Below are 288,358 nucleotides of genomic sequence, written 5' to 3'. Positions count from 1 at the left end.
AAGAAAACCTTCTAGTTATACTATTAGACCAAACTCTAAATTTTAGGCCCCTTTGGAATTTTTCACTCTTGCTTTTACCCCACTGAGGTGGAGCACCAAAGAATGCAGTCAGGGACCCACACTGTTAAGTGAGTTCCTCTCAGCCTGGCCATTCTGGGTGTGACCTTTCACTAGGTCCCTGGCATAAGGCAGCATGTCGTCTCTTGGAGCAAAGCCAGAATGTAAGATGAAAAGCCACATGCGGAGGATGACGCAAGGGAAATAATCATGACTTTCATACTGAGAGCCAGAAAGAAACTTGAGGTCTTAGGCACACTGGTACCTAAGCCTGGGGGTTTTACTCAGCATAAAACTCCTTTAACATTTTATTTTGTAGGGCTTCCAGCCACAGAACAGTAAGTATACTGGCAGTGGAACTTTGGGTGTGCCACTCTGCACTACCCAGAGGGGGTCCAGATGGCGCTGTCCTGGGTTTCCATAATAACTTAAAGGGAAACACTCACAATGTCCAGAGCCCTTGATGTCCTACAGATGAAGTGGAAGGATGTCCTCAAATTCCAAGCAGCAGGAACCCACTTAGGTGGCACCAACCAAGACTTCCAAATGGAACAGTGCATCTACTAAAGGAAAAGGGATGACGTCTACATTCTAGATCTGAAGGGGGCCTGGGAGAGGCTTCTGCAAATGGCTTGTGCTATTGTTACCATTAAAAAACCAAGTGATCAGTGTCACATCCTTCAGGAACACAGGCCAGAGGGCTGTGCTGAAGTCTGCTGTGACCACTGCAACCACTCCTCCTGCTGCCCACTTCACTCCCAGAACCTTCACTAATCAGACCCTGGCAGCTTCCAGGGGCTGCTTCTTCTGGTGGTCACTGATCCCAGGGCTGACAACCAGCCTCTCATGGAGGTGTTGTGTGTTAACCCACCGACCACTGTGCCCTGTACACAGACTCTCGTCTGTGGCCTGTGGACACTGACCTTCTTGCAGCAAGAAGGAAGCTCACTCAGTGGGTCTGAGGAGATGGATGTTGCCCAGTAAGTTCTGCAAGCATGTGGTACCATCCTGGGTACACACCTGTTGAAGGTCATGCCTCACCTCTGCTTCTACAGAGGGGCTGGAGAGATGGAAAAGAATGAGCAGGATGTGCTGAGAAGGCCACAAGGAGGAATGTGAGGGTGAATGGAACACTCAAGCGCCCAAGTTCACGGCAACTTCACCTGAGGTTGCAGACGGGTCTGAAAGTGCATGCACCGCTACGCCTGCCTAGCGGGTCCTGCAGAAGACGGGAGAACTCAGCCACCACCGTGGACTGGTCTGCAGCTCCCACTGCTCAGGTGACTGAACGGGTAGGAACAACCATTGAGTGGTCCTAAGCTGCCCTTCTCCAGGCTCTTACACAGAAAAGAAATAAGGTGGATAGAAAATAAACATTAGTTTCTTTCAAAACAAGACAAAACAATTTTGGTTGTAATGTGTTTGTATTAGGCAACTAACAGGCCCATTCAGTCCAGCAAACATTGTTTTAGTTCCTACTATGCGAAGGTAATGCTAAATGCTAAGAGCACAAATACAAATACAGTGACACATATCATCAGCTTTGGGACATTCTGTAGCAATGTCTTACGGAGAACAAATATTTTGAAAATCACTGCCATGCCTTACATATACTACTTCAGGTAAGTCTCAAAAGCCTCTATAAGATTTATATGATTACTCCTGTTTTTTCAAGTGAAGAGGTTGAAGTTCAAAGTGATTAAACAATCTGCTTGTTTGCACAACTGGTAATTACCACACCCCAGATCCATATCCAGGCCTACCCAAATCCAAAATGTATGTCCTTCTCACCAGGCTTCTTGCTTCCCCCGTCCCTTCCAAACACAACATCAAGACAGTATACTCAAGGATTAGCCCCCCAAATAATATCAGATATCTTCAGGGCCTGTAACAGCATGGCCTTTCACAGGCTGGAGTAACTACTACAAACAATACCAATCACGGATCATATTTGATCTCCAGCGTCACAATTATCCTATAAGACAAGTTAATATTATCATGCCCATTTGAAAAATAAAGAAACTAAGTCTCAGGGAAATTAATTGAGTTGGTCAAAACCATACAGCTACTAAAGGAAAGAATCAGCGTCAGAACCCAACAGGGACTTTACCATCTAAGTCAATACTCTTTCAACTAACCACTCTGCCTTGAAAAACAAAGATTCTGAAATCAGAGTAAACTTTGGATTTAATATTAGACCCAATCCTCTTTGGGGAGGGTGGGAGGACTTTCTTATTTGATTACCTAGCAGAAGGCAATGGGCATGCCTAAGAAATAATGAACCAACCAGATTCCAAGATAAAAGGAAAGCTCCACAAGTATCGGAAGAGCACCAAAGGCCCCCTGTAAATCAGATATGACTAACACTGCTGAGAGTAGGGAGAAGCGCAGAAAATTGGAGCTGAAAAAAAAATCTGATCCTAACTTTGTTGCTTACTATTTATGTAATTTTAAGCAAGTTATTCCAACTTCTTTGGACTTCATTACTGTTTTTGCATCTGCCAAAGTAGATTATTGAATTTGCAAATGTAAAGTGCTTTGCAAAAAGAATCTCCAGTTTTAAGAAGCTACAAGTGCCAGAACCTGAACTAGAGCTGGAAGTTGTGGGGAGATTGGGAAAAGATTACATGCAAAACCCCCTTAACACTAACAAGAACCATGAGATCATTTTTAATAGTATCCCTTTTTACAGAGAAGGAAACTGAGGTCTGGAAAAGTGAAGTACTTTGGCCAAGGTCACACAGCCAGTAAGTGTTGGAGCTATAACTTGAAACCAGGAGCCTGACTCTAGAGACCACACTTTTGCTCTCTGCACTGGAGTGCTCTGTGAAGCCAGGGAATAGCAGCAGGAGCAGGACAGGAACTCTTATGGAAGCTGGTACTCAAATTAAAGCTAAGAAGCCTGGAGAAAAATGACTAGCCTGGAGCAATGAGGGTCAAAGAAAGCACTGGGCCACAAACAAACAAAGAGGCAACAACTTGAGGTTACAAATACCACTGAATAAAAAACAAGTGGTCAGAGGACTCAGTTGATAAGAAACAGAAGAAGCCAAGGGAAAAACAGAAAAGACAGGAAAAGAAAAATACTAATAGACAAAAATGGAGATCTCATTACCCAGTTGTTAATAGGAAAGGAATTATAATTGGGAACAGGGATGTGCTACATGAAAGAGAACTTCTTCTTTTATTACCAAGGAGCAATGCTGATTCTGCAGCTTTAAAACTAATAAAACTAAAAGCACAAACACATACGACAAAACAAAAAAAAGTCAACAGATCTAGATGGAAGAACAGAGGTCAAAAACCAAACAATCAGCTTGGCACAGTAGAGAATCCAAATAAAGTGCACCTACGGGATCAGAATCCAGGGAGACGCAGACTAGAATTGCAGAGCTGGAAGGGAGGGGCCTGAGACTACAGCTAGCTTCCACCCCTGCTTCATTTTTTAAGTGCGGGAAACTGAGGCCCAGAGTGGGAAGTGTAATGAGTCCAGGGTCACATCATTCATTGCAACACAGCACAGACACAAACTTGGCCCCCAGGTTATAGGCGTTCAGATTCTACAGATTAATACAAAAGACAGGCTGAGATGGAGGAACAGGTGCCAAAGAGAACACATTTCCTGACTACAGTCACTAAAAAAACAAGTCTAGATATAGGGCAAACAATCATATGCCTTTGTGGGTGTGCAGAATCCTTGTGGTCTTCTTTGTAGAACAAGGGAATCTTTGGGGGAAAGTGGAAGGATGCCTGAGCAGAGAAATCAAGATTTTGTGAACAAGCAATCGGAGCTGATGATACAAAGTGACTACCTTTTCTGTAATAAACATCCATGAGACCTCAGGTGAGTCATTTAATCTCCCTCAACCTCAGTTTCTCCATCATTTGGATTATCTCGCCAAATAAGTTTGTTGTTACAGAATCAGGATTTCTCAATGTATTTGGCAAAATTCTCGAGGACGGGGTTTGGGGAGTTACATTAATACCTGTGTTTTGGAAATACTGCATTCTCTGCCTGCCACCTTGGAGACTCAAGGCGCACATGAAATGAGCATTTCCTCCCTGGTAGAGTAAAAAGATAATAGTGTTTTTCTAGAATAGCTGAAAGCATTGAGATAATGCATGTTAGGCATCTAGTTCCATATCCGCGAGCATGCCTGCTCAGTCGCTTCAGTCATGTCTGACTCTTTGCAACCCTGTGGACTGTAGCCTGCCACGCTCCTCTCTCTGTCTATGGGGTTCTCCAGGCAAGAATACTGGAGTGGGTTGCCATGCCCTCACCCAGGGAATTTTCCCAACCGAGGGATCGAATCCGCATCTCTTATGTCTTCTGCATTGGCAGGAGGAATCTTTGCCACTAGCGCCCCTGGGAAGCCCTTCCATACCTGACACATCACCAGCGCTCTATAAAAAAGAATTATTAATATAACTTAAATTTTTTTTACTATATTAAGGCTAGGAAAAACAGGTATAAACATCCAATAGGACTCTTTATGCTGTCAGCAACCAAAAACTCAACTCAAACCAAATTGAGCAAAAAGTAAAATTAGCTCACATAACTGAAGACTTTTCTGGGTTTCATCTAAACTTGACCCAGAGGCACCCATCATTTGCCTCCCACTGTCGGCCTTACTCTCCTCCATATTATGTGCCACAAGGAGGCAATGTGCCATTCAGCAATATCATGCCTACAATTCTCCCAGGTTTTGGTCCAGAGGGAAAAAGTCAGATCTTCCTGGTGACTCCCAACTGAGTTTGGGACTTTGGAACAGCTTAGGTCATAGGCACATCCCATATAAGATGTAAAAGCATCTTAGAAGTAATGAGTAAGTGAAATATATCATATTGTACATATTGTATATACTGGAAAAACAATGTTATTAGGAATGGCAACTATGTGAGGTGATGAATGTGTTGTTTAACTTGATTGTAGGAAGAATTTCGGAATGTATATGTATATCAAATCCTTTTATGTTGTACAGTTTAAGTATATACAATTTCTCATAAAACTAGGGGAAAATAAAAGCACTAAAATAAAAAATGTTATCAGAAGGATTTAATATTCTGGCCAGGACTGAGTCACAAGAACTATTCCAGGTAAAGACCTACCAACTATATTAGAAAGAGATAGTTCTCTAAAGGACATTTGGGTTGAGCTCAGAAAAAGGAAGAGCAGAAAAAACAAATATCTATTAGACGATAAAATCTTTGTAACAAACTGATAGCAAAACAGCAAATAAGAAAGCAGACATTTTCATATATTATTGAGAGGGCAATTTGGCAAATGCACATTCTTTTTGCCCACCTCCATTCCTAGAAGTTTATCCTGTACATAAATCACATCAGTGTGCAAGGATTTAATTTAGAGGGTGATCATTGAAGCAACAATCCTAACACAGCAAAACACTGTCCATTAATATGAAAGTTGTTAGATTATTACATTCATAGGGAAATATTGCAGTTATGTTTTAATAAGGTAGATATATATGTTCTGATATGGAAGTAAGTCTATGATATGCTGTAAAGGGAACAAATTGCAAGAAAATAGATAAATTTGGTCCTGCTTATGTAGATACATGGGGCTTCCCAGGTGGCTCAGTGGTGAAGAATCTGCCTGTCAAGCAGAAGGTGCAGGTTCGCTCCTTGTTTGGAACGATCTCCTGGAGAAGGAGATGGCAACCCACTCCAATATTCTTGCCTGGAGAACCCCATGGACAGAAGAGCCTGAAAGGCTGCAATCCATGGGGTCACAAAGAGAGTCGGTAAACAACACACGTAGATATGTAAAAAATATATGGAAGAATATCCAAAAAATTAGTAATACTATTTATTGCTGGGGAAGAAGTACTAGGAAGTTAGGAGTGGCAGGAAGAAGACATTTACTTTTCATTTTGTATCCTGTGGGATTTTAATTTGTTTACCTAAATACACATGATTTTTATTGCTTTAAAAAGTTTAAAAAACACCTGTTCATTTGACTGTTAGCATGACTCGTAGTTTGCACCACTGACTCTACAGGAACAAAAATGTTTGCTTTATATGTGCTGAAGAGATTTATTAAATTACTAAAAAGATTTGTAAATGGAATTTCACCATGAGACTCTACATACTTCCAAAAAATTTACAAGTCTTCTCGTTAAGACGCAGTATAATATTGTCATGCTGACCTAGCAAATTATCTGGGCTACTGAATCAACTTGGTTCGTTTATTTACTTTGTTTATCGGTCAGACCAGCCCATTACAGGATTTTGCCACTATAAATTGGCCCCTGGACTGACTCGTTCAGGCAGGAAGAAACTCCATCAAACCCAATAATTAATCGGGCAGACCTCCTCCATATGTCGTGATGACTATTCATTAAAGCAATGCATATGGCTCTTACCTACATGTGCTAGCTTTTTGCTTTTATTCATGGTTCAACAAATTTATGAACCTTAGATCCAATGGAACAAAGTAAAATTAGTACAGAAAATATTACAATTAGGTTGACAGTTTAAAATTAGAAAAGAAAAACTGAAACTGAGAAGAGATGTTACCATTAAAAGTAGAACTCACGATACAGGAAACATCTTTTGACGGCCTTCCATGTGCAAGGCACAAGGCTAAACTCTAGAAACACAGAGATATATGTGACATTGTGCATGCCCACAGTCTTCCTTTTTGTTTGAAGAGATAGCACATGTATTGCAAGAAAAATAAGTAACTATATAAGGTTATCACTGGCCAATGACTATATTTCTATTCATCAAGATTCCCATTTAAGATGCATAAAGCATCTTAGAAGTAATGAGTAAGTGAAATGTATCATACTGTATTTATTATATATACTGTAAGAACTATCATTAAATCTACAGTGTTGTTATGGACTAAATGTTTGTGTTCCCCCAAAATTTGTATGTTCAAATCCTAACACCTAGTGTAACGGTGTTGGTAGACGAGGACTTTGGGAGGTAACAGGTCTTGAGGGTGGAGCACTCATGAATAGGCCTATTGCCCTTATAAGAAAAAAAATGAGAGTTTATTCCTGCTCTCTGCTCTTCCCTCCATGTGAGGATACAGTGAAAGCACCAGTCTGAAACCCAGAAGAGGGCCCTTACCAGATTCTAACCATGTTGGCATCCTGACCTCAGACTTCCAGCCTCCAGAACTGAGAAATTTCTGTTTCTTATAAGCCACTCAATCTATATACCATATAGATTCCACTCCAAACTTATGTAAGTGTATAGCAGTTAACCATATCATTTTATAGAATAAGAAATGAATATTACCAAATTGAATTGACAATGCTTTGGTAACTTAAGTATTAATAATATAATTTCCATATGATTATTTAAAATATACACCAGAAGTACAACCAAAATAATGATTTTGAATTGTCATTGTAAGTGACATAAGATATGACAATAATCATAATTACAATCATAGCTAACACTTGCCTGGTATTTATTATGTGCATATAGATATATATTTCATCCTCACAACAAGTCTATGATGCAAGTAATTTCTTATCCCTATTTTATAGATGGGCTTTGTATACTTTACACCTGGGCTTTCCAGGTGGCTCAATGATGAAGAATCCACCTGCCAATGCAGGAGATGCAGGAGATGTGGGTTCAATCCCTGGGTCTGAAAGATCCCCTGGAGAAGGAAATGGCAACCTACTCCAGTACTCTTGCCTGCAAATTCCCATGGACAGAGGAGCCTGGTGGGCTATAGTCCATAGGGTTGCAAAGAGTTGGACATGACAGCACATGTGCACACACACACACATACACACACTCACACACTTTACAGATGAAAAACTGAGGCGCTGAGAAATTAAATAATTTGCTCAAGGTAAGCATCAGGGCCAGACTTCAAAACTAGGCAGGCTGACTCCAGAGTCCATACCCAAAAACACTATAATGAATGAACAATAGGCATTCTCTGAATAATCATTTTGTTCATATTTTTAAGAAGAAAATAGAAGGTGAAGAATAGTAAAGATATGATTTCTTTACTCTGGAATTCTGCACTTCCTTTGCAGCCTCAAGCCATGCCTTGCACATAACAGACAATTGATAAATACCTGTCTTATGAATGGTTGAGCTCTTGGGATCCATATTCCCACCCACCTTCAAAAGCCCTGACCATGTGACTTTTCCCTAGTAGTCTAGTAGAGAGGGTGGCTCTCTTCCCAGGGTTCCACACAAGAAGCAGAAAGAGTGTCCAAGAGAAAGTGTGTAACAGAGCAGAACACAGTCTGAGAACCAGCCCTGACCCCTTTTACTTATATAACCTTGGATAAGTCAGTCCACTCCTCTTGGAAATGAATGTTCACATTTTTCAAATGAGAGTTGGGTCAGATGATTTTCAAACTGTGCTTAGAAGGAAGAAAGAAGGGGAAGTACGTGAATAGGTGCGACCTCTTTGGCTTCAAGGAGAGTAGCTCCCCTTAAACCTGTTTTACATATTAAGTATATGAGATTTTGTTGGAATAAAGGAACTTGAGGCTTTACAAAGTTTGAAGACCACTGGATTTGATCAAATTCTTAAGTACTGTCTCATTTCAGCTATTCTGTCCCTCTTGACTGCACAGGCACGCTCCAATATGTCAGACTATTTGTTCTGACCTGTTCAAAAGACATTTTAACTGAATCTTAGAATTCTTTCCATCATTACAATTCTGGCTCTATTCTTTCAAAAGAGAAATTGATTTTTTCCCTCCACCCACATTTATCAGTCCATTTTGGGGAGCTCTTCTTGCCACATCTTAAATAAGTAAATAGGATAACTGTGGTAATTGCCTGACCTGCAAAAAGTATAGAACTTCAAGGTTAATGTTCTTGGCACAAGATTTTCGCTACAAACAGCAGAATTCCTCTAACCCTTTGCTGAGGCATCGGTTCAATAATAAGAGAAAATCATGCTATGTACTGAATTACTCAAAAGAGAATTATCAGATAGTTGATGGTCTAACCATGGCTAAACTATACTCCAAAAAGAACTAGTCTTAAAGAATTTCAGGAAAGACCTTCACTAGAGACATAGCAGAAGATACAGATATTTAACAACAATAACAATAACTATAAAACAAACTATATATCCAAGAATTGGTACAATCCTACCCTAAATGTTGTGCTAATTGCTTACATTTAATTTTATAATTTAGCACTTCCTTCCACATGAATGAAAATAATTGTTACCATTAAGCCTATTCATTCTCTGAAATTCCTTTAGTCAGTTTTCATTAAGGACTGTCAAACACATACATCATTTAGGGACTTTTAAATCTAAATTTTATTGAAGATACATTACATATGGTTTAATATTTCAGTTCAGCGATGGCCATCAGCAATAAGCATTACTCCAAGAGTGGGATTAATTAAATATTCTAGCAAACACAGTGATCCAAATAGCAAAGAAAAATTCTGGGCACTGAGCCCAGATTCCCCACCCTCTCTTATGGTGTGTCTCATGTCTCCCTCAGATAAACAAGACAACCAACAAATCTTTCATCATTATTATTGAATTTGTAGATGTGCAATAAATGATCAAATTCCTCTTCCAGGTTGCCTACGAACTGCTCTATAAAAAGGTATTTTCAAAACTGAGGAGAAATATAGTTGTCAGAAATAAAATATAACTTTCCATGATAACCGGCAGTTTTCTTCTAACCTGAGTTTACCACTCCTCCAATGACTGGTGGGAAATGCTGCTATTCTATAATTATGAATCTGTCTTTGTTATGCTATGAAGTTTTAAAATATTTCAACTTTGTATATTATAGAGAATATGAATCACAGCTCCACAGAAACCAAGAGATTCAGAGCAAACTCATGTTCTGGTCCCTCAGAGATTACTTGTTTTGTATTCATCACTTGAGGCTGATAATAGTCTAATTTTGAATCTTAACTTTACATCTGAACTACTTGGTGTTCCTTATGTTCATCTATTTTAACACTGAGGTGGTGGGAGGAGCTTCAGGAAGAATATTCATAAAGGGGCTTATTCATCAAACTTTCCTGGTTCCTCTTCTTCATTTCCTCTCAGTTCCCAGCAGCAGCTACTTACTAACAAAATAGGAGCATCTAGCCCAATCAAACATGACCTAGCAACAACATTTCCTGTCATCATCAAATCTGCAGTTTGGGAGTGCAAGGTACCTTAGGTCTTCTATCAAAGCACTCTCTTGGTTCAATGAGGAAGCTGTTAAGAAGGCAAAATCTTTGAAGCTAGAGCAGCTAATGAAACAAAAATATCTTTCCAATAAATTTGTCAGGTGGTTATGGTCTTAAGTAAGTCACTTCTGTGGACTTCAGAATCTTCACCTTTAAAATGAGGATAATATTTCCCCGGGTTGTGAAGCTAGAACAATAACATGTAAAGAACTTTGTACAGAGTACGCCATAAACGGTAGCTGGTTTTATCATTATTATTATCATTATTAGAAATATAATAGAGGAAACAATCACTTAGAGAAAGGAATCAGCCCAAGAACATTCAGTGAATAGACTTCATTGAGTACCTGAACAGAGTTGTGAATATAAAAATGTGTAAGACCCCCATCTCTGCCTTCTATCTAGGAACTCACACTCAGTAAGAAAGCAAACAAATTCTATTACCAAATGCTCTCTTCACTCCATTTGGATGCAAATCTAGAAAGGAAGAGGTAAACTGAGACCCACATCAACTATTTCTTAGGTGAAAAACCTCCCTATGTGGTCAGTGGCTAAAGATACCCTAACTCAGTGCGGCATCTCCAACCTGCCTCCCCTCCATAATCAAGAAATCCTTATTTACACACTACTATATACGAAATTGATAACTACTCTACTCAGTACACTGTAATGACCTTCTTGGGAAAAGAATTAAAAAAAAAGTGGATAAATGTATTTATATCAAATGCACAACTGATTCACTTTGCTATCCACCTGAATCTAGTACAACATTGTAAATCAACTATATTCCAATTAAAAAAAAACACAAACAAAAAAAGAAAGAAAACAATTTCAACTCCCCTCATTTTAGAGGTAAGAAAGAAGAAAAAGTTCCTTTTCTCTAATCTTTTCCCAAGGACTCTTTAACAGACTATTAGCACAGTCTTTTAATACAGCACAATGGTATCTTGTTTTAAAGCAATTCTTTAAAGATATTCTTAATGTTTTATATAGCTGTATTTTTGCTCATTAAATGTAGAAAACTTAAAAACTACTGATAAGCCATAAAGTTAACATATTTTAGATGTATCTTTAAAGAGATAAATGATCACTCCTTTTTAAAGTATCAAAAAGGAGATAGAAAAACTCAGAAGAAATTACAATGTATCTTAATTGCTACATTTTATTTCTGATTTCACATCTATTATTAAATATGTAACAGGACAAAATAAAGTCACAAAACAAAGAAGAGACTATTAAGAAATCCTTAACAGTGGGATTTCCCTCCTTTGAATGGAGAATTCACACTATTGCTTTGGTATATTGCTGTACAGTTAACTAAAAACACTTTAACCTACGCTAACAAAACTAATCTAACTAGCTAACTTAATCTTCCCCAAATCCTGTGAGGTATGAATTGCTAAAATCATTTTAGAGAGGAGGAAATTGAGACACAGCTGTCATAATCTAGATTAAAACAAGATCAAAAACCCTCATCCTAGTTTAATTACTCTTGTAAATCTTGACCACTAAGCTACACTGAACATATATTAAAATGTTTTTCCACCCTCACCTAGATTGCCCTCTATTTTCTCTGAGTCTGTGACACTTCAATTCTCCTAGGGGTCTAATACTGAACCTTTTATTTGAAAGATGCCCTCGGGCAATATGTTTATTCAATAATCCATGCAACGTAATATAATATCACTTTTTCAAGTATGGCTATGACTTTTACATAGACTAGATCCATAAAGAGAGATGGAGAATGATACTTTGCATTTGTTTAGCAGTCTTTCAAAGTGCTTTCATATATATTATTCAGAGAGGGAGAATGGAATTTAAGAGAAGAAAGGATGTTAGAGATTCTCAAATTCAGTGTTTCCTCACCTTCTTTAGGTCACTTGCCCATTTGAGAATCCGATAAAAGCTACAGACCTCATACCTAGGAAGATATACACACAAATTTGCATAGTTTCAAGAGGATTCTTGGAACACCCCCAGGTTAAGAACTGTCTAATTTGCAACTCACATTTTACCAACACAGAAGCTACTATTTATCATGAAAGCATCCGCAGCAGGAGGTAAAGTAAGGATTATTATCCACATTTTCCAGATCTGGAAATGAAGGTCAAGAGAAGTTGCAAGACTTGCCCGTAGTCTTAAAGCTAGTTAATAACAATAGCAGAACCCAGGACTCTGGGCTAGTCTAGTTTTGTTTTAACTGACGTATATTTAACATACAATATTATATCAGTTCCATATGCATCAGTCATTCTTCTAGATCACACTGACTATGTACTGTATTATCATAAAATTCCTTCACCATAAGAAAGCCTTTTACAGTCAACTGTTTATTTTACTTTCCATATCACACACAAATCTTAATCTCCAGTGAAAAAGATCCAAATACAAAATTTGTTCTATGCACAATAGTAACTAATTACTTACAGATCTCCAAAAGGTTTTAGTTATCACTAACACATTAAATGTTTAAATCTGGAAATTAGAATTGTAAACAACTCTGTAACTTCTGCATTGGTCAACTAAATACCAATCTAGTCAACTTCCCCTTTTAGCAGCAAATGAACATAGTGGAATCCAAGCAAAGAAGGCAAAATGTTAGCACTTGTCTTGAAAGAGTATGAGAAAATACTATTAGTAAATTAGAATTGTTGATAAGTTCATTATAAACTATTAATAAGTATTTACTGAATGAATAAATGAATTACTAATAAATATTACAGAGTTTTTCAAGTATTTTTGCTTTCACTTTCAAAAATTATATTTAAACTAAGAGTACATTCAATTACAGTACTTATCACTTAAGATCTAAGTTAAATCAGCAACAGCATATTCAATACTAAACTATACATAAAAACATATATTTTTAAAATGTTTATTCAGATTTTATCAAAACAGCCTATGTTGTTAAGACAGTGTTCTGATGAATTTTATTATAATTTATATATTCTCCCATAGCAATAAATATACATAAAATATTTATTGAGAAGAAAATATCTTAGATATGCCAAGGATACCATAGCATTTATGATGAATGCTAAATTTTTGAAAATGGTTTTTTATTAACATTTAATTTAACATCACTTAGGAGCATGCTGTCTTGCACACTCAAGATATCTATTCCTGAGGAGCCGTCTTTGTTTATAAGCCAAAAGCCTCCATAATACAGGCTGGGGAGCTGAGCATTCTGGTTTTTAGGAAGAATTCAAGATGTTATGTTTTAATTTTGCTTATTTATGTGGCTTTCATATACTTCAAGTCTGAATTTTAATGTTTCATTATCACAGTTCTATCATAACTAGATAGAATAAGAATTTTCTACAAAACAAATGCTTAATACAGCAATAAACCTGTTGAAGGAATAAATTAGCAGGCAAGTTATGCTTTTAGGATATCACACCACAGAAAATGTATTGTAGCCACTCTACCTAGTGATTAGGTTTATATTGCAATGTGACTCATAAGACTCACTGTGCTGAATAAAAATTTAAGCAATTAGTAATTTTATTTCTTAGGAAGAACTGCCTGCTATCGTATATCAACACAGATCTTGCTCAATTAAAATTGCTCACAGTCAGCAAAAATAATTTCTGCACTGTAATGAAATAATGAAATAATTATATGCAAGGGAGGACTTGTGATCTTTTTAATTATTCTATTCTTCATTTTTAAAAGGGCTATTTGAAAACGTACTCATAATTGATTGCTATAAATCAGTCAAATGCATTCTAAGGATCATAAATATTCTAACTTTTAAAAGACAAAGAAATGCTAAATGTTCAATGGAATACTTCAATATTCAGAAAATTTAATCTGGGGGGAAAGGATAGACTGCTCTTTGGAAAATAAAAAAGTAAATTTGTTGTCCCGTGAAAAATGAAATATCTTGAATGTCAGTAACAGAAATGGAATTAACAAGAGATCTTTTTATTGTTTTTTAAGGTCATTAGGCTGTGAATTCTATAATTATGGAAATTGTCAGTCCAGTTCTGTAAGAATGTTTGCTCCCATCCATAAGGTAGTGGAATGTTCAATCAGTCTCTCTCGTGGGAAAGTTAGGTCATAACTGTAAGTGTACCAGCAAAATTGAATTAAGCAAAGAGATTTCATTAGTATTTATAGCCAGAAGGCATCTGTAAAAGTACAGGGCAAAGAAGTTATGTGGAAGTCAAAGGAGAGAAAAAAAATGGGTTTCTAGTGACAAAGGCGAATCTGAAAGAGATATAAGTGTATAATGAATAAGAGCTATTGAACGCTGCTGCAAAGAGGGAGTTGCAAAGATGTCAAATATTGATTTTCTTGTGTATGCCTTTGGACTACATATGTAATTGTTTGGATTTGCTGTCTTCATAGTACAACAATATTTGTTGTTGAAGGTTAAAAAGCATGATGTGAAATAAATTAAAAACAAGAAACATGTTGGAGAATTGTAATAATCCTCTACTCAGTATCTCATTAAGATATTTCTATAATTTCTTACAAAAGAACACTTTTCGTGAACAAAAATGTTCTATATTTCTGTATTTTTCAAACAGAACACACAATCCTTACTATTAATTATGTTATTAAAAATTATTTGACTTGCAATATCACTTTAAATTAGACTAGGTTTTCTACTTCTTTATTTTATTGAATGGATATTCTTAAACCATATCTCTAATTCCAAAAGTACAGTTAAACCATACTTTATTTTTCAGTATGATTTCAATTAATCCAATTAAAGCTAAAGTGACAATAAAAATCTAATGTTACCCCCTTAAAAAGAAATACTTCCTATAGCATTTTCCTTTTCACTGCTAAAACTTTAGAAAGAAAACTTTCATTTTTAAGTCTATGTAAGCATATAAATTTAATAACAAATTGCAATCTCAAGTAATCAAATTAACAACCAAGCTAGTATGGTCCTTAGATAAACAAAATATTTTTGCTTTCAGAGGTTACTTGCCCTTTGAATATTCAAGTCTTAACAAAGAATATTAACTATCCTAATGCTCTTTGTACATAACAGACTTGTTTCTTTTATCTGATTTGATTATTTATTAGGCTCTTGAATCATATTTATTAACATTACCTTGTTCTCCTTTCTAATTCAGGTTGTTTAGAAACAATAGCAAAACTCTCCAGGTGGATTTTATTGCACTTAAAACCACAATGACCACAAACTGAAAAAAGGAAGAAAGAAAAAAAAGTATGAGATGTTTTGAGCATTAGAGGTGGACAGGTGTACAAATAAAGACCAGTATAACACTTGGCAGAAGTCTATCACTTTACCCGTGCAGAAAATACTAGCTAGGAAAACTGCAGAGAAAACAGTTTCTGCAGCACAAGTTTCTGATTTTGTTTTCAATGTCTCACTTTTAACATTAGTAAATATTTAATAGCAAAGTAAAACAGAGTGACAACGTTGAGTCTATGTGAAATCCAAGGCACTCTTTTTCCAGTGTTTTGGAAGCATGTAGGACACCAGGAAGATAATTCAGCAGCAACGGCAGCCCCTCACGGAGGTAAATACTTGTTAGGAACAAAACATAGTTCAATTCTACTCTTCTTTTCAAAAAGGTTGCTTGTGGAATATCCATCATAAAGTCATTTCTGTTTCTTAAGAGCTATTAGTGCCTGGCCCCTTGGCTTCATTAAGACACTCTTTTTCAATACATTCTTTTATTTTAGACTTCATCCCACTTCTCAGTGACACAGTCCACACTGCAATTTCTCAGCTCCCGAGGGAGATGTTAGCCACGCCCCCCAATGACTGGCATGCAAGGACAAGGTAGCAATGGAGAGCAAGGCGGATTTGTTGGCATGAAGTCAAAAGCATTTCTTAAACCCCAGAGGTTAAAAGGGAGTTTGGCCAAGCCTCTAAGACAGAGTGCTATATCATTCAGCTGACACTAACATTACCAAGCTTCCCATTAAGAGGGCATGGGTCTCCCACCCGTCAATCTCACCCAGTGTTTGGAGGGAACTAAAGAAGCCAGAAGTTTTGAGAGTCCCTGCCACCAGATTCCAGTGTTGCCCAAGCAAGCATTAAGAGATTATAGTAATAATAAGTATGCTTACACCAAATAAAAGGTTTCATTAATCAAACCATATCGAGATAAACCTGTCACTGGACAGAGGAGACCAGAAATCAAATGCTGTGAAAGTTCTGACAGATTGTTAAATAGAAACCCTTTAAATAGAATTTAATTTACTGTGATATTATAGATATTTATGCATCAATAGGCAAGTGCAGATTGAGTTCAGAGGTCGGCTCTGGTATTTGAAAAATAAAAGCACAGGATGAAACAAAAGGGGACAGTTACCTTTGTCTGAAATTAGGGTTCATTAGACTAAATGGGAAGGTTCCAACTGATTCATGTAAGGAACTGAAGCACAGCATGTGATGTGGTGGGCAATATTGGATAACAGGCAAATCCAATTAAGGGATCTTCATTCTGTTAAAGACTTGTCTACAAACTTAAAAAAAAAAAGAAAACCCAAGGGCCAGCCAGAGAACAGCCCAGGTGCTAGCTAGTCTTTAGTGGTCCTCTTTTACACTGCAGTAGATGAATATATTTCCTCCATGGCCTCATGGTTAGAAATGCTGGATTTGGGAGTCAGACAGAACTGAATTCAAATCACAGCTCTGCTACTTACTAACTACGTGACTTTTGGCAAATGACCTCACTTGAGGCTCAGTATCCTAGTCAGTAAAACAGAGGTAATACCAGTACTAACTTCATGGGGCTGCTGTAAGGATTGGAAATGCATTTATTTAGCACGGTGGCTAGCAGTGCTCAGCAAACCATAGTTATTAATTCTTCCTTTCCCTCTCTTTTGTTTATCTCCTTCTTCACTTCTTCCAGCCCAGGTCTTTATGTCTTTTGCCTCCTCTTTCTTTTGCCTTCTCTCTCCCTCTGCCCTCCCCCATCAGGTTCCACGGCACCCACCACCAGCACCTCCAGGCACTATGCAGCCCCTGGGATCGAAGGGCCTGCTGACCTCTGGTTTGCAGGCAGAGTTCAAAATGAAGTTATAAAAGGTCTTTTCATTCTTACTGCCTCATTCATGAAAGACTGTTGGAAGTTCCCTTGGATTTAGAATGTCTGAAACTTGCTTGTTCAAACTGACAGAATTAAGTTCCAGATCCTACCAAATTGATCCACAGGTGCAATCTTTCCTTCCAGGGCAATCAGCACTTTGCCATAAATTTCTTTCGGACCAGTAGCTAAAATAATCGTGACAGATCACTAAGATTTATTTAATGAATTGTTTTAGAATCCCACATCCTAAATATTTTATTATTACAGCTTGACATCATGTGGTTCAGTCTTCTAATTCATGCTAATTCATGTTTTCAATACTTGCATACTTCCTGGGTTTTGTTTTTGTACTTCAAGGTTTCTTTTTCTTAGCGTCTCTGTTTCATTCCATTTATCCCGTTTGAAAGAAAAAGGAAGTCTCTTTTTTTTTAAGTTCTTTTGAAAAAGAGGTTTGAATAATATCTCAGTGAAAACCAGTTGTAGAACTCACTCAAAAAATGGGCAGAAGACCTAAAGAAACATGTCCCCAAAGAAGACATACAGATGGCTGATAGGCACATGGAAAGATGTTCAACATCATTAATTATTAGAGAAATGCAAATCAAAACTACAGTGAGATATCATCTTATATCAGCAGAATGGCTATCATCAAAAAATCTACAAACAACAAATGCTGGAGAGGGTGTGGAAAGAAGAGGGTGTGGAAATATTCCCACACTGTTGATGGGAATGTAAATAGGTATAGCCACTATGGTGAACAGTATGGAGGTTCCTTAAAAAACGAAAAATAGAGCTACTATATAACCCTGCATTCCCACTGCTGGGCATATATCCAGAGAAAAATATGATCTGAAGGATACATACATCCCAAAGTTCACAGCAGCACTGTTTACAATAGCCAAAACATGGAAGCAACTTAAGCACCCATCGACAGAGGAATGGATAAAGAAGATGTGGTACATACATAAAATGGAATATTATTCAGTCATTAAAAAATGAAAATGCCATTTGCGGCAACATGGATGGACCTACAGAGTGTCATAATGAGTGAAGTAAGTCAGACAGAGAAGGGGAAGTACCATATCACATCCCATATATGTGGAATCTGAAAAGAAATGATACAACTGAACTTACTTACAAAACAGAAACAGACTCACAGACTTAGAGAATGACCTTATGGTTGCCAGGGGGAAGGATGGGGGAAGGGATAGTTAGGGCATTTGGGATTGACGTGTACACACTGCTATATTTAAAATGGATAACCAACAAGGACCTACTGTATAGTACAGGGAACTCTGCTCAGTGTTAAGTGGCAGCCGGGATGGGAGGGGAGTGTGGGGAGAATGGATACATGTATATGAATGGCCGAGTCCCTTCACTGCTCACCAGAAACTATCACAACATTGTTTGTTAACTGGCTATACAATAATAAAAATTAAAAGTTTAAAAAAAATAAAGGTTGAAGAAAGGGTCTCTGTAAAAAAAACAGAGACCTCGCCAATGTATGAAAATTAATAAGCAGGCAGCATATAATCTTATTACCCCTTCCAAGTGTCAAGAAAACTGCCAAAATGGATTCCGAGTGCTACATAGTAGCTATACAACTTTGAGGAAGTCATTTGTCCTCACACACTGAGTTAGGTGCTCCTCCTCCATACTCTGCATATTTCCTGTGAATACCTGTAGCAGAACTCTTCCCTCACTACTTAAAATCACCTGCCCCATCACTAACCTATAAACCATTCATGGGCAGAGATGTCTTGTTTATTTTTGTATTCCCGGCCAGCACTGGTGATCTTGATAAACTTTTGCTGAATTGATCAAAAATATTCATATCTAGGCCTAAGTTAAAGGATCCATTGAAACCCTCTCCAAGTTGATTAACGGAAGGAAGTACTAATGACCTGTGTGTAAAAATAAAATGACTCAGACTCCTTGAGATGATTTCATATTAAAACAAGAGCATTCCAACCTAAATGCCCATTGACAGATGAATGGATAAAGAAGATGTGGAATATACATACATACACACACACAATGGAATATTACTCAGCCATAAAAAGAATATAATAATGCCATTTGCAACAACATGGATGAACCTAGAGATTATCATACTAAGTGAAGTAAGTCAGACAAAAACAAATATATTACATATAGATCAAATCTTAAAAATGATACAAATGAACTTATTTGCAAAACAGAAATAGACTCAGACATAAAAAACACACCTACAGTTACCAGAGGGGAAGGTAGGGAGGAATAATTTAGGAATTTGGGGTTGACAGATACACACTATTATAAATAAAATTAAAAAAAGGACCCACTGTATAGCACAAGGAACTATATTTACTATCTTGTAATAACCTATAATGGAAAAGAATCTGAAGAATATATACTAATACACACTTATGTATGTATGTATAACTGAATCACTTTCCTATACACTTGAAACATTGTAAATCACCTATACTTCAAGTAAAAATAAACAAAAATAAGAAAACATAATAGCGCTCAGTAAACTTCTCCTTAAATAAAACTTTCCTCAAACATATCTCTCTCTTTTAAATTTGTTGGTGTCATTTTGAGTTTAGTCTTTACTTGTATTTTGATAGAGCTGTATTTTAAAGAAAAGTGGAAAGAGAAAAAGAGTGTGTTCCAATCCTTAGCTACCAACACTCCCTCCGATTACTAAATCATTTAATTTTTCCATTCTTCAGTTACCTATTTAATAAAATAAAATTGCTAAATATAGGTCAAGTATTGATTTCCTTTAGCTCCTAAGTGTCAAATAAAAACATAATAAAAGCATCTTATAATAAAAATATCTACATCTATTGCTATTATAATTGACTTTAAACTGAAAATGTTCAAATTTTGTTCTGTAAATTATATTAGCTACTTATTGCTGTGTAACAAATATTCCCCCAAATTTAGCAGCTTAAAACAAGCATATATTTTTCCACATGGTTTCTGGGATCAGAAATCAGTGTGGTTCAGGTGGGTGGTTCTGGCTCAGGGTCTCTCGTGAGGTTGCAGTCAAGCAGTCAGCTAGTGCTAGTCACCTGAACGGTTGACCAGACCTGGAGCATCCTTCTAAGATGGTTCACTCACATGGGGATTGGCAGAAGACCTCAACCAGTTCCTCCCTGGTTGTTGGTAGAAAGCCTCAGTTCCTTGCCACATGGAACTATTAATATTTCAGGACTGTGCTAACATCCTCATAACCTAGCAGCTGGCTTCCTCAGAGTGAGGGATACAAAGAGTACAAGGCAGAAGCCACAATGTCTGAGACGGCCTCAGAAGTGACATAACATTATGTCTGCCATATTCTAATGGTCACACAGACAAAAGCTAATGCAGCGTGGGAGGGCATACACAAAAGTCATGACTGCCAGGAGTTAAGGGACCACTGGGGACCATCTTGGATCCTGGCTAAAACAGCAATAAAAATGAATATTGAGGACTTCTCAGGTGGGCAAGTGGTTATAAATCTGCCTGCCAATGCAGGGGACATGGATTTAATCTCTGGTATGGGAAGATTCCACATGCCACCGGGCAAGTAAGCCCATGTGCCACAGCTACTGAGCCCAAGTGCCCTAGAGCCTGTGCTCTGCAAAAAGAGAAGCCATCGCGATGAGAATCCTGCAGGTTCTCTAGTTATAGAACTAGAGAAAGCCCGCGAGCAGCAACAAAGACCCAGTGCAGCCAGAAATAAATAAATAGTTTTAAAAATTAGTATTCACATTAATGGAGGAGGGAAGAAATGATTCTTGGTTGTTTTGTTGTTGTTGTTAAGTCGCTCAGTCTGTCCGACTCTGCGACCCCACGGACTGCAGTATACTAGGCTTTCCGGTCCTTCACCAACTCCTGGAGTTTGCTCAAACTCATGTCCATTGAGTCAGTGATGCCATCCAACCATCTTGTCCTCTGTAGTCCCCTTCTCCTCCCGCCTTCTATCTCTCCCAGGCTCGGGGTCTCTTCCAATGAGTCAGGTCTCCTCATCAGAAGGCCAAAGTATTGGAGCTTCAGCTTCAGCCTTAGTCCTTCCAAAGGATAGTCAGGTCTGATTTCCTTTAGGATGGACTGGTTTGATCTCCTTGCAATCCAAGGGACTCTCTTACAGTCCAAGAGTCTTCTCCAACACCACAGTTCAAAAGCATCAAAGATTTGATGCTCAGCCTTCTTCATGGTCCACCTCTCACATCCATATATGACTACTGGAAAAACCATAGCTTTCACTATATGGACCTTTGTTGGCTAAGTAATGTCTCTGCTTTTTAATATGCTGTCTAGGTTGGTCACAGCTTTTCTTCCAAGGAGCAAGCATCTTTCAATTTCATGGCTGCAGTCACTATATGCAGTGATTTTGGAGCCCCCAATATAAAGTCTGTCACTGTTTCCATTGTTTACCCATCTATTTGCCATGAAGTGATGAGACCAGATGCCATGATCTTAGTTTTTTGAACTTTTTGTTTTAAGCCAGCTTTTTCTCTCCTCTTTCACTTCCATCAAGAGGCTCTTTAGTTCCCCTTTGCTTTCTGCCATAAGGATGGTGCCATATGCATATCTGAGGTTATTGATATTTCTCCCAGCAATCTTGATTCCAGCTTGTGCTTCATCCAGCCCAGCGTTTCTCATGATGTACTCTGCATGTAAGTTAAATAAGCAGGGTGACAATATACAGCCTTGACGTACTCCTTTTCCTACTTGGAACCAGTCCATTGTTCTATGTCTGGTTCTAACTGCTGCTTCTTCACCTGCGTACAGGTTTCTCAGGAGGCAGGCAAGGTGGTCTGGCATTCCCATCTCCTGAAGAATTTTCCACAGCTTAGTGTGATCCACACAGTCAAAGGCTTTAGTGCTGTCAATGAAGCAGATGCTTTTTCTGGAACTCTCTTGCTTTTTCTATGATCCAATGGATGTTGGCAATTTGATCTCTGGTTCTTCTGCCTTTTCTAAAACCAGCTTGAACAGCTGGAAGCTCACGGTTCACATACTGTTGAAGCCTGGCTTGAAGAAGTTTGAGCATTTCTTTGCTAGTGTGTGAGATGAGTGCAATTGCATGGCAGTTTGAACATTCTTTGCATTGCCTTTCTTTGGGATTGGAATGAAAACCGACCTTTTCCAGTCCTGTGGCCACCGCTGAGTTTTCCACATTTGCTGGCCTATTGAGTACAGCACTTTCACAGCATCATCTTTTAGGATTTGAAATAGCTCAACTGGAATTCCATCACCTCCACTAGCTTTGTTCATAATGATGCTTCCTAAGGCCCACTTGACTTCACATTCCAGGATGTCTGGCTCGAGGTAAGTGATCACACCATCGTGGTTATCTGGGTCATGAACATCTTTTATGTATAGTTCTTCTGTGTATTCTTGCCACCTGTTATTAATATCTTCTGCTTCTGTTAGGTCCATACCATTTCTGTCCTTTATTGTGCCCATCTTTGCATGAAAAGTTCTCTTGGTATCTTTAACTTTCTTGAAGAGATCTCCAGTCTTTCTCCTGTTGTTTTCCTCTATTTCTTTGCATTGTTCACTTGGGAAGTCTTTCTTATCCCTCCATGCTATTTTTTGGAACTCTGCATTCAGATAAGTATATCTTTCCTTTTCTCCTTTACCTTTCACTTTTCTTCTTTTCTCAACTATTTGTAAGGCCTCCTCAGACAACCATTTTGCCTTTTTTCATTTCTTTTTTGGGGGGATTTTTTTTATCACGGCCTCCTGTACAATGGTACGAATCTCCATCCATAGTTCTTCAGGTACTCTATCAGATCTAATTCCTTGAATCTATTTGTCGCTTCCACTGTATAATCATAAGGGATTTGATTTAGGTAATACTGAATGGCCTAGTGGTTTTCCCTACTTTCTTCAATTTAAGTCTGAATTTTGCAATAAGGAGTTCACGATCTGAGCAACAGTCAGCTCTCAGTCTTGTTTTTGCTGACTGTATAGCGCTTCTCCATCTTTGGCTGCAAAGAATATAATCAATCTGATTTCTGTGTTGGCCATCTAGTGATGTCCATGTGTAGAGTCATCTTTTTATTGTTGGAAGAAGGTTGTTTGCTATGTCCAGTGCAATCTCTTGGCAAAAGAGAAGGGAAGAAATGATTCCTAGTTGTTTAGAGGGTGAAGAGCCAGAGTTCAAATGACTTCCTCAGAACTGAGATTAAACTCTACTAAACCACTGGAAATAATGAATAAAGTAAGTGGATGAACTTGGGGTTCTGACTCCTTATTCAAGTTTTAATTCCTCTATCAGAACAACTCACCAAAAGTAAATTCACTTTGCCAACTTCACCTATAACTGCAGCTCTCGAGGTTGAGCGAAAATCATATTTCTCATACACAATAACCAACATCAAGAACCAAGACAAAAATGAGCCCCTTTAGATATAGGAGCTAACAGACATGGACTAGATATTCTGTGGGAAGCACTTAATTTTTATGCCAATTCTCTTCAACACCTTAGCTGGTTACAAAGATGATATGAAACTAGAAACTTTGTCAGCTGAAGAGTACAAAAGTCTGAAACCTGTGGATTTTACAAATCCTTCTCCAAACAAACAAGAATTCTCCCCGTCCCTCAAAAGATAATTTTCCCTAGATCCTATTTCTATATCCTTTCGGGTAAAAAGAAAACTGGAAATTGAGACCTGGGTTCCAGGTACAGCTCTGCTATTAACTTGCTGTGTGATCTCTAATAAGTCACTTGACATCTCTGCTCCTCAATTTTAAAGAGCCAGAAATGGATTTTTTTTTTTTTTAAAAAAAGTCTTACAGAGCTAAAATAAATCCTATAGTTCCGATTCATTTGTGCTTTCAGATGACCAGGTTGCTTATCCTTATCTACTGTCAATAATGACTCTAACTGCATTGATTTCCTACTACACTGTGTCAGAAAGCAATAGGAAAATGGCTGCATCAGAATTCATATTAGGTCTTTATCCATCCCTCCCCCTCCACAAAAATACTGCTGGAAAATGCTCTGCGATATTCACTGTGGGAAACTCAGCAGAAATGAAAATACTCAGCCAGTAAGGTAGAACTATTCTGTGACCAGTGGAACCAAACTGGAGCTAAATTTAGGTGCATGGGTATAAAAACCAATTTTTAAAAAATGCTTTTAACCAAAAAATGATGGCTTGTAGAAAGACAGGAAGATGTCTTTCCCCAACGGATTCACTCTTCACGGAGTTTGGCAGCTTGATGAAAAGCAAAAGAGTATGATTCCAAGGCAGGAGAGGAAATGATCTGCTCATCAGCTGGTAACCAATTCTCCTCTGAGGAGCTACAGACACAGCTAAGTCAGGCCAGAAGTTACAAATGTTCCTGGATTCCCACAAGAAAGAGTGTAGAGAAAGAAAGAACTCTCACGTATTCATCTAGACAAATCTGAAGTTGAAAGGGAAGCCCTTTAATAATTTCCAAAGAAAGAATGGAAGAGAAGTAAGAAAATGAGGGAAAGAATAAAAGTAGAAAATGTAAGGGTAGAGAAAGAGAGAGACAGAAAAACGCAAGGATGAAAGAGAAGAGAGCAAAAAAAAGAAAAATTGTCCAGGACTAGACACTCATCAAGGGAGCCCTGATGGTCTTGTTCAATAAAGACCGTCTACCACCTAGCCCAGGGCCTGGTACAGAGCAGGTGCTCTGTAGATGCTGAATGAGTGAAACGAAGATAAAGCAACAAAGAACAGTTTGGGGAAAGGTAGGATATTCATTGGCTTTGAACTGTGTGCTTACTCCATCCAAAAATCTCACAATTGAACAAATAGATATGAGCAAGAGAGAGAAGGTAAACAGATTAGTACAAACCTATTTCCCCTCTGGAGAAAAAAGAAAAAGAATGAACGCACATGTTCTACTGCTACATACTTTGTCACTGTTTCCAATTTTCTTCCATATTTTAATAATCTGTATCAGTTAAGTACCTCCTAAGTATTTTAGGATCTTGTGTTTAAAAAAAAGAAAAAAGAATAACATTTTTATTCATATATCAGTTCAAAAAAGCCTAATGGTTCTTAAAAAAAAAAAGTGCTTTACTTGAACATAGATACCATACCATCTTTTTTAGAGCTCTACCAATATTTCAGCATTAAAATAAATAAAATTATCAAGAAAAAGCAACTGAGTAAAATAAAGAGCATTTAAATGTTTTATAGGATTTTTATCCTTCTGCAGAGTAAGTTGTTTACAAATGTGGTTCTTTTGTTTAAATGCAGACACAAGATCAAACTACACTGCAGTCTGAATCCTCAGTTCATTCCCTTCCACAGATTATTTTAGATCTTGATCTAACACAACTATCCCTTCAGGACCAGTTGGATGGTCATAGTAATTGCTCAGTGACCACAGTTGTTGCAACTTTGACACAGGAGTGACCATGGTTCTAGGTCAGCTTTCATTTCACTGAGAAATGAAGACACGTTAACAGAAGTGAGACTACACACATACAGAATGACAAACACAGTATCTGTTACAGAGAGGAAACGGAAAGAATAGTATCTATTTAAGATCTCATGAAGACTCAGATTAAAAATATTATTATCTTTTTCTTCCATCATTCCTCTTTTAGGAACATGAAAAAGGTCACTTCCACACAGCATTTAATCAGATATGCCTTTCTTTTCAAAGAATTATATTCCTAAGTGGAAATAATCAAACCAAAGAGCCTATTAATAACCCACGCAATGTTCCTCAAAAGTGTACATTTTTATGGGAAATAAATATTTTAGAACAAGACTGAGAGATTAATTTTTCTGAATAAAATGAATTTCAAATTATCTAATTTTATGTCAGCTTAATGTAAGCATTTTTAATACGGAAACTCTAAACATGTTTATAATATAAGCCACCTTCTGAGGAAATGAAATGCAACTGTAAAATGAAAAAATATATATATGTCGATTGAATCAGGCATCAAATATCTATAAATACTGTTCCATGACCACCAACATGCTGAGTAAGATAAATATGAGGTGAGACACTCAAAGGATATATAATACAAAATAACATATATTTAAGCAATAAGTTTTGTACATTCCTTTTTTATCAAAAAAAGAACTTAAATGATCCATAACATTCTAAGAGGGGGCCAAAATATTAATTTTTAAATTCATTTTATTAATTTTTCTTATGCAGATTTGCATTCTTACCTAGAATTTCTCAGCCAGTATTGGTGTTGCTATAGAGTTGTACAGTCATGTCTGACTCTTTGCTACCCCATGGAATGCAGCACACCAGGCCTCTCTGGCCTCACCATCTCCCAGAGTTTGCATCCATGATACCCTCCAGTCATCTCTTCCTCTGATGCCCTCTTCTCCTCCTGCCCTCAATCTTTCCCAGCATCAAGGACTTTTCCAATGAGCCTTCTGTTCACATCAGATGACCAAAATAGGTCAGCATTGTTAGTAATTATAGTAACTAACATTTATTGAGCACTTACATATCAGACACTAAGCTAAGTGCTTTATATACTTTATCTCATTTAATTCTAAAAACACTATTAAGTAAATAACTTTCCCCACATTAATGGTAAGGAAACTGAGACTTCTGATAATACAATGATCTAAGATAGCCAAAAGTAACTGCCCAATACAAAGACACAAAAATGCTAAAAGAAATAATATAAACATTATTTTTAAAGCATGGCTGAGAAGGAGGGAAGGAAGGAAGGGAAAAATCCCATCTATCCTAGGTGCCCAAAATGAAGAGGTTGATGAATCATACAGTACAGTGAAGTTTTAATTGCCTTGGATGAGAATTAGTCTCAGTAACCTAAAAGCTTAGGTTTTAATATTCATGCAGGAAAAAAGAAATGAGAATGTGGGTGTGCATTAGGAATTGAGAATCTTTAGATAAAGCGAAGACCACCAAATGGCTGCTTTGTCTGGGAAGAGATGAACTATTAATAGAAAAGAAATATTAGTCAGGACAAGGTAAGAAAGACACTTGTCCATCTCTTTTGAGCGTTAAGTTTGAGGAAAATCCCTTCCCTTAAATTCAAAATTTCTGGTTTGTGCCTCTTATAAATTTGGGGATAAAATGAATATAATATGCATGATTTAGGAAGATTCAAACTGAGACATTAACACAATGACTGATGAGCCAGCCAATTTGGAAAACTCAGCAGTGGACACGGGACTGGAAAAGGTCAGTTTTCATTCCAATCCCAAAGAAAGGCAATCCCAAAGAATCCTCAAAACCTCACAATTGCACTCATCTCACATGCTAGTAAAGTAATGTTTAAAATTCTACAAGCCAGGCTTCGACAGTACATGAACTGTGAATTTCCAGATGTTCAAGCTGGTGTTAGAAAAGGCAGAGGAACAAGAGATTAAACTGCCAACATCCACTGGATCATTGAAAAAGCAAGAGAGTTCCAGAAAATCATCTATTTCTGTTTTATTGACTATGCCAAAGCCTTTGACTGTGTGGATCACAACAAACTGTGCAAAATTCTTCAACAGATGGGAATACCAGACCACCTGACCTGCCACTTGAGAAATCTGTATGCAGGTCAGGAAGCAACAGTTAGAATTGGACATGGAACAACAGACTGGTTCCAAATAGGGAAAGGAGTATATCAAAGCTGTATATTGTCACCCTGCTTATTTAACTTATATGCAGAGTACATCATGAGAAACGCTGGACTGGATGAAGCACAAACTGGAATCAAGATTGCCAGGAGAAATATCAATAACCTCAGATACACAGATGACACCACCCTTATGGCAGAAAACAAAGAAGAACTGAAGAGGCTCTTGATGAAAGTGAAAGAGGAGAGTGAAAAAGTGGGCTTAAAACTCAACATTCAGAAAACTATGATCATGGCCTCAGGTTCCATCACTTCACGGCAAATAGATGGGAAAACAGTGGAAACAGTGGCTGACTTTATTTTTTGGGCTCCAAAATCACTGCAGATGGTGACTGCAGCCATGAAATCAAAACACGCTTGCTCCTTGGAAGGAAAGTTATGACCAACCTAAATAGCATATTAAAAAGCAGAGATATTACTTTTCTGACAGAAGTCCATCTAGTCAAAGCTATGGTTTTTCCAGTAGTCATGTATGGATGTGAGAGTTGGACTATAAAAAAAGCTGAGCACCGAAGAATTGATGCTTTTGAACTGTGGTGTTGGGGAAGATTCATCAGAGTCCCTTGGACTGCAAGGAGATCGTAGTAGTCTATCCTAAAGGAAATCAGTCCCGAATATTTATTGGAAGGACTGATGCTGAATCTGAAACTCCAATATTTTGGTCACCTGATGCGAAGAACTGACTCTTTTGAAAAGATCCTAATGCTGGGAAAGTTTGAAGGCAGGAGGAGAAGAGGACGACAGAGGATGAGATGGTTGGATGGCATCACCGACTCAATGGACATGAGTTTGAGTAAAGTCTGGGAGATGGTGATGGACAGGGAGGCCTGGCATGCTGCAGTCCATGGGGTCGCAAAGAGTCCGACACAACTGGGCAACTGAACGGAACTGAACTGAGATAAGATTGGTGATCTCTCTGAAGCAACTGGTGGAAGCAAAAGCAAAAAGGCCTCAATAAAGATAATCTCACAACAAAACACATGAGGAAACAATCCACAGTGATCAAGAGTCCACATTTAAGAACTCAAAATAAAACAACATTCTGAAAGAGAATATGGAGAAAGAAATAAAGCCATAAAAAGGAGGTACTATGAAAAATAATACATTGATTATGGAGGAAAATAAAACTATATTTTTTAAAAATGGTAACACTTTTAGAAATGAAAAATTAAACTCTTTAAAGTTAAAACTCAAGGCATGAGTTGAATGAAAGATTAAGCTAGTTGAATAAAAGAATTAATGAACTGGAAGATAGATCTGAGGAATAAAGCACAACAGCTAAAAACTGGGAAAATGTAAAAAGAACTAAAGAGACATGCAGGATAAAATAAAAAGCTCCAACATATCTCTGATAAGAGTTCCACAAGAAGGGACAGAGTAGAATAGGAGAAAGGCAATATTCAAAAGATTATGGCTACTGAAATAGTGCAGCCACTTTGGAAAATAGTTTAGCAGTTTTGCAAAATGTTAAGAATAGTTACCATATGTCCACACAAAAACTTGTACATGAATATCCATAGCAGTTTTATTCATTATAGCTAAAGAGTAGAAACAACCCAAATGCCTTCAGCTGATGAGTGAAGAAAATGTATTATATTCATAGATGGGAATATTATTTGTCCACAAAAAGGAATGACATTCTGATACATGTTACAACATGAATGAAGCTTTAAAACATTATGCAACATGAAATAAGTCAACCCAAAATGCCACATACTATATGACTCCAATTATAAGGAATATCTAGAATAGGCACGTAGGTAAATCCACAGAGACAGAAAGTAAACTCATGGATGCCAAGGGCTGGGGAGAGAAAGCAATGGAAAGTGTTTGCTAATGGATATGGGGTTTCATTTCCAGGCAATAAAAATGTTCTGAGCTTTGAAAGTGTTGATGATTGCACAACTTTGTGGACATACTACAAATCAACGAATTATGTGTACACTTTAAATGGGTGAATTTTTTGGTAGGTGAATTATATCTTAATTTTTTAATAACTTAAAAAATATAGTAACCAAGGGGCTTCCCTGGCAATCCAATGGTTAATCCTGCTTCCTCTGCAGTGAACCCTGCAGAGGGCATGGGTTTGATCCTTGGCAGGGGAACCAAGATCCAACATGCCATGAGGCATGGTCAAAAAAATAGAAGAAAAAACACAGTAGCCAAGAATTTTCAGAATTGATGCACTCAAGACACAATGAATCTCAAAAAGGATAAATGACATTAAAGACATAATTACCAGAGTATAAGAAACCACAGAACACTGAAAATAAACAGAAATATCTTCAGAATAGCCAAAAAGAAACATTAATTATTCATTGAGGAACAATAATTAAGCTGAAAACAGACTTCTCAACAGCATAAACAGAAGTGAGAAGAAATTGAATAATATATTCAAAACATCAAGGAAAAATACCTATGAATCATAATTCTATCAATATAATCAATTAAATTATTATATTTAAATGAGAACATAGTAGAGATATTATCATTAGACAGAGACTTTGTCAAAAAATTTTAAATAAATCCTCATTTAATACATATTACTAAAAATCAAATCCAAAACTTTAAGAGAAATTTAAAGAAATGGTGAAAGACAAAGAAGTTGGTAAATGTATGGATAACAGTAAAGAAGAACTGATGATATGAAACAAAAATAATATTTTTAATTTACAATCAAAGTGGAACAAAAATATATGACAATATCATGTGTCATGCAAGAGAATGACTAAAGTTAAATTGTTCTATGGTCCCTTCATTATTTGAAAGAGAGTTAAGGGTATTGACAAATATTGACATTATTAAGTCAAATATGCATGTTTAAATTTTACATGTGTGCCAGAATGAGAAAAAAAATCAGCCAATCAAAATCAACTCAGAACTAACACATATGTTAGAATTACTAGATAAGAACATTAAAAGAGTTACTATAACTACATTTCATATATTCAAAAGGTTAGAGAAAATGTTTAACATGTTAAGTAGAGACATTAAATGTACTAATAAAAAAACAAATGAAACTACTGGAGATTAAAAAACTGTATAATATTTGAAATGAAAAATGTTTTAGATGAGAATAACATCAGATTTGGCATTGTTGAAGAAAACGCCAGTAAACTGGAAGACATAGCAATAGAAATTATCCAAAAAATAAACATAGAAAAAACATTTGAAAGACAGAGGGTGAGAGAGAGGGAAGAAAGGAAGGAAGGAAAGAAGGAAGGGAATAATATCAATAAGTTGCGCAATAACCTCAAGGGATCTAGTATATTTGTACCTGGAATTCCAAAAAAAATAGATAGAAAAAATATTTGAAGAAATAATGGCTAAAAATTTTCAAATTTGATGAAAACCATAAGCCCACAGATCCAAGAACTTCAGCAAACCCTAAGCACATAAAAATGAACTATGCCAAGGCACGTTATAATAAATTACTCAAAATCAGTGATAAAGAGAAAAATATTAAAAGCAGCTAGAGAAAGTCACCTTACTTAGAGGATGAAGATAAAAACAACTGCAGATTTCTCTTCACAACAAATGTAATCAAGAAGCCGTCAAAATAACATCTATAAAGTATTGAAATAAAAAACTATCAAACTACTATTCTATGAAGAGGGAAAATATCTTTCAGAAATGAAGGTGAATAGTCACAATAGCCAAAAGGTGGAAACAATCTAAATGGCCACCAATGGATGAATGAATAAACAAAATATACTATATCCATACAGTGGAATACTATTCTACCATAAAAAGAAATAATAAACTGATACATGCTGGAATATAGATGAAACTTGAAAACATTACGCTAAGTGAAAAAGGCCAGTAACAAAAGACTACCTGTTACAGGATCTCAGTCATATTAAAGTCTAGAATAGGGAAACATATAGAGACAGAAAGCAGTGTAGGGTTTACTTAGGACTTGGGGAGCAGGGAGACAAAGGGCTGAGAAGTGATAGCTAAAGAATATCAGGTTTCAGGTATTCTCTGGTGGCCTAATGGTTAGGATTCCGAGCTCTCACTCCCAAGGTGTTGGTTCAATACCTGGTCAGGAAAGTGTTGAACTGACCATGCTGCTTGGCATGGCCAAAAAAGAATACCAGGTTTCTCTTCAGGTGATGAAAATATTCTTCAATTGACTATGGTAATAGTTGCACATAATTGTGAAGATACTAAAAACTGTTGAATTGTACACTTCAAATGAGTGAATCATATGTGAATTAGTCCTCGAAAAAGCTGTTTTGGGGGATTTTCCTATTGGTCCAGTGGCTTAGACTCAGCATTCCCAATTCAAGGGGGTCTGGTTTCAGTCCGTGGTCAGGGAACTACATCCCACATGCTGCAACTAAGAGTTCTCACCCTGCAACTAAAAAGATCCTGCATGCTGCAACAAAGATTGAAGATCTCATATACTGCAATTAAGACCTGGCACAGACAAATGATTTTTTTTTTAAGTTGTTTTCTTAAAAAAATACTTCAAAAATAGAAAATCTGAATGTATTCATCATCAGCAGAGCTGCACCACTAGAAATGTTAAAGAAATGCCCTTCATAGAAAAAGAAAATGATTCCAGATAGAAATATGCACCTACACAAAAAAAAAAAAAGAAGAGCACCAGAAATGATAACTATGTGAGAAAATATGTTTTTTCTTATTTCAATCTCATTAAAATATAAATAAAAGTAATAACAATAGAGTAGGAGGGTATATAGCATGTAAAATACATGACATCAGCACAAAGGCTGGGAAGGGGACAATGGAAATATATTAGGATATTAATATAAGGTAGTTATATTAATATGAATATAACTTGAATGTAAACTGTTGTAAATTAAAGATGAACACTATGCATTCTAAATCAAACACTAACATAACAAAGAAAATTAGAACTAATAAAGCAATAAAGAAGATAAAATAAGGTCATAAGAAAACACCAATTCAATAAAAAGCAGCAAAGGAGGAAAAGAAGAAGAAAGGAAGAACAAACAAATAATAAGATGGCAGATTTAAACCTAATCATTACAAATAATCACATTAAATGTAAATGGTATAACAACTCCCAATTAAAAGGCATGGGTTACCAAATTGGGTAAAAAAAACAAACCCAACTATATGCTGCCTATAAAAAAAACCCACTTTGAATATAAAGATACAAATATGTTAAAAGTATAAGAATGGGAAAGGAATACTGTTTTAAATAAATGAGATCCGTACCATTAAAAAAAAAAAAGAATGGGAAAGGTTATTCTATGCTAATATTAATGAAAAGCTGGAAGTGTTATCAAAGTAAATTTCAGAACAAATACTATCACCAGGAATATAAAAAGTTATTTCATAAAGATAAAAGGGTCAACTCATTAAGAGGGTAAAAATCTTAAGTTTATAAACTTAATAATTAAGCATCAAAATATATGAAGAAAAACCTGATTGAACTGTAAGAAGTAAATAAGTCTACAATCTTTATCAGAGATTTCAATTTCCTTCTACCCAAACTGATCAAATAACTAGAAAGAAAATTAGCAAATATATAGAAGACTTGAAAAACTGTCAACCAACCTAATGTAATTAATATTTATATTAATAAAACACTCCACCCAACAACAGCAGAATACACACTGTTTTCAAGTGTACCATAGAACATTTACTATGATAGAGACCATATTCTGAGCAATAAAATAAGTTTTCTTATGTTTAAAAATATTCAAGTCATACAGAGTGAGCACAATGGAATTAAACTAGCAATCAATAACAAGGACATGCAGAAAATCTCCAACTGTTGGGGAACTAAACTTCTATTAATAAATAACCCATGGGTCAAAGAAGATATCAAAAAAAAAAAAATACAAACTGTTTTCAACTATATAAAACTGAAAATACAGCATATCAAAATTTGTGGGATGTAGATAAAGCCATACTCAAAGGAAAGTTTACAGCACTAAAACATCTATATTAGGAAAAAAAAGAAAGATTTCAAACCAATGACTTCAGCCAAAAAAAAAAAAAAAAAAAAAATTAAACTGAAAATAAGAAAAAAAAAAAAGAAGTAATAAAGATCTAAACAAAAACCAATACAAAAAATCAATGAAATCAAATGACGAGAAAAATCAGTAAAACTGATATATTGCTAGCCAGATTGATCAGGAAAATTTAAGAGTATAAAATGAATTGATTAGAAGGGTGCATATCAACTCAGGGGCTTCCCTGGTGGCTCAGTAGTAAAGAATCTGCATGCCAATGAACGAGATGAGGGTTCAGTCCCTGGGCCAGGAAGATCCCCTGGAGAAGGAAGTGGCAACCCACTCCAGTATTCTTTTCTGGGAAATCCCAGAGAAGCCTGGCAGACCACAGTCCATGGGGTCACAAAAGTCGGACACTACTTAGCAACTAAACCAACCATATCAACCCAGATAAACCTCACAAATGTAAAGCATAATGTAGAGGGGAAAAAGTAAGTTGCAAGAGAATATATACAGTATGACTCTGCTTAAGTTCACAAACATGTAAAATGTGTATATGTATGTGTGATATACATAAAGTATTTTTAAAAGAGAAAATTAAATATGGTTTTAAAAATTCAGGATTGTAATTATCTCCGGCAAAGATGGTAGGAAATGGTTTACTGAAGGCTTCAATTGAGTTGTTGACAGTCTTTTTTTTAATCTGTGTGATGGTTATATGGGTGTTCATTTCATTATTTTTTATAACTTATATGTACATTATATATTTTTTTTTTGTATGTCTAAAATATTTCACAATAAAAATTTCAATAAAATATATAGATACCCAGTAAAGGAGAACTGAATGTATAACTTTCAAAACAACAGAAAGGAAAGAAAAAGAATACAAAAAACGTAAGCAAAGTAATAGAGTGCAGAAAAAGAGTAAGGCAGGGAGAAGGAACAAGGAAAAGCTAAGATAACTATAAAACATGAGAGGAGATGATAACAATAAATATACAAAATTGCAATTGATATAAGTCAACTAAATTTGCCAGTAAAAAACTAAAATTCATATTGAGTTAATAAAATAAAAAACTTTGCATGTGTACTTATAAAAGAATCACCTAAATCATAAAACAATATAATATCATAAAAAGGTTGAAAGTAAAGGAGTGGGAAAGTTATTCCCATTCAAATTCTTACCAAAGGAAAGTTGATGTAGACAATTAATATTAGTTGAGATAAACTTTAAAGCAAATATGCATAGGTACAAAAGAGAACCACTACATAATGAAAAGATAAATTCACCAAGAAGCTCCAACAGTTCTGAATTTAGAAACATCTAAAATCACGGCCTGCCACTACAATATTGTAAAGTAATTAGCCTCCAACTAATAAAAATAAATGAAAAAAAAAAAAAAATAAAGGGACTCTCAAGAGTCTTCACCAGCAAAAAAAAAAAAAAATTAAATTAAATTAAAAAATCACAGCCTTAAAATACAGAAAGCAAACATGCAGAGAAGTACTTCCAACTCTACTGTTATGTTATTAAATTCTAACTTACTTCTCCCAGCAATGATACAGATATGTGTAGATACAGATGTTCTGAACAACACAATTTATATACTTGGGTTAATGATAGAACTCTGAATACTCTTTCTTTTCAAGTACATATGGAATATTTACTACAAATATTAATACATACATACATAACAGGCACTAAAAAAGCAAATTCTAATACTGAAGAATCTGATGCTACTGAGATGAAGAAACTGAAATTTCACTGAGTTTATAATTAATATCCCCCAGAACATACACTTAGGTAGTACATGGTTGACTTCATGGTCTCTAACAATAACCATTACATTATACCATTTCTAGTCAATGTTTAATTAAAGATTAAAAAATTGTATGCCCCATAAGATAGTACATTTATTCCTTCTACATTATCAATTACACATTTGTCTCTGAGTAGGTATTCCTAACAATAGAAACATTCTATTTTACTAGAAAGCCATAATTTGAAATATGGGTAATATTAATGGATTGTATAAGCATGTTAGAAAAAAATACACACCAACAAATAAGTCAGAGAAATAAAATTATGGGAAGGTAGATTAGGGTCACATCAAAGATAGTTTATTCATTAGACAAAGGTAGAGTATAAAAGATTATTAGGGAAGTGTCATGTTTTAGAAAAAGTACATGATTTATATAAGAAAGAGGGATCCTTTCAAAATATTGCTTGTAAACTACATCACAAAGTATCCAAATTGACTCGCACTTGTTTTTGAGATGTCTATCTCAAGAACCAGCATGGCAGTGTAGAGATATGTATGTTTGCTACTCCCTATTCCTGTGTTATGACATTGATTGAAGTATTTCTTTTTGTAGGATCTTGGATTTGGTCTCAGAATCTTTCTGAACACAATTCTACCAAATGTTGAACCTAGTACTGTAACAGAGAACAAGATTAGGAATTAATGTCTAATACCAGCTCTATCACCTACTTAGCTGTGATCATATACAAGGTACTTTGCACCCCTAAGCCTTGATTATAAAATGAGACTGATGATATTTGCCTTACAGGATTATATAAAATAATGCAATCAGTACATAGCCCAAATAGCCATTTAATAAATGTTATTCTTTATTTTTTCCATATTGCTATTGAAACTAGTACATACTATGGGCCTGGCATTTTCATATTGTCTTCAACAACCATAAACATATCCCAATTTAAAGAACTCATGGCATGCAGATATCTTGTGTGTGTGTGTGTGTGTGTGTGTGTGTGTGTGTGCGCGCACGCGCCTAGTCATTCAGTTCTGTCTGACTCTTTGCAACCCCATGGACTGTAGCCTGCCAGGCTCCTCTGTCCATGGAATTTTCCTGGCAAGAATACTGGAGAGGGTTGCCATTTCCTACTCCAAGGGCTCTTCCAGACCCAAGCATCGAACCCATGTCTCTTGCATCTCCTGCATTGGCAAGCGGATTCTTTACCACTGGGCCACAGGATAGTATACCAAGTATACATCTCCTTCAGGTGTCCATGCAAATGCTCCTTTAAGGCCAACCCAGACAACCCTGTTTAAAGTTACGCCTATGCCCCACCCCTAGCACTCCTAATTATTTCACCCTTTTCTCTTCTCTTTAACACTTATTTCTTACTAAGGTAATGTACCAACAGTGATATCTTTTATTGTCTTGATAGAAAGTAAGCACCACTAGAATTGTTGTTCAGTCACTATGTTGTGTCTGATTGTTTGTGACCCCATGGACTGTAGCCCACCAGGCTCCTCTGTCCATGGTATTTTCCAGGCAAGAATACTAGAGTGGGTTGCTAGTTCCTCTTCCAGGGGATCTTTCCAACCCAGGGATCAAACCAGTGTCTCTTGTGTTTCCTGCATTGGCAGGCTGATTTTTTTTTACCACTGAACCACCTACGAAGACCACCTGCCCTATAACAAGTACTTTTTAAAGATTTTTTGAATTATTACTCTCAAAGCATAATACACATTTAAGATGAAGTTTATCATTAACAATAGTGAAAATAAATCCATATTTCAAAAACTCTTTCTTGATAAAAAGTTCTTTGGCTAATTTCTTTGGCCAATATCTTGTCAGCTCTAATTAGATTATCAATGCATTGCTTTTATTTTGCAATGTGCTGAAAAAGAGCTCTAACTAGATCATTATTTTTACCTTGTAATATGGCTAAGAAAGACCTCTATTAGGAGGAGGGAAAGTTAGTACTATCATTTTATCATAATAATATCTTCCAAGTTTCTTTGCAGGAATCTTTTCATGCTTAAATTATATGTACAATTTGTCAGGTGATTTAAAATAATTTAACTATGTAATATAATCTATAAATTTCACTTAACCCAACAAATGCCAGCTGCAATCACCTCACAGTAAACTGGAAGCAAACAAAAAACCAAAATCCCTGGAAACCCTCTGTATCGTACAATTCCAACTCTCACCTCTCAGAATCCTTCATCTCCCTGGGTTACACTTTCCTCCACTTAGGAGACTACTATTCTAAATCACCAAAGCAAAAGAAACAATAAATTATATATTGTTGTCCTCAATGTTGGCAAAAACAGCAAATCTGGGTACCTTCCCCATTCTACAACACAGACTACTATTTGATTTTTAATGTCAGAGTAAAGGTTAATTGCATGACTATCTTGTTTAGTCCCGGTAGCCCTGGTGGCTTGAATTCCTGAGAGAGGTGTCTATATGTAGTTGTTTTAGCATAGCCCCTATGGAGATGCTTTTTAAGTCGGCAATTGTTCTCTTCAAACTCGCTGAAGTCACTTTACCCTTTAGGTAACAGGTGTCTTCTACAGCTATCAATCCTGCAAGACTTCAATGATTTTATAATGCTCTTGACAACTTCCAGTGATATCTCAGTTGGTAAAGAATTCACCTGCAAAGCAGGAGACCCCAGTGCAATTACTGGGTCAGGAAGAAGGGCTAGGCTACCCACTCCAGTATTCTTGGACTTTCCTTGTGGCTCAGCTGGTAAAGAATGCACCTGCAATGAGGGAGACCTCAGTTGGATAAACCCCTGGAGAAGGGAAAGACTAGCCAGTCCAGTATTCTGGCCTGGAGAATTCCATGGACTGTATAGTCCATGGGTTCCCAAAGAGTTGGACACGACTGAGTGACGTTCACTTTCACTTCCTGACAATCTCATGAGGCTCCGCCAATCCTTAAAAACCCCTGGCTATTCCTTACTCTCTTACAGTCACCCTTCACTTGAAGACAACCTCAGTTTAGTTCAGTTCAGTTGCTCAGTTGTTTCTGACTATTTGCGACCCCACGAACTGCAGCACGCCAGGCCTCCCTGTCCATCGCCAACTCCCGGACTTTACTCAGACTCATGTCCATTGAGTCCATGATGCCATCCAACCATCTCATCCTCTGTCGTGCCCTTCTCCTCCTGCCCCCAATCCCTCCCAGCATCAGGGTCTTTTCCAATGAGTCAGCTCTTTGCATCAGGTGGCCAAGTATTGGAGTTTCAGCTTCAACATCAGTCTTTCCAATGAACACCCAGGACTGAGCTCCTTTAGGATGGACTGGTTGGATCTCCTCACAGTTCAAGGGACTCTCAAGAGTCTTCTCCAAACCACAGTTCAAAAGCATCAATTCTTCGGTGCTCAGCTTTCTTTATAGTCCAATTCTCACATCCATACATGACCACTGGAAAAACCATAGCTTTGACTAGACAGACCCTTGTTGTCAAAGTAATGTCTCTGTTTTTCAACATGCTGTCTAGATTGGTCAAAACTTTCCTTCCAAGGAGCAAGTGTCTTTTAATTTCATGGCTGCAGTCACCATCTGCAATGATTTTGGAGTCCAAAAAATAAAGTCAGCCACTGTTTCCACTGTTTTCCCATCTATTTGCCATGAAGTGATGGAACCTGAGGCCATGATCATAGTTTTCTGAATGTTGAGTTTTAAGCCAACTTTTTCACTCTCCTCTTTCACTTTCATCAAGAGCCTCTTCAGTTCTTCTTTGTTTTCTGCCATAAGGGTGGTGTCATCTGTGTATCTGAGGTTATTGATATTTCTCCTGGTAATCTTGATTCCAGCTTGTGCTTCATCCAGCCCAGCGTTTCTCATGATGTACTCTGCATATAAGTTAAATAAGCAGGGTGACAATACACAGCCTTGACGTACTCCTTTTCCTATTTGGAACCAGTCTGTTGTTCCATGTCCAGTTCTAACTGTTGCTTCCTGACCTGCATTCTCTTTCAGAATTTTCCACAGTTTATTGTGATCCACACAGTCAAAGGCTTTGGCATAGTCAATAAAGCAGAAATAGATGTTTTTATGGAACTCTCTTGCTTTTTTGATGATCCAGCGGATGTTGGCAATTTGATCTCTGGTTCCTCTGCCTTTTCTAAAGCCATCTTGAAGAGCTGGAAGTTCACAGTTCACGTATTGCTGAAGCCAAGCTTGAAAAATTTTGAGCATTACTTTACTAGCATTGATATGAGTGCAATTGCGTGGTAGTTTAAGCATTCTTTGGCATTGCCTTTCTTTCGGATTGGAATGAAAACTGATCTTTTCCAATCCTGTGGCCACTGCTGAGTTTTCCACATTTGCTGGCATATTGAGTGCAGCAGTTTCACAGCATCATCTTTTAGGATTTGAAATAGCTCAACTGGAATTCCATCGCCTCCAATAGCTTTGTTCATAGTGATGCTTTCCAAGGACACTTGACTTCACATTCCAGGATGTCTGGCTCTAGGTGAGTGATTACACCATTGTGATTATCTGGGTTGTAAAGATCTTTTTTGTACAGTTTTTCTGTGTATTCTTGCCACCTCTTCTCAATATCTTCTGCTTCTGTCAGGTCCAGACCATTTCTGTCCTTTATTGTGCCCATCTTTGCTTGAAATGTTCCCTTGGTATCTCTGATTTTCTTGAAGAGATCTCTAGTCTTTCCCATTCTATTCTTTTCCTCTATTTCTTTGCATTGATTGCTGAGGAAGGCTTTCTTATCTCTCCTTGCTATTCTTTGGAACTCTGCATTCAAATGGCCATATCTTTCCTTTCCTCCTTTGCTTTTGGCTTCTCTTCTTTTCACAGCTATTTGTAAGGCCTCCTCAGACAGCCATTTTGCTTTTTTGCATTTCTTTTTCTTGGGGATGGTCTTGATCCCTGTCTCCTGTACAATGTCACGAACCTCCATCCATAGTTCATCAGGCACTCTATCAGATCTAGTCCCTTAAATCTATTTTTCACTTCCACTGTACAATCATAAGGGATTTTATTTAGGTCATACCTGAATGGTTTAGTGGCTTTCCCCACTTTCTTCAATTTAAGTCTGAATTTGGCAATAAGGAGTTCATGATCTGAGCCACAGTCATCTCCCAGTCTTGTTTTTGCTGACTCTATAGAGCTTCTCCATCTTTAGCTGCAAAGAATATAATCAATCTGATTTCTGGGTTGGCCATCTGGTAATGTCCATGTGGAGAGTCTTCTCTTGTGTTGTTGGAAGACGGTGTTTGCTATGACCAGTGCATGAGATACCCCGCATCCAAGACGGCAGACGTTGAGAGGGCACAGCTGCTGAGCAGCAAGTGGCCACTGCAGCACAGGAGCAACAGTTGGCAGAACAGAGATACCCCACATCCAAGGTTAGGAGAGGCGGCCATGAGGAGAGACCCCATGTCCAAGGTAAAAGAAACCCAAGTAAGACTGTAGGTGCTGAGAGAGGACATCATAGGGCAGACAGATTGAAACCACATTCACAGAAAACTAGCCAATCTGATCACATGGACCACAGCCTTGTCTAACTCGATGAAACTAGGCCATGCCATGTGGGGCCACCCAAGACGGACAGGTCATGGTGGAGAGGTCTGACAGAATATGGTCCACTGGAGAAGGGAATGGCAAACCACTTCAGTATTCTTGCCTTGAGAACCCCACAAACAGCATGAAAAGGCAAAAAGATAGGACACTGAAAGATGAACTCTCAGGTCGGTAGGTGCCCAATATGCTACTGGAGATCAGTGGAGAAATAACTCCAGAAAGAAGGAAGGGATGGAGCCAAAGCAAAAAACAACACCCAGTTGTGGATGTGATTGGTGATAGAAGCAAGGTCTGATGCTGTAAAGAGCAATATTGCATAGGAACCTGGAATGTTAGGTCCATGAATCAAGGCAAATTGAAAGTGGTCAAACAGGAGATGGCAAGAGTGAACGTCAACATTACAGGAATCAGCAAACTAAAATGGACTGGAATGGGTGAATTTAACTCAGATGACCATTATATCTACTACCATGAGCAGGAATCCCTTAGAAGAAATGGAGTAGCCATCATAGTCAACACAAGAGTCCAAAATGCAGTACTTGGATGCAATCTCAAAAACGACAGAACGATCTCTGTTTGTTTCCAAGGCAAACCATTCAATATCACAGTAATCCAAGCCTATGCCCTGACCAATAATGCTGAAGAAGCTGAAATTGAACGGTTCTGTGAAGACCTACAAAACCTCTAGAACTAACACCCCAAAAAGATGTCCTTTTCATTATAGGGGACTGGAATGCAGAAGTAGGAAGTCAAGAAACACCTGGAGTAACTGGCAAATTTGGCCTTGGAGTACAGAATGAAGCAGGGCAAAGGTTAATAGAGTTATGCCAAGAGAAGACAACCTTAAGCTGCCTTAAAAATTCGTTTTCATACCCAGTATGATACCCTCCCTTTGTGACTTATTAACAAAATACTATTCACGTATATCTTTTCTCTGCTATGATGGATTTGCCAGAACACAGGATAAACAGCAGAGGGAGACCACAATAGAGTACACCCATTGCAAAACACACTCAACTCAGGACAGCAGGATAAAGAGCTCCAAGAATCAGAGCAGGTGACCAGAGTTCAAATATCTCCCAAGTTCAGCCAAGAGTGTGTAATGGCTCACAGAACTTGGGGGTGGGGACCGGGGGTATGGAGTTAAATCCCAGTAAGATGCATTATATTCACATGGAAAATATTTCTGAGATAGAGAAAAGCAGTGCTACGTAAAACTGTTCTCTTTCCAGAGGTGTGTTGTCTCTCTGAGAGTTCATCTTGGCAGATTATATGTTTATTTTCAAATATTCAAGACATTTTTAGAATTCTGTTTGAAAAGGCCTTTGCAGACTAAAGCACATTCTTTCCATCATCTTTAAGGATAAGAAATTATCATTATTTGAAGCTAGCTCTTATTTTAGACAATAGCCTCCAAGAGTAAGTTATAGAAAAGTGGATAAACAAGCCAGTACTAAATACAGGTCAAGAATTAGATGTGAGTGTAAAGTGAATGGGACTGATTTTCTTCTCATGGTTATCTATAACATAGCTTATTAATTTTATCACAGTACCCCATAAATGGCTTCCCAGGGGGGCACTAGTGGTAAAGAATCTGCCTGCCAATGAAGGAGACATAAGAAACTCGGGTTCGATCCCTGGGTCAGGAAGATCCCCTGGAGGAGGGCATGACAAACTCCAGTATCTTTGCCTGGAGAATCCCATGGACAGAGGAGCCTGGCAAGCTACAGTCCATAGGATCGCAAAGAGTCAGACATTACTGAAGTGACTGAGCATACACACACCTCATAATTATTTTGGAGTACTTTACAGAAGAGAATTTGAAAATGATATATGGTACCACAAAGGAAACTTAGAGAACAAAGAAAAAAAAAAGCATTTAAATTACAATATTCATTATTTACAATGATCAAGAACCATAACCAATAACTCATAACTATCAGCTACTGGACCCATTTTAAGGATCTATCTGGTCCAAGACTATAAGCAAGATTTAAAATATGTATATACACAGGCTCATATATACACATGTATGTGTGTTCAGTTGCTTCAGCTGTGTCTGACTCTTTGCAACCCTATGGACTACAGCCTGCCAGGCTTCTCTGTTCATGGGATTCTCCAGGAAAGAATATAGGAGTTGGTTGCCATGCCTTCTCCAGGAGATCTTCCCAACTCAGGGATCGAAAGTGAAGTCGCTCAGCAGTGTCCGACTCTTAGCGACTCCATGGACTGCAGCCTACCAGGCTCCTCCGTCCATGGGATTTACCAGGCAAGAGTACTGGAGTGGGGTGACACCTCCTCTTTTATGTCTCCTGCATTGGCAGCCAGGTTCTTTACTACCAGCGTCACCTGGGAAGCCGCCATACATACACACATAGATAGAATAATCAAAGTTTTGTTGTACCATGACGTGAAGTGAAGTGCAAGTTGCTCAGTCATTTCCAACTATTTGTAACCCCATAGACTATAGCCTGCCAGGCTCCTCTGTCCATGGAATGCTCCAGGCCAGAATACTGGAGTGGGTAGCTGTTCCCTTCGCCAGGAGATCTTCCCAACCCAGGGAGAGAACCTGGGTTTCCTGCATTGCAGGCAAATTCTTTACTGTCTGAGCTACAGAGAAGCTGTTTGTTATAACATAGAAAAATATATTTAAAAGTGTGAAACATTTATATAATTGATGCCATTAATGTTGTATCTTAAAGCTGGCCATACGTACTTAAGTATAATTATGCACAAAGTCAACCTTTTTCTTGCTATGCCATCTCCAAGAAAGCTTATTTTCTCATTCCCATAAGGTCAGTCCACATTCAACCCAATTTAAATTTAAAACTTTGGTTTAAAGGACAAAAGAGAGTTATTTTGAATACACATTTTTTTTTTAACCTTTCTAAATATTTTACACATTAGAACATAACCTCTAGAAACCCTGGTTTGGGATTAGGGTCTACTTATAAATTAATAAGTAAAAGTTAAGGTTTCATTCAAAATATTTTCTTTGAAGATATCAGAAATCACTAAATAATATATAAAACAAATATATAGTTGATGGTATTGCTATGATTTTGAAAGGTTAATATGTATCGAGTTTTTTTAATTCTTTAGGAAATAGCTTCATTAATTAACTAAAGGTTTTAATTTTCTTTTGTCTTCTTAGTATTTACAGTCAGAATTACTTCAAATTAGGATCAGAAAGAATAATCTCCTCAAGTAGTAATCATAATTGTTTAAATATATTAAGGTTAAAAGAATTGGGAGGTTGGCGAATATAATAAATGCTTCATCACAATATACTTTACCATTCTTCAATTGTAGATTTTTTTTTTTTTCAGGATAAAAAGCTATGGCTTTCAAAATAAAATCCAACAACGTTGCAACTTACTTTTCAAGAAAACTTTTCTAAGAAATTCTTCTGTACAGCATCTTCAGCCTTACTCCAAATATTTTTTATGCTTTGGCTATAATTGATATAATTGCATCCTGAAGTTATTGTGAATGCTGCTTTTTAAACTGGTGTTGAATTTAGCTTTCCACGTTCAGATTTTAACAAAGGACACCACCCGCATCCTCCCCACCCAGTTAGTCAAGACAAACAGCCTTATAAAATCCCTTCAGAATTGACCACACTTAGCCACAAATTTAAATATCTCCAGTCTTCTTTTAACTTCCTAACTGAGATATTTTGTTTAAAAAAGGCAACAGAGAATCTCAAATTATCCCGTGATTCTATACAAAGCCTTCTGCCTAAAAGAGTTTAAACAACATTTTGCAACATAGTGCTTTCTTAATTGTTGTTTTTATTGATTTGATTTACGCAGTATCTTTCTTCTGAGCTTTTTCTCACCACTTGTAGCCATCTCTGCTTTCAAAGGAAGGGGGTAGAAGGGACAGAAACATCACTTTCCTTTTTCCCAGCAGAGAAAACAGATCACACATCAAGACAGGAAAATAAGAAGACTGGACTCTTCATTTCCTCATTCAGTGCTTTTAAAACTACCTCTCTAATTCTTTAGGCCTCCATATAATTTGTTAATAAATTTAAGCAGCTGAGAAAGTCAAGACAAACAGCCCTGGATGAATCTACAGATAATTTCCTGCAGAGGGTTATGAACTTCAATCCTACCGCGTAACACTTTCAAACTATTTTAGTCCTGGATGTCTCCCAGGGGTCTGGTGACAATCATATCGAATTGAAGATCCGCAAGTAGTAAGGACCACTTAAACACACAGGCACTCATTTATACTTGGAACTTTAAACAGGACTTTTTGTCCTTTACGCAACTTCCTAATGTTTAAATCCCATTTATCCTTTCAAAACCAGGAGCAAATGCTACCTCCTTCAGGAAGTCTCTCTTAATCCTCCCCTCCCCTCCCCCTCAATCCCCCAGTGCTAAAAGAAATCTCTCTTCTGAACTCCCAGGAGTACTTTATTTGTATCTTTTAGCCCACTTAATACATTCTACTTTATAATATTTTATGTGTCTTAACTCTGCTAATCCTCTGCAAGTTCATTAGCTTAGTATCCATATCTGAATCTCTTTATAAGACTTCAACACATTCTTTCTAAAAGACAATCAGGTCGATTATAGGAATAGATAATAGAAAAAATAAAATGCTGGGCATTTCCAAATGGAAAATTACCAAAGAAAACACACGCATTCTTGAAAAGGGTGTTAGAAGGCTGGATAATAGTAAGACATACTAATTAATTAGATATTGAAATGTCATTTGATATAATCCAAGTATTCTAATTAGGAACTTCTCATTTCGTTACTGTTATCAGGACTGATCTCTTTTTATGTGTTCAAACTCCTCTCCATGGCCTATAAGACCCTGTATGATGTCAAGCTGCATTTCCTGTCCCTCTGCCACAAAAAGTTCCTGTCCAACAACCCAAGCTCTTTTCTGCCTCAGGACTTGTGCCATTTTTGGTCATTCTGCCACCTGGAACACTCCTCTCCACCCGCCTCCTTGCCTCCTCACCACCCAACAGCTACTCCAAAACTATTACATAGACTGGTTCCTTATCCTTTAGATCTCAGCTTAAAAGACCCACCAGGCAACTCCATTTTAAAATGTCACCATAGGTTTCCCTATCATAATACTCTATTTCCTTTTTCATCACAAATGTATACTTTTTTGTTTCTGAACTTGTCTACATCATCTATCTGCTCTATCAGATCCTCTGCTCAAGAGAGCAGAAACCAACCATACCTACTACCCTTATTGCCGTTCAGTCACTCAGTCATGTCTGACTTTTTGCGACCCCGTGTACTGCAGCACGCCAGGCTTCCCTGTCCTTAACTATCTCCTGGAGCTTGCTCAAACTCATGCCGTTTGAGTTGATGACACGATCCAATTATCTCATCCTCTGTCGTCCCCTTCTCCTCAGGCCTTCAATCTTTCCGAGCATCAGGGTATTTTCCACCACTTCACACGAGGTGGCATACGCTGTGCTTAAGAAGCAAGACGGTAGATCCACGTCACATGAAGTGAGTCTGTCTGTAATTAAGCCCAACTTGACAACAGGTTTACAGAAGCAGAGATATCGAGAAGAGGCGGCAAGAATACACAGAAGAACTGTACAAAAAAGATCTTAATGACCCAGATAACCACAATGGTGTGATCACTCACCTACAGCCAGATATCCTGGAACACAAAGTCAAGTGGGCCTTAGGAAGCATCACTACAAACAAAGCTAGTGAAGGTGATGGAATTCCAGCTGAGCTATTTCAAGTCCTAAAAGATGAGGCTATGAAAGTATTGCACTCAATATGGCAGCAAATGTGGAAAACTCAGCCGTGGCCACAGGACTGGAAAAAGTCAGTTTTCATTCCAAATCTAAAGAAGGGCAATGCCAATGAGTGCTCAAACTACCATGCAATTGTATTCATCTCACAGGCTAGTAAAGTAATGCTCAAAATTCTCCAAGCTACACTTCAACAGTACATGAACCAAGAACTTCCAGAAGTTCAAGCTGGATTTAGAAACAACAGAAGAACCAGAGATTAAATTGCCAACATCACTGGATCATAGAAAAAGCAAGAGAGTTCCAGAAAAACATTTACTTCTGCTTTATTGACTACACCAAAGCCTTTGACTGTGTGGATCACAACAAACTGTGGAAAATTCTTTAAGAGATGGGAATGCCAGACCACCTTACCTGCCTCCTGAGAAATCTGTATGGAGGTCAGGAAGTAACAGTTAGAACTGGACATGGAACAATGGGCTGGTTCTAAATTGGGAAAGGAATAAGATGACAAGGCTGTATATTGTCACCCTGATTATTTAACTTATATGCAGAGTACATCATGTGAAATGCCAGGCTGGATGAAGCCAAAGCTGGAATTAAGATTGCTGGGAGAAATATCAATAAACTCAGATATGCATATGACATCATCCTTATGGCAGAAAGCAAAGAGGAACTAAAGAGCCTCTTGATGAAAGTGAAAGAAGAGAGTGTAAAAACTAGCTTAAAACTCAACATTCAGAAAATGAATATCACAGCATCTGCTCCCATCACTTCATGGCAAATAGAGGCGGAAACAACAAAAACTGTGACAGACTTTATTTTCTTGGGCTCCAAAATCACTGCAGGTGGTGACTTCAGCCATGAAATTAAAAGATGCTTGCTCCTTGGAAGAAAACCTATGACCAACCTAGACAGCATATTAAAAATCAGAGACATTACTTTGCCAACAAAGGTTTGTCTAGTCAAAGCTATGGGTTTTTCCAGTAGTCATATATGGATGTGAGAGTTGGATTATAAAGAAAGCTGAGCGCCAAAGAATTGATGCCTTTGAAGATGGTGTTGAAGACTCTTGAGAGTCCCTTGGACTGTGAGGCAATCAAACCAGTCAATCCTAAAGGAAATTAGTCCTGAATATTCATTGGAAGGACTGATGCTGAAGCTGAAGCTCCAATACTTTGGCCACCTGACGCAAAGAACTGACTCATTTGAAAAGACTCTCACGCTGGGGAAGATTGAAGGCAGGAGGAGAAGGGGAGGACAGAGGATGAGATGGTTGGATGGCATCGCTGACTCGATTGAAATGAGTCTGAGCCAGCTCCAGAAGATGGTGATGGACAGGGAGGCCTGGCATGCTGCAGTCTATGGGGAGTCCACAAAGAGTCGGACTTGACTGAGCAGCTGAACTGAACTGAACGATAGGTTTAAAGTGTAACTAACAAGGATCCATTAGTCATAATGCAAGTTACAGCTATTTCATTCCTTAACAATTTATTCTATGAGATACTTCCTAGCTACAACTTCCTCTGCTCCTGAAGCTAGCAATAAAAAATATTGTCTTTCCATTTTTCAATCTTTAAAATTCCAGGTCTGAACAAAGCAAGGAAGAAGGAAAAGTTATAACATGAAGGAAAACATGGAAGACAATGTAAAAGAAGGAGGCTGGTTTCACTTGGTTTCATAATTCCTGAAAGAAGAATATGCTCTTCAATTCTATTACTTCTCTAGAGTCTAGATAGTGTCTAATCAAACTCTTAGTTGCAGCTCATTCATGGGCCATGAGATTGATTTTGTTGGTCATAACAAGCATCTTTTTTCCCAGAATCCAGAATAGGAAAAAAAAAAAATCATAATACAATACACAGAGTGTGAAATTTATTTTATGAAATGTGTTTTATGTATGTATATCAATCTAGTTATATGTATTTATATATGAGGTAATGTATTTTTTACCATTTTAGGAAATAAACCCTGAATATTCATTGGAAGGACTAATGCTGAAGCTGAAACTTCAGTACTCCAGCCATGTAATGCAAAGAGCCAGAGCCAGCTCATTGGAAAACATACTGGGAAAGATTGAAGGCAAGGAGGAGAAGAGGATGACAGAGGATGAGATGGTTGGATGGCATCATCGACTCAATGGACATGAGTTTAAGCAAACTCCGGGACATAGGGAAAGACAGTGAAGCCTGGCATGCTGCAGTCCATGGGATGACAAAGAGTCAGACATGACTGAGTGACTGAACAACAACAATAATTTTTTACCATGGCTGTGTGGATCACAATAAACTGCGGAAAATTCTGAAAGAGATGGGAATACCAGACCACCTGACCCACCTCTTGAGAAACCTACATGTAGGTCAGGAAGCAATAGTTGGAACTGGACATGGAACAACAGACTGGTTCCAAATAGGAAAAGGAGTGCGTCAAGGCTGTATATTGTCACCCTACTTATTTAACTTATATGCAGAGTACATCATGAGAAATGCTGGGCTGGAAGAAGCACAAGCTGGAATCAAGATTGTGGGGAGAAATCTCAATAACCTCAGATATGCAGATGACACCACCCTTATGGCAGAAAGTGAAGAGGAACTAAAAAGCCTCTTGATGAAAGTGAAAGAGGAGAGTGAAAAAGTTGGCTTAAAGCTCAACATTCAGAAAACTAAGATCACGGCATCTGGTCCCATCACTTCATGGGAAATAGATGGGGAAACAGGGGAAACAGTGTCAGACTATTTTTGGGGGCTCCAAAATCACTGCAGATGGTGATTGCAGCCATGAAATTAAAAGACGCTTACTCCTTGGAAGGAAAGTTATGACCAACCTAGACAGCATATTAAAAAGCAGAGACATTACTTTGCCAGCAAAGGTCCGTCTAGTCAAGGCTATGGTTTTTCCAGTGGTCATGTATGGATATGAGAGTTGGACTGTGAAGAAAGCTGAGAGCTGAAAAATTGATGCTTTTGAACTGTGGTGTTGGAGAAGACTCTTGAGAGTCCCTTGGACTGCAAGGAGATCCAACCAGTCCATCCTAAAGGAGATCAGTACTGGGTGTTCATTGGAAGGACTGATGCTAAAGCTGAAACTCCAATACTCTGGCCACCTCATGCGAAGAGTTGACTCATTGGAAAAGACCCTGATGCTGGGAGGGATTGGGGGCAGGAGGAGAAGGGGACGACAGAGGATGAGATGGCTGGATGGCATCACCAACTCGATGGACATGAGTTTGAATAAACTCCGGGAATTGGTGATGGACAGGGAGGCCTGGCATGCTGCGATTCACGGGGTCGCAAAGAGTCGGACACGACTAAGCGACTGAACTGACTGACCTGAAAGATAAAAATACTATGAAATCTTCATATGTTGGGGAGGAGTAAGGTCACTTGTAGGTACAAAAATGAGAGAAAAAGCTAAGTTTTATAAATCGAATAAAGTTCATATTAAAACTTTCCAAAATGGTAATCAGCTTATAGATTTTTGTTTTATTAATCATTTGAGTGAGAAGCATTATGACCAGATGTACTCACTTTTAATTCAGAAAAGTGATGCTGACTTAAAACAAACCTTTTTTAACCTCTCTTTCTCTTAGACATAAAATGTTCTGTTCAGAAATAAAACTTAAGGCATTGAGCTTATCTTCAGGTTCAATTTCTAGCTTTAAAGTACCTTAATCACCATAAAGATTTAGCAATCCAAGATTCTTTGTCTCCTCCCAGGGAGAGTGATCCTTCCTTCCTTTATAAAATAACAAGTAAATACCTAGGTCAAGGATTACCCTAATTGTAAAACAAAACAAACAAATGTTCCTACCTTAACAGTTGGTAAATTCAGATTTCCCAACCTCAGGCTTCTTACTTCTGAACTGAAAAATTATTTGTAGTGCCTTGTAAATATTATTTGAAATAGGAGCCCCTATATCAGGAAAGTCATTTCTTAGGATATTAATTCACATCCTTTGAATGTTATTTATTTACATGGCTTTAAAAGCAATTAAGACATTTAGGGAACACATTAAACCACAGATTAATGTACATTTTTCTCTCAGCCAATCTATCATTCAAAGGCTTACCCCTACCCTTTTCCACCCAGGGAGATAAATGTTTCAGAACCACAGAGGCATATTTCCTTTCTGTCTGGTTTCTTAGAATTCATTTAAACATGCTTGTTGAAATTTCCTGTCATGTAATATTTTAGCAAGATTCCCTAAATATATACAGCATGCAGACTGTAAATATTGCATGACAAGATTACTATCAAGTTTTCTTCCTTAGGCAAACAATACTACAGTCAAAATCCCCTACATAAACAATTCCAGTTAGTATGTAAATGAGATTAACATAATAAAAGAGTAAGCATAGCTGTTTTTCTCTAAGTCTTTTAAATAAGTAGGAGTGAATATTCAAAAATGGTAAATGCCTTGGGGGCACCAGGGCTGTCTGTGAGTTATCACCACAGGTCTATAGGAGGACAAGAGGACTGCCCACTTCCAAATTAAAGATCACTTTCTCTCAACAACACCCAAATCAGAGCACAAAGAAAACTGTTTCCTCTTTAAGGTACTGTGTTCAATAATTTTTGAATTCCTAAGAAATCCCAAGGAGTTACAGACTGATAAGACTGCCAGAGACAAATTTCAGGACTTTTTTAAGACTAATTTCTTATTCCTGAAAGATACATACAAAACTAAATATGACTCCCTTTAAACAAGTGAAAAATTAAGACTCTAAAAGTAAAGATATCTAAACTAATACACAAGAAATCATTTCCTCATAGAATGATTGACTCTCATAGAAAGATCAGGCCTCATAGTATGATCTCTTGGCCACCGTTTGGTATAAAACACTCTGGGAAAAAAGATCAACATCAGATATTTTTTAATGCCACCATTTTAGCAGCTCATTATACGTAGTGATGGGAGAGAGAGAGACTGGGTGGACTTCTTCCTCCTGTCTAGCTACTTAAAGGTGCCACTCTAATCAGGTTTCCCTGGAACCAGCTCATTTCATAGGCTAGGACTGCTTAGAGAAACTAGAACCTTGATCTTGCTTTAAACTTCAGGGTTTAACCTCCTTTGTTTTAAAGGAAAATAAACACTGAGATTTTGATTATTTTATAGTTACAATACTGGCTTCCACAAGAATTAGAGGCCTTGATCAGTTTTCTGTTTATCTATATCCATCAGGTTGGGACATTGAACGGTTTGCCTTGGAAATGAACAGACATTATTCTGTTGTTTTTGAGATTGTATTCAAGCACTGTATTTCAGACACTTTTGTTGACTATGAGGGCTTCTATTCCATTTCTTCCAAGGGATTCTTGCCCACAGTAGTAGATATAATGGTCATCTGAGTTAAATTCACCCATTCCAGTCCATTTTAGTTCGCTGATTCCTAGAATGTCAATGTTCACTCTTGCCATCTCCTGTTTGACCATTTGCAATTTGCCTTGATTCATGGACCTAACATTCCAGGTTCCTATGCAATATAGTTCTTTACAGCATTGGACTTTACTTCCATCACCAGTCCCATCCACAACTGGACTTTGTTTTCACTTTGGCTCTATCTCTTCATTCTTTCTGGAGTTATTTCTCCACTCTTCTCCAGTAGCATATTAGGCACCTACCGACTTGTAGGGTTCATCTTTCAGTGTCATATCTTTATGCCCTTTCATACTGTTCATGGGGTTCTCAAGGCAAGAACACTGAAGTGGTTTGCTAGTGCACTCTCCACCATGACCAGTCCATATTGGGTCCATGCCTACACAGCATGGCTCATAGTTTCAATGAGTTAGGCAAGGCTCAGTTTGATTAGTTTTCTCTGATTGTGTTTTTCATTCTGTCTGCCCTCTGAGGGATAAGGGTAAGAAGCTTTTGGAAGTTTCCTGATGGGAGAGACTGACTGAGGGGGAAACTGGGTCTTGCTCTGATGGGCGGGGCCATGCTCAGTAAACCTTTAATCCAATTTTCAGTTGATGGGTGGGGCTGTGTTCCCTCCCTGTCGTTTGACCAAATTGAGGTGGAGGTAATGAAGATAATGGCGACCTCCTTCAAAACGTCTCCTGCACACTGCCCCACTCAGTGCCCTGACCCTGTAGCAGGTCACTGCCGATCCACACCTCCACTGGAGACTCCTGGACACACAGAGGTAAGTCTGGGTCAGTCTCTTGTGGGGTCACTGCTCCTTTCTCCTGGGTCCTGGTGTGCACAAGGTTTTGTTGGTGGGCTCCAAGAGTCTTTTTCCCCAGTCCTGTGTAATCAAAATCCTGTAATCAAAAGTTCTGTAATCAAATCCCGATAGCCTCCAAAGTCAAATTCCCTGGGGGTTCTCGGTCCCTTTGCCCGATCCCCAGTTTGGGAATCTGAAGTTGAACAGGTCTATGAAGACCTACAAGACGTTCTAGAACTAACACCCAAAAGAGAGGCCCTTTTCATTATAGGGGACTGGAATGCAAAAGTAGGAAGTCAAGAGATACCTGGAGTAACAGGCAAATTTGGCCTTGGAGTACAGAAAGAAGCAGGGCAAAGGCTAACAGAGCTTGGCCAAGAGAACACACTGGTCATAGCACACACCCTCTTCCAACAACACAAGAGAAGACTCTCCACATGGACGTCACCATATGGTTGATACCAAAATCAGATTGATTATATTCTTCACAGCTAAAGATGGAAAAGCTCTATACAGTCAGCAAAAGCAAGACTGGGAGCTGACTGTGGCTCAGATCATGACCTCCTTGTCACCAAATTCAGACTCAAATTGAAGAAAGTAGGGAAAACCACTAGACCATTCAGGTATGACCTAAATCATATCCCTTACAATTATACAGTAGAGATGACAAATAGATTCAAGGGATTAGATCTGATAGAGTGCCTGAAGAACTATAGACAGAGGTTCATGACATTGTATAGGAGGCAGTGATCAAGACCATCCCCATGAAAAAGAAAGGCAAAATAGTTCTCTGAGGAGGCCTTACAAATAGTTGAGAAAAGAAGAGAAGCGAAAGGCAAAGGAGAAAAGGAAAGATATTCCCATTTGAATGCAGAGTTCCAAAGAATAGCACGGAGAGATAAAAAAGCCTTCCTCAGTGATCAATACAAAGAAATAGAGGAAAACAATAGAATGGAAATGACTAGAGAACTCTTCAAGAAAATCAGTGATACCAAAGGAACATTTCATGCAAAGATGGGCACAATAAAGGACAGAAATTGTATAGAACTAACAGAAGCAGAAGATATTGAGAAGAGGTGGCAAGAATACACAGAAGAACTATACAAAAAAGATCTTAATGACCTAGATAACCATGATGGTGTGATCACTCACCCAGAGCCAGACATCCTAGAATGCAAGGTCAAATGGGCCTTAGGAAGCATCACTATGAACAAAGCTAGTGGAGGTGATGGAATTCCAGTTGAGCTATTTCAAATTCTAAAAGATGATGCTGTGAAAGTGCTGTACTCAATATGCCAGCAAATGTGGAAAACTCAGCAGTGGCTACAGGACTGGAAAAGGTCAGTTTTCATTCCAATCCCAAAGAAAGGCAATGCCAAAGAATGCTCAAACTACCATGCAATTTCACTCATCTCACAAGCTAGCAAAGAAATGCTCAAAATTCTCCAAGCCAGGCTTCAATGGTACATGAACTGTGAACTTCTAGATCTTCAAGCTGGTTTTAGAAAAGGCAGAGGAACCAGAGATTAAACTTCTAACATCTGCTGGATCATAGAAAAAGCAAGAGAGTTCCAGAAAAACATCTACTTCTGCTTTATTGACTACACCAAAGCCTTTGGCTGTGTGGATCACAACAAACTGTGGAAAATTCTTTAAGAGATGGGAATACCAGACCACCTTACCTGCCCCCTGAGAAATCTGTATACAGGGCAAGAAGCAACAGTTAGAACCAGACATGGAACAATGGCCTTTTTCTAAATTGGGAACAGAGTAAGACAACAAGACTGTATATTGTCACCCTGCTTATTTAACTTATATGCAGAGTACATCATGTGAAATGCCAGGATGGATGAAGCAGAAGTTGGTGTCAAGACTGCCAGGAGAAATATCAATAACCTCAGATAGACAGATGACACTACACTTATGGCAGACAGCAAAGAAGAACTAAAGAGCCTCTTGATGAAAGTGAAAGAGGAGAGTGTAAAAACTAGCTTAAAACTCAACATTCAGAAAATGAAAATCATGTCATCTGCCCCCATCACTTCACGGCAAATAGATGCGGAAACTATGATAACTGTGACAGACTTTATTTTCTTGGGCTCCAAAATCACTGCAGATGGTGACTGTAGCCATGAAAGTAAAAGACGCTTACTCCTTGGAAGAAAACCTATGACCAACCTAGACAGCATATTAAAAATCAGAGACATTACTTTGCCAACAAAATTCTGTCTAGTCAAAGCTATGGTTTTTCCAGTAGTCATGTATGGATGTGAGAGTTGGACAATACAGAAAGCTGAGTGCCAAAGAATTAACGGTTTTGAACTGTGGTGTTGGAGAAGACTCTTTAGAGTCTCTTGGACTGCTAGGAGATCCAACCAGTCGATTCTAAAGGAAATTAGTCCTAAATATCCATTGGAAGGACTGATGTTGAGGCTGGAACTCCAATACTTTGGCCACCTGATACGAAGAACTGACTCTTTGGAAAAGACCCTGATGCTGGGAAAGATTGAAGGCGGGAGGAGAAGGGGACAACAGAGGATGAGATGGTTGGATGGCTTCGCTAACTTGATGGACATGAGTTTGAGTAAGCCTCGGGAGTTGGTGATGGACAGGGAAGCCTGGCACGCTGTAGTCCACGGGGTCGCAAAGTCAGACACAACTGAGAGAGTGAACTTAACTGAACTGATATCGACCAGGTAGATAAATGAACTCACTAGTTTAATACTGAGAGTTTGGTGAATGGTTTTTCTTTAGCAGTGTTCCTTTCACCCCTGCATACTGGTTAAAACCTCTGATGGCTCAGTTGGTGAAGAATCCACCTGTAATGCAGGAGACTGCCTACAATGCAAAAGACCCAGGTTTGATCCCTGGGCCTGGGTCAGGAAGATCCCTGGAGAAGGAAATGGCAACTCACTCCAGTATTTTTGCCTGGGAAATCCCATAGACAGAGGAACCTGGTGAGCTACAGTGCATGAACTCCCAAGAGTTGGACATGACTTAGTGACTAAATCATCAGCACCACCACTGGTTAAAACACAGATGTTGGAATCATATAGGCTTGAGTTGACACCAGTTGTATGGTCTTGAATTAGTTCCTTAATCTAATCTCTCCACTAGAAAATGGGATTATTAATCAGTACCTGCTACATAGGGCTATTATAAGGATTAAGACAATTCATACATATAAATGGTAGTTTAAATAAGACTGAGAATCAGGAAGCAACCTATGCAGAAGGAAGAAGAAGAAGGAGAAAGGGGCAGGGAGAATAAAGAGTGCAAAAGGGAAAAGGAAAGGAATAGAAGAGAGGGTGAGGGCCAGGAAAAGTTTGGTAAAGGGAGGGTAAAGGGGGGGAGAGAGGGAGCCATAATTATAATAATCATGTCTTTGTAAAGTACATCCGAGGTACTCAGCAAATCCTAACCCTAACAAAAGTCACCAAACCTGCTTGAATCCTAGTATCCACGACATTTTTCTTTCTTTAATGATATTTTTAATTGGAGTATAGTTACTTTACAAAGTTTTATTAGATCACTTCATGGGAAATAGATGGGGAAACAGGGGAAACAGTGTCAGACTTTATTTTGGGGGGCTCCAAAATCACTGCAGATGGTGATTGCAGCCATGAAATTAAAAGACGCTTACTCCTTGGAAGGAAAGTTATGACCAACCTAGAGAGCATATTAAAAAGCAGAGACATTACTTTGCCAGCAAAGGTCCGTCTAGTCAAGGCTATGGTTTTTCCAGTGGTCATGTATGGATGTGAGAGTTGGACTGTGAAGAAAGCTGAGAGCTGAAAAATTGATGCTTTTGAACTGTGGTGTTGGAGAAGACTCTTGAGAGTCCCTTGGACTGCAAGGAGATCCAACCAGTCCATCCTAAAGGAGATCAGTCCTGGGTGTTCATTGGAAGGACTGATGCTGAAGCTAAAACTCCAGTACTTTGGCCACCTCATGTGAAGAGTTGACTCATTGGAAAAGACCCTGATGCTGGGAGGGATTGGGGGCAGGAGGAGAAGGGGACGAAGGAGGATAAGATGGCTGGATGGCATCACCGACTCGATCAACATGAAGTTGAGTAATCTCCGGGAGTTGGTGATGGACAGGGAGGCCTGGCGTGCTGCGATTCATGGGGTCGTAAAGAGTCGGATACGACTGAGCGACTGAACTGAACTGAACTGAACAGTATAGTAAAGTCAATCAGCTATATGTGTACATGTATCCCCTCTTTGTTGGATTTCCTTCCCACTTAGGTGACCTCAGAACACTGAGTGGAGCTCCCTGAGGTACACAGTAGGCTCTCACTTAGTTGTCTGTTTCACACGTGGTACCAAATAGTATATTGTGCCAGTTGCAATCTCCTAATTCATCCCACCGTTATCTATTACTTTTCTCCAGCCTTCACCTGAGCGATTAGCCCAAAAACAAAACCAACCAACCAAACAGAAAACCACACAGCCATGCTAATTGGGTTTCACTTTAAATCCTTGGAAACAACTAGCAACTGGTGTAAAAATACAGAAAATTTGTTTTTCTGGCCTTAATTAATTCATTTCTCAATTACAGAATGAAAATATAAGTACTTCCCATCGTTTTCTTAGGTCAAACTCAGGGGCAAAAGATGACAGCTGCAAGTATCACACAGACATAATGTCAAGTAGAAAAAGAAGAACATTTCCCTCCTTGGAGATCTTTTTGTCAGCAAAGAAAACCTTTCCTAGAAGCCCCTGAACAATTTCCCCTTCTTTCTCACTAAACAGAATGGTATTACTTTACCACATCTTCATTAGTCTTTGGTAAGGTGGATAAAACCATCCTAGCTGGATGAAGTCAATCAAGTTTCACCCCACTGGAATGGGGTTCATCTCTTTCAATATATATGGCCAGGAGGATGACAGGATATACCTGGAGAATTATATTAGCAAAAGAGAATTAGATTGTCAGAAACATCACTAGATTGGTCTAAGAGGGATATAAACAGTACAAAATGAAAAGAGGTCTTTTGATCCCCCAACATTCTACAAGCAGCAAGCAGGTTAAGAAAATTACTTCAGCTGCAAACTTGTTGCTATCCTTCATGAGAAAGGAGGGGTAACTTGGAGAATGGAAATAAGAACCCAGAAGGTAGAGCCAGTAGCCACTAAGAATTATTTTCAAACACGGAGCTCTAACCAAGGAAATGTCAACCTGTGCATAACTGAACATAAGAATTGCTCAAGACCAGTGACTCTTGTGTGACTCTCTATTCTGCCTTTTTGAATAAGAGTCTGTATAGCAGTTATCTTATGCCTAGCCTACCATTATACGTTGAGTGTACAAGAAGGAAAATAATTTGGCTCTTTAGTTCGCAAGTCTTCAGAGCAAGAGGAACTGTACTCAAGGAGCCCTACTTTTTATGGAACTTCATCTGAGTTTTGTCTACACTTGATTTATAGGAGATTTATAGGGGAAGATTCTGAACTCTGAGGAGATGCTGTAATGAAATGAGACTTTCAGGGACTTTGGAAAGAAAACAGTACACTGTACATATAGGAACAATGGGAACCAGAGAGCAGAGAGTGGATTGCATTAACTAGCATCTGAGATGGTCCTCAAAGATCGCCATATTCTGGTATTCACGTCCTTATACAGTGCATTCCTATATTGTATCAGCATTGTTCTGTGTGGCCAATAGACTCTGCAGAAGATACAGCATGTGATGAGACTAGATCATAAAAGACATTGTGGCTTCTGCTTTTCTTTTTATCTTAGGGGACCCAGCTACCATGAAATAAGGACATTTAAGCAGTCCTATGGAGAGGTTTCCATGGCAAGGAACTGAGGCCTTCTGCAAACAGTTATGTGAGTGTGTTCCAGTCAAGTCTTCTTATGAATTCAGCCCCAGTCAACAGCTCATTTGCAGACTCAAGGGAGATACAGAGTAAGAATAACCAAGCTACGCCCTTGGGGATGCCTGATCCATAGAAACTATGAGAAAATAAGTATCTAATATTTTAAATTTCTAAATTTGGGGATAACGTAGAGATATATAACAATTTAAGTTACTGTCACTAAAAGTTCTATAATATTTTTTCCCTAAAGACAGCCTGTTCAGAGAGACTCTCAAAACCAGTTATTGAAAAAGTATTAGGGGGACAATCCTGGTGGTCCAGGGGTTAAGACTTCAGCTCCCAATGCAGGAGGCTGGTTTGGTCTCGTGATTGGGGAAACAACATCCCACATGCCAAATGGCAAAGACAAAAACAAACAAAAAAAAGTATTAGAGTCCCTCTTAAAAAAAAAAAAAATAGAACAAAATGGTTGACACATATCTTCATCCCAAAAAGAGCAAAATATCAAACTCTACAGTAACAATTAGGCAGTAAAGTGCTCTGCTCTTTGTGCATCATCTTCCATAATTAACATAATTAATATTAAAATTATAGAGGCATTTAATCAATATGCCCACACTGAAAGGTTTAATTCAGTTGTGGGTGGCAGTGAGAAGGCCATTAGGAATGAGGAAGAGAAAGAACAGGCAGATGAAAAGAAAGATGCTATTAAAGGGTAGTGCAGTGTAGTGGTTAAGAGCCAAACTGCCTTCAAATCCTGACTGAGTAACCATGACCTTCCTCATTTATAAAATGGGAATAATTATAGTCCCTTCCTCAAGAGATTGTATGAAGATTAAATATAAAGTACACAAGAGAGCACCCAGAACATACTATGTACTTAATAAAATCACTTACCTCATCCTGGAGATGTGGATGGAATGGGAATGGATAGATGTATTTTGAGTTACAAAGAAGATTCAGTCACAGTCTTACTTACTTGGCAGGTTATGTTACTTTAATTTCCCTTCAGAAAACCTCAGGAGAGTGCAAAGAGAAGCCCTAATCTAACTGGGAGGCAATTAAAACTATAGTTCAGTTCAGTCGCTCAGTCGTGTCTGACTTTTTGCGACCCCATGAACCGCAGAACGCCAGGCCTCCCTGTCCATCACCAACTCCCGGAGTTTTCCCAAACTTATGTCCATTGAGTCGGTGATGCCATCTAACCTTCTCATCCTCTGTCATCCCCTTCTCCTCCTGCCCTCAATTTTTCCCAACATCAGTTCAGTTCAGTTCAGTTCAGTTCAGTTCAGTCGCTCTGTTGTGTCTGACTCTTTGCGACCCCATGAACCACAGCATGCCAGGCCTTCCTGTCCATCACCAACTCCCGAGTCCACCCAAACCCATGTCCATTGAGTGGTGATGCCATCCAACTATCTTATCCTCTGTCGTCCCCTTCTCCTCCTGCCCTCAACCTTTCCCAGCATCAGGGTCTTCTCAACATCGGGGTCTTTTCAAATGAGTCAGCTCTTCACTTCAGGTGGCCAAAATATTGGAGTTTCAGCTTCAATATCAGTCCTTCCAATGTAGTGGCACCTGTTTGCTTTAAGCACTTTTCTATCCATCAGTAGAAAAGCAGATTGAATAGGTTTTTAGTATTGAAATTTACATCTACAATGTATGTAGTGACCCGAAAAATTTATTATACAAACTAGGACACTTCTAGATTGGTTCAAGATGACAGAGTAGAAAGATGTGTGCTCATCTTCTCCTGTGAGAGCATCAAAATTGCAACTAGCTGTTGAACAGCCATCAACAGGAGGACACTGGGACCCACCAAAAAAAGACACCTCACATCCAAGGACAAAGAAGAAGCTACAACAAGACAGTGGAAGGGGCACAATCATGATAAAAAATCAAATCCCATACCCACCAGGTGGGTGACCCACAAACTGGAGAACAATACCAAAGAAGTTCTTGCACAGTTGTGAAGGCTCTGAGAATCACATCAGGCTTCCCCAGCTGGGGATCCGGCAAAGGGACTAGGAATCCCCAGGGAATCTGACTTTGAAGGTCAGCAGGATTTGATTACCAGACTTCCACAGGTCTGGGGAAAACAGAGACTCTGCTATTGGAGTGTACAAATAGACTGGGACACTTCTGAGAATAAAATAAGATATAGATCTAAAATCTAGATATAATTATATGTGGAAAGTAGGCTTAAACTGAAACTATTGCAGACAAGGAGTAATGAACAGTTTGGTCATTGTGACTGTGGAACAAGTTCATAGAGGCAACATGCATGTTTTAATGAAATCAAACAAAAGTTTGCCAACTGTGCACAGAATAAAGACATGGTATCTACTTTAATAATTGCTTTGCCAGAATTTGAATAATTCCTATCAGAGATGGCCAAACCCATATAATAATACAATAATTACACATAATAAAAATACATCTCAGAAACACCTGACCTTGTTGACACCTGTTATCTTCTCAAAAGTCCCTCTTCCTACCTTAGCAGACATTTCTTCAAAGAAGACATGCAGATGGCCAACAAATATATGAAAAGATGCTCAACATCACTCATTATTAGAGAAATGTAAATCAAAACTACAATGAAGCATCATCTCACACCAGTCAGAATGGCCATCATCCAAAATCTACAAAAAATAAATGCTGGAGAGGATGCAGAGAAAAGGAACACTCTTGTACTGTTAGTGGGAATGTAAATACACTACGGAGAACAGACACTATAGAGAACACTAAGGTTCTCTAAAAAACTAAAAATAGAACTACTATATGACCCAGCAATCCCACTACTGCGCATATAACCTGAGAAAATCATAATTCAAAAAGACACATGAGGCTTCCATGGTAGTCCAGAGGTTAAGAATCTGCCTGGCAATGCAGGGGCCACTGATTCCATTCCTGGTCCAGGAAGATCCCGCGTGAGGGAGGCAACTAAGCCCAGGCACCACTACTAAGTCCATGGGCCACAACTACTGAAGCCCATGCACCATACAGCTCGTGCTCTGCAACAAGAGAAACCACTGCAATGAAAGAAGCCCACATACTGCAACTAGAGACTAGCCTCTCTTCTCCACAACTAGAGAGAGCCCTCTCACAGCAACAAAGACTCAGTGCCAGCCAAAAATAAAAATATTTTTAAAAAGACGCATGTACCCCAGTGTTCATTACAGCACCGTTTACAACAGTCAGGACAAGGAAGCAACCTGATTCGAGTTGTTTTATCAAAGAAACCAACACAATATTGTAAAGCAATTATCCTCCAATTAAATAAAAAAGTGCCTCTTCCTTGCTTCCCATGATGGTACTTGCTTCTGTTTCTCTTCTCACTTTCTTTTACGCGTTCTTCTTCCTTCTTCCCTCTCTGATAGTCCCTCGGCCTTTTTCTCATTGGACCCACTCCCATTCTCTAAGCTTACAAACTCTCACTACCTGAACGATCACGTTTAAATACTGATGATTCCTAAGTATTTGTAGTCCCAATTTCTCTTAAGATCTAGACCTGCACTACCCAATATGACAGCCATTAGCTACTTATTGCCCTGGAGCACCTGAAATGTGACTAGTTCAAATTAAGATGGGTATAAAGATAAAATACACACTGTACTTCAAAGACTTCATCAGGAAAAAAATGAATAGAAAATATCTCAGTAATTTTTATATTTTTATATACACTGTATGCTTAAACGACAATATTTTCAGATATCTTGGGGTAAATGAAATTTATCATTGAAGTTGACTTACCTGTTTCTATTTACTTTTTTAATTTTTATTTACTTTTTAAAAAGTAACTATTAGACATACCTGACAGATAAAAGTACATACATAATTCACATTTGTAGCTCACATTATATTTCCATTAGACAGCAGTGCTCTAGAGCCTTATTTCCTACTAATTATTTCAACTCTGAAATTCCACCAGCACCTCAAATTTAGTATGTGCAACAACAGAACTCATCAACTTCTGTGTTCAGTCCATTCTCTATCTCAATAATAGAGTGATACTGCTAAACCACATATCCAGTCACACTACTTCCCTGCTCAAAATTCTACAATAGTCACTTTTCAAGATTAAAAGAAATAATAATCTAAGCCTCTCAATCTCTACCTTCAAGGGTTTACAATGTCTCCTCTCTCACTTTTTACAACTAGACTGAAAACTCTAAGAAAGATGGGACTATGCTATGAGTCTCAACCAGAAAACAGAAAAAGGTATCACAAAAACACAATTCATTGAAAAAAAATTGTTTTCCAGTGATTCTTAAAACTATGTGTCAAAACTGGTTCAAAGTGTTCTGGGTAGTCTTAATCCTTACGATAATCCCAAAAAAGAAGGTACTATTATCCCCATTTTACAGATAAACTATTTCCTTATTTACAGGAAATAAGGCACAAAGAAGTGTAAGGGATATGCTCAAGGTCACACAACTGGTATATAATGGAGTTCATGGTATGTCCTGGAAAGGAGTATAGTCTCATGGGCCTATTGCATGGAGTACAAATGAAACTAGAAGATAAGTTGGAGCCAGGTCACAACATACCTGAAATGCTTTCCTAAACAGTTTGGATTTTCCTCTATAAAAAATGAGGTTTTTGATCCGGGATGTGATTGGCATGCTCTGACTGATATTTAAGGAGGTAAGTTGGCCATGTGGATGAGGAGCAAGAGACTAGAGTGTTCCTCCATCTGCATTCTTCCTCCAGACACCCAAGTTTTCTGTGTGAGAGTTACTGTGAACTCCTCCTCTCTTATCAGACACCTAGTTTTATCAATTTTACCTTCAAAAATCTTTCTTCAATTCACCCCCTCTTCTCCAGTCCCACTGCACTAAAGTCACATCTTTATCACCTCTTACTGAGACAATGGAAATAGCCTCTTTACTACCTCAGGTCTTATTCCTTTAGCTTATTCTTCACTTGGACCCAAAACATTGTTGCAAAATTTTACTTTTACTGGAAGGACTGATGCTGAAGCTGAAGCTTCAATACTTTGGCCACCTGAAGCAAAGAACTGACTCACTGGAAAAGACACCGATGCTTGGAAAGATTGAACGCAGGAGAAGGGGACAGACAGAGGATGTGATGGTTGGATGGCATCACCAACTGGATGGACATGAGTCTGAGCAAGCTTCAGGAGTTGGTGATGGACAGGGAAGCCTGGTGTGTTGCAGTCCATGGGGTCACAAAAGAGTCGGAGGACTGACCTACTGAACTGAACTGCCAACCATAAAGTTAAAAGCCTTCAGTGGCTCTTTATCAATTTTAGGCTCTTTAACACAATATTCAGGAATCTTTATGATTTCACTCTTGTCTGCTTCCACTGTATCAACTCCAACTACATGCCTCCTCTTGTTTGAGTCCAATTAAACTATAAGCTCCTCCTCTTGTCTGACGTAAGTCTGTGTTCTCTGCCTAGAACAAGGTTCCTCCCTTCATCCACCTAACAGCAGTTACTCATCATTCAAGACAGCTAAGGCTTTATTTACTTTGGGAAATCTTCCTCCACATACCTCTTTTCCTGGCAGAGTTAGGTGTATCTACTCTGAAATACCCTAACGTTTTACGATAAATATTTATACAATTAATTATATCCCATTTTAACTACAAACTTTCTTCAATAAGTCACCCATCAGTGACGCTGTGTCTTACTGATTCAATTACTGAACCAATATTTATTGAATGTTGCCGGCCGGTTCCCCACCCCTCCCCCAGCCCCCCAGAGAATGCTTGGTTAGAATATCCTCTCCTCCTGAATTCCAGGGCTCTCCTGGTGGCTCAGACGGTAGAGTCTGCCGGCAGTGCGGGAGACTTGGGTTTGATCCCTGAGTCAGGAAGGTCCGCTGGAGAAGGAAATAGCAACCCACTCCAGTATTCTTGCCTGGAAAAATCCCATGCGTTGAGGAGCCTGTTAGGCTACATACAGTCCATAGGGTCAAAGAATCAGACACGACTGAGCGACTTCACTTTTTTTCCCTCCCTGAATTCAGCTGTATGACTTCCATCCTTCTCCTATACGTTGCAGAGAGTCCTACAAAAAGAGGCAGAAATAACTGCTTTGGACCCAAAGCTAAGAAAGTCATTTCTTTAAAAGCACTAGGAGAAGAATTACAAATTTAAAAGGTATCCCAGGTCTTGCCACATCTGTATGTGTACTTTTAATATGTGACTTTTGCTTTTGTGTGTGTGTGTAAATTGAGTCTGCCCTTCTGAGAGAAAAAGTATGTATAATGGCGGTGTCTCTGTATGTTATCCAAATGGGTCCTTTCCTTGGGATGTGACTGAGCCAGTGGCATGGTCTTCTGGAGATTTTTGACCAGCAAGACTAGGCTGCAACTGACAAGCCGGTTTAAACTTAAGTATCCTGTTGCCCTGTGTTCAGGAGTAAGGAGGAGAGGGGATTTCTGCCTGAATACAAAAATCATTACCTTTCTGAAGGGCGGAGTTGTAAAAGGTCTTCCAGGTCATCTGGGTGCTCTGGGTCATGCATAAGTAGGAAATGGACCCAATACTTCCCGCAGAGAATTCTCCCCAGGGGCTGAATCCTCCTCCACACTGCCCTCCCCCACCCAAGGCGGACCGTCTACTCAGCTTGTGTGCAGGCACGGTGGCCACTACTTCTACGACCAGCCCTCTCAACCTTCCCTCTCCCAGCCAAGCTCCGGAGATGTCAAAGATTCTTAAGCTGGCGTTTTCCAACTTGCCCCTGAAGCTAGGCGGGCGGGCCCAAGCTGCGATGTAGAGAATTCGATGTCCCAGCGACCTCCTCTGAGGAGTGGATCGAGTTAAATATAACCGCGCGAATGGAATAGCGCTAAAAATAAGGCAACAGCTGGCCGGTCCATAGCCCGGTCCCGGGAAGGGCGGGGGCCTGAGTGGTCTTGTGCAGGAAGGCCGCTCCGGGCGCCGGGACGAGGAGGCAGCCGCGTCCGCGGGGCCTGGGACGGAAGGCCAGCGGGATGGGCGCGAGGTGCCAGGTGCACCTCCGCCCGCTGCGGGTCCCAGGGACTGGAGTCAGGGCCGCTCGGTGGCCCGAGGGGGATCTTTTGAAAGACTCAGAACCCTGGGAGAACTTGCCTGGACGCGACAAGGCAGAAGGGCTGAGAGCAGAACTCCTGCTCGCCCCGCCGCCAGAGGGAGCTGAGGGCAAGCCGGGGAAGCCGAACCCTCGAGAAGGCCGCGGCGTCGCCGGGGATCCGAGAGCGGGGGACGTGCGGCAGTGGCCGCGCGTGCACACTCAAGGCTCCTGCGGCGACTGGTGCTCGGCCTTAGCGCCCCACAAGCCCCTCCCGGCGCGCGCCCCTCGGCCCTGCGCACCCTCCCGCGTCAGCGCCCCAACTATGAAGCCCACAATTGAAACGTTCCCCAAACGGGCTATTTATTTGCTCCCAATAAATCGATCTCCAGTGATTAAGAAATCGATGTGGCCTGGGTGGGCGACGTCGCTCTCGGGGAGGGAAAGGCGCCTCTACCCTGAGCTCGCGGGGAGGCCGAGGGCGGGTGCAGGCCTGGGAGAGGCGTGTCCCGAGGGGGCCACACCCGAGGACCCGCCACCTGGGCGCGCGGGCCCCGCCAGGCCGCGTTCCCTCGGGCGGCGAGGGGCGCGCGCCCGCCGCCCGCGCTCCTCGGCCCCTCTCGCCTTCACTCTTGCGCGCGGGGGAGGCCGTGGCCGGCAGGCGCCGCCGAACAGCTCCGAGGCTTTTGTTGCTCCACGGCGGGCTGAATGGGGGTTTTGTAAAGCGGGACAGATAAAAATGAGCAGCATCATATTGTTTGACAGAATGATCCCATATGATGAAGTGTCGGCTCCGAAGGGGGTGAAAATGGTGAATTCCTAAAAACCCAGCCTTCGGCTCCTCCGAGAACTGCCGGTAGCCTGGAGCGACCCGCGGACAGCCGGGCCCCGCCGCATCGCACCAAACCGTGTCGGGAAGACTCGAGCTTTCAATGCCAAGTCATTTTTAAGACCCGATCCTGCCCAGGACCTTTCTCCTCGCGGATGAAAAGAACAATTTTCGAGAGAAAGGCTCGTTTTGATTAAATCTGACATGCTGCTGATAACTCCATGCTAATGTGAAATAATTAACATAATAGCCATAATTAAAAGCACGCTAACAATGCCATAAATTTATCACACAATTTTACTAGCTTTCTGCCCCTAACTGCTCTCTCATCGTTAATTAAACGTGTTGCCTTTTACAGAATGGATGTTTATACATTTCCAATATAAATAAATTCGAAACCATCCTCTCTCCCTCTCTCTCTCTCTCTCTTCCTCTCCCTTTGGTCTCTCGCCATTGGAAGGCACTTCTTCGCCTGGGCCCTGAGTGGCGGACACCTTAAAAATAAATGAAGTTTTGAGATGCAAACCCAAACATGAACATTAAATTAATCCCCCCCAACCCCGCCCACCAAAGAGATCTGGAGAGGTATACAAGGGTGGTGGGAAATAAGTTGAAAATCCCACCCTCTTGGAAACAGAAATAACTTAGGTGGGGTGGGGGCCCGAGGTGTCCTTTCAGCCCTTCCCACCTCCCTCGGTGGCGGTCATCCAGGCAGAGGCTGATAATAGTTTAACATATCGGTGAAGACTGTCAATAATGAGCTGACTTTGTTTTTTGGGGGTTGGGGAGAGGGGTACATTCCAGATGGACTCCACCCACATTTAGTTTCCCCTGCATTAAAGGAAGGGTGACTGCTCTCTGTGGGCGTCGCGCCCCCGCTGCGCGACCTGGTCCTTTCTCCCCGTATAATAAGAAAAGTGCACCCGCGCCTGGGCGTAACGATTCTATCTCACCTCCGGCCAACGATTTATTCAACCACGGGCATGGTTTCTGACTTAAAGGGCGAGGAAGAGGGCACCTGCTTTCTCCCGCGCCTGGCGAGGTGGGCCATTCCAGCCTTCCGAAAACGCTCACCGTGCCCCTCCTCCTGTGTTGACCACTTAAGAACCCAAATTGAGTTGTAATTAATTTCCCCTTCTTCGTCATAAATTGTTTCATCCTCTTGTCTCCCCCATCCCCATCTCACCCCCCAGGACACACACACTAAATCTCCCCTCCCCCGAGACGTCTCAATTTCCTTCCTATCGATCCGAACTCCACTTTTCTTGTTTCTTGTTGCTAGAACCTCGGTCCCCTCCACCACCACTACCAATCCCCGCCCCCAACGGACCCAGTCCTGGTGGTTTCTGCAGCTGGGTGCCATGGATTCTGCCCACCCCAGGAGAAACGGAGGGAGCCTCATTACATTCTCTTTTGGCTGAAACGTTCCAAACATTTGAACAGGTGAGACAGCTGGCTGCCATCTTCTTTAAATCCCTCCTGGGAAGTTCGCTTGTTGTGACCCAAATAATCACTCTCATTCATAGTAATTGTTTGTGCCTGTGTTTTTCATTCTCCCTCTTACTACCTCCCCAGTAACCGAGATTCAGAAGACGTTTTATCCACATTTCTCCCCCACCCCCATATTTCCGTTCCCTCGATCACATCTTTCTCCCCCCCACCCCCCAACAAGCGTGTCGCTGTCGCTCTGTATCTGTCTCGCTTCTCCCATCTCTCTTCCAAAGTTGGCGGTAACTGACGACCTGTGGACTTTTAGCCGCTAACTGGGATCATGCGGCAAACAGGATTTACTAAGCCCGGAATCTAGTTGGCCTAGGACAGGACCCTGCACCGTGTCCGGCTCGCGCCCTTCCGCCCTGGCGCTGTCCCACAGTGATGGCAGCGGGAACCTTCCTGCCTCCCACCTGGACTGCCGCTTAGCCTCCTTCCCGCCACGGCAGGTTGCGCGGCGCTACTGTCCGCCCAGAAGAAGGAAAAGGGCGACGGGCTGCCCAGCCTAGAGCTGTTGGGAGAAATCCGCCGCCTCCGCTGGAAATCGATATTAAGCCGTTGGGCCGGCACCGGCGCAGGACGTCGGGGTCTCAGCCAGTAGGTCCCGCACGTCTCATCATTTAGCTAATCGAGTCGAAAAGTTTCTGTAAGGGCCAGACCCGGCATCAGATGGTAACACTGATTGAACAAGAGATTAACACAATAGATCTCTAACCGAGGGGAAGCGTTGCTTTTCACGCTACGTGCCGTAATTAATGGTATGAATCAATTAATTTGACTTTTATTGTGTCGAAAGAAAAAAGCGCAACAAATGGAACTGGCGGCTGGGAGTTGTTCACCCCCACCCCTTTCCCCAGAGAGGTCCCAAAGAGACGCGGGGGAATGGACGGATGGGGCCAGGTCTTGGCCGAGGGAGGCTCAGAGGCAGTAAACAGCGGCGCCGAGGGAGTGCTGAGAGCCAGCCCTGGCGGGCCGAGGAATTGAAATTAGGCTCATTTGGAGGATGCTTCAAGAAGACTGCGGAGGGCATCCCCTGGAGCCGCTACCCTTCCGCGCGTACACACACACGTGCAACGCGTCCACGCGGGCCCAGTCTCCTAGGCTGCGGTGGGGCTCCTGCCGGCCCACGCCTGCTTCTGGGGCTGGACAACCGAAGCTGAGCAAAAGGAATTTGTGGATTCAGTTTCTTTTACGTGTCCCTCCGACGTTCTTTTTGTAATTATTGGGTTACTGAGACAGTTTCACCCGGGACCTCCGCTGCCGAGGGACAGCGGGCAGCCAGTTCGCCGCTGCAGTCGGTTTTGCGGGAAGCTGTCTAAAAGGTATTGTAAACGGTTCGGAGCCTGCGGGGCACAAAGCGGTGCAGCTGCGGGAATGAACTCAGATGTATTTTAGGGTCAAGTGCAACCGGGGTATCATTTAGATACAGAAAAATCGTGGAGTTTCCTGGGCGTCTCAAGATGGAGGAACTGCCCCGGCTTCAACCAGAAACATCCTGCGAAGTGGGGGATCCAATGTGCTTGTGTTTTATCCGTGAAATTATCTAATGAAAATTGAAGTCAATCTGTGTGTCGCACTGCCTATGAGTGAAGCAAGTTTAGGTATGTGTCCAGGCTAAGGAATGAGAGAGGTGGTAGGTGAGAGAGACACAGACATAGTTTCTTAGTGTCTTATGTAAATACTGAATTTCACTATTTCTTCTCAGACTATCTCCCCTTGTGCTCCTTCCTCTGGTAAGGCCTGCACTCCCTTCTCAGGCCTCAGTGGCCAGACTGGGCTTGGGTTCCAGGAGCCCTTAACACCCGGCAGGCACTCGCGGCTCGCAAGGAGGCTGCCTAAAAATGCAGGAGGAAAAAAGCAGCGCATCGCGGCTTCACCAGGTCAGGAGCACTATTCCGAAGTGCGCGGTCCACGCGCCCCAGCAATCTCACGCATCCGGGGTCGGTTTGCGCCCCCCACCCTCCATCCCAGTTAAATGCCGACAGTCTTTCCTACCATCACTGACTTTCCTTGCCAAAGAAACTCGGTGTGCACTGGCCATATCCTCGCCTCCTCCTCCACCTCCTCTGTTGCCGGTCTCTGAGGAACTAAAATCTTGGAGGGTTTGTCTATACCCTAAGAGGAAAGAATCCACGTTAGTTAGCCGCAAGGAGAGTCCAGGTCGTCAACAAGCCCGCTCCCAGGAGGCTGGGCCCAGAAGCCTGAGAAGTCACACCGCCCGCTCCCCCTGAGGTCAGCCATCCCAAACCGGGCGCGGCGTCTAACCTAGAGGCCCGAAGCCTCTTCCCGTCCCCACTCGACTTACCCAGGCCGCTGCCAATGCCGGCTCCTTCCCCAGCGCCTCATTTCCGACTTTTTCACATGCTAAGTCGTTTAACAACTCCGAGCAGCTAGTTGCGGCTTTATTTATAGGTTCTCTGTTATTTTACGTCCTTTTTATTTCTCTCTGCAACTATTCTGATAGATTAATCAATAGCCATTTTCTGACCTTCGGAAACCCCAACTGATGCTGCTGTGGCCGAGCGGGGGGGGGGGGGGAATATATTATTACACACACATACATATAAACACGCCCACATCGAGCCAGGAAACCGAAGACAGGACCCTGTGGTTTGACTTTAGCGGGAGGAGGAGCGCCTCCTCTCAGCAGGTGTCTCCGCCGACTAGGCACAGAGGCAGGAGGGGCTCTTAAGTCTAATTAGCAAGACAGAGCCGGGGCGCTGCCCTTAATCTTTAGAGCTGCTAAAAAAAAAAAAAAAAAAAACAAAACCACAAGACCGAGACTACTAAGTTTTTCTTTAAAAAAATTTTTTAAAAGGGATGTGAATCTTGTCCTACATTCTATGCCTAGGGAGCTTTGGCAAAGGGCGGGTGGCAAGCGGGGGTGGGGAGGGGGGGGAAGGAGAGGGGGCGGGGAGGTCAGAGAAGCAGAGCCGCGGGTCCGGCGGGCGCTCCCGGGCCCACACCCTCCCTCGCTCACACGCACCCACCCTCACTCACACCCACAGGCTCCCTCGACCCCCTCGCCGGGATCCAGCCCAGGGTGGGGTCCCAGGGCGGTCCCAGGCGCCCTTGGGCCCCGCGGGATGCCGGAGCACGGTGCGGCGCGGAGTTGCGCGTCCCTTGTCCCTTTGTTGACAATTCTCTCGACCAACTTGAGTTTGGCCGGCTCCGCGGCGGCCCTGACGTCACGCACGGTCACGTGGCCCCGCCTCCCGTTGGATCTTTAAGTAGAAAGTAATCTATCAGGCCAGTCCTTAAAACGGGACTTTCGACTGCGGGGGCTTCGGCGTCCCTGACACCCCCCTCCCTCCCCCGGTTGCCCCTGCCCGCGCCCTCCCGAGCTGCTCGGCGCCCCGCGCCCCGCGCCCGCCTGCACCGCTCCTGCTCCCCACGCCCGGGCCGGAGGCAGAGGAAGGCAGGCGAAGTGAGGGGGTGCGGCGTGGAGAAGCTGTCGGGCCCGGGCCGGGTCCGGGGCCGCGGCCGGGATCAGCAGCGAGCGCCTAGTACCAAGCGCCAGGGACAGCTGGAGTTTGCGGAGCGCTGCCACGGGGGGCGGACGGCACAGCCCGAGTCGTGCGATGCCCGGCCGCCGATTGTGAGCCAAGCCGGGAGGGCCCCGGACCACCTACGCCCCCCTCCCCTCTCCCAATCCCCTGTCTTTCGGGGGCGCCCCAAACCCCTTTCCTGAGGTTGGCGGCAGCCCCTGAAGACGCCCATCGCGCGCCGCTCCTTCCCCGCCGCCGCCACCAACCCCGAGGAGGGATGACCCTCTCCGGTGGCGGCAGCGCCAGCGACATGTCCGGCCAGACGGTGCTGACGGCCGAGGACGTGGACATCGATGTGGTGGGCGAGGGCGACGACGCCCTGGAAGAGAAGGACAGCGATGGGGGCTGCGACAGTCCCGCGGGGCCGCCCGAGCTGCGCCTGGACGAGGCGGACGAGGTGACGCCGGTGGCACCCCACCACGGGCAGCCTCAGCCGCCGCACCAGCAGCCCCTGGCACTGCCCAAAGAGGTGGCTGGAGCCGGGGCCGGGCCAGGGGGCGAGGCGGGAGCATCCGAGGCCGACGGCTGCAAGAGCGGCGCCGGCGGCGAGGAGGGCGGCGGGAGCGATGGCGGGCCCGGCTCCGGCAGCGGTGCGGCGGGCGGCCTGGCCCCGAGCAAGCCCAAGAACAGCCTGGTGAAGCCGCCCTATTCGTACATCGCGCTCATCACCATGGCTATCTTGCAGAGCCCGCAGAAGAAGCTGACTCTGAGCGGCATCTGCGAGTTCATCAGCAACCGCTTCCCCTACTATCGGGAGAAGTTCCCCGCCTGGCAGAACAGCATCCGCCACAATCTCTCGCTCAACGACTGCTTCGTCAAGATCCCCCGTGAACCGGGCAACCCGGGCAAGGGCAACTACTGGACCCTGGACCCTCAGTCCGAGGACATGTTCGACAACGGCAGCTTCCTGCGGCGCCGGAAACGCTTCAAGCGCCACCAGCAGGAGCACCTGCGTGAGCAGACGGCGCTCATGATGCAGAGCTTCGGCGCCTACAGCCTGGCGGCGGCGGCCGGCGCCGCGGGGCCCTACGGCCGCCCCTACGGCCTGCACCCTGCGGCCGCGGCCGGTGCTTACTCGCACCCGGCGGCCGCGGCAGCTGCGGCGGCGGCCGCGGCTCTCCAGTACCCGTACGCGCTGCCGCCCGTGGCCCCCGTGCTGCCGCCCGCCGTGCCGCTGCTGCCCTCGGGTGAGCTGGGCCGCAAAGCGGCCGCCTTCGGCTCTCAGCTCGGCCCGGGCCTGCAGTTGCAGCTCAATAGCTTGGGAGCTGCCGCGGCCGCCGCAGGCACGGCGGGCGCCGCGGGCACCACGGCGTCGCTCATAAAGTCCGAGCCGAGCGCGCGACCGTCGTTCAGCATCGAGAATATCATCGGAGGGGGCCCCGCGGCGCCCGGGGGCTCGGCCGCGGGCGCTGGGGGCGCTGGGGTAACTGGGGGCACCGCGGGTAGCGGAGGCGGTGGCGCCGCGCAGTCCTTCCTGCGGCCGCCCGGGACCGTGCAGTCGGCAGCGCTCATGGCCACGCACCAGCCTCTTTCACTGAGTCGGACGACGGCCACCATCGCGCCGATTCTGAGCGTGCCGCTTTCTGGACAGTTTCTGCAGCCTGCAGCCTCGGCTGCCGCTGCTGCCGCCGCCGCTGCTCAAGCCAAGTGGCCCGCTCAATAGGGACGCGCCGGTGGCCGGGATGCGGGGCCTGGCGGCGGCCTGGAGTCTCGGCTGCAATTTGCAAGCTGCGCGCCCCGCCCCGCTCTTGGCCCCCCTGCCCAATCCTGGACTCTGCCTCTCTTCCATTTCCTCCCCCCCGACCCCTCAACACCGACCTTCGGCGGCCTCCACCCAGTCCTGCACACCTAGGCTGGCGGAGCAAACTCTCACCGCGCGCCCGCGGGGAATATCTTTCCGTACAGGTAAAACCGAAAACCGATTTTTCCAAAACTGTACCCGGACGGCGCCTGCTCTCAGTACCTGGGGGATGAGAGGGAAATTCTTTGTACATATTTGTATAAAAATTATTGACTTTCCTTTTGGGGTTTTTATTTTTTTAAGAAAAAAATTCAGTAGATTTAGAGCTCTGAACTTTCATTTTTTCTGAAGGTTCACTCTCCGCAGTTTTATGTGAGAAAAAATGTATAGAGACGTTGGGAGATTTTAAATATAAAATTTTCAGAAGACGAAAGTCATTCTATATAAAAGTCTGTTTATATATAATGAATATATATGGTATTCTAAATGTTATTCCATCGTGTTGTACACAACTTTGTAAATAAAATTTTTAAAGGCTCAGCTTAATGTTTCATTTAGGTGTCTAAAGTAAATGACAACATTTTAAAATAATATTTGCATTTTATTCTTCCGAGATGTTTCAAGGAATGACCTTTTCAAACTTTGCTAATTCATAATTTGAGTGTAAGAAAATTTTAATTGGAAAAAGTATGCCTAATTTAAATTGTACTAATATTTTCTTTTAGTTTTCACATAACATGGGTGTGCGGGTGGTGATTTTCTCCCTATCAATACATTACATCTAAATGACTAGATATTTCTGAAGATAAAGTAAGCTGCCATTTTAAAAACCAACCTAATTCTAAACTTCAGCACAATTTTAATTATTTTTAAACATCAGACTTCATCTTTCACAATGCAAACTTTCCAAATGAGAGCTCTTAATCATTTCAATTAACCTTTCAAAAGAATGTTAATTCCAAACATTTCCCTCATCTTAGCATTTAAAGCCTTGATTTTTTTTCAAACTATTTTCATCCTCTAAGTGGAGGTGGTAATAAACCCAGTTAACTTTTTAAATATATGTAATGGCATTTTAAATTTTGTAGTGAAATAGTATTACCTATATTAACCTCATAGATGATATATTGTTATTTTGTTCTTTCATAATGTTTTCAAATAAGATGCCTCTTTTCTATGGCAATAATCAATCCACAACATAATTTCGATATCTGAAGGGTTCCTGTAAATGTTTCCTTTCTTACCAACCCGCAGCTTTTCCAAAGGCCAAGAAATATCCTTTAACATCCTTTTAAAACAGATGCACATCACCCGTTTCTTAAACTTTAAAAAATACCTTAGGCTAGTTTAGTATGAAGTGCGAGATCACAAAGCAGGAATGGGGAAATGTCCTTGTGGATTATTTTTAATGTGCATTTCAGCTGTTGCAACCGTTAAGTATTAACGTAGAAATGAAACATCTAGATGCGGAAAGTCAGTTCCCATCACCACCAACACATCCTCAAATGACATCAATTCTAATTATTTCGTAATTAATTTAGCTGTTGCAATTACGTATGCGAAATTGCTTTTTAAAACTGGAGCGGGTAGCAGTGCTGTCAGCTCGGCCCTATGCGGGTGCTGTTTGCAAAACACCGTCAGTCCCCGGCGCTGGCGTCCACCTCGCCTTCCTCGTCGCGGAGATGCCTCGCTGGTCGCGGAGATAGCTCCCGGCTGCTGATCCGAGCCTTATTTCTCGGCTGTCGGCGTGGGCTAGGGCGTCACTTTAAAAGACACTTCCTCGCAAATACCGAATCGGTCTTCCTGATAAACAGTAAACATTATTGTGTCCTGAGTAAACATTCCTTCTGGATCAGAGTCCTAAAATAAAACAAGCTGCCGGGGGTGAGATCGTTTAACTTGATAAACAAGAACTTGATAATCAACCGCCACCGAGAGGAGCTACAGTAACCTTCACGAAGAAGAGATTATGGACCACACAGTCTACGGGCGGGTCCCTTCTAATCTCTTTTTACAAGGAAAACTAAACGGATCTAAATTTGTTTGTGTGTTGCAGCTATAAAAGTAACAAGTTGTTTCACAGTTGTGTCTGGCTAATCGGTTTTTACACAAACAGCAAATGGTACATGATTTGTGCAAACACATAGAGGTTATTTCTAAATTTAGCTTACACCCCTGGGAAAAGGGAAAGGCCGGGCTTCTTGAATTCACTTTTAGCCTCAAGAAGCTGCTGATCCAAGGCTTCTAAATGACATTGGATAACAGGGGCCTCATTCCATCCCTGATCCTTTGTTACTTATAAAATTACTCGCTCATATTTCCGCGCATAGCAGCAATACCGGCCGAGCCTGCGCCCGCGGCGTGACACTCGGCCACAAGCCGCCGCTTGAGATCCGCGGAGCATTTTTTCCCCCTGATATATTCGGCGATGGAGTGTAGAGGAGAGATCCGCCGGCAACTTTCTTTCCAGACACTTAGCAACCTTGAACTAGAGCCTAAAGATGACCCTTTCTTTATTTCTGGGCGGGTAGGAGACCCAGACCTCAAACCGACCAGCGACTCTTTAAAAGTCCAGGCAGATGTCAGGGATATAGGCCTGGCCATTACCCCCTGAAAAGCTCTTTCTGGTTTAAGCTTGTTAGACCACGAAGGCTTAGAGCAGCAGAAGAAAATTCAAATATCATATATAATGAACGCAAGCACTTGGGCTTCAAGGGAGGGCCTGAAACCCACATTTTATATGTGCGAACGCGACCACCGGCGTCGAAAGGCACTGAAAATCCCCTCTTACACTGAGATTTAAAGGCAACACTACTGATATCACCTTTTTACTTCACTTAGGCAGATTTATTTGTAATAAAAAGAGGAAGCGGGTTTTTTTGGGGGCGGGGGTGGATTTTAGCTTTCGACTACATACCAATTTAAACTGGTTTCCACTTCCTCTGGCACTCATTTCTAAAAAGTCCATCCAGTTCCGAGGGCTGTGGCCCTTAGAACATCCCTTGGATGGAGTCCCTGAGGGGGTCCCGGTACTTAGTCACTGCTCGGGGAATGGAGGGTGAATTCGGAGGTCCAGGGAAAAGCGAACCAAGGCTACAATATATGCACGCTCTTTTCAGGGCTCTTAATGCCATGGCGGACGTGGCCTGTAGGGGGCGACGAGCAGATGCGAAACTTCGCAGTTTTGTCTCCGAGAGTCCAGACCTAACCCTGAGAGACCCTCCCTCCCAGGCTCTGAGCACCCTGACCCGGTTACCCTGCTCATCCTCCCGGCCTGGGACACCCAGGTCGAATCTCAGAGAAGCTGTTTTTCTCGATCACTCTCTTGGAATGGGCAGAGTCCCGAGGGGAATTTGCCCTAAAGATTGGGAAGCAATAAAGTTTAGTGATGAGGAAACATAGACTGGGAAGCAATTAAGAGTTACATTTGAGGTTATTTATTTTATACGGTTTATAGAAAGAGTCTTGGCAGTGAGAGGGCCATGGAAGGCTGATGTGTGTGTGTGTGTGTGCGCGCGCATGCATGTTTTAACGCAGGTTCCTTGAAGAACTGTTCTGAAGAGACTATGCTCTGAAAGAAAGCCAGTTCCAGAGCCAGGTCTATCAGACTCCACTCGTGTCCGTGATGGTGGCAAGTTGCAGCATCATTAGTGAATAAACTCCTCTTTGAGAGGTGGATGGGAAGTTGGAAGGTCTCAGAGTGCCCAGGGGAGTGTGTGTGTGTCTGTGTCTGTGTCTGTGTGTGTCTATTTCATGGGAGGTAATGATACGAAGCAGTGGAAAGAGAGAGGTCTTCCAGAGGGAAGAGGACATCCCAATCAGGACATATGTATTTACTGACTGTGACCATGAACAAACTGCTTGGTTTCTTTGAGTCTGTCCATTCCCTTGTCTCTACAGCGAGAATGAGAGAATGATACTTGTAGCTTGGGCTTGCAGGATTAGGTGAGTTGGTGTCAGTGGGGGGGGGGGGGGGGTTTGTAAATTGTAAAGACCTTAAGGGGATGTAAGGTGTTTGTTTGTTAGTGGCTTCTAGAAAGACAAACGGGCTTCCCTGGTGGCTCGGTAAAGTCAATAAAGAATCCGCCTGCAATACAGGAGACCTGGGTTCCATCCCTGGGTCGGGAAGATCCCCTGGAGAAGGAAATGGCTACCCACTCCAGCTCCTGGGAAATCCCATGAGCATAGGAAGGGTTCCGACACCACTTAGCGACTAAACCACCAACCAACAGAAAGGCGAACAACTCTGTTAGAAACACCTGCAGTTTTGGGCAGGGTTTTGAACCACTAGATTTTAGGTGTAAAAGACGAACTTTTCTATTTCAGGGCGTCCCCCCCCCCCCACCCGCTGTCTGAAAGGATGGAGCAAAAGAGGGGCTAGTCAGAATGGGCTTTTCAAAGGAGGGGTCTCCTCCTGGTCTAGAGTCCTTCGACCCCGCCCTGGGCTTCAGGAGAAGGCCGGGAGGCCCACCTGCTCTCAGCCTGCAGTCCCAGCTCTAGAGGCCTGGCCTATTTCTTTCCGTTGAGTCGTCTACTTTGCTCCTTGCCCCTTTGCTTCCACTGTCCGAGGCAAGTGGGGAAACCTGAGCCCTCCGCTGACAGACGCCCATTAACGCAACGCGCAGCCTCAGGACGAATTAAAGGTAACCAGATCTCAGACCCACGTGAAAGACCACCCTCCCTTTGCCTGCCTCCGACAGTTGGCAGAGATACACCCAGAGCCAACTTCTCTCTCTTAATCATCACCACCCCCTCCCCTTGCCCTCTCAGGAATGTACTAGCCATTCTTTGCTCCCCGCGGGCAACACCAGCCAAAAAGGGCGGGTACGCAGAACAAAATTTGTAAAGAAATGTTGCAAAATCAGCGGAGGAGTCGTAGAAAGCATTATCTTCTTTCTATTTCTCGAGAGGGTGTCTTATATCCGAATTTTTCAAAATAAGAAGGAAATTAGTCACCTCCCTTCCTCCTTCTTCAGATGATTTTGTGCTTAAAGCACACAGCTCGGTCCTGTCAGTCGGGATGGGAAGGGAGACACCTTCATTCCCTTGTCTGGGTCCTCTGGGTCTAAATTTCAGAGGCATCTGCAGAAAAACATCCCTAGAGAGCACCCTCTCTTCTTTCCACACAGGCCCTGAAAGTTCTGTGACTTCCCCAAGGTCACTTGGCAGCCCAAGGATAAGCCTTAGAAATGCTCAGCGGAGGAAAATTGTTTTCTACCCTGGAAAGACACCCTATTTGAGGAAAGGGAAAAAAGCGAACAGTGGCACAAAGAAGATTGGAAAGACTGGGGGTGCGGGGAGGGGGCAGAGAGAAAGAAAAAAAGACAAACGCAGAGAAGCACTGGGCCGAGCTGAACTCAGCTCTGCGAAGGCCAAGACCTAGACCCCGTGCGGCCCCGCGCGGCCCCTGAGGCCCGCACCGCCCAGACCCATCCGCGCCGCGCCGCGCCTCTCGCCCAGAGCCAGGCGGTTCTCCGGGGACCTACGCCTCGATCTCCTGGCCTCGTGATTTGGGAAGGGAAGGACGAAGGCGGAAACTCCAGGCCTGAAGCTCAGAGGTCAGAGGTCCAGCCACATCGCTCAGGTCCCCACGGGTGTCCCCAGCCCCTTCCACGCTGGGTACACCTTGGCGCCAGCCACCAGGGCTTGGCCTGAGGGACTCCAGCTCCCCTGGACTGGAGGGGACGAGGGCGGGGCGGGCGGAGGGCGGGAGAGAATTTGAATTGATTAGGGAGGAAACCCATCCGTAAAAAGACACCCGCTCCTGCGGCGCCCCACCGGCCCGCGCCTGGGAAGCTCGTGACGAGGACAGATCTCCGTGGTGTGAACCCGGGCGGCCGTAACGCCCCAGCCCAGGATCTCCGGGGAAACCGGGGTAGCTGTACTAGGTACAAGTTAGGGCACAGTCCTAGGAGTCGTATGGAGGATCGTGAGAAGTCAGGCGACAAGGCCAGGATCTTGGGACGGGAGTGCCCCCTCGACCCGGGCCTGTTTGCCCGGCCGCCAACGCGTGACAAAAGGTCTCTTCTCCGCCATCCGCGCCCCTCTGCTCCCGCTTCAGCGGACTAGGCGTTTGGGATGCTCCTTCGCGAGATCCTGCAACAGGAGCTGAAGTGCACGCCTTATCGAAGAGGGGAGTTCTCTTCCGCCCTCCACTCTCTCTTCTCGGCAGATGGTGAGCGAGACTGTTTCCCCCAAAAGACCAAGAACACATTTTTACCAGTTACACTTATCTGCAAGGGGCGCATGCAGAGGAACGCAGCGGGCTAGCAACCCAAACCTTAACTTTTCTGTTTGCTTTCAAGCTCCACCTGGGAGGCACCGCCTCCTCCGGGAAGCCTTCTTGAGCCTCCCAGCTCACATCAGTTGCGCCTTCTTGGAGTTCACGGTGCCAACTAATGAATCGTTGCCTACGTTGCCCTGTGATCTCGTTACTATCTAATATTGCTGAGCACAAAGGGAACAATCAAAAGTATTTGTCTAATAAAAGACAAACTAGGATCATGGGAATGGGGATGAAGAATCTTGAAGGCTGTTAATTGATCGAATGAGGTTTTTCTCGTGATTGGGGACGGTTTTCTTCCCATTCCTTTCCTTCAGTCTCCCCCGCCCCCCTCCTTTTTTTCTATAATTAATGCTTTTATAAACACCATGTTAAAGGAATTTTAAAAAGTACTTATTAGAGATCTAAAAAGTATAACATGTCAATGTTCATAAAATAATTGGATTTTCTGAAATATTTTTTCTGCCATTGTGAAATTAGTTGAAAACCTCTTGGCCTAGCCTAAAATATACCTGCAGACAGTTCCACCTCCCTCCTAAGGAAGAAAACTCCATTAGAGTACCTTGGGATTTTCAGTGCCTATGCTTCAGTTCCTCCAGTAGAAGAGGATTCACCACCTCACAAAATATCCATTGCACATAGGGGCAGCTTTATTTTTTAGAGTGCCTTTCTTTTATAGACCTTTTATTTCCTTAGGAAAGTATAGAGAATTTGAGAGTCATTTGCTTAGATGTCAATACTAAAGATGTTATATTGTCATGTGTTGGGTTTCTTTATCTTGAAGCCCAAAGAATTCACCGTGGTTTGACCTCTTTGTTTGTGTAGAAAACTGAACAACAGCTAAAGCTTTGAGAAAGTATTCTGTATTCAGTATACAAGTTCCAGGACTGTATGGGGTCTATTCTGAGATCTACTTGGAGAGCTCAAGTTGTTTACCACCTCCCCCAGGGTTGATTTCAGACTATACTGGTGGTAAAAGTTTTGTTGGATGGTTGTTAGAATTTCATGGGGTTTTTTGTTTGTTTTTTAACAAGAAAAAAACCTATTTTTAAAAAGTTAAATTATTTAATTTCTCTTTCCTTGCTGTGAACATTGGCATAAATGTTAATCTCTTAACTGTCAGTTATCCAACCCATTTACCATATGGAAACTAGGAACTTAGATGGCTTCCCTGTGTGTAGAATTCATACAGATTCTACTATTTAATATAGAGAAGAAGAAAGAAAATCTTAGATTATTTGGCATTGCCTTCCAATTGAGATCAAGATACTATGCTCTTTAGTGTTATACACTTAACGCTTTTTTTTTTGCAAACTTATATCCAGTTTGTGTAGTCCCTATTGATTTAGGTTTTGTTTTTTTTTTTTTTTAGTTACTGATGTATACTTGATTTACTGATTTAGCCTTTATATAACTCAGTTAGCTTCTTTCTTTGCCATTGTTACAGATTATACCAGTAAGCCATCTCTCAAATTCTACCATCTTGCAAATGTAAATGTTGGTTACAAGAACAAGGTGGTATCAAGATCAGCACAAATTAATCACAACCACTGTGAAACATCTGCTTTATTGATGGTACTTCAACAGCATCACCTTTCCACATACATCAGGAATTATGACTTTATGATAAAGTTGCTCTTGCTGCTGGAGGGAATCGAGTACAAGAGTTAATAGATTGGATTAAAAGACAAGAGTAATTCTTAGTCCTAGGCCTGACATTGAACTTGGAAGTATCTGATGCACTCTATATTTGCCCACATAAAGACCACAATTTTTTTTTTTATTATAGAATGTTGGCTATATTCCTTGTGTTATACAATATATCTTTGTAGTGTATTTTATACATAATAGTTTATACTTAATCCTCTAATCCTGTATTGCCTCCTCCCTTCTCTTTCCCCACTGGTAACCACTAATTTTTTCTCTATATCTGTGAGTCTGTTTCTGTTTTGTTATATTCACTAGTTTGTTGTATTTTTTAGATTCTACATATAAGTGCTATCATACAGTAATTGTCTTTCTCTGTAAAGACCACTATTGAAAATGTAGCTGAAAGAGAAGAGGTTAGTATTATAACTATCATTTTAACGATTCAGGCAACAGATCTTTTTGAGTAACTGTTTAAAAATTTAGAGATTTTTTTTTTAAACCTTAATTTCACTTTTGTCTTGATTTAAGGTATCTGTTATACCAAGATATCTGCTGTTCACATCTCCAGCAGTTTGATGACCCCTTCACTCTGATATTGGTAGTGTATATGATAGTTCAGGGGAGGAGACTGGATCACCCCCCTCTACCACCACCACCCATGGGGGTCACAGGAATAAAGTGGGAATAAAGTGGGAAGCCCCACAGGAAACTGAACAAATCTGCTCTTTACTTTGGGAAAAGAAAGAAAGATAGTGCTAAGTCGTGTCTGACTCTTGCAATCCCATGAACTGTAGCCTGCCAGGCTCCTCTATCCATGGGATTCTCCAGGCAAGAATACTGGAGTGGGTTGCCATTTCCTTCTCCAGGGGAACTTCCCAACCCAGGAATTGAACCCAAGCCTCCTGCATTGCAGGCAGATGCTTTACCGACTGAGGTATGTTGGGAGCCATCATTCTAGTACAGAATATATATGTATATATATATATATATATATATATATAAAATAAAGTATATAAATACAAATATATATATATTTAAAATACATACATATATATATATATGTATGTAACCCACACAAATGCAGTGGGTTACTTAAATAAATATTTTTTTCCACTCCTCACTATATGTGGGATCTTGAATCCCTGACTAAGGAAACGCCCCTTGTGTGGAAGTGTGGAGTCTTAACCATTGGACCACCAGGGAAGTCTTAATGGGTTACATTCATTTATCTGTTGCTTTAAATATCCTTTTATAAATGAGATAAAGTGTGAGGAAAAAAACTTTATTAAATTATAAGAGCTAAAAACTTACTGTGTAAGAGATAGCTGTACTGTATTTTCAAAATTGATTCCCTTTCTAGGGAGGGTTTGAGATGCAGAATGGTTGTCTAGAAAGGGCATGGATTTTGGATCTGTTTCCTATGGTCAGTCAAATTCTGGGTCTGTCATTTCCAAAACGTGGTTTTGATCAAAGGTATTTGGGTTCTCTGAATCTCAATTTTTTTGTCTATGAAATGGGAATGGAACCACAATGTGAAGATTTACTATGATAACGTATTTGGAGTGCTCAATAATGGTGGCTATTATTGCTTTACAGTTTTTGCTGATTTAATAGCAGTCATATTTTCATGAGGCTACCTTTTGTTTCCCTCTGATATTATACAACCATAGTTGTCACATTTCATATTTTAAAATGATATTGATGATACCACTGTCCCTTCCATCTGTTTGAACTAGGTATCATTTTTGTGTTCTCACAACCTAACAAATGTGAAACAATTTACTCTGTAGTGCCACTTGGTAAATCACTTTTTCACTTTCAGAGTATTTTTCAGTCTTGTGGATGAGAGGTCTTGACAATAGTCATTAAAGACATGATAGCACTTTCACAAGAACAAGGACATGTGCCTTATGTCTTTGCTGATCTCTGGGTCTAGGTGGACTAATTTTAACATTTTTCTAGATCTACACTAAGATTATACTAAAAGAAGTTACTCTCTGCCTGCATTGTATCTGATTGGGGAAATGCCTAATTTTGAGCTTATAAAGACTTCCTCAGTTATATTATCTGGTTAATGGGAGGATGTGATGTTGTACAGTTAAAGAAAGTTGGGACAGAAGTCAGCTGATAGGGTTTTGCAGCCTGATGATTTTGGCTAAGTTACTTGAAGCTGGCTAAGTTATTTGAAGCTGTAAACCTCAAATGATGATACTCTACTGGGGATAGTCTGTGTCTATTTAGCTTGAATTAAACCCAACATTACTTTTTATGAAAGTGTCTTCCCTGGTGGCTCAGTGGTAAAGAATCCACCTGCCAGTGCAGGAGACGTGGGTTCGATCCCTGGTCTGGGAAGAGTCTACGTGCAGCAGAGCAACAAAGCCCGTGTGCCCCAACTATTGAGCCTGTGCCCTAGAGCCTGGGAGCTGCAATTGCTGAAACCCACAAGCCTAACTACTAAAGCCCGTGCTCCCTAAAGCCCAGGTTCTGCAACAAGAGAAGTCACTGCGAGAAGCTGGTACACTACAACTAGAGAGTAGTCTCCACTCAGTGCAACTAGAAATAGCCCACATAGTGATGAAGACCTGCCACAGCCAAAAATAAATAAGTAAATAAATAAAACATTTTTAAAAGTATGAGAGAGAGAGAGAGAGAAAAGACAAAAGAGAGGGTGGAAAACCATTTAAATGTGAAGTTGTCATGGATTCCATTCAGTGGGCATGGAACAGAGGGAAATGAAGCAAGGGTGGCATGAAGTTGCTAGTTCTGGCTAGTCTCTATTCACTTATGCATTTTACAATGTAAGCATCTTGCTTCAGAAAATCGTGTATCTTGATGCTTAAATATACTGCCCTTATATTTTTGTACAGCATGGTCCCTAAATGCAAAACAACTCTTTCATCTAGAGTTCAACCAAAGAGGTATCAACCTGTTCCAACAGTGGAAATGCTGATAATTAGATTAAGGAAGTGATGATATGTTTGTATGTTGTAAGGGCAAATTTAAGGGATTTTGTGACTTATTTTTATTATATTTGATTTTGTTTTTACCTTACATGTTGCTTTAAAATCTAGTTTCTGCACAAAATGCAATTTCCACTATAATATCTGCCTTACCAGAGCTGTTCTTGGAATCAAATGAGATAATATATGTTAAAGTGCTTTGCAAAATACACAGTGCTATAAAATGTTTCTCTCCTCTGGACAAGACTTGGCCCGAAATCCATTTAAAAGGTTTTATTCTGTGTTTTCACACAGAAAGTGAATTGTGATTGAGCACAGAACAGTAAGCACAATAATAATAATAAGGATAGGAGCTAAGAAGATAAACTGACTACATAGTAACCTGCCAGGAAATGTGCTTCATGCTTCAAGCAGAGCATCTCAATTAGAGAGTGCTTTGGGACGAGTTTTTCCTCTTAGGTTTCTATCCTTCTATGCTCTCTTAAGACTCTCCAAATTCAAATTACATACACTTTCTGGGATGCCTCCACATTACTTATGTGTGTGTGTGTGCGCGTGTTTTTCCCCTTCATATATTGCTGAATTTAATAACTGAGAAGTGCTAGGTGAGAAAAATACTTATTTCCTAACTCAATGTGTTTCCATGTGAAGGAATTTTGTCAGAGGACATGTGAGCCTTTCTCTTTTATTCCTCTCATGAGGGAGGATGACATCTAAATGGTGAGTTTAGAAAAAAAGGACCAGGCATCTGTGGACCAGCCACTCCTGCACATTTTGGACTTGCCTGCTCACAGAGAGGATGAATTCTGGCTTTCAGTGTCTTCCATGACATGACCTTAGCAGAACATGCGCTGTACTTGTGGTTGAGGTCTGCATCTGTTTACTGCTGCATATGATCGGGTAGGTAAGTCTGACTAGTTCCAAAACTACAAGCAAGTTCACCTGGTTGCATATGATTTTTTTAAAAAAAGATTTAGTTATTTACTTATTTATTGGCTGTGGTGGGGCTTTGTTGCCATGCGAGGGCTTTCTTTAGTTGCAGAGAGTGGGAGCTACTCTTCATTGAGCTGCATGGGTTTCTCATTGCAGTGGCCTTGCTTGTTGCAGAGCACAGGTTCTAGGCACATGGGCTTCAGCTCTTGCAGTGCATGGGCTCAGTAGGTGGGGTGCACAGGCTTAGTTGCCCCACGGCATGTGGGGTCTTCCTGGACCAAGGACTGAACCTGCGTCCCCTGCATTGCAAGGCAGATTCCTAATCACTGGACCAACAGGGAAGTCCCTGGTTGCACATCATTTAATGTAGCTTTCATTAGAAATAAAGCTAATACTTAACTCTGATACCTGTGTCTACTTAACTGTTTCTAAATCTAGGTAGGTAGGGAAGAGAAGAGTTATGAATTAGTTACTTAAAACCCTAACAGTATAAGGGAGTGAGTGGTTAAGAGCACAGGTGTGGAAAGGAGATTGCCTGATTTCAAATTCTAGCTGCATTACTTTTCAGCTGTGTTACCTTGTTCACGTTACTTAAACTCTCTGTCTTAGTTACCTTATTTGTGACTCGGGGACAATAATAGTACCTACCCTCGTAAAGTTGATGAGAGGATTAAGTAAGTTAATACATGTAAAGTGTTTAGACTGGTCCTTGGTATACAGTAAGCATGCAACAAATGTTAGCTTTTCTATTATTAGTACTAATAACCCAGAGATACAATCTAAATATTTGCAAATAATTTGCATTCGGCTTCTAACTTCTCTCCTTAAAAGATGTTGATTTACTGATTATCATCACAGGGGCATTCTCCTGGTTAATTCTCTGTGCTAAACATAGTAATTTAGTCTTTCTTCTCTACTTGTCACAGTCGGTAGAAATGGGATTCACAGTGACATTTCTTAGGGGCACTTTTTAAAATTTTTATTTATTTATTTGGCTGTGTCGGGTCTTAGTTGCAGCACTCAGGATCTTTATTACGTCATGCGGATCTTTCATTGTGGCTCATGTACTCTATCTAGCTGAGGTGCACAGGCTTGGTTTCTCTGTGGCGGGTGGAATCTTAGTTCCACAATCAGGGATCAAACCCAGATTCCCTGCACTGCAAGGCAGATTCTCAATCACTGGACCACCAGGAACGTCCCAGGGACACTTTTAGACTTCTTTCATGAGGTCTTCAGGCTAGTCTGCTGTGCTCACTCTTATTTCAGAATCACTTTGCTTATTCTATGTAATTTAGCAATAAAATATATGCTGTCATATGTAATGGGGTGCTAGATAGAGTAGAAATAATAATAATAATGAAAAGAAACACCTGAGTTGCTGTTCTTAGGATACAAATACGCTGCAGTTATATTTGGGGGGAATGTTCAACATTTTGTCATGGAAAATTTCAAACATACAGAAAAGTTGAAAGACTTTTGCAATAGACACCTGTATACTCATCATCTTACCAGTAACATTTCAGTACACTTGCTCTATCATGTAATTGATCCAGTCATTCGTCCTTGATCCATCCATCATTCCATCTTACTTTTCTGAGGCATTTCAAAGTAGCATGTTGCAGTAATTTTCTGAAATGCTAACCTTTGGTTCGTTCCTTGAAATTTCCTATAATTCCTCAATTTCCTCTCAGAGGCAGAAGTAGTGTAGCTTAGAGAATGGGTCTGAAGCATGACTGCTTGAAATCCAGTCCTACCACTTACTAGTCATGTGCCTGTGTAACCTTACTGTTATTTAGTGTCTTCATCTGTAACAAGAGACTAATAATAGGACCTACCTCTTGAAGTTGCTGTGAGAATACATGTCAAGTACTCACAACAGTGCTTGGCCAGCAAACACTTGCAGAGTACCATCTCATGTTAGACAATGTATACGTTTAATTCTCTTTCATTTTGGTAACACCTAAACCCCATGGGGGTAGTACCATTATTATTAAATATATTGTATATTAGCTATTGGGCTTCCCACGTGGCGCTAGTGGTAAAGAACCCACCTGCCAATGCAGGAGACAAGAGATGCAGGTTCAATCCCTGGGTTGGGAAGATCCCCTGGAGGAGGGCATGGCAATCCACTCCAGTATTCTTGCCTGGAGAACCCCATGGACAGAGGAGCCTGGCAGGCTATTGTCCATAGGGTCACAAAGAGTCGAACACAACTGAAGCGACTTAATATAGACTAGCCTAGCCTATGTTAGCTATTACTATTTGTTACAGCAGAAATTCAGAGGGAAAATGTGTCTGCTTAGTTTTGAGTTTTAAAACAGACATTTTGAAGTTGATAGCAAAAAGGAATAAAGGTTTTTAGAAAGAAACTGAGTTCTTTGTCAAACACTGAAGTTTGCATCATTAACAATTGATTTTGAAACAACAAAGACTTGCAGCTGGCCAAATTGTATAAACTTTCTTAGCCTTGGAGAGGAGCGAGGAGCAGAAATCAGAGAGAAGCTAATGAGGGTAAATGGGACCTTCCCCAAGCCAGGCTGATTCCCAGAGCTGGGATAAATGTCACTGTGGATGAATTTGGGAATTTGATAGCAGAGAATTTTGCTTCTTGCTAATATTTTTTGGACTCTAATGATGTAATCTTTTTTTTTTAATCCCATCCATCTCTTCAGTTCAAACTAGGACAGGATCCACTGCCTTAGAAAAAGGAAACCATAAGAAACAAAGTGTTAAATATTTAGCTTTTGAGCACCAAAACCCAAAGACATGGCAAAACAAAAACATGTTTCTATGAGTACAGTTGTTTCTAGTTCTAGAGGAGATACAAATTTTCTGGACTAGAAGAGAACTCAAGGGGCTTCCCCAGTTTGCCCAGCAATAAAGAATCTCCCTTCAGTGCAGGAGAAGAGAACTCAAGGACAGGCCCAAACAGACTGGGAAAAGTTGGTGATGCTAGTTGGGGGTGGGCTTCTGTTTCCAATTATATTTGATATTTACCAAAAAAATTTAAGTGTTGTTAGGGTATATTGAGGATTCTAATTTAGTATTCTACTAATAAAGGCAAGACTTGGCAATATTGCAGTGTTCCCATTATATATGACATAAGTAGATAGCTGGAACTCCCCAAAATTTTAGGAGAGATGTTTTATTTGTACATTACTGCCTTGAGTTGGCTATAATTTTCTATTGCTTTTATTTTTCCTTTTTAATTTAGAATGATAGTTCTAAGCACTTTACATGAATAAGCTATACAAGTATAATTCATACATATTACTTTCCAATTATTTTGTATAACCATGTTTATTTATAACATAAATAAATTGGAAATGACTATAATAAGTATAAGCTATGTGGAGTTATAATTAAGAGCACAGGCTCAGAGCCAAACTATCTGGGTTTGAATCCTAGCCTTACCCCTTACCATCTGTGTGATATTGGTCAGGTTCCATTTCTTGATCTGCAAAATGGGAACTGAAATAGTATCTACCTAATAAGATGGTGTGAAGATGAATTTAGTTAATACATGTAAAGTCTTTGTAACAGTGCCTGGCACACAGTAGGCACTCAAGGATTGTTAGGTGATTTGCAAGTTATTTTGCCCTATTAAAAGAAAACTTAAGAGTTTATTTATAGCTAATTATTTTCATAATTAAGACTTCACTAAGAGTTGGAAAAGCAGGTGAAAACATTTTCTGAGATGACACTTTTTTTTCCCCTAGCTTTTAATGAGGCCATGCTATGGACTACACTGTATCCCATTCAACAGTCATATGTTGAAACTCTAACCTCCAAATGACTGTGTTTGGAGATAAGGTCTCTGGAAATAAAGTTAAATGAGGTTGTAAGGGTGGAGAAACACTCACCCAAGTTTTCTTACCCCATTCTGCCTGTACAAAGTTGCCTTTGGTAGGGATCACCCTCATTGGCACTGACTGGACAATAAGACAGCCTTACTAGTCCTGGCTGTTGGATAGAAGTTTGTTTGTTGGGGTGGATACTCCACACCTTTGAGTGACAGAGCACCATCCTTGATTCCCATCCCTATTTCCTATATATATATATATATATATATAGGTATATAGGTATATATGCATGCATAACTATCTATGTGCAAAGATGATTATAATATCAATGTTTGTAAATAACAAAAAAAGTAGAAACAGCCTAAAAGTCTGATAGAGACTTGTTAAATAAATTATGCTATATTATCCTTGTAATGGAATGCTCCAAGGCCATTTTTATGTGGCTGATATAAATTCCATATTATGTTAAAGGAAACAAGCAAGATTCAGAGGAGTGTGTGGAATATACTCCCATTGTGGGGACTATTGTCTTTGGGGATGGGACTAGTGTTTAGGAGGAAGAAAGACATAGTTTTTTGCTTGTTCCAAATTTTTTTTTTTATCAGATGTATTATACCAGTTATCTGTTGCTATAAGTAATAAATCACTTCAAAACTTAGTGGCTAAACAACTGTTTTCTTTGGTTGCAATGTAAGGATCAGCAGTTAGGGCTGGGCTCATCGGATAGTTCTCCTGGTCTTCTCTTGGTCATGTGGCTGCAGTTGTCTGGTGACTGGACAGGAGCTGGACAATCTGTCACGGGCTCACTTCGGTGTCTGGCCATGGATGCTGGCTGTCATATGTGCCGTCTGTCTCCAGCAGGTCAGCCTCAGCCTATTGACACGATGCCTGCATTCAAGGAGAACAAGAGCTGAAGTTTCAAGGCCTCTTGAGGCCTGGATTCAGAGGAACTCACACCACATTTCTGCCGTATTTCTGTCAAAGAAAGTTACATGGCTCAGCCCAGATTCAAGGACTGAGGAAATAGACTCTATCTCTTACAGGGAGAAATGTCAAAGAATTTGTTGCCAGTTTTAATCTATCATATACACATATTACTTTTTCCAATAAGAAATTACTTAGTTAAAGAAATACATATCTAAACAAGTGGGGCCTGATCAAATATACAAAGTTTTGCACAGCAAAGGAAACCATTAACAAAATGAAAAGATGACCTACAGATTGGGAGAAAATAATTGCAAATGATGTGATTGACAAGGGATTAATTTCCAAAATATACAAAGAGCTTATGCAACTTCCTATCAAAAAACTTTACTATCAAAAAATACTCCCAATCAAAAAATGGGAGTATTTCCTGGTGGTTCAGTGTTAGGACTCTGTGCTTCCACTGCTAGGGGCCTGGGTTTGATCTCTGATGGGAGAATTAAGATCCTGCAAGCTGCATGGTGTGGCCACAAAAAAGAAAAAAACAAAACCAGACTCTTTTCCAAAGAAGACATACAGACAGCCAACAGACACATGAAAAGATATTCAACATTGCTAATCATCAGAGAAATGGCAATCAAAAACTACAATGAGGTATCAACTCATACCACTCAGAATGGTCACCATCAAAAAGTCTACAAATAATAAATACTGGAGAGGATGTGGAGAAAGGGACTTCTCCTACAGTGATGGTGGAAATGTAAACTGGTGCAGCCATTATGGAAAACTGTATTGACATTTCTTAAAAACCTAAAAATAGAGTTACCATATGATCTAGTAATCCTACTTCTGACCATATATTTGGAAAAAACTCTAATTCAGAAGAGTACATGCACCCCAAGGTTCATAGTAGCACTTACAATAGCCAAGACAGGGAAGCAACCTAAGTGTCCATCAACATGTGAATGGATAAAGATATGGTATATAAATATGTTACTCAGCCATAAAAATAATGAAATAACGCCATTTGCAGCAATATGGATGGACCTAGAAATTATCATAGTAAGTGAAGTAACTCAGAGAAAGAAAGACAAGTATCGTATGCTATCACTTAAATGTGGAGGCTAAAAAATAGTAGAAATGAACTTATTTGTAAAACAGAGACTCACAGAGTTACCAAAGGGAAGGTGTCAGGGGGGAGGGATGAATTAGGAGTCTAGGGTTAACAGATACACAGTATCATATATGAAATAGATAACAACAAGGATTCACTGTATAGCACAGGGAACTATTCAATATTTCGTGATAACCTATAATGGAAAACAATTGAAAAAAAACTGTGTGTATATATATGTGCGCGTGTGTGTCTGTGTTTGTATAACCAAATCACTGATGTAAACCTGAAACTAACACAATATTGTAAATCAACTATACTTCAATAAAAATATAAGTACCAATACTATTCATAGGATTTTAAGAATTTGGTGGAAATTTAGAGATTAGTATAAAAACCATCTGATTGTATAAACAAGGAAACTGAAGTCAGAAAGGGAAAGTGTTTTGGATTAAGATGAGTAGTAACAGAATCAGGCATCAGACTGCCTCCCAGTCTTGTACTCTTAATTCCACACTAGGATTTCCTTTTGCAAATAAAGCTTATTAATGATCTTTGATCTAGAGAACCTGACAACATTGCCCTATTGCTCTTAAGAACTTTAAAGGTTATAGCTCAGGCAAGCAAAGGAAAAGACTGGAAAAAGAATCCAAGCAATTCTGGGAAAAGTAAAATGGGAATTTGCTGGAGAAGGAAATGGCAACTCACTACAGTATGCTTGCCTGGGAAATCCCATGGACAGAGCAGCCTGGCAGGCTATAGTCCATGGGGTTGCAAAGGGTCGAACACAACTGAGTGACTAACACTAATGGATTTTCCAGCTCCAAGTCACTCTTTGGGGAACTGCCTCATTTTGTACTGCTTTGTGTAAAAGATAAGGACTATTGTCTAAAACAAAAATAAATGGGAATTTGAATTATCTAGATTATCTACTCTCAGTGCTTCATTCTTTTTTTTTTTTTTTTAAGGAAACAGTCTAGTGTAGCTGTAGAATGAATCATTTACCGAGTTGTAAAAAATTTGGTTACAATTGCTGTATAAGATGGGTCTAGATGATTTTTCGTTTGGGGATATTTTTCTTTTCCATTTTGGGATATTTTTAAAAACAAGTGTAAAGTATATTCAGGTTATTCTTGTTGGTCCCACTGGGAAATTACAAGTTCACTAATAGGTCTTCATCTTTTAATTAATGTAAACTTGCTTATTAATTGGTTGGTTAATGAATTTTTTAATTAATTCAGCAAATGTTTATTGTGAACTCACCAATTCAAATATTGTGCTGAAAATTGAGAATAGAATTTACTCTCTTAAGAAGCTTAACATCTTTTTGCAGGCAAACATGTATATAACTAACTACAACACAAAGAGAAATGAGCTAGATACTGTAAGAGAGATATTAGCAAAGTGGAAGAAGAATATAGAAGAACAATTGTAGTCATTCTAGCTGGGCAGAGTGGGAAAAGCTAAATCATTTGTGGCAGAAAAGAAGAAGAACCAGAAGAAATTTTTTCTACATATAGAGTGGTTAACATTTTCTTCACAGAAGGTTAAAGTTGGGGAATTTAAAAGGCTTAAATGCTTAAGATGCATGTCTGTGGTATTGGGAACCCTTGGAACAGATAGTCACTTTTTCCCTAAAATGGGATCTGTTGGGTACATAAAGTTCTGAATGGAAGAATCCCTGTAATGACCATCATGTATGGAAATCTGGATTAGATGGAGACTACTGATCAATTTAGAACAAAGTTCTGGTGTGCCAAGGGAGCAAAAGCACGTAAGTAGCCTTTCTAACAGAATTCTCCATTAACAGACTTGCTTCTTTGGGGGTTTGCTGACACAGTACAATGATTATATACTCTGATGAAAGAGAGGGAGCCATAGGAAGATAATTTCTTAATTTAAGTAAGTATCTTTACTTCTCATATTAAAATTTATCTCATGTTTACTCATTGCCATTTTCTTTTGTGTTCGAAGGTCACCTAAATGAAAAGGTAAGCAGACAGGCAGAAGTTCCTTAAAAGACAACAAGAGAAAAATGCTCAAGTTGGCTCGAGTTGGCCCAAGTTGCAGTAATAATGAACGGTAAAATATTTCTGTTCATTAGAAGCCTATAAACTACTCCTTTCAGAGCCCTGAAATCCTGAGAACAAGTTGAGTTGATGTGAGGATGGAGCTTTAACCAGTTACTGTTGCTTTTTTGGTTTAAATAAGACTTGGAATCTCATTTTATGGGTGCCTGTGTTATTTCTCAACATCTGGTTACCTTATGATATGCAGCTGCTAATGGAGCACAAGATGTGTATCACTGGATAAATAAGAACACTATTTTTCTTGAGGGACAACACATATTCTTGGGACTTTTATTGAGTTACGTTTTACTAGTCTTTAAATATTTAGAGTTATGTACTTAAAAGATACAGAGCATAGGTATTACATCCACAGAAAGTATTTTAGTCAGTGAATGTTCAATGTAGCAGGTAGAGATGAACTTAGCACGTCTTGTAGACTGAACTGGGAACAGACTCTTCAGCCATAAAATGCACTTAACAGTCTATTTAATAGTGGTGAGGTCCTTGAAAATGCAATATCCATGCTAATCTCGCCTTTTTCTAAATCACAGATGAAAAATAGGTCAGTTAGGTAGAGCCTTCTCTTTCTATTGAAAGTGTGACATTTAATCTATTGAAACAACTACCAAAACTTTATTAATTCAATGTAAAATAAGCATGCTGAGAAAGTAGAGAACTTTATTAAGAACACAAGGTTTTCCAAAATTTGATCTGGGTGTCTTAGGTTTTAGACACCAATAAAATGTCTATTTGGTGGATCTGATCAAATCAGTAACACCAAGGAGGGGCCAGAAAAAAAGCAACCCAGAATGTAATTAAATCTCACACTGTGAAATGGCTTAAAGGAACTAAATGTTTTACAGAATGTAAGAGGCCAAAACTAGAAAAGGAGTCTCCAGAGAAAGACTTGCCACTTCTCTGATGCCTCTAGGGAACATTCATTTGGGAAGAGAAGTATACAGCTTCCAGCAGAGAACCAAGTAGTCAAATTGGGGCTTAATGTAACTAGATACCAGCCTTGGTGTGTTTCCTTTAAACCACAATGTTCTGGAGAATTCTATGGAGAGAAAAATGCAGGGTATCTGATAAATCGTAATTGCATTTCACTGGGGTCTATTTAGAAGAATAACTGTTCACACTTTTCTTTTCCAGTCCCGCACATTTATTTAAATAGGATTTAGTACTCTCTGACCCCACCGTCATAATCAGCTCAAATGTATACCTAGGGTAATGGTATAGTTCCACTCCTTTCCAAGAACTATTATAAAGAACAGGAGTTCCAGTATTTGAAAAGTAAACACGATACTCTACTATAGCTTTGGATAGGGGCTTGGGGAAAAACTTGTTCCTCTTTTTTTGTTTGTTTTTATTTTTCCTTGTCATATATTCTTGGGTGGCAGATTTAGGTGTCAGTGGAAGGGAGAGGATGTTTTCCTTTTTCTAGTCCTCTTCTGCAGATCCTGAAAGAAATTGTGGAGGAGGAAGGGCACCCAGAGGTTATGAACTGACTACTGTGGATTCAATAATAGTTTAGTTCTGTTCAGTTCAGCTCTTATTCCAGAAAACTAACTCCATAAATTATAGAAAATAGCTTTTTATAGATAGTTTTTTCCAAACCTATCTTCAGTGCATATCCAGGAAGGATTATTTTCCTTCACACCATCAAAGCACCTACGTTCTTTCCTTCATTTTATGAGAATCATTCAGGTGATATGTAGTAGCTACTATTATTGGGCACATGTGGTATCTCATTTAGATTTTTAAATCCATGTTCCTAGAGGCAGAGTGCTACTATTGACAATATCTGCCATCTCCCTTCTCATTAAAACCAAACCCCAAACCCACTGTAAAACAAAATGGTGATAAAAAATCATACCCTACATATTTTGTGTCCCATCCCTTTTCTCAGTACTCGTTTTTAGTTTGGCAATCTTTTTAAAAAATTGGTGAGCAAAAGCAGAAAACCAAGTAGGAAGCAAAGGCTCTATTTTTTGAATTATCCTTTTTCTCTGGTATGGACTTTCATTCTTTACTATAAATAAAAATTTACTTAAAAATCAGACTTTAAATCTTGATGTATTTACTGTAAAATTTACAAGTTAGAACCTCCTGCCATCTTGATTTATATGATTTTAAAATGGAGTTCTTATCATTTCCCTCGGGAACACTTTTTGGTTTGAATAGCTCTTACTGGCAGGTTGCCTCCTTTATACGTAGCCCAAATTTTCATTTTCAAAGACTGTTTTAGACAAGTGCCATGATAGCTCTAGCCCATGGATCTGTGTACCACATAATAGAGTGTGACAATCCACTCAGTTGTGAAAGACACTGGTGATAAAGTAATAAAGTAGCATTTGTGTTATCCCATTGGCTTTACAAATCTACTTTAACATTGACCCATGGTGTTACTCATTATTGGAAACTATAGATGTTTGTAATTCTCCAAAATATATTGGTCTAAGTTATATCATATATCACATATTTAAATTTAAATTCAAAGTCCTGGGCTGAGAGAGATGTAGATTTGTGACACTCCTTGGAGGTTTGGGGTCCATGAACCAATGAATACATTACACTGCCACATTAAAGATCTCTTTATATCTGTAATGATATAAGCACCATCCTATATTTTAATAACTTTTAAAAACAGAATTTTTAAATCTTTTGCATTTATGAAGCTCAGACTTCCACACCAAATTATATCTGTGGACTGTTATATATTTACATTCCTTCTGTCTTTTTATATCTGGATATAAATAAAGATATAAAAATGATGTTCTTAGTATTGTTCCTAGACTCTGTTACAATAACATTATTTGAACTAAGTGGCAGGAACATGTATTATTTCTTTTATGGTTCAAATCGATGACATTATATGTATGATTATGTACATATATACTGTTGAAAAATCTGTATTTATATGAGAATACTTCCAAGTGGCATCTGAAATTGACAGTAAAAATAATGATTTATATTCTTCCGGGCTATATATAATATGGGTCTATAAACACCTTAAGGGCAGGTTATTTATTGAATAACTATTTGTTTAATAAATGAATATATCCATGCTGCTGCTGCTAAGTCGCTTCAGTCGTGTCCGACTCTGTGCAACTCCTTAGACGGCAGCCCACCAGGCTCCACCGTCCCTGGGATTCTCCAGGCAAGAATACTGGAGTGAGCTGCCATTTCCTTCTCCAATGCATGAAAGTGAAAAGTAAAAGTGAAGTCACTCAGTCCTGTCCGACTTTTCGAGACCCCATGGACTGCAGCCCACCAGGCTCCTCTGCCCATGGGATTTTCCAGGCAAGAGTACTACAGTGGGTTGCCATTGCCTTCTCCGAATATATCCATAAGTAATTATAAATGAACTTGACTAGATTCACTTAAGCAATGAAGAAATTTAAATAATTCTAATTCACAATAGATAATGCAGTTTTAGGGTGATTCCACTTTGGTCCCGTTCATATAGGGGGCTAGTTTCTGAAGTTCCCAAAGCAGTTCATTTCATCTGTAAGGCTATTTGGTGTGTGTGTAAAGAGAGAGAGAGGGAAGGGAAAGGAGAGGAAGGAGGAGAAGAGGGATAAGAAAGGTAAGTTAAGTACTCTATAAAGAGAATCTTTCCCTTTTGGGTTCTCACTGGAATAATTTATATAACAAAGGCAGAATAACTACTTAATTCTTTTTATATACTAGTTTTCAAAATAATGAGTGGTTTGCTAGCTTCCACCATTGCTGACCTTTTCTTTTTTTAAAGTATCTTTACAAGTTCAAGGACAATGAGACAGACAATTCACGTTTGACGTGTTTCTATCCTTTGTAGTTATTATGCTTACTAACGCTCCGTGTGTCCCATCCGTGGCCCATAGGAGTCTCTTCAAGGTGGCTTTGGAGTCTTTCTGACATTGACTCTAGTAGTGTTTGATAGTTTCCTTGATATCTGGTAGAACAAAATGTTCCAGATTTATTTTTATATATTTCTTTTCCAAACCTGAAATTAGCTACCCATCTTGTGATCTCCCATTCCTTTTTAGTAGAAATGGTGTTTCAAGACTACAATCTGTATGCTAAAGATGCTTATTGTTATTAAATTGGTTTTTGTTTTTAGTCCTTTCAGAACTTTTAGTTCTTTCATACTTTAGTTAGGAAAGACTAAAGACTTTTAGTCTCTCAGAAAAAGAGCTAGGAAATATTTCCTTGCTCCCTTTCCTTGACTCCCTTTTTCCCTTCCTCCCCTTCTTTCTCCCTCCCATTTTTCCTTTCAATAATTAAGTAAAATAAATCATAAGTTCATATGGATATTTCTATCTTATGCCTTTTACTCCTTTCCCCCACACCAAGAATCCTAGTATCAAAATACTGGGATGATAGAATCTGAGAAAATAAATCTTTATTTTCTTTATCCCACTTTACACATACAGCAGTGGTAAAAGAACCCGCCTGCCAATGCAGGAGACATAGAAGATGCCAGATTCGATCCATGGGTCCAGAAGATCCCCTGGAGGAGGGCATGGCAGTCCACTCCAGTACTCCTGCCTGAAGAATCCCATGGACAGAGGAGCCTGGTGGGCTACAGTCCTTAGTGTCAAAAAGAGTCTGACACAGCCTAAGTGACTTAGCACACATGCAATTTCTAAAATAATAATACTAATCCTAATGCCAACAACACAGCCATCATTTTATATTTTTTTAAACAGATCTTTTTTTCTTAGGGCATATTGCACTTGGGATACATCATTAAATTATTGAGTTTTAAAGTGATTTGAGGGAATTTTCTGCTGGTCCAGTGGTTAGGACTCAGAGATTCCACTGCTGGGCGTCAGGTTTAATCCGTGGTCAGGAAACTACGATCTGGCAAGCCATGGGGCATGGCCAAAAAAAAGTCATTTGGAACAGTTATTCTCTGTGTAGTTGAGCCACCAATTGGATACCCATTTAAGTTCTTTTGTTTCATTCTATTTCTGGTTTTAAGGGATTTATTTTTTCCCATTTAATTTTGTTTTATAATTAACTTAATTTTCAAAGTTCATAGTCATACTAAGGACAGTCATCATGTCAATACTTTGTCTTTTTGTTAAAGGGGTGCAAAGAATGAAAATGACATGAAAATGACTGAAAGTAACTAAAATTCATGATTGTATAGTCCTGACATCTTTCTACTGTATTTCTTAGAGGAATTATGCAAAAGTCACTAACCAGAATTTCCAACAAGTGTGATTCATGAACCACTCTGTAGGAAGTGATGTTAGATTTGGGATGGAGTGTGGGGATAGAATTTCATGGTTAATGTCTGAAAATTCTATATATTTTTAAGTTTAGTGATAATTTTTTATTTTTTAATTTTTATTTATTTTTGGCTACACTGGGTCTTCGCTGCTGCACTCAGGCTTTCTCTAGTCGTGAAATCAGAGGCTACTGTCTAATTGCTGTGTGAGGGCTTCTCATTGCAGTGGCTTCTCTAATTGCAGATCAGGGGCTCTAGAGCCAGGCCTCAGTAGTTGTGGTGCATGGGCTTAGTTGCCCTGCAGCATGTAGTATCTTCCTGGATCAGGGACGGAAACAGTGTCCCTTACATTGCAAGGCAGATTCTCAACCACCAGCAAAGCCCAAATTCTATATTCTTTTGGAGGTCATGATGTATAATAACATTGATGTATCAGTCAGTTCAGTCGCTCAGTTGTATCCGACTCTTTGTGACCCCCATGGACTGTGGCATGCCAGGCTTCCGGGTCCATCACCAACTCCCAGAGCTTGTTCAAACTCATGTCCATAGAGTTGGTGATGCCATCCAACCGTCTCACCCTCTGTCATCCCCTTCTCCTCCTGCCTTCAATCTTTCCCAGTATCAGGATCTTTCCCAATGAGTCAATTCTTCGTATCAGGTGGCCAAACTATTGGAGCTTCAGCTTCAGCATCAGTCCTTCCAATGAATATTCAGGACTGATTTCCTTTACACTGATATATAATAACACACAAAAACCTCTGAGAAAACCTGAAGTAAAGAATTCTTTTTAGATTTGTGTAACCCATTGTTTTCAAACTTATCTGTGTATCAAGAGATCATCCTCATGCTATTAAAAATTATTTTATTAGTATTACCTCTTGGGCATGTTGCACTGCACTGCAAGTGGGATCTTAGTTTCCTGACCAAGGATGGAACCCATGCCCCCTGCAGTGGAAGCAGGAAGGCTTAACCACTGGACCCCTAGGGAAGTTGTCTCATAATCTTTTTCACCTTTTTTTTTTTTTTTGACAGTAGTTATCCCACTGAATGACGTACTTTGTGAAATGTTGCTCTCAAGTTTTCTTGTGTGCCCAAAGGGGATAATAATACCTTTCTAATATCCTTTCAGGGTTATTGTGAGGATCCAGTGAATTGGGTATGAACAACTTTTAGCATATAAAAGAGGAGGCTATTTTGCCAATAGCTAGATGGAAATTTGGAGGTTCACTCTATGCTACTTAGGTGAACTTATCCCTGGGGGAGACAAAGGTATGATGAAAGTTGGAGATTTCAGATGAATGAAAAATGACATATAAGGGTCAACTGAGGAAGCTATACAGATAGAAAAAAAAAAAAATCTATTTCTAACAATGTGTGTGAGTGCTAAGTTGCTTCAGTCTAACTCTTTGCAACCATATGGACTGCAGCTGCCAGGTTCCTCTGTTCATGGGATTCCCCAGGCGAGAATACTGAAGTGGGTTGATGTGCCCTCCTCCAGGGGATCTTCTTGTCCCAGGGATGGAACCCAAATCTCCTGTGTCTCCTGCATTGCAGGTGGTTCTTTACCACTAGTGCCGCCTGAACAGCTATGATCAGGTGAATGATTTTCACTTAGAATCAGGGAAGTCCTGGGCCTGATACAGAAGAGGGCTTGTTTTCTTAATAGGTGGAAGTGATCTAGGGAAGAGACTAGAAAATTACTATAAAAGTATGACTTGTGTGAGGGAATTTGCTTACTCTGAGTATTCAGAGTACCGTTGATAAGGTATGTACTAGTTTGTTAGGGCTGCCATAGGGAAAACCACAGTCTGGGTGGCCTAAACAACAGAAATGTGTATTCTCATACTCCGGAGGCTAGAAGTCCGAGATCAAGGTGTCAGCAGCATTGGTGTCTTTTGAGACTTCTCTCGTTGGCTTGTAGACTGCTATCTTCCCCATGTCTTCACATTATCCTCTGCATGTGGGTATGTCCACTGCCAAATTTCATCTTATAAGGATACCAGTGACAGTGAATCAGTGACCTCATCTCAAACGCATTTACTGAGTATTTGTTATGTATAGGCACTGGACATTCAGGAGTGACATCCAGGCAGTTATGCTCGTTACTATAGCACCAGCTTGTACCTAGTGGAGGGAAACAGCAGGAGTAGGTACATAGATGCATTGGTGGGGCAGTTCAGCTGTGAATTAGAGGTTTTGAAGTTCTTCCACAATTTATTCAATGAACATTTTAAGCACCAACTTTGGTCTGAATATTATACCAGAAGCTATCAGCTTGGGAGGAAGAAAGAAGACACTGATACCAATTGTCATCATTTGAAGATATATCTTTTATAATATACTGATATTTTTGAAATATCAATATGTGATCAAACCCTAGGCCCCTGCTTTAGAAGGGCAGAGTCTTGACAAGGAAGTCCCAACTGCCACAATTTTGGCTTGAACCATTTCCTTTATCGAGAGCCTTACTCCCATTCTCCTGGCCCAGGCTCTCTTTCAAAGCTCAGCTGACTTCTCTAGGGAAAGTGTTTCTTGATAATTTTTAGTTTACATGAATGTTCTTCTCTGAACTCCTACAGTACTTAATGCATATACCAGTAATTTGACTGGTAATCTATCCTTTTATGCTTTTCCAATGAGAATTAACATTTTTGAAGGCAGACACTTGGCCATATTTCTTCATATTTCCAGGGCCAACGGTCTTTAAAATATAGTAGGATAAAATTTTAGGTCTGGAAGTTTATCTAGCGCACTCACTCATTTCACAGGTGAAGAAAGCATGATCCAGAGAGTTGTTCAAAGCCACTTTGTTATAAAGCCATGTTGTTGTTGTTTCGTTGCTGTTGTGTCCAAATATTTGTGGCCCCATGGACTATAGACCACCAGGCTCCTCTGTCCATGGGATTTTCCCAGGCAAGAATATTGGAGTGGGTTGCCATTTCCTTCTCCAGGGGATCTTCCCAACCGAGGGATTGAACCTCCATCTCCTCCATTAGCGAGTGATTCTTTACCACTGAGCTATCAGGGAAGCCCCAGTATAAAGCCATAGCCAAAGCCAAAGCTGAAGCTCCAATACTTTGACCACCTGGCAAAGAGCTGACTCACTGGGAAAGACCCTGATGTTGGGAAAGATTGAGGTTAGGAGGAGAAGGGGGCAACAGAGAACAGGATGGTTGGATGGTATCACTGACTCAATGGACATGAGTTTGAGCAAACTCCAGAAGATACTGAAGGACAGGGAAGCCTGGCGTGCTGCAGTCCATGGAGTCGCAAAGAGTTGGGTATGACTTAACCTTAGTGACTGAAGAACAAAAAGCCAAATACTTGCGGATACTGGGCTTCCCCAGTGGCTTACACTGTAAAGAATCTGCCTGCAGTGCAGGAGACCCAGGTTCAAGCTCCGGGTCCGCAAGATCCCCTGGAGAAGGGAATGGCTACGCACTCCAGAATGCTTGCTTAGAGAATTCCATGTATAGAGGAGCCTGGCAGGCTATAGTTGATGGGGTTGCAGAGTCGGACCCGACTGAGCAACTAACACTTTCATGTTCATGGTGTGTGGTTACTTTCACGGATTATAGCGGGATTGGCTTTATAGAATGGCAGGATTCAGAAGGGGTATATGAGGGCATTCCCCGACCAAAGTAAGGGAATGTGGTTATTATTTGCAGGTTTGGGAATACGGCGGTCCAAGCTGCTTGATGGGGAAGGTGTGATGGCTACTGGAGGGCAGAGCTGTTCTTTAGCACCCCCCCAGTTTCTTGAAGATGCCTGGAGTTCAGTACTATTAACTCCATGAAGTGGCTTCCCAGCTTAATACCTACTTCTCTGAAGGCATGCAGCCTGAAGAAAGTAAAGCCCATTGGCTTTCTGGCTCCTCAAGGGCATAGGTCCAGAGGAAGATCTCCAGCTCGTTGGTGAGGACTAGCCATGGGCTGTCCACTGTGTGAAGCGCGCCAGGACGCTCCCCTAACAGGAATCCGTGGACTAAGCAGCCGCTCAGGCCTTGGCCACGATCCCAGGAAAGAAGAGCAAGGGGCTTTCCACCTGCCCCAAGCCTCACCCGGACACCAGGCCTCTCGGATTCCAGCGGCTCGTGCTCTGCCTCCGAAGCCCGCCTTCTCCACTCCGCGCCTTTTCCCCGCCCCTCCCCACACGCTCGACGGGCTCGCTCCCGCTCCGGGCACGCGGACGGTGCGCGAGTACGCGGACGCGGAGGGAAGGCCGGCCGGGCTCTCCGCCGCGGGGGCGAGCGCGCAGGCGCCTTCCTGGAACCTGCTGCGGCGCGAATCCCTACGTTCGGAGAGCGGCGGGGTAAGAGGCCCGGTCCCTGGAATTCTGGGGCGCTCGGAGGGAGGGGAAGGGCCTGGGGCTTGGCTGTCTGGCTCCCGGCTCCGCTCCGCTCGAGGGGAGGGGAGCCTCCTCAGTCCCTCCCGCAGGCTAGATTGGGGGTCGGGTGGGGGATGCGGTGATCATGGGGGTGCCCTGGACTGGAAAGCTTGGCACCCTTGTTCCTGCGGTCCTGAGGGTCCGGCTCGCCGGAGAAAGGGGCAGACACACCAAGGAGGGGCCCTTTGGCGAGTTGTGCTCGCCTGGGATAGCACACTCCCTGGCTTTGCTGCTCACCTGGGGGAGGGCCCTTTTCGGACTGAAAGGAACAAGTTTGGCCCTGGGACGTGGACGACAGACATTTTTTCTGCCGAGACGCACCCTCTGGGTAAAGTGGGACGGAAGAATTCTTTGCTGCCCGCGAGAATGGGTTAGGAAGCCACTCTACTTTGTTGTACAGAAAGGAAAAATAGTAAAATAAAACAAAAAACAAAAACAACCCTTTTTACTGTTCAAGGAGAACAGATCGGTTAGCAATCTCGTATGATAATATCTTTAACCACAAAGGACTCAGTACAATTAGGTACTTCCCTTCTTCACCCGAAGGTCCCCATTCAGCAAATACTTTGAGTTACCTGCTCTGTGCCAGTCTTGTTCTATGAGCAGGGAACTGGGCAGCAGCTAAGACAGGAGGATCCCTGCTTGCTTGGAGCTTATTTTCTAGTTGACAAATAAATGTTATTTCCTTTGTAACTTTTATTATAACATGTACAAGAAAATACTGTCCACAAATCATAAATTGTAACTAATTGATTTTCCATTAAGTAAACACATCTTTTAACAACCACTTAAATCAGGACACAACATGTGGGATCTAGTTCCCTGACCAGGGATCAAACCTGGATCACTTGCATCTGGAGTTCAGAGTCTTAGCCACTAGACCACCAGGGAAGCCCTTGTTTGAGCCTTTTAAAGAGTAACTCCTTTCTTAAGAAGAAGCTCATTTAATTTTTGGATAGCTCTAGTTGTTAGAAAAATTTTCCTAACATTTAATCTAACACTGGTCATCAGGGTCATCTGGGTCCATCCAGAGCTGATCTGTTATCTGTTGCCTCCCTTTCACTACTAAAGCAGTTTTTTGTTTTTTGTGGTGTTTTTTGTTTTTTTTTTTTGACGTTTAAGTGCAAAACTTTGAATTTATTATCCCTGTAATGATTTCTGGAGTTAGATTTGGCCCATCATAGATCTTGTCTAAATCTTTTTGGATATGATCCTTTCATCTGTCAGCAGTTCCACCATTGTGCGCTTAACAAACTTGATCAGGGAGGTTCCTGGTGGCCTAATGGTTAGGATTTCGGATTGCCCGGGTTCAGTTCCTGGTTGGGGAACTGAGATCCCTTAAGCCCTGTGGTGAGGCCAGAAATCAAACAAAAACTTGATCAGCGTATTATTAGTTAAGCATTATTATTCTTTTTTTAAAGATCGTTATGATTATTAAGGGTCATTGATTGTCTTATTTTTGTTATTTAAATATGATCATCTGGAACTGTGGATAATTCATTTAACTTGGTTGTATTACTGATTGAAGTTTCCACAATGGAATATCGGTTAAGTTATGGATTTTTAAATCCAGGACTTAGCATTTGTAAAATCAATTTTAAACTTGATATCTCAGCAGAAAATAGAGTGTTGTGTTGCAATTCTGGAATATATAGTGCAACACGTTAAAAGGGGCTTTTTGAGTTAGACTTGAAAAGGATTTGAAAAGTTTATAATGGCCCATAAACTGTGTGAAACCTGGAATCAACGTGAGAAACTGATTTAATTTTAATTTTTCCTCCTCCCTTGCATCTGTGGTAGAATGTCTTGTGATCAATGAAATGATCAAAGGTGGATGCAGTAAGAGGGAGGAAAGAAAAAGGGAATTTGTATAAATAGAATTTGAATAATACATTCACATAGCCTTATTAAATGCTTCTAGTCATTCTAACTTATTGAGATGCTAGACTTATTAATTCTAGAGTTGTTCCTTGCTATTTTTAAGTAAGAAAAATACTTTTTTTGACCTATAGGTAAAATGTGCCAATTTTCCCCTAAAATTTAGCACTGCATAGCTTGTGGGTTCTTAGTTCACTGACCAGGGTTTGAACTTGTACCCTTGGCAATGAAACCATGGAACCCTCACCACTAGACCTTGAGGGAATTCCCTGAATTAATTGATTAATCTTTTGAGTATGAAACTGTTTTATTTTCCAATCTAGCAAGTCCTAGTTTTTCTAAATTTCCTTTATTTTATTTGTGGCCTCACCATATAGCACATGGAATCTTAGTTCCCCAAGGACCAGAGATCAAACTTGAATTCCCTGCATTGGGAGCATGGACTCTTAACCACTGGACCACCAAGGAAGTCCTGAGGAGCTAACCTTTTGAGGTTGTTTCCTGACTGGAGAACTAGGGAATAAGGAACTTGAAATTATCCATTTTCCTTGACTGTCCCCTTCCCCTGTTTCTCCATCTTTCTCTTTGGTTTAATGTTTGTTGTTTGGGCACTATGCTCAGCTAAATCTTGGTATCTTTTTTTTTTTTTCCCCTGCAGGCTACTTCTTCCTAGAGATAAAAATCAATATTTAACTGGAAACGAAGCATCAATTAAAATCCTCTCAAACTCCTAATTCCAAATAATTGATAATATTTCTCTGATCAAGAAAAGAAGTGATTCACTGCATGTTAAAAGTATTCCTGTGTTAGTATTCCTGTATTTTTTTCCTCTTCCTGAATTCGAAGAAAAAATATGGAGAAATGGTACTTGATGACAGCTGCAGTCTTACTGGGACTAACAGTACGGTGGACAGTTTCTCTTCATTCTTACTCAGGTAACACATTTTTCATTTAATAGGTGAAATTTTTTTGAATCTTTCTTTTTGTCTGTTTTTTGAGGTTTTTTTGTTTTTGTTAATAGTTTATAGTTTTCTGACCAAGACAGAGAAGAATTTCAGATTATATTAGCGTAGTCAAGAAAAGGCTCTTAAACGTCTAATGCTAATAAACAGAATTTGTATAAGAGCTAAATAGAAGCACAGGCTTTGTAATATGAGAAAAGAAAGATGTATTCTAACTGGGAAGATGACAAATTGAGAAACAGTTATCTCTTAGCTGTTGAAGAGAGAAATGAGCTAGTACTTCAAAGGGGGAGAGGAATCAAAGAAGGATTTTGTTTGTTTAGGGTAGAGAAGGCTTGTGTATGCATGCTAAGTTGCTTCACTTGTGTCCGCCTCTTTGCAATGCTATAGACTGTAGCCTGCCAGGCTTCTCTGTCCATAGGATTCTTCAGACAAAGATACTGGAATAGGTTGCCATGTCCTCCTCCAGGGGATCTTCCCGACCTAGGGATCAAACCCAAATCTGTTGTGTCTCCTGCATTGGCAGGCAGGTTCTTTACCACTAATGCCACCTGGAAAGCTCAGGGTAGAGAAGGATATTACTACCTTGAAAGGAAGAGAGCAGTGGAGAATAAGATTGGGAATGATGTGAGAGAAATGGAGTGGGGGTGGGATTGATGGAGTCTGGTCCTGGAGCTTGGGGGTGGGATTAAATTTAACCTTGTGAATATTTATTTGATACCTCTCCTATTCCAGGCACTATGCTAAGGGCTAGAAATTTAAGGTAAATATCTAATACTTAAAGGGGTCTCCATTTTAGTAGATAAGTAGTCACAGTCAGTTCAGTTCAGTTCAGTTGCTCAGTCGTATCTGACTCTTTGCAACACCATAGTGGACTGCAGCATACCAGGCCTCCCTGTTCATCACCAACTCCCAGAGTTTACTCAAACTCATGTCCATTGAGTTGGTGATGCCATCCACACCATCTCATCCTCTTTCGTCCCCTTCTCCTCCTGCCTTCAGTCTTTTGCAACATCAGGGTCTTTTCAGATGAGTCAGTTCTTTGCATCAGGTGGCCAAAGTATTGGAGTTTCAGCTTCAGCATCAGTCCTTCCAATGAATATTCAGGACTGATTTCCTTTAGGATGGACTGGTATGATCTCCTTGTAATCCAAGGGACTCTCAAGAGTCTTCGCCAACACCACAGTTCAAAAGCATCAATTCTTTGGCATTCAGCTTTATTTATAGTCCAACTCTCACATCCATACATGACTACTGAAAAAACTGTAGCCTTGACTAGCCAGACCTTTGTTGGCAAAGAAATGTCTCTGCTTTTTAATATGCTGTCTAGGTTGGTCAAAACTTTCCTTCCAAGGAGCAAGTGTCTTTTAATTTCATGGCTGCAGTCACCATCTGCAGTGATTTTGGAGCCCCCAAAATAAAGTCTGTCACTGTTTCCACTGTTTCCCCATCTATTGGTCATGAAGTGATGGGACCGGATGCCATGATCTTAGTTTTCTGAATGTTCAGCTTTAAGCAAACTTTTTTTCTCTCCTCTTTCATTTTCATCAAGAGGCTCTTTAGTTCTTCGCTTTCTGCCATAAGGGTGGTGTCCTCTGCATATCTGAGGTTATTGATATTTCTCCCAGCAATCTTGATTCTAGCTTGCGCTTCATCCGGCCCATCATTTCTCATGACGTACTCTGCATATAAGTTAAATAAGCAGGGTGACAATATACAGCCTTGATGTACTCCTTTTCCTATTTGGAACCAGTCTGTTGTTCCATGTCCAGTTCTAACTGTTGCTTCCTGACCTGCATACAGGTTTCTCAAGAGGCAAGTCAGGTGGTCTGGTATTTCCATCTCTTTAAGAATTTTCCAGTTTATTGTGATCCACACAGTCAAAGGCTTTGGCATAGTCAATAAAGCAGAAGTAGATGTTTTTCTGGAACTCTCTTGCTTTTTCGATGATCCAGCGGATGTTGGCAATTTGGTCTCTGGTTCCTCTGCCTTTTCTAAAACCAGCTTGAACATCTGGAATTTCATGGTTCACAGTGTTGAAGCCCGGCTTAGAGAATTTTGAGTCACAACACAATGTGATAATTAAATGTTGAAATATGTGTGAGTTTCAGTGTTAACATAGAAAATGATCAGGATGCATTGCAGAAAACTTTTCATAGGATGGCGTATGAATTCAAGGTTTGAAACATAAGTTGGAATTTGCTACGCAAATAAAATGGGGAACGTATTCTAGACAGTAGAACATGTGCAGAGGTATGGTAGGTGGCATAAGAGCATAGTTGTAAGTATTTGGTATTAGATAGCATAAAAAGACGGAGAAGGCAATGGCACCCTACTCCAGTACTCTTGCCTGGAAAATCCCATGGGCGGAGGAGCTTGGTAGGGTGCAGTCCATCGGGTCGCTAGGAGTCGGACATGATTGAGCAACTTCACTTTCACTTTTCACTTTCATACATCGGAGAAGGAAATGGCAACCCACTCCAGTGTTCTTGCCTGGAGAATCCCAGGGATGGGGGAGCCTGATGGGCTGCCGTCTATGGGGTCACACAGAGTTGGAGACAACTGAAGTGACTTAGTAGCAGCAGCAGCAGCATAAAAAGAAGGAAAGAAAGGATAAGGAGGCTGGAGATTTGGCTATGTAGTTAGCTGTGTTTTAGAAAAATAACTTATTTTTTACTATTTTATTATTGTTATGAAAAATGATTGTAGGAAGAAAGCTGGATAAAGAGACAAATGAGACAATCATAATAATAGAGGTAGGAGTTACTATTTTATAAGTATTTACCAAATGCTAGACATCGAGTACTTTCCTTAATATCACAACCACTGAAGATAGGTATTATTTCTAATTTAGAAATGGAAAATGAGACAACTGATAAATGACAACTGGAACTCAAATATATTTTATTCCAGAGTCAGTGCTTTGACTCTGCTCTGTGGGGTCTTAGTTCCCTAATACCAGGTATTGAATCTGAGCCACAGCAGTAAAAGTGCCAAGTCTTAATCACTGGACCATCAGGGAATTCCCCATATATGTCTTTTTTAAAAATCAGATTGTTAAATTCCTGGATTTTAATTGGGAGTTATATACTATACCATTGATTAATTTGGGTGAATTGGCAATCATTAACATAGTAAGGCTTCTAATTCATTAAGATGGTGTATTTCTCCATTTATTTAAATCTTTAATGTTTTTCAACAAAATTTTATAGTTTTCTACATGAAAGTTTTACTCATCTTTTCTTAGGTGTATTGCTAGATATCTTATATATTTTTTCCCCTCCCCATTGTAGATGGCATCTTTTTTAAACTTGCTTATCTAAATGCTTGTTCCAGGGGAATGAAAATGTGGCAATCTTCCAATCCAGAGATTGAACTCAGGTCTCCCGCATAGCAGGTGATTCTTTACCAGCTGAGCCACAAGGGAAGCCCAAGAATACTGGAGTGGGCAGCCTGTTCCTTCTCCAGGGGATCTTCCCGACCTAGGAATCGAACTGGGGTCTCCTGCATTGCAGGTGGATTCTTTACCAACTGAGCTATCAGGGAAGCACCAAAATGTGTTGTTAGGGAGGGATAAATTGGGAGACTGGGGTTGACATATACACTCTACTGTACATAAAAGAGAGAACTATTGAGGACCTACTGTATAGCTTAGGTAACTCTATTCAATACTCTGTAATAACCTATATGGAAAAAGAATCTAAAATAAAGAGTGGATATTTATATATATGTACATATATATGGATATATATATGTATAACTGACTCACTCTCCTATACAACAAAAAGTAACACAACATGGTAAATCAACTATACTCTAATAAAAATTAAAATAAAAAATAAAATGTATTGACATAAATGACTATATTTTCTTACCTTTTATATCTTTGCTGTATAACTAGTTATGGTTCCTTTTTCATTTCAGATATGGTTTATGTTGATTCATTTTTAAAAATCAGCCTTACTAGACATTGATTGATTTTATTAGTGTTTTCAAAAAATTAATTTGAGCTTTCCTTATCCTCTCTGTAGTATCCTTGGCTTTATTCTTATATTAGCTGTTCAGCAGATGCTTTAGCTTATTAAGTTTCAGTCATTTCTTTCTAATTAAGTCATTTAGGCTATACATTTTCTTTCAAGTACCACCCTACAGGTAATATTTTCTATTACTTTCTGTTGTGATTTTGCTTTGACTCATGAATAATTTGAAAGTATATTTAAAATTTTTTAAATATTTAGGCTTTAACAATGATCTCTTTGATATTTTAAATTTAATTGTATAGTAGAAAATAACAGAAAGTCTTTATGTATGGAACTAATTCTTTGAAATGTGTTGAAACTTGGGCTAGTATGTGATCAATTTTTTGAAATGTTCTGTGTGTGCTTAATATGTATATATTCTCCAGTTCAATAATCTGCATATACCCATTTACTCAATATCAATTGTTTTGATGCAGTTTTTTTTATATTCTTACTGATTCTTGCCAAATTGATCTACGAGTTATTGAGAGAGTGGCAGTTTCTTTTTGTAGTTTTGTCAATTTCCTTTTGAATATTCTGAATCCGTATAATTAGGTGATTTAGAATTTTTTTCCTTGTGAGTTGAATTTTACATCAGTTTCATGTCCTTGTTTATTTACAGTAATGCTTTTGTCTTAAAGTCTGTTTTCTCTAAAATTAATACTGCTTTACTAGTTTTCTTTAGCTTATTTTTTGCTTGATATATCTTTTTTCTATTTTTTTACCCTCTACCTCTGAATCCCTGTGATTCAAATCTGTCTAACCAATCCCCTCCCTAATTCCATTTTGTCTCTCTTCCTGACTTGGAGGCTATACTTTATTTTGTCCTTCAGAACTTACTCGATATTTTTCGTATACATATTTAGCTTAACAAACTCTGTAATGCCGTCTTGAACAAGGCTTGGGCCTTAGAAACGTTTTAACTATAGTTACAAATCTTTACTTCCTGCCTCAAATTAAAATGGTATTATTGCCTAAGATTTTATTTCTCTCATGATTTTAGGTGTTAGTCACTGTTGTTTTATATAATTAATATTTACTTAGGTTTACCTTCATTTTCTTTGTCCGTCTTACATAGTACATCTTTCTTTGAGATCCTTTTCTTTCTTCCTGAAGTACATCTTTGGAAGAGTTTTTTTGAGTCTGTTGTTGGCAAACTCCATTTTTTAAAAAAATTTATTTATTTTATTTATTTTTTTGCAAACTCCTTTTTTGACTGAAAATGCCTTTATTTTCCTCTTTGTTGTGAAGTTTTTATGGGTATTGCATTCTGTATTGACAGTTATTTTCTCTTAATATCAATACTTCAAAAATCTTCTTTTATTGTTTTCTAGTTTCTGTTGCTGATGTTCAGACATCAGCTGTCATTTTCATTGTCTTTCCTTAGTTGATGATATGTCTTTTCTCTCTTGCTGCAGTTGCACTGTGGTATATCTCCATGTGAATATTAAAAAATTTATCCTCTTAGGATTTTTGATTTCTGTCTCTAGGGAGTGGTACCTTCTGTTTCTTTAGAAAATGCTCAGCTATTGTCCCTTCTCATTCTTTTTCTTTCTTGTAGAACACTGGTAGAAATATGTTATATCTTTGTTCTTTTAATCCTTCAACAGATATGCGTTGGACACTCACTTTGTGCCAAGTGTAGGTGGTATAGCAGAGAATAATTTTGTTATCTCTTCAAATACTACTTCTCTCTCATTTCTAATCTCCTTGTGCAAAGTCTTATTAGATATATGTTGGGTCTTTTCATTCTTTCCTCTACTTTATAATTGCTTTTATTTTGCATCTGATAGTTTCTTCATACTGCTTTCTTTACAATCCTCGGATCTGTCTTCCTGTTCATTACTTTTCTAATTGTGTTTGATCTGTTTTTTTCCTTGTCTATTGAGTTTTCAGATTTCAGCTATTATGTTTTTAATTTCCACAACTTCTACTTGTTTCCTATTTGGATCTTCTTGATCTTTCTGATCATCTCTTGTTCTTCAGCATACTCTCAGTGTGTTCTGTTTTGTCTTTAAATATACTAACCATGCTTATCTTATATTACCTATCAGAAAATTCTGTATCTGACATCTGATTTCATAGTTTCTTTCTGATGAATCTTGTTCACAGTATTTTGTTTCTTCATGAGGTTAGTGATTTTTTAAAACTGTGAGCTCATATTACCTAGTACTTATATCTTGTGGAAATTCTTTGAGGCCTGAGTTTACTGTGTATTTTTTCACAGAGGGTTTGTGTTGCCTCCTGCCAGGTACCTGGGCACATTTAACAAAAGTCAAACCAGATTCTCATCTCAAGATTTCTTTGGCATAAACTTCACATGAATTCAGGTCCCAAACAGGGTGAGTGTCAGCATATGGTTAGGAATTTTGGGGAGACCTCTTTTTTCATGTACTACTGAGGGCCAACCTAGAGATAAATATTATCTTCACCATCTCGTCAGAGGTTTTGTGTTTATCCTAGTAGAGATTTTTCTGACACTGAATTCCTGTCTGTTCAAGTACAAAGCTTTGCCTCCTTACTCATGGTATTGAGCTGGTCAGTACCTTGTGTAGCAGCCACTTAAAGATCTTTGGATACCCTCAGGACAAATGCTTACTCTTCTGGGTCTACCCTTTTTTTTGTTTGTTTGTTTCTGGACTCTAAAGAATTCTCTTATTTTGCTGCTAATTCAGCCATACATTAAAATTTTATATGTATAACATATAAAATAAATAATTTAAAAATATGTACTTTTCCTGTACTGGAGGTGCTTTTCTGACCTTCTGTGTCTTCCATGTTGCAGGAAACTAGTTTCATCTGTATTTTTTAAAGAACCACAGGTTATTTTGATGTTTACAAAAGGTTGATACAGATGATGGTTGAAGCCACAGAGTTGGGAGTGTGTGTATTGTGAAAACAGATTTAACCACTGAGAAAACAGATTTAACCATGGAGAAGGGGGAGTGATTATGGGTGACTGAGAAGAAACGATGTAGGATTAGAGCCTAGAGGAGTTACTATCCTGGAAGCCAGGAAATCAGGGAATTTTAAGAAATAAGGACTAGCTAACTGTCAAATTCTTGACATGTCAGATAAAATGAAAATTTAAAATAGACAGAGGATCACTAGGAGGCCATTGTGAGCCTCCTAATTATCAGACCATAAATGACTAAGTGGGAATTAATAAGTAGACTTAGCAGCTTTTAGGAACTTTGTTAGTGAATGGAAGGAGGGAGTTACTTGGTAGCTGGAATGGGTTATGGAGGGCTAAGGAAAAACCCAGTTAAAAGTTGTCTTTGGAAATATGTAAGACAAATATCGTGTGATATCATATATGTGTGGAATCAAAATGAACTTATTTAAAAACTCACAGACTCACAGACACAGAAAACAAATTTACAGTTACCAAAGGGGAAAGGGTGGGAGAGATACTCAGAAGGTTGGGAATAACATATATATACTACTATATATAAAATAGATAATCAATAAGGACATACTTTATAGCATAGGAAATTATATTCAATATCTTGAATAATATATAAGGGAAAAGAATCTGAAAAAGTAGATATACATGCATGTTTAACTGAATCTCTTTGTTGTACACCTGAAACTAATACAACATTGTAAATCAACTATACTTCAAAAAAAGTTAAACCTTCCTCTTCAACTGTCTTCTAAGAAAGTCAACAGGCCAAGAGTACTTTTGGATTACTCTGTAAGAAGAGTATTGTTACTGTACATGGAAATATTTGTAGCATCTTTTGTAGGTGGTTGTTACATTTTTTTTTTTAATCATTTTTCAGATGAGGAAAATAGAAATGCCAAAATGGTTATTCTGTCAGAGTTCCCAACTCTGTCGTAAAGAGTGTTAACACCATTTGCATATGACAAACTTCTGTATCATAGGAGATTGGGAGGATTACTTAAAGAGCGCAACATCTGTGTTTCTGTTGAGATTTTTTTCCCTCTATAATTGAAATACTTTTTTGATTATAGTTTGCTTTTAACATGCTTATTTTAGTTTGCTTTTCGTTTTGCTTAAGATCGTAATTAGGAAACACTGGAGTGAGGAAGCTCAGGTGAGCTTGCTTAGTATTAGTCCATTATTTCTTCTTTGGAGATGCACATACTGTATAGTTTCTCTCCGCTTACCCATTGTTATTTGTAATGTTTCTTCTCACTTACTGGGAGCATATAAAAGGGGAATTATTAGGGAAAATTTTAGCCATATTCTCTTCTTAGAATGTTTAAAATTTCAATGTAAAGGCAATTAGTACATATTTTTATCAAAGAAACTACTTGTTTTTTAAATTCTAACATAATTCTGAACAATTCAGCAATTAATAAAACGAACATTTAAATGGCACTTAAGCTCATTTTCCTAAGAATGAGACAAAATTGGAGCTTTGTAAATGTACATTAATATGTTTTCTTTATGTAATTCTGAATCTCATGTAAATGAATTTGTAGAATTAATCACAGTAGAAGGAATCCTTTTTGCCCTTCCCAAATGAAGCTCCCTTAGGTGCAGTTGGGTTGTCCTTCTGGGTTGCTTTAAGGGCACTTTAGCAGTTTTAAAAACTTAAGTACTAATTTCATAGCCAGTGTCAGCTGAATTTATTGAAGTAGGTCAGACTCTGGATAGAAACTTGTTTCTCAACCCTAAAGAGAGTCATTATCCATTCTTCTATTTGTTAGAGAATGGTAATAAATTCCTCCACATTGACCACAAGTCTAGAGCAATTTAAGAAAATCTAGATAGTTGGATTTTTTCAGGTATAGAAAATTACTTAAGATGCTCTATGACTTTTATTATCCCAGTAGACCAAAAAACAAAGAAAAACAAAAGAAACAATAAAAATCAATTCCTATCTTCCCATAGACAGTAGCTGTATGCTTAAAAAGAGAAACATACCCACCAGTGTACATACGTACATCTGTAAAATGCACATGCAAGGATGCAATTAATTCATTGGGGAATTATTTTCCTCTTTTTAAAAAATTGTAGGTTAATTTCCCATTCTGTTCAGTTAACGGAGCAAGTTTTAATTGAAAGTATATACTGTATGTCTCAAAATATGTTTCCTTTGAACTCTGGAAAAATCACATTCTGTGTCCATTGGCTAAAATTCTCACTTGGGTCGCTATTAGAAAATAGTATAATCATGTGACAAAATATATGATACTGAAAACATAAGTATCATGAGAAGTCAATTTTTCATTTTTAAAAACCTGCTTTACTTACCTATTTTGATTTCTGCTTTTTTAATATGCCGTTTGTTAAACAAAAGGAGATACTGCTCTGAGATATTGTGGTAACAGGTTTTCAATTCACTAAACAATTGATAGACTTTGGTGTTTCTTTTTTGTAATGTCTCTTGTCTTCTATTTCTTACTCAAGTCATGATTTTATATGTATTCAAATCATTTATTCTTTGACAAGGACTCGGGCACTGAGATTAAACGGCCATGAGTTTGAGTGTTACTGTGTCTTACTGACTGTGTGACGCTGCACAAGTTATTTAAAATTTCAGAGTTTTAGTCTCCTCATCAGTAAAATGCTGATAAAATCATAGGTTGAGGATCAAATGAGTTACATCTAAAGTTCTTGGCACTTTATTTTGCTCTTAAGTACTTAAAAATGTTTTCACTACTGAAGTTGCTAATAATTCTTTTTCTGTAATCACACTGAGAATCCCTGGCCTCATGTAAGGAAAATAAGTATTTCACCACTTGTTTGAATAATAAAATAATAATATAGAGGTTTGATGAGTAATGCTTAAAATATATTGTTGTTGTTCAGTCACCAAATCATGTCCAACTCTGCAACCCCAAGGACTGCAGCACACCAGGCTTCCCTGTCCTTTACTCTGTCCTGGAGTTTGCTCAGATTCATGTCTATTGAGTCAGTGACCATATTATATATCTATATAAGTATGATGTCTATAGTTTGCCCTTCTGAGAAGTCAATAATTAATGATCAGCATGCTTTTAATTTATAAAGGAAGGTTTTGTGGCGAATTTGGCAGTTGAGATGGTTCCTAAACGTTGGATGTGAGTTGATACAAGAGTTATATGAATAGGGAGAGGGAGTAAGCAGCATGAACGGAGGCTTGGAATTTCAAAGTGTCAGATTGTAACTGAAAGATGTTTTGAGGCAGGAACCAATACATGGGCGTTGTGTTAAAGTAGCCTTGGCATAATTATTGGTCTGCCGTCACAGACTGCTTAGCGTTGCATGTTTAGTAAGTGGAAAACCAGAGACTCAAAAATTCAGATCTTTTTTAACTTAAAATCCTTGTTATATCATATTGATAATATTGACATCCTTGCTACATCATCATTCACAGAGAATCTGCTAGGTGCAATTACATTCTGAGAAAGCAAAAATGAACAAGACATAGTACTTTCCAAGAGAGAGACAGGGGTAGGTTTTTGTGTGTGTATCCATATGTCTGTACTATGGGCAATTCTTTGTGGCAGTCACTCACTGTGTATACTCTTCGGAGATGTTAATCTGCTTTCCCCATGATTATCTCACATAGGGCGTATCTCCTTGGTGGAGATGCTAGCATTTAGGGAATAGTGGTATAATACGGCTATTAAAATGCAAAAAATCTACTTAATGTTGTGTTTCAAAGCTAGAGAACATCTGGGTTAGAGTAAAAAGTGATAATACGTCATTCACCAATGTGGTACACCTTCCCAATGGATTAATGAATATATGACTAAATGTGATTTTTTCCCTTGCTGATTGAGAATCTTTGTCTGTACTGTACCTATTCGGGCTTTCTCACAAAATTTTGTAATCAACTGCTAGCTAAATAGTGGTTGTTTACTATTTACTAAGTGGAACTACCTTTATGTCATATAAAATGATTTAAGGTTAACAACCTAGTTGTTGAGGCAACAACTTAACCAAGTTGTGAGGCAATACACAGTAGGAGCTAGGAAAAGAATTATGGAGCCGGTCTGCCTGGGTTCCAGTCCAGACTCTGCTGCTCATTACCTCAGTGACCCTTGTTTCCAGTTTGCCAGCTATAAACTGGGGATGATAATAATCCCTACTTCATTGTTGTATTTGGCATGTGGTAGACCCTGTCTATTGTTAGTTATTAAAGATCCATTATCCCTTATTTGCAATTTAGAAGTAAACTATAAACTGGCAGTTTTTAATATAATTCATTTGACATCAAACCCTGACCTAATCAATGTCTTTGGTTTTTGGTTCAATACTTGACCTTGTTATTTATAGTTAGTTTGTAAAAGCTCTTTGTAAAATATAGACATATGTTATTACAATTGTTTTATGATACTTATTGGACAGTATAGTTTACAGTGTTTCTCATAAAGTAAAAATAAACTTGGATATCTTGTGATTAGTATTATCAACTAGTTAATTAAAAGCTAAGTAAAGGATTTCCCCTGGTGGTCTAGTGGTCAAGACTGGGTGCTTCTAGTGCATAGGGTGCGGGTTCCATCCCTGGTCAGAGAACTAAGATCCCACATGCTGCATGGCATGGCCAAAAAATAAATAAATAAATAAAAGAAACCTAGTTAGTGTTAATATTTATTGAGTGTTTATGTGTACCAGGTACTACACAGAGCATTTGATGTTCATTATCTTCTTTATTCCAACAATCCTTTAGGTGTGATAGTATTGATTCTGTTTTTAATGTGCTGAGGCTGAGAGAGCAAAGGTCATTTGCTCAGGGTCACAGTGTCACTCAGTGTGCTAGCAGGGCTAGAATTCAGACCTCATCTCTGACCTTTGAAGTCACTTCTGTGTCCTTTTCTTCCATCTGTACTATCTTTATAGCTTAGAAAATTTTCATGAGGAAATAAAGTGTCTAGTACACTAAAGTATATATATATACATATATATTTTAAGATTCTTTGCTTTATAGAATTTTTTGCTATTTAAGAAAAATACTGAGTCTTTCAGTGAACTGGAGTTAACAAAATTCCAATTTACATGCAACTTTGGGAAATTTATATTGATTGTGTTAAGGGAGGTACTTATATACTCTAAATACTGGGGAGGGGAGTTGAAAATAAACAAAATTGGCTTTCTTTTAAACAGAAAATGCTAATTTAAAGAGCTTATATAGCTGAGAGCGGGACAGGACGGTCTGTTCTGTTTCTTAGGGCGGAGGAAGGCAGTGGCGCTCACACGGTGAGTGCTCTGCATTGAACATCTACTGGTCCCCACTCAGCTTCGTGCACTCCCCTAACCTTTTCCCAATTGTCACCTCAGTATCTGCCCTTCCTCATTCTTTGAATGTGATCGCTGTAAGACAATGATAAATAAAGTATAAATTTATTTTGCTTTTTTTTTCACTTATTATTTTAGGTGCTGGAAAGCCCCCTATGTTTGGTGATTATGAAGCTCAGAGACACTGGCAAGAGATTACTTTTAATTTACCCATCAAACAATGGTATGGATAATTTTAACTTGATTTTATTGTTTATCAGTCAGTTAATGTAGATTATTTGAAGTTACCTAAAAGGAAAATACACTGTTTCTTCATCTTTAGCATCCTCTCTTCCTATTTATTGAAGTCACATATGTTACCCTGTATATTGTCAGCTCATTTTGGAATTTTATCCTCCTGAAAGTTACCATATACTCAGCTACCAGCTGGAATATGATACTAAACTAGAACTTTAAGGATAGGATACTGTGTGCCATGAAAGCTCCTCAGGATATAAACTGTGAAAGTTTATGGACTAAGAATATTTCTTTTGGCGGTTTCTCAAAGTTTCTTTGTTAGGAACGTATGAGATGTAAAGAAGCAGTAGCTTAGTGATGAAGAGTGTAGATGTTCGAGTCAGACTGCCTGTGTATGTGTGTGTATTAGTGTTCAGACGGAGACTGTATTCTTTACTGGCAGTGTGAGGTTTGGCAAGTTATTTAACTGTCTCTGCCACAGTTTTATCACTCATAGAATAGAAATAATAGAATACATATTTCACTGGGTTATTGTGAAGATTGAATAAAATGATTCACTTAAAGCACTTACACCAGTGCCTGAAGTGTAATGAGCTCTCAATAAATGTTAGCTGTAGTTATGTCTTCAAAAAATCCGGGCATTGCCATTTTTGTTGAACATGTTCTGATGATTGATGACAGTATTCTTTTTTACTTATTATGTGCCTGGCAGATTATTTGATTAAACCTGGTTATACAGACTGTTTATATCATTCTCTTGATTACTTTAGTCACTGCTTTTATTTAACTCCTTTATGAAAGAGAGTTATATATAAGAACTTAACATTGAACTCTCTATTAATAGGTTGGCTCTATCTACCCCAAAGTTTGAGTATTTATAATAGAGATCAGCTAAATATTTGATATTCTTTTTTTTTTTTTGATAGATGTGTGCATATTTGTTTTTTGGTTATTTTTGACCTCACTGCACAGCTTGTAGGATCTTAGTTCCCTGGCCAGGGATTGAATCAGAGGCCATGGTAGTGAAAGCACCAAGTTTTAATGCTTAAATGGTGTGATTTCTTTTTTTTTGTAGTTTGAATTTTATTGTTAAATCATTCCTAATGACTATCATTGAAAAAGATATGTCTCAATGGCACAGTTTACAAAACAGAAAATATATACTTGGGACAGGTTCACTATTTTCAACAGTGGATATAAATCTGTATTGGAAATAACATTTCTAATATTTTGAATTGTCTAATTTTGTCAAATTTTATTAGTTTGCCATTTTTGTTACCTAGTAATGTGACTGAAGAATGGTTTCTTATTTTTTTAATTTCACTTTTCCAAGTGTGAAGTCTTTCTGTCTTCATCTAGAAAGTTATAGTCAAAACTTTCAAGTGATATAGTTGTCTGAAATATGAAATCAGAATCTATCAGGTAAAGTTTTAAAATGTCAGTTTTATAATTCTAAATTTTAAAACTTGATTTATTCCATTTCATTATACATAGTTAAAAGTTATAGAGGAAAACAACTTTTTTCTTTAAATGACAATTTTTATAATTTTTATAAACCCCAAGATCACATGGCTGCCAAGGCTACCAGCACTGTGACTTTGTACAACCAGGCAGGAATAATAGGAATATCTTATTTTTTACGTCTCTTTTTGTTGTGGAGCAAAATCTTTTTCACTCTTAAAGCAATCATTAATAGAAATGCCTGGCTCAGTGCAGGCATGGTTTATCACCTGGGGTAGGAGAAGGGTCCACCTACCCTGAGTATGTTGCTTTTTAAAACAACATCACAGTTTTATACAAGTGAGGAATTGTGGGAATCACTGTTTATTTCAGCATTGTTATAACTATGAGAAGCCTAAATATATTTTGGTAGGGGAATGATTAACTAAAGTACATTTCTCCTATATGCATGTGTACATGTTTTTTCTAGGTAGATTCCTAGAAGTGGAATCTCTAAAGTAGCCAGTTATAATGGATACCAATACCAGAATATCTCTTACCCTTACCAATAACAACACCAGACTTCTAAAATTTCCATTTCCTTGAGTACTTGTGATGTTGAGTTTCCTTCGTGTCTGACTCTTTGTGACCCCAGGAACTATAGCCTACCAGGCTCATCTGTTCATGGAATTTTCCAGGCAAGAATACTGGAGTGGGTTGCCATTTCTTGCTCCAGGGGATCTTCCCAACCCAGGGATCAAACCCATGTCTCTTGTGTCTCTGCATTGACAGGCAGATTCTTTGCCACTGTGTTACCTGGGAAGCCCCTGGTGTATTTACTGATCATCAAATTTTTCTAAAATTTGCATATTTGTATATTTCTCCCATGTTACTGATGAACTGCAGATCTTTTTTGTAATGAATTGTGTGATTTTAAGATAAAAAATTACATTAACTTTCTCTGCTGTGTAACAAATGACCACAAAAATAGTAATTACTTAAACAAACATTTATTTTTTATTTTTGGCTGCCCTGGGTTCCTCATTGCTGTGCCTGGGCTTTCTCTAGTTGTGGCAAGTGGGAGCTACTGTCTAGTTGTGGTGCTAAGCTTCTCATTGCTGTGATTTCTCTTGTTGAGGAACGTGGGCTCTAGGTGCGCAGGCTTCAGCAGTTGCGGTTCACAGGCTCAGTTGCCCCACAGCATGTGGAATCTTCCTGGACCAGGGATCGAACCTGTGTCCCCTCCATTGGCAGGAGGATTCTTAACCACTGTACCTCCAGGGAAATCCAAAACACACATTTATTATGGAAGTCCAGGCACAGCTTATTTCAGTATTATGATCAGAGTCTCCGGAGGCTGCAATCCAGTTGTCATCTGAGACTGCAGTCTTATCTGAGGCGCAGCTGGGGAAAGAACCATTTCCAAGTTCCCGCAAGTTATTGGCAGAATTAATTTCTTTGCAGTTATAAAACTAAGGGCTTTGGTTTCTTGTTGGAAGCTGCCTTTATCTTCTGGAGTCTCCCTGCAGTTTCTTGCTGTGTGGCTTCTCCATTATGCCCACTTACTGAAATGTGACAGTTTTCTTCTTCCAAGTCAGTGAAAGGGAGTACTCTGTAGCTTAGCCAGCAAGATGGAATCTTACATATATGTAAAACATAAGCATAAGAATGATTGTCCTATCACTTTTTTTGTACTTCGTTGTTTACAAGCAAGTCACATGTCTTATCCACACTCAAGGGGAGAGAATTGATTGTACACACACATGGCAGGAATACCAGGAGATGGGTTCATAGGGATGACTTTAAAGTCTGTCTGCCATAGTATTTGGCAATGTATAATAGTATTCTTCATTTTAATCATTTGTTTTGGTGTGTGTATATGTATAAAATAAATTTCTTTCTGTTCTTATCTTTGAATTTTTCTTAAGGTGTTTAAACATTTGATATATAGACATTCTTTGAACTGTTCTTGAAACTTCTTTAAGTTTGGAACTGTTTTAAAATAGAATATATTTTTGTACAAAGCAAAAATATCCATGATGTATTAGAAAAAATTACATTTTGAAGTTAATGATAACACACTTGGACTAATTTTGTAGTTTGTTGTGGCAGCTAGAGTTTTTTTTCTGATAAAACATCTACTGAGATTACATGGGAATTCAGTGGGAAAGGACATTCCAATGGTATTTATCCAACTTTTCAGGTGGATCTAAGACACATAAAGCAGGAGAATTAACTATTTGCTTTGTTTCTACAGGTAGATTTTGAAGCTTTACTTGAAACACTTTTAAGCTATCTTCTTCCATGAATTTCTCTCTTCTTCCTTATGCATTTCCATAAAGATAAGTAGCACAGTTGTTAGCTCTATTATTCCTTCTTCCCAGTCCAACCAGTGGTTTTACTGTTAGTGTATCTTTGCATGCTTACCATCCATGCCTCCTTTGTTATCTCCAGTGGATCTCAATGTTAAAGTAAATGAAAAATAGCTTTTGCCTTAGAAGAAGCTGAAAAACAAATCAAATTGTATTGTTCAAAATGTGATTTTTGAATTATTTGATGCTTTTCCACTACTGTATCCATCCCAGTGGTTTTGTAGCTAATGACCAATTAGAACTACTATTGGACACTCACTTTGTGTCAGGCGGTTGTCTAACAGTTTTACATGTTTAATTTAGTCCTTCAACAACTCTGTGGGGTAAATACAATAAAACCTTGTGCTAATGCACCCTGTCATTACGTGAATTTGAAAATAACACAGTTTGGTACCTGTGTTCAGGTGACCCTGTTTAGAGAAGTAGGTCCTCTGGTCTCCACTATTGGCCTGGCCTGGCTTCCCAGTTTCAAGCTGTTGAAAGGGACTCCAACTTACATGGAGTTTCTTGGGTTCATTGTATGTTGATTTTGAGTTCCAGCCAGATAGAAACAGGACCCAGGATTGTTCACATGGATGTTGCTACTGGGGTAGATAATTGTCTCCAGATGGTACCATGCTGTGCTGTGCCCATGGCTGCCTAGCATGCCTTGATCATTTTATTAATCCTCACTCTCTACATACAAACCCACATATTGTGTATCAGACACTAAGAAAAGTAGACTTTTTGAAGATGAATCCAGTTGATCCTTGAACAACATGGGTTTGAACTGTGCAGATCCGTTTATACATGGATTTCTTTCGATAGAAATACTGTACTACAGAATCCATGGTTGGTTGAATCCAAGGTTGTGGAACCTAGATCCAGAGAAATCTCGGAGAGAGGTAGCTGACTGTAAATTATACTTGGATTTTCAACTGCATGGAGAGTCAGTGCCCCTAATCCATATGTTGTTCAGGGTCAACTGTAGTAGGTTAATTAACTGGATCATGATAAATGCCAACTTAAAAATTTTTTCTTCAGTCTCAGAGTAAGGGACTGTGATGTCAAAAAATTGTGACCCATTTGAAACAGGCTTTTTTTTTTTTTTTTTTTTGCTTTTTCATACTGTTCATGGGGTTCTCAAGGCAAGACTACTGAAGTGATTTGCTATTCCCTTCTCCAGCGGACCACGTTTTGTCAGGACTCTCCACCATGACCCGTCCGTCTTGGGTGGCCCTACAGAGATCAAATTGCCAACACCTATTGGATCATTGAAAAAGCAAGAGAGTTCCAGAAAAACATCTACTTCTGCTTTATTGACTATGCCAAAGCCTTTGATTGTGTGGACCACAACAAACTATGGAAAATTCTTAAAGAGATGGGAATACCAGACCACCTGACCTGCCTCCTGAGAAATCTGTATGCAGGTCAGGAAGCAACAGTTAGAACTGGACATGTAACGACAGACTGGTTCCAAATAGGGAAAGGAGTATGTCAAGGCTGTGTATTGTCACCCTGCTTATTTAACTTATATGCAGAGTACATCATGAGAAATGCTGGGCTGGATGAAGCACAAGCTGGAATCAAGATTGCTGTGAGAAATCTCAATAACCTCAGATATGCAGATGACACCACCCTTATGGCAGAAAGTAAAGAAGAACTGAAGAGGCTCTTGATGAAAGTGAAAGAGGAGAGTGAAAAAGTTGGCTTAAAGCTGAACATTCAGAAAACTAAGATCATGGCATCCGGTCCCATCACTTCATGACCAATAGATGGGGAAACAGTGGAAACAGTGACAGACTTTATTTTGGGGTGCTCCAAAATCACTGCAGAGTGACTGCAGCCATGAAATTAAAAGACGCTTAACAGTTATGACCAAACTAGACAGCATATTAAAAAGCAGAGATATTACTTTGCCAACAAAGGTCTGGCTAGTCAAAGCTATGGTTTTTTCAGTAGTCATGTATGGATGTGAGAGTTGGACTGTGAGGAAAGCTGAGCGCCAAAGAAATGATGCTTTTGAACTGTGGTGTTGGAAAAGACTCTTGAGAGTCCCTCGGACTGCAAGGAGATCCAGCCAGTCCATCCTAAAGGAAATCAGCCCTGAATATTCATTGGAAGGACTGATGTTGAGGCTGAAACTCCAAACAATACTTTGGCCACCTGAGGCGAATAACTGACTCATTGGAAAAGACCTTGATGCTGGGAAAGATTGAAGGTGGGAGGAGAAGGGGACAACAGAGGATGAGATGGTTGGAAGGCATCACTGACTCAATGGACACGAGTTTGCATAAACTCTGGGAGTTGTCGATGGACAGGGAGGCCTGGCATGCTGCAGTCCATGGGGTCGCAAAGAGTTGGACATGCCTGAGCAACTGAACTGACTGAAACAGGCTTAGGGATAGTGTTATTTATGTTGTATATAGTTTGGTGTCCATTATTATAAATTCTTCTAATGATTGAGATAATTAATTGGATAGAAGAAGCTGTCTAGTTATAAAGATTATAGTTAAGGAGCCTATGTAAATTTATTATAGTCTATGTAGTCTATGTAAATTTTCATTTCTTGAGTCACAGTATTTATATGTAGTTTCTTCCTGTTCTAACCAACTGGAAGAGCCTGTTAATTTATGAATTTTACATATAGTGTTTTTCCTTAATTCACAGAATTTTGCATGTAATAGGCTCTCATTAAATGTTGGTTGAATTGTGTTCAAAGTGGTATTAATAAGTCTACCTGTTTCATGCAGTATTTCTTTCTTTGCAAACCAAATCTTTACATGGTTTTAACATTAATTTTTTACTTTTTAAAATTGTGATTTCACATTATTTCTGTTATTTTTAGACTGTCAGAAGCAAATTCTCTTTTTTGTTGCATATTTTCTTTTGTATAAGTATTAGTCATTGTTTAAGTTTACTAATAGTAGAATGACAACAAGTTCCAATTTGCCTGTGACAATCTTGGTTTACCTGTAGTGTTATGGCTTAATTATTAATAGCTTCCTCTTTCACTCTTAAGAGTACTTTGGTTTAGATAATAATTTAGTCACACTACTCATTAACAACTTTAATTGTGAGTTCACAAAAATTTTTTGAAAAGAGGAAAAGAAAAAATTTAGATGATTTTTTTTTTTTACCTTATATGTTTTTTCATGTTAAGTTAAATGACATGATATATTAAATACAAGTCTATTTCTTGAATATTGATTGATGGAGTGGTGCTTTTTTTTCCCTTTCTTCCCCAGGTATTTTAACAGCAGTGATAACAATTTACAGTATTGGGGATTGGACTATCCACCTCTTACAGCTTATCATAGTTTTTTATGTGCATATGTGTAAGTTTTTCTTCCTTTACATAACTCTACATATTTATGCCCTTAGCAGATGTAGTGAGGAACAGTTTGTTGATTAGAGGAGAGATCGTTTGTAGCTATTATTGTATTATGGTTTGTAGAGCACCATGCCTTTATAATTGGTTTGTAGGAAAGTTAACTATCAGAGTTTTAATATTTGCGTAATCTTTTTGGTGGAAAGGCTAGAAAAAGATGCAAAAAGTCTAGCTTTGTTTTGAAGTAGAAAAGTTACCAATTATGCATGGTTTACTGAGAAATATATCTAATACGGTTAGTTATGCATGGGAAAGCTTTTTTCCTGGAATGGTCCAAAGTAAATGAAAAATAAAGGTCTAAATGGTATTGTGATTAACCAGTCAAGTTAGAAACTAGAAGTTTCTAGTACTAGAAGTAGTAGTGTTTCACTTATGATTTAAGATCGGATTGGAATTCCTTCTTTTACAGACATGGAATGGTTTATAGACGATAAGGCACTTCTGTATAGTAGAGACCCAGTTTTGCTCTGTAGTGGTATTCCATTTCAGAACTGCAGTGTGTCAGTAGAAATTCCAGGAACTTCCTCACAGTATCTTCTTAACTTATTTATTTTACTGTTTCATATTTTTAAAAAATTAGCTTCCTGGACAAAAAATATGTCTCCAAACTTCATGATAACTAGTTGTACTTTTCAGTGTTTTGGATAATGTAATATGATTGAAAATTTATCTTTAATAATTATGTTCAATTTTATGCAGTGATTTATGATTAACAGCTATTTATTATAGCCTATTATGATAACTGAAAAGATGATAAATTATAAAGCTGTGATCCTCAGTCCTAGTATATTGCTGTTTACCAAGTACGTGTTTAGTAAACAAAAGGTGACACATTAGATTGTTTTCACACTGAAAGTATCATGAAGGTAGGACTTTTAGTTAAAATGTTACATGAGTTTGTTGGAAGGTGAGCAGGGTGGATTCAGATTTTTAGCTTTAGTCAGTTTCACATGGTTAAATACAAAGAGTTAAGCCTTAACTCTATTGCTTTATAAAAGCAATGGCCACTTTTCAACATAGATTCATATGTCCTCAGGTGTCCTTATTGCTAAAAGCGATGGGGAATAAAGTGCATGTATATATGCTTTGATTTGCAGGGCAAAGTTTATAAATCCAGACTGGATTGCTCTCCATACATCACGTGGATATGAGAGTCAGGCACATAAGCTCTTCATGCGTGCAACAGGTAAAAGAGCAATAGATATTGAATGTAAAATTGGATTAAACATTTTTTTGAACTGATGATAGGTTCTATTATTGTCCTTACTGATGTTTACAGTTGTGTAACTATACATAAGATCCCCTGGAGAAGGAAATGGCAACCCACTCCAGTATTCTTGCCTGGAGAATCCCATGAACAGAGGAGCCTGGTAGGCTACAGTCCACAGGGTCGCAAAGAGTCGGACACAACTGAGCGAAAATCAATCAGTCAGCTATACATATGCATATATATGTATACTGTTTGAGCAAATGTGTATGTAAACTAAAACAAAAAAGTAGAAATGAATAATTCTGGGTGCTTTACATTTGTTATTATTGTACTTAATAATATGGACATCCAAATGAGGTAAAATACTGTTGTTATTCTTAAGCTGAGAAACTGAGACCCAGTAAAGTGAGGGTAATATTAATAGCTCACCTGAAGTTGGCTAGCTCTGAATTAAAGTTGTAATTGTTTAGGTCTTTGCTTTGATAAATCCCTTTCACTTTTATTTTTTATTTTTTTTTAAAATATTTGTTTGGTTGTGCTGGGCCTTAGTTGTGGCATATGGGAGCTAGTTCCCTGACCAGGAATTGAACCCAGGCCCCCTGCATTGGGAGCTCAGAGTCTTAGCCACTGGACCACCAGGGAAGTACCCCCCTTCCACTTTTAAAGTAAAGTACAGTTGTATGGGCTTCCCTACCGGCTCAGGGGTAAACAGCCCACCTGCCAATGCAGGAAATTCAGGTTCAGTCATTGGGTTGGGAAGATCCCTTGGAGAAGGAAGTGGCAACCCACTTCAGTATTCTTGCCTGGGAAATCCCATGGACAGAGGAGCCTGGTGGACTACAGTGCATGGGGTTGTAAAAGAGTTGGACGTGACTGTAATTCAGCAACAACAGTTGTATATCATACATTGTGTTGCTGTGTAGTGTTGCTATATTAATCTTTATAACAAATGTTTATTGAGCATTTATTGTATGCTGAGATTTGAAAGTAATAAGACTACATTTTTTAAAAAACCTTTACAAGACTTAGGCTTTTATGGGTTTTTTCCTTAATTACTCTAAATCTAGTCAGATTTGTTCTCTTTAGCATTCACCCCATGATAGAGTCTCAGGTCCAAGAGAGAACCTGCATTGCCTCTCCCTCTCCCACACCACTCCCTTCCCACCCCCCCACCCCCCCCAACAATGCTTTAATCCTGTCTGAACTATATACTCACTGCATGATGTTTAGCTTCTGAGCCAGTACCTGTATCTGGAGGAAACTCACGACTTTTAGACACAGTCTGCTCTATTTTCAAAGAGCTCCAATTATTAGAAATTTCCTTCTTATATTGAACCTTCACTAGTCATATGAAGTTCTGTTTCCTTGGGTCACACAGAACAAGTCTGACTCTTTTTATACCTAACCCCTTACAGACATGTGAAGTTATCTCCTCTCCAGGTTAAACATTCTTAGATACTTCAGCTCTTATTAGATGACCAGTTTCTTGAATGTAATTATGGTTTTGAGGCCTCTGGTTGTGATCCTTTGAATATATTCCACCTTTTCAGTGTCATCTTAAATGTAGAATCTTGGGATGAAAATAGATTGCATGCGTCTAACACTGAAAGTTTACTATTGTTTACCTTATTCTTGAACTTAAATATATGTTTTCTGGTACAAGAAAAAAATAGGCTCTTTGGATAGCTATGTTGTACTGTTGAAGAACTTAATACATTAGTTTTTCTTTGTTCTGAAAGGACTGAACATTCAGAATTATGAATTGCTTTATTTTTTCCCCACTTTTTTTTCAGTTTCTTCTTCTTCTCAGCCTCTCAAGCTCTTTGTATGCATTAATTAGCAAAAATTTATGAATTTTTATAAATATTCACATTTAAAAAGATTCTCCTATGCATCTCCACATTTGAGGTATTGCTCACATCAGGAAATTTGGAGCATATAGATATTGAGGGGAAAATAAAAGTTTACTTCCCTTGCTTTGAGTATTCTTAATTTTTAAATCCAGGTCAGGGCAAAGAGAGGATTAGATACATTTAATTAATTTAATGTGTGAATTTATTAGAGGAAATTAAGACACTTCCTAGTCCTATATCAGTTGAAATTAGGCACAGGTGAAGGAAATGGAAAGGGCTCCATGTGGAAAGGACTCGTCCAGAGTGGGTAGCTGCTGCTGCTAAGTCACTTCAGTCGTGTCCGACTCTATGCGACCCCATACAAGGCAGCCCACCAGGCTCCCCCGTCCCTGGAATTCTCTAGGCAAGAACACTGGAGTGGGTTGCCATTTCCTTCTCCAATGCATGAAATTGAAAAGTGAAAGTGAAGTTGCTCAGTTGTGTCTGACTCTTAAGCAACCCCATGGACTGCAGCCCACCAGGCTCCTCTGTCCATGGAATTTTCCAGGCAAGAGGACTGGAGTGGGGTGCCATTGCCTTCTCCAGAGTGGGTACCAACCTTGTGTTAATAGAATTCCCATTCAAGTTTGGAGGGAGGCGATTAATAGGTTATAGTGAATCCTGATGGACTCTCGCTTAAAATCATTTGTTTGTTTTTTCAGTGTTAATTGCTGATTTGTTGATATACATACCTGCAGTGGTTCTGTACTGTTGTTGTTTAAAAGAAATCTCAACTAAGAAAAAGGTAAGTTTTGAAGTAACCTGACATTTCATCTCTGAAATGTTTTATTAGCTTAGCTATTAATGTAGAGCTTAAGGAAGCTATGCTTTTGGGAATAGATAATAGGGAACAGTATATCTTCTGTCAATTAATTTTCATTTAGAAACATTAACTTATCTTAGAGTAATTATTTTAATGCTCAACTGCAGTAATAAGAGGCACTGAATTTTAGAAGTTATATACTTCTGAGTTACACAGCATGCTAAATTTATTGCTTAACTGGTAAATTTGAATGTTGGGTTGGCTTGGGAGAATGACAACTGAAAGGCATTTTGAAAAGTTGCTATATATTCTCATATTCACAGTTAATGAATATTCTCTTTGGTCATTTTATATAGATTAATTATTGGATTAATTTATCTGATTTGTATATCTAAAAGTGCTTTCTCTAACAAATACCTTTTAGTGATTTTTTTTTTTCATTTTTACTGGAGTATGCTATGTCACCTCCATGAAAACTTCAGTATTTAAAGAGTTGTTTTATAAAAATGATATATTTTGATAAATAGGTAAGAATGGAACATTTGCTACTGTGTTAAATGAAACTATGCATTTACTCAGTTTGATTCAAGTAACAGATTACTTTATTATTTCATAATAATTTTTTTTTTCATAATAATTTTCTTTACAGATTGCTAGTGCATTATGCATATTGCTGTACCCAGGCCTTATTCTTATCGACTATGGACATTTTCAGTATCCTTTACTGATTCAGAAATGAAGTCAGATGCACATCATGAAATCTAGGCTCTGTTTTTATAATGTTGTCTTCTACAATGTCTTATTTACTAGGGTTCTTGCTTATATAAACCTTTTAAAAATGATAAAAGTATCTCTTCACCAAGTGTTTACTTGAAAGGTAAAGTTCAGATTTATTAAAAGTAGAAATGCTTTTTCACACCCATTTGGCTTGGGAACAGAACATTGGTAACTGATTAGCTCTTCTGGAAAGTTAGAAAAAGAATGCCAAGTACAGTGATGCTCTCCTAATACTAAAAAGGTAAAACATCTTCTATCTTTTGTAAACGTTATCTGACACTGACAAAAAGATTTCCAGTTTTTGAGTTTTAAAACAAAGTGTTTTTCTAACAGATATGGTAGCTGGAAGCTTCAGGAAACTAAAAGTTAATGATTAAATCTATGTGAATTTTGTGTGTTTAATTTTTGGTACCTAAAACAAGGAACATTCAAATAAACAAATTGTAGAGGAAAGTTGATAAAATCTATACATGGCTCTCCAGTTTGTCTTCTAATGTATTAAATATTGCTGTCTATCTCCATCTATCCCAAAGGAAAAAAAAAATCCATACCATGATTGCTTAATTAATCATTTTTCCTTTTGTCTCTAGTCTGTTTTAGTAATAAAATTAAAATACATATATGTCAAAAGACTTGAGAAAGAAATTCAAATATGTAGTTGCTTCCACCATGTTTTTTATTCTGTCCACTTTCCTAATTGAGCTCTTTTTTTTTTTTGACTTTGTAGTTTCATGGCTTTCAGATAGTCTAATAATATCAAGAACACCAAGACAAAGAAAGGAAACATGAAGTTGTTTATAAGATTTTTTAAAACTATATTTACTTTGAAATGTTAACATTCATTCATAAAAATGCATAAAACATAAATGAATTGGCTGTTATCCATGTCAAGAAATAAAACATTTGCTAGTATCCAGAATGACCCTGTACACCACCCTAGTACTCCCTTCCTCCTTTCTCAAAGATGGCTGCATACTGACTGCTAATGCTATAGTTTGGTTCTCCCCCTTTTTTGAATTTACTATTAAAAGAGACAGCACAGTAGGTATTCCTCTGTGTTAGGTGTTTTTGATTCAACATTGTGAGAGTTATTCGTGCAGTTCTCTGTAGTTGTAGTTTCTTCTCTTTCTCACTGCTTTGTAATATTCCACTGCGTGAGTACACATGATTTTATTACTGATAGACATTTGGAGTGTTTCCAGGTTTTGGCTATGATAAAACTCTGCTGCTTTGAACTTTCTTGTAAGGATCTCTTTGTACGCATGTAAATACATTTCTTATGAGTGGAATTGCTGAGTTATAGGGTATGCACATGTTTAATTTTAAGTATTCTCATATGGTTTTTAAGCATAATCTAGCAAGTGAGACTCCTGTGAGCAATGGTGTAGGTGCTCATCGTCAACAATTGTCAGCTATTTTCCTTTTAGCCATTCTGGTAAATTTGTAGTGGCGTCTTCTCTGTGACTTGAATCAAACTCTTGAAGCTTTTGGGATTATGTCATTTTGTAGGAACACACTTTTTAAACCACTATTTACTTTACTTTCCTCATTTGTAAAATGGAGATGATAAGAACCCTACTTTTTAAGCTTCTTGAGAATTAAATGAATTGACATTTGTTAAACATTTAAAACACTACTTGGGAGGTGCTAAATACCATCTAAGTATTTACTGCTCTTATTATTTGTATTGTTGCTACTGCTTTTGTTATTACTGTTTTTTACTTTTTGGACTCTGAAATTTTATATTAGTTTGGACAGAGGCATTTTTGACAGTAGTTTTGGACACCCTATGGATCATTCATTTTGAAGACTCATGTTCTTCAGTTCTGGGAAATTCTCATGAATAATTTTTTTTTATAATTCCCTTTTTTTCTGAAGCTTGTTAGATAGGTATTAGATCTTTCATCTCCATCTTGAGCATCTGTCTTTGTTTTATATTTTTGAAGATTATCTTGCTTTATAGCTAACACTTCTGTTAAACTTCATTTGTTAAGCATATGCTAAATTTCAATTTACTTTCTTCCCCACATTGTTCTGTGAATTATTTCTATTCTCCTAGGTCAGTCTTTTCTCCTTTTCACTTTGGTCCTTTTTTTGTCATAGTAGTAGTGAAAGTCACTCAGTTTTGTCCGACTCTTTGCAACCCCATGGACTATACAGTTCATGGAATTCTCCAGGTGAGACTATTGGAGTGGGTAGCTGTTCCCTTCTTCAGGGGATCTTCCCAACCCAGGGATCGAACCCAGGTCTCCCGCATTGCAGGTGGATTTGCCATCTAAGCCACCTGGGAAGCCTAAGAATACTGGAGTGGGTAGCCTATCCCTTCTCCAGCAGATCTTCCCGACCCAGGGTCTCCTGCTTTGCAGGTGGATTCTTTACCAGCTGAGCTACCAGGAAAGCCCTTTTCTGTCATAGGTGTTCCTTAAATGTCTGTTTGATCCAGATGTGTTTATTCTAAGAATAAGGCAGAAGAGAAAGCTGCATGTGAGCTCTCCATACTTTTAGCCCACTGTGGGGTACGTGGTAGGGTTCTGGCCAGCACTCTGGGATCCTTAAATGTCACAGTGTGGAGGAATTTGCACTATAGTGTTAACTTCTGCACTAGTTGCTTGGATAGTTTATTCCATTTTGGGGGAGAGAAGTATTCCTTTTTTTCGTTACCCAGGAGTAAATGTTTTGGCTCCCAGATAATCTTTGCAGAGGCATGAGGTGGGATATGACTTCTCCATTTGGAATTTTCAATTAATCCTCTTGTTTTCTTTTCAACGTCCTCAAGTACTCCAACCTACTTGTTTCCAGAGTTCTCTGAGGGTGGCTAGGCTCCTTGCTAGCCTGAGCTTCCTCTTTGTGTTCACTAAACTGTGGCCTCTTTTAGTGTAGTTTATTGGTTGCCACTTCTCTGTTCTCTTTCTGTCTTCTACAGATGGGTTGAAATCTTTATCTCTTATAACCTGTCCCTGTTCTCTTTATGGCTGTAGACGTATACTTAAAAAAAGTCCCTATTTTAAGGGGGTCTCAGAAAGGAGAGGAGGTAAACATGAGTGCTCAGCGCACCATTTTCAACTGAAAATCTAGTTGTGATACTGTTTTCACATAGCAGTGTTGTTAATTTCCAATCAAGCACATGTATTAATTTATATTATTGATGCATATTATAGAGGGAGGATAGTGATATTAGTAAGTTCAGTGTGTTTGTGTATTTTTAACTTTTGGAGCATTGATTTTGGTATGTTGTTACAATAATATTGTAAAATAACCCAGCAGAAAACAAAGTTATGTGTTACTTATTTAGAGTTCTTTTAAATCTAAGCAAATCAGTCGCTCTGTTTAGTAGTAGATTTAGTATATTTGAGACCACTATATATAATTTTATATTTGTTTACCAATTCAATACTTTCAGCTTTTATTTAGAAATTGTTTCGATTATACATATTATTACAGAATCACGTAAGTAAAATGTTCTTTAAAATGCAAAATCTCTTTTAATTATTGAGATGATTTCCTTGACATGAGAACATATATAATTCTGTGAGTCTCGGCTTTGCTTTGTGGGGCGTTCTTGGAGTATCTTATGACTGGGACCTGCTAGGGTCCCTGGCATTTTGCTTAGCTATAAACTATAAGCAGATGGAACTTTACCACTCCTTGCCATTTTTTTGTTTTTTACTTGGCAAGTGTTTTAAAAAAGGCCTCAAAGGAAAGGGGTGAGTGGCTTTTAAATAGCAGAATTCAAAAAATTACTTCAGCTAATTTATTTGGCATACTTACCTGGGAGGAAGGTGGTCTTTTACTTTGCCTCCTGGTGATTTCTTATTAATGTGTTGGTGGCTGTGGGGTGAATGGAAAGAGAGATTGTTATGTTCTATACTATTTTATTTTAAATCTTCCTAATGAGAAAAATATTTTGATCAATAAATATTTATGGGGACTTCCCTGGTGGGCCAGGGGTTAAAACTCTCCACTTCCACTGTAGGGGAAGTTTACAGGTTTGATCCCTGGTTGGGGAACTAAGATCCCGCTTGCTATGCATTGTGGCCAATAAATAAATATTTTAAAATACGTGTATTTACTGGAGGTAATGTGGATTGGCTTGGTAGAACATTGCTGTAGGATTTCATCCCTTTAGAGCATGTTGTATGCTTACTAGAAAGACATCCCAGTTTGACATTTTTCTTCATGGCTGCATAGGAGTGGCATCTAAGTTAAATGTTAATAAGGATGGTGATAGTCTTTTTGTTGGGGAATTGCACATATTAATAGTTGTAAATTCCTTAACCGTGATTTAAGTAGATTCTCATTCATCTTAAACCTGTGTTGGTGGCATAGATTTATTATTACTGTACATTTGCATTTATTATAGTTAGTGAGCCACAGATTGATTTCTCAGAATTACTAACCTCTCTTTATTTTACTGTTTCCCTCCTTTTGTGTTTCAGGTTGGTGTTATTAATTAAGCTGACTTGTACTGTTGTGGCTTCCTTCGTTCTCTGCTGGCTGCCATTCTTTACAGAAAGGGAACAAACCTTGCAAGTTCTAAGAAGACTCTTTCCAGTCGATCGTGGGTTATTTGAGGCATGTTTAAAGACTTTTCTCTCACTCCTTTCTGTTACAGGCCTTTCTCTGTGACCTTTGAGGATTTAATGTAGAATACTCACAAGGAATAGTGACTTCAGCTGCTCTAGTCCTGCAGTCATTCCTTGCCAGTTATTTAACCTGGTGCACAACCTCTAGCTCAGCTGACATGTTCTAGTACATTACATGAGTAGGTAGTATTTATGCCTCCATGAAATCCATAATTCAGTTATACATTTTTCTAATGAAATAAGAGTCCATAATGAAAGACAGCATGAAAAGTTGCAGCTACAAAGTTAACAGTTTTGTGATTTTTTTTGGGGCAGGGGGGGTTGTATTCTCTTTTTAGTCCTAGGAAATTATTTATTAAACTAATAATCATGTTTGCTTCAGAAAGATCTCATAATTCCTTATGAGATATATAACCTTCATCCATAGTAATTTTTAATGAGAATCATTCATTTCATTTCATTTAATGCTAGCTTAATCACTCTTGTTAAACTTTTATTGCATGGATAATTTGATTTAGAGTCAGTAATTAAATTAAACAAACCATTTTTCTGAAACAAAAAGGTCTTTTAATAAAGTGAGAGACAACATATTTATAGATAATTTGCTTTTGAATAAATATTTCTTTTAAAAAGAATTAGAAAAGCATATGTATCTTTCTAATTCTTGAATATATAAAATTCTATAGAATATCTTTCAGTCAATCTGTGGGAGGATGGAAGAGAAAGAGACTAAGAGAATTTGGTGTTGTGAAGGAACAGAAATGTATGCCTTTTATGTCACTTGGGATAATGATGGTGACCATACTGATAAATATAAACAATCACTGTTGCCATCACCACCACTTACTAGGTACCAGACACTTCACATGTAATTTTATTTGATCCTTAGCCATAGTGATGAGATAGCTATACATACCCATTCTTACAGATCAGAAAACTGAGGTCAGAGGTTCATATAGCCAGTGCATATGGCAGAGCTGTAGTTTGAACTCAGAATTATGTTCCTAACTTCTTTATATATCCTCTAACCTTAACACTTATATAAAGAAGTTTAATTCTCCATGTAAGCTGCCTGGTTCTTTGCCTTTCCTTCTGTTGCAGAAATGGTGTTTTTCATGGTGATTATAAAAATGAGTGTCATGCATTTTTATGGTGCTGTTGGTCACCTCATTCACTCGTTGCCCTCAAAATCTGAAGAGCAATTTCATTGGCCCAGCAGAGGGAAGTAGGATGGTACAATTGTCAGTGATTGTCACTTTCTTGATGCTGTGCCTACATGGCTGTGAGTTAAGCAGCTTTGCAGAGGATGGGTTTCATGATCAGAGAATTGTAGTTACAAATATGATTTTGAAAGTCATTCTAGCACAATTGCTAATGTCTTTAAACCTGTTGGTTCATTAACAGTTGACTCTTACCATTGCTAGTAGCTAGTAGGTGTGTGGTAAATGGGTCAAACAACATGTATTCTATAAATCAGAATACAATTAGAATACAAAAAGATTTCTTAGATAAATTTCTAAAGATGAATAACAGTGTTTAGGGATAATGTGCTGCTCTTTGAAAAATATTAAGTATTTTTGGGGAGCATCTAAATTATGATTGACTAGTGATTTAGATCACCTCCTATGCAAAAAATGAAAGCTCCCATTGTTTGAATGTGTGTGTGTTCTTTGGAGGGTTTAATCAGCTTAGTTATGAAATTGTGAGCAAACACTTCCCATGACCCAAAAGTTTATCTCTTTAGAGATTATGGGATGTACGTTGTGGAGTTTAATATTTCTTTTAATCATACTGGAAGGGAAAACTAACAAATTTCTTTTAAGGATAAAGTGGCCAATATCTGGTGCAGCTTCAGTGTCTTTCTCAAGATCAGGGATATTTTGCCACATCACATCCAGATAATGATCAGGTAAGAGATGCGAAGTTTGTATATAGTGTTTTATAAGCTACTCTTAACGTGTCATGGCAATACCTCAGTCATCTGGCATCATAGGAGTAAGGTAATCTTCATTAGTGAATCGTCCACATAACGTAAACTTATGCTGCCATATAACAGAAGTTTTTTATTTGAAACATTTTATGTGAAAGTTGTTACTACTTCCCTCTTCCTTAAACAGAGTAAACCTGATGTACCATGACCTTGAGTTTCCGTGGTGTGTCAGTCTGGGTGAGAAGTAGAATGAGTAGGTCACTGTGTGTGTGACTTTATTACGAGGAATTGGCTTATACGTTGTGGGGGCTGGCTAAGCCAGCAGGAAGTCCACAAGGCCGGCATTCGGGAGAGGGTATCTGGGGAAGGAAGCGCAGTGCCAGTCCCCCCTCCTCCTCCGCCCTTCCCCCGCCCACTGCTGTTTGGAGTCTGAGCTCAGGGAAAAAGCCTAAGCTGCCTTTATAATTTTTTTAATCAAGTATTTAAGTTTTTTATTTATTTTTACTTATTTTGGGCTGCGCCGGGTCTTTGTTGCCGCATGTTGGCTTTCTCTGGTTGTGAAGAGCGGGGCTTCTCGTTGAGGTGGCTTCTCTCGTTGCGGAACACGGGCTCTAGAGCGCAGGTTCAGTAGTTGTGACGCAAGGGCTTCGTTGGCTGTGCACCTTGTGGATCTTTCTGGAACCAAGGATTGAACCCATGTCCGCTGCATTGGCAGGCAGATTCTTAACCAGTGGGCCACCAGGGAAGTCTGCTAAGCCTTGTTTTAAAGGCTTCCAAGTGATTCAGGCCCAAGATAGCACCCTTTTGATTAGCTTAAAGTCAGTTGAAAACGGACTTTCTCTTTCCAGCAGCACCATCATTATTGTTTGAATGACTGGGAGGGGTGTGTGTACATGCCACCTGCCTCTCTCCTCTTGTCCTTTTGGAGAATATCCTTTGTGGCCCACCTTAACAGGAAGCAGACTAGTAAAGCGGACAAGCCACAAAGCCATCTCAGGTGGGAAAATCAGTTATTATTTTGCCTTATAACTCTTGTTTTCAGGGCTTTCACAGGCTGTTTGCCTTGGTACTAAGTGGCTCCGACTGTGCTTCTTGCTGAGTTCTGTTTCCTCCTTGCCCATCAGTCATCACAAGGAGAAGCTCTGGCAACTTCCCATTCCCTTTCCAATTTGTTCTTTGTGATTTACCTTGGGTTGAAAATCAGATAATCGACTTTTGTGAAATGAGGGCTAATGAGGTTCTCTTGTGAGTAAATTTTATGAATGTTTGTGTAACAAATACAGAATTTTTTCTTTATACCTAGTTTTATTTTCTTGTTTTGTTGTTGTTGTTGTTCAGACACTCAGTCGTCTCTTTTTGCGATCCCATGGACTGCAGCACACCAGGCTTCCTTGTCCTTCACTCTCCTGAAGTTTGCTCAGTCATGTTCATTGAGTCCATGATATTTGTTTTGAGTGTTTGCTGATTGACTTTTAGCTGTCTATCTTTGTATCTTTCCCAGAATAGATATTAAATACTAAAATAACATAAGCAATATTTAGTTCTACAGTGTTTTGTTCTGTATTATATAATCACATACATATTAAAGTGTGTACATATTTCAGTGTATGGATTTTATTTAGTCATTTGGTCTTGAATTTATTATTTAATACATAAAAAAACTTTTAACTAGAAATCAATTTAAGTTGATAAGTAATGTGATCCTTACATTTAAAAAAATGTTTGATTTTTGTTAATTTTTTAGCTTTTGTTTTACGTTTTTGAGCCTGCTTCCTGCATGTATAAAATTGACACTTCACCCCTCTCCTAAAGGATTCAGATTTACTCTGGTAAGTTTCTCATAACTTTAGATACTTAATTCTTGCTGCAATTGATCTTTTAAAAATATAAATAATTATATTCCTGCTTTGAACAGGATTTATTGGATTGAGATATAAGACATTCATTTACTTGGCAAACATTTACTGAGCGTTTGACACACTTTGGTGCTGTTTTGGAGTAGGCTGAGCAATCAGAATCTTTCAGTTTAATTCAACAACTATTTAATTTCCTCATGTTGGTCAGTAAGGGAATGCAAAGAAGAAACAGTGGTGATGGACATGTTTAAACTATTATGCTATAAAGCTGGGGCATTAAGTTCTGTCAGGTACAATGGAGTGCGATGATAGTGTGGGAAAAGGAGACATTACTTTGAGGGCAGATTTTAGACAGTTTCTTAAGGCAAGTGGGACTGGAGCCAAATTTTGACAACTGAGCAAGATTTGGATTAGGTGGTTAAGACAGGAGGAAGACCTTGAAGGTACAGATGTGGAAAAGGATAAGGAATCATCTGGGAACAACTGTTAACCAATGAGATTTGTGTGACTTTTATGTAGGGGTGTGTGTGTCGAGGTTAGGAGAGAATACAGGGAGAGAGAAGAGTCAGAAAGGATCAAATTGTGTAAGACCTTGTATATTGGGTTGAATAATTTGGGGTTTGATTTTTGTGCAAGAGGAGCAGAAAAGATTTTGGAGGAAAGGGGACAGATCTCCCTTTTAGGAAGATGACTGTGTCAGTTGGAACATGGACTGGGTATATATTCTACATTTTGGGTTTCTTTGAGTGGGTTTATAAATTCCTCCTGGCTGTATTTCTGTGGTGTTTATAAAATTGGTTCCATGTACCTTGGTCTATAAAATAACATTTAAAGACTATCTTTTTAAAATGTCAAGAAAATTTAGTTTATGAAAATAGTGGACTTCTAAAGGGATGTTTTATTTTTTATTTTTCTAATTTTTGGCCATGCTACGTGGCTTGCAGGATCTTAGTTCCCCAACCAGACAGCAAACCCATACCCTCAGTCATGAAAGTGTGGAGTCTTAACCACTGAACTGCCAGGGAATTCTCTAAAGGGACAACATTTTAGAAATTAGGGTTTCAGTTCTGGGACTGCCACTTACAGTGCATTCTAAAAACAAGCCAGAGCAGAGCAATCAGTCACATATTTCAAAAGTGCCTCCTATCAGTTCCACAGTGCAAGAAGCATAGTTTCATGTTCCCCTGTTTTAAAAAATTACCTTCTTACTGATGATTTCTGTTGTTTGTTTCTGTGAATGAACTCGGAGCATAGTAAGTCATTTATAGTAACATTCTATTGGATGTTTAGGAGGGTGAACTCTGAGCATAGTAAGTCATCCATAGTTAATATTCTGTTGGATGTTTAGAATAGGAGGGATGTGGTTAGTAATATTCTGATGTCTTCAGTAGGCCTAACTTGAAATATTTGCAAGCTTATGTAAAATTGTTATTTTCTATGCTAAATAACTATATATTTAAAAGATGCTGAAATGGAATTTCAGTGTCTGTAACTGTAGCAATGTTAGAGATGATTACTTTTAGGATTAAAAGCAGAAAAAAAAATTTCTTTCTCTTAATTTTCTAATTTTGTTTGTTGTGTTTTAATACCAACCATTGTGTTTAAAAAATAAAAAAACATAGTGAGGTACTTTTGTTGATGTTTTAAATTCTTCTTGACTAGCTTTAAAAACATTTCCTATTATAAAGTGTTTTCTTTTCAATCTAGATTGAATTATTTCTTAATATAGGTCTATAATTGAGGTAATTGGTAGTACGAATACTAATAAATCTATAGTGGTCAAGTGATTTTTACCTGTTATTTTCAAGAGGTATTTTTTTAAGTGCCCTGTAACGTGCCAGGTCCTCTTCTTGGTTCTGGCATGTCAGTGAATGACAGCTGATTATCCCTGCTTTCTTGACTGGGGACACTCATGCTAGTTGGCACAAGGACAATAAGTAAAATGAATCAGTTAATAGGAAGATATCTGGGCGTAATGAAGACTATGAAGAAAGTAGTCTTATGTGAAAAGAGGACTGGTGGGGTTTGGTTAGGGTAGCACTACTTTAGGTTGAATAAAAGAAGGCTTCTCTAGGGAAGTGACATTTGAGCCTTGAACTGAATGACTGGTCAGAAGGAACCAATTACAAGAAGATCTAGGCTCTGACTTGATAAAAAGTAAATTTTTTTTCCTTAAGGCAAGAACACGTTTGGCACATTTGAGACATTAAAGGGACACGTGTGAAATGACTGATGTGCAATGAGTGAGGGAGACATTAAGAAATAGACTGGAAGAGGAAGGCAGGACCCAGATTATGTCGAAGTTTAGATTTTAATTCTAAGTGTAATGGGAAGCTATTGGAAGATTTTAACCAGGGAAATTACATGATCTGATATTGTGGCTAAATGGAGAATGGATTATAGGGGACAAGAGCATTACCACTTAGGAGGTCATTGTAGTGGTCCAAGAGGAAGATGGGGGTGGCTAAGACCACTGTTCTGCTACCATCAGCAGGGTGGAATGGAAAGAAGTGGGGTGAATATTGTATTAGGAGATGATGTAGGTAGAATTTGCTGATGGATTGGATGTGAAGCCTGTACAAGATAATGAGCCAGGTTTTTTGCTTGAGCAACTATATTGGGTGTGTATAGATAGATGTCTAATATGCAGAGTATAAACTCCTAAAGATAGAGTTACATTTTAATTTAAAACCCCAGATAGCAAATGATTACTTTATAAAACACTATATATTTTATTGAAGTGCATGTTTTAAAAACACTCAAATAGATTTATTTTGTCACTTTCATATTTTGACCTTCTTGACTTCATACTTTTTAAATTGTCAGAGATTCCAAGGGAGGATGAGGTATGATTATTGTGTCTGAAGTATTTACTAGTTTTATTAATAACTGAGACTCAGTGAACTTGTTTTAGATGGTTAAGTATTATAATAGTTAATTTTCAAAATATTTTGATAATTAAATTTGAATAAAATATTATGCCTCTTAAAATTGTATATAATTTTCCTTTTAGCTATAAGCTTTATTAAACTTTAAAATTTTACTTGAAATGATTTTAATGTGATTCACATTTAAGTTGCTATTATAAGTTTTTGCATCTGATTTTCTGTCCTTTTTCCTTAAAGGTTAGCTGTGCACTATCATTCTTTTTATTTTCTTTCCAAGTTCATGAAAAGTCCATTCTTTTGGTATCACTGTAAGTAAAAAGGTTTCAAGTATGGTTTTATTTATTATTATGTGCTTATGATATATACATGAATCTAATACTTACATATAATCATCTAAGTGCAAATCAGAACTATACAAATGTTACATAGTTGCATAAAATTATTTCATAAAATCACATTTTTTTAGAATGATGACCTGTTACAATTTTACTTCTTTATACTTTAAACTGATAAAATTTTATAGAATCATTTCTGACATACTTATTATTTCTTCCTGTTTTTTCATTTTGTATTTGCTAATAAAAATGGTCTTCTAAAGATGCTGTACTCTGGTTGAAGCCTATTTGTCCTCTTTGCCTTTTTCATTTCATTCATTTCCATTACTACTCAATAGCCTTGCTCTCTCTGTTAACCTCTTTAGGGGTTTCTTTATATGTTGCCTCCTTTCTAGTTCTGTCAAGACTTTTGTTTAGACTCTACTGGTAGTCTCTAAATCTAGGAGCATTACATTTTTTTCGGATTTCATAAAAATTGGGGGGCAGTTGGGGGTATATTATCCCACTATTAAAATAATACTGCCCAGAACACTGTGGAATACTTGAATCCTGTCCTAGCTCAGTCCCACCCCTCACCCTGTGTTTGCTAGATTCCTGTGAAAGATACATATATGAAATGACCAATGACTAGTGGAAGGAAGTATTGCTTTTATTAGGTGGAGCTTTGGACTAAAACCTCAGTGCAGAGCTTTATGGTAAGCTGGTCTATGGGGCAGGCCTCTTTCCTCTGAACAAAATAGTCTTGTACAATTGTAGACCGAGAGGGCAGAATAATTTCACCCCCAAAGTCTAAACTTGAGTTAGATCTGACCGCTGTTGTGTAAGCCTCGGCTGACCCTACACAAACCCCAGGTGCCAGGGGATGAAACTGTGGAGAGGTGCTGCTTTCAAACATGTATAATTTCCCCCAGGATTTCTACTCTGTAGAAATGACCTTGATCTGTGACCTATAATCTGACCATTCAGGTTAGCTCGTGGTCCCTGAATTTCTGGGAGTTCAGACTCTACAACTGTATTTTGATTACTTATAACAGTAAGTGACTTTAATTTTGATCAAATATTTTAAAGTTAACATTAAAAATTCTTCTCGATCTGGTTCCAGCTAATCTATCATTAAACAAATATTTCATTCAATAAATATTTATTGAGGTCCTACCATCTGCCAGTTCCTGTTCTGTGCACTTGGGATATATCTGTGAACAAAACATAACAGAACTGCTACTTTCTTAGGTTTGATTCTCAAGGACAGACACTAATAATTAAATAAAAATAAGAAATTAAAGTGTACTAGAAGGTAATAAAGGCCATAAAGGATACATAAAAGAGATTAAGGGAAGTTGAGAGTTATTGGAGGTGGGTAAGGAGCAAGTGCAGGTTGCAGTTTTATGAGAACGCTGAGGTAGACCTTGTTGAGGTATCTGCGTGGACTGGAGGAGATAGCCCAGTGGATATCTGGGAGAGTAACATCCTAGACAGCCAGTGCCGAAGCCCTAAGATGGGAGTATGCCTGATATATTCAGGGAACAACAGAATGAGGTGATCAGTTGCATCAGATGCTGTTAATAGGTCAAATAAAACGAGGGTTAGGAATAGACTGTTGTACTGAAGTGGAAGTCACTGGTGACTTTGAAACGGCTCGTGTTGATAGAGTGATGCAGGGAGAAGCCTGATTAGGGTGGGTTTAAGACATAACAAGAAGAGAGGACTTGAAGACAAGTATAGATCTTTTTTAAAAGATATACGAAAGTGAAAAGAAAGTCAAAGTGTTAGTCGCTCAGTCATGCCCAACTCTTTGTGATCCCATGGATTGTAGCCCACCAGGCTCCTCTGTCCATGAGAATTCTCTAGGCAAGAATACTGCAGTGGGTTGCCATTCCCTTCTCCAGGGGATCTTCCCAACGCAGGGATTGAATCCCAGTCTCCTGCATTGCAGGCAGATTCTTTACCCTCTGAGCCACCAGGGAAGTTACATACATATGGGGAAATACACCATTAGTGCATTTACAGTGTTGTGTAACCATCACTACTGTCCATGCACAGAATATTTTAATCTCTCCAAAAAGGAAATCTTGTACTCTTTAAGCAGTCATTCCCCATTCTCCCCTTCCCTTAATGCTTGTAACCACTGATCTACTTTCTTTGTGAATTTGCCTATTTTGGATATTTCATATAAATGCAGTCATAAAATATGTGGCATTTTGTCAGATAACTTCTTTCCAGTTAGCATAATATTTTCAGAGTTCATCCCTGTTGTACCATGTATTAGGACTTCATTCATTTTTGTGCCTGAATAATATTGCATGTATGAATATACTACATTTTGTTTGTCCATGCATCAGTTGATGGACGTTTTGGGTTTTCACCTTTTGGCTACTGGGACTAGTGCTGCTTATACACACGAATTTTCAGTTCTTGGGTTTATACCTAAGAGTGGAATTTATGGGTCTCATAGTAGTTCTGTAAACTTATTGAGGAATCACCAAATTAATTTCTACAGAAGTTATACCATTTCACATCACACCAGTAATGTGTGAGGATTCTGATTTCTCTGCAACCTTGTCAGCGTTTGTTATTGTTTTTATTTTTACCATCCTAGTAGGTGTGGAATGGTTCACTGTGGTTCTGATTTGCATTTCTTAATGACTAATGATGTTGAGCATCTTTTTTATGTCCTTGTTGGGCAGTATGTGTATCTTCTTCAGAGAAATGCCTGTTATTTAAATCCTTTGCCCAGCTTTAAAGTGGTTGTTGATCTTTTTCTTGTTGAGTTTCAGAAATTCTTTATATATTCTGGATACTAAACCTTTATCACATATATGATAAGCAGATACTTCTTTCCATTCTTTGAATTTTCCCCTTCTTGATAATATTATTTCATGGACATTTTTAATTTTGATGAGGTCCAATTTATCTTTTCCTTCATTGTGTTTGCTTTTGATGTACCTTACAGACCATTGCCAAATCCAAGGTAATATTTATCCTCATATTTCTTCTAAGAATTACATTTAGGTCTTTGATCCATTTTGAGTTAATTTTTGTATATGGTGTGGGATAGGTTGGCAGTTCTTTAAATGAGTTTTGCTGAAAAGGGGAGCAGAGAAATTCTGCAAAAACTGGCAGAGAAGTTGGGGACAAAGAGGTTTGTTATTTAAGATAGAAGAGATAATGCCAGAAGACGGTCAGTAGAAAGGGAACACTAGTGATACAGGAGGGATAAAAGTTTCAGGAGCAGTGTCCTTCAGAGAGGCAGCCGGAGTGGGATCTAGAGCATAAATGGAAGGATTGGCTCCGGACAGGTGCATGCATGGTTCATCTTAATAACAGAGCATGCTGTTACCAGTACAGATACTAGGGAGAGAGCAAATGTGATGGTGATGTCTGTGAAAGTTCTCTTTTCATTGCTTCAAATTTCTTATTGAAATGGAAGGCAAAGTCATTAGGTCAGAGTAGGTTGGAAATGTTGGGAATATGAGGGGAGAGGAGAAAGTGTGAACTATTTTTCTAAAGAGACACAGAGTAGGAACAGACTAGGGAAATATTAAGTAATTGCTGGACACTTGAAAATCATGTATTTTTTTGTAGACAGTGTGGAAGGAGTTGAAATTATTGAGTAACGAGAGAAGTGATTCTTGAGGCTGGTGGATGATAACAAAGATGAGGAATATAGAGAATAAAGCCTGACGACAGGAGAGTCAAAGCTGGAGCTTTTTATGGCAGGGAGAGGGAGAGCTGGTATGGAAGTTGTGATGAAGATCAAGGAGGTTCTTTCTCTCCTCTGGGCCAAACTGTTTGAAGGTTGGGGAAACAGGACAATGGAACAGGCACAACTGAGAAGGCAGAGGGGCAGCATTTTCTTCCTCAGGGGGAGAGAACCAGAATTTGTTTTGAACAAGGTAGTAAAAGAAGAGGTTGAGGACATTGAGGATTTTGCTGCTTGATTATAAATATTAAGTACCTTGAAGCTAAGGGCTGAGTTCTGTCTCTCACTGCATTCTTTTCAGAGCAACACTTTTACGTAACCGTTGTTGTTGTTCAGTTGCTAAGTTGTGTCCAACTCTTTGCGACCCCATGGACTGTAGCACACCAGGCTTCCCTGTCCTTCACTATCTCCTGGAGTTTGTTCAGACTCATGTCCATTGATTTGGTGATGCCATCCAACCATCTCATTCTCTGTTGTCTCCTTCTCTTGGTGGCTCAGATGGTAAAGAATCTGCCTGCAATGCAGGAGACCTGAGTTCAATCCCTGGGTTGGGAAAATCCTCTGTAGAAAGGAATGACTGCCCACTCCAGTATTCTTGCCTGGAGAATTCTATGGACAGAGGAGCCTGGTGGGTTACAGTCCATGCGGTCACAAAGAGTTAGACACAACTGAGCAACTAACACCTTACATAATATATTTTCAATAAATGAATATCAAGTGATTAAATAGGAAAGTCTTCTGACCCAGAAAGAGAAAATAATGTTTATTGAGCACCTACTAAATGCTTGTAATTAACAGAGATACATTCTGATTTTAAAAGCATTAAGCAATGAAAATCCTGTAGTGTTTTCTTTTAGTGCAGTAGTTTTCAGTCAGTTAGAATCCCAGGCCTCATACCTCATATGCTAGTTGCCATGAGAAGTCATCCTTCTTAAGAAACGAGAATACACAAACCTTTTAAAATAAGGAGACCCCCTAATAAAAATAACAACAAAACTACAACAAAATATAATTCAACAACTACCATCACTAGTAATTTTTTTAACTGAAAAATAAACACTAGATAATTACTTGCAAGAGTTCTTTCAACTACTCAGCAATCCAAGTTATTATTTCCATATATACATAAGAAAAAGGTTAAACTAATCATTTGTTCAAGGTCATAAGTAAGTGTCAGGAATGAGGCTAGGACTTAGGTCTTCTGACTAGCCCCCTTCTTCATGAACACTGCCACAGTTGAATCCAGAAGGTAATATGACCAGGGGTGGTGCTCAGGAGGTCACAGATGTTGGACCTCTGACCCTAATCAGCTCTTTAATAAAGTCAGTGGGTCCATCTGCTGGTGTTATCTTCCTCTTCCTATACTATTTCTCTTTTAATGTAACCTTGTCCTACTCATTTTTTCCTTTTATTCTACCATCATCAACCCTTTATCGTTTTTCTTTGCCTCTGTTGGCCTCTATTCAGTGGCGGGTGATGATCTTGTCTTACTTTTAACTTAGCTGAGTGTTAGGTCACACGGAAGAGCATAAAAAAGAAGTTTGAGAACTGTCATACCAAGTAGGATATTCATATTTACCACTTGGATGGAATATATGGGAAAGCTTGTTTCTCTGAATGTTCAGTTGTTTATCCTTTCTTTAAGCTACTGGTTGTAAGAGAAAAAAAAATGTTTCATTAATGATACTGGAAGAAGCAGTTTTCTAGTTATTATGACGAGCTGACACCTTCTCTCCGTCTAGATTCACTTAGTTTGGATTGATAGTTATTTTAAAAAATGAATCAGTAGTCCCTATGGAGATCTTGCTGGCTCTGTTTTGTGGTTTTTGTGGTTTTTTTAGCTATGTCAAAAATCAGATAAAATGTGTTCACATTTTTAGATATAAGTATTGAAATTATATACTCTAAAATATTTTTCTTTGTCATTTTAGACCAGTCTGCTTAGTTTTAAGCGAAATTCCTTTTATGTCTACGTGGTTTTTACTTGTGTCAACATTTAGGTGAGTCAAACCAATTTTCAGTATAATATGTTCAGTATAGTACTTATAAACTCATTTAAAACTTTTTTACAAAGTGATTGTGGTTTGAATTAATTCTCTTTTGATTTTTTTTTGTTTTCCTATATAGTATGCTACCTCTTCTATTAAAAGATGAACTCCTAATGCCTTCAGTTGTGACAGTGATGGCATTTTTTATAGCTTGTGCAACTTCCTTTTCAATATTTGAAAAGACTTCTGAAGAAGAATTGCAACTGAAATGTTTTTCCACTTCTGTTAGGAAATATTTTACATGTTTTACATTCCTTCCCAAAATTATACAACACTTGGTAAGTTGCTTTTCTTTCTAGCATTGAGATTTAATTCCCATAAATTCACTCATAAAATCTACCCACTTAAATCATGCAACTTGTGTTTTAAGTATGTACACAGAGTTTTACAACCATCACCCTACCTGATTTTAGATTTCCAACATCCCAAAAAGAAACCATGTGCCCTTTAGCAGTCATTCTCCATCCCACCCTCACCCCAGATCCAGCCTTGGATAGCCACTGATCTACTTTGAGTCTCTATAGATTTGCCTACCTGGACATTTCATATAAATGGAATGAATTAGTCCCTTAGGGCTCCTATAGTAGAACACCACACCAGGTAGCTTAAACAACAGAAATTTATTTTTTCACAATTCTGGAGGCTGGAAGGCCAAAGTCAGTGGGACATCAGCATTGGTTTCTTGTGGTAAGGCCTCTCTTCCCGGTTTGTAGGCGACCTTGCTGTCTCCTCATGTGGCCTCTTGGTGTGTGAATCTGTGTAGATAGAGAATTCTTTGGTATCTTTTCCTCTTATAATGACATCAGTCCTATAAGATTAAGGCCCCACCCTTATGATTTATTTAATCTTAATTTAATCTCATCTCCAAATGCAGTCACATTGGGGCTTAGGGCTTCAACATATGAATTTTGTGGGGACACACATTCTCTAACATGGAATCATATAAAATGTGGTCTTTGGTGACTGGTTTCTTTCACTTAGTGTGTTTTTTATTTTTAACTGTGTTGTAGCATGTATCAATACTTCCTTCCTTTTTACTGCCAATTTCATTATATGGATATACCACATTTTATCCATCTAGTCTTCAGTAGATGCACATTAGGTTGCTTCCACTTTTTGGCTATTATGAATAATGCTGCTGTGAAGATTTGTGTCTAAGTTTACTGGTGCACATGTGTTTTTATTTCCTTCAAGTATATACCTAGGAGTGCTAATTCTGTGTTTAACATTTTGAGGAACTTCCAAGCTATCTTTCAGAGGGCTGCATAATTCTACATTCCCACCAGCAATTTATGAGCATTCTAGTTTCTCCACATCCTTGACAGCACTGGTTATTATCTTTTATTATAGCCACACCAAGTGGATGTGAAGTGGTATCTCATTTTACTTTTTCCATTTCCCTAGTGACTAAAAATGTTGAGTATTTTAAAAAATAATTTCTTTGGAGAAATGCCTATTCAAATCCCCCTCTTTTTTGGCTGCATCAGGTGGCTTGTGGGATCTTCACTTCCTGACGAGGGATTAAACCCAGACTGTTGGCAGTGAAAGCATGGAATTCCACCAGGGAATTCCCATCCATTGCCCAGTTTTAATTCAGTTGTTTCTGTACTTCTGAGTTCTCTATACATTCTTAATGCAGGTCTCTTACTAAATTGCAAATGTTTTCTCCCATTCTGTGGGTTGCTTTTTTACTTTCTTGACGGTGTTGTTTGTAGCATAAGAGTTTTCATTTTTATTAAGTCATTAATATGTTTCTTTTGTTGTTTGTGCTTTTGATGTCATACTTCAGAAACTGTGTATAACCAAAGGTCATGAAGATTTACTCTTATGTTTTCTTGAAGTGTTTTATAATTTTAGTTATTTTTAGGACATTGATTCATTTTTAATTATTTTTGTGTTTGGTGTGAGGTCGAAGTCCAACTTTATTCAGTTGTTCCAGCACTAATTGTATTGGCACCCTTGTAGAAAATCAACAGAGCTTAAACGTAATGGTTTATTTCTGGACTCTCAATTCTTTTTCACTGATCTGTATTATCTTTATGCTGTTTCCACACCGTCTCGATTACTGTGGTTTTGTAGTTAGTTTTCAAAATTGCAAATGTGAGTCCTCCAATTTTGTTCATTTTCAGGATCGTTTTAGCTGTTCTACGTCCATTGTATTTCCGTATTCTTTTTAGGATCAGCTCATTAATTTCTCTAAAACCCCAGCTGAGATTTTTATAGGGATTGCTTTGAGTACATATTTAAATTTGTGGAACATTACCATCTCCCAAACCTGTGAACATAGGATGTATTTCCAGTTATTTATTCCTTAACCTCCTTCAGCAGTGTCTGAAGTTTTCAATGTGCAGGTTTTGCACTTTTTTTTGTTCAATTCATTTGTAAGTATTTTATTCTTTCTGATGCTTTTGTAAGTGGAATTGTTTTAATTTCGTTTTCATAATGTTCATTGGTACTGCATAAAAATACAACTGATTTTTTTTATATTGAACTAGTATTGTTTTTAGTGAGTTCCTTATGATTTTCTATATACAAGATCATGTCATCTATAAATTATGATAGTTTTATGTCTTCTCTTTAAATCTAGATGCCTTTTCTTTCTTTTCCTTGCCTAATTACCTGGCTGGACAGCTCCAGTACAGTTTGCTGAACACATGTGACAAGTGTGGACATCTTGTCTTCTTCCAGATCTTAGGGGGAAATCATCCAGTCTTTTTAATGTTAACTCTGATGTAGTTGTGGGGTTTTTATATATGGCCTTTATTTGGTCAGAAAGTTCTCTTCTATTCCTAGTTTGAATTTTTTTTTTATCATTAAAAGCTGTTGGATTTTGTCCAGTTCTTTTCCTGTGTCTAATGATATTATCATGTGTTTTTTTCTCCTTTATCAATATGGTATATTACATTGACTGATTTTTATATATTGAACTAACCTTGCATTCTTGGGATAAGTTCTACTTGATCATGGTGTATAATCTCTTATATGTCACTTTCTTGGGTTTGTCAGTGTTTTGTAGAAGACTTTTGCACTTTATATTCATAAGGGATACTGGTCTGTAGTTTTCTTTTTCGTGATATCTTTGTATCATTTTGGAATCAAGCTTAATGCCTGCCTCATGGAATAAGTTAGGAAGGGTTCTTTTTCTACTTTCTGGAAGAGTTCTGAAAGACTGGTATTAATTCCTCTAGAAACATTGGGTTTAATTCACCAGTGAAGTCATCCGTTCCTGGATCTTATCTTCATGGGATCTTAAAGATGACTGATTCAGGAGGGAGGGATAAAATAGGAGTATGGGATTAACAAACTACATAAAATAGATAAGCAACAAGGGTTTTTCACTATATAGCACAGGGAACGACTTTCAGTATCTTTTAATAACCTATAATGGAAAAGAATTTGAAAAAATATATATAACTGAATCACTTTGTTGTACGCCTGAAACATAATATTGTACATCAACTATACTTCAATTAAAACAATGATTAATTCAATCTCTTGTCAATAGATCTATTGAGACTTTCTGTATTTCTTGACATAATTTCAGTAGTGTGTCTTTCTAAGAATTTGTCCACTTCATCTGTTATCTAATTTGTTGGCAAACAGTTGTTTGTTTATTATATTCCTGTACCATCCTTTTTTATTTTTATCTATGGTAAGGAGTGATGTTACTTTTTCATTCCCAACTTGGGGAGTTTGTACCTTCTCTTTTGCCCTTGGTCAGTCTAGCTAAAGTTTGGTGGTTTCATTGATAAATATTTTTACACAACCTACTTTTGGTTATTGATCTTCTCTAATTTTTTGTTTTCTATGTCATTAATTTTGGTTCTAATTTTATTATACCCCTTTCCATGTTTGGGTTTGGTTTACTCTTTATTTAGTTTCTTAAAGTTCAAGTTAGAGGTTGTTGATTTGAGACCCTTCCTCCATTTTTAGTTATTCAAACCCATATAAAACCCCCATTTTTAGGCAATATTCCATAAACTTTGAAATGTTTTTTAATTTAGTTAAAAATATAGTCCATTTCTTGTGATTGATGTTTTCCTTTGGTTCATGAATTATTTAGGCATCTGTTGTTCAGCTTACAAATATTTGGGGATTTCCTTGACTACTTCCTGTTTTTCTACTCCAGTTCTAATGTATTTGTAGAATAGACCTTGTATTATTTCAGTATTTTCAAATCTATTGCCTTTGTTAATTTCGCCTTCATTTTTGAAGGGTATTTTTGCTCTCTGAACATTATCCATCCCACTGTCTTATGGCCTCCATATTTCCTAATGAGAAGTCAAATGTTAATCTTATTGAGGATAGTTTATATATACAGTTTTAGGTACTTCTTAGATACCCAAGTAGAGATTTTAAGGAGAACTTGGATATATGAGCCTAGAGTTTAGGGGAGAGGTCCAGGTTGGAAACAGTAATTTGAGTCTTCAGTATATAGACAGTAATTAAAGTCACGTCCCTGGATGAGTGAGTTCACCAAAGGTGTGATTATAGATTGAGAAGGAACCAGCAAAGTTCTGAGAAAGATTAACTAGTGATGTGGGAGGAAACCAGGAGAGAATGATGTCATGGAAGCCAAGGGAAGGGTTTCAAGATATCAGTGATGTGTTATTTCAAATGCTGCTGAGAGATCCAGTAAGGTAATAAGAACTGACTACTGGGTTTAGTTTAGTGGAGGGCATTATAGATCTTTACCAAGGCAGTTTCATTGGAGACTGGAGTGAAAGCCTAATTGGTGTGGGTTTACTAATGAATGGGAGAATAGACACAGCAAGTTATAGGTTACTCTTTTAAGTCTTTTTGGCTTCCATCTAGAATGATCACTGCATTACAGTTTTTTTCAGGTCCCATCAATTCTGTCATAATACAGCCGTTACGGCATCTTTCAGGGTTCCATTATGTCCCACTTTCATCATGTAAGTCACTGACTTCTGTTTCTGCTTGTTTTCTACATTTACTTAAGCAGCTTCTGTGTCCTTGTCTCAGAGTCTATAGCTATATTGTTCAATAGACACCAGACACATGTGGTTAAATTAAGAATTCTGCTCCTCAGTCACAGCAGGTACATTTCAAATGCTCAGTAGCCATATATGGTTAACAGCTACTTTTTGAGAATACACATTTAGAACATTTCCATCATTGCAGAAAGTTCTGTGGTAGAGTACATTGTGGTACAGTCTGAAAAAAGGAAACTGGGGCACAGGTACAATAAATGCAGTCAGTTATGTCTACTACTCATTTTGGCATTTAATAAGATGTGACTTTGTGATTTTACTTAACTAGTTCATGTAGGCCCCTAAATGGGAAGCTCTTTGAGGCCAAAGGACATTTTCTTTCATGTGTCCCACCATGCTCTACTATAGAATTAGCTCATTGAAAGTATTCAGTGAATATGAAATGTAATATTTCATTTGCTGTGGAAAACTTCTTCATAGATGAATTCTTAGATTAACTTAGAATTGTATATCCCATAGGCCCTTGGAGCATGCTGTGAATTTAAGCCTGACTAGCAATATTATCTATTCCAGGTACCTTGTTTTAGTGCTTGGGTGATATGAAGTCTAAAGGGGTTCTCAGGCTTTGGCTACACATGGGGATCACTTGGAGAGCCTTCCCCAGGGATTCTAATTGGTCTGGGATGTGGTCTGAGAATTGAAATTTTTTTTAAACCCCAAATGACTCTAACCTACAAACTAGGTTGAGATACATTAGTATAGGAGATTGAACCCCCAGCTGTCCCCTTCAGTTCTGCTCATTTACAACTATAAACCAATGTTACCAGTACATTCAACTATTACCTTTTATACTATGCAGTAACACTTTTTTTTTCTCCCTTCTTATAGTTTCTTATGTCAGTAATCACTATGATCCTTCTGACAATGATGACTGTCACACTGGATCCTCCTCAGAAACTACCAGACTTATTTTCTGTATTGGTGTGTTTTGTATCCTGCTTACATTTCCTATTCTTCTTGGTATACTTTAATATTATAATCATGTGGGATTCCAAAAATGGAAGAAGTCAGAAGAAAATCAACTAGCTATATCCCCCAAAAAATATGAAAATGTTAGTGCCACAAGGTTTTCTAAACTTTCTGCTATATATAAATAAAAGGACAATTTTGAGAATCATGGAAATAGGAAAGGAAATGGTGAAAAGTTATTGTTGTCTACCCAAAATAAATCTATATGGCACCAAAGCAATGAAGGCTTTTATTTTCTAACTACTGAGTGACAAAGACATATTATAGTTTTATTATGTTCAGTTATCACGTGGGGAAATAAGAGAACGTGTCCTTAATCCCAGTGTTTACTTATGAAATGTACTCTATAAAATTTTGTTGTCTTGAAAAAAATCTGCAAATACAGTGAGCTTAATGGGAGAATTTAGTCCCTTATTTTTGAAGGAAATCACTAATTTTGGTATTCAGATTTAGTTTTGCTTATATTTTAGAATATTTTAGAAATTATATCTCAGGGATTAAATTTGTGATGATCTTTTAAATTACTATGAGAAGGCAATTTAAACTGTTTAAAGCTTGAACACGCCTTATTACCATGTGTAAACTTTGAATTTTTTTAGAAAGGCAGAAAGATTAAACTGTGTTTTTATTTATTTCTAAGAACTCTGATTTATTTGAATGCCATTAAACAATGAATTTTCCTGAATTTAAGTGGTCTGAGTGAAGTCTTTCATGATCATTGGCTCTAAACTTTCAGGTTCATTCTGTTTAAGTTAAATGGCCTTATCCAGGGAGGGGTTCATCCTGTTCTTCTTTGTTATTACATGAAGGTTACCAATGCCATCAGCATTGATCCATATCATGCTTCGTATTAACTTAGCCCTATTAATACTGTATCACTCTATATTAGAAGGAGCACATCTTTACTATACTATTCAATTGGTAAAAATAATTTATTATAACTGTGTAGTTTCTCATGTAAAGATATGTTTTCTTTAGTCTCTAATAAAAATAATCACTTCCCTACCAACTTATGTTTTTAATGAATATGTTTCTTTAATAAGATAGCCATTAAAGCATATTAACTAAGTGGTTGTATATTTTAATACAATGCAAGTCAAACACATATACACACATAAGAGAATTTGGTTCTAGACATGGACAGCTGATGCAACAAGGTATATGTTTTTAAGTCCGGTAAAGGAAGTAGGTTTAGACAAAGCAAAAAATCAAGAAGTATTTCTTTTTCAAAGCAAATGTGCATAAAGACTCAAAGGGTAGGTCAGCACAGAAAAAGCAGCCTTGAGTCGCTGCCGCATCAGCAGGAACATCGCTGTCCATGGTCACCATCTATAATCACCATGCCCAAATGTCAGCATCTTGGCTGGCTGGTGCAGTCTTATCTTTTGTAATAGAATACTTGCATTTAATACAGGATGTTCATTTAAATCAATGATGAGGAAGTTTTAACTTCTAAATAGTTGAAACAGAAACATTATTTGAAAATGAAAGTATATATAAACATAAGTAAAGTAGAATACACTCATATTCAAGGTATCTTATAGGTAAATTCTAAATAAAAATACATTTCTAGAGTATTCAGTCATGTGGAATCTACATTGTAGCTTTACTGGAGACTTGTAGGAATTGTAAGTATCTCATATCTATTAGAAACCAATTTAAGAAGAGTCCACTTTGAACTCTGAGCAATTAAAAACCAAAATAACAACAGGGATATTTTATTATAAAGACATTTAGCTTATACAAAAATTATTAAAGATGCCTCCCTTTATTCACTAATATACCTGTCAAAAAATGATCTTAGGAAAGTTATTTTCAAGTTCTTTTATAGGGAAAAGCTGTTTCTGAAAAATGGAGTTTTCTCTGTTGCCATAAACTTAGGTTTGATTCTTAAAATGAAGAGAATACACTGTATGTTCATGTATCAAATATGAGGCAACAGAAGTCATTTTGCCTTGAAGCCTTAGGGAGGGGAGAAAAATCCCCAATGTAGCATTCTGTCCAAATGATAAACCACAACTAAGTGAGTGAAACATTTACAAAAGTCAAAGCAGCCAAAGGAGCCTCTCTGTTCAATAGAAAGAGAGTAAGAGATGGATAGGATGTAACTAAATAATGGTTGGAGTAACACAATGGTTTCAAGTCTCAATTGGTCCTTCTGTTATGTTCATTGGAAGATCAGGGCCAAGTGTATCCCCCGCCTTTTGCCTTCCTCCCCCCACACCACCTCCATATAAACATTAGTTTTGTGTGTGGATCTTTCTGCTTTGTCCTTCATGTGGCCTCCAAGGGTGATAAAGCGAGAGTCATCTGATCTACAAAGAAAAGAACTGGGAAATGATTCTTAGCCAACCCAGCTGTTCTGAAAGGCAAAAGCTTGGTCTATCAAGAGGTCAAACATACAGTAACTGATTTAACAGCATTAAGCACATAGCTACATAACTTAAATTACATATGAAACCAAGCTTACTTCTTAACCCTTCATTTCCTGACTAATGTAGGTGTCTATATATTTTTTGGTTTACATTCTGAGGTTAGTTTTCAATGCTGGAACACAAATTAACCTTTTTGGTATATTTTAGGTACTCTCCTATTATAAGGACTATATCACAAAGTATTCTTAATATTTAGCAGATTATCTTAAAAATATTATTTAGATTGCCCCAATAAAATCATTAGTGAAGGCAATTAGTTTTATAAATTGAGTTACTATTTAGTTATTTCAATTAATAGTTTTAAAAAATAATTCATTTTCATTTTAAGAGGCAAATCTGAAATTTCTCTAAATGCAAAGTTAGTTTCAACTTTAACTTGTTAAATTTTGTTTCACATTTTTCACATAGTATTTTTATTTTCATAATACAGTGAATTAAATGACATGGTAATATACATATTTTGCCAAGACTTAGGGTGAACACCAAGGGAACAGCATTTTCCCCCCTATGGAAATGGTCAAAGAAAGGTGCAGAGGTATGAAAAAAAAAAGTGCTATCAAGTTATAACACTTTCTGTGATTCACTCTTCCCCTTTATTTTGTGACAGCACAAATAGATGATACAAAACAACACTGTAGAAAATTAAAAATTTGATGCTTCAAAATGTGGAGGGGATCACATACTGTCCCAGATGAGGTCTTTTCTTTATATTCAGGAGATTCTGTGTAGTTCAGTTTAAAAACAACCTCACATTTAAATATCTGCACTGAAAAATGCATTCCAGCATTTTATAAAAGATGTAAGAATTTTAAAACTTTGAAAATATTTTTTTCTCTACAAGCACAGGCATAACTAGAATAAAAACTCATCTATGAAGTAGAAGCTAAAGTAAACTTACAATTTTAAAAGCCTTTAAAAGAATCTAATTAGTACAAATCTAGGGCTTTAAATTGGAAAATTAGGACCTACTTCCACTCACTATTAGATTTAATCTGAGTTTTAAGATACAGCTCTACCAAAGGTGCCATTTTCATACAAGCTATAAGTCTATCCACAAATGATAAAAGTATACAGAAGTGTATCAGATACAGAATATAAGTCAAGATCCTCTTCTATATGTTGGCTTACTTTAAAGGGTCAAGAAGAAATGTATTATTTATGTTGAGATTATCTACTGGTGTGGGTAGAAAGTTTAAATTAGCTTCAAGAAATTTTATCTAGACACGCACCTGCCTATGCTATGATCTGGTATTCACTGCACAGATTAATTACAAACATTTCTTCTGTTCCTTTAAATATGATCAGGCAGATACAGAAGTTGGCGTTCATAGTGAGTGTGTTTCTTCTAAACGCCTGTGGGATATAAAAGGTGATTATTAAATCATCAAGAATTAGTTTCCAAATTAACATGCATCTCATACATGACTTGAGAAATGACTTAAACACCCAGGTACTATGTAATTTGGTACCTAATTTAGTTAGGTATTGGTATATCTTATTTGCTTATTTTTGAATCTTCAAAGCAAGATTCACCTTCACAAATAATTGTCAATATGACTACTATGACATTGCACACTTCATTTTATGAAGATGGATTTGAGATACTTCTCAGAGAGTTCTAAAACTCCAACATGACCTAATGAAAACACCAAATCTTACATGCCTTTTGTCTATAAGCCTTCAGGGCCTTTCAGCAGGTGTTTCCTCCAACAGCTGCCCCCCCAAAAAAGAGACAGTCTTTACTGGCATTCCTATTCAGGGTATGTCCCTCTGGGGACTCCTAGTGGTGACAGAAGTTCTTGTCTGTCTGGCTTTAGGATACTTGTGAGATGAAGCCTTTGAAAAAACAACCAATGGCAACAGACGGCATGTATCCCCATAAGGCATGTGGACCCCTTACTTCCTGAAATATCCCTTTCTTGTTTATACTGGCAGCTATGAATAAGTAATATATGGTGAGCCCCTATATTTCCCTATTCATGATGGTCCACATATATTCTTCCTGTCCTACAAGAAGATAGTTTGCCAAAAAGACAAACAACTTTTGCCAACTCATTTGAGTCTGGTCGGAATACCTATAGAAGATTTTAAGCATTCCAGTGCTCCCCTAATATCCTTATAGGTTATTGATTCAGTTACCAGAACTATAGCTAATACTGTGGAAGAAAGGAAGACTGCCATTTATTAAATAATTATATGCAGATGACACCAGCCTTATGGCAGAGTGAAGAGGAACTGAAACGCCTCTTGATGAAAGTGAAAGAGGAGAGTGAAAAAGTTGGCTTAAAGCTCAACATTCAGAAAACTAAGATCATGGCATCTGGTCCCATCACCTCATGGGAAATAGATGGGGAGACAGTGGAAAGTGTCAGACTTTATTTTTTTGGGCTCCAAAATCACTGCGGATGGTGACTGCAGCCATGAAATTAAAAGATGCTTACTCCTTGGAAGGAAAGTTTTGACCAACCAAGAGAGCACATTAAAAAGCAGAGACATTACTTCGCCAACAAAGGTCCGTCTGGTCAAGGCTATGGTTTTTCCAGTGGTCATGTATGGATGTGAGAGTTGGACTGTGAAGAAAGCTGAGTGCCGAAGAATTGATGCTTCTGAACTGTGGTGTTGGAGGAGACTCTTGAGAGTCCCTTGGATTGCAAGGAGATCCAAGCAGTCCATCCTAAAGGAGGTCAGTCCTGGGTGTTCATTGGACGGACTGATGGTGAAGCTGAAACTCCAATACTTTGGCCACCTCATGTGAAGAGTTGACTCGTTGGAAAAGACCCTGATGCTGGGAGGGATTGGGGGCAGGGGGAGAAGGGGACGACAGAGGATGAGATGGCTGGATGGCATCACCGACTCGATCAGCATTAGTTTGAGTAAACTCCGGGAGTTTGTGATGGACAGGGAGGTCTGGCGTGCTGCGATTCATGGGGTCGCAAAGAGTCGGACACGACTGAGCGACTGAACTGAACTGAACTGAACTGATGGGAAAGGTGGGCCTCCCCGGTGGCTCAGCAGTAAAGAATCCACCTGCAGTGCAGAAGTTGCAGGTTCAATCCCTGGGCTGGGAAGATCTGGAGAAGGAAATGGCAACCCACTACAATATTCTTGCCTGGGAAATGCCATGGACAGAGGAGTCTGGTGCAAATCCATGGGGTTGCAAGAGTCAGACACAACTTAGTGACTAAACAACAGTGAATGGGGAAGGTAGTAATTAAGCTAATTATTTAATTTTTATTTAAAATTTTTGGCCACACTGCATGGCTTGCAGGATCTTAGTTCCCTGACAAGGGACTGAACCTAGGCCCCGGCAGTGAAAGCACTGAGTCCTAACCACTGGACCTCCAGGGAATTCCTCAAGCTAATTCTTGTATATAATCCACAAGGTAAATATCACCAGTCTCATTTTACAATTAAGGTTTTGGGAAACTGAGTGCCTTGTTTAAGGCCACACAGCTAAGTAGGTAGTAGAACTGGTGCTGGACATCTAATCTAAATCCCATTCTCTGTTACAATGCCAGGCCCTGCAAAGAAGTGTCATCAATTGATCATGGTTGCCAAGACAGTTGTGTTGAGAAAGATTGAGGCCAAATTCAGGATCTGGCAAAAATCAATACTTTGATCAGTGTGATACATATCATAGCACGGAGCAGGGAGCAGTAGTATGTCTGTTATCTCTACATGGCCATACTGGTTATAGAGATGAAGATCTCAGAACACAAATGAAAAGAAATTTAGATACAGTGATGCAGTTCATGAGCAGTATTTTGACAGAATCCATCTTTCACATAGCAATTATATTTTATTCTTTCTAAAACGTATTTTAGATTGTTACTTCCTTAATAATCTTCATGGGTTCATTTCTGCTTAATGAATAAAGTCTGAACTTGCTAGCCTGGTGATCATAACTGTCAATGATGTGTCTGGAATCTACTGTTCAGTCGCTCTGCTTCTCTGCCTTTTCTGTTCACAGTGTTCTCTCTGCCTAGAATGTTTACACAGCCCATCAAAATTACCTATTTTTCAAATTCCAGCTTCCTACTAAAATACAAAGCTTCCATTACGAGGGCCTGGAGGGCCCTCTGTTAGAGATTATGCGGAGTGGAATAACCAGAACTGATTTTAAAATCATGAGCCCTTGAATAATGACCTAATCACTCCATCCTGAAGCGGCCCATTTTGTGTATTTCCATACTGCTTATTCTTCATTTGTTACTTAGAGTAGGGAAGAATGTTTACACTCTTCAGTCTGAAGAGGAAGAAACTTCTGTCAACTCCTCTCCTTCCAGGAGCCCACGGAAGCGACAAATCTGACTGACTTACGTCCAGGATAGCAGACCATGCTTTACAGGTCATATTCAGTCAGTGTTCCTACACAGCACTCTTGTGCCCCACTACTGAGTCTCCCTTTCACCGTCTACTCTCAAACCCAGTGGGCCTTTGCTCTTTTAATTATCATGTTGTAAGGAGCGCAGCCCATTCACTCTCTTTTCTGCAACCAAGCATACAAGGCAGGTCTGTAGTCTTTACTGTTAAAGAGGCACACGGACATGGATCTATTTAAAGATCCAGCTTTCTCCTCAGGTCACGAGAGCACATAGGTTTTAAGATTTGCATTCAATATGGAAGAGAGGGAGGGCTTCTCTGATGGTTCAGCAGTAAAGAATTTGTCTGCAATGCAGGAGAGGCAGGTTTGATTCCTGGGTCTGGAAGATCCCCTGGAGGAGGAAATGGCAACCCACTCCAGCATTCCTGCCTGAAAAATCCCATGAACAGAGGGAACCTGGTGGGCTACAGTCCATGGGGTCACAAAGAGTCAGACATGACTGAGCACTTCTATCCAGGAGCATTTCTTCCATCTATGGGAGAGAGAAGGTTCCACTTCTGCCTTAGTCCACATTAGTACTCCAAGCTTCTAACAGAGGGCCTACCATATTGGAGGTTATTAAGTCCTCCACTAATCAAGTTGATACTTGATCCTAAATGGATTCATAATTCTTTCTTATACTTGCTATGGGCCAGAATCCTGGAAAGAAGAGTCTGAACTTATTATCACTTGCTTGCTTTATTTGATTATCATTTCATGTATATAAACCTTATATCTTCAGTTTGAATACTAGATGGGCAGTATGCAAAGGGCTCTGTTTATTCTAAGCCTCATACTTTTGCTAACCAAGTGATTCACATTGTTTCTAGAAGATTTATCTCAGCATCCCCTGCAGTATTCCTAGTTAACATTAGCCAAAATCATGCTTTCTTGGAGGCTTCCTTGGTGGCTCAGATGGTAAAGAACCTGCCTGCAAATTCAGGAGTCTTGGGTTCCATCCTTGGATCAGGAAGATCCCCCAGAGAAGGGAATGGCTACCCACTCCAGTATTCTTGTCTAGAGAATACCACGGAGAGAGGGGCCTGGAGGGCTACAGTTCATTGGGTTGCAAAGAATCAGACATGATTGAGCAACTAACACTTTGCTGGTCTTCATCCTGTCTATGGCCTGTGGGTTGCTGTCTCCCTTATTCTAACATTGTTTTATAAAGGCTTCACTTTTTAAAGCCTCTGAGAGTGAATTAATAGGGGGTGCTTATGCTCACTGAATAAAATTGGTCAGGAGGAATAATTACTGAAGTGTAATAGGGCAGAAGCTGATGTATAGACAGGGAATTTGGTCACACAGTGGTGTTACAGGTATCACGACTATCAGAGGTTTCTAGGGCATAGCACAAGGTCAGGAGGTTTAATATCCTCTTTTAGTTATACCAGTTCAGCAGCTGTGACAAATCCATAAAAGAAGAACATGGAAAAAAAGGACCTAAGGAGGCCTAGTGTAAGGAAACTCATAAGCAGGTTGTGAAAGATGAGTAAAATTTTGATGATGGGGGGAAAAGGTATGTCAAGTGGAGGAGACAAGAACAAAAGTAAGGAAATGAGAAAGGGATGTTCTAAGGAATGTGTTCAGGAATGAATGGGAAATAATCTGGAGTAACCGAGACAAAGACAAATTAGAAAGGTAAGTTGTGGTCAGATCAGGGAGAGTTCTAAACAATGGTATAAATTTGGATTTTACGACAAATACAGTGGAGTGATACTTTTGAAGTCATAATTCGTTCAGTAGCAGGACAGGCTGTAGGGAAACAAGAACAAAGAGCACAGAGGCAGGTTACAATGAGGATGGAAGTAATCTGGATGAGAGTTAACGAAGGAATAAACCAGTGCAGTGGACATGGGAAGGAGAAGTAATGTTCTGGGAAGTGATACAACTTGGTATCAGTTTGGATGTGGGGACAAAAAGAGAGACAGAATTGTAGTTTTGAGCTCTATCACTGGATGAATGTAATCCCTAAAAAGGTACAATGAGGGACAATATGGGAGGGGGGAGGGTGAAATCAGCATATTTGGGGAATAATGTAAAGCAGTTGAGATTGTTTATAGCTCAGGAGGAAGGTGACAAATAGATTTGGAAACCATATACACAAAGGTGAGAACCAAAGTCAAGGAATGGATGAGGTCATGAAGAAAGAGTCCAAGGTGAGAGAAAACAGTATCAAAAGAACCTAGGGAGGACTTTCCTGGTGGCCCAATGGTTAAGAATCCACAAGCCAATGCAGGGACACGGGCTCATTCCCTGGTCCAGGAAGACCCCACATGCCGTGGGGCACCTAAGCCCATGCATCACAACACCTAGAGCCCGTGTTCCAAAAGGAGAAGCCACCACAATGAGAAGCCCACACCACAACAAGAGAGTAGGTCCCACTCGCTGCAACTAGAGAAAGCCCAGACGCAGCAACGAGGACCCAGCACAGCATAAAAAAATAAATCAGAATTAAAAAACAAATCCAGGGAAATGTCTACAAGGTAGTCAAATACGTTCAACTGTTATTTCTCTGTAGGGCAACCTTAATTCTTTCAAGTCTTTTGAAAGTACTACTCAAATTAAAGACTCAGAAAAACACCCCTAACATATGATGATCTTTACCAGAATCCATGAACACAAAGCTATTCTCAGTATTCTTAAGATTCCCCAAACTCATTCATTCATGAGACTGTCCTATATTAAATGTGTATATTCATCTGCCAAATGTGTAACTGTGAATATTTATGTATGAACTATGTATTTATGATCACCATCCAATAGTTTAATGGATTTCCACGGGTCAGAAACTTTGTAAAACACTTAACCTTACAGTGAATGATTGTGTGTATTTGTATATATATTGTATACTTAATAGAATCTAAAACCTTTGAACCTGACATTCACTGATTACTACTGTATAGTGGGCAATTAATTAGCATACTAATTAATGCATTAATATGCAATTATTCACTTAATCATTTCAGCACATTTCCAAATCATATAACAAGATATGACTTGTTATATCTTGTTCGGACTGATGTGCCCTACAGAAACTATAACCTACCTGTCACTGTTAAATTAGCCTTTTTTACTCAATTAAGGACCTTCTTTATACTCACTAAAAATATGTCCTCTTTGAAAGCTAGCCTGGCAAGCTCAGTAGTGTTCTCTTTCAATTGGCCTCTAACTCATAGATCTTGTCAGATTATCTTCCTATTATTTGTAAGAATAGATTAAATATAATTTTAATTAATGCATCAAAGCTCATGTCCCTATTTTCTTTACAGACAATACCAAATTTGATAATACAATTAAAATGTTTTGAACTGAAAGAAAAAACAGTGAAATATAACAAGGGTAACCTTAATTATAAAGGTGAAACTACCTAAGTTTAAAATGGTTTTAAGGAATTCACAGCTGTCAAGATCACATAATTCTATATGAAAGAAAAAAGATTTTTTCCAGAAAACAGTGTAAAGTAAGTTGTCATAGTATATGGTGCAGAATAAATGCTTAATCAAAATGAAATTAAAATAAAGAGACTAAACATAAAGTTTTATTTTACATTATAAATAAAAGCTTTGGGGCTATAAATTGTTTCAACATCCTACAGATTTGCCTGATTCTGTTTCAGAATGTACATTTAAAAATTTAGGATGGAAACTACCAAGAAACTCATTATTATAATGTGTGTTTATGTTTTATTATCATTACTCATCTTTTATGCTAGATTCTATAATCCTGAGGGCAGGACTATGTCTGTCTCGTTAATTAGTGTATCCACTATGTTAGATCAGTGCCTGGCTCCTAGCAGGCAGTCAATAAATATTAAATGAATGAGGCATGTAAGGGAATATCTATTTGAAAATATCTAGATAATTTATTTATACCTATTTGAAAATATCTAGATAATTCCTTAAAAAAAATTCTTAGAGTAGCCATTCATCTTTGTTCATTCACTGAACATGTACGGTGGACCTTCCATCCAGGTTCAATACTACAATACAGAGATAAGACTTTGCCAAGGAGAGAAGTCCAGAAAGAGCCATGTAACCAGAAAATTACAATACACTACAACATGGTACATTTATAAACATTCAGACAAGTGTTGTAGAAGCCTAGAAGATGAAGCAATTTATTTTTTACCTACGTTATCTGGGGAGAGTTTCAAAGAATGTGATGTTGAAGGCTGACCTTTAGGAGTGAGCAGGAGTTTCCTAGACAGAGAAGGAAGAAAGTGTAGTCCAGGCAGAAAGGGAGGTCACAGAGAAGCCTGGAGTCCTGAAAGAGAGATTCCAGAGGACGAAAGCATATGATATAAAGAGTGTGAAGGAAAAAGATTACTTTCTTCCTATGTGAAGTCTGAGGTACGGGAAAAAAATCATCTACTATTTACTGATTGCCCAAGTCCTGCTTTTAACTATATAATTAATTATATAACACTATAAATATCTGCTTTATGATTATGTAGAGGTGTTTAAAATACATAAACCACTTAAGAGAATTTATCAAACACTTTGAGGAGCTTTTCTAACTACTCTAAGAGTTAAAGTGGAAAAAAAATGTTCATCTGTCAGGTGACATAAAACCAATTTCTACTAAATGTGCCAGAATAATTTTTCTCCACCTCAAGAACAGTTAGTCTTCAGTCTGTTCATTACTGTCTTTTTATAGTATTTTTATTTAATAAAACCTATTAAGACTACCATACAAATCTCTTTACTTATGCTTTTATCTTTTAACTGATCAATTTTTATATTGCTGACATCCCTTCTTCACCATTTGCTCATTTAAAAATTCATAGTATGTGAGATATGTCTCTGGAGAAAATGTCTATAAAATTTGTTACAGCTGGCAAATGTGTATGAGTCAGTGATAGCACATGACTAAATGCTTCACAGAAAATAAAATTTGTTTCTGTAGTAAGCAGAACTGTTTAAATGTTATTTATTTTTATGTTTCAAAGAAAATATATTGTGAAGTGCTGCATTGATTTAATACGCAACAATGTCTGTGTACACGCTGTAGAAGGAAAATTTATGAAACCTTTGCACAACTCCTTTAATTGAATTTTCCAAATCTCTCACCACACACAAATAATCAATATCTTCTGCAGAGAAAACCAGTCAGAATTATTACAGTCTTCCGTTTCAATTTTGTTGTCATCAGCACATACAGAGCACCTGGATATTTGTAATGTCTGATAGCAAGTTATTTACACCTCTTAAACACATAATTGCTATTAAGTGAGTTAAAATCTATGCTTTAAAAGTTTAACTGATTATTTAAAAGATAAAAGCACCACACTTTTAATAACATATAAAAAAATTAAATCATAGGAGAAATTATTTAAAAGGCTTTGAAAAGTAATAAACCAGTTTGTGTTTCCTTAAATCCTAGACAAATCTCAAGTAAGCAGTTGAAATATAGCCCCCAAACAGTGATGAACAGTGTAAAGCACAAGCATTAACATTAATAAGAGGAAAAGGTATGATCCACATACAGGATAAGTGACAACTGAATTCGTATAAAGAGCTGAGGACTACAGTTGTACATTAATGTGTATTTGTGTTACCAAAACTAACATCGCTATTTTTCAGCTCTAAATAAACTAAGAATGTTAAAAGCATAGTGGAATTTTTGTTGTTTCTTCTAAAATTCATGTCTAATCTTCAAAGCTGAGTTTTTTAATACTGGAGTATTTGTTTGAAAAAAGATACTGCTTCATGTTAAACTAGAACAGAAAAAAATAAAAGGGAAGCAGTTTTCTAGGAGTAAAAGTATTTAGCTGATATGACAAATACTTTTTCAAGACTGAGTGGGGGAAAGAACAACATATTTTTAAGTTAAAAAATACTTCAGTGGGTGGTTAGAATGAAAAGGCAATATCAAACTATTTACATAGTCTTAAAACAGAAGGAGTTTAAAATTTGTCCTTTGGACCAAGAGTTTGAAAACCTCAAAAATCCTATAACGAAAATGAATTTTACAATGCAAGAAGACAGTAATTTAGTTAAAGAAAATCAGAACATTTATAGTTTGTGTTTTTTTTTTTTTTTTTTAAGGCCAGAGCTAGAAATTTTGAAATATTTAGTATTACAGACAGCTGAAACAATCAACTTTTTGGAACAATGTAAAGTTCAGATGGTTACATTTCTTTTAAAATATGCATATTTCAACCTACACAATTATTCCTAAAACAGATAAAATATGTTTTGGACTGAAGCTAAGTGTCTAGATTTCATATCTTGGCAAATGCTCTACAATTTGCTTAAATTTTTTTAAAAAACATTTTGTTTACTGGAAGTACTAGTCATGGACAAACAATGATGGTATTTTCTAATTATCTCTAGAAAAAATGAAAATACTCAGTACCATATAATGCCACCTATTGTTTCAGGAATATTTGTATCAAGTTGTTTTATACAGAGGATGACTATGTAAAGTAAATAAATTTCATGCCTTCTCATGTGATGATAATGTGACAGTCCTTCTGTATCAACCCATTGAATGGTCATATGTTTTAAATCTTCAGCATAACAAATTAAAAATAATTTTGAAAATTCACATCCAAATATAACAGAAAAAACCTTTCATTTCATTATCCTTCTAATAGTCATAAAGCCAATATTATTAAGGAAAGTGAAGATAGGCTTACTTCCTAAGTTAACTGAAAAAAGAAAGAAGCCTTCCTTTGTTTAAGAAATCTGTATTCTGTAAAGGAGGTCTTCTTTATTCACACGCTTTATCAAGTCATTCCCTAATTAGCAAGGTCCAGTTCTGAAAATTAATAAAAATCTTAGTTTACCTTTTAATGTTAATGTGGATGTTTTAAATTTCCATGGAATAGGTTATACAAAGCCTTAGAATGTGTCTCAGATGTCTATTTAAAACACTAGAGTCTTACCTTTACAATTATACTTCTCTGACGACAATAAAAACTACAACTGCTGCTAAACAAATTAGCAGTAAGATGAAAAAAATAAACAGAACTAAAGGATTAATTCAAAGGCAAAATGACGAAACAAATGCTGGAATTCTCCTGGTATTGTCTATTTTAACTATTCTAGGAAAATTTGACAAGAATCTGAAGGAAAAAAAATCTGAGTGACATTCTTCTGATAGTGAAATAAATAATGTGTTTACTCTCATTTTCATTTATTACCTAATATAACACATCTAAAACATATTAAAAACATATTAACTGGTTTTTATATTATATAATTTCTAACTGTAAATTTCTAATATTATGGAGATTCTCAGAACATTTTAAAATTTAAATAATTCTGGGTAACAGCATAGTAAAAGAAGAGTAAAGTAGAAATTTCTGTAAAAAGCTTATGGTTAGATCCCCAAATAAGGAATATGTAAAGCAAATTAGTTTGGACTGTCAAAAAAACTAACAAAGTCCTATAAAAATGAATGTATGAATAAAAGGGGGTGAAAGTTAACTTGGCAAAGAAATTTATATAAAATGTGCATGTGTTGGCATGCATCATCTTTAACCAAAAAAAAAAAAAAAACCCACCAAAATTAAAAATATATATATACATTACAAACTGGAGAAAAAAATAGGGAAAAGCATTCTGTAAAAACTTTAGCTCAAATTCAAATTAGAAAAAAAAGCTTTAATCTATTTTCCAGGCAATATTAGTGCAAAAAATAAGATGAAAAAATAATGAAGACTTGAATACCTCAGTAAGTATAAAGAGTCAATGTAGCTTTTGCCAAGAAACAAAATGGAAAATGACTTCTATATTCTCATATATAATTACCATATAGTTTATATTATATATTTAATGTATCTTAGCTCAGTTAGTTCAGTTTACATTTAAACCACAACAAATAACCAATGCTTATTAGAACCTTTAAAACATGATTTAGTGATACAATCTCCTCTATGCATGAAGAAACACTCAGCTCTCAGGGAAAACCTGGTAATGCGCAAGTCAGTTTTAATGCCTAAAATACTAGAAAATAGATTTAAGGGTGATTCATGCAGAAACACACAAAGAACCCCTATGTATTGGATAAAGGAGGTGACTGTTTTAACATGTGAAAATAATTTTGTTTATGGAAGGAAATAATACTTTTGGGAAATTTTTTCCCATTAATTATTAGCAGAGACAGTTCATCTATTTGTTCTATAATTTTCCCTTCTTCATTCTTCAAAACTGTTGGCAAAAGCCTAATGTAAAGCCTAATTCTAATTAGCTCTAGGAAATTAACAGATTAAAAAAAAGTTACACCATTGCTATTGAATATATAAAAGAAAGATTTTCTCTAGTTGAGAAATAATAAATATTCCAATTTCCCATTAAGATCCTCTAAAACTTGTCAAGTCAGTAGAGATTAAAATCATTGAAAGCCAGTTACATATTATGATCAAGATACACTGCACTGGAGAAATGATCTCAATCCTTTTCTAGGGAAGAGCTGCTTGTATGCACTTAAATTCTATGGATCCTAATGGGAGGCAGCTGTCCAGCTGAAGGGCCCAGGAAGCCTGCTCAGATATCTTCCCACATGAGTTTTGGAGGAGTTTTTCCATGACTGCTACCCTGCCATGACCCAGTTGGCCTCTGGAACTGACCAGCAGGGAATCCCAGCTTTTCCTCCTGCAAACTCATCGCTAACTTTGTTAAAGATCCTAAACACAGACTAAATTGGTTGAGTGATGTCTTATGTTTGAACCTGAGAGCTGGAATGACTGGGTGCTTTCATTTGTTTTAAGAAGACATAACATAGAAAAACACAAAGACCACACTTTTTGACATGAGACTGGTTTTCAGCTGGAATCCCTGCTCTGACACTTAACTAGCAGTGCCTTTTGGCAAACTACTCAACATTTTATTGTGTCTTTGTTCCTTATCTATAATGACAATAACAGCTATCTTGCAGGGTTGTTGTATAGATCTGCTGATCCTAGTGTTGAGAACATAGTAATTATTACTCCTCAACAAGGGGAAGTCACTGGTACTCAAAAATGGTAGACTAACACATGACTACCCACTTCAAGGCCTACCTCCGTTTGTAGAGATTGCCAAATGGCATTCATGTCAGTAATATTAAAATGATCCCTCAAGTTGGTCTGGTGGCTTTAATATTTTATAGTCTGTGATTATTTTGCTTACTAAGGTGTGAATGTGCATGTGTTGTGGGAACTTAAAAGTCTCCTAATTTAGTTTCCCATAGTGTGAAATGCTCAGAGGTATGAGTTCACAGTAGAGCAAACATTATTAAAAATCTCAGAACACTGCCTACAAAGTAACTTTTTATGTTTTGTATATCTTTCTAAATTACCATTAAAATCTGCCATATATAATGCATTATTGCCCCATCTGTCTGTATTTTCAAAAAGAACTTTTAATAGAAGAAAAAACTATAACTCTTAACCTAAAAACTGTATTTCAAAAGTTCAATCATCAGGAAAATTGATCTTAACTAGACATGGTCTTCTGCTAAATGCAGTATAATGTTTTTCAAATGAGATTGGTGGTCTTTTAAAAGAATACACTAGAAAAGGGCTCATGACAATTGGTTGAAATGGTAAAATGAGATGAAACGATCTCTTTATACAATAAACTAAGAACACTTTACCTTTGTTGGGAAGTCCTGAATTCTTCTTTTTAAATAGCTTTTGCTTTATTACGTTAGTCACTAAAGGAAAAAAAAAATATGGGATATTAATCATTTCTCAATCTGGAAGAAACAACTTCAAAAAAATACATGTTTTTGTAAGTATCAAGTACAAAATATATCTTATATAAAGAATGAGAACTACATCAAATAAGCCTAATACAAGTTACCAAGGAACACTCTTTCCCTCACATTCAAGAAGAATCCCTGAAATAACACATCCTAGCAAAAGATATGTGGTTTTCTGTTCTAAGTTTACAAACAAGCAATAGAGAGAAACTCATTAAAAACTCATAAATTAGGGGTGGGAGGGACAAAAAAACCCCAAACAACTCAAAAATTTCTCTTACTTAGTTCTTTTGTTTTCTGCATTTCTCTTTTAAAGACACATGATGCATGGGGGATCCCAATGAGATTTTCAAGCTCTTTACTGCCCTTCAAAGCCTAAAAGAAAGGCATTTTAAATGAGTTAAGTTCTCTATAAATATTATACTACTGACAACTCTAGTGAAAATACAGTACACTGCTTCCTTTCTCTGAAAAACTTAAAACTCTGTGATAATGAAATTTAACTTTTTCTGGTAGGGTAACTAAAACCTTAAAATATCTGAATAAAACCAATCTATTAACTACAAAGACAAAACATAATTGATAAATTTACTTTTCAATGTCAAGTCAGGTATTACTAAAATATTATGGTTAATTACTGTTCATGTAAGAAATTCTTATAAAAAGTAAAATGAATATATCTTCTGTAAACTCTTTCCAGGATTGGATTCTCCTATTCTTTTTCTAATGGGGTAACAGAAGTATGAAAAATTATATGCCAAAAAAAGCAAACCTGTATACTACTTAAATTTTGCATTATTTCCATGAATTCTTCTGACGATTTCTCAACTTTAGTTAGCAATACCATGAATCTGTGAATGAAAAAAAAAATTCAGTAAGATCAAGCAGTTGAACACGGCAAGTCATTTTCAAAGCTTTAATTCTTTTAAAAGAATCTTATATTCAGTTTTTATTACTTTCTTTGCATTTTTCAAAGTGGTAAAAGATGTAAATGTTCCTCTTTCAGCTTTCACTCCTTTACAAACAATATATTTTACCAACCATCCTATCCTTTGGCATTTCACTTTCTCATTACCACTGAGCAGTGGGAAAGAAGAGATATATAGTTGGCTTGTCCTTTCTCCTTCATGTCATTTTGAGAGAACAAATACACCACCATCACCTTATTTACCTAGATCTAAGCCTATGTATCAGTGTTACCCAGTAATTTTTTTTAATTAAAAAATTAGGTTTTTAGCTTAATATATCCCAATGCGACAAACAGACCAAGGTACTCTTTTAAATTTGAAGACGAAAGATATGTTTGGCCACATTCATGTGTCTATACTTTTAAAAGCTGCACAATATTGAACCTAGTAAATATACCAAAGGTGATTTAACTATTTCCTTATGGCTGCAACTTTAGTTTCTTTTCAAATTTTAAGATCTCACAATTTGTATATGATAATCTATACCAGTGCAGTTTAACAGAAATATAATGCAAGCTATATATATAATTAAAAATCTTCTAATAGCCACATTGAAAGTAAAAAGAAATAGGTGAACTTAATTTTAATAATTTAGTAATAATTTTAATAATATATTTTATTCAACTCAATATATCCAAAGTATTACCATTTCAACATGTAATCAATATAAAACTTATTCATGAGATATTTTATACTTTTTTTTTCAAAATTCAGTCTATATTTTATATTCATAGCATATATCATTTCAGAATAGTCACATTTTAAAAGCTTAGCCATGTGTGGCTGGCTAGTGACTCCTGTTTCAGGAAGCACAAATCTGTCCTATTAATTTTATGAGAGAAACTAGAAATTCTATTTAAATGCTTTTCAAAATCACATCAGTGTTATCCATTAACATTGGTGTGTGCTATAAAAATAAGATAAATGTGACATTAAATGTTCATACACAATGAATATGAACAGTGTGTTTCAACTAAGTAAAATATGTATATAAGTATGCGAGCAAAGAATGGAAAGAAAGCGATATGCAAAAGCTAAAAATTATGTGAACATAGTGGAATTCCAAGTGATATTTCTTTCCTTAAAATTTTCCTTCACTATTACGCATTTTAAATTAGAAGTTGTCTGTCTGTCTGAGGTCCCAGCTGCTTACCACTGGAACCTCAATATGAGACTACCTCTATGAGACAGACTACCTCCATACAGGACAGACTACCTCCATATGAGAGAGACCATCATAAAGGAATTCCGGCTCCTCTAATTAAGCTCCAAAAGCCTGAAGGAGCAGGAGGATTTCAGTGACTCCCACTCAAGGCTGGGAACCTCCAGCTTACCCTACATTATACCTAAGCCCACTAAGTACCTCAGAAATACAAAGCTGAGGCAATTAACCTCCTTTGCTATGAGAAGGAGTCTTAGGGGCTCTTTTTCTTGCATCCCTTTCCTGGGAGGACTGGAGTGGCAGAGCCTCTTCACACTCTTACCATCCTTTAAGGAACTGATGCTGTTCCCTGTCTACCCTCAGGGAGTTGGGTGGGAAGGGCTGAGTCCTGCAGTGTTGCCATCCTGAATGACTCCAAAGAGTTCTGTTCAGAAAGAGCGAGAAGTGAATGGCACCCCCAGGAGCTGTGGAATGTAAGCATACCCAATGAACCTATTAGTAAATCTTTCTCCCAAGTTAAGACAATTATCCAGCAGCTAAGCTACCTGTTCAACAGCCTTGGAGTTTTTGGACTGAGTATCAGTTCCCAAAGTATCAAGATATCCTTCACATGCCTAAACTTGCCTCCACGCAGGACCAATTGGAGTAGTGGACATTCCATCACTCTCGTCATTTTTAATTTCCTTTCCTCTCCTCCTCATTATGCTTCTCACTAGGTGAACTCAAGTCTTTTCCTCATCTCAATGGTAAGCAAATTCATGGAATGGCTTTTAAACTGTCATCCAACTGCTACATTTTGAGAAATTCAGGAAGTGTGTTCTCCATTTCTGTATCTTCTGACTCAGTGGACAAGATGTCATAATCTTTGGAGATAAACAACTTGCTGAGCAGCTTTTGGGAGAAAAATGGTTGCCACTGTCTTCATCCTAGACAAAATGGCAATATTTATATTTAATCTCATGTGCTGGAAGCTGAATTTTTATTGCCAGTGATAGCATTTTCTATATTTTCAAAGGATGGTTTCAACTATACTTTGCTATCCTAAGACAGCATTATTGTTTACTTTAATATTATCTCTATGTCCCTTCACTAATTTAGTTGTTTCTGAAAACCAACAATCTTTTATACCTGCCTGCAGAATACATTTCTGTTACAAAGTTTCCAAATTATTGTTGCCCCTTTTTTCAAGTTGGTGAGTGAAAGTATAATCAGTGGATACCATCATATTTTATAAAACACTACTCCTTTCTTAAACAGATTTGCCTCTGGCTGGACTAAACTGGATCAAACCCTTCACTTTATAATGACCACTGCAAACTATGCAGATGTTGATGGGTATTGCATCCAGATATCCAGTGACTGCTGTCTGTTTCATGATATCCTTACAAAATTTGATCAAATCCTATATTATGGCCAAATTCCACTGTTGTACGACTTGAGAAATCTGAAATCTCGGTCTTCCTTGAATGAATCTTTTTTTGTTTCAGCAGAGTAAAAATTCAGCGTCATCTTTTAGCAACTAGTATTTTTAAAGTGTCTAGATGAGTACTCTGTTTTTAAAGAGAAACTATGATCCAGTTGGTCTGGCACAAGAGAACGTTGTTCAAGTTTTGACATTTTTTGCCAGACTGCCTTTCCTCAGAGCAGATTCTTATGGTATGTTCACTATGAATATCCATTTTTCTCTTGAGAAAGCCACATGCCAAAAATTCAGGATTTTTGATGTATTTTCCAATTTGCCTAGAAAAGTCTCACTGTAAAATCCAGACTTCTCTCATTTTCCCCAAAGAGAAAGTCTTTTTATTCTGAAGAACAACTGAAATTAGATGCTTTGCTCATATCAAATACATGGAGGGATGTGTCCATTAATTATGCTTTAAATTTCTTCCATAGTGATTTCTTCAGTCTCAAGCAAGTGATATGTAACTTTTAAAAGTATCATTCTGCTCCAATTCTGCTTTTTTCCCTATCTTGACTGCTTTCAATTATTTTCCATTCTTAACTTCAAATTTAACTTCATTATTTTCCTTTTCTCCATAAAACTCCTCAGATATATTCTGAGGGGAGAACTAAAAGAACAAGGAGCAGTTATCCTTAAATTGGTGAGTCTAACTGAAAATTGATGATACAGGTGATTCAGTTCAGTTCAGTCGCCCAGTTGTGTCCGACTCTGCGACCCCGTGAACCGCAGCATGCCAGGCCTCCTGTCCATCACCAACTCCCAGAGTTTACCCAAACTCATGTCCATTGAGTCGGTGATGCCATCTAGCCATCTCATCCTCTGTCGTCCCCTTCTCCTCCTGCCCTCAGTCTTTCCCAGCATCAGGGTCTTTTCAAATGAGTCAGCTCTTTGCATCAGGTGGCCAAAATATTGCAGTTTCAGCTTCAACATCAGTCCTTCCAAAGAACACCTAGGACTGATCTCCTTTAGGATGGACTGGTTGGATCTCCTTGCAGTCCAAGGGACTCTCAAGAGTCTTCTCCAACACCACAATTCAAAAGCATCAATTCTTCAGCGCTCAGCTTTCTTTACAGTCCAACTCTCACATCCATACATGACTAATGAAAAAACCATAGCTTTGACTAGACGGACCTTTGTTGGCAAAGTAATGTCTCTGCTTTTTAATATGCTGTCTAGATTAGCAAGTGTTAACTCAGCTCTGCTATGCCATCACAAATGTGGAAGGGAGGTCATCAATTTCTTTAAGATTCCCTGGCATGCACCCATGGTGCCTACTATACTGACTGTGCAGGCAATGTGGATATAGTGGAGTAAGATGTGAAACCTCTAAAAGACAAAATGGCCTGTAAAGATCCTGATTTACCCTCTTCTGTAACTTCCAACTGTTTGGCACCTTTCTTCCTCACTAGATCACTAATTCCATGAAGGCAACGACAGACTCTACCTTGTTTATGTTATAAACCAAGTTAACTAGCATGGTGTCTGTGGTATGGTAGATATTACTTGATGGAACAATGAATAAAATATGCTCATCTTTCATTTTATTCTTCCTTTTACTTCCCTCTAATCATAGATTTCAAAGTTCATTAGTGTGTTATTTCACTGAGAAACCTAGGTGGGAGATGCTGGTCAAAGGGTACAATCCTCATATGTAAGATGAATCAGTTCTGGGGATTTCATGCATAGCATGGTAGCTATTTCATGCATAGCATGTTAGCTATAGTTATAAATACTACATTGTATACTTTGGTGGTTCAGATGGTAAATAATCTGCCTGCAATGCAGGAGGCTTGGATTCAATCCCTGGGTCAAGAAGACTCCTTACAGAAGGAAACAGCAACCCATTCCAGTATTCTTGCCTGGAAAATCCCACGGACAGAGGAGCCTAGCAGGCTACAGTCCATGGGGTCACAAGTAGTAGGACACAATTGAGTGACTAAGAGTGCTAGAGACAGTGAGTGATACTTCAAATTGATAAATTGAGCGACTAAGAGTGCTGGAGACAGTGAGTGAGTGATACTTCAAATTGATAGAGTACATCTTAAACATTCTCACCAAGAGAAAAGGTAACAATGTGAGATGTGTTAATGAACCAAACTGTCATAATTATTTTAGTGGATATATATCACATTATATACTTTAAATATACATATTTTATTTTTCAATTATACTTCAATTAAGCTGGAAAAACTTTAAAAAAGAGAAAGCTAATTTTCCCAGTCCCCTAACCTTCTGCTACCCACATGTCTTTCTAAAGCATAATCCTGGATTTCCTACCTATTTGTTTTATTTACTCTGCTTAACTCTCCTTTTACTTAATGAATATTCTCTCTACCACAAACTACTGCTCAAAACAATGATTTAGGCCAATCTCCACTTCCTCCATATTGAAATTAAAGTCTAACATTCATATTTCTGCCTTCCTACTCTACTAACACTATATACACTCAAAGGTCAATCTATCCCTCCCTCCCATGTTTCCCCTCTGATAACCATAATTACATTCTCTATATCTGTGAGTTTGTTCTGTTCTATAAATAAGTTCATTTGTGTATTTTTTCTTTTTTTTTACTTTCCATGCAAACATAATACCATATTTGTCTTTCTCTGACTTCCCTTAGTATGATAATCTCCATGTCCATCCATATTGATGCAAATGGCATTATTTCAGTATTTTTAATGGTTGAGGAGTATTCCATCGTGTACATGTACCACATCTTTATCCATTAATCTGTCAATGGACATTTAGGTTGCTTCCATGTCCTGGCTATCGTAAATAGTGCTGCAATGAACACTTCAGTACATGCATCCTTTCAAACCACATTTTTCTCTGAATATATCCCCAGGAGTGGGATTGCTAGATCACATGGTAGCTCTACTTTTAGTTTTTAAGGAAACTCCATACTTGCTCTATAGTGACTGTACCAATCTACATTCCCACCAATAGTGAAGAAGGAGGCTCCCTTTTCTCCAACTCTCTCCAGCATTTATTGTTTCTATTGTATGGATTTTTTTTTTATAATGACCATTCTGACTGGTGTGAGGTGACACCTCATTGTAGTTTTGATTTGCATGTCTCTAATAATTAACGATGCTGAGTGTATTTTCATGTGCCTCTGGGTTGTCTGTATGTCTTCTTTGGAGAAATGTCTATTTATGCCATCTGCTCATTTTTTGGGGTGTCTATCCATTTTGTTTATGATTTCCTTTGCTGTGAAAAAGCTTTTAATTTTAATTAGGTTTCATTTTGTTTTTATTTTCAGTATTCTAGGAGACAGCTTGAAAAAGATATTGCTGCAATTTATGTCAAAGAGTGTTCTGCCTATGTTTTCCTCTAAGAGTTTTATAGTATCTAGTCTTACGTTTAAGTCTCCAATCCATTTTGAGTTTATTTTTGTTTATGATGTTAAACAATGCTCTAATTTCATCTTTTTACATGTAGTTGTACAGTCTTTAAAGCACCATTTATTGAAGAGACTGTCTGTCTTCCATTACATAGTCTTGCCTTCTTTGTTGTAGATTAATTGATCTTAGGTGTGAGGGTTTATTTCTAGGCTTTCTATCCTGTTCTATTGATGTATATTTCTGCTTTTTGGTTTAGTACCATACTGTTTTGATGACTGAAGTTTTGGGTATAGTCTGAAGTCAGAAAAATGGAGCTGGATGAATCAGGCTCCCTTTCTCAAGACTGCTTTGGTTATTCTGGACCTTTTGTGTCTCCACACAAATTTTAAGACTTTTTTGTTCTAGTTCTGTGAAAAATACATTGGTAATTTGATAGGAATCACACTGAATCTGTAGGTTGCCTTGGGCGGTATAGTCATTTTGACAATATGAATTCTTCCAATTCAAGAATATGGTATATATTTCCATCTGTCTGTGTCATCTTTGATTTCTTTCATCACTGTCTTACAGCTTTTGGAGTACAGGTCTTTTGTCTCTTTAGGTGGTATATTCCAAGGTATTTCATTATTTTTGATGCAATGGTAAACAGAACTGCTTCTTTAACTTCTCTTTTGGATCTTTCACTGTTAGTGTATGGAAATGCAAGCTTTCTGTCTATTAATTTTATACCCAGCAATTTTACTGAATTCACTGATGATCTCTAGTAGTTTTCTGGTAGCATCCTTAGGATTTTCTATGTACAGAATCATGTCATCTGCAAACAGTGATAGTTTTACTTCTCCATTTCTTTTTCTTCTTCTCTGACTGCCATGGTTGGACTTCCAAAACTGTGCTGAATAAAAGTGGCAAGAGTGGACAACCTTGTCTTGTTCTTGACCTTAGAGGAAATGCTTTCAACTTTTCACCAGTGAGTATGATGTCAGTTGTAGGTTTGTCATATATGGCACTTATTATGTTGAGATAAGTTCCCTTTATGCCCACTTTCTGAAGAGTTTTTACCATAAATGAACATTCACTTCAGTTCAGTCACTCAAGTCATGTCCGACTCTTTGTGACCCCATGGACTGCAGCGTGCCAGGCCTCCCTGTCCATCACCAACTCCCGGAGTTTACTTAAACTCATGTCCATTGAGTCGGTGATGCCATTCAACCATCTCATCCTCTGTCCTCCTCTTCTCCTCCTGTCTTCAATCTTTCTCAGCATCAGGGTCTTTTCCAATGAGTCAGTTCTTCGCATCAGGTGGCCAAAGTATTGGAGTTTCAGTCTCAACATCAGTCCTTCCAATGAACATTCAGGACTGATTTCCTTTAGGATGGACTGGATGGATCTCCTTGCAGTCCAAGGGACTCTCAAGAGTCTTCTCCAACACCACAGGTCAAAAGCATCAATTCTTCAGCACTCAGCTTTCTTTACAGTACAACTCTCACATCCATACATGACTACTGGAAAAACCATAGCTTTGACTAGATGGACCTTTGTTGGCAAAGTAATGTCTCTGCTTTTTAATATGCTGTCTAGGTTGGTCATAAATGAACACTGAATTTTGTCAAATGCTTTTTTTCTATCTATTGAGAAGACTGTATATTTTTTATTCTTTAACTTGTTGATGTGGTACATCACACTGACTGACTTGCAGATACTGAAAATTCTTACATCCCTGGGATAAATCCCACTTGATCATGGCGTATGATTCTTTTAATAATATTTTCTTGGTTTCAGACTGCTAGTGTTTTGTTGAGCATTTTTGTGTCTGCATTCTTCAGTGATATTGGCCTTAATTTTCTTTTCTGTGTGTGTAGTCTTTGTCTGGTTTTGGTGTCAGAGTGACGGTAGCCTCACAGAATGAGTTTAGGAATGTTCTTTCCTCTGCAATTATTTGGGCTAGTTTCAGAAGGACAGGTGTTAACTCTGTTAACTCTTGTCCAAATGTTTTATAGAATTCACCTATGATGTCATCTGATCCTGGACTTTTCCTTGTTTAACTTTTTAATCACAGTTTCAATTTCAGTACTTGTGATTGGTCTGTTCATATTTTCTATCTCTTCCTGGTTCAGTCTTGGGAGACTATACGTATATTTTTAAAAACTTGTCCATTTCTTCTAATTGTCCATTTTATTAGCATGTAGTTGCTTGTAGCAGTCTCTTACGATCCTTTGTATTTCTGTGGTGTCTGTTGTAATTTCTTTTTCATTTCCAATTTTATTGATTCTAGCCCTCTTCCATTTTTTTCTTGATGAGTCTGACTAAATTTTATCAATTTTGTTTATCTTTTCAAAGAAAATCAGCTTTTAGGTTCATTGGTCTTTTCTATTGTTTTCTTCATCTCTATTTCTGCTCTCATCTTTCTGATCTCTTTCCTTCTACTAACTTTTGATTTTGCTTGTTCTTCTCTAGTTGCTTTAGGTGTAAGATTAGGTTACTTGTGATTTTTCTTGTTTCCTGAGGTAAGATTTTATTGCTATAAACATCCCTCTTAAAACCATTTTTGGTGCATCCCACAGATTTTGGATCATCATGCTGTTATTTTCATTTATCTCTAGGTATTTTTTTATTTCCTCAGTGATCCATGGGGTTGCTTAGTAGCATATTGTTTAGCCTCAAAGTGTTTTTTAAAGTTTTTTTTCTTGTAGTTTCTCCTAAGCTAATAGCCTTTAGGTTGAAAAAGATGCCTGATTTAAGCTTTCAATTTTTAAAATTTACCAAGGCTTGCTTTGTGGCTAGCAAATAATCAACCCTTAAGAATGTTCCATGTGCACTTGAGCAGAATGTGTATTCTGCTGCTTTTGGATGGGATGCTCTATAAATATTAAGTCCATCTGGTCTAAAATAACATTTAAAGTCTGTATTTCCTTGTTGATCATATCAGGATGTTCTGTCCACTGATGAAAGTGCGGTGTTACAGTCCCCCCATTATTGTGTTACTACTGATTTCTCCTTTCATGTTGTTAGTATTTGCCTTATATATTGGAGTTCTCCTATGTTGAGTGCACATGTAATTACAATTGTTACATCTCGGATTGTCTTGGACTGTGACTGTCTTTGTCTCTTGTAACAGTCTTTATTTTAAAATCTATTTTGTCTGATATGAGTACTGCTACTTCAGCTTTCTTTTCATTCCCATTTGCAAGAAAGATGGAATACCTTTATCTTCTCACTTTCAGTCTGTATGTGTCCCCTGATCTAAAGTGGGACTCTTGTAGACAGCATATAAATGGGTCTTGTTTTTGCATCCATCCAGACAGTCTATGACTTTTGGTTGGAGCATTTAATCCATTGATATAAATATCAATATGTCTATTTGTGTTGCTACTTTTTAAATTGTTTAGGATTTGTTTTTGTAGGCCTTTTTTCTTCCCTTCCTATTTTGTTCTCTCCTCTTGTGACTTGATGACTAACTTTAGTGTTGTGTCTAGATTTCTTTTTCTTTTTTTGTTTATATCCGCTGTAGATTTTCAGTTTGTGGCTACCATGAAGTTTTAATATAGCAGTCTATATATAAACAAGATTGTTTCAAGTTGCTGATCTTATAACTTCAAATTCATTTCAAAGAGCTCTCCTTTCTCACAACTGCTGGTTTCCATATCATGTTTGTGTGCAGATGATTTCCTATCTTTACTGCATGTTTGCCTTTATTGGTGAGCTTTTCCATATGTAATTTTCTTGTTTCTAGTAGTGGCCTTTTCTTTTCCACTTGGAAAAGTCCCTTTAGTATTTGTTGCAAAGCTGGTCTGATGGTACTGAATTCTAGTATTTTTTGCCTGTCTATAAAGCTTTTGATCTTTCTGTCCAATCTGTATGAGAGCCTTGCTGGGTAGAGTGTTCTTGGTTGTAGGTTTCTCCCTCTCATTACTTTAAATACATCATGCCACTCCCTTCTGACCTGCAGAGTTTCTGCTGAGAAATCAGCTGAATGTTACGGGAGTTCCCTTGTATGTTTTTTTGCTGCTTTTCCCTTGTTGCTTTTAATATTTTTTAAAATTTTAATTTAATTTTCATCAGTTTGAAATCTATGTGTCTCATGTGTTTCTCCTTTGGTTTATCCTGCCTAGGACTCTCTGCACTTCCTGGACCTGGGCGACTAATTCCTTTCCCTGCTAGGGAAGTTTTCAGCTATTATCGTTTCAAATATTTTCTCAAGGTGTTGTCCCAGAGGTCTCTTAGACTGTCTTCATTTCTTTTCATTCTTTTTTATTTTGTTTCCTGGGAGTGATCTTCACCACCTTGTCTTCCAAGCCAGTTATTTGTTCTTCCTCAGTTGCTCTGCTATTGATTCCTTGTAGTGTTATCTTTCATTTCAGTTACTGTATTGTTCATCTGTTTGTTTGTTCTTTAGTTCTTCCAGATCTTTTTTAAACACTTCTTGTCTCTTCTCAACATATGCCTCCCGTTTTTCCCCAAGATCTTGGATCATTTTCACATCATTACTCTGAATTCTTTTTCCATTAGATTGCCTATGCCCACTTCACTTAGTTGTTCTTCTGGGGTTTTATCTTGTTCCTTCATCTGGGATGCATTCCTTTCCTGTCTCATTTTGTCTAACTTTCTGTGATTGCAGTTTCTATTCCACAGGCTGCAGGGCTGCAATTATTCTTGCTTTTGTGATCTGAAATTGGGTGGATGAGGCTAAGATGCTTATGCAGGCGTCCTGGTCGGAGGAACTGGTTTCTGTCCACTAGTGGGTGCTGGTTCTTGCACCCTGGTGGGCAGGGCCATGCTCAGGAAGATGTTAAGCAGCCTGTCTGCTGATGGGTGGGGCTGTATTCCTGTCCTGTTGACTGCTTAGCCTGAGGTGTCCCAGCACTGGTGCATACAGGCTGTTATACTCTATGTGGCATTCTCAATATACTTTTTTTTTTTTACCTAGACTACCACTGAATAATACTGTACATTACCTATATTACAAAAAAATAGACTTGTAGCCCTGAAATGAGGTCTTAACCACAAATTACAACACAATTTGTATGGAAAATGCATTCTAAAAATATTCAGACACAAGACTGAACCAGAAAAAGATAGAAAATATGAACAGACCAATCACAAGTACAGAAATTGAGTTAGTAATTTAAAAACTGCCCAAAACCAAAAGTCTAGGACCAGACGGTTTCACAGATGAATTCTATTGAACATTTAAAACCCGTTCTTCTGAAACCATTTCAAAATACCTGCAGAGAAAGGAACACTCCTGAACTCACTCTGTGAAGCCAACACGACCTTGATACCAAAACTAGACAGAGATATCACACAAAAAGAAAATGACAGGCCAATACCACTGTTGAACATACATGAAAAAATCTTCAACAAAATACAAGCAAACTGAATCCAACAGTATTTTAAAAGGATCATACATCATAATTAAATGAGATTTATCCCAGAGATGTAAAGATTTTTTAACACCAGCAAATCAATGTGATACACCACATTAACATGCTGAATAAAAAATTTCATATATTTCAATAGATGCAGAAAAAGGTTTTGATGAAATTCAACATCCATTTATGATAAAAACTCTCTAGAAAGATGGCATAGAGGGAACATACCTCAACGTAATAAAGCCTATATATGACAAACCCACAGCTAATATACTCAATAGTGAAAAGCTGAAAGCATTTCCTCTAAGATCAGTAACTACACACCCGTGCCACTTTTATTCAACATAGCTTTGCAAGCTCTAGTCATAGCAATCAGAGAAGAAAAAGAAATAAAAGGAATCCAAACTGGAAATGAAGAAATGTCAATGTTTGCAGATGACAAGATACTATATACAGAAAATCCTAAAGACACCACCAGAAAACTACTAGAGCTTATCAAGGAGTTGGTAAAGCTGCAGGATACAAAATTAAAATACAAAAATCAGTTGCATTTTTAGGTACTAACATCAAAAGACAGAGAAATTAAAGACATAATCCCATCTACCATCATATCAAGAAGAATAAAATACCTAGGAATAAACCTACCTAAAGATTTACTTCAAAAATTATAAGATGCTGAATTCAAAGAAGTTGAAGACAACATAAACAGATAGAAAGACATACTGTGTTTCTGGACTGGAAGAACTGATATTGTCAGGATGACTATACTTACCCAAGGCAATCTACAGATTCAATGTAATCTGTATCAAATCACCAATAGCATTTTTTGAAGAACTACAACAAATAATTTTAAAAAGTTGTATGGAAACACAAAAGACCCTGAATAGCCAAAGCAATCTTAAGGAACAGCAGAGCTGGAGGAATTAGACTCCCTGACTTCTGACTATACTACAAAGCTACACTCATCAAAACAGTAAAGTATTGGAACAAAAACAGACACATAGATCAATGGAAAAAGACAGAAAGCCAAGAAATAAACCCATGCAGTTATGGTCAATTAATCTACAATAAAGGAGGCAAGAATATACAATGGAGAAAAGACAGTCTCTTTCATGAGTGGTGCTGGGAAAAATGAACTGCTACATGTAAAAAAATGAAACTAGAACATTATCTAACACCATATACAAAAAAAAATGTATTAAAGACCTAAATATAAGACTCAATACCATAAAATTCTTAGAGGAAAACATACGCAGAACACTCTTCAACATAAATCACAGCAATATTTTTTTTGGATCTGTATCCTAGAGTAATGCAAAAATAAACAAATGTGCTATAATTAAAATTATACATTTTTGCACTGGAAATGGAAACCATAAATGAAATGAGAAGACAACCTACAGACTGGGAGAAAACATTTGCAAATGAGGGAACCAACGAGCTTAATTTCCAAATTAAAGAAACAACTCATACAAGTTGCTAACAAAAAACCAAACAACTCAATCAAAAACTGGGCAGAAGACCTACATAGACATTTCTCCAAAGATGACATACAGATGGCCAACAGGCATGTAAAAAGACATTTAACATTGCTAATTAGAGAACTGCAAATCAAAACTACAGTGCATATCACCTTACACTGCTCAGAATGATCATAATCAAAGTCTACAAATAATAAATGCTGGAGAGGGTGTGGAGAAAAGGAAACCCTCCTACACTGTTGGTGGGAACGTAAACTAGTGTAGCCACTATGGAAAACAGTATGGAGGCACCTTAAAAAACTAAAAATAGAGTTATCATATCATCCATCAATCCCACTCCTAAGCATATATCTGGAAAGGACTCTATTTTGAAAAGATGCACGCACCCCAATGTTCATAGCAGCATTATTCACAATAGCCAAGACACAGAAGCAATATAAGTGTCCACTGACAGATGAATGGATAAACCACATGTGGTATAACCCAATGGAATATCAGTCAGCCATAAAAAGAATGAAAAAATGCCTTTTAAATTGGATGGACCTAGAGATACTAACTGGAGAAAGCAATGGCAACCCACTCAGGAGGGTTGCAACCCAGTACCAGGAGGAGCCTGGTAGGCTGCAGTCCATGGGGTCGCTAGGAGTCGGACACGACTGAGAGACTTCACTTTCACTTTTCACTTTCATGCACTGGAGAATGCATGAATGAGAATGGCAACCCACTCCAGTGTTCTTGCCTGGAGAATCCCAGGGATAGCGAAGCCTGGTTGGCTGCTGTCTCTGGGGTCGCACAGAGTCGGACACGACTGAAGTGACTTAGCAGCAGCAGTAGCAGAGATACTAACTGAAGTTAAGTCAGAGAAATACAAATGTCATACGGTATCACTTATATGTGGAATTAAAAACAAATGACACAAATGAACTTATTTACAAAACAGAAACACATTCACATAGAAAATAAACTTATGGTTATCAAGGGAAAAGCAGGGGAGGAAGGCAGGGATAAAAAAGCAGTTTGGGATTAACAGATACATACTACTATATATAAAACAGATAAACAACAAGGACCTACTGTATAGCATAGGTAACTATATTCAATATCTTGTAACAAACTATAATGGAAAAGAATCTGAAAAGAATATACACACACACATATAAAAAACTAAATCACTGTGCTGTACATCTGGAACTAATACAAGACTGTAAATCAATTGTACTTCAATTTAAATAAATAAGTAATATTTTGAAACATAACCTATAACCCACTTCTAAGTTAGAGAAGGTATATTAATTTACAACATGAGACCATAAGCCCCCCAATGGGTAGATACCTCATTTTCCTCATCTTTACCCGTCATTGTATGGCACAAAGAAGATACAGCTGGAAAAGTAAATGAGCTGAACATGTGAACTATTATGAAAATTCAACTCCCTGTACTGCTTATTTCAATTTTTCCAGCCTTAGCAGATAGATATAAATATTTTTTCCAGAACATACAGGCAGTAGCTTTCTACACAGAACGATTTCATTCAAGGCACTATTTACAGGCCAACATGCAAATTGTTGACTGACGGCCAATAAGCCTTCTGGGTTCTCTAGATTCCTTACTGCTGGCTTCACTACGTTCCTAGCTCCTGCACCAGTTATTTGTTAGACATTATGTTCTAATATATTATTTCTCCATCCATGTAAATCCAAGGAGGGTGTTTCCCTCAGTTTTACCCTAAGCTAGTTTCTTAAGCATTGGCTGGGGGAAACTGGGCTAAATGGATAGTAAAATTGAGGTATCATATATCACCATCATATGAACACTGTTAAAACACATCATAAATAAAGTATTTTACTCCTTTAAGAAAAAATAGTTCTACTCAGGAAGTAGAAACTACAAACTTTCTATTAATTTCTATAAACTATAAACATTTCTCTAAAACATTCATTTCTCAAAAGAAATGATTTATCTTAAAACATCACTTTAACAAATATGACCGTTTTAAGACACATGTATATTATTTCAGCAAAAACAAACTTACTCATTGTCTTGCATAGTAGATTCCTTTCTTTTGTTTATACTGAGGTGATTCAAGTTTTCCCTCTTTCCTATATGTGTGCAATAAAAGGAACATAAAGTTAAAGCAAAACTGTCAAATTTTAAATAGAATTTAGACCACCAAATTTTAAATAAAAAATAAAAGGGTAGATAAATGAAAGAAGAGTAGTTAATGAAAAAGTATCCTGAAAATTTGATATGAGAAAATTTTTTCAGTATTGTGAAGAACTTTGCAATAGGTACTTTGTTTCTTTTTTTATTTTCCATTCTAATTTTTTATTCATGATTATATTATATAGAAGAAACAATCTCTTGAATAAAATTTCTATCAGGGCCTGGTATATTAAAAAGAAAAATTAGATAAACCCAACTTGATAATATAAACTCTACTTGATAAAGGATGCTTTCATCAAATATTTTAATAAAAATTATTAAAGTTTCCAGTTTATATTATTTAACTCCTATTTTTTTGTCTCACAGTTAACAACAAGGAATTGTTGATACTAATATTTAGAAAATAGTGAGTTCCTCATGATAGCACAGTAAATTAAATACAATTTTAGGGACAAAACTACCTGACTGCTTAAATGCTAAATGATTTAGTAAACTCTTGGAAATACCTTTAGTCCTATGAAGATATTTCAAATACTGCATGGAGTCATTTATAAGTGGAATTTAAAAGAATACAAATGAATTACATACAAAACTGAAACAGACTCACAGATAAAACAAACTTGAGGTTACCAAAGGGGAAAGCGAAAAGGGGAGGGACAAATTTATGGTTTAGGATGAATTAGACACAGACAATTATATATAAGACAGTGAGATACACTGTATAGCATAGGGAATGATACCCATTATCTTCTAATAAATTGCAATGGAATATAATTGCAAAAATACTGAATCACTATACTGTAAATCACAATACTGTAAATCAACTTTTAAACTTCAGTTGAAAAGTGCATATTGACTTAGTTATTTCTTGGAAAGACCTTTGGTCCCTACTAAAATATTTTACTCATTAAAGTACTTATTTTAGATATTAATATAATAAACAAATTCTATCCACTTAAAAAACTATGTAGTTATCCAATGCCATCACTTAGCTAAACTTTAACAAGTTGACAGAAACAGAAACAAAAATGTAACTAAGTTATAATCCCTCAAATGTGTGCTGGTTTGAAATGTAAGTTTGCTTTTATAGTATTAATAGAACATGATGTTTGCACTTATTAGTAGTCAAGGAGTCAACTGTTTTAAGAGCTAACCATTTAGTTGTTCTACAGTACTTTACAGTGCTATATGCACAATATATGTTAAACATATTCAATGTATGAGTACTTGAGGACACATTAGCATAGTTAGAGATTCTCAGTGTTTTACATACACTGGCCTTTTACTGAATGAATAAAGAAGCAAATGAATGAATAATCCAAACTCTTTACTACTAATGAAAATCAGTGAAGAAAATTCACTTTTTACAATGTACAAACATTGGCACCTTCTCACACTACACATTTTAATATAGCTCCATTTGCTCAACAACTGGTAGTTACTATTTTTCTAAAAAATTGTTTGGCACAATGCACCATGAAAAACAAGCTCACACTCTCCAAAAGAAATATAATATGAGCCATTTATGTAATTTAAAATCTACTAACAAAATTTTTATAAAAGGAAAGAGTCAAATTTGAATATCTGATTTAACCTAATACACCCAAATATTCTTATATGAACACACAATCAACATAAATTATTAATTATACATATTACTTTTTCCACACTAAGATTTTACTATCTGGTGTGTGTTCTTACACTTATAGCACATTTCAATTCAGATCAGTCCCACTCCACATGTTCAACATGTACATGTACTGGATGGCATAGTTCTGGATAATACTGCAGGAGGATCCAATCCTTTCAAATGAAACCAAATACATAGATAACATGAAGGCAACTTCTTTAAAATTTAAGTGTGATTTATTAACACATTAAAAAATATATTGTCTGGATCTGGAACAGACTATCCATTGCTGATTTACATTGTTTTCTTCACTAATTTGTATTCCATTAACTCTCATTTGCTTCTATTTCTAGAGGAAATTGACTGAGGTGGTTCAGAAACTACTTTAACAATAATTTCCCTCGTTGTTACTTTGGAACTTCTGCCCTCTCTCAAAAAAACTGTCATAACTAAATTGTTATCTCATAATAGTCTTTAATGCCCAAAACAGAAAAACTTGTGGTCTAGAAATTTTGCTAAAGTCCTAGTTACCTCTCTTGTTATTAACTTTTCATTATTTGATTTGTTGGCATCCTTAAATTCCAAATAGAATAAATCAATATGGTTAAGAGTTTATTTAATAAAATGAATGGGAAAAGAGTAATAATATTTTACTTATGATTTTAGAGAACTCTGGGAAAATAAGTTTATTAAAATCTCTCAAAAAAAGTATTTTTAATAGAAAAACCACAAATGAAAACTACACTATATACTTTTATTTCATAAAACAGTATTAATCTTCAAGACTAATACTAACTTCCTGAATTTTGAATTAAGCTATTTTCATTGAATAAAGCTCCACAATATTACTTTGTTCTTTTAACCTGTAATTATTTTTCCCATTTTAGCACAAGCAGTCAGTAGTGCTAGGTGAGAAACAACAAAAGACTGCTTTATTTGAATTTTCACCAGGTATTTTAGGCCTTTCTAAACATTCTGATCATTGTAAGGGGATTAGTCAGGTATCACAAACTATAAAACATAATTAATAGCATTAATTTCAATCTTCTCATGGAAGGACTTATGTTTTTTCTTTCATAGATACGTATATATAAAATCTTGTTTATCTATGTTCGGCTGTGTTGGGTCTTTGCCGCTCTGCAGGCTGTTCTCCAGTTGCAGTCACTGGGGATACTCGCTAGTTGCACGAGGCTTCCCATTGTGGCGGCTTCCCCTGCTGTGAAGCATGGGCCCTAGGGCACACAGGCTTCAGTAGTTGCGGCTCGAGGGCTCAGCAGTTGCAGTTCCTGGGCTCCAGAGTGCAGGTGCAAAAGTTCATGAAATTATTTGCAGGGCAGCAATGGAAATACAGACATAGAGAACAGCCTTATGGACACGGGACGGGGGTGAGAACGGAGAGGATGGGATGTATGGAGACGGTTACATGGCAACTTACATTACTATATGTAAAATAGACAGCCAATGGGAATTTGCTGTTATGACTCAGGGAACTCAAGCCAGGGCTCTGTAACAACTTAGAGGGGTAGGATGGGGAGGGAGATGAGAGGGAGGTTCAAGAGGGAAGAGACATATGTATTTCTATGCCTGATTCATGTTGATGTTTGGCAGAAACCAATAAAATTCTGCAAAGCAATTATCCTTCAATTAAGAAATAAATTTTTAAAAAATGTTGTGGCGCAGGTTTAGTTGTTCTGAGGCATGTGAGATTTTCCCAGATCAGGGATTAAACCCAGGTATCCTGCATTGGCAGGCAGATTCTTTACCATTGAGCCATCAGAGAAGCCCCCAGGATTTATGCTTTTAAATAACAGACATTTCAATTGATAAACAGGAGGAGATTTAATGTCTCAAAGAATAACATTTGGATCATTTATCAAAGACTACTGAGTGGACTCTATCACACCAAGAGTTTTCCACTTATTTAATAATCACTTTTCCTTATTTCATTCCATTTTATTAGCAATTAACATATGCTAAAGTACTCTGGATTCTATGTACTCTTTTCCTTGCTACACTATATGTGATTAATAATTGTGTACTTGATTCCCTTTAAATGTAGTTTCACAAAACACTGGTGATAAATGTAACATCACTGAATTGGGACTGCTTTAAAAATTGTATTTGGACTTTCTGGTAAGGCTCCCAGAAGCCCTTTCTTGAACTAATGAAGATAGCTTTTGATAGATAATAATGATAATAATGTTTAGAAGTATAATCAACAATGGTGATGATGATGGCTAACAGTTTAAAAGTGCCTTTAGGGCCAGGCACTGTTTTAAATGTTATATTAATTAGTTAATCTGCACACCTCTGAGATAGTCATTCTTATTCCCATTTTACAGATGAGACAACAAATGCACAGAATGGTCATAAAATTTATCTGAAGCTCCAATGCTAGTAAGTGGTACAGTCAGGATCTAAATCCAGCCATTTGACTCTACAAAGATTATTCTAATAGCCAAGATGCTATAATTACTTACTAATAAATGAATTTAAATTTCAAGCAGGTTTAGGCCAGTATCATGCTGCTTCTTGATAAATATATTTTACACTTGGCACATCTCAGGGATCTTTTGGTCCTAAACCAGAAGTTAAGAATTGAGGAAAACCTTGACGCAGAGAGGTTTAAAATTACTTGTTTAAGGTGTCACAAACTAAAATTTTTTTTCTGAGTTATTCCAGATCAAGTTGGAGTCTGGAGGCTAAGCGGTGAATGAGATCCTATTATTCTTTTAATTGAACCATTTCTATGTAATATTTTTCTGTTTATATTTTTATTTCCCTCTACCTCTTATGGTTTGTTCTATTGTTCTTTTTCTATCTTTCTGAGTTGAATGTTCAGCTTGTTAGTTTTTAGTCATCCTTTTAAAATATATGCATTAATAAATGTAAATCCACTATGAATGCTTTCATTATCACGCCATGTTTAGGTATAAATTTTTTCCTCTAAGTGCTGACATATTTTTATTATCACTCCAGTCTAAATATTTTATACTTTATAACAAAAAAGATACTCAAATAGCCAATCAGTCTTGAGAAAGAACAAAGCTAGAGTTCCACACTCTGATTTCAATGTAAGACCTGAAACGATAAAACTTCTAGAAGAAAGCCTAGGCAGTAAGCTCCTTGACATCAGTCTTAGTAAATTTTTTTTTTTTGGATATTATCTTCTCAGGCAAGGGAAACAAAAGCAAAAATAAATAAATGGAAATATATCAAACTAAAAAAGTTCTGCATAGTAAAGGAAACTACTGTCTACTGAATAGAAAAAGATAGTTCAAAATGATATGTCTAGTAAGGAGTTAATATCCCAAATATACAAAGAACCTAAACAAGTCAACATCAAAAAACCAAACAACCTGATTATAAAATAGGCAGAGGGTCTCAACAGACATTTCTCCAAAGAAGATATACAGATAGCCAGCAGGCACATAAAAAGATGCTCAAATGACTAATAATCAGGGAAATACAAATCAAAACCTCATAAGTGGTCAGAATGGCTACTATCAAAAAGACAAGAATCAACAAGTGTTGACAAGGATATGCAGAAAAGTGAATCTTTATGCACCACTAGTGGGAACATAAACTGGTGCAGCCACTATGGAATACTACTGGAGGCACATAGGAGTGGGAAGGAGGAACGAGATGAAGGTGGTCAAAAGCTACAAACCTTACGTGTGAGACAAATAAGTACCAGGTATGTAACATACAACATGATGAATATAGTTAATATTGTGATATGTTATATATGAAAGCTGTTAAGAGAGGAAGCTAACAACTCCCATCACAGGGAAAAGTTTTTCCGTTTTATTTATTATCTATGTGAAATGAGCAAGCTCCAGGAGATGGTGAAGGACAGGGAAGCCTGTATGCTGCAGTCCATGGGGTCACAAACAGTAGGACACAACTGAGAGACTAAAGAACAACAGCAAAAGTGAAATGGGTGATGGATGTTCACTAAACTTACTGTGATAATCATTTCATGATGTATGTAAGTCAAATCATTATGTTGAACATCTTAAACAATATGTCAACTATAGCTCAATAAAACTGGAAGAAAAAGTATTGTTTGAATGACAATAAAAACAAACACATAAACTATCGCTATCATTCCTAATTTTTAAATCTATTTTATCAGTTTCTGAAAAAATAGCCTACTATGACTAAGGATTTGTGAGTTTCTCCTTGTAATCCTGTCCTATTTTGTCACGTTTTGCTTGAGTTTTTATTTTTGATGCACATAGGTTCAGGATTCCTGTTCTGGTAGTGAATCTTTCATTCTCTCATTATGTAAAAAGTTCTATTATTTGCAATAAAGCCCTTTTGTTATAATAAGTATTTTGCTCTATATTAATATTAATATTCTTATACCAACTCTTAGTTTTTTTAAGAAGCTAGTATTTACTGTTCCTTGTACCCCTTTATAATAAATCATATGTCTTTGATAATAATATTCATAAAAATAGCTAAAATATGTATTTCCTTATTGCAAAATTCAGACTTAAATTGAAGACAGTAAGAAAAACCACTAGACCATTCAGGTATGACCTAAATCAAATCCCTTACGATTATACAGTGTAAGTGACAAACAGTTTCAAGGGATTAGATCTGATAGACAGAGTGCCTGAAGAACTATGGACAGAGGTTCATGACACTGTATAGGAGGCAGGGATCAAGACCATCCCCAAGAAAAAGAAATGTAAAAAGGTGAAAGTGTTGTCTGATGAGGTCTTACAAATAGCTGAGAAAAGAAGAGAAGTTAAAGGCAAAGGAGAAAAGGACAGATATACCCATTTGAATGCTGATTTCAAGAATAGCAAGGAGAGATAAGAAAGCCTTCCTCAGTGATCAATGCAAAGAAATAGAGGAAAACAATAGAATGCGAATGACTACAGATCTCTTCAGGAAAATTAGATACACCAAGGGAACATTTCATGCAAAAATGGGCACAATAAAGAACGGAAATGGTATGGACCTAACAGAAGCAGAAGATATTAAGAGGTGGACAGAATACACAGAACTATACAAAAAAGATCTTCATGACCCAGATAACCACAATGGTGTGATCATTCACCGGGAGCCAGACATCCTGGGATATGAAGTCAAGTGGGCCTTAGGAAGCATCACTACTAACAAAGCTAGTCGAGGTGATGGAATTCCAGTTGAGCTATTTCAAATCCTAAAAGATGATGCTGTAAAAGTGTTGCACGCAATATGCCAGCAAATTTGGAAAACTCAGCAGTGGCCACAGGACTGGAAAAGATCAGTTTTCATTCCAATCCCAAAAAAGGAAATGCCAAAGAATATTCAAACTACTGCACAATTGCACTCATCTCACATGCTAGCAAAGTGATGTTCAAAATTCTACAAGCCAGGCTTCAACAGTATGTGAACTGAGAGCTTCCAGATGTTCAAGCTGAATTTAAAAAAGGCAGAGGAACCAGAGACCAAATTGCCAACATCTGTTGGATCATTGAAAAAGCAAGAGAGTTCCAGAAAAACATCTACTTCGGCTTTATTGACTATACCAAAGCCTTTGACAGTGTAGATCACAATAAACTGTAGACAATTCTTCAAGAGATGGGAATACCAGACCACCTTTCCTGCCTCCTGAGAAATCTGTATGCAGGTCAAGATGCAAGTTAGAAATGGACATGGAACAGCAGACTGGTTCCAAATCAGGAAAGAAGCATGTCAAGGCTGTATATGGTCACCCTGCTTATTTAACTTATATGCAGAGTACATCATGAGAAATGCCAGGCTGGATAAAGCACAAGCTGGAATCAAGATTGTCGGGAGAAATATCAATAACGTCGGATATGCAGATGACACCACCCTTATGGCAGAAAGCAAAGAGGAACTAAAAAGCCTCTTGATGAAAGAGGAGAGTGAAAAAGTTGTCTTAAAATTCAACATTCGGAAAACTAAGATCATGGCATCCAGTCCAATCACTTCATGGCAAATAGATGGGGAAACAATGGAAACAGTGAGAGACTTTATTTTCTTGGGCTCCAAAATCTCTGCAGATGGTGACTACAGCCATGAAATTAAAAGACGCTTGCTCCTTGGAAGGAGAGCTATGATCAACCTAGACAGCATATTAAAAAGCAGAGACATTTCTTTGCCAACAAAGGTCCATCTAGTCAAAGCTATGGTTTTTCCAGTAGTCATGTATGGATGTGAGAGTTGGACTATAAAGAAAGCTGAGCACCGAAGAATTGATGCTTTTGACCTGTGGTGTTGGAGAAGACTCGAGAGTCCCTTGGACTGCAAGGAGATCCAACCAGTCCATCCTAAAGGAGATCAGTCCTGAATATTGATTGAAGGACTGATGGTGAGGCTGAAACTCCAATACTTTGGCCACCTGATACAAAGAACTGACTCACTGGAAAAGACCCTGATGCTGGGAAAGAATGAAGTGGGTTGGAGAAGGGGACGACAGAGGATGAGATGGTTGGATGGCATCACCAACTCAATGGACATGAGTTTGAGTAAGCTCTGGGATTTGGTGATGGACAGGGAAGCCTGGCATGCTGCAATCCATGGGTCACAAAGAGTAGGGCACAACTGAGTGACTGAACTGAACTGAAAGTATGTATTAAACACTTACTATATGCCAGTCCTTGTTCTAAGTACTTTTGGTATGTTAATTCTTTTAATTCTCACAACAATCCTGAGGTAGATGTTATTTCCCCATTTTAAAGGCAAGTAAACAAAAACACAATTAAAAGTTCAACTGACAGATATTCCATCTGCTCCCTGAAGATTACAAGGACTTTAAAATTTTAATTCCTGTTTCCGCATATACCTTCCAAGCTGTTATGGTCTATTAGTATTTGTTTTTAACCCACTCTTTTGCTTTATAGTCAGCAGGAATGGTAACCACATTTTTATAACTAAGTTTATAGATTTACCAACATGCTTGTTAATTTATTATTTTACCATTGCTCTTTGCATCCATTCCTTTATTTGAGGCTCAGTTATGAGCATGTACTCACAGAAGAATATTCTTTAATAATCTTTCAAGGAGTATCTGGGAATGGTTAATTCTCTCAGACTGAATGAAAATACCTTCACTTCATTCTTATTTCCTGAATGAAAAATTCAGATGTGATTTTCAATTGGTATTATTCCATTTCCTGCTGCAGTCTATAGATACTGGTGAGAAGTGTAATGTCACTAAAATTTTCTCTTTGTTTTTGATGTTCTGCAGTTTTATCATGATATGATTAGGTGTGAATTTGTTTTAATTCATCCTGCTCAGACAAAGCATGTTATTCTAATCTGGAAATTCCCATCTTTCCTCAACTACGAAAACCTGATAGTCCATGTATCTTAGACTACTGCCTCTGCTCCTTTTTCTCTTCTTTATTGTAGAACTCCTATTTGACATATGTTGGAATTTATTCTATCCATTACTTTTCTTTACTGTTTTATCATACACTCCATCTCTTTATCTGTCTATGCTGTTAACACTGCTACAATCTAGGGTGATTTCTACACATCTATTGTCTATTTTACAAGTCCTCTCTTTGACTATGCAAATTTAGTGTTTATCCTTCCACCCCAACTATTAAAAAATAGGAGTCTTCTTAGGAGTAAAGGAACAGAAAATTTTACCATCTTTTCTCTCCTCTAAAAAGGATACTACTTTGGAAAAATTTGCCAAGTGGTAGGGATGGGGATGACCCCTACTAAGGGGTAGGGCAGTATAACGATACACACACAACCATACATAAATGTAATCAATATACATAAGGACAAATAAATAAGAGAGAGGGAAAGTGTGGGTGTAGGTGTATCTTCACTGTATAAACTGGAAGCAAGTCACTCCATTTGAGGGCTATGTAGAATTTAAGTAGAGGGAAGACTTATATCTAGATTTTTTTCCTTTTATAACTGTAAATAGATTTAAATTTAATATTGCCCCCTGTTCACATAGTATGTAATTCAACTGAACATAGAAAACACATACAAATACCTGGAGGAAGAATATTCCAGGTTGAAAGAAGTGCAAGTGCAGTTCCTGTGGAGGCAACGGGCTCAGCATGATGGACAAACAGCCAGAAGCTAAGAGTGGCTGAAGTACTGTAAACATGGGAGAGGCAGGAGAATAAATGAGGCAGATGAGACGACCAGGTATTAAATGACATACAGCCCTAAACGTCATGACAAAGTTTTGAACTATATCCTAAGAGTGATGGGAAGAGCACCTACAATGTCTTTGAAAATGTGCTTTAAGTAGAAGTGCTTATTTAAATTGTACCTTGTGTTTTGTACAGTACTTGAGAAGTGACGCTGTTAACTGAAGTTATGATTTCATTTAGAACTTAAGTTGTAAGACTCAAGCTTTTCTATTTCTAAAATACATATAAGATGACATATTAGGAAAATCAATATAATGATTACAAATGACATAATCTGCTATAAGATCCTAGGCAGAATTCTATTTTGAGACCTGTGTGAGAACTATATATCAAAGAATACATAAAACACATATGTACAGTTTAATGAATAATTATAGAGTGAACTAGTATAGCCATCATATAGAAATAGAATATTACCAGCACCCTAGGAACTCTTGCTATACGACTTTTCAAAAAAGAGCTTAGCAAGTACTATAACCGGTGATAATTATCCACTTAAATGTCAACTGAGATCATGTGACCAATCTTTTCATGGGCAAAAGAAATGTTCCCTTAAGTCCATATTTAATTTCAATATGGAAATTAAGTACGTATCCACTTAAAATTTATTCACATTTCAGTATAGAGATGTTCCATATCTAAGGCACTAATTTTTAATTTTAAACAAATGGTGTATCAAATGAATTAAAGAAAAAACAACAACCCAGAACTATAGAGCTTGAAGAAAACATATACATCTTGATGTATTTTTGTGAAAGCAAACTTAACAGTGATAGCTTTAAGATTAAGAAGCACTTGATTAAAGTCATTCAAAAGTTAAGATCTCATTATAGGTTTCATTACAACAGATTAGGTAAAACGAGGAGACTTCTTTGTTGTTCTGTAGCTTCTAGTATATACTTAGCACTAAAATGTTTTACAATAAATATGAATAAGGATAATCACAGTATATCTAAAATATATTATTTTAAATTTAAGCCTACTTAATATTTCATATTATAGAAACTTGACATGTCACTGATTCATGACCTTTTTACAATATTAAAAATTAAGCCTATGAAATCTAAAAAATAAAAATTAAGCCTATGAAATATAGATTCCTGCATCTTTTAAATGAATATTTTAGCAATAAACTACCAGAGGATAAGAAATATGTGTGGTCAAAATTAAACTAACAATAATTTAAAATAAAGAATTTCATATTAAAATTAGGTTATTCTCTAACAGTAATTATACAAACCTTTTGCAAGTGCACTTAAAATCGTAACAACCCCGAAGAGAATGAAATACAATAAATAAAACAAGCTATAAAGACACAGGAAATGTGGATAAAACTAAATGGACAACATGAATAAAAATAACATTTGGAAGTATTATTCTTAAAGTGTAGTGCATTACCTGAATTATGCGCCCTTTAATTTATGCACATGATGGATAGCTTGTTAACTTGTTAAGGGGCTATACCATTATAACTGATAGTGGCTGAAGGCAGTCAGGCCATAATTTCTATTTAATGGATGGGAAAGTAAGGTAACAAAGTCTGCAGCAGCATTTTAATGTAACTGCCTAGGAAGTTTACATTTATGTTCAAAGTATTACCTATATTCTAGTCTTTTCTATGTTGAATTCTTTAAAAAAGACAAAAATCAGCTGCTGCAGGATTCACATATTATTAAATCAAAATTCTTATTTAACCAACACCTAGGAAAAAAATCTCACAATAAGCAGAAAAGACTGTTCAACTAACCATTTGATGGTCCATTTCTGTTTTCTTGTTCTTTTGAGCTTCTGGGAGAAGCAATTGGGCTCATTTGACAGGTTCCAGTTGTTGGAGAATAAGCTGCAGCACTTTTCTTCCTTGTGATTTTAGGAGAATCAAATGACTAGAAATAGATATTAATTTGGGACAAATACATTATATTTAGTTACAGACCTTTGGAAATACATTTGAAAAACTCACAAAATTCAAACAAATACTCTTTTCTTTGCTCTTTCTTTTTGGATTTAAATATACACAATTACTATCTTCAAAGTGAACACTGTTATTTCAAGGTATGCACATTTTTCAGGTCTCCATACTAATTAGGGCATCTCAATCTGATGTTTATGAAGTTTTAACACTGAAGGGTTGCTACCTTCTGAGATGGTATTTCCAAGCAAGTAGAGACAGCCAACTCTCCCAGTTACATCCTGACATTTGCTGTCAGCTGAACTTGAACGATAATTACAGGGCTAGGCCAGAGAAATGCTCAGCAGTTCTCTCTTAGTAAGACCCACAGGGAAATCCTAGGAAGGGTTAGTGGTATCCTTCAACTTCACAAAGTTGCTCTGACATACGTCCTAATGCTAACCAAAATAATGTTCAGACAGTTGAGTATAGCATATAAGGCCTTTGAAAATTTAACCTATTCTAAATAAATCCTCTCTGCAGCTTCCTGCTCTGTGTTTACATAGATCTTGTATATACCTCTTACTGGAGTTAGTAAATTCTAATAATTCTTTACATTTCTGTATACTCCACTAGAATTTACGTTTCTGAAAATAAATTATTTCATCTTTGTAGTCTAGAACTCAAAAATGTATGATGAATGGATGATTCAAAAGGAACAGTCCAATAAACTTAGCCACATGATTCCCTCAAAATATATTCATTTGTTCATTCATCCATTATTAAATGACACCTATAGTCCCAGTCACTTAGGCTATGCACATTTCAGTTCAGTCACTCAGTTGTATCCAACTCTTCGAAACCCCATGGACTGCAGCATGCCAGGCTTTCCTGTCCATCACCAACTCCTGGAGCTTACTCAAACCCATGTCCATCAAGTCAATGATGCCATCCAACCATCTCATCCTGTGTCATCTCCTTCTCCTCTCGCCTTCAATCTTTCCCAGCATCAGGGTCTTTTCTAAAAAGTCAGTTCTTTGCATTAGGTGGCCAAAGTAGTGGAGTTTCAGCTTCAGCATCCGTCCTTCCAATGAATATTCAAGACTAATTTCCTTTAGGATGGACTGGTTGGATCTTCTTGCAGTCCAAAGGACTCTCAAGAGTATTCTCCAACACCACAGGTCAAAAGCATCAATTCTCTGGCACTCAGCTTTCTTTATGGTCCCAACTCTCAAATCCATACATGACTACTGGAAAAACCATAGCTTTGACTAGACGGATCTTTGTTGGCAAAGTAATGTTTCTGCTTTTTTAAAAGCTGTCTAGGTTGATCATAGCTCTCCTTCCAAGAAGAAAGCATCTTTTTATTTCATGGCTGCAGTCGTCATCTGCAGTGATTTTGGAGCCCCCAAAAATTAAGTCTCTCACTGTTTCCATTGTTTCTCCATCTATTTGCCATGAAGTGATTGGACTGGATGCCATGATCTTAGTTTTCTGAACGCTGAGTTTTAAGCCATCTTTTTCATTTGGGACTCAGCTAATCTTTCACTGTTTGGGACCTCACTCATAATCCACTTTCTCTGAATACTCATCCTCACACTATTGTTTCCTGTTCTGAATTTCTTTTAAACTTGTTTTCTATAATACTTACTTACCACCCAGCATCTGGCTAACTAATGTACACACAGGAATGAAACAAATTGTTCTGGCCTCATAAACAGCAGAGAACAGGTCTAAAGGTAGTATGTGTGCTATAGAAATTTGAAAAGGGAAAATCAAAATGGTCTGCAGTAATCTCACAGGATTCCTGTGAGGAGGAAGGGTGAGGCTTAGATGAGTGAAAACAAAAGGTATGAAAAACCTGAAATGTAGAGATGAAATGGACAGCAAAGGGTGGACTTGGGGGATAAAGGAAAGGTCTGAAGGGTCATGATATGTTATGAACATTGTAGAATTACACTTTAGCTTGGTTGCTGACTTGAAATAGTTATATAATTCTCTACTGTCAACTATTCTTTAAGACACCATGGCAGAAATAGTAGCTATGTTACCTTTTCCAATAGTTTTGGTATTAGTTCCAGAATCTATAGCATCAATTATTTTTTTACAGTTAAGATTTTAAATGATAGATCCTTTTTTGTATTGGGGGAACAAAAGGCATTCCATTCTTTATTTTATGTATCCACAGTAGCCACAAATGTAACCAATATCTTTTAAAAAAAAATCAAACTATAATATCAAGTTATAGCTCTAAAGCAATCTTTTTCATAAGGTGAAAAGGTTTTAAGTCTCTTTATCAGGTGGCTATTATTACCTCTCTACCTTGAGTTTTCACCTGTTTATATGTATTCAGTCATAAACTATGACATTTATCCAATCCAACCCCACTTTTCTAAGAATTTATTGCCCAGAACTATTTCACAGTGTATGTACAAGAAATGAAAGTCACTACGCTAATGTACATTGATGTCAATCTGTTTTCCTATTTTCACCAAAAGTTATTTTTCCAATTGCCAAATATCTAAGCACTGCAACTGTAGATCATATATTTCTCCTTGAAAACAATTTTCTAGCTTTTGCAAAATAGGTCTTCATGTGTGTACACGTGCGTGCACATGTGTGTGAATATATATATATATAAAATTTTTGCCCTCACCTTAAAAATACTAAGGCTTCTACTTTGTCAGCTTTTTTTTTTTGTGATCTGTGTTGATTAAAAGGGAAAATGTCTGTACACAATTGTAATGTGTGTGTGTGCTTAGTCACGTCCAACTCTTTGCGGCCCCCTGGGCTGTAGCCCGCCAGACTTCTGCCCATGGAATTTTCTAGGCAAGAATACTGGAGCAGGTTGCTGTTTCCGACTCCAGATCTTCCCAACCCAGGGATTGAACCCGAGTCTTTTGTATTTCCTGCATTGGCAGGCAGGTTCTTTACCACTAGCGCTATCTGGGAAGCCCACATAATGGTAATATACTTGGAAAAAAGAAAATCTACCTTTCTCTACTATCCCACTAAATACTCTGGATATTTATATGTATCTGTCTACTTACAGACAAAAATGTATCATCTTACTTCTATTTTATAGTTTTATTTCTGTATTTTTATTTATTGGCTGTGCTGGGTCTTTGTTGCCGAAGGGACCTGCCTCTAGTTGTAGCAAGTGGGGGTTACTCTTTGTTGCAGTGTGAGGCCTTTGCAGTGTGAGGCCTTCTCGTTGCAGAAGCTTCTCTTGCTGTGGAGCACCAGCTCTAGGCACACGGGCTTCAGTAGCTGTGGTTCCCAGGCTCTAGAGCACAGGGTCAGCAGTCGTGGTGCACGGGTTTACCAGCTCCACAGGCGGGATCTCCTGAGACCAGGGGTCAAGCCTGTGTCTCCTGCACTGGCAGGTGGATTCTTTACCACTGAGCCCCAAGGGAAACCCCAGAACCATACTTCTGTAAGTTCTATTTCTCTCGAAGTTTAACCAAGGTCCTCTAATTTTTAAACTCTGAAGATGATCCTAGAATCCATTTAAGAATTCCATTTTGCCAAACCCCAAACATTGAAGGACTTGGCCTACTCAGGCCAAACGTCACTGTACTTTTTGTTAAGGAGGTCAAAGCTTGTGTATTAGAAAAACTAAAATTTGAACATTGATTTTTCTGCCCAGAACAAAAGAAATGAATGTTCTCTCCATAATTTCAAATATATGTGACATCCTCTCTCAATTTCTTTCACAAATTGTAGCCTGCTTCGTCACCTTGTTTAAAGCACATTCTACCAAAAAGTTATTGATTTTTACCTATTATAAACAGTCTAAAAAGTACCAACTTAGGGTTCTTTCAGGATGAAATATGGAATATAATGTGTCTGCTACTATTATTATGAAATATTAGCCTATGCTATCATTGAAATGTTTAAAATACAGGTACTGTAGGTATTTGGACAACCAGAAGCAAAAGAAAAACTAGGGTAGCTAATAGAGACAATTCTTTATAACCTTATACTGGCTAACCCAGTTATTGGAATGATGCACCTAAGATACTATGCATCACTAGTACTTATGGAATTACATTAGAAAATTTTAAATACCAGCTGTCTCAGGGATTTTTCACAAATTAGGCCTAAGGTTCCTAGAAGAGTCCTAAATATCAACTGTTTTCAGTTAGAGGCTATTATGAATTAAGATGCTAAGAACATTCTTGTATGTCTTTTTGTGGCTATATGATTTTATTTACTTGGAAAGTCCAGGAGTAAAATTGCCAGGCTATAGGATGGCTGTAGATTTATTTTGTATACTTAAAATAAAGGCTTAATAGTTCTCCAAAGTGTTTCAGTTCAGTTCAGTTGCTCAATTGTGTCCGATTCTTTGTGACACTGTGAACTGCAGCTAGCTAGCCAGGCTTCCCCATCCATCACCAAATCCCAGAGCTGGCTCACATTCATGTCCATCCAGCTGGTGATGCCATCTAACCATCTCATCCTCTGTCATCCCCTTCTCCTCCGCCTTCAATCCTTCCCAGAATCAGGGCCTTTTCAAATAAGTCAGTTCTTCACATCAGGTGGCCAAAGAATTGGAGTTTCAGCTTCACCAACAGTCCTTCAATCAATATTCAGGACTGATCTCCTTTAGGATGGACTGGTTAGACCTCACTGCAGTCCCAGGGACTCTCAAGAGTCTTCTCCAACACCACAGGTCAAAAGCATCAATTCTTCGGTGCTCAGCTTTCTTTATAGTCCAACTCTCACATCCATACATGACTACTGGAAAAACCATAGCTTTGACTAGATGGACCTTTGTTGGCAAAGAAATGTCTCTGCTTTTTAATATGCTGTCTAGGTTGATCATAGCTCTCCTTCCAAGGAGCAAGCATCTTTTAATTTCATGGCTGTAGTCACCATCTGCAGAGATTTTGGAGCCCAAGAAAATAAAGTCTCTCACTGTTTCCATTGTTTCCCCATCTATTTGCCATGAAGTGATTGTACTGGATGCCATGATCTTAGTTTTCCGAATGTTGAATTTTAAGACAACTTTTTCACTCTCCTCTTTCATCAAGAGGCTTTTTAGTTCCTCTTTGCTTTCTGCCATAAGGGTGGTGTCATCTGCATATCCGACGTTATTGATATTTCTCCCGACAATCTTGATTCCAGCTTGTACTTCATCCAGCCCTGCATTTTGCATGATGTACTCTGCATATAAGTTAAATAAGCAAGGTGACAATATACAGCCTTGATGTACTCCTTTCCCAAGGTGTTTGTATCATTTTAAATTGCTACCAATAAATGAGAGCTCTAAATGCTGCACATCCTTACCAACCCTTAGATTGTTTTAGGCGTTCCTGTGTTGGTTTTTAAAGCCATTCTGTTTTGATATTGTTATTTAGCTATTCTTTTCATGCTGTTCATGGGATTCTCATGGCAAGAATACTGAAGTGGTCTGACACTCCAAAAGCTGGCTTAAAACTCAACATTCAAAAAACTAAGATCATGGCATCTGGTCCCATCACTTCATGACAAATAGATGAGGAAACAATGGAAACAGTGAGAGCCTTTATTTTCTTGGGCTCCAAAAATCACTGCAGATGGTGACTGCAGCTATGAAATTAAAAGACATTTGCTCCTTGGAAGAAAAGCTATGATAACCGAGACAGCGTATTAGAAAGCAGAGCCATTACTTTGCCAACAAAGTTCTGTCTAGACAAAGCCATTGGTTTTTCCATGTATGGATGTGAGAGTTGGACCATATACAAAGCTGAGCACCAAAGAATTGATGCTTTTGAACGGTGGTGTTGGAGAAAACTCTTGAGAGTCCCTTGGACGGCAAGGAGATCCAACCAGTCCATCCTAAAGGAAATCAGTCCTGAATATTCATTGGAAGGACTGATGCTGAAGCTGAAACTCCAATACTTTGGCCACCTGATGCGAAGCACTGACTCATCTGAAAAGACCCTGATGTTGGGAAAGACTGAAGGCAGGAGGAGAAGGGGATGATAAAAGGATGAGATGGTTTGATAGCATCACTGACTCGATGGACATGAGTGTGAGTAAGCTCTGGGAGTTGGTGATGGACAGGGAAGCCTGGTGTGCTCCTGTCCATGGCGTCGCAAAGAGTCACGCAACACTGAGTGACTGAACTGAACTTAGCTATTCTAGTGAGTGGGAATGGTATCACTCTGTGGTTTTAATTTGTATTTTCAATGACAAATAACACTGAATATTTTTTCATTTGCTAATTTTCCATTTAACCATCTGTCTGAGATTTGTAAAGCTTGACAGCTAATGATTTGGGGACTGTTATGTGCCTCAGACTAAGTAAATATAATGTACTGATCGTTCCAAATGTGTTTTTGGGTTTTAACTGTTTACAAATTTCTTTTGTGTCAAAAGAAAAAATATGAAGTATCTTTCAGAGGATTGTTCAGCAGCCAACGGGATCTGAAACATCATCTTAAGGCTGCTCTTCTTAAAGTGGGAAATTCTGTTATTAGTGAAAACATGAAAGAACCTGGAGAACATTATGCTAAGTGAAATGCAACAGAGAGAGAAAGACAAACCACTTCACGGTCTCACTTATATGTGAAGAAAATAAAAATGTCTTAATTCACAGAAACAGACAATAGGCAAGCAGTTTTTAGTCACTGGGAGATGGAGGAACAGAGGGTACAAACTTTCATTGTAGGATAAATAAGGTCTGAGGATCTAATGGATAGCATGTTGACTATAACTAGTAACACTAATATATAACTGAAATCTGCTAGAAGGGTAGAACTTAAATGTTCTTACCAAAAAAGAAAAAGTTGAAGTTATAGATGGATTGATTGATGAGAACAATCCTTTTACAATGTGTGTGTGTGTATAAAAAGACACACACACACATATATGCACACACAATGAATATACATGTTCACAATGTATAAATAAAACCATTACATTGTACAATTATATCTCACTAAAGTTGAAGAAATGCAGAAGGAAATGGCAACTCACTCCAGTATTTTTCCCTGGGAAATTTCATGGTCAGAGGAGTCTGGTGGGCTACAGTCCAAGGGGTCACAAAGAGTCAGACACGACTTAGCAACTAAACAATAACAACAAAGGGGAAAAAAGTGAAAGGCTTGGGTCATCCTTTTTTTCTCCCTTTCCTATTTCCTATTTTAAACCAGATCTTTCCTAAAAGCTTGACTCCTACCTTACACAGACATACTCATGTGATTCTTGAGTGTCTCCATAACTTTTGAATGATTTGTGTAAAATAATCTGAAGACGTTAGGAATGTCATTCCCTGTGCCAAACCTTGCGAGTCAAGACTGCTCCTTGATATGATTCATGCCAAAACTTACACTGGCATACGGATGAACCAAATCTATTTAATTTCCTATTAAGAGAGGAGAAGTGGGAGGCTTTCATGTAGAAAGAAGCGATGGGAAACCAAGAGAGGAAAATGAATGTATATTTAAGTCACTCAGGAGCGTTTATGCAGATACAGAAAACTTAAGTCAAAATATATGTTTAATAAGAGATGGACAAATTCACAACTCCATGTTTTACTACTAGACACCAAAGTTTTGTGCCAGTTCTTGAATTTATAGGGAAGGAAGGATAGCCTGATCCTCTTTGTTCTTTCCCTGATTTCTTCTTCTCATTCCTGAACTACAGAAAACTGAGCTCCCTTGACCTTTGGTGACTCTATCAGCAGTGTGTGTTCTTGGTTATACTAAAAACTTCCTTTCCTTTCTGCAATACGTTTACTATATGCTTCTGCTACATGTTGATCCTTTTTCCCTTTCCTCTTCTTGCCAAGCAAACTCAATGAATAAAGACACACTGATACTGAAACAAAAGAAGATAAAAAAAATTATGAACACACACACATCTAACAAGAGAGCCCCAAATACAAGGAGCAAAAACTGACAGAACTGAAGGAAGAAAAAGAAAAATAATAGCTGGAAACTTCAATGCCTCATTTTCAATACTAGACAGACCAACTAGACAAAAAATCAGCAAGGAAACAGAAGATGTGAACAATACTATATACCAATCAGACCTAACACATATCTATCGAGCCCTCCATCCAGCAATAGCAGAATACACATTCTTCTCAAGTGCACATGTAATATTAGCCAGGACAGAAGATACGTTAAGCAGCCAAAAAAAAAAAAAAGAACAAAAAAACCAACATTCAGTAAATGTGAAAAAAATTAGAATCATATAAAGAACACTTTCTAATCACAACAGAATAAAATTACAAATTAAAAACAAAAAGACATTTGGAAAATAAATTTACAGAAATTAAACAACATACTCCTAGATAACCAATCAAAAAGGAAATTAGAAAACACATAGAGGAGAATAAAAATGAACCATAACATATATAAACACTTATGGGATGGAAAGTAGTACTCAGAGAAAATTTAAGCGCTTACATTAAAAAAAGAAAGCTCTCAAATTAATAACCTAAGCTTCCACCTTAAGAAATTAGAAAAAGAATAAACTAAACCCAAAGACACTAGAAGAAGAAAAATATTAATATTAAGGAGAAATCAAATGAAATGGAAAATAAGAAAAAAGATCAATGAATTCAAAAGTTGGTTCTTTCAGGGGGAAAAAAAACCAACAAACCTTTATCTAGATTGACCAAGAAAGAAATAAGATTCAAATTACTAAAATCAGGAATGAGGGGCAGATATTACAACCAACCTTGGAGAAATAAAAGGGATAATAAGGGGATACTATGAACAACTGTATGCCAACCAATTAGCTAATCTAGATGAAGTGGACAAATTCCCCAAAATACACAACCCACCAGGACTGAACCAAGGAGAAATGGAAAACTGGAACTCATTAAAAGCAAGTAAAGAGATTAGATTAACTCAGAAAACTTGTGAAAAAGAAAACTGCAGCGCCAGACAGCTTCACTAGTGAATTCTACCAGCATTTAAAGAAGTGACACCAATTCTTCTCAAATTCTATAAAAAAGCAGGGAACACTTCCTAACTCATCCTATGAGACCAGCATTACTCTGATAGCAAAACCAGACGAACACCTGGAAAGAAAACTACAGCCCAATCTCTGCAGCAGAGAGAACAAAGCTGGAAGACTCATATTTCCTAATTTCACATTTATAGTAATTAAAAACTTCTTATTTTGAAACACAGCATGGTGATGGCACAAGGTCAGATCTGCAGACAAATAGAATAGATTTGAGAGTCCAGAAGTAAATTCATATATTTATAGTCAACTAATCTTCAGTAAGAGTTCTAAGGTCATTCAATGGGGAAATAATAGCTTTTTAACAAACACTGCTAGGACAAACGAACTACATGCCCCCAACATCACACCATGTCAAAAATGAACTCTATTATCTATTAGATTTTTAACATACATGCTAAAACTATAAAACTCTTAGAAAGAAACACAGTGGAAGTCTGCATTACCTTAGATTGCACAAGCCATCAAAGAAAAAATAAGTTGGACTTCATCAAAATTTTAAACTTTTGTGTATCAAAGGATTCTATCAAGAAAGACAATCCACAGAACTGATGAAAGTACGTGCAAATCATGTATTTGATAAGGTAACAGTGTTGAGAATATATAAAGAATTCTTACAACTCAACAGTAAAAAGACAACCCAATTAAAAAATGGGCAAAGATTTGAATAGATAATTCTCCAAAGAAAATCTACAGATGGCCAATAAGCACATGAAAAGATGTTCAACATTACCAGGGAAATGCAAATTAAAACCACAACAGGATAGGACTTCACACCCAGTAGGATGGCTAGAATCAAAAAGTCAGATAACAACAAGTGTTGGGGAGGATGTGGATAAACTGGAACCCTTACATACTGTTAGTGGGGATGTAAAATGCTGTAGAAAAGAGTTTAGCAATTTTGCAAAAAGTTAGAATCACCATATGACTCAACAATTCCACCCCAAGTATATAAGAAAACTGAAAACATACTCATACAAAATGCTGTACAAGAATGTTATATGCAACATTATTTGTAATAGTAAAAAAGTGGAAACAACTCAAAGGTCCTTCAGCTGTATGTGTGTGCTAAGTTGCTTCAGTCATGTCTGACTCTTTGTAACCCCGTGGACCAAAGCCTGCCAGGCTCTTCTGTCTATGAGATTCTCCAGGCAGAAATACTGAAGTGGGTTGCCATGCTCTCCTCCAGGGGATCTTCCTGACCCAGGGATAGAACCTGTGTCTCCTGCATTGGCAGGGGGTTTCTTCACCACTAGCAGCACTCAAGAATGGAAGTCCATTCTTCAGCTGAAGGACAGATAAACAAAAGGTGACATACCCACACAAAAGAATAAGTTTGAGCCATAAAAAGGAATAAAGTACTGTTACATGTGATAAACCTTGGCTAAAACTTGAAAATGTTATGCTAAATGAAAGAAGTCAGTCACGAAAGGCCACATATTGTATGATTCCATTTATATAATATGGCCAGAATAGGCAAATCCACAGAAACAGCAAATTAGTAGTTGCCAGGGAATGAGAGCAGGAGGGAACTGAAACTAACTGCTCATAGGTATGGATTTCTGTTGGGGGTGATGGAAATATTCTGAAATCAGATATAGGTGATGGCTGCACAATGCAATGAGTATATAATAAGTCACTGGTATATACTTTTTAAATTATGAACTTTATATTATATGAATGTCAATAAAAATGTTAAAATTTAAAAAGAACTGAACTGTCAAAAAGTATATGAGATAATTGGGAGAATTTGAGCAAAGATGTCCACTTAAGGATTAAGGAATTAATGTTAATTTTGAGAGATTTTTTTGCAGAGATCATAGCAGAGGTGGGAGTGGGGTATAATACTATACCTTTTTTAAAATCTATCTTTTTGAAATAATTACTGGAGTATTTATGGATGATATGGATGATGTTTGAGATTTGCTTCAAATAATCTACTACAGGGGATACTGAAGTATGCATGGGAGCATATATGAAACAATATTAGCCTTGTGTTGATAAGGCTAATAAGCCTTATTAGCAGTAAGCAGTGCATTCTCTATAATCAAAATTCTCCAAAATCAAAAGGCAAAAAAGCGATCAGTATTTGGTAACTGTAGTGAAAAAAGGAATCTATAAAATAACCATTAATGAATTTAAAAAAAAAAAAACATTAGGAGAAAGACTGACAGAGAATTTTACTATGGGTGAATCAGGCTGGTAACACTTGAAACCAAGACCACTTTGTACTTGTGGAGGTAATGCAACAGGAAATATACAGACTACCTATGAGGCATTCTTAGCAAAAATATGAACCAGAATCTAATCAAGCCTCTAGCTTTAATGATGTTTTATATGAAATATGAAGAAATGTGAATTGTGAAATAGAGAAATGTGAATAGAGAAATCACATTTCTAAAGAACACAAGAAAACAATAAGATCTAGAATGTGAAATACACTTATGGAAAAAATATTTCAGTTTTTTCCAAAAGATAAATTATAAGAAAAAGAGTGAGATTTTAAAAGACTTGGTGCAAAAAAAAGACATGATATATAAAGACCATTACATGTGGAAATCTTGCTTGGATCCTGATTTTAACAAGCCAACTATAAAAGGACATTTTGAAACAACCATAGAAATGTGAATATGGACTGGGTGAAAGATATTATTAAGGAGCTACTTCTTATTTTATAAGTTATGATAGTGGCACTAGAGTTATGAAAGAAGTCATTATCTGTTAAAAATGCACACTGAAGAATATTCTAATGAAATAACATGTGTGAGATTTGTAAAATTCCAGGGAAAAAAATACAGATACATACACACATAAATATATATGTACATATATAGAGATAGATGAAGCAAAATTAGCAAAATGTTAGTAATTTTGGAAAATGGGTGATGGTTACATGGTACTTCATTGTATTATTGTCTCTACTTTAGTGTATGTTCAAAAATTTCCATAATAAAAAGGTAAGGAAAAAAGCAGGGCAAGAGGAGGGAAGGAGAAGAGAAAGGAGCAGACATGAGCCAGACCAATGAGTGAGCCTACAGAATGTGAGCTGTCATATTTTCTAAAGCCCTGAAATCCAATGTTCTTTCTAATTTCAGGAGTCAGGAAAAGTCTTGTCTCAGAGAGATGAGATAATGGGAATAATCAGACTTAGGAGTATCCTACTAATGGTAACACAGTAATTTCGACTGGGATATGCATGTCCAAATCAGCAAACTTCCCCTAAACCTGCACTGCCATTCCTTCTGGCAGAATGCCTATTAAGTTGGCCTTGGTAGGAAGTATGCTCCTTCCCTTCCCATCTGCAGCATCTGCTCTCCAGTTCCTTCTCTAAGGTAGCCTGAAAGAGATTAGGTCAAGCTAACTAGGTATATGACCAGGTTACAGCTATCCCTACAAATTTATCTGAACTGCCACTGGTAGTTTATTTGTAAAGAATAATTTTCAAATTATTTGTAATAAATTCAACTTTGTCTTTGAAAATTCATCTAAAAACAGTGTTTGAAAGGTAATAACTTGAGCAACCCCAATACTGTAGGTAATGAAAAATCAAAACCTTTATTACTCCTCACTACCCTCAACAATTTGGGAGGACTAGCAAATAGTGGTACTTGTAGTATATACACAATATATGAAATGGAAGATCACAGGGGATGAGCCATACCTCTCTTTCTCTTATTAGGGGACTCATAAGGAAAATCACTTTTGCAGACTTGTCCTAACATCATGGAGCATTATCTTCATGAAGGTCCGTAGCCACATTGGGAACACTGGGATTTGCTAGTTCCAAACATCTCTGGGAGAGGAAACACTAAATGTTTAAGATGAACAGACTACACTTCAACGAACTAGCATTTAAGAGCCATCTCCTTTCCTTCAACACCACAGTTGTCTTCTTTCAGCATCATGCCGGTAAGGCAAAATGACCACAAAGTTACTACGAGTTCCTCTGTAGCTTCAAAGCAATTGTAGGTAAGGTTTTAAATGTCTGATTTTCCTTTGCATGGGCTAAGGCAGCCTCAAAGCAATCACTGGCATATAGGTAGATTCTTGGGAACCAGGCTGCTTCAGGGCTAAATTATTACTGGAAAAGATGGATGCATAAATATAGCTAAGGAGAGAAGCCTAGATGTAGCACCAGAGCAAAAGTTGTCAGATCTAAGATAGAGCTGCAAATATATGATGAGGCAAAAGTACAAAAGCTGAAAATATCAGAAATAATAATAAATATTAGAAATAGGTTAGAAAATAGAAATGTTGAAGGCCCTGGCTAGGATTTAAGGAACCTGCATTTAGCAGTTGGTGGCCATGTGGTACTGTCAACTGGTTTAAAGGTACAGAACTGGGCCAAACATAACAATGTATTTTTCTAATACAGGATATTCACTGTTTCACTGGTTACCTTGAAACATCCTAATCTGGAGAAAAACTATATAGAAAGCTATCCATGACAACTGTACTTTATGAAAAGGATGAATTCCTAAATGGTCATTCTCTTTCATTCAAATGGTGTTACCACCTCCCAAAGAACAGTCTTGGGGCAGAGAAGAACTGTATTTCATTTCAAGCTGGACTACTCATCTACCAAAATACCATTCTGACCAAAGAAACAGATGCAAAATTACAGTCACAGCTGCATTCTGTACAGAACAAGTTGGATAATGGTGTTTTAAATTGCTAATTACACTGCTAATGATTTTTTTAGTGGCATTGCAGTATTTTGCCACCTTTGTTTAAATTTTTTAGAAAAGCATCTAGGAAGTTTTAAAAATGGTAAATTGTTAAATACCAGTGAGTCTTCTGAAGAGAAATTCCATATAAAACCCATTTCTTGAAATGGCATTCTCATATGGGATCTCATATAGGAGCCTATTTATTGACTAGCTATTTATTTTAATTTACTTTCTCATTTATTTGCATTTAAGATTACTAAGGCCATAAGTATCCTAGTATTAGTGTTTGTATCTAGATCCACTGTTGGTATGAAAAGATAATAAACAGATAATAAATTACCATATGTCATGATATGCTGGTATTGGGAATGTGCTATGACAAGATTTATAAACTGTAACAGCAACAGTACAATTTTATTCTTATTGTGACAACCATGGTGAAAGTTATTACAGTGCTAGAATTTTATGTTTAACCATGTCAGCAAGGTGAGGGGGTAGTTACCTTTTAGATATAAAAATGTTAGTGTTTTATTTCAATTTAGCAGATTACAGAATGTGCATTAAAGCACTGCCTACTGTTCCATCTTTATTTATCTGCATTTAAGTTGCAAAGTATTTTTTTCTACTAAATTATTTCATTAAGGCTTCTAAATAATTTGTCCCTTAAATAAAAATCTCAAGCCTGCAAGGAATTTCCATATATTACAAGTTTTATATGTAGAAAATGGTGTGCCAATAACAATTATGTCACAGGAGTTTTTGATACTTCTTACATTTAGTATAAGAGAAAATTAGCTGTAAAAACAATAAAAATACAATCTTATTATGTTATTATGCAACTACAAACTCACAAGTAAATACTTACATTTGCTTTTAACAGACCATCCAATTTCAGTGATCTTCTAACACTGCAAACAAAATATTTAAAGACATCTTAGATTTAATATGCTTCAAGTAACCCAAGTATTTAAGAGTAATCTGTATAAACAAAGATTCCATTTTAAGTTACTTTCACCAACTAAACTAGAAAACCTATGAAGAAAGCAATTTTCACAATGAGAGAATTGGTTTTTTAATAGCATATATCAAGATGAAATCATAATTAAATATTTAAATGGATTTTTATATATGAGTTGTATATATATGCACTATCATACAATTCAAAAATTAAAGTTATAAAATACTCTTAGTAAAAAATTAATATCTTTGTGTTTTAAAATATCACTAATGAAAAATTATAGATAAGAGCAAAATCATTTACATACCTTCAATGGAGATGTTGAAAGCATTTTATTTGCAAAAATAATATACTAGATATTAAAATAAAGGTATGAGCAAGGTGAAAAAGTTTTACACATTATTCTAGCTTTAAACATGATTCAGTGCAACCAGACTATGACTTAACTGAGTAACAGATGCTCTATGTCTTTATAAGTCCCCAATCCATAAGAAACTACTTTTTTGTCTCCTTCACTATACTGATTCAGGAACATGCCAGGCTCTCTCTGTGCAAAATCTGTTCTGCTAAACTGGATGCCCAGCTGTTGGTGACAAAGCTTAGAAAGGAAAGCTGAATATTTATAATACTTTATTTCGTACAGCTGTCTTCTAAAGAGCAGTCATCAACATTTTATTGAAAGCAGATTAAATGCTCAAAGGAGAAAAAGGTCAATATAAATTAAAACTAGTTTTCTCAGTGACAAATGCAGCATTAAAAGTATCTTATTAATCTCTGAGAAAAAGAAATTAAATTACTTAAAATATTAGAGAATTTGAGCATAAAGAAAAAAATTTATTATAGCTTGTATTACAGAAAACAAAACAAAATTTATAGATCCTAGAAAATGACTAGGCATAAATAACTGGCTACTGAATTTCAAACAAGTGACAGGAGCAAGAATAGAAGAAATAGACAATTTATAAAATTTACTCAACTATAAATGTTAAATACAAAAGTTTATCTAGAATAGTTCATTTAATTTTCCTATTATATCTACATCAGCCTAATACATAACATTATTTCTTAAGATTAACTAAATTGGTTTAAAGAATTACTCATATCTTTTAGAAGTCCATCTGAAATCAATTTAATGTGAATTCTCAATGAAGCAAGAGAACAGAGGTACAAACAAATAAAAATGGCACTTAATTCAAAAAAGCACACATATTTAGTTTTGGAATATATATTACCCTATTCAGGTGTGTAGACGTTTTTGTATATATAGAACTTCAAAGTGAAAGTGAAAATGAAAGTTGCTCAGTCATGTCCAACTCTTTGAGATCCCATGGACTATAGAGTCGTGATATTCTCCAGGCCAGAATACTGGAGTGGGTAGCCTTTCCCTTCTCTAGGGGATCTTCCCAACCCAGGGATCGAACCCAGATCCCTGGCATTGCAGGCAGATTCTTTACTAACTGAGCCACAAGGGAAGCCCATAAAACCTCAAAAGTAGAAATCAAAAACTAAAAGTACACAGTACACAGTTTTTTTTTTACATCCTGTTAAGATGCAATACGACTTTTCAGAAGTAAACAAGCCCCACCCTGACATTAACTGCTCAAAATACTATATTGCTTTATGAGTGATGGCTAATTCTTAGAAAACTAAATGCTTGTATTTAAAAGATTTCTAGTTAGGTCTGAGGTTGATCTAAGAAGCCCAAGGAGATATATGATAGTAAATATGAAAGTGATCTGAGTTAGACTGTTATCTTCCCCTCTCTTCAATGAGAATCTAAAAACATGGTTTATTGTGGGTAATGTGGTTTTCAGACAATTCAGGCATCTAATGACCAAAAGCTGGTAATATTTACAAAAATCATAAAGACATTCACCAGACAAGGCTAGGAGGGACCTAAGAAACTACTTGGTTCATCCAATAGGGAAGACTTGGTGTGATTTGCCCCCTGTAACACAATCTCAGGGAAACTCAGATTTCACATCCCAATAAATCCTTGTTGAATTGAGGGGGAGGTGCTAAAGAAGAGGTAAAGAAGAGCAAACTACTAGAGGAATTTATGACCATCTATTTTTACCATTCTGTTAGAACTGGGCCCCAGTGTCAAGATACAAATTATTAAATTAAGCACCCACTAAATGCTTTTACCTTTTTGAAAAAACAACCAACAGTAGCACAAACATGTGATGACGTTAAATGGATTAGGACTGTGTTAACAGAAACAGAAAGAGATGGATGAAATGCACAAAGGACAGGCAAAACTTGATTATATGTTTATATATACAAATATTTTCTGAAAGTATTTACTCATCTGCTACCAGTATTAATTAGCAATTAAAAGTGATCTATCTCTGGTAGTTCTATTAAGTACTAAATAAGTATCTCTTGTGGTTACTACCTTGGTTTTAAAAAAATGAAAGTCGCTCAGTCGTGTCTGACTCTTTGTGACCCCATGGATTATACAGTCCACGGAATTCTCCAGGCCAGGATACTGCAGTGGGAAGCCTTTCCCTTCTCCAGGGGATCTTCCCAAGCCAGGGATGGAACCCAGGTCTCCCACATTGCAGGCAGATTCTTCACCAGCTGAACCACAAGGGAAGCCAAAGAATACTGGAGTGGGTAGCCTCTCCCTTCTCCAGCGGACCTTCCCGATCCAGGAATCGAACCTGGTTTCATCAGGGCTTCCCTGATAGCTCAGTTGGTAAAGAATCTGCCTGCAATGCAGGAAACCCCAGTTTGATTCCTGGGTTGGGAAGATCCCCTGGAGAAGGGAAAGGCTACCCACTCCAGTATTCTGGCCTAGAGAATTCAGAACCACACGATAACAATTCACAACCATTAGGATGACCACCATCAACCTCACCCCACCTCCCAAAAATCCTCCAGAAAATAGGGGTTTGTCAGAATGCAGAACTGGAACTCTTATGCTGATAGGACTGTAAAATGGTACAGATGCTATGGAAATAGTTTGTCAGTTCCTCAAAAAATTAAACATAGAATTAACATATAATCCAGCAATCCCAATTCTGAACATATACCCAAAAGAACTGAAAGTAGGGACACATCTGTACATTCATGTTCATAACAGCATTACTGACAATAGCCAAAAGGTGAAAGCAGAGCAAGTGTCTGTGGACAGCGGAATAAGTAAAACAAATTTGGCATATACATATCTGTGTGTGTATACACACAGTCACACACACACACACACCCCACACACACAAGGGAATATTATTCAGCCTTAAAGGGAAAGAAATTTCACATACTACAACATGGATGAGCCTTGAAGACATTATGCTAGTGAAATAAGCCAATCAAAAAGGGACAAATACTATATAATTCCATTCAAGTGAGGTGCTTAAAGCAGTCAAATTCATAAAGATAGAAAATAGAAAGGTAGTCACCATAGGCTGGGAGGAGAGGTGAATAGGGAGTTACTGTTTGACAGAAAATTTCAGTTCTGCAAGATTAAAACAAGTTTGGGAAATGAATGATGGTAACAGCTGTACAACAACGTGAAAGCACAGCTGATCCTTGAACAACGTGAGTTTGAACTGTGAGGATCCACCTACACTTGAGTTTTATTTTTCCAACAAATACATACTGTAGTATTACACAACCACAAATGGTTGAATCCATGCATGTGGAACAAGGGATACGCAATGCTGATTGTAAATCTGCAAGTGGACTGTAACTGGTGTCCTTAACCCCCAAATTACTCAAGGGTTACCTGTACTTAAATGCCACAGAACTACTCTTTAACTAAGTCATGTCTGACTCTTTTGTGAGTCCATGAACTGTAGCCTGCCAGGCTCCTCTGTCCATAGGACTTCCCAGGCAAGAATACTGGAGTGGGCTGACATTTCCTTCTCGAGTATATTCTCGACCCAGGGATCGAATATGTGTCTCCTGCACTGGCAGGCAGATTCTTTACCACTGAGCCTCCAGGGAAGCCTCACTATATACTAATTACATCCCACCTATTATTTCCTAATTACATCCCTCTTATGGGTAACTCTTTAAATTCTACAGGTTTTTTTTTTTTTCATTTCCACCTTAACCCAAATCTATACCTATGCCCACAATTTGAATGTAAGTCCAGCTTTAGGTGTACTAGGTTTAGATTCACTGGGATCTGTTTGCTACCAGCATTACTGCTGGTGAGAATTTAAGAAAGATAAAGATATATATTATAGTTTCATATCAACAGGTAAAGAGAGTAACTGTATAGAATTAGCCATATTACTCTTTAAGACCATCGTCCACTATTTTATTTAGCTTACCACATGGTAATATCCTGATTAGGATTCTCTAACTCATCAGAGGGCTTCCCTGGTAGCTAAGTAGTAAAGAAACCGCCTTCCAATGCAGGAGACACAGATTGGATCCCTGATCCAGGAAGAGCCTATGGAGAAGGAAATAGTAATTCATTCCAGTATTCTTGCCTGGAAAATCTCATGAACAGAGGAGTCTGGTAGGCTTTGGTCCATGAGGTCACAAAGAAATCAGACATGACTTTAACAATAACAATTCATCAGAACAGAACAAGTGCATGAGTTTTAGTATACAATATTACTAACAGCAGTTACAATATTTTTTTAAAAAGTTGTTCTAGAAAAAAATAAACTATCATTTGATTTTTAATTAAGAACCAGGAATGATACTTCAAAGATTCATGAAGCTACATGACTTAAGGTTCCCTTACAGGACTTTCTCTTTTTTAACATTAAACAAATATATTGCTTAATGGATTATTATAAGGCAACCACACTTGTAACCATCACCCAGGATGAACAAACAGAAGTTTGCCATCTGTTTATGGCCATACCACTCTGAATGCGCCCAATCTCATCTGACTTCAGAAGCTAATCAGGGTCCGACCTGGTTAGAACTTGGATAGGAGATGTGTGTCATCTATGCCCCCAAACCCTTCTTTTGTCCCATCCTGTTCAGTTTTTTTTCTCCCTCATAAGTAACCACAATTGTGACTAACAGTAATCCATCATCCCTTACAGGACTTTTAAAACATTGGATTAAATATGATTTGAGTAGCAGAGCTGAGGCTAAGTGTGTGTATGTGTGGGGAGGAGATAAAATTAGTCAGGCAGATAAGACTCAGGGAGCCTTGATGTAATGCCAAATTCTTCCTCTAAGGTTGGGCAAATCACATAATCACACTAAGCTTCATAAAGTTGATAACAATACTGACCTGTAAACCAGTAAGACATTTCTGAATGGATATAAAAATATCATTTGGCATACAGTGCTTCCATTTATTCCTCTCTATAATGGAGATATCATTGCCAGCTACAACTACATGAAGAGTGTCCACAGGATTATGCAATATGCTTATGAGACCCTTAGAAATCCTTTGATTAAAGGCAATGGCCAAATTCACATCCCATGTAACTCTTAAGATATAAATTAAGAAATCTAAAATGATGGATTTTTCATTCTATGTATGGGAATGAGCAAAGAAGGAATAAGAATCTCTTATCTCTTTTTTGCATTCTCCCTTTCATTTAAGTTCATGCTCTTTTGTGTTCAATATTCACAGAGGTCATATAATGATTCACTATCACAGTATGGGTAAGTGGGACTATCACTCCAATGCACGTAGAAATATGGTTACCATGTGAAAGTAACTAAATAAATGATTAACCTTGCTATTCCTCACGATAAAACTGGCCCAAACTGTAACCAGTTATTGGGCAACATGTTTACGGTGTCAAAATCTTCTTTATCAAAAGACTGATAACGAATTGGGCTTCCCCGAATAGCTCACAGAGTAAAGAATCCGTCCGCAATGGAGGAGACACAGAAGATGCGAGTTTGATCCCTGCGTTGGGAAAATCTCCTGGAGAAGAAAAATGGCAACTCGCTCCAGTATTCTTTCCTGAAAAATCCCATGGACAGAGTAGCCTGGAGGGCTACAATCCAAAGGGTCACAGAGAGTCACATATGACTGCGTGACTAAGCACAGAACCATGTCGATTTGTATCTAAGGCAGTCGCTTATGTGGATTTGTATCTTATCAGTTCTGGAAAAATCTAAGCCATCATCTCTCCAAACACTGGTTCTCCTTGATTCTACCTTTCTGGGACTCCCTCGAGAAGACATCTTAGATTTTTCCATTCCATTTTTCATATCTCTGAACATCTATTTCTTATCATTGATCTCTATGCTACTTTTTGGGCAATTTCTTCAGGTCAATCTTCTAGTTTACAATTCTTTCTTTAATTGCATCTAATTTACTGTTTAACCCATCCATTAGCATTGTTAAATGTTTATTTCTGTTTATTTGTTTATGGCTACACTGGGTCTTCATTGATGCTCACAGACTTTCTCTAGTTGTGGCAAGAGGGCTTCTCGCTGCAGTGGCTTCTCTTGTTACAGAGCAAGTTAAAAAACAATTTGATGAGTAGTTTGAGGGGTAACTTAATTTTTATATATTTTAAAGTTAAGAACATTCTCGGCTCATCTGTACCAGGAGCCTGCAGCACAGCACACAGAGCTCATCCTGATGGTCTACGGTGACTCCAGGGGGGTGGGACAGAGTGGGGGTCGGGGGAGGCAGGAGGGAGGCGATATATGCACACACATAGCTGAGTTACATTGCTGTACAACAGAAACCAACACAATATTGTAAAACAACTAAGAGAGTGAAAGTCGCTAGTCATGTCCAACTCTTTGTCACGCAATGGACTGTAGCCTGCCAGGCTCCTCCGTCCACGGGATTTTCCAGGCAGAATGCTGGAGTGGGCTGCCATTTCCTTCTCCAGGGTATCTTTCCAACCCAGGGATTGAACCCAGGGTCTCCTGCACTGCAGGCAGACTAGAAAGAAGGGAATCATCTAATCCAATCAAGTCCATATAATCTAATGCTATAGACCTCAGCACTCAAAAAAGAAAAAAAATTCTAGTAACAACAGTTTTTGTTATCCTTAACCCAGACTTTAATACTTATTACATTTTGTCCCAGTTGCTTTACCATTCTCTATATAAACAAACACAAATACATACATAGACAATGCAAAATCTTTTTTTATGATCTACTGAAAATGTTACAGACCCCGTATACCTTTATGCAAAAATATTTGTGTTTTTCTAAGATCAAGAATATTCTCTTACATAATCACAATACAATCATCAAAGTCAGGAAATTTCTTTGATTGAAATACAATTAATTTCAATAATTGGACAATAATTCAACAATTGAAATACATTGATTTCAGATATACAACAAAATGATTCAATGTATGTATATACTGTGAAATGATCATCATAGCAAGTCTAGTTAAAATCCATTATCACACACACTTATAACTTTTTTTCTTGTGATGAGAACTTTGAGGGCTACTCTCTTTAGTTAAGTCGCTCAATCATGTCCAACTTGGGGACTCCATGGACTGCAGAACGCCAGGTTTCTCTGTCCATCACCAACCCCCGGAGCTTCAGTTCAGTTCAGTTGCTCAGTCATGTCCGACTCCTTGCAACCCCCATGGATTGCAGGACAGCAGGCCTCCCAGACCGTCACCAACTCACAGAGTTTACTCAAACTCATGTCCATTGATTCGGTGATGCCATCCAACTATCTCATCCTCTGTCGTCCCCTTCTCCTCCCGCCTTCAATCTTTCCTAGCATCAGGGTCTTTTCAAATGAGTCAGCTCTTTGCATCAGGTGGCCAAAGTACTGGAGTTTCAGCTTCAACATCAGTCCTTTCAATGAACATTCAGGACTGATCTCCTTTAGGATTGACTGGTTGGATCTCCTTGCAGTCCAAGGGACTCTCAAGAGTCTTTTCCAACACCACAGGTCAAAAGCATCAATTCTTCAGCGCTCAGCTTTCTTTAAATTCCAATTCTCACATCCATACATGACTACCAGAAAAACCATAGCCTCAACTAGACGGACCTTTGTTGGCAAAGTAATGTCTCTGCTTTTTAATATGCTATTTAGGTTGGTCATAACTTTCCTTCCAAGGAGTAAGTGTCTTTTAATTTCTTGGCTGCAGTCACCATCTGCAGTGATTTTGGAGCCCAAAAAATAAAGTCTGTCACTGTTTCCCCATCTATTTGCCATGAAGTGATGGGACCAGATGCCATGATCTTAGTTTTCTGAATGTTGAGCTTTAAGCCAACTTTCTCACTCTCCTTTCACTTTCATCAAGAGGCTCTTTAGTTCTTCTTCACTTTCTGCCATAAGGGTGGTGTCATCTGTATATCTGAGGTTATTGATATTTCTCCTGGCAAACTTGATTCCAGCTTGTGCTTCATCCAGCCCAGCGTTTCTCATGATGTACTCTGCATATAAGTTAAATAAGTAGGGTGACAATACACAGCCTTGACGTATTCCTTTTCTATTTGGAACCAGTCTGTTGTTCCATGTCCAGTTCCTGACCTGCATAGATTTCTCAAGAGGCAGGTCAGGTGGTCTGGTATTCCCATCACTTTCAGAATTTTCCAGAGTTTACTGTGATCCACACACTCAAAGGCTTAACTTTTTCACTCTCCTCTTTCACTTTCATCAAGGCTCTTTAGTTCTTCACTTTCTGCTGTAAGGATGGTGTCATCTGCATATTTGAGGTTATTGTTATTTCTCCCGGCATTCTTGATTCCAGCTTGTGCTTCATCCAGCCTGGCAGTTTACATGATGTACTCTGCATATAAGTTAAATAAGCAGGGTGACAATATGCAGCCTTGACATACTCCTTTCCCAACTTGGACCAGTCTGTTGTTCCATATCTGTTCCTAACTGTTGCTTCTTGACCGGCATACAGATTTCTCAGGAGGCAGGTAAGGTGGTCTGGTATTCCCATCTCTTGAAGAATTTTCCACAGTCTGTTGTGATCCACACAGTCAAAGGCTTTGGTGTAGTCAATAAAGCAGAAGTAGATGTTTTTCTGGAACTCTCCTGCTTTTTCAATGATCCAGCGGATGCTAGCAATCTGATCTCCGGCTCCTCTGCCTTTTCTAAATCCAGCTTGAACATCTGGAAATTGTTGGTTCACATAGCCAGGTTGAAGCCTGGCTTGGAGAATTTTGAGCATTACTTTGCTAGCATGTGAGATAAGTGCAATTGTGTGGTGTTTGAACATTCTTTGACATTGCCTTTCTTTGGGACTGGAATGAAAACTGATCTTTTCCAGTCCTGTGACAACTGCTGAGTTTTCCAAATTTGCTGGCGTATTGAGTGTAGCACTTTAATAGCATCATCTCTTAAGATTTGAAACAGCTCAACTGAAATTTCATTATCTCCACTAGCTTTGTTTGTAGTGATGTTTCCTAAGGGCCAATCGACTTTGCATTCTAAGACCCACCTAACTACTCTCTTAGCAACTTTCAAACATATAGTATTATTAACTATAGTAACCACACTGTACATTACATTCCCAGCACTTGATTTATTTCATAACTAGAAGTCTGTACCTTTTGACCACCTTCCTTCAATTCTTCCCTCCCATCTCTAGTAAACACAAGTCTTACCTCTTTTTCCATGAGTTTGTTCTTTCTAAAGATTCTGAATGTAAGTGAGATTATATGCTATTAACCTTTAACTTTCTGACATCTCCTTTAGCATAAGGCCTCAAGATGCCATCCATATTGCAAGTGGCAGGATTTTCTTTTTTGTTATGGTTGAATAATATACACACACACACACATATAATACATACACATATACACACACCAGATTTTCTTTATTCATTCAACCACTGGTGGATACTTGGCTATTGTAAATAATGCTGTAATAAACATGGGGGTACATGTATCTTTCTGAGTTAGTGTTTTAATTTCCTTCAGATAAACACTCAGAAATGGAGCTGCTGGATCACATAGGAGTTCTATATTTTGAGGAAACTCCTTACTGCTTTCCATAGTGGCTGCACCAATTTAGATTCCCACTAGCAATGCCCAGGTTCCCCTTTGTCCACATTCTCACCAGCACTTGTTATCTCTTATCTTTCTGATAAGAGCCATTCTAACAGGTGTGAGGTAATAGCTCATTGTGGTTTTGATTTGCATTTTGATTAGTGATGCTGAACACCTTTTCATGTACCTGTTGCCATCTGTATGTCTTCTCCAGAAAAAATGTTTCCTCAAATCCTCTGCCCATTTTTTAATTTGACTGGTTTTCATTTTCTTTTTTTGCTATTGAGTTGTAGGAGTTCTTTGTATATTTTGGATATTAATCCCTTATCAGATACATAATTTGCAAATACTTTCTCCCATTCTGCAGATTGCCTTTTCATTTTGTTGATGAAGAAGCTTTTTCTGTGCAGAAACTTTTTATTTTAATCTTGTCCCACTTATTTTTGCTGTTAATGCCTTTGCTTTCAACATCAGATCCAAAAGATCATTGCCAAGACCAATGTTATGGAGTTTATGGCCTATGTTTTTTTCAAGAGTTTTATGGTCCTAGGTATTACCTTCAAGTCTTAAATTTTGAGTTGATTCTATGTTCATGAAAAAGAATACATCAGCCAGCAATTTTCTTACAATTCTTTTTTTGTATTTTGGTTTCTGATGGGGGTGGTATCTGTGTTACTAGGATTAAATGGGTTGGTATATATATATATATATATATATATATATCTTTAAATCTAGTCTGATATTCTCAATCTTTTCATTGGTGTCTTTACTGTACTTAGACTTAATGGAATTATTATACAGTTGGGTCTACATTTTGCTAGCTGCTTTCTGTCTCGTTTGTTTTTTCCCTCTGATCTTTCTTTGCTGCCTTCTTTTGATTAGATATTTTTAGTATATCACTCAATTCTTCTACGGTTTTTTGTACTTTTTGGTTATGTATTATCTTTCTATTTTTCATTAGTTACTCTGGGAACTATAATATACCTTTTTAACACATCACAGTTCATTTAGAGTTAAGACAATACAACTTAACAAAAATGTAAGAATCTTACAGTGCTACTGTCCATTCATTCTGTCCTTTGTGTTATACTGTTAAACATATAAACATTATAAAACTCACAATAAGTGTTATAATTCTTGCTTTAAACACTTGCATCTATTCAAGAAGTTACAAGCAAAAAATACATACAGTTGACCCTTGAATAACATGGGTTTGAACTGTACTAGTCTACTTATACACAGATTTTTTTCAATACACAGTCAACCCTCCATATTAATGGGTTTCACATCTGCAGTCAAGATTTTCATCCATGGTTGGTTGAATCTGAGGACAGAAAACCCTTGGATACAGAGGGCCAACTGTTTCCACTTTACTAAGCCATTTTATGTAAGGGACTTGAGCATACACAGATTTGGGTACATGTGGGGCTTCCTGGAATCAATCTTCTTTATCAAGGAATATAAAGCATATTTTAAAGTTCTCTCAGAGAAACTCATTATTTTCACGAATATGTCATCAGAATGGACCCCACAGAAATACTGTTTAAAATAGTTTCCTCCAATACTGAAAGTATTCCAACTATAACCTTAACTCAGTCTACAGCTTGGAACAGAATAAAACTGACTCTCACAGGAATAGATGGAATGTCCTTGTCTGAATTAGTATAATAATCCACACTAATTAGAAAGACTAAGCAAGTTAATACTAGGAATCTTTAAAAGGAAAGGATATAATGGGGCAGAGGAAACACTTAAAAGGGGATTTTATTATTTATAGAAAGAGCTATTACAAAAGTATGTTTGACTTTAAAGTGTAAGTAAGTGTTAGTCGCTCAGTCATGTCTGACTCTTTGTGATCCCATGGACTGCAGCCCGCCAGGCTCCTCTGTCCACGAAATTCTCCAGGCAAGACTACTGGAGTAGGTCGCCATCTCCTTCTCTGGTCCTCCTGTAAGGGGAAATTAGAATTGGATGCCTCAAGTCCAAGGGAGCCCCCTGGGCATGTTCATTATCAGAGTGTGCCTCTCCTTGTAAAGCGTTTCTGACTGCCAGACTGTTTGTGAGCCATTCAGGGGCCACTGCACTTTCAACCTTAACATATCTAATGTGTACTCCAAAGATCTTTCCTTTGGGACAGAGGAAATATACAGAGGAAATATTTCCCATTTTCATCTGTCCCGAAGATGAAATGACTTTTAGTATTATGCAAATAATAATTTGACTTTTAGTATCATGCAAATATAAACATGGTTTGAATTTGTGTACACAAGATGAATTCTCTTTAAGCAGCAACTTAATCAATTAATATTTATTGAATAACTATACTAATCCATGAGATCAACAAGTAACAATCTAAGTGTCACAGTTGGTAAAGTAGCAGACCAAGATTCAAACCCTGGTTTGTCTTACTTCAAAGTCTTCAAATCCAAAAATAAAAAAAAATTAAGGTTTCAACCTAGATGGAGAAATAATGATGCCACTAATTTTATAATGTACACAGGAGAGAAGCAAAGTTGAAAGGGATGATGATTAGCCTAATGAAATCAGGAACAGCATTTATCCAATGCATTTATTTTCCCAGTTCCAAGATAGCATCTGCCTTATATGATCAAAAAAAAAAAGGCAGAGAAAACTATAGTTATTGAGACTGTAATTCAAGATAATTGATTCCTAAATCTTTAAAAAAACATTCTGAGTAGTATCTGACACTAAAGAATACATACAGAGTGATTAATTTATGAAGCATAATGTGAAAAAAAACACTCATAAACTCACCACACAACTTAAGAACTAGACCATTACCATTATGGATAGGTACATCTATATGTGCTTTCTCTAATCTGTCTGCTTTCCACAGAAAGGTTACCATTAAACTAAACTTTGTATTTATCATTCCTCTGTTTTTCTTCCCTAAATAAACTTATTATAAACGTACAGAATCCTCAACTATAGTTTTTTGCTTGTTCTTAAGCTTTGTAAGGGTTTCCCTTGTGGCTGAGCTGGTAAAGAATCCACCTGCAATGCAGGAGACCTGGGTTCTATCCCTGGGTTGAGAAGATCCCCTGGAGAAGGGACAGGCTACCCACTCCAGGATTCTGGCCTGGAGAATTCCATGGATTGTATAGTCCATGGGGTTGCAAAGAGTCGGACACAACTGAGCAACTTTCACTTTCAAGCTTTATAAAGATAATATGCTATATGTAATTTTCGACAAATTGGCTCTTTCATCCAGTATGTTTTTAAGATCCACCCATCCACTCTATTATTATGGGACATTACTGTTATACTTACTTTACATATAGGCCATGCATATTCCAAAATTACTTGTTATATTTTTTCCATGTCAAGGTTCAAAAAATTAGAAAGGAGAAAGATCACACAATCCCATGCCAAAAATGCCAAGTTCATATCAAAAAGTTATCATCTCAACATCACTTAAAAACCATATCACTTTTACATATAACTTGCCAAGATAACTGTTTGCACAGTTATTTGTGACCCTGCAGTTTAACCACGTTAAAAACTAAAAGTTTGCTAACAATTATGGAGATCCTCTAACTGAAGTACTTTTGCATTATATAACCATTAATGTCATCTTAAATCACTTTGCCAAAATTAACTCAGTGAAACTGCTATATGTCAACTTTACACATATACATATATATAAAAGCTGCTACATAACTTTAAGGTCATGTCAGAATTTAATTACTGCAGACTCTCCTAAAATAACATGTACCAGTTAATGTTATGAAAACAGGTGTCCAAAAGGTCCACATTTAACAGTTTTTAGGGGTTCCCTACTATCTACAGCAGAACAGGAGCATAGCTTAGGAAGTATCACTACTTATTATGTAAACACACAACAGTTTCCACTGTTTCCTATTTGACAGGGAATTTGCAACATTATCCTCATAGTTTTGTATAAGTGCTAACTGGGTTCTTTTTCTAGAGCAAGAGTAAGGAGGCAAGTCTTTTTGCTTCATTCTGGGAAAGGAAAACCTCTTTAATAATCCATAACTTTTAAAGGTATACGTGAAATGTATTTATTGCTACCTGTGTGTAGGATACCTTATTAGGTGCTAAGCTCTCTTATGTAGAAAGTAGAGATAACAGCAGCACCTACCTCCCAAGGTCTTTTTTAGGATTCATTAAAAAATGTAGGTAGACAGTTCATTGGAGGAGCTGATGTTGAAGCTGAAACTCCAATACTCTGCCTACCTGATGTGAAGAGCTGACTGATTTGAAAAGACCCTGATACTGGGAAAGATTAAGGGCAGGAGAAGGGGATGACAGAGGATGAGGTGGTTGGATGGCATCACCGACACAATGGACGTGGGTTTGGGTGGACTCCAGGAGTTGGTGATGGACAGGGAGGCCTGGCGTGCTGGGGTTCACAGGGTCGCAAAGAGTCAGACAAGAATGAGTGACTGAACTGAAGACAGTTAATCACACTATCCAAATCGTAATTACATATTCAACAAATGTAGGTTATTATTTCTGTAAATTTTTCCACTTTCATATCAATTCCTATTTGCTTCAGATGTTCCTCCTCCCACCTTGTGTTACTTTGCATTTGGCAAATAGATGGGGAAACAATGGAAACAGTGACAGACTTGATTTTCTTGGGCTCCAAAATCACTGCAGATGGTGCCTGCAGCCATGAAATTAAAAGATGCTTGCTCCTTCTGTCAGAAGAAAAGCTCTGACAAACCTGAAGGGAAGTGAAGTAAAAGTCACTCAGTCATGTCTGACTTTTTGCAACTCCATGGATTGCATAGTCCATGGAATTCTCCAGGCCAGAATACTGGAGTGGGTACCCTTTCCTTTTCCAGGGGATCTTCCCAACCCAGGGATCGACGGAGGTCATGGGCATTGCAGGCGGATTCTTTACCAGTTGAGCCACAAAGGAAGCCCAAGAATACTAGAGTGAGAGGCTTATCGCGTCTCCAGCGGATCTTTCCGACCCAGGAATCTAAAAGGGGTCTTCTGCACCACAGGCGGATTCTTTACCAACTGAGCTATGAGGGAAGCCCTGACAAACCCAGACAGCATGTTAAAAAGCAGAGACATTTCTTTACCCACAAAGGTCCATCTAGTCAAAGCTATGGTTTTTCCAGTAGTCATATACGGATGTGAGAGTTGGACTATAAAGAAAGCTGAGTGCCGAAGAGCTGATGCTGTTGAACTGTGATGTTGGAGAAAACTCTTGAGAGTCCCTTGGATTGCAAGGAGATCAAACCAGTCAATTCTAAAGGAAATCAGTCCTGAATATTCATTGGAAGGACTGATGCTGAAGCTGAAGCACCAAGACTTTGGCCACCTGATCTGAAGAACAGACTCACTGGAAAAGACCCTGATGCTGGGAAAGACTGAAGACAGGAGAAGAGGAGGACAGAGGATGAGATGGTTGGATGGCATCACCAACTTGATAGACATGAATCTGAACAAGCTCTGGGAGTTGGTGATGGACAGGGAAGCCTGGCATGCTATAGTCCATGGGGCTGGAAAGAGTTGGACACCACTGAGCAACTGAACTGAAAATAATGGAGATAAGTTACTCTAGAAGCGCACAGGAGGAGGGTACCTAAATCAGCCTGGGGACAAGAGGCAGCCAGAGAATTTCATGTGTTATATATTATCTCCGCAATGATCATAGCAAACACCCTCTTTCAACAACAAAAGAGAAGACTCTACACATGGACATCACCAGATGGTTGATACCGAAATCAGACTGATACTTTGCAGCCAAAGATGGAGAAGCTCTATACAGTCAGCAAAAACAAGACCAGGAGCTGACTGTGGCTCAGATCATGAACTCCTTATTGCCAAATTCAGACTTAAACTGAAGAAAGTAGGGAAAACCACTAGACCATTCAGGTATGACCTAAATCAAATCCCTTACAATTATACAGTGGAAGTGGGAAATAGATTTAAGGGACTAGATCTGACAAACATAGTGCCTGAAGAACTATGGACGGAGATTTGTGACATTGTACAGGAGACAGGGATCAAGACTATCCCCAAGAAAAAGAAATGCAAAAAAGCAAAATGGATCTCTGAGGAGGCCTTACAAAAAGCTGTGAAAAGAAGAGAAGCGAAAAATAAAGGAGAAAAGGAAAGCTATACCCATTTGAATGCAGAGTTCCAAAGAACAGCAAGGAGAGATAAGAAAGCCTTCCTCAAAGAAATAGAGGAAAACAACAGAATGGGAAAGACTAGAGATCTCATCAAAAAAATTAGAGATACCAAGGGAACATTTCACGCAAAGATGCACACAATAAAGGAAAGAAATGGTATGGACCGAACAGAAATGAAGATATTAAGAACAGGTGGCAAGAATACAGAGAACTGTACAAAAAAGATCTTCAAAACCCAGATCATCAGGATGGTGTGATCTCTCACCTAGAGCCAGACATCCTGGAATGTGAAGTCAAGTGAGCCTGAGGAAGCACCACTACAAACAAAACTGGTGGAGGTGATGGAATTCCAGTTGAGCTATTTCAAATCTAAAAAGATGATGCTGTGAAAGTGTTGCACTCAATATGCTAGCAAATGTGGAAAACTCAGCAGTGGCCACAGGACTGGAAAAGGCCAGTTTTCATTCCAATCCCAAAGAATGTTCAAACTACCACACAATTACACTCATCTCACATGCTAGCAAAGAAATGCTCAAAATTCTCCAAGCCAGGCTTCAACAATACGTGAACCGTGAACTTCCAGATGTTCAAGCTGGTTTTAGACAAGGCAAAGAACCAGAGATCAAATTGCCAACATCTGCTGGACCATCAAATAAGCAAGAGAATTCCAGGAAAAACAGCTATTTCTGCCTTATTGACTATGCCAAAGGCTTTGACTGTGTGGATCACAACAAACTGTGGAAAATTCTGAAAGAGATGGGAATACCAGACCACCTTACCTGCCTCTTGAGAAATCTGTATGCAGGCCAGGAAGCAACAGTTAGAACTGGACATGGAACAACAGAAAAGGAATACGTCAAGCTGTATATTGTCACCCTGCTTATTTAACTTATATGCAGAATATATCATGAGAAATGCTGTGATGGATGAAGCACAAGCTGGAATCAAGATTGCTGGGAGAAATATCAATAACCTCAGATATGCAGAGGACACCACCCTTATGGCAGAAAGTGACGAAAAACTAAAGAGCCTCATGATGAAAGTGAAAGAGGAGAGTGAAAAAGTTGGCTTAAAGCTCAACATTCAGAAAACTAAGATCATGGCATCTGTTCCCATCACTTCATGGCAAATAGATGGGGAAACAGTGGAAACAGTGTCAGACTTTATTTTTCTGGGCCCCAAAATCACTGCAGATGGTGACTGCAGCCAAGAAATTAAAAGATGCTTACTCCTTGGAAGAAAAGTTATGACCAACCTAGACAGCACATTAAAAAGCAGAGACATTACTTTGCCAACAAAGGTCCATCTAGTCAAAGCTATGGTTTTTCTGGTAGTCATGTATGGATGGATGTGACAGTTGGACTATAAAGAAAGCTGAGCGCAGAAGAATTGATGCTTTTGACCTGTGGTGTTGGAGAAGACTATTGAAAGTCCCTTGGACTGCAAGAAGATCCAACCAGTCAATCCTAAAGGAGATCAGTCCTGAATGTTCATTGGAAGGACTGATGTTGAGGCTGCAACTCCAATACGTTGGCCCACCTGATGCGAAGAACTGACTCATCTGAAAAGAACCTGATGCTGGGAAAGATTGAAGGCAGGTGCAGAAGGGGACGACAGAGGATGAGATAGTTGGACGGCATCACCGACTGAACGGACATGAGTTTGGGTAAGCTCTGGGAGGTGCTGACGGACAGGGAAGCCTGGCGTGCTGCAGTCCAAGGGGTCGCGGAGTCAGATACGAGTGAACGACTGAACTGAACTGATATATTATCTCCACTCCTACACCAAAGAAAAAGTTCTTTACTGAGCTTTGGAAAAAAAAAAAAAAAAGTCTCTACAGGGCAATGATAAGCAAGAAATCTAAAGCCTGAAGTTAAGTGATTCGCTCAACGTTGATCAGCTCTTTTCAGAACTGGCTACGCGTCCTCTTTTGAAAGCTGGAATTTCGTTCTCTTGGGACCCGGTTCATGAGCTCTGCTACAAGTTCATAGGAACTTAACCACACTAATCTAGACATTAAGGGGCTTTATCAAATTATACGGCGTTTTGCAATGTACTCTATCCTATTCTCGGTATGTTAAACGTATTTTAAATTATTTAAGCAATACATCACTAAATATAGCCCACAGCCTATAAAATCTGTCAAAAGCCTTGGAGAATCAGAATTAAAGTGAACAAATACTACTAGATAAGTAAAACTGGAAGGAAGAGAAGCAGAGTTGTGTTGGGGAACGAAGCACCAGGAAATGTCGGAGAATGAAACAAATTTACTCTCTGAAAAAGACAACGGAAAAGGTTACTGGGCCACAAAATATCTACTCGTCTTGCTCACAGAGGCACCCAAACACAGCAACACCCGAAGGAAGAGATACTTACGGCATTTCGACTTTCAGGAACGCACCTCCGTCGCCGGATAAAATCACTAAGCAACTCCTTCCGTAAACAGAGAACCTTCCGAGAGACACGTTGAAGCCTGAAAAGCGCGGGCGAACAGACACTCGACGCTGTGCTACACTCAAAGAGGCCCGCCGGAAACACTCCCCCAGCGACAAGAGATCCCAGTGTATGCCAGTAAGATGGCGGGAGAGTCAACACATAGACAGCATCCAGCCCCTGCCAAGGCAACGCAGGACCCTCTCTCAGGATTCTGACAAGAAGGCCCCCCGAAAAAGGAGAGACAGAGCCATCTCTGTTCACTCTGGAATCAGTATCCGCAGATTTCTAGCCGGACCATTTAGGGAGGTGCTCCGTATCTTGTTTCCGGTGGCCAAGAGATGCAGTTTCCATGGTAATTAAAAGAGGGCCGAGGAGTGTCCTGCTGCGGAGGACTGCGGAGGCTTTGAGGAGCATTGGCTACGCTCCCTCGTGTGTGACCAGCAGTTAGGTAGCAAGCAACTCGCTGTCTCTCTCTTTGCCCGCTCCGTTCTTCACTGTTCGGCTTCCTTTTCTCCACCTGCATCTTTTACTTCTTTGTCATACGTAAACTTGCTCCGTGTCTGTACTTAAAATGTACGTACAAATGCGATTTTATTCCCAGAGTAATACAAAAAATAGAGAGATGTTGCCCGAGATCAGTCCTGAATGTATTTTACAGTGTTGGGACGGTGACGAATGACTCTCTGTTTTCACTTGGCCCTCTAGAAGCCTTAGGCACTTGTTAACAGTTTATTTTTCTTGCTATTGTGTGGCTGGTTATTTATGGAGCGTTTGCTGCAATGTACTCTCTAGGCCCCCGTCTTGGTCTCGGCCTGGAGTTTTAAATGCAGGAGGTTTCCAAGCCTGAGGGGCTCAATTATATATTTACTTAGGCTTCAGTTTAGTCTCATGTTACAGAAAAGGGGGTAAAAAAAGGAATTCTGGAACATTTTTGCCGTGGGATTTCCATTTGAGGGCGTCAGTTTATTTGGAAAGAGCAGTTGAGGACAATCTAAAAAAAAAAAAAAAACAACCACGCAATACCTTAAATTTCTAAGTTGCTGGCTTCAAAATGAACGTTCATTCCCTTTCCTTATTGGAACAAATTTCTTTCACATTTGTGAAGATATGCGTGCACGCATATGTGTTTAAAAACTGTGATGCTTAATTATAGTGATACCAATTTGCAGTAACCAGACTGTGACACCACATCCCTGTGGGGTCCTTCCAAATCTGGTGTAAGATGAAAGTGTCAGGCAGGCGGTCTGTGTATTATGAATAGGGTACTTCATCCATGATAAGCGATTATTATCTTTCTTTCCCAAGTGTAAAAGACCTATATAATTCAAGAAGGTGTTAGTGATTTAGGCCTCCTGAGTTAAGAATCCAATGAATCCTGAAGGGGACCGTACCTGTGTCGTCTTATTGTTGAACTAGAAATATTCAATTTATTAGGTTGAAATGTATTTTTAGAAGTCAAAGCTGGGTAAAATAATGTTGGAAGCTGTTAGACCACCAGCACAATTTAGTTCCTTATAGTAACTGTTGTACAAGAAACCTTTTTTCATATTAAAAAAGGAAAAACTGTTACCGAAATCTACATGCTTTTGCTACTTACTCTTAGCTGGGTGAAATCTCTGCCTCTCGATTTTCTTATTTGTAAAGGTGCATATAGTACCTGACCACTGTAGTAGGTGTATATCAAAATGTATGACAGTTCTTTAAACTCTTATGAGCAGAGGTGCTATATAAACCCCCAAATTATTGTTATTATTAACATTATTATTGATGGTAATAGAATACAGTAAAACCACAGGATAATTCTATACATGCGATTTTTAAAATTCAGTCATTTTTTAAATGTGGGGCTGCAGTATTGAGATGTTAGTGAAATGACATGGTTGATGCTACTATGGAGATGAGATGAATGCCAACTGCCAATCACATTATATTCAAATTATCATTATGGTGGAGTTTCACTCTATAGTTTATTTAGCATTTATTATGTGCCTGGCACTGTTCTATGTGCTTCAAATGTGTTAGTTTAATTAATGCTCATGACAGTCCTATGAAGAGTCTCAACTGACTGTCCTCTAATTTTGAGAGAATGAATGTGTGCTTTTCCTTTGCCCTATGAGTCTTCTTTTGTATTTATGTTACATCTTTGTTTTAGCTTTGTTCTTTGGGTTCTCTATATTTAGAAATCAACTGCCAAAAACTTATTCTAGTTTAACATATGATAATATAACCATATGCATATTATAATGTACATCATTTTTCCACATATAAAAACCTTCATGTCTTGATTCTGCGCCCCCCCCCCCCACCACCATTTGAAAGGCAAAGTGACGTTTTCATTTTAGGACTAACAGTGACTAAAACAAAATTTTAAATTATTTTTTAATAGAATGGCCATCAGTCCAGGAAGTGATGCAGCTTTCTCGGGTCAGAAATCAACGCATTCAGAGAGTCCTCGATCAAAGAAATTTCCGCTAACTGAAGAGGAGATATTTTATATGAATTGTAGAGCTGCCTACTTAACTGTTTTCAAAAGCAGTTTAGATAACATTATTTCTAAAGATCAACTTTACTTAGGTAATTTTTTTAACTAAGTAGTTTTCCTTATTTGCTGAAAGTTAATAGATCAGAAAGACTGCAATTAGAATGACATTGTTGAATCATTCCAGTTACTTGATTAAGCTTGAGCGGTAGACTATGTTATGCTATTGTGTCATTCTGATTTTTTTTATTTATTTATTTTTGGCTGTGCTGGGACTTCCTTGCTCTGCACAGGCTTTCTCTAGCTGTAATGAGAGGGAGCTACTCTCTAGTTGGAGTGCATGGACTTCTCATTGCAGTGGCTTCTCTTGTTGTAGAGCGTGGGCTGTAGGGTGCAGGACTTCAGTGATTGTGGTTCCTGGGCTCTGGAGCACAGGCTCAATATTGTGGCACATGGGTTTAGTTGCCATGTAGCATTTGGGATCTTCCTGGACCAGGAATTGAACCCATGTCTTCTGTATTGGCAGGCAGATTTTTTACCACTGAGCCACCAAGGAAGCCCATATTATGTCATTTTATATAGCTACATAATCCAGGTTTGATGGTTGGATGTAGCCTACCAGGCTTCTCTGTCCATGGAATTTTCCAGGCAAGAATACTGGAGTGGGTTGCCATTTCCTTCTCCAGGGGATCTTCCTGACCCAGGGATTGAACCCAGGTCTCCCACATTGCAGGCAGACTCTTTACCATCTGAGCCACCAGGGAAGCCCTCACATAATCCAGGAGCTTCAAAATAAAACTTTCAATGTTTCTATGTATTTGGTTCAGTTCAGTTGCTCAGTTGTGTCCAACTCTTTATGACCCCATGGACTGCAGCACGCCAGGCTTCCCTGTCCATCACCAACTCCCGGAGTTTACTCAAACCCATGTCCATTGAGTCAGTGATCCATCCAACCATCTCATCCTCTGTCTTTTCCAGTGAGTCAGTTCTTCACATCAGGTGGCCAAAGTATTGGAGTTTCATCCTCAACATCAGTCCTTCCAATGAACATTCAGGACTGATTTCCTTTAAGATTGACTGGTATGATCTCCTTGCAGTCCAAGGGACTCTCAAGAGTCTTCTCCAATACCACAGTTCAAAAGCATCAGCTCTTTGGCGCTCAGCTTTATTTATAGTCCAACTCTCACATCCATACATGAATACTGGAAAAACCATAGCTTTGACTAGACAGACCTTTGTTGACAAGCTAACATCTCTGTTTTTTAATATGCTGTCTAGGTTTGTCATAGCTTTTCTTCCAAGGAGCAAGCGTCTTTTAATTTCATGGCTGCAGTCACCATCTACAGTGATTTTGGAGCCCCCAAAAATAAAGTCTGTCACTATTTCCATTGTTGCCTCATCTATTTGCCATGAAGTGATGGGACCGTATGCCATGATCTTACTTTTCTATATTTTTAAAGCTTCCACCAATTGCTTGCTTAAAAATGTTTTTTAAATTCTTATCTTGGTATTTTAATATTTATGATAATAGATTAAAATGCTTTTGGCAACTAGTCTAAATTTGACCTACACTGGAGAAAATGTAAAGGATGTGTATATATTTATATATGTGTGTACACATATATACACATGGGTATGTATTGAATGATTGTAAAAGGGCAGTATTTAAAAAATAAGTGAAATTTTAAAAGAAAAGAACTTGGGGTTTTGTTCTGTTTTTTAGGGATGAGGGTTTCAGAGAATTGGTCTTTTGTTTTTACTTCTTTTCATTATATTTTATTGTTAGTTTTTTAATTGAAATATAGTTGAATTACAATGTTAATTACTGCTATATAACAAAGTGAATCAATTACGCAGATATCTATATTTATATCTGTCTATCTATGTATGCATTCTTTTTTCATATTCTTTTCCATTATGGTTTATAACCAGATACTCAATATAGTTCTCTATGCTATACAGTAGGACCTTGTTGTTTATCATTGTATATATAGCAGTTTGCATTTACTAATCTCAGACTCCAAATCCAACCTTTCCCACCCTTCTTCATCTTGGCAACCACCAGTCTATTCTCTATGTCTGTGATTCTGTTTCTATTTTATAAATAGGTTCAGTTGTATTTTAGATTCTACATATAAGTGATATTATATGGTATTTGTCTTTCTGACTTATTTCTCTTAGGATGATAATCTGTAATTGCATTCATGTTGCTGCAAATGGCATTATTTTGTTCTTTTTTATGGCTGAGTAGTATTCCATTGCATTTATGTATCACATCTTTTTTATCTATTCATCTGTCAGTGGATATTTAGGTTGCTTCTATAGCTTCCCTATTGTGAATAGTGGTGGTGTGAACATAGCTGGTGCATATATCATTTTGAATTATAGTTTTGTCTGGCTATATGCCCAGAGTGGGCTTGCTAGATCATATGGTAATTCTGTTTTTAATTTTCTGAGGAACCTCCAAACCGTTTTCCATAGTGGCTGTACCAGTGTTAATTCCCACCAACAGTGTAGGAGGGTTCCCTTTTCTCCACACCATCTCAGCATTTGTTATGTGTAAATTTTCCAATGATGGCCATTCTGACCAGTGTGAGGTGGTACCTCATTGTAGTTTTGATTTGCAGATCACTAATAATTGGCAATGTTGAGGATCTTTTCTTGTTCCTATTGGCCATCTGTATGTCATCTTTGGAGAAATGTCTCTTTAGATCTTCTGCCCATTTTTCAATTGGGTTGTTTGTTTTGTTGTTGTTGTTGTTGAGTTCTGTGAGCTATTTGTATAATTTGGAAATTAAGCCCTTATCAGTCATGTTGTTTGCAAATACTTTCTCCCATTCTGTTGGTTATTTTTTCATTTTGTTTGTGGTTTCCTTTGCTGTGCAAAAGATTGTAACTTTAAGTCCCATTTGTTTATTTTTGTTTTTATTTCTGTTGCCTTGGGAGACTGACCTGAGAAAACATTTGTATGATTTATGTCAGAGAATGTTGTCTATGTTCTCTTGTAGGAGAGTCATGTCTTATGTTTGAGTCTTTAAGCCATTTTGAGTTTATTTTTGTGTATAATGTGAGGGTATGTTCTAACTTCATTGATTTACATGCAGCTATCCAGTTTTCCCAAAACCACTTGCTGAAGAGACTGTCTTTTTCACATTATATATTTTTGCTTCCTTTGTTGAAGATTCACTGACAGTAGGTGTGTGGGTTTATTTCTGGGCTGTCTATTCTGTTCCATTGGCCCATAGTCTGTATTTGTACCAATACCACATTGTTTTGACTACTATAATTTTGTAGTATTTTCTCAAGTCTGGGATGGTTGTGCTTCCTGCTTTGTTCTTTTTCTTCAGGATTGCTTTGGCAATTCTGGGTCTTTGATGGTTCCATATGCATTTCAGGATTATTTGTTCTAGTTCTGTGAAAAATGTCATGAGTAATTTGACAGGGATTGCATTGAATCTGTAGATTGTTTTGGGTAGTATGGCCATTTTAACAGTATTCTTCCAGTCCAAGAGCATGGGATATCTTTCCATTTCTTTAAATCATCTTCAGTTTCTTTTATTAATGTTTTATTGTTTTAGCATACATGTTTTTCACTTCCTTGGTGAGGTTTATTCCTAAGTATTTTATTTTGGGGGTTGTGATTTGATTTATTTTTTCCCCAATTATTTTTATTAGTTGGAGGCTAATTACTTTACAATATTGTAGTGGGGGTTGTGATTTTAAAAGGTATTGTTTTTTTCATTCCCTTTCTGATATTTCATCATTGATGTACAGAAAGCAACCAATTTTGTATGTTAATCTTGTTACCTTGCTGAATTCATTTATCAGTCCTTGTAGTTTTTGTATGGTGTCTTTAGGATTGTCTGTATAGAGTATCATATCATTGGCATGTAATGACAATTTTATCTATTCTCTTACAACTTGGCTACCTTTTGTTTCTTTTTCTTGTTTTATTGCTGTGGCTAGGATTTCCAATACTATGTTGAAGAGAAATGGTGAGAGTGGACATCCTTGTCATGTTCCAGATTTTAGCAGAAAGGCTTTCAACTTTTCACCATTGAGTATTATATGAACTGTGGGTTTGTCATAAATAGCATATACTATTTTGAGATATGTCCCCTCTATACCCACTTTGGTAAGAGTTTTTATCATGAATGAATGTTGAATTTTTTCAAATGCTTTTTCTGCATCTATTGAGATGATCATGTGGTTTTTGACTTTTGTTTATGTGATGTATCAGAAAAAAAATTGACAGATTTGTATGTGTTGAACCATCCTTGTGAACTTGGAATGAATCCCAGTTGGTCATTGTGTATGATCTTTCTTATATGTTGTTGGATTTGGTATACTAATATTCTATTGAGAATTTTTGAATCTGTACTCATCAGAGATATTTGCCTGTAGTTTTCTTTTTTGGTGGTGTCTTTGTCTGGTTTTGGTAGCAGAGTGATGGTGGCTTCATCAAATGTCCTTGGGAGTGTTCCCTCCTCTTTAACTCTTTCAAAGAGTTTGAGAAGGGTCAGCATAAGTTCTTGTTTGCATGTTTGGTAGAATTCACCTGTAAAGCCATCTGGTTCTATAGACTTTTGTTTGTGAGGACTTTTTAAATTACAAAGTGGAAGTGAAAGTTGCTCAGTCCTCTCCGACTCTTTGTGACCCCATGGACTATACAGTCCATGGAATTCTCCAGGCCAGAATACTGGAATGGGCAGCCTTTTCCTTCTCCAGGGGATCTTCCCAACCCAGGGATGGAACCCAGGTCTCCTGCTTTGCAGGCAGATTCTTTACCAGCTGAGCCACAAGGAAAGCCCCCTTTAAATTACAAAATCTATTTCAATTCTACTTATCCATCTTTTCAAATTGTTCAAATTATATGTTTCTTCTTTTTAAAACAGTCTATTTCTTTGTGGTTCAATTTTGGTGGCTGTTTGTTTCCAGTAAACATACAGGTTTCTAGGACAAGAAACTTGTCCATTTCTTTTTGGTTGTCAAATTTGTTTTCATATGATTATTCCCTTAAGGTGAGGTATCAGTTGTTATGTCTCTTTTATTTTATTTATTAGTGTTCTCTCTTCTTCTTGGTGAGCCTGGCCAGAGGTTTGTCAATCTTGTTTATCCATTCAAAGAACCAAATTTTGTTTTGTTTTCTTTTACTTTTTCTATTTTTTTTTAAATCTCTGTTTTATTTCCTTTCTGATCTCTATTACTTTCTTCTTTTTGCTGACTCTAGATATTGTTTGTTCTTCTTTTCCTAATTCTTTTAAGTGATAGGTTAGGTTATTTATTTGAAATTTTTCTTGTTTTGTGAGGAAGGTCATATTGCTTCCCTCATATGAATTTCCCTCTAATAACTGCTTTTTTTAAAAAATTGTTGATTTTTTAATTGAAGGATAATTGCTTTACAGAATTTTGTTGTTTTCTGTTGAACCTCAACATGAATCCGCCATAGGTATACATATATCCCCTCCCTTTTGAACTTCCCTCCCATCTCCCTCCCATCCCACCCCTCTAGGTTGATGCAGAGCCCCTGGTTGAGTTTCCTGAGCCACATAGCAAATTCCCGTTGGCTGTCTATTTTACATATGGTAATGTAATTTTCCTTGTCATTCTTCCCATACATCTCACCCTCTCCTCCCCTCTCTCCATGTCCATAAGTCTATTCTCTATGTCTGTTTCTTCATTGCTGCCCTGTAACTAAATTCTTCAGTACCATTTTTCTAGATTCCATATATATGCATTAGAATACAATATTTATCTTTCTTTCTGACTTACTTCACTCTGTATAATAGGTTCTAGGTTTGTCCACCTCATTAGAACTGATTCAAATGTGTTCCTTTTTATTGCTGAGTAATATTCCATTATGCATATGTACTACAACTTCTTTATCTATTCATCTATCGATGGACATCTAGGTTGCTTCCATGTTCTAGCTATTGTAAACAGTGCTGCAGTGAACAATGGAATACATGTGTCTTTTTCAATTTTGGTTTCCTCAGGGTATATGCCTAGGAGTGGGATTGCTGGGTCATGTGGTTTTATTCCTAGCTTTTTAAGGAATCTCCATACCATCGTTCATAGTGGCTGTATCAATTTATATTCCCACCAACAGTGCAACAGGTCTTTTCTCCACACCCTCCCCAGCATTTATTGTTTGTAAACTTTTTGATGGGGGCCATTCTGACTGGTGTGAGATGATACCTCATTGTAGTTTTGATGTGCATTTCTCCAGTTATGAGAGATGTTGAGCATCTTTTCATGTGTTTGTTAGCCATCTGTATGTCTTCTTTGGAGAAATGTCTGTTTAGGTATTTTTCCCACTTTTTGATTGGGTTGTTTGTTTTTCTGCTGTTAAGTTGTATGAGCTACTTGTATATTTTGGAAATTAATCCTTGGTCAGTTGTTTCATTTGCAATTATTTTCTGCCATTCTGAGGGTTGTCTTTTCACCTTGCTTATAGTTTCCTTTGCTGTGCAAAAGCTTTTAAATTTAATCAGGTCCCACTTGTTTACTTTTGCTTTTATTTCCGTTCTCTAGGAGGTGTGTCATAAGGGATCTTGCTTTAATTTATGTCATAGAGTGTTCTGCCTATGTTTTCCTCTAAGAGTTTTATAGTTTCTGGTCTTACATTTAGCTCTTTAATCCACTTGAGTGTCTCTTTGTGTATGATGTTAGGAAGTGTTCTGATTTCATTCTTTTACATGTAGCTATCCAGTTTTCCCAGCACTATTTATTGAAGAGGCTGTCTTTGCCCCATTGTATATTCTTGCCTCCTTTGTCAAAAATAAGATACCCATAGGTGCATGGGTTTATTTCTGGGCTTTCTATCTTGTTCCATTGGTCTGTATTACTGTTTTTCTGCAAGTACCAAACTGTCTTGATGACTGTAGCTTTGTAGTAGAATCTGAAGTCAGGAAGGTTGATTCCTCCAGTTCCATTCTTCTTTCTCAAGACTGCTTTGGCTATTCAGGGTCTTTTTTGTTTCCATGTGAATTGTGAAATTTTTTGTTCTAGTTCTGTGAGAAATGCCATTGGTAATTTGATGGGGATCACATTGAATGTGTAGATTGCATTTGGTAGTAAAGTCATTTTCACAGTATTGATTCCTTCTACCTAGGAACATGGAATATCCCTACATCTGTTTATGTCATCTTTGTTTTCTTTCATTAGTGTCTTATAATTTTCTGTGTACAGTTCTCTTGTCTCCTTGGTTAAGTTTATTCCTAGATATTTTATTCTTTTTGTTGGCAATGGTAGATGGGATTGATGCCTTATTTCTCATTCTGATTTTTCATTGTTAGTATATAGAAATGCAAGTGATATCTGTGAATTGATTTTGTATCTTGCAACTTTGCTAAATTCACTGATTAGCTCTAGTAATTTTCTGATACTGTCTTTAGGGTTTTCTATGTACAGTATCATGTCATCTGCAAACAGTGCTTTACTACTTCTTTTCCGATCTGGATTCCTTTTATTTCTTTTTCTCCTCTGATTGCTGTAGCTAGGACTTCCAGAACTATGTTGAATAATAGTGGTGAAAGTGGACACCCTTGTCCTGTTCCTGATCTTAGGGGAAATGCTTTCAGTTTTTTACCATTGAGAATAATGTTTGTTGTAGCTTATCATATATGGCCTTTACTGTGTTGAGGTAGGTTCCTTCTATGCCCATTTTTTGAAGAGTTTTAATCATAAACGGGTGATGAATTTTGTCAAAGGCTTTTTCTGCATCTATTGAGATTATCATATGTTTTTTATCTTTTAATTTATTAATATGGTATATCACATTGATTGATTTGTGTATATTGAAGAATCCTTGAGTCCCTGTAATAAACCCAATTTGATTATGGTGTATGAACTTTTTGATGTGTTGCTGAATTCTGTTTGCTAAAATTTTGTTGAGGATTTTTGCATCTATGTTCATCAGTGATATTCGCCTGTAGTTTTCTTTTTGTGTGTTGTCTTTGGTTTTGGTATCAGGGTGATGGTGGCCTTGTAGAATGAGTTTGAAAGTGTTTCTTTCTCTGCAATTTTTTGAAAGAGTTTTAGAAGGATAGACATTAGCTCTTCTCTAAATGTTTGATGGAATTCTCCTGTGAAGCCACCTGGTCCTAGCCTTTTGTTTTTTGGGAGATTTCTTATCACAGCTTCAATTTCAGTGCTTGTATTTGGGTTGTTCATAATTTCTATTTCTTCCTGATTCAGTCTTGGAAGATTGAACTTTTCTAAGAATCTGTCCATTTCTTCCAGGTTATCCATTTTATTGCCATAGTTTTTCATTATAGTCTCTTATAATCCTTTGTACTTCTGCATTGTCTGTTGTAACCTCTCCATTTTCATTTCTAATTTTGTTGATTTGATTCTTCTCTCTTTTTTTCTTGGTAAGTCTGGCTAAAGGTTTGTCAATTTTGTTTATCTTCTCAAAGAACGAGCTTTTAGTTTTATCTGATAACTGCTTTTTATGCATCCCATGATTTTGTATGGTTGAGTTTTCCATTATATTTTAAACTCTTCTGGTTGCGGATATCCCACAAACCAGTGAATTTGGTCCTTACTAGGTGTGTCAAAATGACTTGGTGGTCTTTAGTCTCGAGAGAGTGGTAAACAGAAATACCAGATAATATTGTACTCAGGTCAGTTTCATAAGGCAAATAACTTTATAAGTAGAGAAACTGAGTTATTTTATCAACTTTAGAAGCAGTTTCCTGAAATAAAAATCTGACATATTTTTGCAACAAGGTCTTAGGTTTGTATGCAATAAGATTTCTATTTGAGGAAGTGCATTTTAGGAAATATAGAATTTCAAATCATTGCAATTTATATTTTATTATAATTTATAATTTGAGTTTTTTCTGTGTTTTTGAAAGTTGGTTGAGATCATGAATTTACTAAGTTTAAAAGTTTAATATGCCTTCTGCTACTATGGCATTTAGTTTGTTTTAATAAATCAGTGACTATGTATTACTCAGGTGCTATCAGTCTTACAGAATTATCTGGGAAGATAATAATGCAGTGCTTACCTTTTCAGCTTTTGGTTTTATTGTGGAATATTCTTTGTAAAATTGCAGTGATTGCTTTCAGATAATCTAGATTTTAAAAAACTGGTTTTGTGAACCAGTGATGTCTCTTTCTTAACTGTTGTGCTTTTCGTTGGTATCCTTCCACCTCTTATGTACCTACCATGTGCTTTGACATTCCATTTCAAAATAGGATAAAGCAGTTTCTTTTTCTTTCCCCAAAGTTTCTTTTTGTCCCCCCAACTTACCAGTAATATAGGTATTATAAACTCACATCAAAACTTAAAATAAACCCTGGCAAAAGGTCAGTATTTTGGTGTAAACCTTTAACCATCTACAGTTACACAGTTTTTTCACTGTTTGTTGTCATTGTTGTTGTTCAGTAGCTAAGTTGTGTACAACTCTTTGGGACCTTATGGACTGCAGCATGCCAGGCTCCTCTGTCCTCTGCTATCTCCTGGAATTTGCTCAAATTGATGTCCATTGAGTCGGTGATGCTATCTAACCATCTCATCCTCTGCCACTTCCTTCTCCTTTTCATTGTTATTGGACTTAATAGTGAGCTCCAATTCTAAAACTAAAGCCTAAAGTTAGATTAGTATTTACTAAATTTTACCTATTTCTTAGATATGGGAATGTCTAATTAGTACATATTTTGGCATAATTTTATTCTGAGAAAGTTGGTCTTTTAAACAACTTAATAGTACATTTAAAAAGTATTTTATTATTGAAGATAGCAACAAGCATTTGAGCTGCCACTAGTGGGAAAGAGTTATACATCCATTTTCACAGAGCTGGACAGAAAAAACACCCTTTTCCAACAACGCAAGAGACAGCTCTACACATGGACACCACCAAATGGTCAATACCAGAATCAGATTGGTTACATTCTTTGCAGCCAAAGACAGGAAGCTCTATACAGTTAGCAAAAACAAGATGTGGAGCTGACTGTGTCTCAAATCATCAGCTCCTTATAGCAAAATTCAGACTTAAACTAAAGAAAGTGAGGAAAACCACTGGGTCCTTCAGGTATGACCTAAATCAAATCCCTTATGATTATACAGTAGAGGTGGTGAATAGATTCAAGGGGTTAGATCTGGTAGACAGAGTGCCTAAAGAACTATGGACGGAGGTTTGTAACATTGTACAGGAGACAGTGACCAAAACCATCCCAAAGAAATGTAAGAAGGCAAAGTGTTTGTCTGAGGAAATGGCTGGGGAAAGAAGAGAAGCGAAACACAAAGGAGAAAGGGGAAGGTATACCCAACTGAATGCAGAAGTCCAGAGAATAGCAAGGAGAGATAAGAAGGGCCTCTTTAAATGAACAGTGCAAAGAAACAGAGAAAAATAATAGAATGGGAAAAACTAGAGAGCTCTTCAAGAAATTTGGAAGTCTCAAAGGAACATTTCATGCAAGGAGGGGCATGATAAAGGGCAGAAATGTAAAGGACCTTAGCAGAGGCAGAACAGATTAAGAAGAGGGGGCAGGAATACCCAGAACCGTGCAGAAAAGGTTTTAATGGCCCACCATAACCGTGACGGTTTGGTCCCTCACCTAGAGCCAGACATCCTGCAGTCTTAAGTCAAGCGTGCCTTAGGAAGATTACTGCCAAGAAAGCTAGTAGAGTTGATGGAATTCCAGCTGAGCTGTTTCATATCCTAAAAGATGATGTTGTTAAAGTACTGCACTCAATATGTCAGCAAATTTGGAAAACTTGGCAATGACCACAAGACTGGAAAAGGTCAGTTTTCATCCCAGTTCCAAAGAAGGACAGTGCTAAAGAATGTTCAGACTATCAAACAATCACATTCACTTCCCATGCTGGTAAGGTTATTTTCAAAATCCTTCAAGCTACTTCAGCAGTACTTGAATTGAAAACTTCAAGATGTACAGGCTAGGTTTAGAAAAGGCAGAGGAACCAGAGATCAAATTGCCAACATCTGTTGGATTATAGAGAAAGCAAGGGAATTCCAGAAAAACACGTACTTCTGTTTCTTTGACTACACAAAAACCTTTGTGTGGATCACAACAAATTTTGGAAAATTCTTAAAGAGATGGAAATGCTAGACCACCTTACCTGCCTCCTGAGAAATCTGTATGCAGGTCAAGAAGCAACAGTTAGAACCTTACATGGAATAACTGACTGGTTTAAAATTCGGAAAGAAGTACAACAAGGCTGTATATTGTCACTCTCCTGTTTAACTTTAAGCAGGGTACATCATGTGAATTGCCGGGCTGGAGGAAGTTCAAGCTGGAATGAAGACTGCCAGGAGAAATAATAACCTCAAATATGCAGATGATATCACCATAATGGCAGAAAGTAAAGAGGACCTAAAGAGCCTCTTGAGGGTGAAAGAGGAGAGTGAAAAAGCTGGCTTAAAACTCATCATTCACAAAACAAAGATCATGGCATCTGGTTCCATCATTTCATAATGAGTAGAAGGGGAAAAAGTGGAAGTAGTGACAGATTTTTCTCTTCTTGGGCTCCAAAATCACTGTGGATGGTGACTGCAGCTGTGAAATTAGAAGACATTTGCTTCTTGAAAGGAAAGCTATGGCAAACCTAGATAGCATATTAAGAAGCAAAGACATCACTTTGCCGACAAATGCCCATAGAGTCAAAGCTGTAGTCTTTCCAGTAGTCATGTACAGATGTGAGAGTTGGACCTTAAAGAAGGCTGAGTGCTTAAGAATTGATACTTTAATTTGAACTGTGGTGCTGGAGAAGACTCTTGAGAGTCCCTTGGACAGCAAGGAGATCAAACCAGTCAATCCTAAAGGAAATCAACCGTGAATATGTGTTGGAAGGACTGTTGCTGAAGCTGAAGCTCCAGTAGTTTGGCCACCTGATGCAAAGAGCTGACTCATTGAAAAAGACCCTTATGCTGGGAAAGATTGAAGGCAAAAAGAGGAGAGAGTGGCAGAAAATGAGATGTTTGGATAGCATCACCAATTCAGTGGACATGAACTTGGGCAAGCTCCAGGAGATAATGAAGGAGAGGGAGGCCTGGTGTGCTGCTGTCCACAGTGTTGCAAAGAGTTGGATGTGACTTAGTGACTGAACAACAGTGATGAACATTTTAGACATCATGACAATGACAGTAATATTCTCAAACTAATGATTTCCTCATAATTAAGATATTTGTTGAACCAGAAAAATAATAAATTATTCATTTTCTTTATTATGTCCTCAAAACAATTAAGTGAATGGTTGTTTTTAATCTGTTTTTTTTCTCCAGGCATTCTTATGAGGTAAATCAGATATTATCAATTAATTAAACTATGTAAGTTGGGAACACTGTCAGAATGGGAAGAACCTATTTAATTCTGGCATTAATATATTGAGAATTTGTAGCTGGAATAATAGCATATATGTATATTTTCATATTTGAAAGTCAGGCATGTATTGATTTCACTAGATTATCAACACCAAAGGTAATATATTGATACGCATGTACTTTTATATAACATTATAATGTATAATGATTTAAAGAAAAAATACCCTTAAAATACTAATTCCAGATGTTACTGTAACAAATAATACTTGTTTTATTGGGCAGCTCTTCAGCATGCAGGAAGAAATCCATCCCAAAAGACCATTAATAAGTATTGGACTCCTCAAACTGCCAAACTGAATTTTGATGATTTTTGTATAATTTTAAGAAAGGAAAAACCAACCTCAAAAGCAGAATTGCTAAAATCGTTTAAGCAATTAGATGTAAATGATAATGGCTCTATTTTACACACTGATCTTTATAAACTTCTAACAAAGGTAAGATCTGTCAAACAGCTTTTATAATATGCCTGTTTTGCGAAACAACTTGGAATCTAGCTTTGGCTACCAAAGTCCACATGAGAAATAACTGTTTCACTGGCAGGTGAAATGAATCATTTATATATTGTTTGTAAAATAGTTAAGGATCCTTCTGTATGAAGCGTGCTTTTTGAAAAAAAAGAGAAAGTATAAGACTGAGCTTATGTTGTAATCCCCTTGTGCTCCTTTGTAATTCTTTCCTCACAGACGATGTGTAAATCAGTGATAAGTTCTTATGTGATAAGTAAAAGAGAACTAAAGTGTAAACGAGATTCAGAAACCATTCTGTTTCTTGGTACAACATGAGAAAGTATTCTTACTCTAAATTTAATAGTAGTTATTGCTGAATCTATGATATATATATATATTTGAAATCTAGTAAGCTGAAATTCAGTTTTTATAAACTTTTATAAAATTTAATAAAATTGTGAAATTTTATTTTATGTAACAGTTTCATTCTTGCTTGACATTATGCTCATTCTGAGATATTTAATGAAACATGTATTCAAACTTACTTAAAGAAAAGATTAGAATTTCCATTCTCCCCATATATGACAAAGTAATTGTCATGTTGCTTTAAATACTTTTTTCTTCCAGAAAGGTGAGAAGATGACTCGAGAAGAAGTAAATGCCATAATAAATTTGGCTGATGTAAATACAGATGGCCAATTTGACTATATCAAGGTATGTAAGCTCATTCTGACGTAAATTTGCTTACTGGATAGAAGAGGTATTTTTAAAGAGGCATATCATTTAAATATTGACAATGATACATATATGTATGAATTTTACTTGAAATATAGTCTCTCCAGTCCAGTTGTAATCTGATGACTACATTAAAAATAATATTATCAAGTTAAAACACATGCATGTGCATACACGCACAAACACACATTCTCTTCTCTGAAATACGCGTTTTCAGGAGTGGAAGAATCATAAAAATTATTTAGAACAAATACAAGTCTACACATGTCTTATAAAAAAATAATAATAAATCACCTTTCTTTGTGTAACATTTTATTTTCATTCAGGGTATGGCCTCCTCGTTGAATTATGGCTGCATTTCACTAGGGCACTTGAGGGTGGTCAGTCTGATTCAAGAAAATAAAATGAGTAACCTAGTTCAGTAGGAAATATATTCCATCTATCAGTCTTGCCTACTAATGCACATTTTCTCCTCCCAAATGTATGATTGAATGTTTTATCCACTGGAATACTTTTTTGTTTCCTGTAGTTTTGTAAATTACATATGGCAACCAATGAACAGTGTCTCAAAACTACTCTAGAAAAATTGGAGGTTGACAGTAAACTGAGGCGTCAACAGTTTGGAAGCCACATGGAAGGGTCCCCTGAAAGGGACCCATCACCAGTACCAAAAGCATCACCTAGAATCATAAGAAAAACTGATCAGGAATCATTCTCAAATAAAGGTATTTACTTTTCTGTTAAGAATTAAGGATCATAGTCTGATAAATTTTTCCTTCTGTCTTAGCTTATCAATGATAAATGAAAACCCAACTTTTGATAGCTACTGTTTCTAGACTCACTTAACTATAAAAATCTAGTAAAGTAAAATTTTACTATGGAACTTGACTTGGCTATGCTCATTATGTTTTATTAAAACTAAAATTTCAGGCCAAAAGATGACATATTTAAATAAAGAATCTTATTAGTAGGTCATAAATTCTAAATTAAATAAATCTTATTAGTAGATCATAAATTAAAATCACAAAGAGCCATTAAAGTCTTATAAAATTTTTTTAGTTTATTTCAATAGGAAGAACAAAGAGAATGAAATTAATACATAGTCCTTTCATACTATACTGTGTTTAGAAACAGACTTCTTATTGAAAGCTTTTCATGATGCAAGGCTAAATAACTATTACTTCTTACAGGTGACACCAGGAATTCTTCACTGGCGACAGCTAGGCAGTTCAAAACATCTGTTTCCTTCACAATTACCATGGGTGCTGATAGTAATCAAAACTCAAAGTTAATTGAGCCACACTCAATAAAGGTATAGTATTTTAAATGAATGGATACAACTTTTTCTGAAAACAAATTTGACATTAAATTTATTAATGACCATTTAGTGTTTACAGAGAATAGGTAAAGTTTATGAAGTAATTCTTTGAGGATTTTTGAAGATAGCAGCATTTCTACCTGTAAGCCAATTCTAATAAGTTTAATGAATAGGAATATTAAAAGGACTTCAGTTTAAAAATAGAGATTCTTCAATTTTTGAACTTGATGAAGAGATCATGCAATTATGTACTTTGCCAAGCAGTTTTTTGATTTTAACAAATACTTTTTAATAGGTGCTTCTTATAAATAAATCATTCATTCAATATCAAGTTCCTTTGAGAGAAAGACAGCAAAGTCACGTTGCTAAGTCAATATTTGTAGAGTGTTAATATTGATCTTCTTCCTTTGTTTTCCCTTTCTAGACTCAACCTTTACTAGTTTTCTTTCAACAGGAAATAATAGCTACAGAAATATAAAACATTAACTGGAAACTGCTAGGATACATTAAAAATGTGTACCTAGGGACCTCTGTAAAAGGGGGGAAAATGGTTATGACCACAGACTATAACTGCTGTTAGAAAACTGAACTGATTGTTCTCAAGAGCTACATTTTTGTTTCAAATAACAACTCTGTATTTGTTATTGAACTCTGAAGTCCCTTATATCTTTAAATTGCTAGACAGTGACATTTGTTCTATATTAAAATTTTAAAACATTATCTCAAAGGAATTTTGCTCAGACTGTTTAGGAATCTGTACACCCTAAGCAATTTGGTGTGCATGTCCAACATGTTCACACACAATATTTAGTGTTCCAACAATATTATTTTCCACTGATGGAAGCTTTCTGTATTTTGCAACTAAATTAAATGCTAATGATAATGAAACTGGAGCCCATTATACAGAGTGAAGTAAGCCAGAAAGATAAAGACCAATACAATATACTAACACATATATATGGAATTTAGAAAGATGGTAACGATAACCCTATATGCAAAACAGAAAAAGAGACACAGATGTACAGAACAGACTTTTGGACTCTGTGGGAGAAGGTGAGGAAGTTTTGAGAGAACAGCATCAAAACATGTATATTATCAAGGGTGAAACAGATCACCAGCCCAGGTTGGATGCATGAGACAAGTGCTCGGGGCTGGTGCACTGGGAAGACCCAGAGGGATGGGGTGGAAAGGGAGGTGGGAGGGGGGATCGGGATGGGGAATACATGTAAATCCATGGCCAATTCATGTCAATGTATGGCAAAAACCACTACAATATTGTAAAGTAATTAGCCTCCAACTTATAAAAATAAATGGGGAAGAAAAAGAATAGAAGACAGAAAGTTAAATGAGAAAATAAATAAATAAATGCTAATGAAATCAACTTAGTTAAATAATTGTTGTTTACCTGGTATAATTATATACATAAATATAATTTTAGCCATTATGAAGAAAAATTTAAATATTAATGTGGGTTATATTAAGGCCAACTTTTTCTGTGCTTCATGCTGTTATTAATTGGGCCCATACCAATACTGTTCCTTTAGTTTAGTTCAGCTCAACAAATATTCAGTAAAAGGGTAACAATGCAAACTATTTTTAGTGTAGTGGGCCCTGAATAAAAAAATGAAAATTTCTGTTTCGTTATTAACAATATACCAAGTTAGTGTAGCATAGTATTTCATTTATTAATTCATTTATTCTACAAATATTTATTTATGTCTTGCCACACAGCTTATGGGATCTTAGTTCCCTGATCAGGAATTGAACCCAAGTCCTAAGCTGTGAAAACATAGAGTCTTAACCACTGGACTGCTAGGGAATTCCCACGACAACAAATATTTATTGAATGACTATTTTGTGCCAAGCACTGTTCTAAGGTGCTGGTTAAAACCTTAGAATAGACAGACCTGTGTTTAAATTTTGAGCTTTGTTACTTGATAACTGTGTGACCTTTGATAAGGTAGTCAGCGGCCCTTCTGAATTTTAGTTTCCTTATCTATAAATTGGAAGTAATTATATTTAGTGTGTTTTTAAAAGATTTAAACACCTGACATATATAAGCCATTTATCAGAGTGCCAGGGATGTATTAATAGTTTTACTTTAATAAATAATATTGTCATTAATATTATTATAAGAAAGTGAAGTCGCTCAGTCATTTCCAACTCTTTGCAACCCCATGGACTGTAGCCTACCAAACTCCTCTATCCATGGGATTTTCCAGGCAAGAGTACTGGAGTGGGTTGCCATTTCCTTCTCCAGGGGATCTTCCTGACCCAGGGATCAAACCCAGGTCTCCCACATTGCAGGCAGATGCTTTACCATCTGAGCCACCAGGGCAGCCCAAAGTGAAGTTGCTCAGGCGTGTCCGACTCTTTGTGACCCCATGGGCTATACAGTCCATGGAATTCTCCAGGCCAGAATACTGGAATAACATTACAGACGGATTCTTTACCAGCTGAGCCCAAGAATACTGGAGTGGGTAGCCTATCCCTTCTCCAGTGGATCTTCCCAACCCAGGAATCAAACTGGGGTCTCCTGCATTGCAGGTGGATTCTTTACCAACTGAGCTATCAGGGAAGCCCAGTATTATTATGGAACAAAGAAATTACTGCAGGTCTTAATGTGGGAATGACATGATGAAAGATAATTTAAGAAAAGTTATTCTACTATTGTATTATGTATGGAGACTTCAAATTAGGGAGACTATTGAGAGGATGATAGAGGACAGCTAGGCCAAGGGTAGTACCTGAACATAGTAAGGAAGGGACAGATCTAATAGACCGGTGGTCCCCAACTTTTTTGGTATCAGGGACCTGTTTCATGGAAAACAATTTTTCCATGGGCCAGGGCGGGTGGGGAATGGTTTCGGGATGTTTCAAGTGCATTACATTTATTGTGCACTTTATTTCTATTCTTTGGCTATCTCAGGATATTCCAGCTTGACCTTTGGGTTAGGGTTTACTCTCCTATGAGAATTTCATGCTGCTGCTGATCTGACAGGAGGCGGAGCTCAGGCAGGAATGCAGGCGATGGGAAGCACTGTAAATACAGATGAAACTTTGCTCCCTCACCTGCTACTCACCTCTTGCTCTGCAGCCTGGGGGCTGGGGACTCCTGTAATAGACAAGGCCAAAATTAATCTGTAGGCCATAGTGATTGTATAACAGAAGACTAAATTTTTGCATCTAATGACATCAAGAACAAGGAAAGGTATTTAGGTATTAGGAATTAGGTGAGAGGTAGTAAGAATTTAATGATTGAATGAAGAAGGCATACTGTCAACTTGTAAATTCTGTGACTTTCGTATAAAATTTAATGTCTTTTGGAAATACTTCATAGCTTTCATATTTCTTACCTGACATTTTCTTTTCCTTTTCCTGATCTTGGTATTGCCTACTGTTTTGTATTCTCTAATATTTCTTGCATGAGCTGAAATGATTTTTTTGAAAAATCTGTGATCCTTTTGTTACTCAGCAGAATTTAGTTCTTTGTTTGCATTTTACTTTGAGGTTACTTTTAAATTTTTCTTAAATTTTATATGTTTCTTAAGTTCCACAACAACTCTAAAAAGTACTTGGTTAGGAATATAGTTATTTTATAATTTGTTTTAATTGAGATTGGTAGAATAAATTACTGAGAGAATTATTAAATTTTCTTTAAGTACTTTAAATCTATTTTAAACAAGTTTAGTACCTCAATTTTATGTGTAGTGGAGAAGTATGGAATTGGGACAGATAAGAATGGTCTTTTCAGAAATTAGAAAATTGTTGTAATGGGGTACACATAAGCCAGATTACAAACCATAAATCCACACAAATGATAAAAGGCTTGAATTACAACCTTCAAGGAGGAGGAAAATATAACCTTCACAGGAACCATACATGTATTACTTTCTGTATGCTATACATAGGTACTGTATCACTGTTCTTTTCTCAGTCCTCAATTCTATCTAAATGTTTACGTTCGATTTTATCATGTACAGGGGATGTCAGAAATTTTTCTTTGAGAGAATAGCTTCAGTTGACAGTCACGGCTAAAGTTAGAGAAGTCGTGAATTTTAAATTCCAGAGACTCAGCACTGTGTCCAGACTCCTGTTAGAAAGCCTGCGTGTACCTTACGTATGCGTGCCGTGTGCTTGGTCGCTCAGTCGTGTCCGGCTCTGCGACCCCGTGGACTGCAGCCCGCCAGGCTCCTCTGTCCATGGGGTTCTCCAGGCAGAATACTGGAGTGGGTTGCCATGCCCTTCTCCAGGGGATCTTCCCAACCCAGAGGTCAAACCCAGCTCTCCTGCACTGCAGGCAGATTCTTTCACATCTGAGCCACCAGGGAAGCTCATTTTACGTATAAAATGTGTATAGCATGTAAGTTATGTATGTCTATATATGTAAAACAAGAAAAATATAAGCATTTTAATCTTGAAATGGTTGTCTAACTTAATTTTTATGAAAGCTCCAAATAATAATTTTCTTATTAAAGTCTCTCATTTTCAAAATGTTGATCAATTCAACTTGTTGATTAGGTTGGCAATCTATATCAACTTTTTCCCTTATAAATAATCTATTTAACCTCTTGTTTTAAGTATATACAGTTTGTAATTCTTTAATAACAAAAAAAGTTTAATAGCAGTCTGTTTACTTACTTTTCTTAACAGACAGCAAATAGCCTTCTAATAATGTGATATAAGGTATTTTTATAAGAAACAACAGTGATGTTGATGATGGTGATGATGACATACAAGTTCCAAGTCTATAGCAAGTCTATAGCAAATGACTTCCCTGGTAGCTCAGATGATAAAGCGTCTGCCTACAATGCGGGAGACCTGGGTTCGATCCCTGGGTTGGGAAGATCCTCTGGAGAAGGAAATGGCAATCCACTCCAATACTCTTGCCTGGAAAATCCCATGGATGGAAGAGCCTGTTAAGCTACAGTCTGTAGGGTCGCAAAGAGTCGGACACGACTGAGAGACTTCACCTTACCTTACCTTACGTTATAGCAGATGAAGGGCTTCTCAGGGGGCGCTAGTAGTAAAGAACCTGCCTGCCAATGCTGGAGACATAAGAGATGTGGGTTTGATGCCTGTTCAAGAAGATCCCCTGGAGGAGAGCTTGGCAACCCACTCCCATGTTCTTGCCTGGAGAATCCATGGACAGAGGAGCATGGCAGTCTACAGTCCATGGGGTTGCAAAAACTCGGACATGACTGAAGCGACTTAGCATGCACGCAGACATGGGGAACCGACTGCTTAATGATTCTGCCTCACCTCAACCTTTAATAATGCAGAATTGTATGTCAAAACAAATTAAATTCTCTACAATACTTCAGGAAAAATATAATTTTACTGATAAATTTAAGTTTCTGATAGCTAGAATTTTCAACTTTATTATTTTTAATTTATGCTTTTAAGCATCTCCTTATACATTGTGAATGGAATAATTGTGTATGACAAATGAATTTTTTCCTTTTATATGAATTTACTTGAATTGGTAGAATATAGCACCACCTTATGCCGTGTGTAAGAATTACAAGCTACTGTTTTGTTACTGCTTTATATTGTCAAAAATTATACATGGAATTTCCTACTCTAGCATGCTAAGATTTTATTTTTTAAACTGAACCTTCTTTCATTTTTCTCATAATACTCAAACTGTCAACTTAATCTATAATCCTTTCAAATTGATTTATTTGAATGAGCCAGATATTTTGTCAGTACTTGTTTTCTTTTATAACATTTTAGTATGGGTCCTAGAGAAAAAGCTTTGTGTGATTGAAAGTCTGTTTGTTTTAAAGGAAATTTGGGGTTGAATAAGCATTGCCTGTTTAATAACTCTGATAGATCTAAATAATTTTAATTCTTCCCTTGAAACAAGAGAGATACAAATTCTCCTAATGGTGTTATTTAGTATTCAAAATAATCTGATTATCATATTGAACTTTGATTGATTTATATAGTATGGCATTTGGCTTTCTTCTATTTTATAATGCTATTGTCTTACCATTTTCTAGCCTTTTTAACCATGTATTATATTCAGATTGATGTCTTTCAAAGAAACTTATAAATCCTCTTCTATACCTTTTCTAAAATTAGAATTTAGGAAAGACTTCTAATAAAAATTTTAACTCACTCCCCAGCTAAATTTTATAAAAACATCTCCTGTCAGCCAGAAATGTCATAAGCACATGGAAAAATTCTTCATCTTTGACTTTCCCAAATGCCATGTCTTGTCATCCAACCATCTTGTCTTCTGTCATCCCCTTCTCCTGCCCTCAGTCTTTCCCAGCATCAGGGTCTTTTCCAGTGAGTTGCCTCTTTGTATCAGGTAGCCAAAGTATTGGAGCTTCAGCTTCGGCATCAGTCCTTCCAATAAATATTCAAGGTTGATATCCTTTAGGATTTGCTGGTTTGATCTCCTTGCTGTCCAAGGGGCTTCTCCAACATGACACTTTGAATGAAAGTATCAATTCTTCGCATTCAGCCTTCTTTATGGCCCAACTCTCACATCCATACATGACAACTGGAAAAACCATAGCTCTGACTATACAGAGCTTTGTCAGCAAAGTAATGTCTCTGCTTTTTAATACACTGAATAGGTTTGTCATACCTATTCATACCTAAGCATCTTTTAATATTATGGCTGTAGTCACTGTCCATAGTGATTTTGGAGTCCAAGAAAATGGTCTGTCACTGTTTCCATTGTTTCCCATCTATTTGCCATGAAATGACGGGACCAGTGTACCAGCCAAGGTGCACTGCTTTTTAGTTTCATTTAAACATTTTTTTAACCTAAGGGTAGGAGGCAGCTATACCCATAATTCTAACACAAATTAAAGAAATTTTGTAGCTACTAAAATCTGGTTTTTTAGTAAGAAAACCAAGTAATTATATTTACACATCAATATATATATAATTCTGAATAATGCATTATCATACTTATTATAATAATTTCATAGATATGAAGTTTTAAATCATTAAAATGTTAAACATTAGGTTAAAAATCATGGCAGATATTAAATATAGGAAAAAAAGAATTTTGAATATAGCTGGTAGTTTGGAGAGAAAGCAAGGCAACCTAGGTTCAGATATAGTTTTACAATCAATGAGAATTGTGAATTAAGCATATCACTTTATTTTTCAGACATTCATCAGTTAAAAGAGAAGTCTATACTGAGTTGCTTTTTAGACTTCTACCTTTAACATTCTGTAATTCTAAATTAATATCCTTTATCATTCCAGTTGGGTAAATGTAAATACAAGGAGGTTAATTGAAAGTCTATGGTAAACTGTGGAAAATTCTGAAAGAGATGGGAGTACCAGACCACCTGACCTGCCTCTTGAGAAACCTATATGCAGCTCAGGAAGCAACAGTTAGAACTGGACATGGAGCAACAGACGGGTTCCAAATCAGGAAAGGAGTACATTGAGGCTGTATATTGTCACCCTGCTTATTTAACTTCTATGCAGAGTACATCATGAGAAATGCTGGGCTGGAGGAAGCACAAGCTGGAATCAAGATTGCCAGGAGAAATATCAATAACCTCAGATATGCAGATGACACGATCCTTATGATAGAAAGTGAAGAAGAACTAAAGAGCCTCTTGATGAAAGTGAAAGAGGAGAGTGAAAAAGTTGGCTTAAAGCTTCAGAAAACTAAGATCATGGCATCTGGTCCCATCACTTCATGGGAAATGGGGAAAGAGTGGAAACAGTGTCAGACTTTATTTTTTTGGGCTCCAGAATCACTGCAGGTGGATTGCAGCCATGAAATTAAAAGATGCTTACTCCTTAGAAGGAAAGTTATGACCAACCTAGGTAGCATATTAAAAAGCAGAGACATTACTTTGCCAACAAAGGTCCATCTAGTCAAGGCTATGGTTTTTCCAGTGGTCATGTATGGATGTGAGAGTTGGACTGTGAAGAAAGCTGAGTGCAGAATTGATGCTTCTGAACTGTGGTGTTGGAGGAGACGCGTGAGAGTCCCTTGGACTGCAAGGAGATCCAACCAGTCCATCCTAAAGAAGATCAATCCTAGGTGTTCACTGGAAGGACTGATGCTGAAGCTGAAACTCCAATACTTTGGCCACCTCATGCAAAGAGTGGACTCATTTGAAAAGACCCTGATGCTGGGAGGGATTGGGGGCAGGAGGAGAAGGGGACAACAGAGGATGAGATGGCTGGATGGCATCACCAACTCGACGGACATGAGTTTGGGTAAACTCTGGGAGTTGGTGATGGACAGGGAGGCCTGGCGTGCTGCAGTTCATGGGGTCACAGAGACTTGGACACAACCGAGTGACTGAACTGGTGCATACTCTTACTCATCATTAATAGTTGAACTTTTGACTGAAGCCCAGCTTTGAACTTCACTGTGTTATAAAAACTTTGAAATTACTACCCTAAGTATATTTTCTTTTTTAAAATTTTTATTTATTTTTTAGTTGGAGGATAATTCTTTGCAATATTGTGTTGGTTTCTTCCATACATCAGCATGAATCAACCATAGGTATACATACAGCCCCTCCCTTTTGAATCTCCCTCCCACCTCCCATGCATCCCATCCCTCTAAAGCTAATTTAGAGACATCTTTCTCAAAACTAGTATTTATCAGCATTTTGCTATAGCTGTGAAGTGAATTCAGTGTTTTAGTTACCTAGACTTGAAACAAGTATTTTGGTTGTCACATAATTTATCTTTTAAATATAAAGTCCTATTGCTTTTTCTCTCAACATACCAGTTTTAACAATCCTTAGTTCTTCATTCTTAGTATGCTCTAAGCACTAACCTCACCCTGATTATTGCAGCAGCATGTTTATTTATTACTTTGCTTCAGTACTTCTCCAACTCTCATGAACTGTATTTTTCATATTTCTCCTCTCTATTATATCTTTTCCTAATTTTTTGTTATCTAAATGCTGCCTCTTGAAGATGTCACAAATTCCTGGACAGCATTGGCTCTAGTTGACATTTCTTTTTATATCTTCCCTAGGTTTTTCTTCATTGCTCTTCATGCTGGAAACTTGTAATGAATATTCTTTGAAAAAATGTTTTCCTTTATTCCAGGAGTGGCATTGTGTACAGTCAAAAGGTTGCTTTTTCTTAGAAGAAGATGGTGAAATCATTAGTCATCAATACAAGATGCAAATAGCTCAGAGATCCCTGGTTTATATAACAATTAAGCCATTAAGCCTGAGTCAAGCTGAAGGCAAGTTTAAATTTTCTATATTTAAAAAAAAATCACTCTCTGCCAGCTTTAAAAATACTTATGTAAGTATTTGATGGTTCTAGTTACTAGTGAAGAAAATGAATTTGCCTATGAAACATGGTTACATACATTTAAAGAAAGTTGTTTACACACTATGTCATCACATTATTCAAAGTAAGAAACATGTGGTTACATACATTTGAGGAAAGAAAGTCATTTATACGTTGACTGTGTTGTCATATTATGCAAAGAACAAAATGTTACCTGGTTTCCTCTTGACATATGATTAACTTTTTATCCACTAATCCTTTGCTTTTTCCATTTATCAATTTTTTAAATGAATATACATGAGAGAACTTCGGTAGGAGCATAATTTGGGACAAATAAGAGCTGCAAGTATTTTTGAATACCTTCAAAGTCCTATGTCATATGACTTAGTCCTTATTTAATAATTTTTGTATCCATGGTAATACTTTTCTGTACACCAATGATAGATAAAAATTAATAATTTCCTAGTATCTACAGCGGTTTTATGTAAGTTTTAGTGAAAAATGGCTTGTATGTGTGCTTTCTCTAGGTATCCTTTTAATTTTGACTATTCTAAATATCAGTCTTTATTTTCCTCTTATTATGTTTACATATAAACATCTACTTACTAGAGGATTCTTCCACATTTACATTATTTTTCCTTCCTATAGTAAAGATACTGAAAGTTTTCACTGTGTATCTTATAGGATGCTGAGAACATTTGGTAGTTGATACTTTTAGATGATAATTACAATAATAATTTTTCAGATAAATGTATCAAATCTACGAAGTTAATGTAGTTGTTAATTCTCTGTATTGTTATAAATTTTTTTATTCATTTATTTGTCAATTATTTTTTAAGGACCTCATAAACCAAGTATCACTTTAGGTGCTTAAGATACACGACAGTGTGACCTCATGAACTTACATTCTAATAGAGGAAATAAACAATAAATAATAAATATAGTAAATAGCAAGTCACATGGTGTGTTAGAAGGTGGTAAATGCTGTGGGAAAAACAGAGAGGATAAGGGGCATTGTGAATGCTGAGGGAATATGGGTTGCCATTGAAAGAGAGTAGTTAGTGTATGCTTCGTTAGAAGTTCACCTCTGAGCAGACTTTGAAAGAGATATATTAATTGTCAACTGCTGTGTAATAAACTACCCCAAAAACTCAGTGGCTTAGAATAATTAAATATTTGTTTGCTCATGAGCAGGTCTATTGGACAGTTTTTTGGTCTGAACTGGGCTTGGCTTTTTTCTGTAGAGCTCACCCATACCTCTGTGATGAGCTGCAGGATAGCTGGTGGCTGGCTTTAATTGATCTTGATTGGGCTCTTTTCTTTGTGTGGGCCTCAGATGAGACAAGGGAGGCTTCCCTGGTGGCTCAGATGGTAAAGCGATTGCCTGCAGTGTGGAGGACCCAGGTTCAATTCCTGGGTCGGGAAGATCCCCTGGAGAAGGAAATGGCAACCCACTCCAGTATTCTTGCCTGGAAAATTCCATGGACGGAGGAGCCTGGTGGGCTACACGGTCCATGGGGTTGCAAAGAGTCAGACACAACTGAGCAACTTCACTTCACTTCAGCTGAGACAACTTCATTTTGCCTTGTGTAGTCTCTTATCCTCTAGTAAGTTAGCCTGGACTTGTTCTTATGGTATAACAGGAATCTGAGAGAGAAAGCAGAAGCATCATAGGCCTGGGCTCAAAACCGGCACAGAATTATCTGTTACTCTGTGTTGTTCACAGCAGGTCACAAGGCAGGTACAGATTTATAAGGTGGAGAAATAGATTTGATCTCTTAATGGGAGAGCTGCAAAATCACATTGCAAAGGGCTGTGGATACAGACAGGAAGAGCTATTTTTGCTGTCTTCCACAGGAGGCAAGGGAGCAAGTTTAGTGGATGTAGGGGTGGCGGAAGGGATGGGTGAAGAGTGGGAGCGAGGGGCAGGTAGAGGGAATCCTCTGTTCAGAGGCTCTGAGGTGTAGAGTGCACCTGGTGTTAGAAGAACAAGGTGGCTAGAGTGGCTATAATGAAGTAGGGAAGGAGAGAGTGGTAAGAGAAGAAGACAAGGGAGAAACGAGGACAAAATCAGGTCACAAGGCAGAGTGAGTTTTGTTTTCTGCCATGATGTTGTAAAAGTCCATAACTTGGACTTCTACTCTGAGAGAAATAGAAATGAAAAACCCTTAAGAGGCTGCCATCAAGATTTTCTCTTCATCTTTGATTTTCAGTAGTTTGAATATGTGTCTTGATGTTTTTTGTTTTTCTTGTTGATGCTGTTTTTGAATTTTGGTGAGGTTTTCAAGTTGTTGTTGGTTTGTGTTTATTTTTTTGGTATTTATCCTATTAGAGAGCCCTGAGTTTCTTGGATTTATGTTGGTCATTGTTTTTAGAAAATGTTGCATCTTTGTTTCTTCTGCTCTCTCTCTTCCACTTACATGCCTGACATCATCTTCTCCTGTCTGCCACCACAGATCAGCCATGCTTGCGTCTCATCCCTCCTTAGAAGGGTCTGTCTTTCCTTGGATTTCAGACTGCATGTTTATCCTGTGACCTCATATCTGATGGGTTTAAGAAATGCTATGATTTTGTAGTTTGTGCATTTTTTTCCCCATTGTTAGGGTGGGAGCAACTTTCTTCCAACTTTCAACTCTGTTAGAGGATTTTGAGTAGAGACGGAACATATTCTGACATTTTAGCAAGAGCAGTCAGGTTGTATATTGAAAATAGATTGAAGGGTACTCAGGAGAAAGCGAAGAATGCTTTTGCTTTGAATGGAGGTGCAAAGGAGATAAGAAGTAGAGATTCTGGCTGTATTTTGAAGGTCAAACCATAGCATTTCCTGAAGCTTGTTTATGACATGTGAGAGATGGAAGAAGTTAAAGATGATTCCAGGATTTGGGGGGGTTGAGCAACTGGTTTGAGATACTCTTCTCTGTCCCTTACCTGAGATAGAAGTAGATGGACAGTTCTTTTCTTCAGGTGTTTGGACAGTTTTAGACATAGAAATCCAAGTAGAAATGTCAAATAGGCAGTTGGATATATGGGTCTTATGTTCCCAGGAAAAGTCTATCAGGGAATATGAATTTTGGAGTTAAAATCATATAGATGATGTCTAACGTCTTTTCATCCTATGCTCCTTTACAGGTAACCAGTACTTGCATCTTATCACTTCTTGAAAGGGTTGTTTTTCCTTGGATTTCAGTCTACTTGGTTGCGTTGTAACCTTAGCTCTCTAATGAGTTTTAAAAATTTATGATTTTTAGAGGTGTATATATAGAGAATGTTTCTAACAAGATCACTTTGTATAGTTACCTGTCTTATTGAAAATGTCTTTTGATGTTTACATATGAAAATGGATGTGAATTTTTTAAAAAAATAATTCAAAGGGGAAAGAAACCATTAACTTCTTTTTAAAATAGGAAAGATCTAAGAAATGATTGCTTATTTTAAGATGTTTGGGATTTTTTGTTTATAGGAAAACCATCCCCTTGGTTGTCAGTTGATACTGCCTTGTATATTCTTAAGGAAAATGAAAGTCAAGCAAATCTACAACTCTTGTGTTTTACCGAACTACGAAATAGAGAAGTATACATGTTTATTTTCTAATGTATAGTTAAAAGTATTATATGATCTCAAGTTTGGGAAAAATAATAGTTTTTCTATATATCTTTAACCTTTTTTTCTTCCCTTTCAATTAAGGTAAATACAATTCTTATCATTATTCATATATTTTTATTAATTGTGAAGGATTTTAATTTTCTGAGATTTAAAAATTGAGGATTTATTGGCAGCCTTGACTTTATAACTTATACGTTATATGTGACATTATAGTTCACTTTCCCCTTTTTCTAATACCCTGATGCCCCCCACATGTGAGCATTTTTTTCTTATACTCAATAAAAATGATTGATGCCAGGGAATTTTCTCCCCTAAATTCAAGCAGTTCAACTTTGAAAAAGTTCCTCTGGATGTTTGTCTTACTTTTAGTCCTACTGCAAAAAAGAAAAACTTCATATCCTCAGGCTTTCCTCATAGGGTCTAAAAATAGATTGATCTGAAGCAATGCTTTCAAATGATTTTGTATGTTGCCCATGGGGTTGTTCTGATCTTTTCTAATTATATATTTACTCAGAGGCCAAATATGTGAGGCAGATACATAAATGTGGCTATTTATTTTATGAGGAATACAAAATACATCTGCTACACAGTAGCATGAATAATACTATTCAAGAGCTTACTGCAATATCATATTTAATCTTTATATAGGCCCAGCAACAGACAGACATTTCCCTGATGGAATGTTATATAAAAGTCTTTATTGTCGGCTTCCTAACAGACAAGAATAGTTATAGGCAAGAAACAAATAAAATGGCAAAAGTTAATGTTTTGACTAAACTCTTCTCCAAAACTGACTACATAGTTAAGTTCAAGATAAAACATTGTCTAAAACAATACCTTTCCCACTTTGTTTTGTTTAAAATCACTTTCTTATGATATTGCATATATAAAAATCTTAGTACATAGCAAGCCTATAGTAAAATTTGAATGAGTTTCTATTTACCTCTTTACTGTTTTCTCCTCTGTTTATCTGTAATATGTCATATTTACAAAGGATTTTTACTTTTAGTTTCACAGTTATTTTAAGAAGAGTTTTGTGCCCATGAAAGACTGTCCATTTGCCAACTATGGCAGTTCAAGTTTATACGTGGAGATAAGGAGGTTCATCAGAGAACGTATATTAGGAAACAGTGAGAATTGTTTTTCTTTTTTTTTTTTTTTCCCTTTATTTATTTATTTATTTTTTCAGTGGGTTTTGTCATACATTGATATGAATCAGCCATAGATTTACATGTATTCCCCATCCCGATGCCCCTCCCAGCTCCCTTTCCACCCGATTCCTCTTGGTCTTCCCAGTGCACCAGGCCCGAGCACTTGTCTCATGCATCCCACCTGGGCTGGTGATCTGTTTCACCATAGATAATATACATGCTGTTCTTTCAAAACATCCCACCCTCACCTTCTCCCACAGAGTTCAAAAGTCTGTTCTGTACTTCTGTGTCTCTTTTTCTGTTTTGCATATAGGGTTGTCGTTACCATCTTTCTAAATTCCATATATATGTGTTAGTATGCTGTAATGTTCTTTATCTTTCTGGCTTACTTCACTCTGTATAATGGGCTCCAGTTTCATCCATCTCATTAGAACTGGTTCAAATGAATTCTTTTTAACGGCTGAGTAATATTCCATGGTGTATATGTACCACAGCTTCCTTATCCATTCATCTGCTGATGGGCATCTAGGTTGCTTCCATGTCCTGGCTATTATAAACAGTGCTGTGATGAACATTGGGGTGCACGTGTCTCTTTCAGATCTGGTTTCCTCAGTGTGTATGCCCAGAAGTGGGATTGCTGGGTCATATGGCAGTTCTATTTCCAGTTTTTTAAGAAATCTCCACACTGTTTTCCATAGCGGCTGTACTAGTTTGCATTCCCACCAACAGTGTAAGAGGGTTCCCTTTTCTCCACACCCTCTCCAGCATTTATTGCTTGTAGACTTTTGGATAGCAGCCATCCTGACTGGCGTGTAATGGTACCTCATTGTGGTTTTGATTTGCATTTCTCTGATAATGAGTGATGTTGAGCATCTTTTCATGTGTTTGTTAGCCATCTGTATGTCTTCTTTGGAGAAATGTCTGTTTAGTTCTTTGGCCCATTTTTTTGATTGGGTCATTTATTTTTCTGGAATTGAGCTGTAGGAGTTGCTTGTATATTTTTGAGATTAATCCTTTGTCAGTTGCTTTGTTTGCTATTATTTTCTCCCAATCTGAGGGCTGTCTTTTCACCTTACTTATAGCTTCCTTTGTTGTGCAAAAGCTTTTAAGTTTCATTAGGTCCCATTTGTTTAGTTTTGCTTTTATTTCCAATATTCTGGGAGGTGGGTCATAGAGGATCTTGCTGTGGTTTATGTCGGTGAGTGTTTTGCTTATGTTCTCCTCTAGGAGTTTTATAGTTTCTGGTCTTACATTTAGATCTTTAATCCATTTTGAGTTTATTTTTGTGTATGGTGTTAGAAAGTGTTCTAGTTTCATTCTTTTACAAGTGGTTGACCAGCTTTCCCAGCACCACTTGTTAAAGAGGTTGTCTTTTTTCCATTGTATATCCTTGCCTCCTTTGTCAAAGATAAGGTGTCCATAGGTTCGTGGATTTATCTCTGGGCTTTCTATTCTAGTCCATTGATCTATATTTCTGTCTTTGTGCCAGTACCATACTGTCTTGATGATTGTGGCTTTGTAGTAGAGTCTGAAGTCAGGCAGGTTGATTCCTCCAGTTCCATTCTTCTTTCTCAAGATTACTTTGGCTATTCGAGGTTTCTTGTATTTCCATACAAATTGTGAAATTATTTGTTCTAGTTCTGTGAAAAATACCGTTGGTAGCTTGATAGGGATTGCATTGAATCTATAGATTGCTTTGGGTAGAATAGCCATTTTGACAATATTGATTCTTCCAATCCATGAGCATGGTATATTTCTCCATCTGTTTGTGTCCTCTTTGATTTCTTTCATCAGTGTTTTATAGTTTTCTATGTATAGGTCTTTTGTTTCTTTAGGTAGATATACTCCTAAGTATCTTATTCTTTTTGTTGCAGTGGTGAATGGTATTGTTTCCTTAATTTCTCTTTCTGTTTTTTCATTGTTAGTATATAGGAATGCAAGGGATTTCTGTGTGTTAATTTTATATCCTGCAACTTTACTATATTCATTGATTAGCTCTAGTAATTTTCTGGAAGAGTCTTTAGGGTTTTCTAGCAAACAGAATCCAACAACATATTAAAAAAAATCGTACACCATGACCAAGTGAGCTTTATCCCAGGAATGCAAGGATTCTTTAATATCTGCAAATCAATCAATGTAATACACCACATTAACAAATTTAAAGATAAAAACCATATGATTATCTCAATAGATGCAGAGAAAGCCTTTGACAAAATTCAACACTCATTTATGATTAAAACTCTCCAGAAAGCAGGAATAGAAGGAACATACCTCAACATAATAAAAGCTATATATGACAAACCCACAACAAGCATCACCCTCAATGGTGAAAAATTGAAAGCATTTCCCCTGAAATCAGGAACAAGACAAGGGTGCCCACTCTCACCACTACTATTCAACATAGTGTTGGAAGTTTTGGCCACAGCAATCAGAGCAGAAAAAGAAGTAAAAGGAATCCAGATAGGAAAAGAAGAAGTGAAACTCTCGCTGTTTGCAGATGACATGATCCTCTACATAGAAAACCCTAAAGACTCTTCCAGAGAATTGTTTTTCATACATGGATATCAGTTTACATCTGGCCAATCCAAAAGATTATGACTTCCAAAAGATGCGTTTGGTCAATGTTTAGTTTTCAAAATAGCCCTCAATTATATTGGGTTTCTTCTTATAATCCGACATAGGACATGGTCACTTTAGGATGATTATCATTCCTTTGACTTGTGAGGGCAGAAACAGGGCTGAATCGAGAATTTGGATGAGCAACTTTGTTTTGCATTTAAGGCTTCCCAAGTGGTTTAGTGGTAAAGAATCTGCCTGCAGTGCAGGAGACACAGAATTAATCCCTGGATCAGAAAGATCCTCTGCAAAAGGAAATGACAAGCCACTAAAATATTCTTGCCTGGAAAATGCCATGAACAGAGGCATCTGGTGGGCTACAGTCCATGGGGTCACAAGAGAGTTGGACATGACTTAGCCACTAAACAACAATAAATTCTGTGCTGAAGTAGAAATACCTATATGCTTATATATGGGCTTCCTTTGTGGCTCAGCTAGTAAAGAATCTGCCTGCAATGTAGGAGATTTGGGTTTGATCCCTACGTTGGGAAGATACCCTGAAGAAGGGAAAGGCTACCCATTCCAGTATTCTGGCCTGAAGAAATTCCATGGACTATATTGTCCATGGGGTTGCAAAGAGTCAGACACAACTGAGTGACTCACTTTTATTTTATACACAACTAGAAAATGCTTAGGTTTAATATATTTGACAGAGACAACTCCTAGGTTTTATAGGAAGCCATTGGGCTCCAGAAAGCACCTAGAAGGTACATAGGGATGCCATTTTGCTTTCTTTCATACAACAGGAAAATAAAATGTTTTCCTCTACAAATGTCTTGGCACTCATTATAAATATCCTATGATGGAAAAGAATTTGTATAAGGTAGGTTTATCTGGGATTCTATCATCTTGTTTTATAGTACATATTACATAAATAATAGTAAAATTCCAGTGTTTTTGTTCACATTGGATTTTTACAAATATGGCTACTTCATACAAATAGTGAATTCTTTTAAAATGAATTAAACTTTTATTTTCAGTCAATGAAATCTGAATTACAAATCATATATTTATATTTGAATCATATTCAGTTCAGTTCAATCGCTCAGTCGTGTCCAGCTCTTTGCAACACTATGGACTGTAGCACACCAGGCTTCCCAGTCCATCACCAACTCCCGGAGCTTGCTGAAACTCATGTCCATCGAGTCGGTGATGCTGTCCCACCATCTCATCATCTGTTGTCCCCTTCTCTCACCTTCAATCTTTGCCAGCATCAGGGTCTTTTCCAAAAGTTAGTTCTTTGCATCAGGTAGCCAAAGTATTGGAGCTTCAGCTTCAGCATCAGTCCTTCCAATAAACATTTGGGACTGATTTCCTTCAGGATGGACTGGTTTGATATCCTTGCAGTCCAAGGGACTCTCAGGAGTCTTCTTCAACACCACAGTTCAAAAGCATCAATTCTTTGGCGCTCAGCTTTCTTTTTAGTCCAACTCTCACATCCGTACATGACTACTGAAAAAAACCATAGCTTTGGCTAGATGGACTTTTGTTGGCAAAGAAATGTCTCCGCTTTTTAATATGCTGTCTAGTTGATCATAGCTTTTCTTCCAAAGAGCAAGCATCTTTTAATTTCATAGCTACAGTCACCATCTGCAGTGATTTTGGAGCCCCCAAAATTAAAGTCTCTCACTATTTCCATTATTTCCCCATCTGTTTGCCATGAAGTGATGGGACCAGATGCCATAACCTTAAGTTTTCTGAATGTTGAGTTTCTTTTTATTTTTTTAATTTTTTTTATGAATGTTGAGTTTCAAGGCAACTTTTTCACTCTCCTCTTTCACTTTCATCAAGAGGCTCTTTAGTTATTCTTCACTTTCTGCCATAAGGGTGGTGTCCTCTGCATATCTGAGGTTATTGATATTTCTCCCGGCAGTCTTGATTACAGCTGTGCTTTATCCAGCCTGGCATTTCAATTAATGTACTCTGCATATAAGTTAAATAAGCAGGGTGACAATATACAGCCTTGACGTACTCCTTTCCGTATTTAGAACCAGTCTGTTGTTCCATGTCCAGTTCTAACTGTGCTTCTTGACCTGCATACAGATTTCTCAGGAGGTAGGTCATATGGTCTGGTATTTCCATCTCTTAAAGAATTTTCCACAGTTTGTTGTATCCACACAGTCAAAAGCTTTGGCATAGTCAATAAAGCAGAAGTAGGTGTTTTTCTGGAACTCTCTTGCTTTTTCAATGGTCCAACAAATATTGGCAATTTGATCTCTAGTTCCTCTGCCTTTTCTAAATCCAGCTTGAACATCTGGAAGTTCACGGTTCATGTACTGTTGAAGCCTGGCTTGGAGAATTTTGAGCATTACTTTGCTAGTGTGTGAGATGAGTGCAATTGCATAGTAGTTTGAACATTCTTTGACATTGCCTTTCTTTGGAATTGGAATGAAAACTGACCTTTTCCAGTCCTCTGGCCACTACTGAGTTTTCCAAATTTGCTGACATATTGAGTGCAACACTTTAACAGCATCATCTTTTAGGATTTGAAGTAGCTCAACTGGAATTCCATCACCTTGACTAGCTTTGTGCATAGTGATGCTTCCTAAGGCCCACTTGACTTTGCATTTCAGGATGTCTGGCTCTAGGTGAGTGATCACACCATCGTGGTTATCTGGGTCATGAAGATCTTTTTTGTATAGTTCTGTGTATCCTTGCCACCTCTTCTTAGTATCTTCTGCTTCTGTTCAGTCCATACCATTTCTGTCCTTAATTGTGCCCATCTTTGCATGAAATGTTTGGTTCAGTTGTCACTCAGTCGTGTCTGACTCTTTGCGACCCCATGGACTGCAGCCCGCCAGGCCTTGCTGTCTATCACCAACTCCCAGAGTTTACTCAGGCTCATGTCCGTTGAGTTGATGATGCCTTCTAACCATCTCATCCTCTGTCATCCCCTTCTCCTCCTGCCTTCAATCTTTCCCAGCATCAGGGTCTTTTCAGATGAGTCAGTTCTTCACATCAGGTGGCCAAAGTATTGGAGTTTTAGCTTCAGCATCAGTCCTTCCAACGAATATTCAGGACTGATTTCCTTTAGGATGGTCTGGTTGGATCTTCTTCCTGTCCAAAGGACACTCAAGAGTCTTCTCCAACACCAGATGTTCTCTTGGTATCTCTCATTTTCTTGAAGAGATCTTCAGTCTTTCCTGTTCTATTGTTTTCCTGCATTTCTTTGCATTGATCACTGAGGAAGGTTTTCTTATCTCCTTGTTTTTCTTTGGAACTCTGCTTTCAAATGGATGTATCTTTCCTTTTCTTTGCTTTCAGCCTCTCTTCTTTTCTCAGCTATTTGTAAGGCCTCATCAGACAATCATTTTGCCTTTTTGGATTTCTTTTTCTTGGGGATGATCTTGATCGCTGCCTCCTGTACAATGTCACGAACCTCCATCCATAGTTCTTCAGGCACTCTGTCTATCAGATCTAATCCCTTGAATCTGTTTATCATTTACACTGTATAGTCGTAAGGGATTTGATTTAGGTCATACCTGAATAGTGTAGTGGTTTTCCCTACTTTCTTCAATTTCAGTCCGAATTTGGCAATAAGGAGTTCATGATCTCCACAGTCAGCTCCCAGTCTTGTTTTTGCTGACTATATAGAGCTTCTCCATCTTTGGCTGCAAAGAATATAATCAATCTGATTTTGGTATTGACCATGTGGTAATGTCCATGTGTAGTTTTCTCTTGTGTTGTTGGAAGAGGGTGTTTGCTATGACCAGTGCATTCTCCTGGGAAAACTCTGTTAGCCTTTGACCTGCTTCATTTTGTACCTCAAGGCCAAATTTGCCTGTTACTCCAGGTATCTCTTGACTTCCTACTTTTGTATTCCAGTCCCCTATAATGAAAAGGATATCTTTTTTGGGTTTTAGTTCTAGAAAGTGTTGTAGGTTTTCATAGAACCATTCAACTTCCCCTTCTTTAGCATTAGTGGTCAGAGCATAGACTTGGATTACCGTGATATTGAATGGAATATGAATCATATTAGGCAACTGTAACCCAGAAAAATTACTTAAAGTTTTTTCTCTTTGTTTCCTGTTGGAATATTTGCATCACAGTCAAAACTCAAAATAGTATTTTATTAAAGACCATTTTCAATATAACATATTTTGTAACTAGTTGTTAATACTAAGGGATAAAGTACATAGGATTATATTTTAGAAACTTTAGTTAGGACTTAGTGAATTCCCTTAATGCTATTAAATGTTGAAAATACTTTAAATTCTAGAAAATTTTATAGAATCACAATTTGCTTTGTTTCATAAGGTCCACTACCTTCAAGTGAGTATATTAAATTAATAGTCATTAATTTTATATAAACTATGTAACCTTACATAAAATATACCAGAAATTTACATAAAATATAGCAGATCTTTTCCAAATACACATTATCTTTCATGCTATAATCATTCAGTATGAAAGAGGATGGGTAGCAAGATTATCCAACACCCCATTTTAAAAACAGTCAAAAAAATTAAAACTATTCCCCTTAAGTGCATCACTGGCATGTTTGAAGAATATTGGAAAGATTTAGAAGTTATATAACTTCTAACCTATTATAATTTTAGTTATTTTATAAATATATAAAGAACTACATCTAATATTATGAGATTTAGCATCAACAAAAAGAGTTTGAAGCCTGTAAAACATTGATAGAACCATAATAGAATTGGTGAATATTGGTTAAATAAAAAACTGTTTCTAATGCTTCTCTTTCATAAGAAAGATTAAAAGTCATTAAGACTCATGGTGTTTGTTTGTTTTAAAAATTCTTTTGAGAAAAGACGTTTGGGTGGACTGGTGAACTAGGACCTGGAATTTACTGGTTAGTTCCTTCCACAACTGGCTGCAGGCTAAGAAAAGAAATAAAACCAATAACAGAAGAAGCCCAACTTGTATATAGAGATGAAACAGGGGAATTATTTCTTACAAAGGAATTTAGGTAAGTTTTGTTTATTAAAGTTAGAGGTATAACACTAGGCCGGATATGTATCAGTAGCCTGCCTTCCATCCTTTCCTTTGGCTAGCTGCAAACCCCAGCCCCAGTTTCTAATCAGTAGCTCAACTCATCCACTAGGCATCTGACTGTGACCTTCTATTCATAGGTCTGGTATTACCGTTTATTTCTGGATTCCATATAGTTGGCAAGTCAACTTTAGTTACAAATTTACTGATTTCTCCTCCACTAGAAATAGGTCCTGCTGATTGTACTATTGTCTTAGATAACCGTCTAATATGAAATCCAAATAGGGTAGTTCTCCCATATTCTACATATGTAATAAGTAAGATCTAGCTACCAATAGAGAGGAAGAAAGTAGATGGAGATTAGGTGAAAAGAAAATGGGAACTTCTGTTTGAGTTCCTACTACATGTTGAGATACTGTGGTTGCTTTAGAAGCTTGATTATGTCATGTAATGCTAGACAAAAGAGAATGTATATTTGGATACATTAACTCTATCATTCACAACTACTGTTTTTATTTTATTCTTTTCCAGTATGGTTTATTACAAGATATTGAGTATAGTTCCCTGTGCTATACAATAGGACCTTGTTGTGTATCGATCCCAAACTCCCAATCCAGCCCTCCCCAATTCTCCCTCCCCTTTGGCAACCACGAGTTTGTTCTCTATGTCTGTGAGTCTGTTTCTGTCTCATAGATGAATTCATCACAAATATTGTTCAATGCCTTGATATTACTTCCTTTTGAAAGTTATCCTCATCAAAACCTTCAATCTAGTTGCCTTAGAGACAAATAATTTGCTATTTTTTAAAAATTTAGGTCAACTTTATCAGACATATTTGAAGTAATTGATTTAGATGGAAATGGTCTTCTTAGTCTTGAAGAATATAATTTTTTTGAATTGAGAACAAGCGGTGAGAAATGTGACGAAGATGCTTGGGCTGTCTGCAGAGGTAAGCATTTTTCCTTAATGGATGTGTTATATACATATATATACCCTTTCATCCTTAAGAAGTGAAATATCAAATTTCTCCATCGAATATTATAGCAGTTAGGACAATTTAAAAATAGTAGCATTGTTTGTAGATCATAACAAATTAAACATTTATTTTTCTTAAATTGGTAGTTGGTATAAAAGAAAATATAAATTACTTACTCACAGTTACTGCGTTCTTTGGAGCTTAGAATATAAAAAACTTTGTCTTAGCTCTGATAGTAAAGGCTGAAGTGAAGAGAACCAAACTATGCCCAGGAGAGGGCAGCAAAGAGCTAACAGACTAGAGTTCCACTAAAAATTAAGAGATTTCCAGGAAGTTGTTTATGTATGTTAAGAATTGTTTTGTTTTTTGTATTTGAGTTGAATTAAGAAAGTCCACCCATGGATGTATAGAAGCCAAAAATACTAAAATAGGCAAAGAAAAATACTGAGAGTGAGGCAAAGTCAGTTGTTGCTTGGGAGAAGACTGAAAATAGGGTAGATCTTGTGTATTTAAGCTGAGGACTAAAAGGTCAAAGGAGAAAGCCAGAAAACCATAGCCAACTGTAAATCACAGAGCACGAAGTCTGAGAAGGTTGGAATGTAGTCAGGAGAGAGATTAACTCACATGTTGCTGTCACTGGAGTAGTAATGTGTCCTAATCCTCTGGGTCTTGGCAGTCAGTGATCTAGGGAGGAATCTGATAAATCTGTTTTTCTAAAGAGCAAGTAAAGTAGAAACATTAATGTAAAGTTTTTTAAAAAAATCTCTTTTATTAACTTTTTATTTTGTATTAGAGTGTAGCTGATTAACAGTATTTTTAACTGAAGGTTTATGTAGTGTAATCAATAACAAGAAATACATGTTGATTTATAATTTTAAACTTTGATTAGAAGATTGATAACACATAACATAGAGTGTTAGTTTTAAGGAGATGCAGTCATCTTGTAACTTTAATGATATAATATTTTGATTCCCTTTGTCCCTTTGTCATATATCAGTTGAATATATGGGTATTTTCTGAGTTCTCTGTTCTATTCCACTGAACTATTTGTCTCATCTTTCACCAGTACCACACTTCTCTTGATTACTGTAGCTTTAAAGGAAATCTTAAAGTTGGGTATTAACAAACTTTTAAAAATTAATGGAGAATTGATAATTTTAAGTTTTAAAAGTAGATCAGTTATTGATAGTCTCTGTAGCATTATACCTAGATACGTTATTCTTGAAAGTAATTATTTCTTTGTATTATATATCAAATATTAATGTTTTCATCTTGCTCTTCTACTTAGTAGCTCCAGCTTCCATTTTAGTGGTTACTGTATCTCTCTATGATCTAATTTAATCTACATTTCCCTTTTTGTCTTTACAAAAGTTATGAATCACTTTCCAAACTCTAAGCATTTTAAACTATTAATCAGTCAACCAGTTTTAAACAGCTGTGTCTCTGCCTCTTTTCTCATAGTAAGGTGTATTAAAGAGATGTCTCAAATAAGAGTACCCATTTTCCTTGGGCATATTATAGATGGGAATCAGAAAATAAAATAAAATCTTTCTTTGTTGTAGGACAGTTAACAGAATATAATCCAAAATGAGTAGCTGTTTTTTATCTATTTCATAGTCACATTCAGGAATTATATATAGATATTTCTATGTGAATTTTTTGCTTACAAACAATGTTAAAATGGGCATACTTAGATTTGTGTGGGACATTCAGGGACTTCAAAGTGTTCCCTATTATCTAACAGTTTTTTAAGGACCAGGGAACAATTCTGTTAAAATTAAAGCAGTTAAACATATAATAGTCTTCTTGAATCTAGCACCATTCACTTTTCCCTTTTGAAATACCAGTAGTTTGGGGGATATTACATCAAATTCATTTGTATTTAAGTGGCAAGTAAGTATTTTAATTTTTGAAATATAGTACTGGCTTCAGCCGTATATGCCCTAATTTTTGAAATATATGTTAGTATATACTCTGATAAGCAGGCAGGTTGGAATTTACCCAGAAAAATTAAGATTTCCTCTAATTTTGAAATATATCTGTACCATTTAAGACTTCAGCTCTTGTTGAAAAACTAAATCATACACTGAGATAGTGCTTATGCTGAGTTGTGGGAAATTAGAACAGTATCTCTCAAACATGTTTTGAACCATTCTTTTTGTTTTTAAAACATGGTCTTTATTTATTTATAATTTATTTATTTTTGGCTGTGCTGGGTCTTTGTTGCTGCTCGCAGGCTTTCTCTAGTTGCAGCGCGTGGGCTCAGTAGTTGGGGGTGCGTGCTCTAGGGCGCAGCCTCAGGAGTGTGTCGCACAGACTTAGTCGCCCTACAGCATATGGAATCTTCCCAGACCAGAGATCGAACCTGTGTCCTCGGCATTGGCAGGAGATTCTTAACCGCTGGACCACCGGGAAAATCCTTGAGCCATTCTTATTTCACTTTGATAGTGCTCACAGATTCTTAAGGCCTCCTTTAAAATAAACATTTATGAATAATAATATAGCCATTTTAGTAAATGTATGAACTTAAAAAAAATATGTAAGGAAGAAACTGTGGTTGTTTTGACAGAGAATTTTGATACCAAGAAAAATGAACTAACAAGACAGGGCTTTATGGATCTGAATCTGATGGAAGCCAATGATCGAGAAGGAGATCCTCGTGATCTTTGGGTAACTCTGCACTCAATGGGCTACAATAAAGCTCTGGAACTGACGGAGGTAAAGCAGCCTTGAAGTTTGCTGTGGGTGTAATGTAGATAATATTTTCCCCCACAAACATTTCCTTGACACAGGACTTTTGAATTGGGCTCTCAAATCCTTGAACTTCAATATACAAATGAATCCTGGGTGCAACAATATGTTTCTGCTAGTTTATGCAAGCTCTTATATGAAATTTAATTGCTCACAACATTTAAATAATTCAGGAACAAAAGTAGTTTGAGCATATGATATGCAAGAAAAAGATTGGTAATACGAAAAGTTACGTTTCCTAATTGGTGATGGTTATTTGAGTTGCTAAAATTTCAACGGTTGCTTCTATTCCAAGACTTCAGAGACTCTTTGTCCTAATGGAATAAAAGCCCTCATATAATAAGAAGAATATGTCTGTATGAGAACTGGAATTCTGATCTTTTCACAAGGGTACTCCTTGGGTTAATATTTGCAAAACACTTAAAACAGTGCTTGGCTCTTATAAAGCACTATATATGTATTAGCTATGATTATTATTATTTATTAACATGTAAGGTATAAAAAGTTGAATAAGACTCGCATAAACCAGAGGAATAATAAAAATTAGGCCTATTTCTTAAATTTTATATCTTTGTGTCCTTTAATAAAGTTTAAAATAAATGATTTAAGAGTTGTAAGCCACACAAATTAGTTAACAGTATGTTTGTTTATAATTTAAAAATAGTATCTGTCCTTTCTATAAGTACATCAACCTAGGAGGGTAACACTACCAGAAACAAATTTTAAGTTTGGGGTGTACTGAGACTTTGGTTTAGTTTCTAAGTTTTGACATCATTTAAAATTCCTCAAAAATTTGTTTTCTGAGAAGTTCTCTATGTTGGTTTTTTTTTTTTTTTTTGCCATTTTTATTAATAAGAGGTGAATAGCTACAGTAACTTTTTACATTCTACTTTAACATTTAGTGAATCTTACATCTTTAAGCATGGTGAAAATCAGCACCTAATCTGTGAATAATACTGTGTCTGCTACACATGCTTCCATTTAACAGAGGAGTTAGTTAAGAGACGATTGTGACATTTTAAGTTAAGAGCAGATAATAGCATTTAAGATTAAGTTATGGTAAGATTTAAGTTAAGAGCAGATAATAGCGTTTGCTGATATCATTGACTTTTGAAATCACAAGTAAGAAGGATTTCTGAGATAAAGGTCTTTTACTTAAATTTTATTTATTTATTTAATAGGTAATATATTCCATTGTTTGAAGTTCCAAAAGTAAAAAATTTATGTATATATACAGTGAAAATGTCAAAGGTTAATGAGACTACCACTCAACAGCTGAAATAAAAAGACAAAACTGAATTGATTGCTTACTACAAGGAAGAGCTATGCTGGTCAGGCACAAAACAGAATGTTCATCTTATTTATAAAGGGCATTGGGGAAGCATAGTTATTCAGATGAGACTGTTGGTTGATTGATATTCTCAGTGGTATATTTATTTACTTTGAATCTGTCTGTGATTGCTTGACTTTCAAAAGTGAAGAGCCAACCCTAGCTGACTTACAGACGTAAGTGTATTGAGGTGAGTTGTTGCAGATCAATTGAACGTATTTGAAACAAGTTCTGGGGTGAGAGATCAAGGTGTCAGAATAAAAGGACATGGAGTTCACCTCTTCCCACAAATGTATCAAAAATACATCTACATGTGGAGTAATTCTCACAGATTACCTACTGGACACTAGCAAATCTCATATACAACCAAAGCTACAAGAAAGATCACCATGTACGGGTAGGGGAAAAAAAAAAGAAGGAATCAGGATGGGACACAGCTATACCCCTGGGAGGGATCTGTGAAAGAGAAAAGATTCCCTCACCCTGGGAACCCCCTTCACCAACTGGGAGATCAGCTGGGCAGAAGGGGAGATTCAGAGGCTCAGCAGAGAGTCAGCAGCTGGCTTGGAGCAGGCCGAACAGATTGAGACCAGCATTAATGGTCCTGGCCACCTCACTGCATACCCCAGCCCGAGAGCCGCAGCTGCTGGCGTGCACAGTGGCTCGTGGTGACACCCAGACTTCAGCAGACAGACCTGGGTATAGGACTAAAGTTGGCTGTATGGAAGCAGCTTGAAGGGGCTAGAGTGTGGTCCAGGCTGCAACTGGGAGCGTGCACAGAACAAAGCCCGAGTCCACTGTAGAAGTTCTGTTGTTATGCAGGCAGGCAAGGGGAGGGGCAGGGGCCCAGTCCTCGCAGCCTTATTCTCCAGTGACCTCACAGCGGGTGCAGCTCTGCCTCCACAAGCTCTTGGAGTTTGCCCACGTGCAGAGGCAGAGATGAAATCTGAGCTGATCCCCAGGACTGCTTGATTTCAGAAGCTGGGCTGAAATCAGCCTTGTCCTGAGGCTTTGCAACTTTGGTGGATATATGTTGCCAGGACCTTTATAACCTCAGTGCCTGTGGAACATCTGCATGGATTTACTGGTGCTCCCATGGCTGGGGCAGGTCTGGAGTTAGCAGCTGCAGGTTTTGTGGGTGTGCACAAGTAGAGATAATGCTGGGGTCTGCCCTGATTCCCTAGTGAACACGTATAGTTGTGTTCAGGAGCACAACTATATGTGACTATGGTGGGTCCCAGTGCCCGGCTTCAGTGAGCCTGTGCAAGGCTTCTGCACTGGTGGCTCCGTGACACAGTGCCTCAGCAACATCCAGGTTGACTGCCTGATTCCCAGGGCTGAGGTGAGGTTGTAGGCAACATTCCCTAGATGAGGTTCTACATTGCAGGCCAGAAGAGAGGAGCAAGTCCTGAAAGGGAAAAACTGGCATCTGGGATAATCTACTCAGCAAGAGTATTATTTAGAATAGAAAGGGGAGATAAATTTTTCAGTAAGCAAGAGCTAAAAGAATACTAAATTCTTTTTAGTATTTAGTAATACTAAACCTATACTAAAATACTGAAAGTTATTCTATAAATAGAAAAGAAATAAGAATCTATAGAAAAGAAAATCACAATCAAATAAGGCAGTATATAAAAGAAAATTTTGTGAAAGTGATGATAACCACAACAAACAGCAAAAGGGTAAACGTGAAGATGTAAAAAAGGACATCAAAATAAAATGTGGGAGAAGGGAGTAAGAAAATATACATTTTTTTTAGAGTGTGTTTGAGCCTGTATGACTCCCAGTCTAAAGCAAACTGATACAGTAATAGGTTAACATACTTGAAAAATAAGGTAACCACAAATCAAAAGCATTCAGTAGATTCATAGAAAACAAAACCAAGAAAGCTCAAGCATAATGCAGAAGAAAACCATAAAACCACAAAAGGAAAAACAAAAATAAAAAGAAGAACAAAGAGGAAATGCAAAATCAACTGGAAAAACAAGATTTAAAATGAAAATAAATACATATTTATCAATAAAATGTCAATGGACTGAATGCTCCAATCAAAAGACACAGAATGGCAGTTGGATAATAAAACAAGAGCCTACAATATGACGCCTGCAAGAAACCCACTAGGGTTGAAGTTCACACACAGATCAAAAGTGAGAGGATGGGAAAAGATATTTCATGCAAATGGAAATGACAGGAAATCAGGGGTAGGTGGCAGTACAGAATAGACTAAAGGCCATAAAGAAAGATAAAGGATACTATATAATGATAAAAGGATCGATACAAGAAGAGAACATAACACCCATTAACATATGTGCACCCAGTATAGAAGCACCTAAATGCATTAAAAAAATATTGACAGATATAAAGGGGGAAATTGATGAGAATACAGTAATTATAGGAGACTTTAACACCCCACTGACACCAATGGACAGATATTCCAGACAGGACTTCAGTATGACAACAGAGATCCTAAATGTCATAAAAGATCAGTTAGACTTAATTGCTATTTTCATGACATTGCATCACAGAAAAAAAAACCCAGCACATTCTTTTCAAATGCACATTGAATATTCTTTACATGCAGAGATACGAAACAAGCCTCAACAAATTTAAGAGGATAGAAATTATTTCAAGCATCTATTCTGACCCACAGTACCGTGAAACTGGAAATCAACCACAGAAAGAGAAATGAGAAAAAATGATTACGTGGAGATTAAACAACACGCTACAGGAAAAAAAGTGTGTCAATAATGAAATCAAAGAGGAAATTTAAAAAGTACCTTGAGACAAATGACAAGCACACAAAATCTGTTCAGTTCAGTCACTCAGTCATGTCCGACTCTTTGCGACCTCATAGACTGCAGCACATCAGGCTTCCCTGTCCACCACCAACGCCCAGAGCTTGCTCAAACTCATGTCCATTGAGTCGGTGATGCCATCCAACCATCTCATCCTCTGTTGTCCCCTTCTCCTCCCACCTTCAATCTTTCTCAGCATCAGGGTCCCTTCAAATGAGTCAGTTCTTCACATCAGGTAGGCAGAGTGTTGGAGTTTCAGCTTCAACATGAGTCCTTCCAATGAATATTCAGGACTGATTTCCTTTAGAATGGACTGGTTTGATCTTGCAGTCCAAGGGACTCTCAAGAGTCTTCTCCAACACCACAATTCAAAAGCATCAGTTCTTCAGCGCTCAGCTTTCTTTATAGAATGTAGCAAAATCTATAGGATGCAACAAAAGCAGTCCTAAGAGGCGTCAATTATTCTAAGAGCATACTAGATGTTATTTTATATATATATTTTACTCTCTTCTAGTAATTTGATATGCCTTAGAGAGAGCCATAATTTAATCATTTGAGCTAAACTATTTCATGGTAAGGAAATAGATTTTTACAAAGAGACTGGGCTACTTATTCTATGTCAAGCCTATATTGTCCTTTTTATTTTTTAATATAACCCCATCAATAAACAGTACTATGTCAGGATTTGGTATTGAAGCATCCAAAATTTTGTTCTGAGCATGGATACTTCTTGATTTATAGAATCATAATGAGGAAATTCTCCTTATTCAGTAAGGGTTATAGAGTTGTTGGATTGAAAGTGTTATACCAGCAAATGGTAATACAGTGTGAAAGTAATAATTCATAATTAATTAATTGGTATAAAAATGTTGAATGTTTCCATTAATGATGGGAATATACACATGTGGTAACATTTTATTTAAAGGATTAATACAAAACCTGAAGGTATTTTGACTAACTTAGTTTTGACTGATATCTGGAAGTACTCTGAGACAATAAGGTATTGCCTTTGATGGGCAATGATTCTCTGATATGTGCTATGTTATTGAGTTAATATACCTAGAGCATGACCTAACATTTTCATGTTTGTAAAAACAAAAAAAGAAAGCTTTATGATAATCTAGGAAGAATCCATTTATAATCTTATGAGCTGTGTTCTAATTGGTTTGAATATGTCTGTAGAGGATTTTGCCCATAAGGTTTCTGGAACCATAGCTATTTCTTTGGCAGTTTCCTGAATTATATATTATGTAAGGAATCTAATATCTAGATGAGCTATAATTTGACCCCACATATTAAATTAGTAGGTATTGTGTCACAAAGACTAACCAAAGTATCAGTTAGAAGTTAGGATTTAGGAAAGGGCTTAGGATTGTTTGTTAAATCTCATTATGTTTGTTAATCTCATTAATGGTTTTAGTAAACCAAAATTTATTTTATGTTAAGCATTCTTTAGGTTACTATACTGGCTTCTCTGGTGGCTCAGTGGTAAAGAATCTGCCTGCAATGCAGAAGTAGCAGGAGACACAGGTTCGATCCCTGAGTCAGGAAGATTCCCCTGAAGGAGGGCGTGACAACCCACTCCAGTATTCTTGCTTGGAGAATCCTGTGGTCAGAAGAGTCTGGCAGTCTACAGTCCATACATAGGGTCGCAAAGAGTCAGACATGGCTGAAGCGATTTAGCACACATGCACGCAAGTTACTATACACTCTCAGTTTGTCTTACCTTTTCCTACCTTATTTTTTTAATTAAATCCCCTAATTTAGTTTTAGAATTATAGATTATCCATTCCCTCTAACAACTTATAAAGGCAGAACCTCTTGCAAAGTGCAGTATAACTTCTTTTTTTATTGATTTTTTCCAACTTTTTATTTTGTATTGATGTAGGGCTGATGAACAATGTTGTGATAGTTTCAGGTGAACAACAAAGGCACTCAGCCATACATACATGTGTCTGTTCTCCTCCAAACTCCCCTCCTATCCAGGCTGCCACATAACACTGAGCAGAATTCCATGTGAATAGCACAACTTCTTTATTGTTCCTCCTGCAGGTACATTGCCCTTATATCACCATAACAATAATTTGCTTTTTTATTGAATGTTGATGAACAAATATATGTCTAGTTGGTTTTTTTTTTTCTTTTTTAAAAAAGAATTTCATGGTATGAAATCTTTTTAGAATTCAGAACTGGGAAAATTTTACTTCATTTTCTTTAGATTTTGAGAGCATGTAATATATTCTGTTTCACTTTTATCTTTGGTAACATGTAGCTAAGAGCCACATTTTGTATAAAACTTAAGTAGCATGCCCTAATCTAGGTGTTCTTATTCCTGTCTTCCTGGAACTTCCTTTTTATATATTGTTAATATTTTTACAATTAACAATTTATAATGAATAGTTTTCTTCCATTGTATGCTTCCTATTTAACTTAATATGGTAAAAAAAAAAAAAAAAGTAAATAGAAGGTTAAGCCCATGAACAGAAAAAAAGAAAAAAAGGATACAAAGGGCACCTTTTTAACGTATATAAGATTTTATTTAAAAATTTCAGGTAATGAATCTTTAACAAAGAACTTTTAAGATGTTTATGTTCAGTAACATCTGAATATAATATTGATACTCTTTGATCAAGTAAAACAGATAACTAAGACTTGAAAAATGGTAAAAATAATACCAGAATCTGTTCAGTACTGAAAATTCAGTACTTTAAAATGCAACAGTCATCAGTCAGTTCAGTCACTCAGTCGTGTTTGACTCTTTGCGACCCCATGGACTGCAGAACGCCAGGCTTCCCCATCCATCACCAACTCCTGGAGCTTGCTCAGACTCACGTCCATTGAGTCAGTGATGCCATCCAACCATCTCATCCTCTGTCGTCCCCTTCTTCTCCTGCCTTCAGTCTTTCCCAGCATCAGGGTCCCTTCAAATGAGTCAGTTCTTCACATCAGGTGGCCAAAGTATTGGAGTTTCAGCTTCAGCATCAGTCCTTCCAATGAATATTCAGGACTGATTTCCTTTAGGATTTACTGGTTGGAAGTCTTTGCAGTCCAGGGGACTCTCCAGAGTCTTCTCTCTCCAACACCACAATTCAAAAGCATCAATTCTTTGGCGCTCAACTTTCTTTATGGTCCAGCTCTCACATCCATACATGACTACTGGAAAAAACCATAGCTTTGACTAGATGGACCTTTGTTGGCAAAGTAATGTCTCTGCTTTTTAATATGTTGTCTAGGTTGGTCATAGCTTTTCTTCCAAGGAGCAAGTGTCTTTTAATTTCATGGCTACAGTCACCATCTGCAATGATTTTGGAGCCCAAAAAATAGTCTGTCACTGTTTCCATTGTTTCTCCATCTATTTGCCATGAAGTGATGGGACCAGATGCCATGATCTTAGGTTTTTGAATGTTGAGTCTTAAGCCAGCTTTTTAAAGCAACAACAATCATTATAATTTTTTTAGATTCTATATTGTGAAATATTTTGATACATATTGGGCTTCCCAGGTGGCTTAGCAGTAAAGAATCTGCCTAAAATGCAGGAGATACAGGTTTGATTCCTGGGTCGAGAAGATCCCTGGAGGAGGAAATGGCAACCTACTCCAGTATTCCTGCCTGGAGAATCCCATGGGCCGAGGAGCCTGTTGGGCTATAGTCCATAGAGCTGCAAAGAGTCGGACACAACTGAAGCAACTTAGCTTTCTTTTGTTTCCTTTTTTACACATATTACCTATCAGATATCTCCAGCAACTCTTGGCAGAAAGTACAATGTTTATCCCCACTTTCCCTGTGAAGAAATCAAGCCTCAAAGAAGTTAAGTGACTTCCCTAGATCATGTAGCTAGTAAATGGCAAAACTCAGTTACAAATTCAGATCTTCCACCTTCTAGTCCAAGATTTTTCAGTCTGCCACCTCTTATAAAAGGTGACTTTATTCTTGCCAAAGGTTGGAGTCATTAACTATTTTAAAACTTTTTTAAAAGATAAAAATCTATATTGTTCTACAAACTTCAGACTTTTCTTTTGTTCCCCAAATAAAAAGTTGATTATCAATGTGTATGAATTCATTCATTTACTCAACAATTACATTTTAATGCCTGTAAGTAAGCTTACAATAAAGAGGCACTTAGGTTACAGTTATGAATAAAATAGTCAAAAATTCTGCCCTCTTAGATATTCCATGAAGAAGGAAGGCTAATTAAATGCAGAATTAATAAAAATCATTTTAAAAGTGTGGTCAAAGTAGAGAAGAGTTGGGTAGTAAAGGAGATTGGGGGACCAGAGCAGCTGTCTCTGCAGAAGTGACATGTAAGCTTAAACCTGAAGGAGGAGGAGGAGGTACATACTGAAAAGATGTCTCTTCCAAGCTGAGAGAACACTACCTATGAAATCCAACACTGGAAAGGGTTTTATTTTTTCTAGGGTCTGAAAGATCAGAGTAGCTGGAGCACATTAAGGCAGGACATTGGGTTTTATGGAGAGGCAAAGGTTACCTTGTGCAGCATCTTCTGGGCTATGGTAAAGACTAAAGAGTAGACATTAGAAAAATCTATTTCCAAATGCAGAAAATCTCTTTAGATCTTAGATTTTTACAATTACTTTTACACTAACTTTAAACTGAGAATTTTTCTACATTTTGCTATTTTTGATGTTCTATATTCGTGTACTGTTTCAATTATAACCATAATTTCTTTAAAGTTACAGATGAATTTTTTTCTGTAACCTTACAGTTAAGAAAGGAAATTAAATAACTAACATGACATGAGTTAGCTTTAGAGCAAATTGAGGGGTTTGGGTAAAGGAGGTTTTTTCCTTTTCTATGAACATTATTAGTTAATATGCAACCAAAAAACCAGAATTTCATGCTTTTTTATTACTCAATTCATTGTACTTAAACTTTCCTCTTAAATGTGTATCAGAGGGACAAGCTAGAAAGTGTAGTATGTCTTCTTAAATCATATGATTTTGTTGTGTGTGTTAGTCACTCAGTTGTATCTGACTCTTTGTGACTCCATGAACTGTAGCCCACCAGACTCCTCTGTCCATGGGATTCTCCAGGCAGAAATACTGGAGTGGGTTGCCATTCCCTTCTCCAGGGGATCTTCCTGACCCAGGGATCGAACCTCAGTCTCCTGCACTGCAGGCAGATTTTTACCATCTGAGCCACCAGGGAAGCCCAAATCATAAAATAAACATACTAATAATAAATAATTTAAATTCTGTCAAAAGACTAAAACAGAGTTTGTTTTTTTTTTCCATTTCAGGCATGCCCATTTGTCATTGATATCTACGCAGACAAATGCAAGCCAAGAATTAAAGCTGTCCATATGGAGGCATGCAGTGGGCAACTTGAGAAGGCCATTTGTAAATCTGTTCTTAACAAAGGCAATGCCAAAGTGATGGATGGCTATGAAAATATAATTATATATACTTATAAGCGTGACACCTGGATAACATCAGTTATTGAAAACAAGGTATCAGTTATGAGGTGGTTCTCCTCATAACTGCAGTGGTTACTAATACATTCCATCTTCTTTCTTACCCTATCCTTGCCTAGCAATTAAATAACCCCATTACATTAATAATATCTATAATAATCAGTTTCTTTTTATTCTCAGGTTTCTAACTCAAACTGGGCATGATAATTTTTATATCTTTTTAAAATATATTTATTTCTGAGATGCTCATTTTTGTGTTTCTTTTTGAGATAATTTTCCCTCAAAATATGAAAATTAAATATTTGGAGATCTATGAAGATCTCCAGAGCATAATCTGGGTGCAAAGTATTTAGTTTGTTACTAAATGTCTTCACACATACATAGCTATTTTAAACAGCAGACATGTTTTAAAGAAATGTAAACAAAGTAAAGAATTTAGCCCAACTTTTTTTTCTTTTATTTTTTAATTGGTGGAAAATTGCTTTACAGTGTTATGTTGGTTTCTGCCATACAACACAGCAAGTCAGTCATAACTATATATATGTATATATCCCCCCTCCCGCTTGGGCCTCCCTCCCCTCCCCCCATCTGACTCCTCTGGATCATCACAGCATGCTAGGCTGGCTCCCTGTGCCCTATAGCAGGTTCCCACTAAGCACTTTACACATGGCAGTGTATATATGTCAATGCTGCTTTCTCAATATTTCCCACCCTCACCTGCTCCCACTGTGTCCACAAGTCCGTTCTCTACTAGGTTCATCAGTACCATTTTTCTAGGTTCCATATATATGTGCTAATATACGATAGTTGTTTTTCTTTTTCTAACTTCACTCTGTGTAAGAGGCTGTAGGTTCACCACCTTCCAGAACTGACTCAAAATCATTCCTTTCTGTTAGCCCAGCTTTTTAACCCAAACTTTGCAGTATCAAAAATCCTACAGATTATCATCATTTTATCTAATTAAATATATTCTACTGTCTAGGATCTATTTTTATCAAACCAGTTATTTCTAGCTTTGGCCACCTTCTATGCTGTGAATACTATTGATATTGCATGTGAAGAGGATACTCACATAAATTCCTTAAGTCAGAGCCACCCAGTTTTCTAAAAAGTATATATTTTCATAAATCTTACTGAAGACAGCTAGGTTTTTAGAACTATAGGCTTATTTTTCTTTGTTCCTGGGTGAGATTTACATTATTTTTATGCCTGTCATAAATTTCTTTAAGTGCTTAAGATTTGTCTGAGTATTGAGTCAATGTGAGTGTAAACTAACTCTCCTAGTCATAAGATAGGCCACTAGAACGTATACCATGAGACTGCTTTCAAGGAGTTTAGGGGCTAGTCGTAAAAGCAAAACTAATACTCTCAAAAGAGATCAAAGAATAGTTAAGTTATATAGTATTGTTTGTATGTGCAATAGGAATTCTACTGTATCTGTATCTCTTGTAGTTGATGTTAGTTGGGACTGTAGAAGTTGGGGAAGGATTTGTGACTAGGGAGGAAGGGAATTGTGGTGTGTAATTTGAGCATGTGGTATAGGATTTGAAGGGTAACTAGGATTTAGATAGGCAGAGGGCCAGCACTTAGAAGCAGAGGAAACAATGTAAAGAGAAATATGAGTAAGCATTAATGTGAACTATAAATGAAAGAATGGGAATATCTCCTTTGCAGAAGCAGAGAGCTTTATTTGCAGGAGCATTTGAAAGGTAAATAATATAGGCTGAATGGATCCAGATTATATATGTTATCTTGAAAACAAGATAGAGGAGTCTAGACTTGAGGAAATAAGATAGGTTCCCCAGCCAGTAGGTTGCTATCTTCCAGTGGATCATAACACTTTGGAAAGTGATTCCTAAGATCCTGCATGTTTCTGTTTCTGCCCTCTGTGTTTTTTGTTTGTTTTTGATTATGTGGGTATGTGTGTGTGTGTCTGTGTGTATGTGTGTGCACACACGCCCTCCCTGTTTTATTAGGATTAAAAGGGTGGAAGAGAGCCACTACCTTACCTCAGTTCCTCTGCACTTCTGTTACCTTCATTTCTCAACCCTCCATCTCTTTCTTTTTCCTCAAGGAAAATTAAATTTTTCCACCAAAATGAGGTAATAACATTTTAGAGCTTAACATGTGCCAAGCACTTAATGCATTTGCTTCTCACAACCCAGTGAGGTAAGTACTATCTGCATTTTATACACAAGGAAACTGAAGCACAGGGATGTTAAATAACTTGCAAAAGGTCACACAGCTAAATAATAGAAGAGCTGAGAGATGAATCTAAGTAGTCTGTAATGTTGTATTGCCCCTGTGTAGTCATCGGGGAGTGGCTGCAGGTTCTTTAACAGGGTACTACTTTAATTTGTACATTTCTCTCATTTATCAGCTTCATTCTGTTTTCTCTCCATCCTAGAAGCTGTCTCTTATCAATGATCTGTCATCTCAAATATAACTTCTTCCATGATATTAATGTCTGAATTAATGTTTCTGTGTTTCTATAGAATCCTGTGAAAATCTCTATCACAAGACTTGCAAAGTGTTTTGTAATTATCACTTTGTTTGTATATATTTAGTAAAGAAAGGACTAGCAATTTATGAAATCTTTTTTTATAGTCAGACAATAAAGTGATTATTCACATCAACAATGAGCTGAGTAAAAACTGTGTAAACAACAGAGGACTCGACATATTTGCAGTAGAAGTGGCACCAAAATCTACAATGGTAATGCATTGTTTTTTAATTAAAAGCTTTTGTTTTATCAATTTGAAAAAAAATTGCTATTAATGCTATGAATAAATTTGTAGATATGAAGTAAAGTGGAAAATTATTTTGTGTGATATTTGTATTAGTACCATCCTGTACAAGAAGATAGGAACTGGTTCTAATCCAGTTCTCACTATTTGGTTCAATGATTATGGGACATTCACTTAACCTCTCTGCTGCAGTCTCTGTAAGTGTAAAATTAATGTGATATCACCAGTTTTAGGTACTTCACAAAGTTAATGTAAAGATAAAGTGATACATGTGAAAACAGTATTGAATATTATATAGAACTACAAAGTAGTATTAATAGTAATTGGACTTTTGATAATTCAAAATATTTTTGTCTCCATTATTAAGATTTTCTAAGGTAACCTAAAAGAGAAAATGCCTCTGAGCGTTAGATAGCCTGATAAGTCAGGAGCTGAGCAGCTGAAGTTCTGTGTTAGCAGAACTCTAGGCATCTGATTTAGCCAGGAGTTCAAAGGCAGGGAGCGATCAGTAAACCCTGAAACTAGTCTAGTGAAGGGAAAAAGGAAAAAGCTTTCTGTTCTTACCCTTTTCCTCTCTGTACTGTCTATGAAATCCTAAAACAGTCTAGAACAGGGTAAAGAGAATTTATTTTTGCTGTTACTCCAGTGAGGATTTTTAAAAATGCTCTAGGCTTAGTGAGGAAATAATACTTACTTCCCTTTCTGCCACCCCTCTTTACCCACCTTCACAAATACCAACTATCAGCTACTGTATTACAGTAGAATTAGGCTGGATTATTCTGTTGGAAATCAGATTGTAGATTGCAGGTCCCTGCTAAGGACAAATATTAAAGAATTTTATCTGCACAGAGATATTTTTTATATAGGTTCTAGAAATGTCCTATTGAAAAATTAGCCCAAAATTATAGTATATAAAAGGAAAGTAAAGGCTTTCTGTTTTTATGTGCAGGTTTGTCAACATGTAATGCCGCTGAATGAACGACAAGAATGGACATATTATTGTGTGTATTCCCTTATATCTTAAACACTATTTTTAAGAAATTACTGTGTTTGAGACTGTCAGACTAAGAAGAATTATTTCAAGTTTGGTTTGTTATTTGTTGATCACTAAATGTAATCAATTTAACTGATGTACATAATAATCTATTTAATTTGTATGCATTTGGATTTCATGTCCTTATTACATACTTTATTATTAAAATAGAAATAATTTTTTAATGTGTGGCCTTCTTATTAATTTAATGGGATACTTGGCATATTTCATTTGTGACTAATAATTTGAAATTAAATTACAGGTAAGCTTTTAAAAAATAACACTCAATGAATTCTATAAAATCCTATACCCTCTTGATATATTCATCAAAAAAAAATCCTGAAATAAAATATAAATGGCCCAGCTGCAGCCAGGGCCTTGTGCTTTATCCCTGGACTCCGGCCTGTCCACGGAGCACAGTGGATCCAGGACTCCCATCCTCCCGTATAGTTACAGGCATGTGACTGTGAGAGGACCAGGGCAGCTCCTGGGCCTCTTTCCTTCCTGCTGCTTCTGATTGGCTGGTGACATGCAGCCCCTCCACCACTTGCTTCTTCACCAGCAGCCTCTATCCTGCTGCACCTCTTCACAGCCTTGAGCATGTGCCCTCTCACAGGGCTCTGCCAGTGCTAGAGCCCCAGGACCAAGTTTCTGCTGTTGGCAGCGGCCATCCCAATCAGTCTGAGAACAGTTGGACGTTACGTTTCCTTCTAATGAGATCACTGTCTTCACGTACAAGAGCACGAGCAGGTACGACTGACAGGACTGGTCAATGTGATTTGACCTTTGAACAACCCTGCAGGAGATCACAGATCCAGAAATAATTTCCCTAATGAGAGGACCTCTACCCTCTGGAAAGCTGTGAGCCATAATCTCACAGTCTTTCTTGATGCCAAAAGCCATGCAAATACTGCTACTGATGTTCTAAAGAAAATGTGTATGGAATTTCTTCAACTAACAATAATAGTATCATTTGCTCTTTCTTGCCAGAAGTTATCTATAAGATGAAACGAACAGATCACAGGTAGTAATGGCTGTTAACTCACAGACCTTGGAACGTCAGCCATGTGGGAGATGGGACTATGATACTCTGTGGACACAATGCATGTTTGTGATGATGGACATTTTGTTTGCCTGAAGCAAATGTAAATATCTTACAGTATCTATGTGGAATTTCAGGTTTCCTCCTGCAAAAGAATTTTGTATCCCCAGACTACTTGAAGAAGTGGTCAACTAAAGGCATTCAGGTTGTTGCTTGAACTGTTAATACCTTTGATGAAAAAAGTTACCATGAGTTTCATCTTGGTTCCATCTCTGACCCTGACAGTGTGTTGAAAGACTGCACATCATTTCTAGGCACCCCACAACCCCCTGTCCAAGGAAACATGCACAGGAACCTCCAGCTGGTCTCATGCAGGGATATTAAAATACCCCTTGTGCTAGCCCACACCCTGGGAGATCAGGTGGCTCACGTAAGTGATTGTCAGTAATTGCATTTTTACCCAAACCAAAGCAAAACCCTGTGTTGCCAACATGCTTCATGGAATGCCTCAGTTCAACCCTTGTTCTCGAAAATCTGGGTCTGCAAAAAGGCACAATAGCTACTGCCCCAACCTAGGTGAGGCATACAGCTTAACCCAGTGAGGATAAACACATTGAGTTTTGAAATTTGGGGGTACAGATACAAATACATGAGAAATGCACCATCACCCAGAGCTGACATTTTAAAACTTGCCACACTTTTGTAACTTATTTATTTCAAATATTGTATTCAGCTATGTTATCAGTGTATTGTGGCTGTCAGACTTGTGACCACACTAAAAATCACTAAAAGGAAAAAATGTGAATGCAGAAATAGCCATTATATACTGTAGTTTTCCAATGAAAATACAATTAAAGCAAAATTTGGAGAAATTCCTTTTGTAGTAAATCAAAATCTAATCACGACAGTAGGAATATTTTGTTCTGATGGTAAATTTTTTAATGG

General features: G+C 37.7%; 4 protein-coding genes, 1 long non-coding RNA gene and 2 pseudogenes across 15 annotated transcripts; 5 read left to right on the top strand and 2 right to left on the bottom strand.

Moving 5' to 3' along the window:
- Positions 1-504: 504 nt before the first annotated feature.
- Positions 505-1,376, top strand: LOC133040285 (small ribosomal subunit protein uS2-like; annotated as a pseudogene).
- A 67,620-nt stretch (positions 1,377-68,996) lies between these two features.
- Positions 68,997-70,679, bottom strand: LOC133040284 (uncharacterized). Its single transcript, XR_009688939.1, has 3 exons — positions 70,493-70,679; positions 70,183-70,302; positions 68,997-70,022 (listed from the first exon to the last, which is right to left on the bottom strand). It is a non-coding gene; the product is annotated as an uncharacterized LOC133040284 (long non-coding RNA).
- Positions 70,680-71,550: 871 nt separating this feature from the next.
- FOXD3 (forkhead box D3) lies at positions 71,551-73,996 on the top strand. Its single transcript, XM_061120010.1, has one exon. It carries the CDS (start codon positions 71,953-71,955, stop codon positions 73,396-73,398), a length of 1,446 nt encoding a protein of 481 aa, XP_060975993.1. The 5' UTR covers positions 71,551-71,952; the 3' UTR covers positions 73,399-73,996.
- A 28,634-nt stretch (positions 73,997-102,630) lies between these two features.
- On the top strand, positions 102,631-153,950 carry ALG6 (ALG6 alpha-1,3-glucosyltransferase). 2 transcript variants are annotated; one of them, XM_061121696.1, is made up of 16 exons: positions 102,631-102,744; positions 105,356-105,632; positions 118,014-118,098; positions 125,152-125,241; positions 126,392-126,480; positions 129,059-129,141; positions 129,809-129,873; positions 133,455-133,640; positions 134,373-134,508; positions 136,343-136,428; positions 138,194-138,278; positions 141,431-141,501; positions 147,160-147,228; positions 147,356-147,554; positions 152,111-152,192; positions 153,120-153,950. In XM_061121696.1, the coding sequence occupies exons 2-16, from the start codon at positions 105,551-105,553 to the stop codon at positions 153,260-153,262; spliced, it is 1,551 nt and encodes a 516-aa protein (XP_060977679.1). In that variant the 5' UTR covers positions 102,631-102,744; positions 105,356-105,550; the 3' UTR covers positions 153,263-153,950. The 2 variants fall into 2 exon arrangements, with proteins under 2 accessions (XP_060977679.1, XP_060977680.1); XM_061121697.1 differs by lacking the exon at positions 152,111-152,192.
- ITGB3BP (integrin subunit beta 3 binding protein) lies at positions 147,570-230,473 on the bottom strand. Of its 10 annotated transcripts, none has more exons than XM_061121701.1 (10): positions 230,346-230,471; positions 228,749-228,795; positions 211,870-211,912; positions 209,996-210,127; positions 197,227-197,362; positions 185,572-185,638; positions 170,524-170,602; positions 170,033-170,126; positions 169,644-169,703; positions 147,571-148,031 (listed from the first exon to the last, which is right to left on the bottom strand). In XM_061121701.1, exons 4-10 carry the CDS (start codon positions 210,020-210,022, stop codon positions 147,934-147,936), a joined length of 561 nt encoding a protein of 186 aa, XP_060977684.1. In that variant the 5' UTR covers positions 210,023-210,127; positions 211,870-211,912; positions 228,749-228,795; positions 230,346-230,471; the 3' UTR covers positions 147,571-147,933. The 10 variants fall into 10 exon arrangements, 8 of the variants coding, with proteins under 8 accessions (XP_060977682.1, XP_060977684.1, XP_060977688.1 ...); XM_061121705.1 differs by lacking the exon at positions 209,996-210,127 and adding an exon at positions 204,334-204,424; XM_061121703.1 differs by lacking the exon at positions 209,996-210,127.
- A 175-nt stretch (positions 230,474-230,648) lies between these two features.
- Positions 230,649-286,556, top strand: EFCAB7 (EF-hand calcium binding domain 7). Its single transcript, XM_061121695.1, has 14 exons — positions 230,649-230,853; positions 232,792-232,979; positions 245,457-245,668; positions 246,308-246,394; positions 246,945-247,140; positions 247,606-247,727; positions 256,791-256,932; positions 260,443-260,552; positions 269,128-269,285; positions 270,124-270,257; positions 272,854-273,002; positions 282,418-282,627; positions 285,199-285,306; positions 286,288-286,556. Exons 2-14 carry the CDS (start codon positions 232,793-232,795, stop codon positions 286,360-286,362), a joined length of 1,890 nt encoding a protein of 629 aa, XP_060977678.1. The 5' UTR covers positions 230,649-230,853; position 232,792; the 3' UTR covers positions 286,363-286,556.
- Positions 286,557-286,726: 170 nt separating this feature from the next.
- Positions 286,727-287,861, top strand: LOC133074558 (glycerophosphodiester phosphodiesterase 1-like; annotated as a pseudogene).
- The last annotated feature ends 497 nt before the right edge of the window (positions 287,862-288,358 follow it).

This window comes from Dama dama, chromosome 20 (genome assembly GCF_033118175.1).
Source record: "Dama dama isolate Ldn47 chromosome 20, ASM3311817v1, whole genome shotgun sequence".
Lineage (NCBI taxonomy): Eukaryota > Metazoa > Chordata > Mammalia > Artiodactyla > Cervidae > Dama > Dama dama.
Note: the sequence above shows the minus strand (reverse complement) of the source record. Positions and strands in the feature narration are given on the sequence as shown.

Coding starts and splice junctions, on each gene's coding strand:
- FOXD3 (XM_061120010.1), top strand. CDS start 71,953: ATGACCCTCTCCGGTGGCGGCAGCGCCAGCGACATGTCCGGCCAGACG.
- ALG6 (XM_061121696.1), top strand. CDS start 105,551: ATGGAGAAATGGTACTTGATGACAGCTGCAGTCTTACTGGGACTAACA. Junction 147,229..147,355: donor TTACTTGTGTCAACATTTAG/GTGAGTCAAACC, acceptor TTTCCTATATAG/TATGCTACCTCTTCTATTAA. Junction 147,555..152,110: donor CCAAAATTATACAACACTTG/GTAAGTTGCTTT, acceptor ACTGCATTACAG/TTTTTTTCAGGTCCCATCAA.
- ITGB3BP (XM_061121698.1), bottom strand. Junction 185,639..197,226: donor CAGAAATGGACCATCAAATG/GTTAGTTGAACA, acceptor GCACACATATAG/GAAAGAGGGAAAACTTGAAT. Junction 148,032..169,643: donor TTCAGGACTTCCCAACAAAG/GTAAAGTGTTCT, acceptor CTATCTACACAG/ATTCACACACCAAGAGGCCA.
- EFCAB7 (XM_061121695.1), top strand. CDS start 232,793: ATGGCCATCAGTCCAGGAAGTGATGCAGCTTTCTCGGGTCAGAAATCA. Junction 273,003..282,417: donor AAGCTCTGGAACTGACGGAG/GTAAAGCAGCCT, acceptor TTTCCATTTCAG/GCATGCCCATTTGTCATTGA. Junction 282,628..285,198: donor CATCAGTTATTGAAAACAAG/GTATCAGTTATG, acceptor CTTTTTTTATAG/TCAGACAATAAAGTGATTAT.